The sequence below is a fragment of the Corvus moneduloides genome, chromosome 5 (genome assembly GCF_009650955.1).
Source record: "Corvus moneduloides isolate bCorMon1 chromosome 5, bCorMon1.pri, whole genome shotgun sequence".
Classification (NCBI taxonomy): domain Eukaryota; kingdom Metazoa; phylum Chordata; class Aves; order Passeriformes; family Corvidae; genus Corvus; species Corvus moneduloides.
In genome coordinates this window covers 70,512,527-70,800,884 of record NC_045480.1, presented here as the reverse complement: position 1 = coordinate 70,800,884, position 288,358 = coordinate 70,512,527, and the positions used below count along the sequence as shown (strand labels likewise).

At 40.3% G+C, this 288,358-nt stretch overlaps 3 protein-coding genes, 1 long non-coding RNA gene and 1 other non-coding gene across 8 annotated transcripts; 3 read left to right on the top strand and 2 right to left on the bottom strand.

The window, feature by feature from the left end:
* Window positions 1-110,139: 110,139 nt before the first annotated feature.
* Window positions 110,140-217,089, top strand: LOC116444705 (bifunctional heparan sulfate N-deacetylase/N-sulfotransferase 3). Of its 2 annotated transcripts, none has more exons than XM_032110375.1 (14): window positions 110,140-110,181; window positions 170,802-171,926; window positions 188,539-188,626; window positions 189,186-189,340; window positions 192,123-192,308; window positions 194,784-194,912; window positions 203,989-204,171; window positions 205,680-205,776; window positions 206,623-206,746; window positions 209,920-210,094; window positions 210,519-210,689; window positions 211,683-211,792; window positions 212,245-212,347; window positions 213,540-217,089. In XM_032110375.1, the coding sequence occupies exons 2-14, from the start codon at window positions 170,946-170,948 to the stop codon at window positions 213,657-213,659; spliced, it is 2,622 nt and encodes an 873-aa protein (XP_031966266.1). In that variant the 5' UTR covers window positions 110,140-110,181; window positions 170,802-170,945; the 3' UTR covers window positions 213,660-217,089. The 2 variants fall into 2 exon arrangements, with proteins under 2 accessions (XP_031966266.1, XP_031966265.1); XM_032110374.1 differs by lacking the exon at window positions 110,140-110,181 and adding an exon at window positions 164,226-164,396.
* Window positions 217,090-219,169: 2,080 nt separating this feature from the next.
* Window positions 219,170-219,300, top strand: LOC116444877. Its single transcript, XR_004240565.1, has one exon. It is a non-coding gene; the product is annotated as a small nucleolar RNA SNORA24 (small nucleolar RNA).
* A 2,916-nt stretch (window positions 219,301-222,216) lies between these two features.
* PRSS12 (serine protease 12) lies at window positions 222,217-255,803 on the bottom strand. 2 transcript variants are annotated; one of them, XM_032110376.1, is made up of 13 exons: window positions 255,285-255,803; window positions 247,527-247,665; window positions 245,443-245,621; window positions 243,748-243,898; window positions 240,879-241,057; window positions 240,535-240,676; window positions 239,387-239,592; window positions 236,264-236,405; window positions 232,444-232,649; window positions 231,675-231,753; window positions 229,597-229,719; window positions 226,407-226,687; window positions 222,217-224,807 (listed from the first exon to the last, which is right to left on the bottom strand). In XM_032110376.1, the coding sequence occupies exons 1-13, from the start codon at window positions 255,601-255,603 to the stop codon at window positions 224,500-224,502; spliced, it is 2,454 nt and encodes an 817-aa protein (XP_031966267.1). In that variant the 5' UTR covers window positions 255,604-255,803; the 3' UTR covers window positions 222,217-224,499. The 2 variants fall into 2 exon arrangements, with proteins under 2 accessions (XP_031966267.1, XP_031966268.1); XM_032110377.1 differs by lacking the exon at window positions 255,285-255,803 and adding an exon at window positions 254,260-254,323.
* Window positions 255,804-257,711: 1,908 nt separating this feature from the next.
* Window positions 257,712-267,635, bottom strand: LOC116444708. Its single transcript, XR_004240451.1, has 2 exons — window positions 267,550-267,635; window positions 257,712-263,390 (listed from the first exon to the last, which is right to left on the bottom strand). It is a non-coding gene; the product is annotated as an uncharacterized LOC116444708 (long non-coding RNA).
* Window positions 267,636-267,785: 150 nt separating this feature from the next.
* METTL14 (methyltransferase like 14) lies at window positions 267,786-286,819 on the top strand. 2 transcript variants are annotated; one of them, XM_032110380.1, is made up of 12 exons: window positions 267,786-267,880; window positions 267,999-268,087; window positions 268,816-268,903; window positions 272,985-273,065; window positions 273,436-273,523; window positions 275,877-275,967; window positions 277,496-277,637; window positions 278,929-279,021; window positions 279,725-279,841; window positions 282,081-282,291; window positions 283,128-283,445; window positions 286,781-286,819. In XM_032110380.1, exons 1-11 carry the CDS (start codon window positions 267,815-267,817, stop codon window positions 283,439-283,441), a joined length of 1,380 nt encoding a protein of 459 aa, XP_031966271.1. In that variant the 5' UTR covers window positions 267,786-267,814; the 3' UTR covers window positions 283,442-283,445; window positions 286,781-286,819. The 2 variants fall into 2 exon arrangements, with proteins under 2 accessions (XP_031966271.1, XP_031966270.1); XM_032110379.1 differs by lacking the exon at window positions 286,781-286,819 and having other exon boundaries at window positions 283,128-284,639.
* Window positions 286,820-288,358: the final 1,539 nt, after the last annotated feature.

Genomic DNA, 288,358 nt, shown 5'->3' with positions numbered 1-288,358 from the left:
GGTAGCAGAAATAGTTTCTGCAAGCTAAGTGCTGTGGTAGTTATTCCGACAAAATAATGGAAGATCAAAAATGTGATGCTTCTTTTGAAGAGCAAATAACATGAATTTTTAATGGAGTCTTCTTTTTGTGTATGTGACAATCTGTAGTAGGATATGAACTACCACCGTTTTCTTGGGCAACCCATGACGTACATCATGTGCAGTCACTACTGTTTTGAATTATATTTATTTAAACACCGAGAAATGCTATCAGGTTTGCCATCAGTATTCAAGAATTCTTTAAAATAATTATAGGATTATGCATAGAACCTACAAACAACAGGAAGAAAGAAGGTGAATTCCGTCAGCTAAAAAAAATGTGAGGGTTAATATCTGCTGTAGAATGAGGGAAACATCAAATAAAGTCTTGTCCTGTCCACAAATAAACTCACTGCCTTTTTAAATGTCTCATGCCTTTTGGTTTGGACAAAATTTGGCACGTTTGTACGAAGGGAAAAAATGGAAAATAAAACAAATTTCAGGAAGCTTTGGAATGGTAAGTATTTAGTACATCTTTATTGCAGAATCCTACAGGCAGTGTCCCACAAGATATCGGTCTCTAAAGGTAAGTAATTGTCTGTCATTGACGGTAAGTAGGCACATAAATATTTTGACTCAAGCAGACCTTTTTAACCTGCAGCCCAGACACTGAACAATGGAAGTTTGGTTTTTGTTTTCAAGATAAATTATGTTTCAGAGAAGTCGGAAATTTTTTTAAAAGTTGTTGCAGCTGAGATGATAAAAATCTTTAACTGAATTACTCTATATTCATTTTACTTATATATGTATTTTACACAGTGTTATTTTACTTTATAAAACTCATTTATTTCTGTAGTGGTTATTGCTGTGTTTGGGAAGTATTAGGTGAGGCGAGCAGTAAGCACAGTGTGAGTATAGTGACCTCTTACTAGCAAGGGCCTGACTGGAGTATCAGATTGTCACATTTATACAAATGTGGGGATTTTCATGCATTTGTATTTTTAATTAAAGGTTGGTCATCAGTAGATGGTTCTTGTGCACAGCTAACCCTGAATTGCACTGTCAAGGAGTGGGAGCAGGCTGCTTTCCTTCAGTGGGTCTTAAATGTCTAGTGGAAAGGACTGTATTGAGAGTGTTTCTTCTGCTCAAACAAAAACGTTAATGGGTATGGTTGGTGCTTTTAGTTGTGTAGTTTGTGAGGGGCTTTTTGTTTATTTTTAAGCTGATTTAACATTGCTCACAATTTAATATTGTGGTTTTTGCATTTCATGCTACTGTAATCATCACCTGCTGGGCACTAATCTCTTAAATTTTAGTGCCAAATCTCTTTCTTTGAGGAGTGGGAGGATGTAGAGTACAGTGTGCTTTAGAATTAAAAGTATTTCAGCAATGCAGGATTCTTTCCATTTAAACATTATAGAGAAAAAAGGTGGAACCCTGAATTATTTTTTCCTATTTTTCCCAGTTTGGGGAAGAATGACTTTATTCTTTGTTGTAATGTTAGGCACATGGGGATAAATGGCTGGTTATTACATATTATTTATGTGTTTACTGCCAGATTTCTTCAGATGTACATTATTAGCACCTCTGACAGGCTGGTATTTGTTAAAATGAGTAACATGAATCTTTAATGTTGTTCTTGCCTATTTATCTAATTATTGGTCAAGCAGCATGACTTCTAGGACAGTTTAAAAATCCATTTTGTCACACAAGTAATCATTTGAAACCACTTTTCTTCATTTCTTGGGAAAACTCACGTGTCAGTTCTGTCAAAGCAGTTTGTCTGTCACAGAGGAAGTGGGCAGAAAGGACTTTTACCTAGACCCAGTGTAAAATCTTGGTGTTATTTTTTTTCAGCTTGTGAAGTTTACTGAGCTGTGTGCTGTGATAATGGTTTGAAACGAGGTGTTCCCTTTCCCCTCCGTGACAGATATTTGCTGTCTGCTGTGACCTCAGTGAGCAGTCACAGATTTGGAATGGTTGTCCTTCCACCCGCAGTCCCTGAGCACTGCTCAAGCAGCAGAGCTTGTCTCACTCAGTGCATAGTAACACACTGAGGGGAGCAAGAAGAAGGGCACGGAAGGTACAAAGGATTTAAGGATGATAGGTGAAACACCAAAAAAAAGAGATTGTAACTGTGGGAGAAATTGTCAATTGTCCACAACCTGGATCCTGTTTAAATAATGTTAGTTCATTGTGCCAAAGAGAAGGAAATCTGGCAGCAGTGTTGAGAAGAAATTGGTAAATCCATTTCTAAACAAACCAACAAAACTGCATCCAGAAATTCAGTCTTGAGATCTCCTAGAAGTAACAGCAGAAGTAAGAGACAATCTCCTTACTGTGAATTCAGATGTTTCTACTAGTGGTAGTCACTGCTGATGATGGTTGAGATACTGTGAAAGAAATAGTCTTCTGTCTTCTGAAAAATACATTGGAAATGGTTATTTTTCTGCAAAATATTTTTCCAATGAAGGAGGTGGGAAACTGTTTGGAGAGTCATACAAACAGCAGGGGGGAGAACTTCCCTTTTATCTATGGTGTTTGCAGGTTGTTCTCTTTTTGTTTTCCACTTTATTTTCCCATGTTTCTACACTCTTTGAGGTAAAATTCATATCTGCATTTTTTTCATATAAAATGACTGGGTTTGAATCATAAGTTGAAATTTCTATCTTGAAATTTTAAAAGAAATTATGGCGTAACCTTGAGCTTCTTGTTATACTACTGGGGTTTATCATAGAATAAACTGAAACCTAAATGACAGGTGGTTCTTGAGCTACTCAGAGGTTGAGAGCTTTGAAAGAAATTGAGTTGCTGCTGCAAAATGCATGAAGTTCAGTCTTGGTCCCAGTTTATTTTGGTCAAAGAAAAGCAGAACTTTCTCTGAGTTCCTCTGCGTGGAGCTGGAGCAGTGTGTGCAGCTGTTGTCTGTTACCAGCATGTTTTCTTTTCAGCACTGTAGAGCTTTTACTGTTGCTGAAGCGTAGAAGACTGAGCCAAGTCTGTCAGTCAGGAGCCTTTTTCCTGCTCACTAGGATAAGGAAATTTTATTCTAATATCTTAAATGTTATAAGCAGTATTACACTTAAATTATAAACTAATACATTGTATCTGTGGCTGGAGGAAATACTAGCTGCAGTCTGGCAGCCAAGTAGTGTTATATTGTGACAGGTTTCCAGTACATCCTGTGCTTCCATGTCTAATCAGTGGCATCCCTGCTGCACCCGGTGGCTGCTGAAGTGTCCAACCCAGTTCACTTGCAGTTGTTGATCATTTTTTGTCTGGCACTGCACTGTCATCTGACTGTCATCGCTTGGGAATTGTCACCTAGAGTAATTGCTTAAGATGCTGCCCCATGTCTTTTTTCCTGAAATCCTGGTGTTTTTCCCTAAGCTGAGCTGTGAGGTGGCTAATGACATTCCCATTGACTGCTCATAAAAAAAAAAGCACAGTCACAACATGTCAGTACTGACAGTAGTGCATGGAGCAGAGCACAAAATGGAGACGTACTTGGCTGGTGTTTGCTTCTGCAATGGATATTGGAGCAAAAGGGAGTCTGCAAGGGAAGGACTGGCAGGCTCTTCTGCCACAGGATGTGTGGGCCAGCTGCTCTGCACAGTGCTGACCTTGCTGCAGGATTAAACATCACACCTTCTCTTCCTCAGCTGAGACCAACACAGTATTTTGGTATCTCCATAATGCTTGCTGCCTCAGACACTGTCCTTGCTGAAGTACATTCTCTCCAAATTTTTCCTCCTCCTTTTCAAACATCTGGTATTTTTTATGACCAGTACACATAAAATGAGCTCATAACATCTGTTCCTGCAGGACCTGCTGTAGGGGAATAGAGTGCCAAAGATGGACAGTTCTGCAGGTGTCACCTTGTGGAAGTAGAGGGAAAGTTGGTCATCAGCTTCTGATGAACCATGCAGCAGCTGTTGATCTGTGGGTCAGAGGCCATCCTACCTTTGGTATCACTTCCATAGTTTCTGGAGTTCTTTGGTGTGTTTTGAGGAGTTTTGTTGGGTTTTTAAAATTATTTTTTAACCTGAACTGAAAGCAGTTGGATAGTGTCTGCAGTGTTGAAGGGATTCAAGATTGTTAGTTTGTTTGAAGTCTTTTTTTTCCCTCCTTTAGAAAAGCGGCTGAACAAAAGGGATGAAAATGTGGGCAGGACTACCTCATTAATAATAATACAATCTCAAGCACTGTTTGTTTTTTGACCTAAAGTCGGGACAGCTTGTCAGCAGACACAAAGCTGTTGGTGAAGCAGTAGTGTCGTAGGGACTAGTAATTTAACTTCTCTTTCAGAGCCTCTTAGTCTTGAGAGCTGTTTGGATTGATTGGAGTTCAGAGGTGGACTTCTCCCATGGCTCTCCTCTTTAGGAGTATGTGCCTTCAGTGTATTGGAAGCTTGTCCCCCTGTGGTATTTTCTGTGTTCTAGACATACGCAGAAAAGGAAAAGTTCCTGCTTCTAGTAGAAGAAAGGTGATTGTATGATGATTATAATAGCAAGGAATGAAGAGGGATGGGAAAAACACCGTAGCCTGGTGCCTTCAGAAGTATTAGAGTAGATGTGAGCTCTGTGTTGGTTTTGAGTCTTGCTCCTGCATCCTAATTCTCACAAATCTAACGTGTTTGTAAATGGTGAGGTTAGCTAATTTTGACAAGGCAAACTGTGTTAAGAGTCTGTTGTCCTTGAAGATGTTGGGGTTTACGTGATGCATTTCTTGTAAGACATTAAAGCTCCAATATTTAGATAGCTTAGGAGCTGTATCTAACACGATAACAGCATAAAAGAGTATGAGTTAGAGGCTAATGAATGTACTTTTTTCATTGCACCATGATTATAAGAACAGCTGTTTTGAGCACTGATGTGCTGACCAACTGTGAAAATTCTATGTTCAGTAGCTCTTGATGCTTCTCGTTTCTCCCCATGTGGAAGAGTGATGGAGTAGCTGAAAATTGAGCTGTGGTTTAAAGTACAGATGAACAGGGATTTGATAGCTTGGGCTGAGGGGATTGTAATGCTGCCTGCAGTTAGGCAGATCTGTATGGTTTTAAGTGTGGTGACTTTTGTTTGTGGCTCTGTATTTTACATGAAAACAAGGGTTTGTCAGTAAATCCATGTGACCAAGACACATTAAACCAAATTGTTTGAACAATGTTCTAGTTCCATATTAAACTGGATTCTAATGGTCTATCTTCACATATAGCCTGTTTTATTTAGAAATATGTGACTCTTAGTCCAAAACAAATTAATAGGAATAGCGAAAATCCACCCTCTGATTCAAGTTAACTCTGAATAAAATTTGAGAAAAAAGATAACATCAAGCACAACTTCAAAATGCAAGTATTCATTTTTCATTTAAGAAAGGTTGTTAATCATCTGTTACAATAATATTTCTGGATAGAATGAAAAAGGCAATGTTTTTCTTCTTTGGCTTGTTTTCAGAGGAAAATGACTGGGTTCTCGTGGTACTGGACAGTTATGACTTGATATTGTCTGTTTAATATCAGAATTTTTTAAGTTGAAACTTACTGAGACATTAATACTATCTGCAAGAGAATATATTGATTAAGAGATTAATTATGTAGAGTACACAGATATTTTTCTGAGCTCCCTCTGGAGATTTTTGCCTTTTCCTTGAACAAGCATTGCGTTTTGAGTCTGGGCCAAGTGGGCCGGATCAGCTCTCCATAACTTCAAATTACTGATCACACGGCAGTTGTAGTGGCGTCAAGGAGAAGACGCACCAGATGAAGTAGCGTCTTTTTCAGTGGTCGTATTATGTCATCGTAGGAACAGGCCAAAATAATGTTACCTGAATTCCTTCTGGCACAGCAAGTTTCTGGTTGTGTGGGACACTGCTGTGCCTTTGAATCACTCCTCAGTTGAGCAGAGGGGGAGGGACTGTATTTGTATGGATATCGTTCTTTCCTTGTGCTGGTTGCCTTTCAACTGGATAGATTCCCCAGGAAAGCAAGAGGTCACCGATTCATGTCCCAGCTATGCGTATGAAGGGAGTGGTAATTGTGCTGTGTTGATCCTTGCAAGCATGGAACAGTTCAGCCCAGAGCATTTTCAGTATCTTCACTGATATCGAAGACACTTGCAGTGGTTTTTTTTGTCCAAGTCTCTTCCAACTAGGTAACTTATTTTATTTTTCACCTGTATTTTCCCAAAGCATCTTTGAATTTTTATTTTAATTTCCTCAGCACTTTATCCATGGGACACTGTTTATTGATTAGTTCCATTAGGTATGAGGTAAATACTATTTTCTGAGCCTATTGTGGTTTAATTTCAGTAAACATTTCTTTTTTTTCTGCCCCCCCCCCCCCCCCCCCCCCCCCCAGCATAAAGCACTTGATATCATGTCTCCTTTGAGTATTTTCAGGGACTGCCAGATGGCCTGATAACCTTGCTGTGTCCTCTGTCAGTACTTCCTGAGCCAAAATCCCCATTAGGTATTTTGCAGAATTCTGCCAGTCTGTGTTCCAAGCTCTTTGCTTTTTCATACAACATAACCCAGAAATGTTTGACAAGATCCTGATGCAGCTGATGTGTATCAAAGTTCCCTCCAGGCTCTAAAGCTCATTTTAGATAGTATAGTAATCTGGATCAAAAGGATTTGTGCAAGTTCATTTTTAAAAGTAATCATTTGCATTTCAGTTGTTATACTAATCAGTAAAATAGAGCCCAATATCTTCAATTTTGGTATTAATTTTCATATGGGCCTTAGTTTCTTGTCTAATCCCAGATTCATGAGGAAAAGGACGTTATATGTAATCCACTGGTCATTGTTCCTATGCTTTTTCCTTCACGATTTGCAGTGACGTTCATGTTAAAACCTGCTATTTACTGTCAGCTATTTTGGGTTGCTTTTTAAAATATAGGAGGTACCTGTACAAACACTTCTGATGTTTACTGATGTTTTCTGTGACTCGACTATGTGTTGATGTATTCCATGCTTGAGTTGCAAAGCAGTAACTGGTCTTGAACTGCAACATGAGCAGTCTTAGGGTGTTGTTGCTTGTGTAATGTGCAAGGGAGCTTAATGAATTTTCTGCCCAGCTTATTTAATTATAAAAGGATGCCAGAGTTCTGAACTTTCTTGTCACTATCCAGCAGCTCAAGAGATAAAACAGCTCCATTCTCGAGGGGTAGAGTTTTACAGCAGTAATGCAACTTTGTTTCCTCCACTGATCTCCAATGTTTGCCTGTGTGAAAGCAGTCATAGGGGCTGCCAGGACAGAGAACAAGGTGTTCTATTCTTTGTATTGTATAATGAAGATATGTGCAGCTATGTGTGAATGCAGCCATGTGTGAATTAAGATGGAAGAAGAGAAATAATAAACTATGGAGAAATAGAAATCCCTATATTATTGGGAAAATGTGGGGTCATGTGGTGGATCACAGCTAATATGTGATAATAATGGCCATAGTATGCTTAACATTTTAGAACCTAGTGTATTTCCCATTTGGATTAAATTAAATACATACATCATTCTAACAAACCTCTCCCAGCAGATTGTGAACTTTGGAAGTGGGGAAGGGAAGTAATGGCAATGTATTTCATATTGGTGTTCTTCTGTCTAGTGATTCAATTATTTCCCCATAAAGAATTTACGGTTTCTACACAACAGATGTTGGTCAGCTTGTGAACAGACATTGCTGAAGGTGGAGTGAAAAATAATCTTCAAATATAATAAACTCAACAGCTATTATTTATCTCATTGTTTAGAGATAGGCCTAATAACCCATTCCTAAATAGGAGGGAAAGTGAACTAGGACACAGCTGAATTGCAGTGCCAAAACATTACAATCCCAAGCTGATCTCCAATACAAGAGAAATGTGAGATAACAAATCATAGTAGTTCATCACTTGGATGTGTGATTAAGGGAAGCAGTGGTGAAGACAGCTGTCTTTAAACAAATAATCTGAATATAGGAAGGCAATTGTGAAAAATCCATCCCTGCTTGATTTTTGAATATGAAGTAAACTTCTGTAAAATGATCTAGTTGAATATCTTAGGAAATGAGCTCACAGAAGGGTCTTGTTTAAATAATTGCAAGTTAAACCAATTAAGACATAGAAGTACAATTTCTGTGCTAAGGAATACATTTCTGAAAAGACACCAGCTAAGTAACAGCTATTCACAGCCTTTTGTCTTTTTTTTTTTTTTTTTAATCATTTGTGAGAGAAAATAAGTAAATCCTTTTCTAGCAGCTAAATACAAAGGGATTTGTCATGTAGGGTTTTGGGGTGTTTTTTGGAGGGCTTTATTTTCTCTCAAATACAGAAAGCTGTATTCGTTTTTTCATGTATATATAATATTTAAGCAGGCTTGAGTACACTTGCCCAGAATGTTTGGGAGGGGCCATGACTGTTTTTTTACATGCTCAAAATCTTCTACTGAAGTTTGATAAAAAATTATAAAGTACTGATACAGGCTTCATGTCTGCCAAATCCACATAAAGCAGAGAGTAAAAAAAAAATATACTGTGGAAATGAATATTGAAATTAGTCCTTAAATACTTAAGCATTTGGCTTGCACAGATTCATGGATGTGATTCCTAAGCTTTGCATGCACCAGTATAACACCTGTGTTTTAGATGAACTGTGGGTGTAAGGACTGCTGCTTACTGAAGAGCTCTGCCTTCCCCCCCCCCTCCCCCCCATTTATAGAGGGGGCAAGCCAGGGGGGAATTACTTTGTTTTTATTTAGAAAGCATGTATATAAGGCAAGTATTATGTTTCAGTGTTGTTAACAAACTTTCTGTCCTGTACTTGATTGAAGATGTTGTTAACCAAGTATTGCAAATGATACTTATAGGGTAATAAATGTGGGCAAGTATGGTAACAGTAGCAGCTGGACAGTGGGGCTTTTTCCAAGTTTTTCCATAGTGCCTTTTAGTAAGTATTAAAAACAGTTTCCAAACTGAATCTAACCTTGCAAACTGGGAGGAAAGGTAGCTTAGAAGTAACTATTTTGTTTATTTCTCGCTTAGGCAGAGATTTGGTAGCATGGTGGGTAAGGAGCAGACTCCAGAACTGCTTCAGGCTACATAACTTGGACGGCAACCCCTGCTGTCAGCCTGGGAGAAAAGAAAATGGTTTCTGTTGCTGTTAGATCTCCCACCCACTGAGGGAGCAGGGGGTCAGCGTTCCTTTGGAGCAGTACTCTTAATTTGGTGGAATTCAGGTTGTAGCCCAAGAGGTGTTGAAGAAGCCAAGATAAAGCAAGCGCCTGGTAATTGAGTAGGCTGAGGTAGGGTGGGAAACAATAACCATGTAACAAGAGCAGCAGCAGAGGATTGGGTAGGGAAAAATCCTCCTGTGTCTGCATATTTTTGTCTGCTTACATCTCTTTTGGCTTGGATTTCAGACCCATCTTCTTGCCAGATGTTTTAGTTTAATGCAATTATGAGCAGGCAATAGAAATGGCATCCTTAGTGAAAAGCAAAGCAACAAACGCTTTGGGGTGTTTTGGTGTTAACAGGTAGTGGAAGTTTATAAATACAACAGTTTACATAAATTTTCATGAGTACAGTAAATATTCAATTGTGTTTATTTTCCTCATGGTAATTATGTCAGATAATAAAATGTGCAAACTTAGGGCTAGAATATGTACAGTAATGTCAAAGGTGTGGCTTAAAGTGTTCCTGTGTGTGGAGCTGCACTGCTGTAGGACCATTTGTGTGGCTGAGTTCTGGTCTTGTCCTTCACTAGTGGACTGGAAAACTCTGTCCTGTACATGTTTAAATAGGTATGGCCACCAAGCTTTTCACTTTACACTCCTAGTGGTTTTCATCCTCCATCTTTCTTATGTACCACTTCATGGTGCAGCAATGTGTAAGAATTTCATAGTGCCAGTCCCTTAATGAAATGCAGATACACTTTTCTCAAATTCATGTTTTCCAACTGTCAGCTACCAGACGAAATTTCGTTGATTGTTACATGGCCAGGCTCTGCTGTTTCTTGAAAGCTCCATGCTGTTGAGCTAAGACTTTATTTACATCAGTGTAGTAATATTGACTTGGAATCTTGCTTTTTCTAAATTAGAACCTACCTAATAATCAAGTAATCAGCAGTATTCTTCCAGACCTGCTCTGAGGGAATAGCTCTGTGTTTTCTGACATTTAAGCAGCAAACAGAAGACGGGACTGTAATGATGAATGTCAAGGACTTTTGTCGTTCCTTTTGACAACCTGTGAGTTCTTGTGCTTAGAGTGTTTTTGTGAATAATGCTTGAAAGGGGACTGTTACTATTTGGAGTTTGTTGCATATCAGAGCCAAGCAATACTCCTGTTACTTGTAAGTTATTCCTCTGTCAGGAGGAGTGAGGAAAAAGGCAGGATTCACTTGTGTACCTGCTGTGCTGTGTGATTGATAGGCCTCTAAATTGATAGAAGGTGGTGTGTTTTCTGAGTACCAACAGTTGGATTTCAGAGGAAGAGAAGTGTATTTGTTTTACGAGACTATGCTTGGGAGCACTGAAAAATCTTAAAAATTTCTAAGGAAATTTTATTAAAGTTGATTATGGATGACAAGCTTACTAGGAGCTGTCTTCATCAACTACCAGTTGCTGTCTTCTGCTTTTCTTTCCCTCTGGAGCTTACAGCTCACTTGTTGACAGCCTGTGTTGTAACAATGCCCTGTATTTGGTTATAAAAATATTTACTGCTGATCTTTACTACTGAAGCTTTCTCATTCAGCTGGCTTGGTGCACTCTGAGCAGGAGTAAGGACTGGAATGCATTTGGATGTTACCCTAAAAGTTTGGAGGGTGGCAGGGTGGGGCAGACCCCACACTGTTCTGGGATTAAGTTGTTTTCAAGGCATTAGGGAAATAACTCAGTGGTCTAACTTGGAAAATATGTTGGGATGAGGACTGTATATTTACATCCAGGAACACAGGCTTGCGTTTAAGTTATGCAAGTGGGAATGCAGTGTAACAATTCCTTTTCCTGTCAGTGCTGTGTTTTTTCTTTTAAAAGGTAATAACAATTACTCTGAGTTTAAAAAAAATGTTTGCAACGTTATCAGAGGAGTTTAACTCCTTGTGACACATTTTTCACTTGGCTGTGGATTTCTTTGTTGCAGCCAAATGGTCCTACCAGTAGAACCAAGAAAAGGAGGGGAGAGGCTGAGCTGGCAATTTTTAATTGTAGTTGGAAGTTACATTTTTCTCATTCTTGAATTTACTTCTTTGATTAAAGAATCTTTTCTTTAGGTAGTATGTGTTTCCAAAGTTCCCTACTGTGATTTTATCATTGCTTTCTACATAAGTGAGGTTTGAGCTAATCAGTCTGTTGTGCAAATACCCTACATATAGTTTGTAGACGTACCCTCTTCCTGTGGTGGTTTTGGCCTGCCTGTCCATGTGTGAACCAAAATTTCAGGGTGTGGTTTGAGATCACTTCTAGCTTGTTTAGTTTGAGTCATTGAGCTAGGAAGTAAGGTCAGCAGGTGAGGGAAGCTGACTTAGTATTAAAGACATAAGTTTGAGATTTGCTAAATGCAATTTGTATTGTAGAGAGTGCCATAATTTTCTGATGTAATTGTAGCAAGTCACCTGGTATATTTTTCCTCAGTCTTCAAAAGAGGAAGATGATAGTGGTGTCTTGTTTCTTTTATGAACCAGTGGAAGAAATGGGGTCACACAAACACTTGGGGAAATGTGGTATCAGTAAACAAAGCTGAAATTTTGTATGCCAAATGCTGTAGGAAATAATCATAACATACAGCTTGAGTGATCTTCAAGCATCTATTCTGACCCACTGAATCACTCTTGGGGAGAGAAATAAGGGGTTTTTTAAAGTAATGAAAATGTATTTAAGCGGCAGGGAACTAAAATTTAAAAGGCGACTGGTGTTTGTAATGGATCCCTAGAAATGTCTTACCCAGCCTGAAACGGAGGGTGTTGCAAAGCAGGTAGGTCTCAATCACCTCTTCACTGACAACTGCTACAGTGCTTCCAGAGTTCAGCTCAGGTGTCAGTTCTGGGTGAAGCTGCCCTGGGTGGTTTCTGCAGCAATGTAACAACCAAAAGGGTTGACAGCCTCTGCTGTGTCAGTGACACATATTGATTAATGGCCTTGGTAGAAAGAAATTTGTGAGGAAAGTGGCATAGGGACATTAAAGTCATTCTTCTTGTCAGCAGTAAATACTGCAAGGTCTTCTGTGGCCTTGCCAGTGTTTTGTAGTCTCTGGTTCTTGTAATCAACCCAGTTGTCTTTCATTTCAGTGGTGTAGGTGCATAGAAAGGACATTCATTGTGACAGGAAACATGTGAGAAATGAAACAAAACAAAGCTAGATTGTGGAACTCAAATCTAGCAGGCTAAAATTTTAACAGCAATTACTGTTGATCTCCTGGATGAAATAAGGTGTCTGTGGCTTTTGGTTTGTTTGTCTTGCTCAATTTAAAAAGCGGGAAGAAGTTTGGGGAGAATTTTCTGTGGAGGGTGTTCTTTTTGTTTGGGGGTTTGGTGTTGGGGGTTTTTTTGAGAGAGAAGGGCTTAAAGGGGGTATTTTTTGCCAGAATGGGGTTATCTTATAGATACCTTCTGTGAACTGATTTGGTTTTACATCGTTGTTTTTATATGGTAGATACATAACTTTGCAACATATTCATGTGTATTTGCAAATCTTAATAGGTGCTGTTTCTGTAATGGTATTAATTGCCTTGGAACAAACAAGATATATAAATAGAATTTGGTTTTCTTTTTGTGTTTATCAGATATTAGTTAATTAGTTTGCTATTTACTAGAAAAGGAATACTAGGAAGAGGTTGCTGTTTCAATGTCCCAGACTGCAGAGTTTATGAAAACTAATTTGAATTGATGGCATTTCAGTAAATGCTACCAGGGGACTAAAATGAACAGCCCAGCAATTATAGCAGAGTATATTCTGCTTATTACAGTAAAAAGACTTTAGAGTTCTTTTCTGCTAGTGAGTGCACTGGTGAGTGAGATCACTTTGTGGTGTTCTCTTAAAATCATTCTTTGTAGCCACAATAATAGTGGGTATGAAGTGGGTTTGGGGTGATGTGAGTTATGGGACAGCAAACTACCTCAGAGGCTAACTTTTAGACAGAGGACAAACTGTGGCTTGAAGAGTAGTTGTACTAAATATATATTGTGTTTGCATTTCTGTATTCTGATAAGAATGTTTCTTCTGAAATTGGGTTCTGCATTTTCTTACTGTCCAAGTCTGCCCAAACTCTGTTCAGTATCTCTGTAGTGAGTGTGTCCCTTCAGAAGCTTGAGGTACATTGTCGATCACAAAGAGATTGTGTAAGGGTTGGTGTGAGCAGTGGATGTAAATGAGCACAGCTCCCTTCCTCTCCTTCACAGTCCCTTTACTCAATATTTGGAAGTTTACTTGGTAATGAGGTTTCATCATAGTGATAAGCCCCTAGCTGAGCATCTCATTATTTGCCATGAATATGGTAAATAGCTTTGTCTGTGACCGTGAAGCAAAGAGAAACAAGTTTTTACTGCTCTTCATCCCCAGTGATGCTTGATACAACCAAGAGAATTTGTTGCTTAGTAGTTGTGTAGAAGAGTTTATGGTGGATTAGGTATCACAGTATATATTCCATCTCTGCAGATGTGATGAAGGCAGTGTCTATGCCAGGATCCTTCACAGCTGTGGGGGTGCTGTAACTGTGACCATGCAGTAGGCAGCATAGAGATAGCAGGTGAAAGGCCATGTCGTCTTTTCTTAAACAGTTGGTCCTCTGAGTATGGGATTTAGATTCTATTAATTGGTTAAGCTGTCCTTTTCCAAAAAGCATTGGGTGGGACAGAGATAGCTTGTTTAAGGATGGTTTACAGTTGCATATCATATTCCTATCTGAGATGAATCTTCAGAGACACACAGAAGTGCTCTCTCCGGTCTTTCAGGATGCTGTCTTTGAGCCAAATATTGCTTATTCCAGTCCAACCATATTGAAAATGTAAGGAAGGAATTAATTTTATTAAAGCAACCTCTTAAACAGCAGCATGTAATTTCTGGTACACCGGTTAGTTGTGTGGTACAACACTAATCAGGTTAACTATATACAAGCAAAAAGTACATTGAGGTATGTCAAACAGGGGTATTCCCGAAGTCTTATTGTTCTTTGTGCTTATTAAAGCATCTGCACCTTTAGGAAACTTGCCAGTGCACTTCCAGACTCTGGTAAGCATGAGGACAAGCTTTCATCCCTTAAAAAGTCACCAGGCAACCACAAAGGTGTAAATTCTGGATATCAGAGTCAAGTGTAGCTGCAGCTACTGTCACAACTGCTGGCAGTTCAGTGAGCTGATGCAAGAAGCTGGTTGTTTGTCTGTGGTCCAGCTGGTCAGCTACACAAGAAGCAAATGAACTTTTCAGAAGGTTTTCAGTTGTTACAGGTTAGTCAGATGGCACCCAGTGTGAGTGTGTAGTAAGCTTTGTCATATCCGTTCAGTGGATCCTTTCTGTATGAGATTGCTCATGCTTGGTGATGTATTTCCAAGTATATGGCCTTAGTTTGATTCTAGGCTTTCCCTCATCCCTATTTTAATTTTTACTGTGAAACTGCCTCTCTGCCCTTTCTCTGAGATGTAGCTCTTGCATCTACCTAGTGACCAATTTCTTTTTATTAGTTTAGCCTCTAAGAGTACTTAATCCTGAAGTAATTAGTGATTCAATTGATACTGTAAAAGGAATACCAGAAAATAAAAATAATGTAATTTGGAATGTTTATGTGCTTACAACTAAATTTTGAAAAGATACAAGTCGTGTGTTACCCTAGAGTTTCATCTGGACGGCTTGGAGAGTCCTCTACTAAAAGAAAATCCTTTGTGCTTTGTTTGGTTTAGTAATGTATGTAGAAATAAAGTTCAATTTAATCACGTTTTCTGCATAAACAGAAGCCAAGCTGTGATAAAAACACCTACCTCCAATTGCTATCAGTGACCATTACCTGTGAATTGTCTTAGATAGCTGATGTTGTAATGTGCTCTAAGCCACCTTTTGTATTGTCTTTATGCAACATAATAAACTGTTGCTGGCTTGGAGGGTATTTGTCAGTTTTGAATTTTAATGTATCTGTGGAGAATTGATTATCTGTACGAGAGAGAAATATTTGTTTACCCAAATCTGACTATTATTAGCAATAAGTTTATTCTCAGCAAATGCAGTTTTGCCCAACGTGGCTTTTTTCAGTTAGTTTTTGACAAATGGCATTTGTGCATTAATTTCTTCAAGCTGTAGCAAAAATAAAACTGCAGGGACTTGTGTTAAAAATCTCAACCATCTGCTGTGCCTAATGGCCACGAGGTTCAGAGCTCTGATAGAGCTGTCAACCACTAGGGACTGGGCTGTTATCTTGATGTTGTTCTATGCCTTAATGAGTCTCTCATTTCAGATGAGATAGCAGAGAACACTGCATGCAGAGTTCCCAAAAATCAGAGCAAGTTTTGTCTGCAAGCTCTGAACCTAACTTGAAGTGTCTCTGCAGGCACTTGTTTTGGAGGAGGTGGGAAGCAGGGAGAGAGGCCTTGTAGGTGGAAAGCAAGCTTAGCTGGGTTACTCTGGCCATCCAGAATTCATATCCTGTTCCTTGAGCCTCATGAGTATCAGTTATGATTGTAGAATGGGTTTCGGAACTGTCCTGGTACAGAGCATAATTTGGGTCAGAAGTAAATCCAACCCAAAACTGCTCTTTTGTAGCTTGTTGCATTCCACTGTGCAGATGACTTGCTGTAGTAGGTGCTAGTACACTGTAGAAAGGGAGGAAGACTGGGAAGTGCTCACTGCATAATCTTGGATATTCTTCACCAGAAAAGACAGCGAAATGTAGATCTGATCACTAAACTGCAAAGTGTCTTTACTTGTTGCATTTTTGGGGCCATGCAATACCAGATTCTAAGACTTAGAGGTAACTACAGCAGAGAAGACAGTAACTGCAGGTTATTCACTTGTCATTTTTATGATAATTTGTTCACTTAATTTTTTTGTCATGTGGGCAGTTGAGCAGAGGAATTAGTTTTGGCAGAGATGATTGGCAGGAGTATTTTGCCGAGTTTTAATCCTGCACTGCTGTCACTGCCCTTAAGCAGTGAATGGTTTTGTCTTTTTGTCTTTGTGCTTCTGAGTAACCATACTGTGTTATATGAAGTTATTTTGAAACAATTGGACTGTTGTGAAATAAGAGATTGTTTCTGAAACAATGTAATTAAATATACAGAGATACCACGTTGGGACAGCTAAACAGGAAATACTTCCTAAATTTCTATGGTATCAAGTCTTTAAAATTGTCAGGTTCTTCAGGAAAACATACAATAGTTCTAATTTCTGGTTTTCTCTTTGAAAGAAAGTCTAAATGAAAAACTATTGAAAGATTGACAAGAGATATTTGAGAAATCAAGGCAGCATTTTACAGGCAACTGGGTGGTACTGAGGAGCATGTCAGATTACATCAATTCTTGTGTCTCATACTCCTAAGAACAGGCTGGTTTTTTACTGGGTACCTTATGTCATTGGATAGTTAACACCAGACCTGGCTGTCTGCTTTTGAATTCAGGGCAGAAAAGCCTCATACTCAATCTTGTGTGAGCTTTAGTTGTTTGATTATGGAAATTTGAAGGGGTTTTTGGCCAGAACAACTGTGTAGTGTGTATAACAGTGTTGTGGAACAGTTTAGGTTTTTGTGGGGTATCTGGCCCCATATAGCTAGATATATAAAATGTTTACAGCCTTTAGTTGCTTATGTTGTCCATGGTGGTTGTCTTTTACTAAGTATAAGAGAAAGAAAGAAGAGACTTTTTTCTCTTGGCCGTTGTCTAACTGATAGTCCGTGGTTTAGTTCTTCGTAATAATTATAATCCTACTAGTAGGCAAGGGATGATACAAAGTAATTCTATGCAGTGTTAGGGTTCATACTTAACAAAATCACAAGATAATGGGAAATCTTTAGAAAGAAGCTAATGAGCATGTGAGAAACTTGGAACTAGTTTTATTCCCTGCCAAGGTCTTTTTGCTCAGAGCATTAATGCATTAATTTTTAAAAAGAATGACATCAAAGTCTGCTGATGAAAGGAGTTAAGGGGAAAGCTGTAGAGAATGACTCAAATTCATGCTGGTGTGGGCCTTGCTCGAGTGCTGGCAAAAAGCAAAGCACGTGTAGCCACTTGCCGTTCTAGCACCAGCACCAAGGAAAGGTCAGCTGATCTTCAGGAGGTACCCGGCAGCGATGTATCTGTGCCGAAAGCAGGTGGGGAGGTGACCCAAACGGAATCATCGCAACAGCAGAGGGCGTTTTTGCAGCCAGCTGCCTCAGCTTAAGGCTCCCGTTTAAAAGCAAATAGAAAATGCTTGTAAGAATTGCTGTGCATATGTAGAGACTGCACAGTGTGTATATAATATGTACTATACTAATACATGCATTTGGATTTAACAGTGACTGCTGTTAGCTTATAGTATACTGTATAGTCACGCATATTAAATATTGCATATAAAAAAGGAAGAGCTGGGCAGTAATGATCTAGCAAAGATGTTTATATTCCTAATTTTTTAAAATTAAGAATGCTCAGTCCATAAATCCAAGGTGAGCATCAGCAAGAAAGTTTTTTGAGCAAATTTGTTGAAGAAGTTGGTCCCCATGCCGCATGTTACTCTGGAACCTTAACAAATGTAGCTTCCCTACCCACCTGTAGGGAAGAAACTTACAGTAAGTCATTAAGCAAGCATCTGGCACCAAGGAGACTGAAATTCTCACACAAGCTGCTGGTGCCACATTGCAGTGCCTGTTCCTGACAGGGCAGCATGGTGTTCAGTGTGCGTTAGAGGCCCACCTGTGCCCTGCAGTTGTGGAATCCGTGGCTGACACTGCTTTAGACCGCATGGTTTGAAATCCTCTTGCCCGAATGAGAGAAGTCTGTGCAGTTTCATGTGAGTGAAGGTATCTACTTGCTGGTCTCTTTTCTTTTATGTTGCTTTTTAGGATCTTAAGTTTCTGGATACAGCTACAAGCATGGGGGTTTTGTGGATCTGTGCTGACATGTGCTAGTATTCTGTGCTGATTCCTTACTCATTTGGAACATACTTTTATTGCTGTGTTTTACTTTAATTGATAGAGGTAGAGAATTTCAGTTTTTATTGATAACTTATAGCCTGGAGTTTTTGGAATATTATGTATTTATCTTTCTCCTCAAGACTGCATGTTTTGTCCTGATTCCTGCTCGAGGCTGTTAAGAGCTGATGCAAGGCTTGAACAGCCAGTTCAGTGTGAACTTCTACATTCAAGGTACATTGACACTTGCTAGCAGAATACTGAAAGAACATGTTTTTCACAGATCATAGCTTGTACATTCTTTTAAAAGTGGAGGAGGGCTTGATGTTGGCTTCTACCTGCAGATCCCAGCCATACCTGTTTTCTTGTTGTCAAATAGGGTATGACTTAAGCTCAGAAAGTTGAGGAAGCTGAACAGTGACCAAACTGAGAATTGATGGCATTAACTAAAAGGCTTAATTGTTTCTGCTTATAACAAGATCATGGAATATAATTATTATGTGTGTTATAGTTTTTAAATTGAGAGTTTATCAACTAGTTATTGTTTTGGCCTGATTTTTTACATGAGAATCCTTTGATGGGATTGTGCATCATTGTAACTGCCATATTGTCCTTTACCAGCTTTAGAGCTGAACAGACATTATAGTAAACCCAGCTGTTTCACCTTTGTCTTGATCTTTTGTTTCTTGGTACATTAGCTTTGTTTAAGAAAAGTTGACTGTTCCATAAAAGCAAATTCCTGCTGATTTTTAAATCATTTGAGGGCAAGGAGCAACTAAATGCAGCCTCCAATGGCACCAGGGTTCAACTGATGTAGGTTATTACAATACGTGTACTTTCTGTGTAGGCTCAAGCTCTTAATTTGGGACATGATAGATAATAGAGAAGACCACAGAGCAGTCCTCAATAATAGTTCGTAAGATAGATGACTGGTTTAAAGGAGGCACTCATATTTTACAGCTGAGTTTTACTTACCAGAATGAAATAATGTTTTAGCCATTTAGAAATGGATATATATTTCCAGCCTGACCTTTATTTTAGTAACTGTAGTATATCAGAAGGAAAAAACATCAAGGTCATACTCGAAATTCCTGGTGTCCCTTCATTGTGAGTAACCCTGATCATTTTTTAGGCAAAATCAGCAGTTACTTAGGTGGCAGTAGTGGTGCTTAGCATATTGGAAACACCCTATGCTGCAGGTGCAATCTTTAAATGTAGTCTGTAGAGTAAAATGGATAGTGCTGTATCTGTTTCACTAACAAGCAAGCAAAGACCAATTTCAAACAAGTTTTGACAATCCTTGATGTGAATCCTGGAGAGCCAACATCAGATACTTTATTTCACAGGAAAAACAGTTTTTCATGTCACTCACCCAGGGAATATACAGGTCACATTGCCAGGCAATAAGAAAAGAATTGAAACAAAACCTGTCATCAGAATCCTTGTAAAGAGATTCTAATTGTATCAATAATGCTTTTAAAAACGTGAGTTACTTATTGATTTTTGAAAGCCTATGAACATACAGCTAGCTTTGATTTCTCTAACACTTTGTTATTGACTCTCAGCTGCAGAAGACTGGAGCAGTTTTGAAGGGTGATGCATACAGAGGAATGCACTGATTCCCAGAAAGAGAGCAAAGAGAGAAGTGGAAACAGTGACTGTGATTCCCAATGCTTTGAAAAGGAACCACTGTATTTTCAGAATTTTAAGTACAGGGCTTGTGGGGGGAAAAAGAAGTATTTATCCACTAAAATAGTCCAAAGGTTGATTTGTTGATCAACGTGCTTTACAAGTACTGTGGCCAAGTCTGCCAGCATTCCTCTGTACTATGTAGAGATTGACCTGTCAGTGAAAAAGATGGGAAGAGACAGAAACATTTAATTTGCCCCAAGTCCACCAGTTAATGGCAGAGCAGGAATGGGGTTAGTATCTAATGTCAAATCTCTCTACCTTGATAGTGTAGACACAAGGAATTTTGGTTATGTGATGCCTCTGATTTTTAGAATTTTTACCTCATGAGAAGCTGATGCACCTATTTCTGAAGGGATTTTAGGAAAACCAATTTTGGCACAAGTCCTATTTGGGCAGAGGAGTGACATCATTTAGGCTTTAAGTGGCAGTTCAAGGACATGAACAGATCTCCTGGAAGCAACTGCAGTAGAGTGCTGCCACCTAATTGCTGAACACTTAGGATACCTATTAAATATTCTCTCTCCTTTGAACTGCAAAGTAAGTTAGGGTATTTCTTGGAAATACAAGGATAATAAATATTCACATACTTAATGTCTGTGGAGGTCTCCAGCTAATCTTTTCCTCTAACCATTTTGCAATATGCTATACATTTAGGTTTTCAGAGTGTGATGGGGAAGTGCTCTTACTCTGTACTTAGAATTTCAGTGTAGAAAAAGTGTATTTCTGTTCTGGCTGTTTTCTCTAACGCATCTTTGCTGAGACTCTTTCTCTGCTGCTGTCTTTACTGTCTAGCCTGACCACAGTAATTTTGTCATTAGGAAGAGCTGTTGTAGGTGAAATACTACTGATTCACATATTCTGAGGTACGTTCACAAATGTTGCCACAAGATTATAGTTTTTTTCTAGTAGAAGGAGTGGTGTTAGTTCTCAAAGCATTGTGCAAGATCTTAGATGCCATTTGAAAAATTCCAGGTTCTGATGGTATTCTTTGTGTTATAAGTCCTCTAATGATCCAGTTGTCTTCAGAACTGAGAACTTGGTAATTTGAAGACTTGGTGCACAGATGTTCTGTTACTGCTGTGGGTACAGATGATTTTCCTACATGTATTCCTAGTTGCTATAGTTACTGTTAATGCAGAAAATTAGACTGTTCAATAGGAGATGGGCTTTTTGAAAGCACAGAACAGGATTTTCTTCAATTTCCACCATGCGCAGTCTTGGATATAAACCCTAGTGGAATTTTGTCAGTCCTGGTCTACAACTTGAAATTTTTATTCCAGTTCCATTTAGTACTGTCATACCACCTTTCACACACTACCCAATTTTCCCTTTGTTTCCGTATCATCAGGCTGCTTCTCCTTGTACTTTTTCCCCTGTTTTGAGGAGGTAGGTGGTAATGTTTTATCAGACAAGAATGACTCCCAGCTGTGGATTAGTTTACTTGCTTAAGTACCAACAGGTGCCTCTGCATTCTCTAGAGGGGGGATAAACATTTCCTTTCCTCGGGGATCTTTGTATTTTGTATCAGTGCTGACCCACTATCCAAATTCTCTGCTAGCAAATTCTGCTTTCCTTCCTTTCAGCTATAATAATTCCCTCAGCTTCAAAGTAATGAGCTTTCTGTTGTCTGCCTTTTTTTCTTTTTGTGTATCTTCTTAGACATTGTCATGTTCTTAAATTGTTCTTTGATATTTACCATTAAAAATACCATGATCAAATTTTGGCTCTAGATATTGTTGACTCTGGACTGTTTTACAAACTTGTGAAAAATTAACTCCTGCACTTCAGATTTGTATTTCTTGAGTGTCATGTATTTAAAATGCAAATACTGTAACAACTTCACTCATGCTTTCCTTGCGTTTGTTATCCTGAACTACCTTAAGTTTGGATTTTCTAATTAAAACAAGCCAAATTATCCCACAGTTTACCCACTAGAACAAACGAACTACGATATTTGCATTTCTTTTGTGTTACGATATCCTGCAGCCTCAAAGTATCAGAACCAAAGATAAAAGTTTGAACCAAGTCTCCTAGAAAGACTCCTTAGGATCATTTCCCTCACAGTTTTTTCAGAAAGATTTCTACTGAGTGTCAAGTCAGCTGCTGTGATGATATGTGGGGGCTTCTCATTCAGTTGCGTTTAATCCACAACAATTCCTTCCAGATGAGACTCATCAGGAGAGAAATACTGAGAGTGGCAGTCACATCCTGTGCTATTCCAATTAAGCAGCTGACTCTGTAAGGATCATAAAACCACATATGAGAAAGAAGCTCAAAGGCTGTTTTGGTTTGTAGCAAGGAATCAGGTGTATCTGTAGTTGTGTAACTGCAGCACAGTAAGGAACCAAGGAGCAGGGACTCCTTCAGCAGCTGCCTCCAGAGTCTGGTCTGAACAAAGTACATTGCTGTAATGGCTAAAAACTTAGAGAAGAACAAAGTTGATGGAAGAACATTTATTTAGCCACAGTACCAAGAAAACAGTGTTGAACTTAATTTGACTTGCAGTAATAAGGGGCTGAGTGATTATGGATTAATACCGTTCATTGCGATATTGGCTGCGAGGTTAAAATTTAATGAACTAATATACTCATTTAACATTTATTAGTTTTCCATAACACCCTTTTAGAAATTGTATAGCTTTAGATTAGGAGAATATTGCAGTAAGTTTAAATGCAGTTCAACCAAGAATGGGAGTGTTATTTTTAAACAAAGCTTTTGTTCCAAAAATCTTGCCGTTCATTGCCACTCTTCTTGTTATGGAAGTATAATGCTTTTCTGTGATAGCTAATACATGTTCATAAGTGTGAAAAATCCTTCTGTGATTTCATACAACATGAAAAAGCTAAACCAGGGAGCATCCTTGGAGAGAGGCCCTTTGTTTCTTAGATATTAACAATCCTGTGAGTACCTGGAGCTTCCTTTTTAACATGACTAAAAAGGATGAAGATGAGTGGAAAATTGCACTTTCTTACTCCACCTGCAATGCATGCTTTCTGTTCAGAGGGAAAGAAAAATAAACAAAAAACACCTCCCTGCCACCACCAGACTGAGAGAAACAAGGGAAGTTCTGATTTTGTCTGGTAGAGAGACATGGGTCTCAGTAATGGTGTTTCCTGAAATGATGCTGGGAGTGCAGGATTTTGGGAGATGATTGGCAGGGAGATGGTCAGATGGCACAGTCTCTGAAATATGGATAAGTTTACTGAAGTCCAGGATATTATCATTTTAAATGTGCATACTGTATTGCTCAGGTTATCAGTAGATGAAAATAAACACTTGATACTGAGTTTTGGGGTTTATTTTCCGTCTAGTATCATAATTTTATTTCTCCAAGTACTCAAGTGAACTAGAGAAGTGAAATCTTGGAAACTTTAGTCCTTTGCTAAATGGGAGATCAAAGGGAGGCTTCTGTAAAGGTTTGACCTTACTTAGAGGGGAAGAACAACTGGTACCAGACACTAGATTTTTTTTTTGGTGACATCTCTTATACCAGTTCTAAAAATCTGTGTTTCAGGTTCACTGAGCCTGATTTGCTGTTGTAAATACCTTTACTGTGGTGTTACTAGCCCTTTCTAAAATCCAACTAAGTTAGGTGAAGTTAAAGGTTATGTAAATATAATGGCTGTATAGAATAATAATCCTTTAATTATAAGTGGAGTTGCAGCTGATGCTAACTGGAAGTGTATCTGCATGGAGGTGACTGTTTTTCACCAATCTGTCTTTATTCTATAACATCTCTTAAGAAATTCCTGGATGAGGAGACCACTTGTCCATATCCTATTTCACAATACTGCTCAAACTGATACTCAGTTCATTGACTAGCCACTAAGAAAGCACATTTTAAATCATTACTGTCACAATATTTCAAATGCCCAGTTTGACTTTAAGAGCTTGAAAACGTGAACTGCTTATGCAAATTCAAACCAGCATAACTGCTGGGTTTGAGTTACACCCTGCAACATTTGAACATCCATAAGCAAAGCCCAAATGAATTATTTTCTGCCTAGCAGCCACTGAATTCTTACATTTGAAGTTAAAAACTAGCATCAGTATTTTCTGAAATACCATTATATGCTAAACTTGTGCAAAAATGTAGGCATTCTCAGGAAAATACTTAAATGGTATCTTGCTGGTGTGAGTCAGCCAACAGTTCTTGCAAATCAAAACTGGTTCTAATGAGTGAGAAAAGTGCCTTTTATATTCTTGAGGATCAATATTTCATTAATGTTCTCTTTTGATGCTTCGAATGAACAGTAATCTCTATTAAGTTTGTAGATGCCAGGATAAGATAACACAATTTAATGTATCATATTTTCTGTCTTTGAGAAACCTTTTCTAATTGTCAAAACAGACTATTAGTATTAATCCAGTTAAATAAAATCTAAATTAATGCAGACAGCTCATCATATGAAGTGATTCATATGCAGAGCACAGTATCTGTGTGTAATTTGGTAAAATACAGAAGTTAATATCAAGAGTTTTAGGAAAAAGGAATTACATCAAGTGTAATTTAAACTAATTGAGATTGATTCCAAAAAGTTTTGAACAGAGACCTGATTTTTTCACTGTACAGACTTCTCAGCATTATGAAATTATTTCTTAATTTACCTGGTGTGCAGCTAGGTAGGTTACTTTCAGTACTGCCCAAATTAGATCAGTTGTCTCATGCTTTCGGTAATTTGCTAGAATTCCTCCATATTTTTCTTTTCTTGGAGTAGCACTCTCATCCATACGCATTTTAGGACACAAGAAAATGCAGTGTTACTGCTAATCAGATCTTTAATTTTTCTGTAGTAAGACATGGTTTTGACCAGGGGCTGTGGGACTGTTCTGTTTTGTGCTAGTCCTGTGTCTTCTGCAGAGTTGTTTAATTTTTAGTTTTAGTAGGCTTAATTCTTTATTCCATCAATGCCGCTAAAATTGTTCTTAATGGAAAGTAAAACACGTCTGTAGCAGTACTTGGGTGTAATACTATGGGTAAGCCAAGCAAATAACAGTAAAGTTGTTGTCTAGTTAGCTTTGTTCATTAATTTTTTTTGGCAGTTGATAGATCAACCACCACAAAAATGATTAATAATCCAATGAAGAGTAACAAGATTTCTGTAAATTGCATTACATATCTGAAAAGCATTCTTAGTCTTTCAGGCTATAAATAGATAATATCCTGGTCATTCCAGAGTCATAAAGTTGCTACTATTTCTTCAAAGTTTTAGAAAAACTTCCATTATTTTCAGTATCTATTTTAATTCAGGAAGAATAGATGTTTGTCACAAATGGTGCTAAAACTGTGCAAGTGAAACAATTTCCATTCAGTCCATCATAGGAGTTAAATGGGCAAAGTATAACAAGTGTGAAAAAGACGTGGGTAAGGGTGTTAAAAGTGACATGTAAACTTTTTTGTGCTATTTGTTGAATAGTTGAACAATTATGGAAAATTCTAGAGGCTTGTGGGTTTTTTCATTTAACCCAGAAAAGAGTAGTTACTGTTGATTGTAGTTGCCAGGCAATTCTTGGTCTTCTTGGAAAAGGTGAGGAAGAGTTAAAAGTTACAGTTCTGAAAGCTGTAGCCAGCACATGTAGAACTTACTATTAGAGAAGAATGTGTTGAGAAATAACATGTTTGTGTTGGTGCTCTAAGATAAGCCCTCTATGTCTCTTCAGTGGTCCATGCTTCCTCGGTATAGTGTGGATGTGGTTGTTTTATGGAGTCTTGCATGGTGCAGGTTTTCATTACGTTTTTTTACTCCCTTCAGTTCCTTATCTTTGGTTGGTTTTTATCCCGCTTCAATTAAAAGAAAGCTTTCAAACATGTCAAGGTTTATTTTTCATTTAATCTAATCAGAATTCAAAGATTTTTGTTGATCTATAAGAACTGTTCAGTCACAGACTACTTGAGACATATGGAATTGAACAACTGTTACTGGGCTTGTTCCATGCGAAACAGAATCTAGAAAATCTTATACCAAAACACATAAAGATTTCCAGCTTTTTATCCCAGAGAAACCAGGGATAGTATTCAATTCCAACTTCACATCTCTAGTAACAGTTAATTGCCTACATTAAAGGCAGTAATTGTGAGCTTTGTATTCAGTAGGAAGAAGTAGATTCTTCTGGGATACATTTTTTCCAGATTATTTTATTCTCTGCTTTTAAAAAATGGTGTTTTAGAAATGTGTGTTTCTCTCTGATGTTAAAAAACATCTGTGTAGTTGAGTTTTCCCCTTGAGAGAGAAGAGTCCTGCTCTGAATAAGCTGCAGCCAGGGCAGCACACAACAAATGGGAGAGGGGAGCCTGTAAAGAAGAGACTGCAGCTACCCTCAGCAAGGCTCTGTTCCAGCCCCTTGACTGCTCTGTCTACAGGTGGTACTGTTATTAACAGTAGTGCTTTAAAACATATTGAACACCGCTCAAGTACAACACAGCCCTCTGAGATGGTCAGGAAGAATTCAATCATTGGACAAATTAGGTTAGTCTGGTGTAACTTTTAAGTGTACTTAACTTTTAAGACACTGAGGAAAGGAAGCAAACAAGACGGAGGCAGATAAAGGGAAGAGGGAATAATATCATACAAATATTGGAGGTTTGTCGGGAGAGGGCTTTGGAGTGTTGTTCTGGACTGCTACTTTGAGATGGATTATTAAATTACATTTGTATTCTGTGGTTGCTGGCATTTGCTTCACACACCTAAATACCACTGTTTGTTTTGCACGTGTTGTACTTGATGGATCTGATACTTTGTTCACCTTACAAATGACTGACATTTCAAGCTGCTTGTTTCTTGTAGTAAAGCTGAATTTGAGATTATGGACTAAATAATAAGGTCATGGATCACAACAGTGATGTAGAATCACAAGGCTGTCATGTTAACAAAACCCAAGTACTGTATTTTAATGAATGGTAATCACAGTGAAACAGGGAAGTATATGGTGCATTAGGAGAAGATATGGTTTAAAACAGAAGTGGAAGATTTGAGTTAATTAAATATTGAGAGATTTCTAATGCATTGTATACCAGTTCTTTAGTGGCAGTTGTTAACAAGGTGATCAGTGCTGCAGCGGAAGGATGGTTGGCAGGCTGTGCGTTCGGTCAGCAACAAATGAGCTGGAAAAGATCAATTCCAAGAAGCACAGAGCGCTGTAGTTCAAACACAGAGAATTTAATTAATATCAGTGGAATTGGGCCTGGCATGGGTTAGTGCTTCTTAGGCTTTTACTTTAGACACTACTTTGATTTGTATTTTCCTTAGTTTGCTTGTGATACAGCAATAATGTTGTAATTATAAGAAACAAGAAGTGAGGCATGATAGTTCTACAAAAATGTAGAAAAAGATGAAAATAGGATAGAAGCAATGAAGACAAATTTATGGTAGCAGTAAAGATGTGAAGGATGAATGAGCTGAGAGCTCAGTCGGGTCAGAATTGTTTTGTCCAGGATCCTCCAAGCTTTTGTGTAAGAGCACAAGCACTGATCTGATGTTGTACAGTTGTGTTCTTGTGTTTCATGGTTTGGTAAATGCTAGCTTGGCATTTAGCACAACCAAGAACAGTATTAACCTCCCATAACCATTCTTTACTGCCATTTGAAGCAGTCCCAAGATAAACGTGCTTTGGAATGGTATTTCCTGCAATTTTCAAGACTAATCATAGAGCAACCTGCAGGTTGTCGTGGGAAGCTTTGCTCAGACACCTCTGTTTTCTGTGAGCAATTGAGGCCACAATCTCAGTACTTCAGTTGTGCCAACCAACAAGCAGCACAACTAAGACAAAGGGGGCTGGTATGGTTTTATGGGCAGCGGTGCCTGGGCAGAATGGGGAATTTTTCTTTTAGACAGAAATGTGAAAAAGAAGAGTCTGAGAGTAAAAAAAAAAAAAAAGTAGTAAACTATCCTGCTAGATCAGTTCTGAAATACCACTATTCTTAAGATACTGAGATAATTCATTTACGTAGGCTTTTGAACAACTCCTTAATTTTAATCCTCAACTTTCTTTAATTTAGCTTTGTTTTTGCTTTTTGTTTTCATTGTGAGCCTGGAAATACTGGCTGAGGAGGTGGGAAGATGAGCAGACGTGAAACTGGGCAGGGTTCCAGTAAATGTCATTGGAATTTTGACAAAATCAATGTGTTTCCTCCAGTGTGCTAGGATTCTTTCAAATTGGCATTTGCTTTCGTAAAGCTATTCTGTCAGAAGAGTTGTGACCAACTCTGATATCTGCAGGATAAAGCGAACTTTGCTGCAAGAGGATTTATTCTGCTTACATGTGCAGCCTGAAAGCCTTGAAAGCAAGCTACTGTGGGGAGGACTGAAAATTCGTTTCTGCCTTTTCAATCTTCAGCAAAGAGGATGGCATGCAGTGATTTTTCTGTGGGGAAAGCTGAAAAACTACTGTTTTGCATAGCAGAATTATTCCTACTTAAGAATGAGCAGGAAGAGAGAGACAGAGGAAGTGCTCATTTTATCTGCTTCTCACTGCCTGTCTTCTGTGATCTCCATCGTTTCCCAGAGATAAATTTCCATTCTGTGTTCTCTTTGCTGTCTTCTTTCCCCTAACAAAGACCTGAATATGAGAACAGAGAAGTGGGGGATTTCTTGCATAAGAGTATTGTCCTGTTTTTCAGTTTAGATCTAAAAGTTCATACTTTGGGCCAGTACAATTGGATAAATAAAAATCTCTATGTCCGTAGAGAAAATGTACAGTACAGTAAGTACATTTTTATAGAGACAACCTTACAGAAGTAGTCTGGGCAGGGAAAGGCAGAAATAATGCCTGTAAAACAAATGGTATTTCTCAACAAATGGGCTCATTTTATGACAAAAAGCTCTGAACAGTAACCCCCAAGGAAGTCAATTCCCAAATGGCTGTATAATCCTCTGAGACCAGCTCCAGTCCTCCTTTGTCTCTAATTGTATTGACAGCTGGTACTCCCAACTTTCTGGCAATTTATCTCCCCACTGCATATTTATTGAGAGATTACTTGTCATAGTATTGACCATACATTAACAAGGAAGTGGTGGATAATAGTAAAATCCCTATGGTCCTGACAGATGTTTTCTTGGTACAGGAGCTTATGCTGACAGCATATGCACAAACAGTGAAACTTAACATTTTTGAATCAAAATAAAGCATTAGTTAAATGGAAGAATTGAGTCAATTATCTATATTCAGTTCCCGATTCAAAACCAGATTGTCATGGTAATTTTTTTTATGGAGACACATGCAAAATTATACAGAGATAAACATGCAAAGCTAAAATAAATGTAAAGTGAATGCTGAAATGATTATGGTGATTTCAGTTTCTTCATAAGAAAATTATTCAGAAGAGAAATGATGGTAAAATAGGACTTACAGATCCAGTTACATATTTTTTCATGTATGGAAGTCTTTACCAAAATTTTAAGTGATTATTTATGGTGTGATCAGAAAGTCCAAATAAATAAATCAACTTAGTAACCTTTATCTTTGATTTTTTTATGTGCATATTAACATGTCATAATTTGGTCGGGCTGTCCATTCAACTTTTGGCAGGTACTAGGAACTAATACCCCTTTACAAAGTCAGTTTGGCAATAGTCCTCTATTTATTGAAACTAAGGTGCTTTCTAAAGTGCTTTGCATTTTCTTGACTTATGTGTGTCGTTAACGTTGTCTACAGACCTCCGAGTGAATCAAAAGAACTCCTCACAATGACCACAGCATTAGGTCATTGAGGTTTTTCCAGCTCAGTTACCCTGAAGTCCCACAGGGAAAACTTATCCCTCACTTGCTGAACACATTTGAGAATGTGAGAGCCTTATGAGGCTCTTTCACCTTCATTAAAACTCTGCCTTAATGGTACTTTCTGTGTCTCAGGTCCTCTGGCTCTCAGTTCCCCTGCTCCGAAGTTCAGCCCATGTTCCATAAGTAGTTCTGGTTTTACTTGCACAAACTGCAGTGTTTTGGCAAGGTTCTTCTGCCTGCAGACTTGATGCTGAAACTTCAGCAGTTGAGGAGGTAATGAACCTAGTAATGACAGAGCTCATTAGGAGCATTACAGCTAAGTGCTCTGAAAAGCCAAGGAATACAGTTTTAGTTAAACACTAGCATAGAATTCAAACCTAGCATCCTGCTTCTGAGGTTTACCAGCGTAGTTCAAGCACAGCAGCAAAATTCCTAACCCATTATGGGGACTAGGATATTGTTTAGATAGAACACAAACCAGGAACAGTAAGGAGTTATTAAGGCAGGTTTTGCAGTAAGGATGTCGTTAGGATGGTCATTCAGATAGAAGTGATTCCCCATGAGATGGTATCATCCTCTCTGCCCTGTGGGTTTAATTCAATACAAGTATCATAAAAAACGAATCTTTGGCTTTTGCACAGCCCTAGATAAGAACAGGTTCTTCTTTCTAGTGTGGCTTCCTGCTGAGCTTCATCTAATACCACAGAGCATATGTGGCCTCTTGAAGAAATTGCATAAGAATGGAGCAAAAAAAAAAAACGCTGTTGTAAATGAGAGGGTTCCTTTTCTTTTGTTTTTCATGTTCTCGATGGTTTAAGAGAATGAAGTATTACAAAAGAGTTCTAGAAAGTTCATGAAGCAACCAAAGAGCAGAAGTGAGGACAGGGAGGAATTTGCCAAACAAGGGGAGAATTGATTACAGAACACGGCAAGGGTGTCCATCCTGTGGACGGTTAGGCATCACATTACTGCGTTTGGTAACGAAGGTCATTGTCCTGTGCCCATCTACAGTAGCATATATTTGTTTACCTGTAGATTTCATGAGAATAGCAAAATATTCTAGATGCATAAACAGACCTTATCAATAACTGATTTTCTGCTTCACCTCTAAGTGAATGAACTGTTCTTTGTGCACATTATGTTACAAATTTTACTGTCTTATCATGGCAATTTGTTTGCCTGAGACAACCTATTACAGGCCTTCCCCTTAAAGCACCTTTACTTCTACTTCTCAAACATTTATCATTAAGTACATTTTGCCTGTGCTTCAGAAGAAAATCAGATTAGAAGGAGACAAGGTGTTCTTAACAGCATCTTTTACTTTGAGAGAGATATTAGTGTTGATTTGATTTTTAGTCTGTTGTGTTTTATGGTTTGCATTTTGATTACATCTGATTAACTTAAGGGGAGGATATTAGAGATGAAAGATTAATTCATGCTATTTTGAGGGAGATAAAGGATGATAGATGACAAGAACTAAATAACCCACTTGACCAAGGTAATGTGCTCAGTAATCATTAGTCACCTGTGTGATGCTCATGGTCATTCATCGTCTACAAATGAGCATTGCAAACCTGATTTGTAGTAATTTTTTAAGTAAAAGCACTGATCTCTGTCTACTTTGATTTCAAATTACATTTAATTTGATTATTTTGATAAACAAGAGGTATTCTGGGGACTAATGGTGAGCCTCCAAAGCTTTTTAAGTTAAAGCACAAATACTAATTTTTTCCAAAAATTTGGAGCACTTATTTTTGATGTGACCATTTCTGTACTGAGTCTGCAGAATTAGAAATTTGCCAGTGTCAGATTCAAAAGGCTGAGAATTACATGGGAGAAATAACTGTAATCTTATAATTAAGAATTACTTTAAGTTGACTGCAACTTTTATAAGTTATGTTTGTCCTGGGAAAAAATCCCCACACGGAACTTGTCTCACAAATGCAAGTGATTTATAGCTATGAGGTTGTATAACCTGACTTCTTAAATCCCATGGATGCTGACAAGTAGATGGGGGTTGAGTACGTTGCTTCTTGAGAGTTCTTTTGGCAATCGTCTCCAGGGTTTCTGTGTTACAGATAAATTTTTTGCTGTTATTGCTGTTTTTTGGTGGGGATATGGCCGGATTAGAAGAGAGCAGGAGCAAAGGTTAGCCTTACCTGGGCTGTATTTATAGAATCGAAGTTGGCAGCTTTCCAGTGTTCATATTTGTTTGAATATTTAAAGTCTATTTAGCATTTCAGTCCTTCTCTGAATGAATAGAAATTGTTGCTTTAATTGCATTATTTTTAGAATAACAGTGTTGATGTTTTGTGATTTTATTTACTCTGAATTCAAGAATCAACAGCAATAAAAAGTAAAGGTTCTTAATCAAATAATGCTGTTTTGGAAGTTTCAGGAGACTGGCAAATGGCATAAGGTTTCCTTTCAACTGTGAGCTAACCTGGGCTCTGAACGAGCCTCTTTAATGAAAAGGGCAGCTTTTGAATGTGGTCCCTAAGGGTAATTATCATTTTCTGTCCTCTTATTAGCATGCCAAGTGGCAGAGTTGAATAGCAATATGAGCCTTGGGAGCCAAGTGAGGGGACAGTAATGCATATATTATTGTAGCTTGTGCAATGATATTTAGCTGTATCAAGGGATACATTGGAAGGATGTCTCTGGCTTATCCAAAATAAATTACTCAAGCCCAACAGAAGTTTTCAGGTCTAGATTTTTCTTCTATTATAACAGAGGATTTGCATTTTCCTATTCTTATACGCTTTTCTAGACTCATTAATCTTTTAAAAGAACAGCGATTAAACCAAGATTATAAGCTAGTTGTGAGTTTGAATTTACAGTTTACGAATGTATTATGTATGTGGCCTGAAACTGGCAGAAGTTACAGCAGGGAAAGAACAACAAATTTTCAAGACTAATGCTTTTATTGTACTACAGGATTTACTCAGATCAGCTGTACATTGGATACATTGTATTTGGAGGTGTGTATTTTATTAGTCTTGATGTATTGGTCTAACTGTAAAACTTGAAGACAGCAGTATATTTAAAAATTTGTGAGTGGGGTGTTTTTCTTCCTAAAATAGTATGTTTGCTTTTGTTACTTAATTTCAGATATTTTCATGACACTCTCTTATGTCTTACTCCTTTTGACATTAGTGGATTTTATTGACTCATTCTTCTAGCTGCTTTGGAAAACCTCCTTATGCTTTCCATGTTCCATAATTTCAAATTTTTACAATAATGGCAACCACATTGCTCTATGTCAAAAAAAACCCCCCAAACCAAACCCAGATGAACAGACAGGCTTTCCCAGCATATCTGTGTGAATACTTGGAATTTTAAAGCAACTTCTTCATAGTATCTGGAAAAAGAACCTGAACCTTTAATCACAAGGTCACTCTGGTTTTAGGCAAATTTTGTTACTGCAGATGAGATGATGAAAGTCAATATGTTAGTTTTTAATGAGAAAATGCCCATAAACATGGCACGTGGAGATTGAAAACTTGAGCCTTAGCTCTTTATGGACATTTGTTCTGGTATAATCCTGGAAGTATAAATGTACTGGGTTGAGCACATTTATTCATGAAGTTATTTACAAGCCTTTAAAACATAACTTAGAATCTCTTGATAAGGATCAAGAGGGACAGATCCTTGTCACAGGCTTGAATACAGATTTATTGATATCCATATTCTCCACAAAAATATTGTACCCAGAGTTTGAAGCCAACTCTTCTGTTACTTCTATTATTCTCCTTCTTTCTCCTGGAGTCATTGTTCTGCTCGAGGGTAGTGACAGGCTTGGAAATAGTTAGAAACCTGTATGAAAAGCTTTTAGCCTCTGTCTCTTCTGTGTGTCTTAATTGTGCTCTGTACAGAGTGGATCTAAGGAAAATGCTGTGCAACAGATGTGATGCTTCTGGGAAATCCTGGAGGGGAAATCTTAGGGGTGTTATTGGTAACACAGATGTAGCCAGCTGTAGATGGGGTGGCAGCAGCCCAGATGTTGATGTCCAGTGGCTCATCAGACACCTTCTTTCTCAAGGCTCTGCAATACAGACACACAAATGACAGGCAGAGAAGCTTCGTCTCGCCGAAACTCTGTTTCGTTGTAGTTACTTGTTTTGTAGAGAGTCAAAATGCTGGGATGGTGAACTGAAATTATATAAAATGATCGTGAATGCTCAAACTTTCCTGTGTATCAATTCATCGGTGCTCTTTAAAGCTTTATGGGAACTAGTCCCATATAAATTGTGTAATTATGGGAGACATTTATCTTTGAAAACATGGCAATGGTTTCATATCAATCAAAACCCGATTTGCGTGTATTCTCTTACCTCTGTGTGTAATTTTATAAATGTATTCCTACTTCAATGTAAGTGCACAGCAAAAATTTGTCAATGACCTGTGTTGCTTATTTCTAGTTGTCGCTACCATTACAAGATATTGCACTCCAAATCAAAATTGAATAAAGTAATAGGGAGGAAGAGCAGGTCGTTATTTCAGGTGATTATTTTGGACTTCTGCTAAGCAAAGAGGATTCTTCCTTGAGGTCAGCTCAGCAAAACTGCTCAGAAATATCCTGAGATAATGCTACCAGTGGAAGTTTTACTAGGAAGGAATTTAATATTGCAAGACATTTGCTATTTATCTTCTGTAGAATAAAATAAAGCTGATAGAATAGCTAATGGGAATCAGTCTCAGGAGTGCATTGTGCTTACACAAGGGAGCATTTCTGTTAGAATGCCGAATGAAAGATGGTCAAGTTTTGTTATTTTTGGACTACTCTCTGTTACATCAGTTTTCTGTCCTTACAGGAATTGGCAATGAGGCGTTGGAATATGTTAAGCAAGCACTCAAGGAGCTGTTTTCAGATATGTGAGAATGCCAGTTTGCATCTGCTTTGCTGTAAGCACGAGAAAGGATTAGGACTGTATGGTACGTAGTGCCTTTGTGGGTTTGTTTTGGTGTGTGTGCCTCACCATCAACTCAAGAAGTTGGGAGTGGTTGGCACATCTCATAAAGTCAGAGGTTTTACTTTCCAGACTGTCTCCTAATGCTTTCCTACATTCCCTTTAAAAGCAGTGACATTTCAATTGGAAATCTCCCTGGAAAATTTCTCCAGAGTCTGTCAAAATATTTTTCTTTGCTATGACACTATATGTTCCTTTTCTTATTTTTGCTATTACAGCGTATAGAACAGTAAATTCTTTATCTATCTGTGAGTTTTCAGACGCATGTCCTCCCTCTGCTTAGCCATCACTTGCCAAATACGTCCCTATACTAATGGCTATGGAGCAATATTTTATTTGTGTGGCCAGACACGGACTATTAGATGAGCCCTGACATTCAGAGAGTGTTTATGACAGTCTGCCATGCCAGATACAGATCTGTAGTGGGTGGGCATGCAGTAAGCAGTCTACCATCCCAGAAATATGAAGGATCAAATGGCATATTGTACTAGGAATGCCTCTTACTGACAGTCGCTTTAAATGAAAACACTTGGTATTTGAAATGCAAGAACTTCATCTTCAGGTGTTCTTGGCTATCTTATAAACAAAACTGTTATACCTCGTACTAGGTCCAGTGACAGAGGTGATTCTAGTTCTGCTTTTTAGTCTCACACACAGTCTTAGGGTTTTCTATCCTTTTGCTCCTTTTTCTGGTGCTTGCTTAAAGGCAAGTGCTAATGATATCCAGGAGCTGTGCTTATGCAGGATGGCTTCATCATCCTTGTACATCGTGCTTTGTGATATTTGTATTTAAAAAATTAATCTCTTGTTTCATGGAGTTGGACTTAGAAAAGACCCACAAGGATCATCAAAGTCAGGATAGTCTATGATTTAGTTGATTAAAACGGGGCTCACAGGCAATTCTTTTGCTATTAAATCTGATCATGTGTTAAAGCCACAGGGAAGGCCTGAGATTAGCATGAAAGGAGAGTGCTCAATTCACCTTCATACATTAGCATCTCATGGCCAGGAATCAAAGATGACTATTAACTATTTTATTCCCGGTCTTAAGATAATGAGCTTGCTAATAAATCCAGTTGAGGACAATATTGGTGCATTGTCCTTACCTGAGAACCTGTTCCTAAGTTTCAAGAGACCTAAGTACCTTGTGTGAATACTCCAGTAAAGTGTGTCTTGTAAAATTCCACTGTTAGTTATGTTTCAAAAAAGTAAAAATAAAAAAGTTAATGGCAGCATTAGCACTCCAAGATTTGGATCCACAAGTAATTTGAAGAAATGCTGAAAAGAACCTGACACCTTGGAGAATAAGAAAAATTTCTCCTGAGTGCTGCCTTGCAAATACAAGTCAGGAACTCAAAAATTTGTCTAGAATTTGAAATTTAAATTAGCCCCTCTTCTCATGTCCAAATTCACATCCAATCAGTTACCCATAGTACACAAACCTCACTTGCAGAATAAGGAACTCTATCTGTTAGAGGGTAGAGTTACCACCATCAAAGCATAATACCTCTGGACTAATGCTGGAAATGGTCTATCGCTCTCCCACTTGAAATGAGTCCTAATCCAGAAGTTCAGAGGGTCACAGAAAAGAATTGTTCTCTTGAAAGAATAAACCCTCTAGGAAAAGCCCTTCACTACCATGAACAAGTCTATTGAAAACAGCAATGCTTCCATACAAAAAGCCAGAAGACGTGTTGTAAGGCTCTACTGAAATGGGAATTCTTTTTCAAGTGCTGTTGGCTTTGGTGGGGAGGAGAGGCATGAAGTCTTCCAGCATTTGCTTTCCTTCTCTCATCTTCTGTGCAATGTTTGAAATATTCTCTCAGACACTGAAAACCTCTCCATTCTGTCTCTGAAAGCACATGGTTTTCTTCTCAGTTCTGGGCAGCACGCTTCAGAACGGATCAGGGCAGCATTTGAAAGCACAAGATGTGTGGTGACAAGACTGAAAGCATTCTGTCTTCCACTACTCATAGACTGTAAGCAAACTATTGTTGTTTTAGTCTTGATCCTCATGCTCTCTTTACCATGGGAATTGCTTGAAAACATTTATTTAAAAAGTGAAATCCAAGAGCCATCTCATTAACAGCTGTGAGTCCCAGGGGACCTGCAGGTCACTTAGGCAACAAAAATTAAACAGGCAGTATCCTGCAGTAACTGAAAAAGGGTGGGTGGATAATCACAGCTTAATAGCTACAAAAATTGCGTAGCATTTACTTAAGATTCTTTTTGAAATCCTGGAAATAAAAGCTTTATCCCCAGTCCTTCAAGGAGTTTCATGTTTTTTTTATCTGGATACAGTTATTTTTGTTGAACTCAAAACTAGCACCTACAACTAGCCAGCCAACCATTTCTTCATCGTGGTGTGCTTAATCCATTCTGGGTGCAAATGTGAAAACTCATCTATACAGTATTTTTAAAAAACTGCTGTGGCTTAATATTACCAGGGTCTGAGATTAAACCTGAAGAAGTCTAACAATTTTTGTTAAGTCCATAGCAAAAACCAACCAACCAAAAAATTCCTAACCTCAAAATGAAAAAAGTCATTACATTTTACTGTAGAACTTTCCCATTATCCCCTTGTGTTTGAGCTAGGGGGAAGAAATTCCCTGTACGAAAAAGGAATAAAATGAGAGTGAAGTGGAGGGAGAAATACAATAGGACTAATTCAGACTTGGAAAATACCTTTTACATGGAAAGCTTAAAATGGGAGGGGAAGAGTCAATATGTTATTGGAATAAGTACTTTGTAACAAAATTTGAAATGCGAGCTAAAAGCACTCAGTGTTGTAGATTGGATGCTCAGATGTACATGGCCAGGCTGCTTTTCCTCATTTTTTTCTATATTGATAATAAGTACATACAGAAAATAAATACAATTATCTGCTTTGAAATCTGGGAGAGGGATTTTAATTCATAACTTCTGTGTAAGGACAGAAAAAGGTTCAAAGGTGGATTGCAGGTAAATCCTTGAATTCAATCTGAAGCAGCACCACACAAGCTGGATTGGTCTAATGCGTGTTTTTTTTGAATGAGCTGGTACTTAGTCTAGTGTGTTCCAGTACTCCAGCCTGCTGCAGGATTTCATATCTGCTGAGAGGACACGAGGGGTGCAAAGGAGCTGCCTGAGAACGTCGGGTTCTCACTCCTGGGCGAAACCCACAGCTCAGAGGCAGTGTACCTGTTTAGAGAGAGAACCGTTTTCTCCCCACACTGCATCACTCTTGTAACTGCAACTACCAGTATTTGAAGGGTAGCCTGGGTAATTTTATTTATGCAATGCAAGAGTGACTGCTGGGAATGCTCAAGATGATATGTGCCCTAACAACAGAATACATTTGACCTGACTGTGGACTGCAACATGAGGCGCAGTATTTATGGCAGATGATTTCTTCTGCTTTTGATGTTATGCCCTCTTTTTTAAAATATGTCTAGCACAATCAATGGCATGCCCAATGTGACATTGGGGTTTTTTGAAGCTTTTAAAAGCTACAACTCTCCTTCTCAGCATCTCGGAGTACAGGCTGTCAGCATATGTAAATGTCCTGCAGGTATGATTTTAATGCCAAACAGCACGGAAGCTTTCCATTACTTCAGAGGTCGCTGGATTTTTTTGAGAAATACCAAGTTGGGATGTAGATGTCTGCATTCCTTCACAAGTTTGATTCTCTCTCAGTAAATGTGCAGGAGTGAACGGCATAGTGAGCTATCTGGGGTTTTTCATGTTAAAACATTAATCTGTTATTTGTTGTGCGGACATTTTCTGAAATAATGGTCACTCCTTTTTCATGTACGTGTGTTTTCTGCACATGTTAAAGACATTTGCGAGGGCAGATTAATTACGGGGAGAATACAGTTTGGCAATATCTATATCTTAATTTTTGCCAACTTCATCAGGGTAGAAAACTTGGTATTTGTTAGAGGGACAAAGAGGTAGAAGATTAGAAAAGTACACATCTAATGCAAAGAATAACCAGCTGTCTTTTATGTTTATTTCTTCATTGTCAATCTGAACTTGGAAGAAAAACAAGTTAGTGTGAATGTAAATGAAAAGCATGTGAGATCCTCTGGTTTTTTCAACACATGGCTTATGATCTGCATAACACACAAAATTGAGGTAAATATTTGAAAACAGTAGTTGGAGTATTAGACCCAAAGTAGAATGCTGCTGTGGTAAGACATGTTGCCTGTTGTGGTTTTATGTCCACTCAGTGCTAGAGAAGTCAGGTGTTTTAATTGAAGTTTGAATTGCACTTTGAAGACTAATTAAGTAATTGTAAGGTATGGAAATGCCCTCACGTTTGTGTTCGTCATGAGCACAGTGAGCTTCCTTGGGCAGGGCTGGCTAGTGATGGTATCGTGTAAATTACATCTACATTCAGTAGTTCCTACATTAAAATGGGTGTTACCATGCCATGCATGGAATTTAACTCTGGATCTAAATGAACCCTCATTCAGAGTAGGTTCTGGAATGGGCAATTTCAGTCCATTTTCTGAGGTAGAGATGCTTGCTTTTTCTTTTTAATATTGAGTGTAATGTATGCATCTGTATATACTTAGCCCACTTTAGAAGTTCTTTTCGTGTTTGATTAAAAGTTTTCCTGTCCTGTAGTTCATCCGAAATTTGTTTCTTGAATGTTATTTTGAATTGTGAACTGTAATTCATATATTACTTTAATTTATTCTTTTAAATAATGCATTACTGGAGTATTAATACTGCTGAGTTATTACCACTTCCCAATAAAACTAACAGAATTAAACTGCTATTTTGAATATTTTTTAATATTTCTTTTGAGGTAGCATACCCACATCTTAATGAGGAGAGTTCCAGTAACAACTTGCAAATGCTACAAACGCCACTTTTGTATCAGTTACATTGGTATTTATCCTGATCTTTGGTGAACACCTCCGTTCAAAGCTGGAGCTTAAGGACAAATTTGTGTGGCCTAGTTACAACTGGATCCTAAAGCAAGCTTATCTTCTGTTATCTCTGCTCTTCTGTTGCATACACAGTGTGCTATGACATACTCTCGTGCATAATGGAGGATTCTTCTCTTTATGGTAAATTTTCTGTGCTAAAAGTGGTCTTAATTAGCTCAGCACATGTGGAGAAGCTCGCAGTGAATTAGACTCCATTCTCCTCTCACATAAGCTGTCCCTGTTGTGTTTCTCTTATTCATGTTAAACCCTTCAAAGATGCCTTCCCTGAGCCACAAGCTGTGATGTGAGATTATTAAAGGGTCTTCACTTAATCCTGGCATCTGGTCTTTGCGGGGGAGAAACAGCCAGTTTTCAAAGAGAGGTGTTAAACCTTAACGTGTTCTGGCAGAAAGATCTATAGCCAAGTACAGGCTGTACTGATACTGATACAACATGCAGCTGCTTCAATAATACATTCAGGATAGCTCCTGTTACTGCAAAATGGAGCTGGGACCAACTTTTCTTCTGGTCTCCAGGTTAGTTATATAATTTCTGTAAGCACTATGGGAGGGTGTAGAACTCTGATGGGAGCAGTAGATAAATTAGACAAAGGGAAAAGTTCAAGCAGATAATTAAGGTCTTACCAAAACCTAGTAGCAAAACTAATCAAATTCATGTGCATGTGTGCCGCTAGGAATGAGTTTAAGTAGCTGGATTCTAAGGCAGTCAAGGTGTTGGTGCAAAACAGTAACCATTTAGCAGAATGAAAACAGACTTAATGAAGTTAAGTGATTTCCTTGAGGCTGTGCAGTGAAGTCAGTAGTTTTCAAGAAAACCAGGAACACTAGCTTTTAAAACCTTCTTCTGTCTACTAGGCCACCAGAGGGTAGAAATGTCACTTCTAGGAAGAGCAGGATTTGGTTTAAATATAGCTCAGCTAATAGTGAAAATTGGTTGAAGAGTGGTGGATGTGAATGGATTTGCTCTTTGTGCCTTTGCTCGAAAGCTAAGTAATATTTTACATTTATTTTATTTTAGTGGCATAGAAAATTCCCCAAATACTCTCAAGTACTTTGGGAACTGCAACTCCAAAACATAGGTGGTCTTTTTTTGTGCCCTGCATTGCGTATTATTGAGCCATGCACAGAATGAATCCCTGCCAAATGGTGATCCATCGCCCAAACTAATCTCTGTAGAGCAGATGGGAGTTTGACAGGGGAAGAGACAAGCTGACAGCTTTTCCTCAAATAAGTCATACAGTGTGTTTCCAGTGCCAAGCTGGATTTGACATTTAATTAAAAATTTACCTCAGGAAAAAAAAAAGAGACCGAAAAAACTCCACCTCCACAGCCCCCCAAAAACAACCTTTCACACGCACACCCTGGTACAGATAGAGAATCTGTTTGGTCTTTTTTAAACCAGAAACCTCAGTGCCCAGAAGGCCATCACTGGGAAGAGGGCAAACACTGAGATACTGTGGGGAATAGAGTCAGCTATCCTCAGCTTGGCTTGAGGATATAGTGGTGCCTAATAAGCAAAATGAATTACTACAAATATTCAGCCTGAGCTACTATAGTTAGAATATAATATGGATGGTGTATATTCTGGTAGGTTTGAGTACAGTCTTGTGTCTCTTTTTTGTGGGTTTGTGAAGTCAAGAATGTTGAAGATATAAAAAGCTTAGTACCATTGCGGGAAATACTTGTAGTCACAAAGATGTTTCCGCATTTCAGTTTTCTGTCCAGGGCTGCCCTGTGATGCAAACCAAAGGCACCCGTAGCTGGCTCTGGTATCCTTTTGATACCCCACAGATTTTTAGGGTATAATTTCCTGTCCCTGAGCTGGTCCTGTGTTGCTCTCAGCTCTCCCCTGTTGCTGTTCTCTTCCTTGGCAGCAGCAGCTACTGGCACTCAGTTCCTTTCAGAAAACTTCTCACATTCCAAGGGGAGAAAGAAACACAGGAATGGGTGTTAGAAAAGGCATGAGATTGTAGGGAGGGTGCCCTGAATTCTCCCTGACAAAACACATTGATTTTCCTCGGCTTCTTTTTTGTTGCCTGCTTATGGGGAGAACCGGAAGGTGATGAATCCAATGATGGCTATATGAAAAAAAACCACAAATTAAGAAGTTTGATTTGTTCCCTCTGCAGTTTGGCCTGGCTTATTATAATAATATGGAGAGTTTGTGCTATTTTCTGGGGGTCAGATTCTGTGTCAAAAAACCTGAGGATTGGGAGGGTGGAGAAACACAACACAAAGGTCCCTGATGTTTCTAGGTGAGTTGGCACATAAATACATTATTAATTTTATTCTTTATATGTGTACCTCATACTTACTGCTCTGGAAAGGAAAGGTGGTTAGTTCATTGTCCAAAGGGTTTTTCAGTGTGGATGACAGATATAGAGATGACAAGACAAGCTATCAAGCTCTAACTTGGAGGGGTTTTGGTGTTCATTTTTGGAGTAATTCCATGTAACCTCCTCACCATAGTAAGCTTAATAAAAGATAGGTCCATAATTTCTTACTACAATGGTACTGTAAACTACTGAAGTCCTATACTAATTGCTTCAGTCTGGATTGGAATGTAGAAACAGTGGTTATTCTTATTTCATAAAGGGATTTAGTAACTTTGAGTAAGATTTTTAAAGGTGGTGAGGTAGGTGCTTAATAATGGTGAGGTTTTGTAAAGTGCTCAATGAAAGCTGCATCGTTATTTCCTAATGGAAATACCTGGATTTATCTGACTGATATTTTTGGTGGCTTCTTAAAATCCTAGTAGCTGTTTATTGCTACTTTTAACATGATGTTCTTTCAGATTTTTCCTGTGTGGTTCTTACCTGTCTCTCAAGGATACCTTCAAAGTGTGTGAATGTCCGGGGTTCCCAGTGACTTGGAAAGTCTGAGTAATTGAGCCCTTGGGCATCTCTGAGCACGAAGTAGGTGTTCCTCTGGCTGGGGCCAAGCGGGGTTTGCTGGAGGGATGACTGAGTACTGCAGGGCAGGGATAGGCTCTGTACGGAGCACAGAGGGATCGTGGGCCTTGATGGGAAGGCAAACTGACCCCAGTGCTGACTGATGGCAGTGTTCCAGTGGGGGACTCAGGATCAGTCCCAGCATCTTCATTCTTCCTCTTGTGCATTGAGCCCGGATCCTGAGTTCAGGCCCCTGAGATTCCACCTGGGGATGGCAGTCCCAAAATGAGTTTGATTGGTGTGATGCTCCAAGGAATCAGAAACCTTCCCTGGCATTCTTTGCCTGGCTGCTTTTAACAGTCTTTAGAGTCCTCCCTAACTTAGACTCTTGGAAACAAGTTACACTTTTATTATTTGAGATAGCTGTTTCATACATTAGTGCCAGATTTCAGCCATTTTGCTAATTGTCTTAGTAGAAGGAAGCTTTTTGAAAATATTGTTTCTACTTTTGTTTTATCCAGGATGATACCATTTCATACTAGGGGGGATTGCTACTGGTTCTGGGTTTGTTGTCTTAAAGGACTAGCTGTATTGACATTTAAAAAACCAACCAGCAGCAACAATAACGACTAAAAATCTGTCATTTCTCTGGAGATTCAGGATGGAACAGTAACACAATGTGCCCCTGTAGAACATTTAAGTCCCACTGACAATATATCATGGACTTTTTACAACACCTTGGAAAAGAGCCAGTTAAAGCAGTTTTTACAGATAATTCTTTTCTCATTTTATTGAGTACTGAATTTAATTCCTGTGGAATTTTAATAATTTCAGGTGCAGCAGGAAAAGATATTTGTATCCAAGTAAAGGATAGGTTGTCTACAATTCAGTGAGTCTTAGATTTATTAAAAGTTGAAATACTTTATAATGCTAGTAAAATTATATGGAAACATTATTTACTGGTGTAGGGTCGGAGACTGTGAACACATTGCTGCATGTTTGGCAAGCTAGAATATCACAGCCTGTGCCCAGAGTATGTATATACTAACGTATAGACAATACCTTGAATTGCTTTTAAGGAAAGCAATTTTCTTGGAAATCTGAAAATTGCATAAAATGCATTGGTAGGGTCTTTCCTATCTATTTCTAACACTTTAGTGTTCACTGATGCCTCTTGGTGTGATAGCAGTGGTTGAATCAGTGCTGGTCTATAGTCAAAGCTCTTCACTGGCCTAGGTGACCGTGTATCACAGCAGGATATCACCAGGAAGGAAATTTCTACAACTGGAGAAGCACAGCTTCATTATGTTTTGTCCAGTGTTTATATTCCCTGTGAATTAGTTGAAATAAGTTCCTTTCATCCAAGCTTGTATGAGACTTTAATTGATAGCTTTATTTGTAAAGCATTGAGAAGTTTTTGGTTTTTTTAATCTATCCAAGAGACCATAGCAAGGAAGTGTTCGCAAAGGACCTTGAAAATTCATATCAAAGACAGCAAGTCATTATCACTAAAAATGAAAATGAAAAGCAATACTGAAGTCATAAATAAACTAAGGACTGTCCTAAAATTCAGCAATAACCTCTCTCTCTTTGCATGCATGCTGTAAAGAATTGGAATTATGCAGTTCAGAGCATTTCTCTTATCTAAGCAGTAGGTAGGAAAAGTACATCTTCCCAAAACCAAATGATGCTTGGATAATTGACAGCATTAGTGCAACCTCATGTAAATAGAAGATGAAAGGTGAGAAGAAGGAAGCAAATACCAGAATTTTTATGACTTTATCACTTCTCCTTGAGAACCGGGAGACACAACACTCATAAAACATTAGACACCAAGAGTTCTAATGAACACACGAATAGCGTCATAAAGAGATGATATTTGCGTTAAAGGGGACTTTATCTGTTGCATAATTGCACCTCAGCTAATAAAGCAAGCTGAACATATGAGCTGCCAGCCTGACTCACTAAATCAGAGGGAGGTTATACTGCAGGAACCCAATAATCGTGCCACAGTTACGTTGTAATGGTGCCAGGATGTGGATCTGGCAGCAGCAGCTGCTGAGATGGTGCAGCCTGGGGAGCCTGGCTTACGGTAAACTCTAGAGCTGTTCATCGTCTTCAAGGAAGAGCAAAAGGAGTAGCAAAACAACTCAATGAGTAACAATTATCAATGCCTTCAATGCAATAATATAAAAATAATTACCTATTTACCAGCTAGCTTTACATGACAGTCACAAATTGAAGAGCCAATTATTAATTCTTCTACGGAGGTGTGATCGGTATTGTGCAGTCCTGTTCTACAGTAATGCTGGAATTGCTACTCTTGGTTTTTCTGTTCTGGAGGAAAGCGGTTCTTGTTTGTGCTTAGAGGTAACATCAGTGATGTGATGGGATTGTGCACCTCAGCAAACTGCACTGGCAGGCCCAAAATGTGAGACTGTGCAGTTGGCTGGAGTCAATAATGTGCAGGAACTGGGCATTACTCACAATCCTGCCTGCAGAAAATGTCAGGGAGCCTCAGATACAGCACCATTTATCACAGTGTAGAGTTTAGAGCAGCCATGGTATCTGCTGAGCAACAGTGCCCGTTCTGTGCACTTAGAACTGATACTTAAATATTAATTCTTAACAAGGCAATAATTTGTGTCTGTCCGTAGCTGTAGCTGACCTAGAGTGTAGCAGCAAATGGACTCCCTGGTGTGAAGGGCCACACTTGTATTCTGCTTGCCTTCTAGGGCTGTCTCTTTGTGTCCAGGTCATTTTTAAGATCTTATTTTACTTAATTCACATCTTTCTCAGGCCTTGGCATTGTCTCTGCTCAAATACATCGGTGATCTTGCCAATACATTGCAGGCTGTTAATCAGATTCCCCCTGCTGTGACCTTGCAGTCTGCTTTTCTGAAGGAAAACCGCCAAAGATTATTTATTATTCAGTCACTTCCTTTACTGCTTACTTTGTCTTTGGGTCCTTCGCCTTTTCTTCTTCTCCTCTTCCCTGTGTGTTTCCACACCTGGGAGAACTGATCGGTAAATCTTTCTACATTTGGAGCTTGTGACTTCACTTGGGATTTCAGAAGGACAAACATTTTGCTGCCTCCTAAAATTTTTACTGGGGGTAGTTTAAAGCAAAAATTTTTCTTTGTGTTTATCTACTTTATCATGTGGTATTTGCATTATATCCTTGTGTTTTCCAGTTTCTCTTTCAAGTATATATTTTGCTTTTCTATGGAAGTCTAGGCTGGACCTCACAAAGTTCAGGTTTAGAATGAGTGGAAACTGAAAAAGGATTTGCAGAAAAGATTTGCTTTGCATTGGAAACATTCTTGGATTTGTTTTGGTTTCTCAAATGAACGTATTTATTTAAATAAGCAATATTCGAATCCTGGCATGCCATCATGCCAGGAGCTGTCTCTTTTCCTTGTTCTAATATTTAATGGATTCCCTCACTGACTTTCCATTTTCCATGTTACAGTTTCTTGCCATGTGCTGAGCCTTCTCCCCAAAGGGACAATTCCCTTAGTATTATCAGAGATGTGAAAACCAACAGCGAGCTTTGCTCTCAGGGGCTAGTACTGGTTATTTTGTGGGTATATAGTTGTTTTCAGCGGTTGCTTTGTGTTTGCCAAATATAAAGCTTCCATGGGAAGAAAAAAGTGGAATGTTCATTGATGCTTCATATTATCTTTATATGCTTTTATTTTTAATAACTTTTTTAGAATTGAAGCTCAATATGGGCAGAGAAACCCGGCTTTACAAGCTGATGAACACCCGTAAAATTGGAAAAGTAAGAAAATTCCCTTGCGTTTTGCTGAGCGTTTGGGCCGTGCCCGCTCCCATGTGGTGGCAGCAGCGAGCAGCAGCTGCCCATTAACCATGGCTACCAGGCCCTAATTCAGATTTTACTCAAGGCTGCTATAAAGCTAACTGAAGTCCCTCACACACATCTTGGAGTTGGAAGTATGGGGAAGAAATAAGGAGATAATTATCCAAAAACTTTTAGGCATTGCCATCTGATCTAGTTTTTTCCAACTGAAAGAAAAGTTGTATGAATGTAAACTGTGCCAAGAGTCCAAGTGCTACAAACAGCAGGTCTGATGTTAGTAAGTGTGACTGCACTAACAGTACTGATATTTGGCCCTGACAGGTTTTCTCATTTCAATGCCACGTCATTATTTTTGAAATGGTGGGGGTTTTTCAACTCCTTTTTCCTCCCCTTTTTTATTTAACCCTTTCTATATTCCAGGAAACATTTACTACCCGGAATATGCATAAAATAGCAGGGAGGGGAAGAAGAGGTCAAGAGACAATATCTCTGTGCAAGTTCAATAACTCCTGCAGTTATTGCTTCCTTGGAATACCTCTACAGGTTTCACTATGCTTGGGATTTTAGTGCTTCAGGTTATTGTAGTTAGAAAAAAAAGAAGGATCGGAGTTCTTTGTAGTCTTATCAGCAGGTGACTGAACTGGGATGGGAGCTGGTCCTGTAAGCTCCAGGAGAGATCTGCCTTGTGATATCCTCACAGCAGGAAAAAGAGAGCTTTGGATGTATAAAGTTTTGTTCTTTTTGTGAACTTCTCTGAGTTGTTTTCAAGTAATTTTGAAAGAGATTCTGTACCAAATGCTTAGAAAACACAAGAAAAGCAAAAAGGTATTCTTTCCGTGTGGTCTTGTTCCTTTGTAGAAAGAATATATTTGAAGCTTGCTGTTCTCGCATTCCAAAAGGACGTGGTAGGGATCACATTGGGGTGACTTGCTGGGTTTGGTTAGAGAAATGGCAGAATCCGGGCAAAGGATCCACGTCCAGTACTGCTGGCTGGCATGTGAGGACCTCTATCGGTGGGACACCACTGTCACTGGTTGTATCCGAATAAAGAAGGGAAAGCTGATGATAGCAAAGAGGATTTAATGTTTTGGTTATCAAGGTGCACATTAAAATTGGGTATTGGGCAGCTTCACTATTTCCACCTGTCCCAAAGGACTTCCAGGTCAATCATGGTTGTTTTTAAATAATATTCTTTCTTGAGGAACATTGTAGACCCAAATCTACCTTTGCTGTTACTTGGTTCACACTGATTGGAGGATAAATTGAGTAAGCACAGGAAACAGTCCTTCAAATGATTATTTTTTTTTTCTTTTAGTAGTATTATATACCACTGTGGAATAGAGAGATAAGTGTGAATAGAAACATGCAAAGCTCACACAGGAAGCTACTCAGGTAAATAACTCCACAGTAAATGTATTTGCTAGATTATATCTCTGTTGGAGTTCAGTTAATCACTGAAGAGCCTCTGATATGTGTTGTCTTCATAACAGACTCACAGAAGTGCTTCTCACTGTTTTGTAGTGCTAAGTTTGTATGCCCAGGGGATGTTATTTTTTTTAACCTGGCAGAAAAAGGTATCTGTTTGCTCTTAGTATAGTTCAAATACAACAGGACCTGAATTTTGTTTGATTTTTTTCTTTACTTTGGGTCTTTTGCCAGTAGCATAAGAAATAAGCAATTGAAATTTTGTACTTCGTATTTATGGCTGTATTCTCTCCTAAAACAAAATGAAAATAAGTACTTTCTGCCTCATATCCCATACTGTGATAGTTTACTGCATAACCACTGAGGTGTTTTAGTTTCAGATGATGCACTTCTTAAAGAGGAATTTGTTGTTAGGTCTGTAACATTCCAGAAATATTTCCGAGGCGTTGATTCAGTGGAGGATGCATCATGTAATGTGTAAAACAACCTTGAAAATGAAAATCTAGCTCTGTTGGCAAAGTTCTGTGACTGTCATAGGACCACTCTGCGTCTCTTAAGAGTTGTTTCCAGACAGCTTGTCCAGGTCTTTGCCAGGCTCTCCAACCACTGAGGTCTGGGTAAATTGCTAGAAAGAAAGCAATTAAGAAAACATTAAATGGAAGATAGTAACTTTGATGCAGCCTTTGTTTTTCTGCGCAGACATTGTGGGCAGTGTTTGTAGTGTATTTCCTCCTACTGAAAAAAAAAAACCCAGACTAAAACCTAGGGACTTTTCTGCCTAAAAGGTAGTTTTAGTTGCTTGCAATTCTACCACACAAGTCAGTTGGTTTTAAATTTTTCCTTTTAAGCTTTAGTTCAAGACTTTCTGTCTTGCTCTGCCCCTTGCCCACGTGTACCTGGTGCTGAGGTTAGTTAAGTAATTAACTGCTGCTGAGTGTTGTTACAGCTGGATATGGACCCTAGGTAACTTCCCCTCCAATCACCTTCAGCAATATTAATTTTGTACAGCAACATGCAAGAAGTAGACAGTCACCTTCAGGAATACAAGAGCAGCAGTAGCTCTCTGCTTCAGTGCAGTTACATTGGGTCTGTTCAGCAACTTCCCTGGTTCTCATTTTGCCATCACAATCACAGGAGAAGTGGGAGAACTACAGGCAGACATCCTACCCTTGTGGCTACCAGGTTTTTAGGCGATAAAAGGGAAGACACAGGGTGCTTCATGCATACTCTGTAGCCTGCAAATAGGAGAAATCCAAAGTGCCAAGTTGACAATTCATACTTTGTGAAGTGAAAGATAAAGAATATCTGTGTCACTCTGGGAGGTTCCTTCTTGTCTTCTGAGAGTGCCAGCATGGCACGAGAGAGGCATTGGGAAAATGTTTTTAATACAATGCGTGTATGGTGTGACAAACATGGACTCGTGAGGAGAGGCTTTGCTTAACTACCCTTCTTGACACCAGCTGTGTAATAGGAATTAGTCCTCAAATCTTTTCAAAGAGCAGAGTTGCCGAGATCCTTACTGAGCCCCAACCCATTCTTTTTGGAGGAGAGTAGAATAAGGAAGGATTTCAAATTCTGCTTGGTTTGGGGGACAAACTGCAGTGCCAGTTGATGTTGGCAATTGTGCTGTGCACTGTCTATTTTCCCAGTTAAAGCATACTAAACAAACTGAGTCATGGTAATGAAAATACACACCTAGATAGTCCTCTTTTTTTCTCTTTTTCCCCTCTTTTCTCCCTTGACATGATTTAAAATGAAAATCATGAGGCTGGAGTCTAATACTTACTGTGTTGTGACTCTGAAGTAACTGCATTTGTATCAATGCAGTTACTCAATACTGAACACGGGTAATAAGGGAGAGTAAAGTCTGACTCTAGGCCCATTATGGGGGGTTGATTGTTGCTTCATTTCCTGTTCAGGAACATTGGGAAAGAAATGGAAGTTTGCATTCGAGGACTGTAACCTCCCAAAGCCCTTCGTTAGCACTATAGAAAGCTCCTATCTCTGTAGTTGACCTGTAACAGTCTGTAAGGGTTTGCAGCTATGACTGTTGTGGCTTATTAGTGCAAGTTTGATTTTGCCCTGAGATAAAGCAGGGAACATAACCAAGGAATGCTAGCATCTAAGTAGGGAGACTGCTAGAGAGAGAGAGACTGCAGAACTGCTTCGATCCTTCCTTCTTTCCTTAGGTGAAAATACGCTTCTCTAAGAAATCAAACTGACAGCACTGAGAGAAGTCACCATATATGGCTGTTTTTGTACAATGGGTAATGGTTTCTAGAGGTCAGATGCATTTGTGAGTAGAAAAGAATAGCTTTGTTCTTAGCTCTACCAGTGAAAAAATGTGGGGTTGATCTATCAAATTCAAATGGATTTCATATATATCACTGTAGCTCAGGTGCTCTGACAAGCTGGAAAATTCCCTAGAATTGTCAGCCTGCTTTTGCTTAACTATGTAAGCATTTATGTCTGCTAACATGGTCATTTAACTAGAGGTAAAAGCCGTTCAGTTCTCGTTCTTTTTACAGTCAGTGAGGATTTGAACTCCCCCCTGACCATCTCTAGCCACTACAGACCTAAGGAGACAAACGTAAGTGGCTCAGGTAGGCACAGGTGGCTAAATGCAGATGGGATGGCTCCTGTATGCTTTGCTGTGCTGGTGAACAAATAAGCCAGACACAAAAATATTTGTATGTGAGAGATCTGATGAGGCTTTGTTTGGATGAGGAAGAGAGCTGTACGACTGCAATTCTTGCTTTTGTTCATACTTCTGCTAAGTGTGGGGTTGGGCAACTTCAAAGTCTTCGACTGTATCCTCAAGATCCCAGTGCTTAAATGTCCAAACACTGGCCTTCATTGTCCTTGTCTGTAATTTACTGACAAATTGGTACCATGGTTCCAGCTTTTTCCTTAGTGTCTTTTTACTTTGAAAAAATTCACCTGTGTTTTACCTGTGACACTTGGTGCTAGTATAGTCAGTCATGGTTTCACATCGCATTTTGTGAACTGAAATTACAGAGGACAGCCTCAAATCTCTGTTGATGAGCAAATTAGTCCTGAGGTGCACCACTGGCAAGGCCAGACTTTTTTCAGATGCTGCACTGCTTAGTTATTCAGAGTGGAGAAAAAGTTTTGCATGTTGCCTAAGGCAGCCTACAGACCAAGTGTGTGATGTAACCCATCCATGAGAGCCAACAGCTCTAAATTCTGTAGCTTTGACTAATTATTCAATCTGTGTCATTGTGAATAGACTATTTCTGTTGAGGTGAGAAATAAAAACAGCTTTCAGGGTAGGATTGCTGTTGGCTTCATAGGGAGTTGCGTGACTAAACACTAATTGAGGTTCTGTGGTTTAGTGCTCATTTCCCAACAAACTCTTTTGAAATTTCAGCTTTGGAATTTAAAGCTTCTGTGCTGGTTTGAAAAGCTCATCTGCATTTGTAATACAGAAAAGTATGGGGTTTTTTTAACTTTCAAATTAATACTTTTCAGTTTCTGGCTACTCATCATAATTTCTTTTACACAGGCTTGTGCTCTCACTGGAAAAGTAATATTTGACAGAAACTTTGTGTTTGTGTCCAGAATGCTCCCTGAAAAGTAAAATTTGAGTCTGACTTTGCTCTGACCAGCCTCTGGGCTGGTCAGCTCACTCATAGGAGGCAACTCAGAGCCAGGTCACATGAGAGCCCTGGGCTGAGGTTTAGGTGTACCCAGATTACAGGACTTTCTTTGCCACTTCAGGACTGCAACATTGGCAACAGAAATGGCTATGAACATTCTAGGCTCTGATCCAGGAATTTTCTTAGAAGCTGGCATCTAGGATTGTTAAAAGTGGCAGCAATGACAACGAAAAATAGACAAACATAGACCTAAGTCTGTTTGTGCTTTTACCAGTAGATACCTAAGAGATGCAAATAAATAATCCATCATTTTATTCAAGATTTTTTAAAAAATCAACCTAAAATGATAGAAACTGATCTCAATAAACTGGAAGTTATCAGTGCTTTTGCTATGGAAATGGGGTACTGTCCTGCTGTAAAGAGTCAGAAAGGGGGAAGATCATTGTGAAGCTATCCAGGTACTGCAAAAAGTGTCCTCTGGTTTCTTGGTGTGTAGTATTTGTCTCTACTATTCCTTCTTGATGTGGTAGAGCTGAAGCTTGTAGAAAAACACATTTCTGGTGTGACTTCATAGAATAACACCAGATTCGTGAAATTCCTGTGACTTCATAGAACAGTTTCATTTGGAAGGGACCTTAAAGCTCATGTTATTCCAGCCCCCTGCCGTGGGGGGGACACCTTCCCCTAGACCAGGTTGCTCAGAGCCCCATCCAACCTGCACTTGGCCACTTCCAGGGATGGGGGCAGTCCCAGCTTCTCTGGGCACCCTGTGCCAGGGCCTCATCCTCCTCACAGGGAACAATTCTTCCTAATATCTAATCTAACACTTGCCTCTCTGTCAGTTTGAAGCCATTCCCCATTGTCCAGTTGCTACATTTAATTTCAGTTGGGTGAACCATAAACTACATGAGGAGGTATTTTCCATGTTCTAATATTCCCTTGTGTTTCTCACATAACTTTTGAAAGTATTGAGGAACAGTATAAGCAGGAAAGGGAGTGCTGACTCTATTCTGAAAGGCAGGAGAAATGAGTATTTTTTTTCTTTCTGAAGTGAAGGCATATAATTTTGTATATCAAAAGCTGCTGAACTAGGTTTATTTTTATTATGTATTTATCTTCTGAAATCTTAAAACTTCCTAGGAAAATGTCAGTTTATCAAATTCAATTATGCAACCTTCAGACTTAGTAAAACGTTACACTTTTCTACTTCCCACATGCTTTCTATATTTAAGAAGAGCCTTTTTTGCAGTACTAGCCTTGACAGAGATAATTGGGAAAGCAGTTTGCTTTCTTCCTACCTCCCTAGTCTGTTTTTTTTACTTTTTAAACTTGTTCCTCGCTCCAAGACAGAACACCTCCATCGTGAGAATGTTTTACTGGTCACAAGAGTTTCCTGCATGAGCAATTGTTTAGGAGTGTTTTGAGTCTAGTCTGTGTAATTCATTACCATTCCAATGCCAGGTTGGTTTTAATGGCTCATTTTAAGATGTTCCAACAGCAGTGATGAATAACAAGGAGGCGTCTCAGCAGAGCATGTTTTCATTTGTAAGGATTTTATTTTTCAGTGTTTTATACTTGCTTTAGTCAACTTGTCTCGCAGCATGAGGCTGTGCTCTTCATTTTAAGTTACGTAGTAGCTCTGTGTGCCGTGAAGTGTTTGGCATTGTGAGAAGCACTGTGGATGACTAATTATGACATGGCGTGGCACCTGCTGGAGGTGTTTGGACAGGTTTGAAGACTCGCAGCTTTTATGCTTTGTGATTCAAATGGGATGGCACTTCGTGAAAGGATTTGATCTAAAATGTCTGCATGTTGCTGATTTGCTGTGAGGAATGTTTTTCCAGCATTATGTCAGTTACAAGGAGAGGTTTTACTTCGTTTTTTTCCATAAAAGCTAATGAAGTTATAACTAATTGATATTTTTATACTTAATTATAGACTTTGGCAACTAATTTTTCTTTTTCCCTTCAGAAGGGGTTATTGCTATGAGTAGGATTGTAGGATTGGACATGGCATAAATGTTTGGATTAAGTAGCTCCTTGAGAAAATACTGCTGCAGATTTTGCAGGGCTTTCCATTTTTATCTTTCCATATTAAAAATATACCTCTGTATTTTATTTTTCACATACTACTTCTAAGTATGTTTAGAGCAGCATACTTCAGCATGGTACCTCCTAGAGTATTTGGAGAAATTTATGGTCCCATTGAAGTAAATGAAAATCTTGCTCTTGACTTCAGATGGGGATCATGCCCCAGAGAAATTGTTTCTTTTTTTCCTTGTTTTTGTTTTTTGGTTTGTTTGTTTGTTAAGATGAAGGGGAATAATAAATGCCTTTATCCAGGAGAATCCTGTCAGGAAATCTGAACTGTGATTAGCAGGTATTTAGGACTGAACTGTCATGACAGTAGAAAGTAACTTAAATCGTTCCTTCGTGTATCTAAGTGACATGTAATACTGAAGAATATTACGTATCTGACATTGCCTGTTCCTCCTCTGAACTCCTAAGTGGACAAACGCCTTTCCAAAGCATCACAAGGTTGTAAAAAGGCCAGATCATGGCAGTGGTGGAGACCAAGGTGGCAATGGCTGGAAACCCCAAAAGGCATCTTTAACTTCTGGTTCCTTTGGCCCTCCCAGCAGCTGTAATCCTGTGCTGGAGAGGAGGGTTACAGCAGGCCAGCTCAGTGGCTCTGGAGTCTTTCCTTAACATGAAAGGAATATGGATAAGGAGGACATATATTAATCCTTTCCTTCTCCAGAGGTTAAGTTAATAACTCTATGGCAGCAAAAGGAGCTCGTGTCAGACCAGAATTCACAGCTGGGTGCATTTCATACTTTAACTGGTGAATATGAAATGTGCTGTCAGTTCTTAGGAGCAAGGCCAAGCTGAGCTCTAGTTCAGATCTCCTCTCCTTTGGGTTACCTGCCATAGTCACTGTGCTGCAATGTCAAGTTCACCTGTGTTCTCACATATTGCTTCAATTAAGGATTCCTTTTAAAAAGAGACCAGAAAAGCCTTTCTTGCAGCACAAGTGTGGACAGCATCTCCCCAAGGCCAAGACAATTTACATTTGAGTGTAGGGAGCAGTCAGTTAAGACATCCTAATTTCGATGCTTTTGGATTAAAGAGAACAGAGTGGCTTTTCTACATCCCCTACAGAGGCTTTATGCACTGTGGAAGGGGAGTGCTCAAGGGCTGTGCTTCATATTTGAGTGTGTTTGCAGGTTTGAAGAGTATCTGCATGTTTGATTGGACTTAGAGGAATACAAGCAGGTGGGCATCTGTTTTGATGGTCTGTCAGACTACTCAGCTCCATGAAGATGGCATCAATTCTAGGTATGGCACAGAAACTGCAGATTTAGTCACACGCAAGAAAACTTAGGGACTGCTAAAAACATTGACCTGGAGAGGATTGATGATGGTTGGAGATTTACCTGCCGGGATATTGATGCTTTATTCCATTTTAGTTTCCTTTCAGCAATTTCGTCTTTTTGTAGATCTGGGTCTGAGATATCAAAGTAATTGAATAAATGCCAGAATGTTGGTTTTTAAAGTCTAAGTTATTTTTCCATTGGCACATTTTCACAAATCTATTCAAAGTGAAAAACCTGTCTTTGATGTAATCATCTGCGACAAAGTACTAGGTTCAGGTATGTTCAGACATCATTAGTCCTTTGACAGTCATTTTAGATGCTTATCCTACAGAAAACATTGTTAACAGTTTTCATGAGAATATGTTGGATTTTTACAAGCCTTTATGAAGCAGCATTTTAATAACTTGGTAATTAGTTCTGTAATTATTAGGCAATGAATAGAAGTGTGTTTAGTGAAACTGGGCCCCACACTGGAACTTCCCCTGAAAAGAGAAGCATAGAATCTTCAACAATCAATGGCACACATTTTCTGTGGCCACTTAGTGAACTGTGTGTTATTGTCACATATACTGGATTATTCACATTTACTGTTTTTCTAGAAATAGCAGGACTTAAAATCAAGCATTTTGACCGTCCCATGTGAAATATGTCAAGTTTCACTTCCAGCTTTGATGATACCTGGTATTTCAGGGTCTCATTTTCCACCCCAGTTGCTGGGCACAGGGCATGCAGACCAGGACATTCCATGGGATCAGATTTCGTGTCTGAGTCTGCACAGCTTTTGACCAATCCCATCCAGAGAGAGTTTCCAGCAGCACCTAATGCAGTTGGGCTCCAATTCATAGATGTTAAATGGCTACATCACTGCATGAGTCAGACTAGAATTTGGGATGAATATTAGGTCCCCATCTGTTTCATTATGTAGTGGTTCATGTAATGTACCTCCCACTTTGAAGTCAGTATAATCTTCTTGTAACTAACTGCAAGTTGGCTCTGGTTTCTGTTAAATTTTAGAAGATGCCCCATCTCTCAACCTTTCTTTCACTGAAAGGCCACATCAAGTGTTTGCTTGTTTAGTTTTTTTCTTAAAAGAAAAACAAGTCTTTGAAGTGTGGAGGAAAGTGAAACTGTTTTGAAGAGCCAACTGACGCTGTAAAATCTCTGCTCAGATTGTAAACTTTTCTCATTTTGCTGAATACAAAATATGGGAAAAAAGCTCCAAGAGGCATGAAAAAACATATTCTAGGCAGAGTGGTACCATTTTCATTTTTCATTAAACCTAGCCCTTCATTTTCTTCTTAATAAATTCTATCTAGAATTATGCTGTATTCAATTATGCATTTCAACTTCAGGCTAATGAAAATCTAACATTTGTGATTGTATCAAATTAGCCCTGAAGACTGAGAAAGTATTTAGTAATCTATGCAGCTTGGCCTATATTAAGTGCTGATTGATTTAATATATGAATACATTTTATAAACTGAATAAAATAGCAAGTGAAAACCTAAAATATAGGAATAATATATTGTCAGAGATTGTGTATATTATAATTACAGTTTGTGCTTTTATGGAAATGTATGTGGACTCTAAACATTTAGAAATAATCTGGAGTTCTAGCTTTCACCATTTCTGCCATCCTTTTGTTCAACTCGTGATTCAGTTTCCTCCTCCTGTAGTTTGTCAAGTTTATGTCACATGGAGCACGTTGATGCTGTTGGAGCAGCTGCATCCAGGGAACCTTCTCTGTGTGTGATTTGTGGTTTTTCTTCTCACAGGCATTTCTAGTTTGCCTAATGTTCTGTTTGTTACCATGAATTTTATCACTTGGATAAAACAAGTATAAGAAGAGTAACAGAGGACAAAGATGGTGACTTTAAAATAACCTCAAAGTATTTTGGGGTACATCAACTCAAGCTGGCTTTCAGCTGTGTACATTTCTTTCTCTTATTAAGGAGTGTGTCCAAGCTGCCTCTGAAACCCGGAGCATTTACTGAAAAGAATTTGGAGGAAACAGTTTTGGGTCCAGCCAGGCCGGCAGTGATCAAAAATTAAGGATGAGGACCTGAAGAGTCAAGTCTAGGTTTGAGTAACTGGATAATTCAGACAGGTACCATGGTAAATTTGGGAACACTTGGTTTCTGTGCCTCAACAACAGAATAAGGTTGTGCAGAATCATCAGCACAGATTTGCTGATCAGAAATCACATCAAATGAATCTAGTTTCTTCTTTAGATCAAAAAGGCAGCAGATCAGATAAACAGGAAGAAGGAGATATGTTTTGAGCTAGGAAGCTTACTGAAATTTCATAGACAGAGTTGAATTTTCTAGTCTTGGGACTAAATTAACCTCTCATTCTCAATCCAGTTCTATTCATCAGTTTCTTTGAAAATGTCAAATGCCGTAATGGGAAAACAAGTGGGGGTACTTCAAAGGGGACAGTTAGATTTTTGGTGCCCCTTGGGGTACGACAAGAAGTATTTAGGAGAATTAGGGAAAATGGCTGAATATAACTATAGTGAAGCATATATATATATAATGAATCTTGTCTTAGAGCTTCTAGCCACACATTTCCATGATTCTATCACCAATATTTAAAGCTCTAACACGCCTGTATTACTGCCTAACCGAAACCTTGCAATATGTTAACTAAAAATAGCTCTGTATCCTTCTCCATTAGAATTTGTAAGCACAGTTTTCCTAGCCTGCAGCAATGTAGACCAAAGCATTCTTCACAAACAGCACTATTAAACTACTCTGTGTAGCGCACAAAGATGTATTAAAACAAATACAGCGTATCGTTGTCTGTCTGGATGAGGCATTGAAGGAAAAGGAATGCCCTAAGCAACATAGCCCTTCTTCAATCCCATTCAGTCCAAAAAAAACCTCAGAGGGGAGAAACTGCTCTTGCACATAAATACATTTGAAACTTTTCTAAATAGAATCTTTATGCAGAGAGCTGAAATGAAAGCCAGGCCATAAAAAGGCTTTTCCAAGAGCAATCTCCTGAACGTCACAGCATATTAGAGAAATTTTAAAAGTCACCAAACCTAAGTTCAGGCCCTGGCATCCTGGAGTCTTAAAATGTATTACTTCTTTTTGGTGGGAAAAGGGAGGAGGAAGTATTTCTTGTACTGGGCTTGCTTTTCAGAGCCCTCAACTATAATCCATGCTTATAAAGCTTCAGTCAGATTTCAAAATGGGATCTGAACTGTAACGCAGTTCTTGCTGCTCGAGGCACGAGCTCTGGCGTGCCCCAGGTCAGAGGGAGCCCAGCTGCGTTCTGTGCGTCGCTGAAGCGACTTCGGCATCAGGAAAAGAGCTGCTGGCTGAGCTGGCTAGCTGGCTTCTTTGCAGAGGGAACACGGCAGGAGCTGACAGGATCGGCTCACGTCAGCTCGGAGACAAAGGAAGAGAGAGGCTGTTCTGGTCTGGCTTCTAACAGGTTTATTGTTAGAAGTTTCACAACCCGAACGAGCTCGGAAGGGATGGAGAGCGATGGGATCCTCCCCGAGCCTTGTCGTCAGTTTTATAGAGAGTTTGAAAACCGCGGTGAAAGGGGAAAACAACCAATGAGTTACGAGCCGGGGAGGATACAATGTAACAAGAGCCACTGGGGGGGAAACCGAGAGGCGGGAGTTATAACAGAGAACCAGTGAACAACCGAGTAACCGAGAATTTTCCCGAACCGGGGGAGGCGGCTTGGACCCGGGCGCCGCCCAGGGGGGCTGCGGCTTAGGCTTCTGAGCCGCCCCTCGACCCACCTTCTGAGTCTGCCTCTTCGGGAAACGCGATCCAGGGGAGGGGCTGGGATTGATTGGCATCATGCTGCCTCAGCCCCGCAGTGGGCTGGGTCACCGCAACAGAACTGTCCTTTGAGTTACAGCTTAAGACAGAGCAATATATTCATTTAATAGCATAGCTTAGTAAGGACAGAACCCCAGAATTCTAGCAGACATGAAATCAGGTAGTGGGGAGCATCTTATACAGATACAAACTCTGTGTGGAAAAGAAACCGGGTTTTTTGCTGCTTTTTTCCTTTGATTTCAAAAGTGCTGAAAGCAGACAATACCCATAAAGCAGTCCTTGCAAAGCGTTTCCATCTCCTAGCAAAACACAAAGCAGAATCACCTTCTAAAACAGAACAGCAATTTCCTACAAAGTCCTTATTCACTTGGAATTAAAGTTTGGCTCCAAGTGAGAATGCCAGTATGAAGCCTGTATTAATCTTAAAACCAGTCAGATAGGAGTTCAGTAGAGCCAGAAGATATTCATGGTGTTCTGCTACCCCTGCTTGTTTGAGAGGGAGCGTCCAGAACAACCTGCTCACAAGTTCCCAGGAGCTAAACCAAAGCCTTACCTTGCTTGTACTCTTAGGCAATTTTGGTTACAGCAATGCTATTGCCCCTTTATGTTGGATATATGGAAAGAACTTGCTGCGTAACATTAATCAGTTATTAGAATTAAGTGTTTAAAAATAAATGTAATTGAGTACTTCATGGGAAAAAATGTATGTACAATTTATAGTGTCTAAATACTGCAGCAGGCAGTTGGAGTATTTGGAAAACTTAGTAGAGCTACTCTAGGTTAAGACTGGGACAGTGAACCGAGAACCAGTCAGCTGATCCAAAGAAGTGAGAGCTCTAGGAGTTTTTTGCATAGAAAAGGCAAACAATGTTGGTGTACGCCACATGAGTTTGGCTAATCATCATCCTAAATCCAAAACACAGCACTGCACCAGCTACTAGGAAGAAAAGTAACTTTATCCCAGCCAAAATCAGGCCAAGTAGTCAAAATTCAAGTAGCGCTTATCAAGCCTGAAAAAGCACACAAGTCCTTCAGCATTTGCTTTTATCCATTCTTCATGCAGAAAATGTCAAGTGCCACTTGAAATGGAGATGAAGTTTGAAACACCCAAACAATGTTCTGTTTTCTCCTAACTGTAGATCAGCCAGTAGGGAATTACAGTGTTTTGGAGTTCAGACAAGACCGTATCCTCCAGGCAGAGTGTTCACGGAACTCCCACCTGAAGTACAGTTTATGAAAAACCTAAATCAAGACTAGGGACTGAGAGAACTTTCAGCAGCTCAAATACAATCCAGTGCAGAATACAGTGTTTGCAGTTTCTGGGAGAAACAACAGCCTGTATAGCTCTCTTCCGTTTACTACAGAGCATCTTCAAAATGCTGGTAGCATTATATTGAGTTTGGTTATTTCTGACTCTAGAATAACATGTAAACCTTTTCATTATTTGTATTGTGGCATCCTGCAGATGGGCAAGAGGGATGTCCATTGTCTTGCTCTTTCCATTTTAAGAAGCGAGGCAAAATGAAGTGGCATGTCTGCCATGTATTTCTAGAGCTGGTAATGTGCATCACGCTGCTGTTCTGCCTCCCCTCCCCTGGTTGTACAGGATTTGCCACCTGCAAGATGTAGCAAATGTGATGTGTGCAGACACACACCTCCCACACCTCCCAGCTTTACCCAGTGTGGAAGAGTAGCTGCAATGATGGCATGTGGCAAAGGAGTCCTGTGAGCTGTACTGCTTTACTCCCAGCCCCTGTGCTTTTCCAGGAGGCAAAACGTCCAGTCCATGTTGGCTTACTCGGTGCTGCTGTTTGCTGATTGTGTTAGTTAAGCTAATTTAATTATTCGTAACGCAATTATACCTATGCCTGCTACAGTTTTACTATTGGGCTTGTCCACAGACCATTTCTTCAGAGTTACTGAAGCATTTACAAGCATCATCTACATTGACTTGTCACAAGCTTTCAGTTCCTAAGCGTCTCGGTCGCTGTTGGGTTTCAGGTTTATGGACAGATGTTGGTAGGGAGGAGGAGTGGGGGAAAAGTAAAATGTGTTGCCATATGTGTATAGAAAAGGGCAAGGCACTAAAATTCAATGTGACATACTTCCGTGATCTCAGAGATGCACAGTTAGCAGCATCAATAGGAAAATTCCTGCTGCACCTCTAAAGCTGACTTCTTGAGGGCTGACTTAATCTCTTATGTGGCACACATTAGGGAATACTGATGCCCCCGTGTTTGTTAAATGTCCACAGTGTTTTAGTTTGTTTGCATTTATAATTGAAACTTCTGTTCCTTAGTATTCATCTGATGCCTGGAAAAATTAGTAGCCTGCCGATGCATTTCTGCTGAAAAAAACATACTGTTGAGGTTTGCTGGACTTCACAGAACTTGGACAGATTCAGATTAATTCATAACTATTTTCATTTTGGCTTTTGGTTCATGTTTTCTTAATTTTAGATGATAATTGGTGTATCATTGCCAGGTCCTGCACGTTGTTGTTCCTTAGAAAGTCTTTGAACTGTTGATCAACAGGTTTTGTTGTATAGAGAACACTTAATTCTGTTACATTAATTTTGCTAGAAAATACATTTGGTTGGATGAGAGAGAATAAATTTCTAGGACTTAAAGGATGGAAATAAATTTTCATGAGATTCCTCTTCAAATCTCATGACTTTGTGTTTACCTTACTTTTTATATCACTTCGACTCAGGTTAATCTGTTTTGTTTAATTCATTGATGAAAGCAGAAATAAACTGACAAGAAATGAAATCAGTGGAAAAGTTAGATCCAGAATGAAAAAAACATTAACCAAAAATCTGCCAAAGGTGAAAACCCTTGGACTCTAGGCCAGTGGTGCTGTGGTTTCTAGAGAGGCAGAGAAAGGTGCTGCTCGTATCCTCAAAGGTAGGAAGTGAGATCAGTTAGGCTACCTCAGGGGTGGATTAGAGCCCTCATGTGAAAAAGGGTTTGAGGTTTACTGATCTAAGGAAGCTGCTAAGCTTTGGATTTTTCTTACCTCAGTACATGAAAAATAACCTGTAGTGACTTTTCCTGTCAAATGCTCCCATTCTCTAGTCCATATCCTACTCTGTGCCTTCCATTGTGTTACTGAATTGGGCCTCCAGCTTACCAGCACTTCAGAGTAAAGGCTTGTCAGCTGTTTGATCCAGTCCTCCTGCTACCAACTGTGGTAACATTCCATATTACTCAGAGTAGTAAACAATAGCATTGTGGAAATCAAAAACTTAGAAGGAGCAGTCACAGCGAGGAAAGAACTTGATTTAATAAATGAACAACCGCTGCACCAAAATAGATCAGACTGGCTCAAAGGTTCGAAACATTTCTTTCCCCCAAGGCAGTAATTCGTAAGTAAGGAAAACAAGCAAAATCAAATAAACTGGGAGCAGAGTAGAAGAGAAACAATAAGCATCCATGATGCCAGTAACATAGAAAAGTCAGTAACAAAAGGAGGGATGAGCTAATAAAAAGAAGCAGAGGAGAAAGGAGACGAATGCTCCCAGCTCATTACAGCTGCTGTTGCTACACTGTCTCCGTTTGTCAAATTCACTGTGCAGCACCGGCTCTGGAGCACCAGGAGCCCTGTTGGTATTCGCAGTGCACACACACTCCTACAGCCGTGTGGCTTAGGAAACTTTGTGGGCTCAGGAGCGTGTCAGAAGTGGGAAGGACAGCAGAGGAGACAGGAAGTGAGTAGCTGTCCTCCCTGTAGGTGATTTTGGTTCCATTGCTCACAAGGAAGAAACAGATTGATCTTCCCAGAAACACTCCTGGCGGGTTTGGATAAGTTTATAAGACCCGATAGGATTTTGTCAGCAGTGATGAGATGTTCCAGAGAGACTGGTGATTAGTATAACAAGATTGCTGTTATTAGGAGTTAGCTGTCAAAATTACAGAATTATATGGGAAAAATTAAAAAGAATTATTGGTGTTACTTTCAGAGATGCTAAATCCCTCATCCAAGACAAATAAAACCTCAGTTTTTCGTTGCTGGTTTTCTCTGTGGTTAGAACCATGTGATACAGAATCACAGGCGATTAAGGAAAATTCACATCAGTGATGGGAAAAATAGAAACACCTCTTAGAGTAAGAGGAAGAAGGAAAATCCAGTGAGGATCAACTCCCTTATCACAAGATAAGGTTTAGATTTAGGGCTTTCTCTCAGACTCTCTAACAGTTCTGAGATTTTAGTAGCAATTACTGAAATTGTTGGTGAGTTGCGTGGTATGAAGAGACCACTGATAGAGGAGGATCCAAACTCCGTGGTCACAAATCTACATTCACGGTGACAAACACTTAAATTATTCTTGTTCCTTCGTTGCCAGTGCCTTATCAGCACTCTACATGACTACATCACTGTTCTCATTCCATCACTTGAGTTATTTCCATGGGACTTTCCAGCGTGCCTGAAAGGACGTGGAATTGATTGCTCTTGGCAGTGCTGTAGCCACTTGTAAGTTCTAGTTTATACCAGGCAGACACAGAATGCCATCTGGTCGTGCCAGAGCGATTTGAAAGGAAGCACAGAAACGCACATTTGAGTTGGCCATCTGTCCTCATGTCTGTAACTTCATGGAGGGAGGTATTGGCGTGGCACAGGCCAGGAGCTGAAGCTTTGTTGTTCTTCTTGGAGGGCAAGGAAGTAGGATCTGGCCCAGCCCTCTGGTACTAGGGCTCCTTGGATTTTTTCAAGCTTGACTGTGTAAGGTAGAAGGGGAAGAATGCCAACTGTAGCCTGCATCCTAGTTTTCTCACTCACATTTCCTGGCAAGAGCATGAGTTTGGGGCTGTGTGCTGGGGGTGTGTGGGTGGATAGGTATATCCATTTCTGAAATTACTGTCTTAGAAGTAGTTGCCTTCTCACTTCAGGCAAGGGGGTCATACAGAGCTAACAGTTCCAAGTGGTGAAGATAAGATATTTTTGAGGTTTTGTTTGTTTATTTAGGGAGTTTGGTTTTTGGCGGGGGGGAGGGCACTGGTTTGGGATTTTTTGGGGAGGTTTTTTAGGGCTGGTAACCTCCTGTGAATCCACTGTAAGTAAATAAATAAAAACCAACTTTGACTGCCTACTTCAGAGCTCTGGTGCTCACACTGAGGTCTTAGGAGCAATTAGGAGTTTAATGGATGAGCCCCTCCATTTGTTACATTTAGTACTCATAAACCAGCGCTAATCTTGTAGTTAATTTATGTAGAAACCACAACGTGCATATTTTGTGTGAAATCTTTACACAGCCTTCACAATTTAGGAAAAATTAATGTAATTCTAGGACAACTCCCCTACCAGTAGGTGGTTCTGCCTGCTAGGGTAGAGATTTTGGTCCCTTTTTATTTCAGATCCTCAGTTGTCTGGTGGCCAGAAAGCCACAGAAACAACTCCCCAAAAATCCACCAGCAGCAAAGGCTTCTCCAGAGAACCAGAGGCTGAGAACTTCCCAAAGGCCCTCCTGCTGCTTGTGGTGTGGAGATCCCATCTCCCATATCCTGTGCACTGGACAGGGAGTTGGTACCTGAGCTGAGCTGGGTTTGCTCCTGTTGTCTTTCAGCCCTGAGCTCCAGCACACCAAGCGTGTTATCCTTGCAGGAGCGCACCTGGCACACTGAGCTGGTCCATGGGTCCAGGGCTATGGATGCTTCAGTTTGGGTTCAGCCAGCTGGTGGCAGTGGATCTGTATCTGGGCAGTTCTGTGCCTGCTGACACTGCCTGGTAACCCTTTTGTGTGCGTGTTGCATCTAGACAGGCTCAAGTGGGGCTTCTCTGAACACTGTTCCAAGCTTGGTGTTTTAAAAGCTGAGGGCTTGCTTTGATATTCTGTTTGATGCTGCATCAGCAAAACAAATGTGAGGTCTATCAGTGACTTAGGTGCTGAATCAAACTTAAAGAAATGTGATCCAGGTAATACTGCTGTTGATGCATGGATCCAGTAAATACTTCTTTTAGTAAAAGAATGCCTTAAATTCTTACCTGTATCTCTCAATTACAGTCCTCATTTAGCATGGGGAAAATGTGGTGCATGTTTTTGTGATGGGGGTGTGGAAAGGGGAAAGGAGGGGGCCAGCATATTTGAACTGAGAGCCTTTTACGTTTTCGTTTATACACAGAAAGTAGAAATACATAGAAAGAAAATAAATTACAATGTAGCCAATTGTGAATTCTGTACTTGTGGAGAGTCGGAGACTGTCCTGGCCTTTTGGGAGGCAAACTCGGGAAAATACAAAGTGCAGATCACAGCAGTTGTTCCCAGTGTGCTGTTTGGTATGCAGCAACTCCAGCACACAAGGCCCTAAGCAGCAATCTTTGGAATCTATTACATTTGTTCCACAAAGTCACTCTAAACCCATTTAATCTCCTTCATCAGTGCTGCTGACATCCGCAACTTATGCACCGAGTAGACAACTGAAGGAGGAGATTTATAAGGCAGCTCTCTCCATTGATTCTTAGAAGGCCAGTTTTTACACTTCAGGAAGGGCAGTGCTTCATTTTACTTTATCTTTTACTTGACCATTTTCTATCTTCTCCCATACTGGGTAACACTGTTACTACTGATCTAGCAACACTTTCAGGTTTCATGAACACAAATTAAGTGGTCATTATCAATGCCACCTTCCCAGGGATTACCTTGCACAGCAACATAGTCCCTCTTCTCCATAGCTGAGGTGGAAAGGCTGGGAGCAGAAAAATGGTGAGGGACTGTGGCTTTTGTGTTTATTCAAAGGCTTTTTTGAACCAAGCATTTAATAGCAGATTGGTCTTTTTTCAAAGTCCTTTTGAGGGCACAGAGGGCACAGAAGCTGTGGCAGAAATCCTGAATGCAGCAGAAGGAGCAGCTTGTTTCACACTCAAGTTCTGGCACTAGTAAATGCATATTGGCAGGGTGACTGAGTGAGGGACTCTGGACTGGGAAGTAAATCAGCAGCTTGCTTTTTCTCTGGTTTATTTTTTCTTTCTTAAAAGGCCAGTGCAAATGAAAGGAAGGCAGAGAAGATGGTAAACTTGCTGGGGAATTTCTAAAAGCTTTCAGTACTGATCTGATACCCTGACGATATGGAAGCCTCTACCTAAAGTCAAAGAGGAAGAGTTAAGCCAATGTTTGTGCTTTAAGAAGTCCTTTAGCTGGAGATTATACTTTGAGTAAGGCAGACTCTTAAGGCAGTTAAATTCCAGGAGCAGTAGCAATTTGTCCCCATATTAAGGTGTGAGCTGAATTTACAGGAAAGATCATTGTTGTGCCACAGCACAAATCTGCTGTCGCAGCAGCAGCATCAAAGGTTTGTCTGTCCATGGCAGTGTCACAGCCCCATTGCTTCACACCTGCTCTCACAGGGAATGGCTTGTTCTCTGGAGGCACGTGGGAGCTGGGAGTCATACTGGGAAAGAACTATGTATCTCTTTCCTCAACACTTTCTGCAGTACAAAGGTCAAATGTACAGGGAACTGAGTCTGTCTAAAAATGCTGTTGGGAGGCTAAGCAAAAAGAAAAGAGCGTAAGGGGCCTTGGAAGACATTTTCTAAAAAGCAACAAAATTGGGCTGAGCTCCTAGTACTGAGTAAGTACTGCTAATGAAATAGTTCAAGCCACTTAGTAGACTGAGTTATCTCGCTTAATTGTATATTGCTGTGAAAAGCGGTATTTCATCCGTTTAATAATGATTATAAATTACCAAGTTGCTCTAAAACTGTTTGTTGTTTCCAAGGTAAGTGATATTTGGGCTTCTTCAGCTGATACTGCATGCTAATCAGAGTAAGGAGTTCAGTAGGTAGATCCTGCTAAATTAATCAGTAATTCCCACTTGGCTTTTCTTGCTAACATCTTGACTTTTAACACGCATCCTTCACAATTCAGAAATAGAAATGTGTCTCTGAGAGAGCTGAGAGAGGTCAAATAGAATCTTAGTCACAGGCTTTGTGGGCCTATAATTAAATACATTTCTGAAACATGGCATAATGTGCAAAAACTTGCCTGGTTGCTGTTCTATGGAATTCCTTCTCAACAGAGCGCTATTACTATCTTGGAGGTTTCTGACTGCAGCAAATTAAATACCATCTGCTAAAAGAACTGTGGCAGCACTGTCATCTCCAGTACTTCCCTTCTGGTTATTGTGGGCAAAATAGAGGGAATATTCAGAGAAAACAATGACAAGAACCAGTGTCATCCGTATTTTATTGTGTTGTAGCCACAGAGGTAGCCTCCATAAAGACCTGGGAACCCACTGTGTTAAGTAAAGTGTAAATTTGGTGTGGCTGGGTTGAGGTGAATTTGCAGCTGAGAGAAGTTATGTGACCTCATTGAGGCAATCCGGGTTGTGAGAGTGGCATTTCTGCTTTTCAAATACATTCACTTTTATTTTTATCATACAAAAGAAATGAAGAGAGGGATGGGAAATGTAGAAGGGGATGAATGACAGCTGAGAATTTGTGAGAAAAAAGGAAGGGTGGGAAAGTGGGTTACTGTCACAGCAGAGATGACGCTGTGAGGGAAGGAGCCAGAGAGCAGCTGAGGTACTGCAGCACGAACGGTGGGAAAGGGTTTGAAGGAGACGAAGTGACACTGTCACCTCTGCTGGTGAGCTCTGGCTAGTACCTGTCACACTGGCCCCGGAGATCTGCTCCAGTTCTGAGATCCCACAGCCAAAGACCAGGAGACAAGAGGAAGTTACCAGCAGCTGAGAAAATGCACAAGAACACAAATTATCCAGGCCAGCCTTTAGCTCCCTGAGAGCAGTGAACATCTGCTAGATGCTTTGCTAGCCCGGGAGCTGCTCTGTCATTTCTTCAGCACTGTTTTCATTTAGGCCAGTCCTGGTCTGTTTACCCTAACTCATCAGGGAAACATGGCAAATATCTTCAGAGAAATACTCTCTCCAGTGGAATGAAATCTGAAGGCACATGCAACTCCCAGCTGATCTGTGTTAGTTTTGTTTATTCTGTTGTTCCAGACAGTAAACGAAACAATTTGTTTCTTCCATTAACTGGCTTCTCTTCTATGGAACAGCATACTTAGTGAATTATTTCCATCACAGAAGTTTCTTTTAATGAAAAGTTTTGAAAGCCCTTCTTTCTTTCACTCTCCCTGTAAGAGAATCAAAAAGGCTGCACAGAATTGTAACAAATTACAAAAGTAGATCCATTAAATACCACTTTTATTTTTCACAGTTCTCTGAAATTAATGGATTTAAGGTTAAAATAAGCATTTTACCCTTTAGCACCATCAGTATATTGAAGATGCTGAGAGTCAGCTTTCTCTTTTCCTTCTCGGAGAATAAATGCTTTGACTCTATCCTCAGCTTTCTCAGGAAGTAGCTGAATCTTACACTATTTTTCCTGTTGAAGAACCTCCTGAGGGGTGTGCGTGGTGGAGCTCCAGAGGTGTGGTTTTCTGTACATGCTGCAATGCTCTTCCTCAAAGGCAAATGGATTTATTCTCTTACATTTGCATGTCTGGTTGATAGCTGAAAAAAGCTACTTGAGAGATTTGTAATCAAATCAACGGATGTTTATATAAAAGAAAGGAGACAAAAGTTTGGAGAAGCATTGGCTCGTATCTACTTGTACTGCTGAAGGAGTTCAAATTGGGCAAAAATAAAAAAGCCTTTGCAATTTAATGTCTTCTGTTTGGCTGGACTTGTGTCTCAGCACAAAATAAAAATGAAATAAGCCAACACAGATACAGGTATGAATAAAACCATTGGAAGGCATCCAAGATAAAAGTATTTAAGCTATTTTTTATACATGAATATATGAATGCAATCACTTCACATGGTTTAATCATTCCCTTTTGGCTGCCAGGGAAAATAAATTTGTAGTGTACAATGGGTCAAGGATTTAGTAGGCAGCAGAATGTACAGTCCATGAATCCGTACAAACACGCAGGAAGCTCAGCTATAGCTGTAAGTGCAGTAGTGGCCCCAGACTTTCCTTGAGGATAACATTTTAAGAAATTGTGACTTCTTTCAGAGGAGGGCTGTTAGGCTGGACTACATTCATTTCCATGTGCTACCTGTATAAAGAAAAAATTGACTGTGTTCAACCAGTTGGCACACTGTATTGGCAGGCTGCTGTTCTGGTCCCATCAGGTGCTGTAATGACACTGCTCCGTCAGAGAGAGACAAAATCCCTGTGGTTTAATAACACTCAGGGATTGAGTTGGCAAAGGCAAACCCTCAGAAGTTGAAGTACAGAGTCACAGTTTTGAATCTCTGAACTTAATCTGGCACTTCTGTGTATAAGATTTACCAAACCCTTATTTCTGGCTCCTATATCAGTCTATACACTTCTCCTTTCCATGGTACTCCTTTGAGGCAGCCCACAGATACCTGCCAGTGACCATGGGGAAATTCAGTCATTTTTAGTGTTCAGTGTGAGGTGCACAGTTCTATTTATTATACAGTGTCCTAATATCATACGTGATTACAGATTTATTTCTGGTCTCAGGGGCTTTCTGTGCAGTTCATTATTGCAGTGTTTCACAAATGTTAACGGGTTTATCTTCACAACTCATTCTGAGTGCTGGTGTCATTACAGGCTCCTCTGAGAATTTCCTTGCCAGTCTTTAATTATTTTTCACTGAATATTTGCAAATGGCAGCTTAAGACACCGCAGTTCAGTGAAAATTGGGCAGATATTTGTTGGATGTCAGTAAGCATCAATAATTCCTGAATCTTTGCCAGTAATCTGGCAGTAATCACTAATCCAGTGCACACTCCAAAAGTATGAATGCTGGAAAGCTCATTAACTAAGCAGTTCTAAGTTTGTTTGCTTGTTTTTAATTGTTAAACTTAGTTATTTTCTCTGGCTTTGTTTTTTTGGAGAAAGCTGAGCCTTTTATTTTTTAAACTTCCTAAACCGATTTTTATGGACTGTTGCCCAAGCTGTTCAAAGCCTGCAAAATGTTGAGCAACTGATAATGAAATGTAAAAAAAAAGATATGCCAGAAAAAACAACTATAAATGATAATGCTTATAAACATCATGCAGCTCTGTAGCTGCAATTTGTTATAACCCAATTATTAAAATACATCATGGTGTTTTAATTTGATGCAAAGTATGTAGAAATGCTGTTAGGACATATATATAACTTGTAATAAATATTTATAACTGCCTAGTGCTAAGTCATATTTAAATGAGGTAAAGAGTTTCTCCAGGGTGTTGGTGGGAGGCCATTGTGCCTCCACAAGCCCTCCCATTGCTCTCATCGGCCGTGCTGACACCTGGTGTCCAAGGGCCACTTCCTTTCTCTCTGTACTGCAAGTAGGTCACTACTGCAGCAGCAATATGGGAAGTGGAAAGTAGAAAAAATAGAAAACAAAGAAAAGCAGTCAAGAAACTGGAAAAGGTCTGTTCAGATTCATAGAACTGGCATCACTTGTCAATGGGAAATCCAAAAGTACTTGTCTTGGAGAACCACATTTTAACCCACATTTTAAAAAAGCTACACACTGCACTGCACAGCCACAGCATAATCTTTGCAAGAACAACTTAGTCCTTCATTTGTAATTTCCGACTTTATTTCCATGCTGGTGAGTTTTTTCCTTTTTTCTTCTATGGAGTAGGGAACCTTAGTTTAAAAAGTTAGAAATTACTAGTGTATTAAGGGGATGAAGAGCAAGGACCAGATTTAAAGGACTTTAAGGGATCCTGTGATAGTGAGTTTTAGCACATATCCACACGTGTTTTCCTGTGCCTTTACACTTAGTTACTGATGTGAAATGTAATTCCCCTTAGGTGTCACCTTGGAGGTGCTGAAATGGCTGTGAAAATCCCTCGGCAGCAGTTAGCAGAATTAATGTGTGTAAAAGATAACATACCGTGATGTGACATGAAGGCAGTCAGCTAGCCTCAGCTTTTGGTGTTGTAAAGCTCTCTACAGGTCCTCCCCTTCTAAGCATGTTCTGTTTTGCCTCTGTTTAAGTGAGTTTTGCTTTTATGAGCTAATGTGACTGTGAGTTGGATGTTTCAGGACAGCTTCTGAAATTAAAAATCTTGTATCTCCTCTATATGTATGGCCTTCAGAAATGCTGATGACCTCCAGGGGCAGAGCTCTCACGTAATTTTTACCTGAGCATGCAACAGTTTTATGGGATTTTAACTGGGTATGAAGAGGTGAGATGGATAGATACAGTTTTAGAAAAGATGATTGCACTTCTGATCTGTTCTTGAAAGGGCTTTGAGGTGTGTCAGGAAAAGGATTACTCTGCCAAAGCTCCAGATGTGAGGAAGGGCAGTAGGTGTGAAGGCTTCCCTCACGCTGCATGCCCAGCCCTGGAGCACTGGGAGAGAAATGCTGTCATTGCCCTCTACAAAGGCCCCTCATGAGTTTAAAATAGGCAGTTTGACATCACAAAGAATGATGCTCATAAAACTGGGAACACCACAACCGCGTTATCTCTAAAGCTGCTCTTTCTGTGTGTACTCGTTTCCTTCTCTTTCCTCGTAGGTTTTGCTGATGCTCTCCTGTTCCACTTCCTTGGGACTATTCTATTCAAGAAACACTGCTAGATACCATCACATTTACTGAGGAAATTCCTGTGTTCTCTATTGAATCCTTACTGTTTCTCATTGCTATGTTCACTGGGATGCTATGATCTTAAATGAGCTTGAATGGTTGTTAAAACTTATTTCTGATGCTTACACGTATAGTCTTACATGTACAAAAGTAACACAGTGGCCACTTCGGCATAATTTACACATTCTTAGAAATGAAAAATTCTTTATGCAACAAGAAGGTTCAGATGATCCTTGTGCAAAAAGGTTTGTCTGCGTAAAGCAGAGGAGGAACAGTTTAGCGAGGGTGTTACTCCTACCCATCATTGTCCCAAATAGTGGAATTAAATTGAGTTGGATAAGGGTCTACAGGATGAGCTGAGCATCTTTTAATGTTTCTGCAGAGGTGTATGATAAATTTAAAAATTATTTAGAGTTACTGAATGACTGAGAGGGAAGGAAATTCAGTTAAAAGAAAAATTAATGTACTTATACTTTAGTACATGTATGTTTTGGCCCTGTGTTCATCGTCTGAGGGACAAGGATATTTAAAAGAGTGGTGATGGGTATCTGATAGCATAGTGCAGGCAGATACAGAGGAATAAATCTTCTACTCTTGAAGTTAGTAAAAGTTTGGTCCCTCACATCAGCTTGACTTTGTCCAGAACACTCAGAAATACTCAGTGCTTAATTTCTCTGTCCATTTATGTTAAAAATCAGACATGACTCCCTCATCTCTCTACAAGGAGGTAGCAGGTAAGGATGCTAATGAGGCAGTACCAGGAATATTTCGGAAACTAAGTGACTCTTGTGCTTAAGAACCCCCGGTACTCTTTTGAATGTAAACATAGCTGGTGCTCTCTGAAATGGGTCTTTATAGCCTGATTGGAGGTCTGTGGACATGGGATGTTGGACAACTATTGATGTGTGCTAATGATAAGGATAAAACAGCTAGAAGTGGCAGAAAATAGCCTGGAAAAACCTAACATAAGTTTGACTGCAAGTTACTGAGCAATTCTAGCATTGTCATCTACTTATGTACAACTGTGGATATTTTAACCTATACTGCAATTATAAAAATCGTGTTAATTAGCTTAGAGCTCCAGGTTACTGTTACTTTAACAGAATGGTAATGTCATGGATTGGGACCAGAAATTATATTTATTTGTGGGGACTGAGAAGAAAATCCATAGTTGTGAACTGTCTTGGAGGCCAAGGTATTACACTGACTTCTTCAGTGTCAACAAGATTGGATGTGCAGATGCTGTTACTAATTGGGCATTCTGCTTATTGAGTTCCCATTGAGCTGTGGTGCAAAGGAGGTTCTTTCAACCTCTTCTGTGAGGTTTGTGCAACATGCTTCCCTTGAAGTATCTTAAATTTTCTCTTACTTGATTTTTCTTTTGATTTAGTTACCAGCCAATGTCGAAAGATCTCAGGTTTTGGGACAAGACAGCTTGAGTTGGTACAAATCTTCACTAGTTCTTTTTCTGCATCAGATATTTTGTTCTTTTGAACATTGTTGTGAGAATCTGCTAGCTTTAATTCCCTCACAAAGCCAAATCCCTGTTCATTATTTAATTCTGAAAAAGTCCTATTGACATGTAAATAACACTTGTGCCAGAGTAACATTCAAATTGGAAGTTATTTTAAAATGTTTTAAAAGATACTTAGGTGACTCTTAAGTTGTGATCTTGACAAGTTCCTATTTTCTGAGATCTCTTCAGATCTTGAATCAGTAACTGCCAATACCATTTTATTCACCAGGAAAATTGTCTGAATGTACCAGAAATTCCAGCTTTCCAGCTGCCAACACATGAAGCCCAACCCCTGACAAGATCTAATAGCACGTATATGGTGTGAAGTGAAAAATCACAATCCAACATCTGCAGTCCACAGACATTTGGAAGCCAAGTAAAGTTGCTTGTGCTGAATATCAAGTTAAGGGATATCGCACAGAATACGTAACAGTTGTTTTGAAAGGAAATTGAGAGAATTTATTTTAAATGGGAGGGGAAATGCATGAATCTTGGGGCCCGGATTCTGACTGGGGCTGCTCAGAGCTAGTGCAGTTGCAAGTAAATTACAATTCCCAAATACCTTAGCTGCTTTTGTTTTCTGTAATTTGCAGAACTCAGAGCTAAAACCTGCAACTGAGTATGGCATTTCAGTTATAATAAGCCAAACAGATTTTCAGGTTCTTCGGTGAAGTAGCTTTTTTGTCTCTAATGGCAATTATTGTCTAAAAAGTAGTAGTTTTGGAACCTCAGCTTTTGTGCAATTTAATAAAATGCTTCCCTTCTCCTTTGGTTTGGTTTGTAGGTTTCTTGCAGTTTTCATCCCCCATCTTAGAACTGTTTGCAAAGCTGAGTTATTAAACTTCACAGCACTAGAGGAGGTAAGCAAGTTTTTGTGATGTACTGGTTCATTCTTTTGTGGCTGGAGCACCAGATGCCCATATGGGTTTGTGTTTCATCTTAGTTTTATTGCTCTTTTCTCACTGTATCATTCAGTTCCGACTCAGCACTCAACTGGCACTTGTTTTTCTAGAGCCATCAGCAAATCTGTGGGCCACGTTGGCCTGAGATGCTTAAAAATACAGACAGCTTTGGTAATCTTTAGCTTGGGATTTCTCCTGTAAGTGAATTAACCATTTCAGTGTTTGATTTCATTTGAGATTTCCAAAACTTTGCTGATGGAAAAAGATAATAGCCTAATTCAAGCTAGTTTTAGCAACTTCATTCGTGCAGAACTCCTGCTAAGCAGGCCCTTGGGGCATTTATCTCAAATGGCATATTTTGAGACTTTTAATACTGTTCTGTTGTCATTGAGTTGATGGCATAAATAGCGCATCCTAACACCTTTGTATGCAACCAGCAGTTTGGAACATTCTTCTGTGGTCTGTATTGAGTACTTTCTACTTTAAAAATGTTGTTTGAATTTTAGCAAGCCTTACTTTTATCCAAAACAAACCCATACCAGTTCAAGCAAATAATTTACGAATGAAAGGTGAGTTTTAATTTTTTGAGTTTTTCAAAGTTGAGCTCTGAAGTTCTATTTCTCAGTTTTGGCACAAGGGCAGTTTGGAAGTGATTTTATGTATTTATGATTTTAATGCTTGGCTGAAAAAGAAAATCAAGAAGAGGAGTTATTGACTTCTGTTACTGAGAGGCAAAGGAGCATTTTTAAAAGCAAAACTTTGCTGTAGTTTCTTGATTTCACATTTACCATCTTCTTGACCTTGCTTAAAAAAAAAAACAAACCCAAAACTCCAACAAACTGACCTAAAAACCAGCAGAATGGGAACAGCTTCAACCAACCACTTTATAAACCATAGTGTTTTCTGACTGAAATTGTTGATGTGAATGTATTTCTGTGAATGTTTTGTTTTATCAAGGAGAATAAACGAGATCATTATCTGAAGTAAATAATTTTTCATCCACTTCCCTCCCACGGGATTTCAGTGGTATAAATCAGAGAAATTCTTTCAGTGACAGACCAGTAATAAATATAACTGCATGAAACATAGTCTTAAGTGTAGAATACAGTAGAATAAAGGGTAAGGTGACCTAGCAACTCTGTCATCTCTCATTTTTACGATTCCTTGGGGTAGGAAAAAAAATATCTTTTGAGCTGACTATGTTCATTGTAGCAAAATTTCTATGAAAGATTCCCATGGGACACTTGCATAACTGACCATTTGGAAAAAAACTGGCAGTCAGGAGAATAGAGCAGATACATTTTCTGTCCTCGTCATTATCTTTGTCCCAAGTGTAGGACAGGGTTATATAATCACAGTTAGAGTCTGTCTTGCATTCTAATGCATTCATCAGCCACTAAGAATCTCTCCAAGATGGGAATATGCCATTTAAGTAACTCTGTCTTGGGGCAGATTGGAAACACTGCCTGAACAGAAAACAGCTACAGTTATGTTAAACTTCTTACAAATGGTGCAGACTACACAAAACTCTCAGCTGCTTCGTAGCTGTTGTTATGAAAGCATGAGATGGACAGTGGAAAAGCTGGTTTGGGCTGTGGCATTTCCTCATGTCATTTCCTACATGATCAGATGTATTGTAATGGTTCCTTACTGTACTACTGCATGAGGTATTAGGCAGTTTCATCTCAAAAAACAACAAGTATGTCTGTGTCAAATTGAGGATTATTGGTTGTGATGTGTCTCAAAAATAAAAACTTCTTCTCAGGAAGTAAAAACTTGAGTATTGGAAGGCAGTGTGAAGATTATGCTTAATTCCATATGTGTAATTCATGATGAGGCTCTGTCTGGGTGGAGCCAGTCCCTGGGATGTTTGGTCAGAGTCATGCTCATGCTTCAGCTAAAGGGAGTGAAAACATCTGGAATGACGCTAGTTGTGTGTGACCCAAAAGCTCATTGTAACCAGTGGAAAGGCTTCCATTAATTACAGTAAATGCTGGAGCAGAAAGTCCTTGGCCTGGTCTTTCGAAGGCCTGTGCACTCTGGTTCCCCTGTCTCCCTCAGTGTCTTCTCCAGCATTGTTCACCAATGTGGATAACTGAGTTGCTTTCCAGAAAGGCCTGTTATTGACACTGATTTAAAAAATCATTTAAGCTGTGCTGGAGTAGTGTGAAATGATACATTGAAATGTGTGCCATGGGGCAGTGCACTAAAAGGAGCTGCAGCTCAGCTTGCTGGAGTAGCTCCCGAAGCCACCAGACCATTTTGTGTATAAGTTTTTATTATTTTTTCTGTACCTAGTTAATAGTTAATCTATATTTTATAGAGAGGGACTGGTGAAATAAATGCTCTGCCAACTTTTCCCTGTATGTATCCCTAAATGAGCTCTGAAATAACACTTGAAACGGGTCAAAATAATTGTCAAAAGAATTTTTAAAGACATGTCAGTATTTTCTTTTCAAATATGGCACCACAGAATGCTATATCTCAAACTGTTAGAGTTCAGTTGCTGATCTGCCCACAGCAAGTGATTCCCATAACTGACTGCAAGTGAAATAATTCCTTATGATTTTCTCTGTTTTGATGGACACACACATACAAACACAGTGTGTGGCTACAGGTGCACAGGTTTTCTATAACTGTTTTAAAAAGTGCTGCATCTAAATTACCAAAGACTGCTGAACAATTAGCTTTCTTCTTTGTTTAAAAAAGTAAAAGAGGTTAAAATTAGAGGTATATCAGTTGGGAACAATAAATATTCATTAACCTGGGTGTTGGTGCAGTCACACATTATTGATTTCTGCTGTTGAGGATTGCATTCTCTGCCTGTCTGTGACACTGAGATCTGGGTGTTGTTTGCCTTGGGACACCCTGTGCTTTGTGTCTGCTGAGGCACAGCGAGGCTGTGACATCAGGCATTTTCAAACCTCAGAGAATTCAAGACATAAGTAATACAAAACCAATGTAACACTGGCATTTCCAGACTGCTTTGGTCTGTCTTCTGTCCTGTTTGTCATTCAGAGAGCCTGGATGTTACTCTGTGTAACAGCAGGTCCTATTCAAAAGCAGGAAGTGATAGAGGATGTGGTGTTTGCAGCCCAGCTGTGCTTCCCTGGGCTGTTATAATAGGAGAGACTGCATCCAAGCCTTTGTTGTCCCTGTCCAGCTGCACGAAGTTCATCCTCACATTGGGAAGATTCCATATTTATGCCTCTTGCACCTGGGCAAGACATGCTTCACATAGGTGCACCAGCAGTGCTGCAGTCGGTGACTGACAGAACACACAGCAGCCAAAAACAAATACTAGGGACAGTTTTGTCTTGCAGAGAGTTCTTTGTGATCAAATTTTGTCATTCAGTTACTTGTCCTTCTGCTCACAGTTGAATCTCGGCTCTGTGCTATAGATTTTATCCTCAGAGATTTCTGTACAAATTCATGGAAAGTGCACTTGTGCACCTTTTAAACTGTAACACTCCTATGTTCTTAGCTGTCAATAAGTATTTATGATTCATCTTTAAAATGCCTTTGTCAAAGTTCTCCTTTTTTCTTTAAAAGAACAAATCTGTTCATGTGCTTGGAATTATTTATGTACAGTCCTAGACTTGTCTGCATTAATATCCTGTTCAAAATGTTGGGAGTTGAAATGTAAAAGTGGAGAAAGAAAAGGATAAATGTAGGTTTGTTTTTAAATGTTAAAATACTGTGTTTCCAAAAGATATGCCTGGGCTAGAAATTGCAGAAATGCTGAAAACGAACGTGTTTATAAACTTCAGTGATGGGTAATTATCACTCCTGTCTGTTACTGATAAACTTCGTTATTAATTTCACTACTTCGAACATCAGTACCTACCATTCGTATTCACAAACAGAGTTCATGCTGATACAAGACTTATTTGAGTGTTACTTTTTCAGGTTTTTGCTTTTGTGGTGACATATATACCTTTAGGCTCTAGTACAAAGAATGTAGAATATTTAGCCACATGTAACACAAAAGCTAAATCATACTTGCATGTCAGCAAACCCCACATAATTTAGTATGAGAATAACTGCTCATAAGTGTCCGTACAGTACAGTGAGTGATGTATGAGCAAACATGTACCTGCTTCATTTTGCAAGAAGTGTCGTCTTTTTCTATTCTTCTTTTCTATTACATTTCTGGGCTAACAATAAAAATTTGGTAATTGAGATGTGCTATTAAAATATGATGGTGGAAGAAGGTGTGTGAGTTAACGTCAAATTCAGCTGAGAAATGTGATGATTAAATGGTCACAGCAGCAGGTGAGGATTATGAAAAGTGGTAAGGCCCACAATGGGAGCCACATTCAATAGCAGCTTTCTGGCACAGGAATGAACACGAACATGTTGCTGAGGTTTCCAAGTACAATTTAGTTTGACCTTTAATTAAGCACCAGTCTCTACAAGGTAACTTAATTACCTTATCCCTAGGGTGGTCATGTAAGGTAGGTGGTATTGTTTGTGTGAGGTATTTGTATACTATAGAGGCTTAAGAAAAATATGCAAAGAATAACTCTTTCCTCCTTTCTTTTCATCAGCTGCCAAGCCATGACTTCCCTAAAGTAGTTACACTTCTTTTGTGCTGATACCCAGCAGTGCCTCTGAATTTTCCTTGTCCAGAAATGTCTTGTGCTTTTGTTGCATTGAAGTCAATTAGAGCTAATAGTAAATGATTATGTGCAACATCTTGGGAGCTCAAATACAGCAGAGCCTTTCCATGCTCTGTGTGCCCATTTGCCATTCTGTTGTTTGCACTCCCCTCTTTTATGTAATTACTTTATCCTTTTTATGTCACTCATTTCTTAAAATCACTCACAGATTGCACCCCTCTTGTTGCGTTTGTCAGTCAGTTCCACTGACTGGTTTCCTGCTGTACACAGAGAAGATTCTCCTCAGTTCCTTTAGTGAATAAGCTTTTGTATATCCAGGCCATAATGTCTTGTTTCAGGACAAGCCCTCTTAGCCAGGAGACTGCCTTGGAAATCTAAGAAGTTTGTGTGTATTTACTTTTACAGCTACGATGGGGTGTAAAATACAGCACCGGTCCCAAGGTTCTTGTGTGTTTCAGGCTCTGTATGCATCTCACCTGATGCTTTGGAGGACCGGGTATGTTCAGGTAGAGAAGCAATGGAGTAAAAAAAAGTAGGCATGAAGGAGATTTCAGTGTTTTCTCTGAGAGATGAGGCAGGGGATATACATAAGAAATGCCGATGCTTAGGGGGAAAGAATCTACAAACTGAAGTCTGTCTCACGTAACAGAGCTTTGTTTGTCAGGGCGCTACTGAAAAATGAAGACTGAGGAGAGGTGAAACGAGACTTGGGAGGAGGGAGGTGCCTGGCCTAGCCTTTCGTTTCACTCATTTGCAGTTTACCTTCACATACTAACACCATGGAACTGGGGCCCATATTTAGGTCTCTGTGTCCTGCGCCCAGCTGTGAAGAAAAGAGATTGAAGGGAACTGGTGGGTTTCCTGAATGTGTTTGGTGTGCTGGACTTTTCTGATGATTCAAATGTTGCTGTATCTGCATCTGATTCACCGCAGCTGTTAAGTTAACAAAAAGACTCTCAGCCTGGTTTAGATCTGACTAACACCTTCCCAGAAAATTTCAAAGTGTGGCTTGGGCATGCATCAGCGTTCTTTTCAATGCTAACACATGATAATAAATGGAAAGGATTTATTGCTTAGGCTGTCACAAGTTTTTTTTTTTTTTGAGCTGAGGTTTTCCTCTCATCTCAGAAAGCAAAAGGAACAACCTTGCCTCCACTTGCATTGTGTTGTATGTATTGTATGTGTATGTGAATAAAAAGAGTAGAAATACAGAAAGGCAGAGGTGAGGAGCATCCTGGTAATGTGAGCATGATGGAAGTCACTAGTTAGAGCCACAATAGTACTGGAAAAATGATTTTAGGAAATGACATAACCTGTTTAGCTGAGCTTTTGGCCAGGTTATTGCCACACACAGTGAAAGCCTTGCCAACCACTGTCCTTGAGGGGACTTGGTGAATGGTTCGGATAGTGGGGAAAAAAAAGGGTAGTGTGTGTTGTTGATCACTGCTTGTGGGATTTTGTGTTAACTTGGAAGTGATGACTAGGACCAGGTCAGAAACGGAGCCTGCGGCAGCAGCCCCAGGTCTCCCCAGTGTCAGGGAAAGGATATGCTAAGCAGAAAGCAACTTTTCGAATTGGCAAATCTGGATGGTTTAATTTCCCACATATCTTGTAAGAAACGGTCTCCATCCCATACAACAAACAGCAAATTCCTTCCATAAAATAAAAACAAAAAGAGCTTTCTCCTGAAACACTCCTATGAAGCATCTGTTTTCAGTTAGACTAAAAATTTTGCTCGGAAACATCCTGCTGGAGATGAACACCAAACTCCTTTAATAAATCATTGCCAAAAACAATCTGGAGAGATCTCAGTTGATAATTGGCTTGACAAGATTTCTCTGCAGCGTATTTGCCAAGCTTTAGGGGCTTTGATTCGCTTGCCTGGAGCAGCGGGGCCCTTTGCAGCTCAGTTACCAGCAGTGCTGGCAGGCGCGGCCGGGTCCGGATCGGGGTGCGGAGAGCTGGGCATGCCTGAGTGACACCTGCATGCTGATGAGCCTGGCGCTGCCTCTCCCTGGGCTCTGGGGGTAATCGGCATTCCAGGGCCGTGCCGTGCTCACAGGCTTGTGCAGCCACCCCAGCCATATTCTGCATAGGGAAATGCCGCTTTCGGGAAGCAGCAACAAAAGGGCTCTTGATCAAATGTGTTTATTTATTTAACTGGATAAAATGAACCAACGTGCTTGAGACCTAGAGAAAGCCTTAGTGGTCTGTAAAACAGTTTTCTTCTTTTGCAACATGGTTATACAAACTGTCTGACTAGTGTGCTGTAATCTGCAATGTCAGGTAATCAGGATGGAAATACTTGGGGGTTTTTGCCCTTTTTATGTTATTGTTTTCCTTCTCAGGAAAACTTGTCAGCCAGGATAGCACAATAGAAAAGCCTAGAGAAGCACCTCTTGGCTAGTATTCATCTACAGCAATACCAGGACAGGCTGCTTTATGCAGTCATGTTTCATCATTTCTGAATTTTCACATTTTCCTCTGACTCACTTCATGGCACAAAGACATTAAATTGAAATATTTTAGCAATTTTGAAATAGAAGAGTCTTTCAAACAATGATGGGGATGAATAGGAGCCCTGACTGTTGAATTCTGTTGAGAAAATACCTTGAAGTATCCATGATTTGGAGTTACCTGGCAAAATGCATCTTCTGAATACTGAAGGAAACCTTTTCCTAGATTCTACTGCAGTTTTTTAAAGGCAGGAAAGTAAGGAAGAAAAAAACCCCTACTGATTCTTCTCAAAATATGAAGGAAGGAAAGTAAATTTGATTAAACGGATTTACTTTGCTTTTGGTGTTCTTCACTAAATATCATCCCTTACATTTTGTGCAATTAGCCAGCTCAGTTTCCTCAAATAAATGCGATGTTAAGAACAACATGTTCGTTAGAGCTGATATATCCTGGGTAAGGGAGTGGCTTTAGGTTTTCTTTTTCATCAGCAGTGAGGTTTTTAGTGTCACTGATAGCAGTTTAACTTTTAAAAGGCAGATGAGATTTTAGCTGGTAGGTTATGTTCACTGGAGCTGTGCTGCTCTGTGGGACGTGAAGATGTGTCTGTGAGGTGATGGTACAGGAGAAGGTTTGTGCTGGCCACACAGTGAGCAGTGTTGTGGTGAGTACAGAGCTGCTGGGGTGGTGTAGCTGAGAGTATTTACTGTTTCATCTCTCCCTCCTAGTGCAGTGTAATAGTACCCTGCTTCAATGGAAGTAGCACGGATAAAAAATCCTTGTTTCACTTTACATCAACATTGGCTCATCTCACAAATCATCTGCTGATTTCGCAATTCCTTTTGAGCTTGATTGTGTGGCACATTCATTTTTCTTGGAACAATCCTTTGCTGAAATGGCTTTCTGATGACACATGGGCAAGCTACAGAAAATACGAGTCCTGGTGCCATTTTCTCAGCAAGACTCACTCACAGTAGCAGAACATTTCTGCACATAGTTCTTCCAGACACATTATCTTCAGTAAAACTGAATGTTGGGCTGTATTTATAGAACTCCTCTTAAGCTAGAAAATTACAATCATCTACTTTTCAAATGTGTGTGGGTAGAGGCTGCAGATCCAAAGTTTCCTTTCTGTAGAGAGAAAATCAATGACACGTCGAAATTTACAGCCAGCCTAGCTCCAGGGATTCAAATTCTGACAAACAAGCACCCTTAGCTTAGAAACTTGGCAAGTCTCACTTCAAATTATTTTGAAAGATAGTTTCAAATTTTACTATTTAGTTCCCAAAGGACAATAGCAACTTCCAAAATTCCTAGTGATATGAGCCAGGGCTTGAAGTACTGACTACAGTTGTTGGATTGCTAGCAGAGGTAGAGCAGTGAGGAAATAATGACACAATGGGCTCTGATTAACCAATATGTTAATAGACTGAATGTCAGCATACTTTAAAAAAAACAGTGAAATTGGTAACATCAGAGCCTACTGGTCAGTCACCAGTTTCCCAGATGCACATGACCAGTACCTAACCAGTGTCTTCAGAGGGGGTGATGATGCAGAGTCTAGAATTCTTTGCCTTATGGAGCTGTTAATTGGCAAAGTTTGAATTAGACCTGGAAAACTTTCAAAATAGACTAAAATCAGATGGAAAACATGTTTAGTCATTATGGATCATGTAGTCATTCTGTTTTATCTAGTGTGCAGCTTATTAAAGTTGACAAAATCCTCATAAAACTGCTTGAGAAATGTCATCTGAACCTGGTTGTTAAAAAACATTGAGATTAAGTGTCATAATTTGCTCTTCTAAATCATAGTAACAACCTCCATAGAACCCAAGGCAATGTGTCAGGTGTAGTCAGGCTGTGGAGAAGAGACTATATTAGTTCTTTGTGGTTTATATAATGTGTATGTCTCTGCAACACAAAATTGCATTAACCTTTCAGACTTAAACACCACACAGCGAACAGAGGCCTAATTATCTTTCCACTATCACCCCTAGGTTTATTTCAAAATTACTGATTTCCAAGTTTTCACATCTCTTGAATTACCCTTATTTTGGTTTTTCATTCTCTAGCTACTAGCTTGCATTTATTCCAGTCTGAATCTTATTTTCCTGGGGGAACTCTTGCCTATTTTCTTTCGTTTCCCTAATAATGTTTTCTTTAATCCACGTTAGACTTTCAATTTCATTGAAACTTTAATATTATGAGCGGATTGGTTGAAATAGTATTTCTGCTTATTTCCAGCTGCCTAGTGACAAAACTAATCGCAACCAGGTATGTGGGCTGTTCCAAATTCCGTGTCCCTTCTTGCTTCACACCTGGTATTCAGCCACAGTCTTCATTTATGGCCTTCAACCTGTTTTTAATCCAAACCCACGCTAACAATTTTTTTATAATTAAAATTCTTTGCTTTGAATATATGAAAGCTTTCCCTTTAACACCCAATTCTGATTTTATATCAAAGCAAACTATGAAATCTGAAAGGGGTGGAAATGTTAAAGCAAAAGATCTTGATTATACACTTCCTTTCCAGAACTTTTTACAACATTAAGACAGGATTCATCTGCCCAAGTGTAGGCATGTATTATATCTGTATCTGAGCTTGTAATCTACACTCCTTTTATAGTAAATGATGCAAAAGAAGCATTTTTAGGCTGTAGTTAATGGCATCCTATAGAGAAGTCTCAGTCTGTGAAGCAGAATCATGCCAATGCCTGCCTCTTCACTGACTGAACAAAGCTCACGTAGACACTTTACAGACAACTCACATTTACGTAAGATGAATTCTGTCCTTAATACCATAGGTGTGTATTTCTTTATTAGATTAGGCTTCTAGCCTCTTGCATTAACGTCAGTAACCTTTTCTATAGGAATTTAAGGAATTACAATCCCTTATTTTGTCAGCTAGAGGAATCTCATACATTTGCTAACACTGAAATAGAGATCTAGGCTTTTCTGTATGCATCAGTTATAAGGGTTTACAAAAGCAGTCATAAGATTTGCAACTGCATTTTTACATCAAAATCTTAATTTTAATCTACCGAAGTTCGTATACTCAACAGGTGTTTTTTCTATGGTAGTAGCTTCTGGACTTCATGTTAGTCATTTGTGGTCAAATTCTATGGCTTTTCATTAAGCCATGTTAGCAAGTTGTTCCACCCCCACACTGGGGTCAAAAAGGAGTAAGTAACATGATTTTTTAAAGTGTTGTTTTCTTCCAAATGCACTTGACTCTCTTTCTTAGACCAGATGGAATAAACAACTGATCAGTGTGTTGTTTATCCCAGCAGCATAGCCTTAGCAATTCAGCAAGGCTTTTTGCAGACACTGCTTTCAACAATAAGCTCCAGGACAGGATGCTGAAGAAATCTATAAAAGTGTTTTAGGGCACTAAATTCCCACAGAAAATACCTTACATAATAAGGGGTAGGATGACAAATCTGGGTGCTATCTCTGAGGATGAGTATCCTGATAGCCACATAAACCCAATACATTGGTACAGCATAGAAAGCTGGAAATAAGGAGTCTGTTATTAATGTTAAAACCTAATTTCTTTTTTCCAGTCACACTATCTAGGGGTGAGTGTAAAAAGAGAAGTTTTTTCAGTGGTATTGAACTTCTCTACATACCTTTCTTTTCCTTTTTGCAACCTTTGGGGCACAGCAGGGAGCAGTCTCCAAGGGTTTGTGCTGTGCTGCCTGTGCTACTGCAAGTGACAGACTTTGTTAGCACAGGGGTTTGGTCAGAGCTTGTGGGAGCTGTGACCAGCTCTCCCAGAGGTCCCCGACCTGATTTGCAGCATGTACATTCAGCAGATTGGAATCTTGTCCTGGAGGATTGTGTCTAAATATCACTTGTGCATATCTAACTGCAAATAGAAAAGAGAATTATACCTTTTCATTGATTAGAAAGTCTGTCTATGTATTTTATGCACAATTATAAAAAATCCCAACAAACCTAGACACAAGGGGTTGAATACTTACTTATTCCAGCTTCCCTTACATTGATTTGCAAATAGATGGTAGATAGAGAATTTTAAAAGCCTATGACCAATAAAGAGGGCTGCAGCAAGTAACTGTAAGTAAAAGGAAAAAACCCTAACAAACCAAAAACAAGAGCAACAGAAAAAATAAGCTGGAAAGGAACCTGGAATTTTCACTTTTCGATTGTACAAAACTGATGAGGTTCTTCAGGCGATTGTGGGGTATGGTCTGTCTGCACCCTGGCTCAGGATGTGTGGTGAAACTCCAGGGATATCGGTGGGGTTTCCCCCATTAACACTGTCAGAGCCCATGACTGTGAGTGCATCAGAGGGTTCAGATCTAGACTGCAGTGAGGGTAGGCCCTGGCAGCTTTAGGGCTAGAAATGTCTTCTGCGGTACTATCTTGCCATGTTATATCCAGTTGCTCATTCCAAGGCAGGATAGCAGAGCTGCAGGGAGCCTTTCAATCAGCTTGTCCATGTTGGAGGTGCTGGAAATGGAGGGAGACAAATGTGCAGCTGAGGCAGCCACACAGGAGAGCAGAATACAAGGGGCAGCAAAGTCAGACTGCTCTTGCAGCCATTGAACATTGTAAAAAGCCTTGCAGAGAGCCTGCCTATTTGAAGCTGTTCGGGAAATGGGAGATACAGTGTTCTCTCTGCTTTCTCATTTTTAACACTATGGTATCTGCTTCTGGGCATCCTTGAGGAGTCATTTTGGAACACACTCTGTTGAAACCAATAAAATACATGCTTTGATTTTTATCTCCTTCCTAATGTTTACTGGAGTCATTACACTGGCCTTAAGTCCAGTGAATGCTGTTTGGTGCCTTTTATTGGAATAAAGCCCTGTGTTGAAAAAGCAGAAAGCATTCATTGTTCCCTTTTCCTCATTCAGGATGGACATACGTGTCCTTGTCTTTTGATTACATGGTAAAGAGGTGGTGTGGCACATGGAATTCTTAGGCAGAGATGCCTTTCTCTGGTTTAAATACAAATCTTAGCAGCCAAGGCCAAATGATTAATGTGTGGCTCTGCTATAGAACTGGTCCAAACAGCATTCCAAGTGTCTGCTGGCGTCAAAGTACAGATTGACTATGTTTCTGAGCCCATTTATACCTCACTTTGCCAAAGGGAGCATTCCCAGCACTGCATTTACTGTCTCCACACACACGCTCCACCCTCATTTACTGCCCACGTGCTCTGGGCGGTTCACTGCATGAGTTTTGCATTTAGCACACCCCTTTGGGAGTCTGTGCAACTCACTGACCTAGTAGGAAGATAAAACAACGTGTGTGTATAAATAATTTTCCTGGGAGTTTTTATCTTGCAGATTTAGGAAGTTGAAACAAGTCAGTGAGGAGTCTGACAAGCTCCAAAGCTGGTGCAAGGGGGAAGGAGGTTTGATGTAAGGAGCAGGATGGGGTCATATAGCATAGGGTTAAGAACCAAAAGAGAGGGAGGCAGAACAGTGGAGCAGGGAGGAATGGAGGTACTTTCTTGGGGGAAGCTTTTCCACCAGCCTTTCAGAATGCTTTGGTTATTGAATAGGATGTGTAGCTGTTGACAAAAGCTGTTGTTGAGCAAAGGCCCGTGACTTCTTTGAGGACTAAGAGACACCTTTTCCTGTCAGTATATGCCCTTGAGTTGTATGTTCTTAGAAGTACGAATTTCTGAAGCTAAGTCCCCAGCCAGTGTAAGTGCATGTGACTCCAGTGAGTTCAGACAAAGCCGACTTGGGATGTTTTATCCTTGGGTAAAACAGTGTGCTGTGGCTGAGCCAATGGCATTGTTCACTGCCACTGAAAGGAGCATTTCTCTTCCCAGTCCGCAGGCCCGCTGCCTTCCTTGTGCTGGCTCCCAGGGCTGTTGCGCTCTGCTGAGCCACTTTGGCTGGCTGCAGCTGGAAAAACCACATTCCAGCGTTACCCACAGTCTAAAGCCAACTCAGTGCTCTGTCAGAGATGTGGAACTGGTATTGAAGGGAATGTGTCAATAGCAGTCTGGTTTAGTTCTGTGACATTAGGTCAGAACCACTTTCAAGACACAGCTGCTTTTATATTTTATTAGACATCTGATAACTTAGTTTCCTAAAAGATTTCTGGTGATGTTGAGTTCTGGGGTAGAAATAATCTCATTTATTATGTAAGTCTTCTTGCGCAGACAGTTTCTTTAGAATCAAAGCTCTCTATGCCTTCAACATGAAGTCTTCTGATAAGAAGATCTAAACTTAAAATGGTTCACTCGAGGTCTTTGTCGTATTTAGTAAGGATTAAACAAGATTTTTCCAGTTATGTATGATAGAACTGCATAATGAGAGCTAATGAAACAGTCAACAGAAAGTAATTTCGTTCTTGCTACATAATGCTGTACGATAAAATTTGAAATTCATGGAGCTTCTATCAGTTTGATTAAAGCTCATTTCATTCTCTAAATAAAGTTTCTTAGATGTTGGAAATTGAAACTGAGAACTGGAATCTCTGGAGTATTTCCTAATGATTGTTTAAAACCATTACCTGAATCAGTTATTGTTATTACATTAATCAGCATTGAATTCAAAAAGCAAAAGAAACAAAAACCAAGCAAACAAAAACAACAACAAAACCCACAAAGCATCCAAAACAACCCAGGGGAAATGAGGAGATTTTGACCTCATATAAACTTGAAATAGCATAAAATTCCAGGACAACTGGATGTCGTGCTATAACTGTGACACAGTGACTCTCTCACTACGTAGAGGCAAACTCTGCAGAACGTGTCTAGCTTTACCATCCAGCTGGGGATTTCTTTTGTTCAAAATGAAGTTTCCTTCACCTAAAGAAATGTGTAAGTAGCTCCTGCTGGTGCAAGGTGTTACACCAGACCTGTGCTTTTTGCTGCTTCACTGCTCAGCCAGTCTGTTGCTGCTTGGCCTCAGTTTTCTAGGGGCGGTTTAGTTGTAACCGTGGGACTTACTATGTAAAAGAACTCATTTAGTGGAATTGACAATGTATTCCTGAGTTAATAACTGGACAACGCGCAAAGTATATGGTCTACTCTCTATTTAGGGACTGAGAAAGGAAATTGAAAGGTCAGCTGCTGTAGGCAGCTAACTTAGAATGCATGACACTTCAAGGGTGGGCATGCAGGTTCGTAGCACAAATATTTGTTTAATGCATTTCTTTAAAATAATACTGTAATTCTCTGATACCCCTGTCGTAAATCTAGGAGCGGTAGGTGATGATACAGAATAATCAATATCATTCTATTGGATGACTTATGCATCCTTGAGAGGGTAAATCATCCTCTGCATGGGATTTTTTCACCTGCTGATAATCAGACTTCCAAAAAATCGATACATGCTTGGTGGAGAAAGAATTCAGGGATTGCAGCAAAGCTCTGCAGGCTGTATTTCTTCTCATAATGAAAATATCCAAAGGGGCAGTGCCGTCTCTTACGATTCACTAATATCCTTTCTAGCTGTTGTAACCATTGTGTTAGTGACAGTTATTCTGTGTAAAAAGGATTTGATAATGCTTTTATCTTTCAGCCCTAAAAAATAGTCTTTATGTCTACAAAAGGATGTTGTCATATGTGCTCTGTGCACGTGTGCACATCCCTGTGATTTGAAGCTGTGCATAGTCAGACTTCTAAGTGCATTCATTTACATTCATCTTGTGAACGTGTGAAGGTACGCATTATCTTTTTCTGACAAAACCTCACTTCATCCCAATTTGGCTTTCTTTCCTTGACAAAAATGCCACTACCATTCACACCACAAAATACATTTTTTTAGACTCTACAGCAGATCATCAGAGAAATGAAGCTCCTGCAGTCCAATAGTCTCAGCCATACATGTGAAAAGTTTAATTTATAAAGGCTTTAGGTTTAAAGTGTTGGCTGCTGGAATGAGCCTCCAGGCGCTGGGTCAGAGTTTGATCTGGTGACTGAATGGTCCCAGTTTCAAGAGTTTTTTCTTCATCATGTTGCAGACTTCTTCAGTGTCTGCTAAAGCCCCGTGTCATGGCCCAGGCTGCCGTGCTGCTCTGAGGACTAACATGCAGAGGTGGTTGGGCTGGAAGCTTTGCCAGCTTCCTGCTCTTGCAAGTTAGCTCAGATGCCAGCCCTTGTTGGCTGGTGGAGAATCTTTTGCTGCCTATCATCATGAAAGAATTCATCCAGAACTTCCTGGAAGTACCAATAAATTGGTTTTACCAAGAGTTCCCTCTGTCAGCAGATACCCAGAATGCTTTTCCAGCACCATCATTCTTTGGCTTCCAGCAACTGTGCAAGCACCTGTTGCTTCAAAATTGTTTCTAGTCTTGAGCCCAAGGTTCTAGCTCAGGTGGTGTCCCTGAGCCCCAGCCTACGCAGAAAAATCTAACCCTCCTCTCCAGCAAGGCCTCCAATTTCCTGCCAGCTCGCTGGATTGTCAAGGCTCAGAGGGCGAAAGGCTGAGGGTTTTTTACACTGTTAATTATGCAAATTAGGATCCACAAAACTTTCCTTATGCTCATTCATAAAAGACTCAAATTATCTCATTTATTTTAAGTGCTGGAAAGCCACTCTAAGCTGTGGGAGTTTCAGCGTTGCTTCCATGGCCTCTTGGCTGGCCTCAGCAAAAGGGATGGATGGAATGAGAAGAGTGTTCCTCTGAAATCACACTGCCACTGAGCGGCCTGGTAACGCTGGTGAAACGTGTGCTTTGTGGTGCCTGGTGCCAGGGCCTGGGCTTCAGGAACTGTTCTCTGCCATGAGGAGTGACCTGGCTGTCTCCAGGCCACAGCTCTGTCTCTGCCCTGGGAAAAGGGCAGGGAAGAAGCACTGGAACGAGCTGAAAAGAATTGAGATTTAACTACTGTAGGTGGAGAAATCAATCATTACTGCTTTACATTTAAAATGTCAGGTTAGTACTGGACAAATACATTGTGTGCTGTTGCTTATCTTTTTTATTGTTTCAGTCATTTCTATAATTTTCTGTTAGGCCAGAAATAGACCTGGAGTTTACTGGTGTTGGCTGTCGTGATTTCATGACAGTAATAGCCGCTGTTTTTATTACATTTAATGACTTTGTAAATTAACTGATTAAATGGTTCAGTAGATGTAGACTTGGTCTGTAAAATAGCCTATTCTAATCTGAAATGTAACTAAATATGTATCAGTTTTCCTTCATATCTTTCATATAAGAACCTAATGTTATTTGTTACCCATTATTTTCCAAGTAAGATGAGCATAATTAAGTTCTTAATTAGCTGAAGCACATTTTTTATTTAATTTTGTTTTAATTCCTCACAGAATTCTATATTATCCGTTAGGGGAATTGCTCCCAAAACCATTAGCATTTATCATACTGCAAAACCCGTTTTAATTGATTATTCAAGTGGCTAGTGGCTAGTTTGTATTTTTAGTGCTATTCCAAATACTAATGCCTGCATGCTAGAGAAGTACCTAAGGAAGGTGGATTTGGGTGACAGAAATCCAGAAGTTTTCTTTTTTTCTCAGTTTAAAGTTTTTTTATTGGTGGCAGTATTTAAATGGGGTCTTTTTTACACATCGGAATTGCTTATTTCAGAAAATAAATGAAAATTTTATGTAGGTAAGAACATTAGCAGGAAATCTTGTAGATGTAAAGATAAATAAAGAAAAATATATTCATGTCCCCTTAGGTTATATGAATTATTACTAATTATTTTAATTAACGACTTAGTTAACCAATTCCAATTGGAAGGTGCCGGTGAAATACAAGCTGTTATCACTGGTTGTTTTGGTACATAAGTACTAATTAATATTGCCTACATCCAGGGCTAATTGCTTGAAAAGATAAATTTAATTAAAGGAAACAACCCTGCAATTTGTCTGTATAGATGCTTTTCACTTCCAATAGGCTTCTGTTCCTACTGAACACAATGGGGGAATGTAATGTGCAGGTTCAGGCCAAAACTGGTGTTCTGCACTTTAAATCTCTCTTTTTGAGAGATTTTCATTTCACGTGTATATTTTTAATCTCTGGTTGGCCAATGTTCACTTAAATGGCATGTAACATTCCCTTTTCCTCCAGAGCAGTAATGTAACCAAAAAAGCCCCAACAAGTTTCTTTTTTAGGATATTTGTAGCAATATTTCATCAGGAGAAAGCTCTAATGGGGAGTAAAGAACTACTAAAACCTAAATCCATGACTCAGTTTCCATGATTACCCTAAAGGAAATGAAACTGTCAAATGTAATTACCTTTAAATTTTGAATATAAGGATTTTACATGAGCAGAACATTGTAATGTCTTTCTTTTGTCTATAATTAATACAACTGGAAGAAGGAGGGAGGAAGAGGTACATGGAGGTTAAGAGATGAGGACAGGGAAAAAAGCAAAAGACACGTATCAGGGAATCCTTGAAAAACTTCCTTATGTCAGAGCAACTTTTTTGGATATTGTGAAGACAAGAGGATTTCTCATGTGGCTTTAAGGGAAGGTACATATCCAGGACAGCATTTGAGGAAAGCATAAATCATCATCTCTATACTGTCCTTTGAAGAACCTTGGAATAGCAATTCTGTGGCCTCTGACACAACTATTACCCTTCCATGAGGCTGAGATGGAGCTGGCCCATACAAGACTGTGATTATGGGTGAGGTCAGAAATTACTCTTTCTTCTCACAGGGGGTTATCGTTCAACAGTTGTTGAAATCTCAGTTATTCCTTAAACTCTATGTGATAATGGCAGCCAGAACTCTGAGTAAGGGAATAAAGAATAAACAGGTAATTGAAGGAAAATTCCTTGCCTCAAGCTGGATTTTTCTGGAAGAATCTTACACTTTACTGTGAACTTTGGTTTCCCCTTCTGCCACTCTAACGCCTCAGTGACTGTTAGTTGGGAGAGCATGAGAACGCTTGCTTCTCTAGGCCAGCCACTTGTTCATATTTAAATCCTTTTTTGTGTCTGTGTGCTCTGCCTTATTATAGCTTTTTATGTCTGATTGTGTATAGATTACAGTAGCTGTAGAGAAATACCAAACCAGCTCTCCCACAGGCTGGAGATGCAAGGTCTTGAAAACATCTCCTTTTGATGTTTCTCAGCAGGATCCATTTCATCATTATGAAATTATTGCAGGAAACCACAGCTTTTTGCCCATGACTCCAGACAATACTATGTGATGAACACTGATAAAAGAACAGAGAGCTAAGGCTGGTAAAGCAAAGTCTGCAGCTATAAAAAACAAAAGTTGTGACTTTCAATGTTTTGGTTAGAATAATGACCTACTCTGTGCCAAGTACAGGACAAAGAATCAGATTAAACCTAAGAACATCGGTGTGTTTGCAATGCCAGAAGGTGCACAAGGAGATAATTCATTTCTGAATTGCTTGATTTAAGATACTTCATCTTCATATCAGAAACTTGGCTTTACGTAATGAAAAGTCACACCATTTTCAAAGCAGACAAGATAGGAAGGAGACACAGGTGCTGTTTATTTTGAGATGTAAAAGATATGGGAGGGACATTTAGATTGATGGGAAAGCAAAACAAGCTTTTATTCAAGAAGAGGTATTCTTCCTTGTCACACATGAAGGGTTTGTTTTGATTTCTCCATTAAGACCGAAAAGACAGGGGACATGTAGTGGTAGAACAAAATAAGTGATAGAGAGGAGAATTTGTGATCTCGGCTTCATGTGAATTTTCATTGTGTAGACGTTCAGACGGTGACAATACTTCTTCGAATTTCTTCAAAATTCGTGTTTCGTGTTTGCCTTTCATCTGATGTCAATAGTGTGCTTTTATTTGCTCTTTATCCATGTAATAGGCTATTTAATAATTAAGCGTTCACTTGTTGCTTTTTCCATATAAAAAGCTCCAGATCTGAATCTGATTCCGTATCAGATTGGAGCTGTCTCGATTCTCGACACAACAAAGAGCAGATTTTTAAAATAACAAATGAGCTTTTAGGAACGTAAGAGTTTGGATGGTCAGAGAGGTGGAGTTTCCTTCTCCCATCTAATAAAGTGTGTGACCTGTTTCTTACCCTGACATTTTAGACTTTGCCTGGTAAACCAGAGTGAGTTGTCCCAATTTCCGTTTGTAGGTATTTTGCAGTTCGCATCTGGAATGTTTCCGTCATTCTTTTATCCCTGCTACTGTATTTTTACATAAATTTGCCAGAGTTTTGGTGTATGTTTTGGGCAAAGCCTGCATGTGATAAAAGGTGACCTTTTGTTTTGGTTGTCTGGCAGACTTGAGTGCTAATAAGCTGAAGGATGAGGTGTTTAATGAGTCCTGTGTATAGAAATAATGATAGATGACTTATTTGGAATTCTACAGATACAGCATGGCCAGGCATGCTGAGGAGTGCCTGGAACTGCACCAATCTTACAGTGGGAAGCTTATTGATTACACAGAGACAGGGCACATTTTAATAATTTTTGGAACACTGTACTGCCTAAGGTACTAAAATCCATTAAAGGAGGATTATAAACTTTGCTTTAACCTGGATCTTAAATTGTTTCTTGGTGTACAGTCAACAGCAGCTCTGTGAGATCAATCACAGTTACTAAGGCATATTAAAATCAACTTGTTTAATTTTAATTGCTCATATGCCTGACTCTGTGAGGCAGCTGTTCATAAAGTTAAATTGCTTTTCTGCCAGACAGGAGTTTCATTTCACTTCATGGTAGATTTTTGCCTTGTACACTTAACCAGCATTCTGCTTTCCTTTCCCCCTCCTTCCCTCTCGCCCATGATTTTCATTTCTCTCCAGATAATTTTCTCTGTTTTGCCTTCTATCCTCATTAGCAGAAGCTGCAGCCTCGCCAATGAGTCAGCCTTAATAAAGTAGGTGGGTTGTTTGAATTATTAGTTGATGTAAAGGTACAGACCTGGAGCTCTTTTTGGTAGACGCTGTTAACCTGTGCTACGAGAGCAGTTTTGCCTGCAGACACCTAATCAGCTCATAAAAACTGCTGGCTCTGTTGGTGGATGTATTGTGAACAGATACGTTTATTTTAAACTTGCATTCTCTTTTCTCTTTAGCTGCATGCGTTTTAGTTTTCCGTGCTCTGTTTTTTCTTAGGGGAGTTCTGTAAAGCCATTTAGTAATTTCATTCCTGGGTTTGCATCTCCTGTCATCCTGTGTTTTGATAGGGAAAGATCTATGTTCAGTTTGTAACAAGTTATTTCCTCGCTCCAATATCTGAGGTTAATCATAGACTTTAGTATCAGAAAAGGAGTAACACACCTGAGTCTTGACCTCCCATGTAATGTATTAAACATTGCCATTGCCCTCATCTTCTTTCAGTAGAATGGGCTTATAGTTACCTGCTTGCTGCCCAGCATGGACACAAGATGCTGCTTTGTTCTGAAGAGTATTGGATGCTTTCACATTTCCAGTCAATTTGAGGATTTTCTCTGTCCTTCAAGAGGCGATTGAAGCTTCTATATCAGGTCAGTACTTTCAGGCTCGTAGCAAATTCAGGGAGATAAGAATAAAATTACTGGTTTCCATTTATTGAAAGGCAGCACTTTTTGGAAAGAGAACAGGCGGATGCAAGAGACAGGTGAGCAAAACCAGAACACTGAATTTTGGGATAAGAGCAATGGTTCTAGCACACCACTTGTACAAGTGCTGAATTTGTGCATGGTGTAACAGTAATGGCCTGTTAGGGCAGTAAGTGGCATCAGTTCGGGTGATTTGGACATGATGTCTGTGATTCTGGAGACAAAGGGAGTCAGTGGCATTGGAGAAAAGATGCACGGCTTTGAAGATTGAACACAACATATAAAGTAATCTAATATTATCAAGGACAATTCCAGGAGTACACAGCACTGAGTAATTCTGTATTTATATACTTTACTTAAAGTTTTACGCTCATGATAGCCTTGACCCTGTAGATTTGAGGTTTTAGCATGCTCTGTGGATTTTCCAATAGTTTCACTCCTGTGAAATAATGAAGGGGATTTTTTTTTTTTTTTTAATGTGGACGATTCCCATAATTTCACGAGTTAAGTTCAAATGTTACTTGTTTGTTTCTGCTTTATTTCTCCTTTTTCATTCATGTGCATTCTGTGCCCCTTCTGTAGCAGATTTTAAAATGCAGGTTGCAGGTCGAGGGGGCAGAGGGACAGGATACACTGCTGACTTGCTGTGGTGGTGGGAAGCTTGATAAAAGAGGGAGCTCTTCGGAACTCCCTTTTCATTTTCTCCTGTATGCCTACAATAATTTGCACCGACTTTGGATTTTTGGGCTTTTCTAAGTGTAGTGGTTTGGCCCAAAATATTCATTACTGTTTAAGCCAGTAAAAAATGTTGGAAATGAGAAAAGCGTTCTGTAAATACATATTGCAGATCTCTTGAGATCTTCTGGAGGCCGCAGTCCACTGCCCTGCTTCTCCTTAAGCTCCTCTTGTTAAGGCTTCTATGAGAGCAGACAAAGCCCAAAGTCGTCTCCTGTGGGCTCCTGTGTCTTCAAAAGGTTGGTAAAGCCGCACTTCTGTGTTTCCATGCTGAATTTCTGGAGATATCATCACTTAGCAATGCAGAGCATGCCTTAGCTCATCCTTTCCTCGCTTGTGTGCCTGCTGAACGCCGCCTTCTGCTGGGTCTGTCTTCAAAGGCAAAGAGGGTTTGCAAAATTCAGCCAGAATTTAAAGGAGAACCTGCTGTTTGCAGAGATTGTTCTCTGAGGGTTCCTTGGCTGTGGAATGCACTCCCTCGTTGATCTCAAATAGCTTGAATTTGTTTACATGTTTTTGGAATAAATAAATGGCTATCTCAGTGTGACTTTGCTCTTAATTACCTGGAAGGACAAAATTTAAAACTAGAGGTCTGTTGAGGTGCACTTACCCTCTAAATAAAGCACCAGTCCTCTTCCTTTGAAAAGGCCTGACAAGTCACTAGTGGTGTTCAGGTAGATTTCTCCACAAAACTGGCAAGTAGTAAAACAAAGATGTGGTTTAACTGTTCTTGTCTGACTGGGCCAAACTCTGGAAAAGATGTTCTGCTGTAAGAAGGGGGCAAGATTTCCTTCTCCGTGCATGTAATCTGGGAGTTGTTATTATGAATAATGAGCGATCTGAATTGGAAGAGCCCCATGGCTCACATATATCAACCAGCTACCATGGTGAGGGACATTGTGTAAAAATCTCAGTAAAATAGAACCCTAGGATATTCTCCCTAGTCTTTATTATAAGTCCCAGGCAAACACTCCCAGAAATGAAAATCCTCTAGGCAATGTTAAATGTAACTCAGCCTTGACTTGCAGGAATTCATCTTCGGACTGGAAAAATTGTTTGTCTCTGTGTCCAATTAATTCTTGGCTTTCATTTGAAACTGCCAGAGAGTTTGCCAACCCAGTTTTGATGGGTTTTATTTATGTGATATAAATCCTTGTCAGCTGAGAATTAGTCCCATATAGATATTGGAAAGGGATTTTTTTTATTCATCAGCAACCTGGATGTTGTACACAGGAGACCTGAAAATGCACGAATCTGTCTCACCTTATGAGTCAGAGCTAAACCCTCTCTTCGAAGAGCTCTCCACTCAGCATGCCCCATAGCAGGTAAACCAATGAAACATTGCTTATTAATAGAAAACAGATAGATTATTATCTTCCTGCCTAAAACCCCTGCTAGAAAATAAGTTTCCTGAATTCCTCAATCTTATTTATATGAGGGAAAGTTTTCAATTTTTCCTGCTTGCAAGGTCTCTCAATTTTTTCTCCAGATGAGAAACAGTAATGACTGTAATGCTTTTGATCAAACACTTAAGACATATTGATGAGTGTTTTGAGAGTTACTGCAAGTTTCCTTTGCAGATTTTCCTTGGATTCATTCCAACATTTGGATTCGACCTGTGGTTTCTGGCTGTTGTCAATTTTGCTGTTATGCTCCAATACAGATTTCCCACTCCTAATCTTTCTTTAGTACGGAGGAAGACGGCAGCATTGCCGTTCCCACTCTCAGCATGTGTGTACATCAATCCTACCTAGATTGTTTTGCCCTTGCGTGAACCTCATGCTGAGCTCCCAACTCTCCAGTGACTTGGTCAAGCCTATAATAAACGATTCTCAGGAGCTGGAACCTCCTGATTCCCCTGGTGCTTTGGCAAGATGTTGATCTCCCGCTGCAGCCTCAGGTATTTGCTTTGACATTGTGTCTGGGGAAGGTTACGTGTGTCCAGCAGGAATCAACAGTGGCTCAAGCAGTTACCTTTTCATAGAGACATTATTGTAAGTGTGCGAGCTGCACTCTTCAAAATCACTGTTACATGCCCTTCAAGCTAAACAGAGCTGTGTGCATTCCAGCTCAGGATTTTCACTGATGCAATGTGCCAGTGTCCTCCAGGAGAAACCTCTTAACTCTGTGGCAAAAACCAGGACCAAATCCATGTAAGTCCATAGAAATCAGTATTGTTAGAAATCCATCTTGGTCGTGTTCAAGGAGATATTTGAGTCTAAACCTCATTTCATGTTTTGCTTACTTACACAACGTCGTCCGTTAACAGTTTGCCTACCTATTTAATAGTTTCCAAATAATTATTACCAACGAAGTTGTAGAGCAGGAAGTGTACATCAAAAAAGTGTCAACTACATAAAAAAAATTACACTGACCTTACACTCTTTCCTGAACATAATTTCTATTTCTGTATTCTCTTGTTCTTTAATGTGCTTAAGAGAAAGTGAATGTGGAAGAAAGAAAATGATAGTTTAGTATATAGAAAACTTTAAATTAATTTGCATAATTTTAGAGTACAGGCTTCTGAAGGATAAATATGGGCAAGCACAGCTAGCTGCCTTTTTCTGCAAATGCACAAGTGTCTGAATGTGTATAATTATATAATATATAATTTTCCCATAATGCATAAAACATCTTAGAAGTATAATATTGTTTGCAGTTTTAGTCCAAACTAATATCAGCAATTGTAGCATGAAAATAAAGGATTTTTTAGAATAAAGCTCTTGTAATCTACAAATTATAGAAACAAAAATAAAAGTTAAGCAATCAAAATAATAAAATTCAGATTTTTCATTCTGAATCATCAATTTATGATTTTAGCCATAGCAGATATGAAGTCTGCTCTGAAATAATGGAGCTGAATTTCCAGGAATCTCTTTATTAGAATAGCATGTGGGAGTTAGAGCCCTCCCAAGGAGCCAGGGCAGGCTTTTATGAAGAAGGAAGTCACTGCGGTGGGAATTATCTGGTAGGCAGTGCCCCTCAGGAAAGGTGTGCACTAATCCCTTTGCTCTGCTCAGCGTGGGCAGGATCTCATCCCGAGTCCCTGTGCAGAGTCAGGACACTGCACTGCAAGGCAAAGTCTGTGCAGAATGAAGGGAAGTCATAGGAGACCAGAAAGAACAGAGAGCTCCAAAATCAGCCCTCTGGGGAAAGACTTCTGGAGCTACTTCACAGGGAGAAGAGAAGATGAAGGGATGGCACATGAAAGGTAGTTTCAGCGTCGCAAGGGAGAAATTATGATGTACATCTATGGGTAGAAAAAGAATACACTTAAAATACAATTACATTTATCTTGTACATTAGGAAAACTTCCTAGTGGAGAGGTTGATTAAACATTGGAATAAGGTTGAGTTTAAATGAAAACAAGCCATTTTAAATCATAAAACCAAGCAGCAGTAAAATCATAGAAACAGTAAATCAGCTTCTTTTTGGTGTCCACACCGGGCAGATTCTTTGGCCAGAGTAACAGGGGCTTGTACCTGGCTCACCTGGCCCCTCTTCATGACTTCCCCTTCTCCAGCCCTTGCTTTGAGCGATGTTTTTGTGGGCAGTGGGAAGGGTGGTGGGGAGGACCTAGAGCTCCTCCTCTGGCTCCCTGCTCTTGGCTTGCAGCACCTTGTTCAAAGTCCAAACTGCTGTCACAGACCAGACACTGTGGCTGAAGTCAAGAGCAGACCACACTTGTCCCCCCAGGCAGGTTCTTATGGCCATATCGTTGGTGTAATCCTAATGGACTGAATAGACTCACACCACTGGAGAATTTGTGGTTACACAAATAATACTGAGTGTGTGAGACACTGGGTTGTTATTGAGGTGCTCCCAAGCAGCTGATACTAGGCTGATAAGATTTGTTTTACACAGATAGCTGTGTGGGTCATTAGTGAAGAACTGAAACAGATGATTACTGAAAATAATTGATTTTCAAACTACAGCTCTTTCTTAATGAAAATTATCCTGAGGCACTCAAAAGCTGTAATTTAAAGTTGTAATAGAAATACAAACGAGTCCTCACTTGTAGGGATATTTTAGATACAATAACCATTTTGAGTCATGTGAGCTGTAAAAAACTATCCTTTTTATAATAAATTGTCTAACTTTGTTTTTTTTATTGGATTAAAATTGATTTTGATTTGATTTTCAAATGTGTTCCAAACAGGAAATTGGAGGCCATTTTTCTTATTGAGGAAATAATGGATAAAAAGCCCTTCTCTGGTGTAATCAGCTGAAACTTTACGATTAGCTTGGATGCTACCAAATCTTAGCCAGTGCCCTAAACTGAGAATGAGGGAAACAATATAAGCCCTGGCTCTCATGAACTTACTGTGGGCAACTAGGCTGGTCAGTTTAGCTCCAGAGCGCTTTGTGCAGACCTGGTTTGTCGCTAGAGATAAGTCAGTATCTCTAAGGTAGAATTTTAATGTTTAGAGCATGGGGATTATCTCTTAAAACAAAGCTGTTACACAGCAGCAATATCCACAATACACGTGTGCTGGGAGACATTTCACCCAGGCTCTCTTATCCTCTGTAGCCCTTCTGCTTTTGATCCATGTAGGATCATTCCAGCCCAGTTTCAAGACTCCCACTTTTGTTCACTCTGTAGCCCCTCCTTCCAACTTTGCATCTGACTAGGTGCAAAATTTTATGTAGGTTTAGTTTTGTGAAATGGAATTTGTAAAGGGTCGTGGTTATTTGACATGAGAACTTGCAAGAGAAAATTCATGTTTGTGACAGAAATACATTCTTACCTAAGAAATTGTCCCCCAATCCTTGCCGTGGACTCTATTAATAGAGTAACTTTGGTATCCTTGTATCTCCTCAGTGCTTTGACTTGGACAGAAAATATTGATCTGTAGCATGATCTGTCCAAGGGCAACAGCATCATTAATTGCTAAGTGATCTGCAAAACAATTAGAGACCTCCTGGCTGGTGTACAGAGAGATGAATGGAGCTGTCTGCCTAATCAGATACAGTTGTATCTATCTATGGACCCAATTGTGTTGTTTCGAAATGCCATCAACATCTGTCACTTCCCCCCTTCTCACAGTAGCATATGCTGTGCTCTGCTCTGCAGGGTCCTGTTCAGAAGCCTTCGAGGAGAATTTATTGGGCTGGGACAGAATGGGTAGTGTTTCTAAGGAAATTTTTATCTCCTGTTTACCTGTTCAGATGTGCTTCATGAGAGACGAGCAGAATTAAGCTACAGGTTCTAAGCATACAAGAAGCTGTAATTCCCGTTTGCATTGCCAGCATGAAGGCAGGACAGATGTATTAGAAATTAACTCTGAGCCTGAATGTGGTGAGTTTAGCACTTAGGGAAACCAGTAGGATCGATGCTTTTTGACAAAGGCTGTGTTCTTCAGCACCCGGTGTTTCAAAAGTGAACATAAGCACCGCATGCCACACGTGGATGCTGCTTGTGTGTGATACTTAGTTTAGTGCCTTAATATTAATGTCTGATTTTATTTGCATTCTTTGTTTACATATGTTACTGTTTGAAATCTTTTCTTTTTTCATCTGGTAATACAATTTGTTAGAAAAGTTCCTGTGGCAGTCACTCCATGATTGCAGCTCGAATTTGAAGTTGGTTTTGATTCAAATTATATACAAATTTTAAGAAATTTTCGTCTCTACAGTATTGGTTTAACACAAAGCTAATGAGAAATATACCCAGCTTCCAGTATTTTTATTGCTGTATCTGGCCTAATTTTAGTCAGTAGAATTCTGCAGAGAAGCTGTTATTTCTTTCAGTACAGGCCTTGCTGTGTTCAGCACAAGGGCCAGAAGATGAGCACAAGCAGGAAAGCTCATACTGGAGAGTGTGTAAGCTGCTGCTTTATGTGGGATTTAGCACCTGCTTCTTGTAAGGAGTGGTTAATCTTTCTAAATTAGTAGCAGATCCACTGACCATCCTTCCAATCCCTCAGAAGGAAAAGGGATGAGGGAGTCCCTGCAGTGAGTGATTGAGTGCAATCCCCATTATCCTGTCTCTTGGGCAGGGCACTGTGAAAGAGCCAAGATTTATCTGGTAGATAGAAAGGTTGGAGGGAGAAAGTTATCCTTCTAAAACCACCTGAAAAGTATCCTGCTTTTTGTTCCTTTAAGAAGCAGTTCCTAAAAGAATTGAGCTTTTCTATAAAAGCAGCTGAATGTTTCCTGTTCTTGTTTTGTCTTTTAAGCATCAGTATTCCACACATGGAATACAACCAATACTATTTTTACAAAAACGTTCCCAATTTTGGTAGAATGGTTTTGTGATGCTTTCAATGACATCACATCAGGGGTTAGGTGGTGTGACAGAATAATAAACTGGCTTTCCACTTGTGCAGACAGGTGTTCACTTACACCATAGATCACATGTAAAAATGAGTCTGGCAGTCCTGTCCCTACTGCTCTGTTTTATAGCCCCAAAGGAGGAGGAAGAACATAAAAAATACTTAGCTCTTGGCAAACTCCCAATTTAATTTTCATCTATATGTTCTGCTGCCCTCCATTCAAATAAAAACAAACACAGTTCATAATGCTGGTCACAAGAAAGGTACTAGAAAGTCTGAGACAGCAGCCTAAACAGCACCAATGAAGTTTTCTACCAGCACTGTGCTGCAAAGGGGAGGTATTTGTAGCAGGGGAGATTTGGTCTTTATTCATGCATGATTTTAGTTTCCACAGTTACTGCGATGCTTGGAGGAGTTGGTGCTTGAGGAGACTCCCACAACTCAGCTGTGCTTTTCCTACCACTGCTCTTGTGTTAGTGGCAGGTGGATTTTGGAGCTGCAGCTCCAAAAGCAGCATTACAGGGACTTAGACATAACACAAGAATTTTTCTAGAGTATAAGGTGTAGGAATGGAGAGTTTATAGTCAGTATCTTATAGTCAGAATTGAGCAGGACCATTGTAGTCTGTAGGGATTCTCTGTAGGTCAGGTTCTGGATCCAGCCTGTACCTCATGCAGTGCAATGGAAATAATCTCTCTCCTGGTGTCTATCCCAACAGTCCAGAGCAATGTTTGCTGCTGAGATCCCAACCCAGAAATGCAAGAGATTTTCTGTAACACTCTGTGTCATCCCATCTTAGTGTAAAAAGCATCAAAGCCCAGAAAACTCCACATTTTCAGTGTCCTGCATGCTCTTCCCATGGCATGTTCTTCCCAGCAAGACCCCAGAAAAGTCACAGCCTTGAGCTTTTCCTCTGGACTTTGCAGTGATCTGTCTGATGCTGGCACAGTCAGACAGGGCTGGGTGATGCTCGGTAGGCTTTTCCTAGGGCAGTGAGCTGGGCTATCTGTAGGTCACAGTGGTACTTACTCAGAAGCTGGGAATTCAGGTGGATGTACAGTTTTAGCTTAAACTGAACGTGAAGCCTCCGAAGCTACCTGGGGCTGTCTAGAGTTGTGCAGCAATGTTTAGTAAACAAAGCAAATTGTAAACTTCCTTTGTGTGTTGCTAGCCATGAAAGCGGAAAGAAAAACTTCAGTAAAAGCAGAATTGCTTAATTAGTTCAAATAAATACTTTGCCTCTGTGGATAGCTGTGTCTGGACCAAGGGCACAGGAAGAGGAGAACAAGAGTTCCAACTTTGAACAGGAGTTTTAACTTTAAATGTCCATCCTGTGCTCAGATGCAGAAGTCCAAAAAATGCACATAATTTGTAATGATTTTTCAGGATGGGTCCTCTTAATTCAGTTGTGTTTTGCTCTGCTTAAGGTAGAACTCGATTAGTTCGAAAAGAGGAACATCTTTCCCTATCCCTTTACCCTGTTTACCAGTTTTCTTGCTCCAAATAAATCCTTTGATCAGACATTGTCGTCCTCCTCTCCATTTATATTTGCTAAACTGAATTAATGGCAGCTAAAAGTATACTTTTCTCAAAGAAAGCATTGTTAGCTCTTTTCCTGCTGTCACCTTAGACATTTACCTAATCAGACAAACACACAGATTGGAAGCTGTTCCCTGTGTTTTCTGAGTGCCTCATCCCCAGCTGTTCCATGTCTGCCAGCTGCTAAAACAACAAGCATTCATCCTGAAGATACCTGTAATTCCCTCATACATTATCAGTAAAATATCAATACACTAGATGTGAGAAGTCCCAGCAATTTAGAGAGAATACTAAGATTAAATCACTTTAGAGATAAATAATGCTGACTGTTGCAGCAATTATTAATTTCTATGTTAAATGCTGTAGCACCTTTGCTTGGAATGCTGAAGTTTTTCTGTAGGGAGAGCATATGGTCAAGGTAAAATTGTCCTTTGGGTTTGAAGATTACTGTGGGATGTGTGCCAGGGCAAGGGCTGCCATTCCTGCCAGGGCACTTGGGCCAGGACACTCCTGGAGATGGCTGGGGCCTTGCCAGAGTAGCCAAGTGCTTTTGGAGGGAGAAAGGAGCGCAGAGTACTGAGAATTGTTTTCTGCATGGTTGTTATTATTGCCCACTGGACAATATATAATATATATATGATGTCTATAAATACAGAAAGAAAAGACAGTCTATTCGAGCATCCATTCTGATTGTGACATCAAGTTATAGTAAAATGTGTGCTGTTTCCAAGGCCTAGTGTAGTTGTTGTTATTGCAGAGGAATTGAGGCCTGAATTCTGGGAACTTCAGGTCATGGATGGGAATGGAGGTTCTCTTGCCACTTGCGAAGAGAAAATCCAGCATGGTTGCAACGGGATTGTGCTTCGATTTTTATTTTTTTAACGTGTGTGTTTGACAAAGTATCTGGAACACATCAGGCACTGTGTAAAGGCAGATTTACATTTAGAAATGTGAGAGTATTAAAATTTTGTACCCAGTTCTAAGTTCAAAATAGTCTCACCATAGCTAATTTGCAAAGAGGAAAGCAGTTTCTGGAAGTTCGGTGTCACAAAATAACACTGTCATATTTATAGGCAGCATTTCCAGAAATAAAACATTTAGCAGCATCTTCACAGGCAGGTAAGAAAAGCCTATTCCTGTTTACAAGATCCTGGTAATGAAGCATGAAGGATAGTGCTTTGAAGCCATCTGTCAAGCACCTTAGTTTTTTTGGTAATTGAAAGTGACTTAATCCATCTCAGAAAAGAAAGGTCCAACATGTGCTGTAATTCTTACCCTGTGGTGAAGTGCGAGGGAGCAGTTTCTTGGGGGGACAGTAAGGAAGGGTAGATGCGCCCTGTGTATGGCCAGAAAGTGCAAATGGAGCCCTGCCTTGTGGCACTAATGGAGTCTATTAATAAATACAGATCTGTGCTCAAAAAGAACCCAAGGGTTGATTTCTGTACTGCATTTCTGTCTCTTGCAAGCAGATGTTCATTCTCCAATAAGGGTAAGGCTTTGATAGACGTTTTTTGTAAAAGCTGCTTCCGACCTTTTTCAATAGGTCCTTTCTGATTACACTGTTACGAAGTTCTCTTTCCCCATTTTCCAGCAGTAATCCCTCTGTTGATGAGAACTGTATTCACTGAAAGTGTAGCATTCCCAAACTTGAGTGCATCACACAGAAGTTGGTATCATTTGCCATTACCACATTGTGTACTTTCATGATCACTGTGTAGAGGTTCTCCCACTCCTTCCAGAGCTCTGGAGATTATAACTGTGACAGGGAAGTGTGTCCCTGCCTGGGAGATGCAGTTACATCAGCTGTCCCAGGAAGATTTAACTGCTAGTAAAGATGTCAGACAAGTCCAGTGAAATGCAGGGTTTTTATCAAGGAAGCTCACTATCAGACCTGCCCACCAAGGCACTAATATCCCTGAGCCACCCCTGTGTGTGAGGTTGCCAACAGAGGGAAAAGAAGTATCTCCAAATTGGTTCTATGACAGGCAAAATAATTATCCCAGGAAAACAAAATAATTTGCATTTTTAGGAGATTGCCTTCTTCCCTAGCCGGCGTAACAGAGAGGAAGAAGACTGGTAAATTGAACCCAGTGTGGAGTAAGATTCTGTGAAGGTCTCTTTTGTCAGGACAAAGGACGTTTTGAGGGCTTTCGTCTACTTTCCAGCTTTTGAGCTTATAATTGCGACACAGCTGCTGGATTCTGTTTAGCCGTCATCTTTTAAAAAGTAGATGGTACTTAGAGTGAAAAATAAACATCCATTACAGGTTGTGGGCCTTCTAGACACGGTGGAAGATCAGTGCCATCACACTACTGATTTCCAACTCCGTTTACTAATTTTGTGATTAAATTAAACCTGAAGAATTGTCAAGTTTTTTCTTTACAGCTACATTTATAAATTTACTGTCCCATTGCACTGTTTTCTTGAAGAGCAGTACTTGACCTCAGGCTGGTGATTTTATCAGTGTTACCCTTTCTTGGCTTAACAAAAAGCTTGAGTGACTTTCTGTGTCACAATTCCTCCAAGGAATTTCTTCCCTAGCACCTAATCCAGATCATGCCACAGTTACTTGTAATTAGTATGTATCGAAGTGTAAGTGCACTTAGTGTACGTGACTCCTGGCTTTTCTTTTCCTTGACATAGTTTCTACTTCAAAAGAAACAGTTTGGTGCATTTTTATGTAGGCCCATAAAAAGAACAATTGAAACCAGCTAATCCCTCTTTGTTTCTTCCATCTTTATGCAGAAAACAGCTGAACAGTTTAAAACTTAGTTGAAAAATTGTATCTAAGACAACTTAGATGCCAAGCTTCAGCCAAAAATACTTTTTTCAGCCAAATTGTCAAATCCTCTGAAAGAGCATTTATAATGGAATTGCTGATGCAACCTTTATTATAGGGATATGAATAGCTATAATGAAGGCTTCAGCTGATGTTCTGGCAAGCCTACTGCTAAAAATTATTCTGAATTTATCTGGCATTCAGAAAATGCTTGAAGTGGCCAAAATGTTTACACCATCATTATCATTTTGACAATATCTCCTTTATCCCGAAGGAAGTCAGTGATGAACAAATTGAAGCAGTGTGCAAGATGTGCGTATTTAGCATCTGTTCCTCATTCTCTTGGCAGCATTGTTTGATTTGAGGAAACCAGGGCCAAGGGCTCAACCACCAACTTGCAAGCAGTTGTGTTGAATCAGCCATTACTGCCTATTGTGTCATTAAAGTATATTAGTGAGCAGCATTCTGCTTTTCCTAATGATTTGATTTTGGTTTGTAAGCTGGAAATGTTTGCCTTTGAACAAGAGTGTTCAGTTCGGTGGGGGAGCACTTTGAAGTTTCACGTCTTTCCTCTGGTTCTTCCATACAAGCTTTTTGCACAGTTCTGAAACACCATTCACTCATTTATTTTTAGAGAAGTCATCCAAAGCTTTGTTAATTGTGGGCTAATTACAGATGCAGCGTTTTCCTGGGAGTGTGTGACTTCAGCCTCCCCAAATAGATCCAGGTAGATATCTGAGGAAAGAAATGGAACCTCTTTTATCAGCTTTCTTTTTTGTACTAGTATATTTTCACATGATAAAATAGTCCAGTTCCTCTACTTCTGGTGGTTTGGCTGCTTGTGGGATTGCACTGATTAATCAAGTTTGAGTGCTGGACTGATTGTATTAAAGTCTTGTTCAGGGAGCTATCAAGTGAATTAAACCTGTCCAGTATTGACTTCCCTTAAACTGAGAAGGGCTTGACATACTAAATCAATATAAACCAAATTTAAAATTATTTAAATGGGTGCATAGAAGTGTTTGCACTAGTATAATGAAATAACCTCTAAAACACAGTTTAGACAAGTTCAATATAAGGCAACTCAGGCTTCTGGCTGCGTTTTCTAAGGATTTCAATGCTGATGGCAGGAAACTATGCAAAAAAGATTCTACATGAAATTTCTTGAAAGATATGTATCTTAAAAAACAATTTTCTGTCATAGAATTTTTATAGAGCAAATGCTAGGATTTCTATTTGAACATTTTGGAAATGTCAAAAGAAAAAGAAAAGGCATAGCATCATCTAGGAAGGGTTTTTAAATGAAATAAATGGTTTTGTTAAATTTCAGCTGCACATGCTGGTTTGTGTCACTTGTATATAATTCTGTAAATTTTATGAAGTCTTCATTTCTCCCTTTTTACTTTGAAAAATATGGAAAAGGAAATTGAGACTGAACCAAAAATTATGACTTTGGTTGGAAGGCTTTAAATTGAATTTGATTTGAGGAGTTTTGCTACCAACTCAATTTGCTGATACACTGGTTTTAACAAAACTTCTGTCTCAGTGCAGCTGGGGCACTGTCCCAGAAAGGGGGAGTCTCTCATTTATTTTCTGTTTGTCATCAAATTCAAAGCAGAAGGTTGGGATTTTTTAATTCAAAACCATTCTGAATGAGATGGAGAAATATTTGAAGTTTGTCCTGTACAATCCTATATTGAGGAAGAAATCTTGGTACATCTTCACATGTTCAGGAATTAAAGAGTCTGATGTTTCAATCAGTCAAAAAATTTTCATTCATGTCATTGAGAAGTTTGAGTCTAGGAATGAGGAATAAGAGAATATCCTGGAATGAGGGACGCTGCTGTGAAGCGAGGTTCCTCTGTTGATGTATTCTGCCAGCAAGACCTAATTTGCTCTGGAGTTTTCTTGAGTTGTTCAGACTGCACTTATTCAGCACCAGTTTCTTGTTTTGCCAGGTTACTGTTTTCATTCCTCCCTCCCCAAGCGATTGGGTGTCTTTGGTCTGAACTTTGTGACTATGAGAAAACTGGAAGTTACAAGGTACATTGGGTAACCCCAGTATCTTCTTCAGAGGCAAATACAGCTTAGAGAGGGAATCTCTTGTATTGAACAACAGTAAAGCCCCAAAACTGGCTCTTGCTGATGGTACTTGGCTCAGTTACAGCTCATTGCAAGCTTAACTGATAGTAGGTCCTTTCTCAGTGTGAGATTTCATTTTCTTCTAGGTAGCTGGCTGTGCTCGGTGTCAGCACACATAAACCAGGCTGGCAGCACTGGGCTCCACACTGAGCTGGGAAAGCACCCTCTGGGAAGGGAGAAGAAAACCTCTTCTTAGCATCCTGTCCGCTGTAGGGCTGTGCAGCACTGTCACCACGTCAAGCCTGAGCTCATACATTATGGATGTTGATCTACAGGGTGTCTTAGAATTCAAAGCGAAGAAGCTGAGGTACACCAGGAGAGCAGGAGAGAGCTGGAGAGCCATTCAAAATACTGCCAGATTAATAAACCACCCAAATTACATGGGATTAATCAAAACACCTCTGACACAATCCAGCCCATTGAGCCAGCTAGAGGAACACTTTCACCTGTTTGAGGGAGACTTCCTCTGCAGAAACAGCTAAAACCAGCCACCAAGTACTTCACAGGCTTCCAGGATTCAGTCCTTTCTGGGTCAGGCATTAACTTTGTCCTGGAAGCCAAGGAAAAAATCTTCCCCTCCCTCTGCCACCACTAACATATGTGGGAGCTGTGGGAACGCTGATGAAGGTGCAATCCATAAACATATCCAGGTACAATTCCATGAAACACCAGCTGGCAGCCAAATGGGAGTGAGGATTTAGCAGGTGATAAATGACAGATGAGCACACGCTGTCTTTGATCAAAGATTACTGTGGGTGTCACAGAACAGCTGCCAGTCTGACGATGGAAGGGGGAAGCAGGAGCTCAGCTTTCCAGGGGAAACCGTTCCAGCTCCTGAGACTGCAGAGCGCCATGAGCAATAAAGCTGTTATATTTGTTGGCTCAGGACGTCCATGGAAGGGGCTGGGAAGGAGCAGGCAGTCCGTGCAGAGGAGGTTGCCTGTTCATCTCCCCCTGATGCACCCAGAAGGCTCTGGAGCACTTCCTTAAAAAGTCATAAAGATCCACAGTCACACTCGGTGCAAGTGAATTCACAACCATGGTTACTTCAGAACATTCTGGGAAGGTTTCATGCCAATGGCTGGTCCTGGACCAGCCTTCTCACTGGTGGTTATTAACACTACTGCTTGTGTTACGTGTGTTATTCTGTAAATTAGTTCAATTATTTAAGTTAATGAATAAGTTGAGTAACGCCAAATAAAATATTCTTTGAGAGGACAACTAGAAGGAAAAGTGAGGCAATTCTTTGCTTGTTTGAAAAGCGTTCACCAAAATAAATAGTTATGTGAAAAAAACCCAAAACATTGTGATTTTTAATCAGATTGGAAAAAAATCTGAAAATATATTTCAAAAATTGTTTTAGAAATATTTCACATTTGTAAATTTGGGGAAAAAATCCCACTGACTAAACAAAGCTTTGGTTGGCCAGAGAAAACTTCAAGGATTTTTTTTTTCTGTGAGAAAACAAAAAAGTTTTGCTTTGAGTGACCTGAAGTGATCTTTTTAATGGCAGGAGGTGCAGTTATTTACATGACTCAGCCTGTCACTCAGCTGAATTGACAAAGATCACAAGTTGTGACAATTTCTGGGTCGGCTCTAGCCTTCTATCAATTTTGTAGCTAATATACATTGACAGCAAGCACACTTGGGTACAGTGGTAATTGGGCATCTTGTGAATACTTAATGACATTGTTTAATTTGAAATATGTTTTCTCAATTGGTATTCTGATCAGCTCTGCATGGAGGAGGGGAAGCCTGGTTCTGCTCCTAAGCCTGCCCTGGAAAAATAGCACTGGCAGGAACAAATGGGAGCGTTATATCCTGTGTCTTAAAATCCAGGGGAACCGTGGAATGGGGTCACCAGGAATGCCTGTGGGACATTGACTCCCCACACCCCATACACTGCAAGGCTCAAAACTTCCTCCACCTCTGCAGAAATAACTAAAGACCATTAACGTGAAATCCTCTGATTGCAGAGGTATTTTCCCTTTGGGTAAAAGAGAGATTTAATACTTTGTTTCTGGTATATCCATTTTAATACTAAATCTCATTTGAACTAAATCGTTTGCATTCGCAAAAAAAGTCTTTCATAAAACTCTCTTGCACAGGACTGTGTAACTGTCTCATCAAACCAGCAGCACTTCTCTCTACAATAGTGCTTTTGCTAATTGATTCTCTTTTAAAAATTGTAAAAATTATTGAATTTGAATTAATTTTTCAAAAACTTTTAGGAAAATACTTTTGAAGGATGAAATATTCCCCTAATGTACCCCCTATCATATGATTCACTGTGGTGGAATTATCCATGTGTAATTTAGGGCAAAACTGAGCCCTCAGTGAGCAGGTGGACTTAAGCCTGACTTTAGAAATGATAGATGCATTCAACAGCAATAGCTGTAGCTCATTATATCATCTGAAATGTGTTTTAGTCACATAAAGTATTTAATTTAAATGATTCTAGCACTTGTGATAGACAGAACCAGGGAGGATGGCCTCAAATATTAACAGTTTCATTATTCTTTAAGCTGCCAGTCATTAGCTAACTTCTCCCTTGTTAATAGTAATGGTTGCATGAGTCTGTGCTGAATAATGGATTGAAGGTTTTCCCCACCAGCAGGCAGGCCAGTGGGCAATTATAATTTAAAAAGCAGGTTAGTAAAATTATATTTGGGGAGCTATAAAAGCAGTTTAAATGGAGCTTGAGCTGTCCTGAGATGCTTTATTAGGCAAAGGATGTTGACAGTAGCAGGACTTGATCTTCACTACATGCCTGAAGCTTGGAAATTGTAGACTTTATAAAAATAACGTTTAACATCTGATTTATCTACAGAGCTGCGGGAAGACAAAGAAATAAGAATGTAATCATTCTTTTTATTTTCTTTTTATCAGCATCTTTCTGCCAAAAGGAAGATTGCCAACGTGCCAGCTGAGAGAAGGTAAGAGAGGCAGAGCCAGTGATGCAAAATGGGATTGGTATGTAAGTGAAGGTTGGATTTCTGCACGTGCACACACGCACACACACGTATGGAATAACTGCAGAGGCAATCTCCTCTTTCAAGAATTCCTCACCGAAGTCATTGCCTGCCTGCCAGGGGAAAAGTGTCTCAAAAATTGATTGTAATTAGAGAGCTAAGTACAGAGCCAGTTCTCCTGACTCCCTTACATGTGCCCTTTCCCCTGACCCTGATAAACACAGCCTGGTGTGTTCGTCCTCAAAAGGTAGAATCCCGCCAGGATAATGGGCACTTCAGACTGTTTATTGGAAGAACAGGGTTTCTGGGGAATGCACAGCTTTCAGATGGAGTAAGGCAGACTGGAAAATAAGAATAGATGAAAGCTTTAGTGAATCAAAGTGGAGGAAGACCTGGTTGTGCTGTTTAACATTTGATGTTAAAACATTTGATGTGGCTGAGATGTCAACTGGCTTTTGTTTCTTTGCATAATCTTTCATGCAAATAGGAATGTGTCAGCCCCTCTTTGAGGGGCTGGAGCTGTGCTTTGCTGAATTTTGCCCTTGGTGAAGTAAAATGTACAACTTAGGCTAGACAGTTGTTTGTTTGTTTGTTTGGGTTTTTATTTGTCATTGTGAATTCTGCATAAGCTCAGTCCTGTGGGAGCTGTTGTAGAAGGTGGTAATACTCTCAAAACATGACAGCTTTATCCATGATAACAAATACTACCTGAAACTGCTCCTGCAGAGTCCAGAGAAAGATGTGGGGGGTTTTGTTGAAAGACTAATACAGCAACCAAGATCATCAGCAAGGCTCTGTGAGCCCAATAAAATGGAAACACTGTGTAGTATTAGGACAACTTAAATTACTAAGGCTGGTTGGCATTCTATCCAAAACAAGTGAAAATTGATCTTTGGACACAAGCTGTGAGCTGTGTAAAATTGCCTCTGCTAAATATATGCTAATTGGCATACGAATGAGATTTTGTTAATCTTCTGCTTCAATAAGTAGGTAGAGAAAAGCTGGGAGTGAGTCCTCATTTCTGCCTTATAAGAAAAAAGGGTTGTTATCTTAATAATTTAAATTAGTAAATATGATGCAAATATGTGTTTGTAGATACAGCAAACAATTAGCAACCATTATTTGGTAACAATATACCAAAATATATGTTCCTGCTTTACTGAAGTACTTCTGAGGATTAAAATTGACAGAAACCCACCCAAATTGTACATTTAAGCTGTTAAATGCAGTTTTGTGTTCCCCTGGTTTCTTCAACCATATGGGAAAATTTTCCAAGAAATCCTGTATTCAGTTAGATGGGGTGTTTTGATGTCCTACTGAGGCATCAAATTCAAGCTGTGGAATAAAATTTGAAGCCAAAAAAGGGCTTCCTTCTGCTTTGTTTTTGACTCAATGCAGTATCGCATTTTTTAACTGCGATAATATAAAGAGTAAATCATTGCATTTTTAAGGGCTTAATGGTGCTTCACACTGAGGACAAATCTTTGTGTCTTTAGGGTGCTGAGTACTGTAGCAGGTCATGTTTATTAAATTTCAGAAGGAACACAACAATGCAGAACTTGAAACAAGCAGGATTTCAAAGTGTGTGTGTGTGTGGACATGAACTGTAATGAGCTGAGCTTTTGATTTTTCCAGGAAACAACAGGCTGAATTCTGGGGGGTGTTTGAGCCTGGATGATTTCTTTCCCTTTGGGCACTACTTTGCATTGGCTGGTGGTGGCTAACAAACCTGTTATTCTCAGGACCCATTCTGGTCTCTGCTTGTGGACCAGGCAGTAAGAAGTGTTATCAAAGGGATCAATCAGCTAAAGCAAAGTCTATAATATAAGGATCACTGACCTGAGAATTATAATTCTGTTTTACAGAGATATTCTGGGTTTATTTTACACTAAATGCAACTTAGTTGCCCTAATGATGAAATGGATAGTACTTTACACAACTTATACATTTTTTAGCGCACCTAAGGCAAAGTTCATTAATTATGCCACAAATCACCTTTGTGTAGCTTCAAAGACAGCATACATTATATAAAATGTTTAATACATGAACATAATGCTCTGTCTTATTAATACTGTGCTCAGTAAAAGGGAAATAATACATTCTAGAGTGCATATGGATGGATGGATTTACATCCAGTGTTATGTTTTTACACTAGTAAGCATCAAACCCACTCATCCCCTCATGGCAAATGCACTTCTCAAAGGAACTTCTTTTTCCTCTTACAACAGCCAGAGCTGAGGAATGGCTCGTTAAGTGCCCAGCACGCACCATTAGGTAATGCAGGTAGCCCTTCATGCAAGCTTGGGTAATACTCAGACCCCTCACCTTGGCCTTCACTGCTGCCAAGAGAAAAAACATTGCCAAGCACGGCATTGAGCCTAAGGCAGTAAAATCTCTTTGCTTTCATGTCTTTCTAGTCTATATCAAATAACATTTTCATTTTCACTCAAACAGAATTACATTCTTTGGATATACCACCCTGTGCCATTATCTGTTTAGTAGAGAAGTTTGTGCCCTAGAGAAAAAACTTTCTTCAATAATACATATTTCCTGTCAGAAGTTTCCCACCCTGCAGGGCAGGTGAAGTGGTAAGACTCAGATCACACAAGGGATTGGCAGAGATGCTGAACCCTTCTCTGCATTCCCAGTGTGTGAAAAACAGAGCAGCACCTTTCATTCATCACAGGATGTGCCTGGTCCATCATAGCACACCACATTTTTCTTACTATGTAGGCTCAATCTTCTGAAAATGTGGGTATCTTTTATAAATTACCTGAATTCCTTCCTCTTCTTCCTTGTAAGGAATACAAGAAGTATCTCCTATGCCTCTTAGCAGTTTGCATTAGAAATAGAATAAATTCTGGTGTCTATGTTTTGTAATCCATCTGTTAAGATGTAGCTTTTAACAGGGGAAAAATAATTTTAGTTCTGTTTTACTGTAACTTGCAATTTTTAATGTTATAAATGATGTCCAATTGAAAGCTGGAAGAATGTTTATTTGCTAGTTTGGAGCTGGTGTCTCTAGGAATACTGTGTAGGATCTGTATGCACGGCACCTGCATGAAGAGCATTGATGGATGAAGCTTTGTTAGTGACCCTCAGTATTTGTTAGTTTAGCATGAGCCAGGAGTGGCTCCTTGGCAGGCAGGTGGGCTGAGAGAGGAGCTAGGGTTGGGCAGTGCTATGTGGGACTATTGGTAGGGCAGTGTGAGGGTCTTCTGTGAGGAGGCAACTCAGTCCCATCTCTTGGGACGCTCCCTGAGCAGAGCCTTGGTGTGGAAGTTCTGGTCTGCCTGTCTCACCTGCATAACGAAAGAGCATATTTGAAAAAGGCAACAGGAATGAAACCAGGAAACAGCGTAAGCAGCACAGGGCAAAAGGCATTTGCAGGAATGAGAAGTAGCTGGATATGAAGCCCTCAAAAGGAATGTCACCCCTGTGAGCACAGTGCGCTTCCCAGATTGAACTGCGCTGCCTTGAAACAAACTTCACAAACAGAAATTGCAACATAATGAAAACAAACAACCAGAAAATGTTCAGGAAGTCAAAGGATAAATCTTTTGCCCAGGAAAAGTAGCTAATGAAATCAAATATTGTGAAAAACGCCTTGTAGAATGTAGTTCAGAAAGATGATTAGAAAGGGCCTATTTTTTTTTTTGTAAGGGTGTAAATAAAACAGTTTCTAAAGAACAGTTTTCTTGGTTCCTATTAAAATGTTCTGCAGCAGATTTGGGAACTGAGGAAATAATAGAAATAGCAAACTGTTCCGTGTTTTCGTGTCCGAGAGAGAGACTGTTCAGCAGTTATGTCATAGACTGTTCTTCAAAGCAACTTTGAGTTAGCAAGACAATGCTGGCAAGTGGTTTTGTTGCTCTGTTTTCAGTGTGAAGTAGAATTCAGAGGGTTTTAGACTCAGTTCCCCCAAAGAAATGCATCCCATCCTAAATGGAAGTGTGGAATTAAACCTATGATGCTTATATCTGCGTTTTATTGTCCATCTGCGTATGCTCTGCTCTGGTAGTGGGAGAGCAGCTCATGTCCGAAGGCTTATTCTCCAAGCAATTAATTATCCCTCATATTTGTGTAATTGTATTGTCCTACTTGTTGTAATTGAGCTACATATATTTGGCACTAGACTGCTCTATATACCTTTCACTCCCACGGGTGAGCTGTGTAACAAATTGGTGCAGCCCATTTGGAAGCCAGGGAAAGAAATGTGCATGGCTAATGGGTTCCATGATGTATGGGCAGCCCGTGCTGGGCTGCCTTACTGAGTTTCTTGGCTGCACAGAGCTCCTGATAAATGAGCAGCCTGGCCAAGAATGAGGGCAGACAGGAGATGCTAAATAAGTACTAACAGGCTACACAAAGTAGTATGCTCAGCAATGAGGGCTTTTTTCCATAATTCCAGATAGCAAACTGTGTTAGTCATGCTAATCTGATACAGTATTTGTGACTGCCTTGACATTGTCCATTTAAATATTCAGGAAGCTGCTTCTTTCACATCTGCATGTCCAAGTACATTGTGCTGGATTACCTCTAGTTAATTGAACACCATGTTGTCAACTGTAGTTAAAACAAATGTCATGGGCTACTCCATCACTGAGTGACCTGCACTCATTATACAAAAACTGGCATTCATGAACAGCTCTTTCATGAGGTTGCCTTCAGTTTGTGAGTGACTGAGGGAAGAGTCACATCCCGGCAGCTGTTGCATTCTGGATCTGCTGAGGCACCTTCAGCATGTTGTGTTCATTCAGTTCAAGCAAACAAACCAATCCTCCTGCATCTGGATACAAGAAACTGCCATTTTACTTTGTGGTGACAGATCCTCAAGGCCGATATCACTTGTTTATATGGCAAAAGTGAGATCGATAAACTCACAGGGAATTCAGAGCTCACACATTGCATTTCCTAGGGAGGATTAGCTGAAAGGAAATGTCTGACAGCTCTGTGTCAGCTTTCACATTGCAGGCTGAAATATTCTTTCTTTCCCTTCACAGTCTGATGGAAATGAGAGCTGTTAAACTGCTATTCACTTAAATCTTGGCCAGTCATTTAGAAAGAAGTGTTGTATCAACTCAGTAATTTTATCTGCCTGGAATATCCTAGACCTTTAGCAATTACTTAGGAGCACATCAGCTTTTCCTGCCAATCAAGTCTAATCTTTAGTTCTACCATCTTTACCCCCAAACCTGCCAATGCATTTCTTAAGCTGGAACCCTGCTAAGGGTTCACAATGTAGATTGATATGAAAGGGCCAGAAACTTCCAGAAATGTTTTGTTCCTCTTTGCAGTTTGAATCTTCTTGATGAAGATTGTCCTTGTCAACTTCACCACACTGATAGGTATTTATTGTGCAGTTTTTACTGCTCCAGTGCTTACATGTTCAGGACAGATGTTCCAGGGAATGCAAGGAGAACCGAGAACTTTCCTAGAAGCCATGAGACAATAGAAATACTAAATTTAGCGTGAGGTCTTCCTGCTCTCTTTTCAAAATTCAGAATGATGAAAATCTAAAATTAATGAACTGCAGATGCAAAAAAAAAGGTTTTGGTTATATTTTGTTATATCACATGGATGAGTTTAGGGCTTTGAGATCTATTTCTAGGCCATAGCTGATGCTCTTCCACTCGTGAAAGTATATTCCCAAGTTGCACAGTCAGTGGCCTTGATCTACCAACATGTGTTTTCCTACCAGTTGCTGGCTTGGAACACTGTGTGCTTTGGCAGAAATAGCAGCCCTCCAGTATTTGAAATGGAACAGCAAGCATGAAACTGGATGTAACTTCCTCCCACGATGGGAATGACCCTTCCTTCCTCCAGATGTGCTTTTACAAATATTGAGTTGGAGTAAATTATTCCTTTTCACTCACAAATTCTAGTTTAAGCTGAGTCCTTCCTAGTTGAACTGGAAGAAGCCCTCATAGTAAGATGTAATCATTCTCTTTGTTTTGATGAAGATAATACCTCTTACCAGCACAAACACACCAAGCTTTGCTTTTAGGGAGGAGGATTTATTTTACTCATTTTGAAGTGGAAGCCGGTAGGTGGTAGACAGCCCTATCTTTTTTCTACAAATCTCTGCTGATGCTGTTTTTAAAAACAAAATGAATAAAGGTCCCTTAGGAGATGCAGAGTAAGACAACAAATATTTCCTAGTTCTTTGCCTTTTTTTATTTAATAACTGCTGATTTTAAAATCTGTCACATTGTGTTTATTTTGATGTGCAAGTTTCCACAGTGTCTTGCAAGTTCCTGTACAGGTAAAGGGAGAGAGAACAGGATTCCCTCACTGCAGGCTGGGCTGAATCTTTCTTCTTAAGGCAAAGTGCTTCTGCTGTGTACTGGGGTCATAGCAAGTGCCTGCATCTCCATCTGGCTGAAACAAAAGGGACCACTGTAAGCCAGAACCAGAAAGGATAAAGGGAAAGTGCTGTCCCAGTATTTTCAAGCGTGAAAAGGACATTAAAAAGTACACCAAAAACTCTTACAATTTGGTTTGAGTGGAATTCCAGCCTGCCAAATGTAGGAATCACTTAAGATTGTCAGTTTAAAAGTAATGGTAATACTGGTACAAAGATAAACTTATTTCTGAAGAACTCCCAGGCTTTCTCTTTTTTTTTTTTTTTTTCGCTTTAAGGACTTCCTTCATATTTTAGTAGTGAATAAATCTTGAATTAATTCTATCATAGATGATGGAAAAGCACTTTAGAACATGAAAGAATATATTTCACATTCATTTGAAATTCCTCTTAGAAAATCAGTCACAGCATAATTTATCAGAAATATTAGATTATTTGCATTTTATCCAATTTTGATGAAGTTTTCCATTAATGTGTTTTCTCTGTTTATCCTGGAGATACCATTAAACTGCTAAAAAATTTTTTTTCTGGAAATTAGCCTCTCACGACTTCTTTCTTTTTTTTTTTTCCCCTCTTTGGTGTGTTTATTTCATGTCCTGTTTTCTAAACATCCCCATACTTTCAGCCTGCTAACTTAGATATCTTTGGGCAAACCATTTGGCCTCTTTTTCAGTCATCTCCATCTGTTGAGGGGGGACAGTGCTTCCCCATCTCCCTAGGGCTGCATTTAAATGGACTGATGTTCATAAAATCCTTTCAATGCCTCCTGGCCAAAATTCTCCAAGGAAAATCATGGCACAAAGAACTGTGGATACTGACTACACTTTGAAGAAATTGCAGGCAGCCTCTTTTTGTCTTCTCTCTGTTTACTTTGTTTTTCTGAAATGTTGATGCACTGAAAAGTCAAGCCAGGAAAAATAGGGGGGGAAAAAAAAGCTTTTACTCCTATTTGACACATTTTTGCTGTTGAATTAAAACTTCAGAGAAAATGAAAATAAGAACTTAGATGCTTTAGCTATCTGACCTTTTATCTTTGACTGAGTTCTCAAAAGCATTCGTGAAGTAGAGACATTTCATACATTCTTGTGACATGAGCCAAGTGCCACGTGAAAGGACAGGCTGTTCCCATAACACTGGGGTAGGAAGCCTTTACCTAAGTTAAAAGAAACACCTGAACACCCTGTGGCCATGTTATTCTGTAATTATCCGTTCTAGACAAATCACCCTTGCTTTGATAAATAAAAGTACATGGGGGATACCGGCTTCCCCGGAGAGGATCAAACAGAGAAAGGATTTAGAGATCACAAATGCTCGGGGCACACTGCAAATCCATTATTAAAAGATCCTCTGATACCAGAAGAATCTCAAACTACTGATACCAAAGAATTTTTATGTTAATTAGTGGGGAGCACTTGCAAAGGTGGGTTGTGCACTTTTGAACTGGTTCTGACTGACAGGTTCCCTTTTATACAGGGGCATAAAATAGAGAAAACCAGTCTGCCCTTGTATGACAAGCAAGTCACTTCTGAATTCCAAACCTTTTACTTTTGTTCTTGGGCTTAGACTCCTTGGGCTCAGTGCTAATTTTCATCTTTAGTTTCTGTGCTTTGCCTCCCCCATTTTCAGTAAGTGCCAAGTCTGTCACCACACTTCCTCTGATGTGCTCAGATGTGGAACACCTGTTCTGTGTACCAGCTGCTTATCCTTAATTTCTCCTTCCTCTTAAACACACTTGTACAATAAACTCTCCAAGAGTGATGCACTGAGAATGAGTCCGTAATGTGCATAAATATGTGTCTCTGTCAGTGAATGTTTTTCTGCACGCTGCAATTCTAGTACTTAAGTTCCTTCTTTTGTGGTTATTTTTTGCTTTACACAATATCAGGTTTTGCTACCCTTGTTTGCAGAAACCCCCTGTAACATTATAATTAATGACTTTAATGTACAATTTTTAAAATCTGCTTTTTTGCACCTTGCTGTTCATCGTGTTATTATCTGCATTTTTCCAAAATGGCTCTCCATTTGTAGAGCACAAATCACTCGATGTATATATGAATTCAAAGGAACAAGTTAAAGATAATTCCTCTTTATCAGCTATTAATAGACATCTCTGTAATGAAAGATGCTGTTGCTGTTTCATGCTGTGGATTGTAGCTGCCATGGCTGATCACTCGGAATGTGTGGTACTTTCCTGGAAAAAGAAAAAAAAAAAATAAGTGAAAGGTATTTAGTGCTGTGTTCTGCAATGCTGTGAACCTGGGAAGGTGTGGTGGGACACATTATATGTGAGATTTCTAATGCAGTGAAGCCAACAGATTGAATTTATCTTGCTATTACTGTTGTACGAATAACAACAATTACCCATTTTTCCTTTAATTAACTTTGTGATTTTGATAGATACGCTGCTTTTAGAAAGGCACAGACTAAATCTCTGAATTCTGTCTTCTAAAAAATCATCCTCTCTGGGAAAAACTCTTCCAGAGGCCAAGGAAATACTTCATCTGGCAGGTTTTTTGAGTTGGTTTCCTTGTGTTCTTTTCTTAAGAAACTGGTCTCTAATGAGCAGATCTGATTTGAAGTTGCTTCAAGCTTGCACTGGGAAGAGAGAAATTTCTAAGCTCTGGGTCAAAGTTTGAAGGAATTTCCTTTTATCTACACAGAATCTTGTGTGTGATGATTTCCTTGCACTCTTTCGGAAGCCTGTTACAAGCTAACAGTGTCTAAAATAAGGACTGTAGGAATAGACTTGATAAGGATGGAGAAGCTGGATTTTTTGCCAATCTTGCATCTGAAAATACTTTTTCTTGTTATTTCTTTTCTGTGAAGCAGAGATTTCGAGGTGATGACAGTCTGGGGTTTTATGTGAGCTTTTTCATGGAGCTTACCTTTTCCTGCAGCTGGCTCTCAGCCATGCATCCTCTGGAGCATAGGAATGAGGCAGTAACAAGCAATGGGCAGTCAAAGTGTCCTCACTGATATAATTTATTTAAACACCAAGATATCAAACTGCTGCATTGAGATGATCATTGAATAGGCTGAGGACTTTGAAACATGGGAAGCCTGAATAAATAGCTAGTCGATTACTGACTGAAATGGGTGTTTAATTTAGGTGTAATAAAATAATTTAAAACCCAGGTGAGGTCTTACTAGCATAGATTTTATTATGCCTAACTCTTTCAAATAATCTGGTGGTTTTTTCAGCAGCCCCCAACCCCTCTCTGCTTCCTCTGGGTTCCCACAGCATGTGTCTCATGTTAGAGCGTGGCACTCAATTGCTGAGCACTTGAGTAGAAATGCTGCTGCTGACTTTAATTTTAGAATAAAGCCAAATATTATTGGTGCTTCTCATCATCCTTAGTTCATTTGTTGAAGTGAGCAATGTAAAGCTCTCCTTCACCACTGACATGAGCTTTCCACTTTCTGTTTCTTTCAACTGATTTTGGTGAACTCCACCATCTAGATTATGTACAACCCCAGCAACAAAGATTCATTTGGGCAAACATAGTTTATTTTACTTCACTGACAAAGAATATCTTTGAAAATAAAAGTGGTATCTAGGCTGTTAGGTTTTTTTCTTTTTTTTTTTTCCTCTATTCCTTCTTTTTTCTTTTTTTTTCTGTATTTTTTTCCTTTTTCTTTCTCCAGAAGAGACGTAGTAAGCTTTTAAAAAGTATATCTGTGAGCACAATAAGTCACACACTTTTGTTTTATGTTTGCTAAGGAAAAGGTTTATCAGAATGTTTTGTTGATCTCTGTAGATTCATTTTGTGGAGAAAGGCTGCCAAAATGTCAGTCAAAGCTTAAGGCAAAGCCTACAGCAATCCTGATGTATTAAAACAGGAAAAAAAAAAAAAGGACTGTGATGGAAACCCTGATTGATTGAATTACTAGAAAGACTTTTTTTTTTGTTCATATTGTTGTGAGATATTGTTGTGCTGGATCTGGCCTAAGAGTCTTACTTGTGGTGTCAGTGCTGAGAGAGGACTATTTGTAAATTGTGCCAGTACCAGGGTTCATTTGGGAGGTTCACCACTGTTCCCAGTTGCTGACATGCAAGGGCATCGAAAGGAAGTGTTGCTCATCTCTTGGGGCTGATGTTTGAGAAATCTGTGGTGCTCTGTTCCCCTTAAGGGTAGGATGTCCCAGTGGTACAGTTAATTTTTGTTGGTGGCATGACTGCACCTACTTTCCTTTTGGAAGGATAGTTGGGATGTGTTATTTATGTCAGGCCCTGTATCAAACCCATGGGCCTCCTCCAGCCCTAGAATTTATGCCGAGCTGTAGGGGAAGAAAGTGTGTATGATGGATGTGCTTGTTCACTCGGCTGCTCTTGCAGCTTCTCTTTTTTTGTGACACTTGGTTCACCAAGACCTCGTTATCTTGTGTTGCTGAGACATGCAGCCAGTCCCTTGTTTAAGATAACTTAGGCTGCCTCAGACAGCTCGGAGGGAGCAGGGAGTGGAGACCATGGCTTTTGGATCATAATTACAAGTTCTTGTCCAATTCACTTTGTCACAGTGTCCACCGGAAGGAACACACTGGCTCCACTGTGATGTGCCTGTGATCTGTTGATTGATATCTTCTCCCCGAGTCAGAAACAGAATCCCCTGATGTTTAGCTTTAGTTGAAGGGGTGTGAAAAATTGATGGCACTGGCAAAATCAGGGCTCTAGTGAAAATCGCTGGTTTCCAGCAAGCATTTGTTAGTGTTTTCTTTTTCACAAATCAAAAACTTTCCGAGATAATGAGAACTGAATTATATATCTTATGAACTTTTCCATGGCACATGCTAATTGTTTTCTTATCAACTCTGCAAATAATTAGCATGCTAGTAGCCTCTGAATATTTGTGTTAACCACTAGCAGACCACCACTAGTCTCTCTCCCTAGACTGGTAAACAAAGGCAAAAAAAGTGATTTTCTTACTATTTATACCAGTTTTTAAGTGGAAGAGGTTAACTTCTGATTTAGAATTGAGTTCAATCCTTTCAGCTTCAAGGGAGACCAGGTTACATGTGTGTTAAGGCAGAGATTCATCCGATAAAACCTGAGTAAGGATCTGTGCAGCTAGGTCCCTAATTACCCAGCTGATTATTGACCCTGTCATTTAGCAGTCCCAAGCCTGGATGGCCATTCTGTCTTTGGCCTCCCTGGGCTCCTAGTATTCCTTGCTTGCCTGCTTTTTTTCTACTGCAGTCCAAGCAAAGCCAGAAATCTTTGCTCGTGCCTCTTTTCTCAGAGCCCTCATTCACAGGAGGAGGATGCACTTACTGATATCCAGCAGCTGTCTTCCTGCTGATATATTGACCTTATTTTAAAATTAATTTCAATGACTGACATAAGACATCTTTTTCCTCCAAATTCTTGGAAATTCCTGTTGGTTTACAAACAAATGCATATCTGCTTTCTAGATCCTTCTTTTTTTTTTTCCTTTGCAAAAATAAATGTGAGGTGTATGTTTAATTGCATTAAATTACTTGAGATGGAAGAGCTTACTTAATTTAGTAAATTACTCTGTGGATCATAATAAGGAGGATTGACCTGTTCTACTCGTGCTCTGACTTTCTGATGGCATCAGCAATAAAAAGCACAGAGGACCTATTTTAATCACTAAAATTGCAAAGGCATGTCAGAATGCTCAAGTAAAACAGGTCTTCTGAGTGGATGGCATATTTATGTAAGTGCTTTCAAAGGAAAAATGCTTCTTATGGTTTTATCATTACAACAGCAAAGCATGAGGAATGCAGCAACAAAGTTTTCAATCTTAATTATAAATCAGCTCAATTACAGGTACAATGTAACTTGTTTTCTAGTTTTTGTCCTATAAAATTAAATTATCTTTGTTGATATAAAAGTATAGTACATATCGGTCAAGTAGATTAATTCAAAGCAGTAAGAACTGCAGATTCCTCCTCTTTTTTTTGTATTTTTAACTACACATATCTAAACAGTGAACTATCAGAAATTTTATGATTTTAATTCAGTTTCTCAGACATTAACTTAGTTCCTCCAGAAGTGAATTACCTAACATTGCTGTCTGAGTAGTGGGACAATTAATTATTAACCAAGTAGAATTAGTGACATGTACATATTTGTGTAGAGGTGTAAGACATTTTGCAGTCCCAAGTCAGCAATTGTAAGCCAAGGGCACGTGCTCAGGTCCTCTCCCTTCCAGGGCAGGGGTCCCATGCAGCAGAGAGAGTGGGGAACACGCCTGGAGCCACAGCTTTTCAAACAGGCTGATATCTGGGGTACAAGGCCTTGGCCAGGAAGCAGAAAGAGACCAAAAATGAAGTAAGTGAGAGACAAAAATCTGTCTAAAATGTACAATTGAGAAAATAGCTGGAAAAAGTATGGTTGCAAATTCTAGAGGAGAACAGAGCCAGTTGTACCTGTGGATTCCCTCTCTAATGAAGAGCTCATTGTGAATTTAATGCATGCCTGCAGTGCATTATTTGAAGTAGATCACTGTAGTTCATCCATGCATTTATGATACTGGAAGTAGTGACAGAATGGGTGTAGGAGCCTGGGAATATATCTGCCTGGATCTTGGCACATACTGAACATCTGGAGTAACAGGCATCTCCATGTAACATTACCCAGTCACTGAGAGAGCTTTCAGCATCATGGTCTAAAACAGCAAATAGCCAAGTACGCCAAGTCTAAACTCTGAGGCTGTATTTATTGCTGTAGCTAGCCAATTTACAGTGCTCGAGCAGCAGGATGGTAATGCACTGGCTGTACTGGGTGTAATTAGTTGGGTGAACAAACAACTGAAATTAGCAGAAAAATCTATTTATGGAAAAAGTCCTTTGTGAATTCCAGCAGTCCCGTGTTTGATCACAGAACAATGTAATTAAAGTTCCATAGGAAAACTGGCTCTTTCATTTCAGCAGGGCTCTGGAATGTGCTTAACGACATCTGTGTGCCAACAGAAGTACCACAAGAGCACTTGCTCACTGATTTTAGAAAACCAATTAATGCAAGTAACATGGATTAAATGTGCTAGAGAAGGTAACTTGTGAGAAAAGGTGTGACTGCATGTACAGGTGGGACCTGCAGTGTCCTCAGGGCCTGTTTCTGCAGCCCAGGGGTACAGTCTGCCACATCTCTGTCTCACTTGCATAATTATCTTCCAAAGTCTTGGCACAGGGAAATGGAAAGGGGACACTACTCATGTATCCTGAGGTGAAGTCAGATTATGGCCAGAGCATGCATAAGGTCTTGGAAGAGTGAATTTTAGACATATGAGGAAAAAAAACAGTGCTGAGAGAGATGTTACCAAGCAGAAAGGCTGGTGAGCCCTCTCTGCAAGGCCTCGGGGACGTGGTATCCCTGTGACTTTGTGTTGCTTAAACCAGACAGTAGGCAGAAGAAATCACATTACAAGGTTGTGATGTTTTATTTAGATTGGTTTCCAAAGAGGAGAGAAGCTGTAATAATAGCTCTGGGTAGCAGTGGATAGAAAAATAAACAGGCTTTTAACCTGCCTCTGGTGGCTGAGTCTGTTCACTGGCCTCTCATGTGTCCCCTCATGGACACAGAGTACCCAGGCACTGTCACTATCAGAGTGTTGTGTTTCAGCAAACACAAAGAGAATCATTCATGCCATTTCTGTGGGTGCTATCCCCACATGAGACTTCAAATGAAGGCTGGTGCACTACTCATGTGTGCTCATGTATTATTTGTAAAACTCTTAGATGCAGCAGTGTGTTTTTCTGGAATTCCAAAACATGTCTCCCAGATCTAGTCAGCAGAATCACCTGAACAAAACCATCTGTGTCTGGGTACAGCTTAGTTCTGTCTTCGCTTATGCAGGGAAGCAATGCAAGAGCAAGAAGTTGTGGCTGTCCTTAGTATTAACTATTGCCAGGGAGCTTTTTTGAGACTTTGTTTACATAACTTTGTTTTCAGAACTCAGCCCCTGGAACAGCTGTGCTTTTGTGATGAAATTCTCTTACCTTGATTCATGATACGAATTCTTCTCATGCGTCTCCATAACCCAATTATCTGCACAGCACCAAAGAGAATTTTGCATATTAACTAAATCCATTGCTTTCCAAGGTTTAGGGAACTCTAATTATTTTCGGTTAAAACTTTTCTTGGCTTTGTAACTAAAAAAAGAAGTAAAAGCCTTTTTTTTGTATTGGCAGTAATTCTTAGAAAGAATTAATCTTTGCTGTATTATTTCAACAGTTTCTCCAGTTTGTTTTTTGGTAAGTTCTGTTACTGTTTTCGGAACATGCATACCAAACTGGGATCCTCTACCGGCACTAAGCCAGGAGAGGGGAGCAAGGGGAGGGTGAGCAGTGGATAAATAGGTAACTGTAGGAATAGTTTCTTCCCATTCTCACCCGCTGTGCACCCTGCATTAACATACAAGAGGACTACATACTCTCAGCAGTGTATTCACTGTCCAGTGTTTCAGGAATTTTTTCCATGCAGAAACGTGAGATTCAGGTATTCCAGAGGGCTTTCACCAGGTTTCTGCGGGACTTTGGTGGTGTCCCCAGTCCGAATTTGTTTTTCTCCTGTAGCAGAATGCTCTGATGCTCCAGTGAAGCATCTCTTCAGATGCCTTTTCCCAGTGCTGTCCCAGTGCCCACGAGAGGTTTCTAAAGTCTGTTATCCTTCCTTTGGCACTGATCCATACCCCAAGGTAGGGAATTATGTGATCAGCTCGGCTGTTTTGCTGCCCTTAGGATGTCAGGGGGGCATCCCTTCCTGATACCTTCAGTTTGCACTAGTAATTAGAAATGCTGTAGTCCTAAAAAGCTCTAGAAATATAATTAAAATCAAACATGGTATTTCCTGGGGCAGAAATTGGCAGTGGTACTTTCTGTTCCCTAGGAAATGTCCAAAGCAATAAAAATTAGGCCTTGTTTGTGGGCAGATGGGAAGCTTCCTGTGTAGGACAGAGGAGCATGCGTGGCTGTTTCTACCTTCATCTTACCAAGAGAGACCAAAAGGGAAACACTGTTCCAGTGAAGGAGATGTTCAGTCAGCTTTTATCTTCTGTGTGGAAGATACAGTTTATCTGTCTGAGGGATAACTGGACACCAGATGACAGAATGAGCTAATTTAATAAAAAGGCTGAGGAATAAAATTTTAGTGTGCAGCCTTGGCTAACTGTGTTCTGTTTGCAGTAAAAATAATAATACCTTTCTTGTGATGTGGCCATTTTAGCATCTATGTTGAAAATAAGTAGCATAGCAACTTGATAGAAAAAGACATAAAGATCCTTCCTGTATTGCAACCATTTTGATCAGGAAATAAAAATGACCAAGTTGTAGAAGTAGTAATGTCTGGGTCATTTAATCAATTCAACACCAATTTATGACTGTGCAGGGAAATGAAACTGGGAAACAAACAGTCTTTAAGTCCTGTTAACAGAAGATATCCATCACTCACTCTCAGCTTTTCATTTTTAGGGATACGAATACCATAAGCACTGAACATGCCTCTCAGTTCGTAAATCAGTTTTGAAACAAAAGTTTTTTGAAGTTTACAGGTAATCTTTACAGAACTGCTATATAAACCAGTAATACAGACGCACAGAAAGCAGAGGGAGATCAAATGTTGGATCCATAACCTTAGAATTTGTCGAGTTTTAGGAAGGATGTCACCATTCTCATGGGCTCCCTCGTTTGTTCTTAAGATTTGTAAAATTAAGTGCTATTAAACTTCATCAAGGAGCTGAAGTGACAATCTACCAAAATAATTGAACTTGCTCCTGAGAATCAGTGCTGAGTATTTTATGGCTCCATATGTGTGGTGGATAGCAGTTCCAGTATCCCTCTGAGTTGCAGAGGAATTCAAGCTGAGAGAAGCTCTATAGATTCTGCTTATTGCCTCTCTGGTTGTTAAAGGAAGGCACGTGTCAAATCAGGCACTGATAGGATAACGCGTTGCCAACAGCAAGATATTTTGAATTAACATTTACTTATATACAGTATAGAAATGCCAGGCACAAAGCATGTGACTGAATTCCCTTATTCGTTTGGGGTTTTATTCTCTATTGAGATATTGCTCCACAGTCCCTGCGCATGGTGTTCTGGCTGGAAAGGTAAAGCCAAAGCTTAGTGCTCTGTTTCTTTCTACTGGCTTCAGTTTGTCCATCTGCTGAATCCCCTGCGTGCTGCTCTGTCTGACCAGTGTCACCCTGGACTGGGACGGCAGCTGGAGACACTGGGGCTGTTCATGGAATGATGTTGGCAGTTTTAGGAGCTTTGCTCTGTGAACTGTCGCTGAACCAAGTCCTGACCAGCACTCAACTCCATGCCACTGCAGGGTTTGTCTTCTTCAAGTGTCCTCAAAACACTCAAGCATAGAGTTCTGCTGAAGTGGGGGGTTGATTCTGCCTACTGATGATTTCCTGGGGAACATGTAGGATTTTTTCCTCATTTCTCATCTCACTTGTTGAGTTAATGCCTTTAGCTCAAGCTGTCTACGTTTCTGTTTTGGCTGTGGCAGAGGTGATTGCTGATTGTGAACGGGGCAGATGTGGTAACAGTGATCCACACACAGATGTTTCACTGTCTGTCTTGAGGGGAATTTTAGTGGGAAAAAATTTGCTTTCTCAGTTGTTTCTCTATCAGCAAATAAAACTGTCCTCCAAAACATGAGGCATGTCCAAAAGAGCAGTATCTGATGGTGTTGTGCAAGAGCAGCATACCAGTATATGACTCGTGGCTTCTTCTGAACTTGGCCAGAGGGCACTGAGAGTGCAGGGAGTTCTTTTTCATCCCGTCATACTTCCTTAGCATAAACAGAGTCCAGCTCCCAGTCTGTCACTAACCTGCACGTAGAGTCTTCTGCCAGCTTTGTCCATGGGACAAGAGGGATCTGCTGCCCTGAGCACACCTTGCTGTCAGATCAGCGGTGCTTTGGTAAGGCTCCATCTAGCACAGAATTGGTGTGTGGGGGGTGGTAGGTTCAGTGAAATCTAGTCCTGCTTCCTTTGAGATATTCTGAAGTTTGCTAAAGATACGTGTTTTTAAACCTTCACTGCTTCTTGACTGCTTGCAGAAGAAAAGGGTTGGTTTTACTTCTGTTGCTGGCAGACATTTTTGAAGATTGGAATAGATTTTAAGTATCCCAGCAGACAAATCCTTTCCCTCCCTGTCACACACAGACATTACTTTGTCCTGGGAGAGCATTTGGAAGGGAGCTGATGTGTAATCCAAAGGGGGAGCTGGAGCTTGGGAGCTGTGCCAGGGTGATGGGAGTGGAGGAGATGAAAGATCCCTAGAAAGAGTCAAATGAGGAGGGAGAAATGCAGACTGGCTGGCCATGATGTGCCAGAGGCTCTGAGGAAGGAGTTGCTGGGGAAATTATGATACAGTTCTGACAGCATAGCAGTCTTTTGAGAGCTGAAGCCCAAAAGGACCTTTTTTCAGGGAGATCTGGTAAAGGAAGTGTGGGAGGCCTGTCACTCCTGGCTGGGAGTGACATCACCTGGCTCATGCATGTACCACACACACTGCCAAGGAAGCCACTCCTTCCTGCTGGTTTTATGCTCTTCAGGGGTCACTGAGCTGGCAGCTGTAGGAAATTAATCAGCTGTAGTACCTGTAGGGCCTCAGGCTCCGAGATGGTAATTTCATTCCTGTGACCTCCCACATAGCTGTGAGTTCGGATGCTTGAGGCTCTCCTCACAGGAGCAGGAGTAGCCACGTTCATGCACTCTGTGCCTGAATGTTCAGGCTTCTCTTTGCTGCAAAGAGCAAGCCGTCTTGTAGCATGAGTTTGGAAACTTTAGGACTTCCTTTCATCTCCTACTGCTTTGAGGTTTCCATTTGCAAACTTGGAGCACTGTTCTTGCAAAGGTGTTGTCCAGTCCACATGCAAAACAGAAGCAGCTTGTAGTGTTAATGCCCGGTTGTTTCGGTTTCTTGCCACGTCTGAATTCTCCTGATTTTGTGATTTTAACTCTCAGATTACCTGTAAATCACAAATGTTTGAGTAACTGATCAAAAGGGAGTATAAATTATACCTGTTTACAGTTAGAGTGTGGTAAAATGTCCTCTTTTCCTCATTTCTCCTTCAAACTCCAATTCCCCACTTTCCACAGAGTCTGTTGCCCTGCCCCTGTGTGTCTTATCCCCTTTCTGCACCTCTGCCACCAGCTCTGCTTAGTTGTGGGTTACCAAGAAGTGATTCTCAAGGACCTGGTTTAGAAAAACTGATTTTTCTGCATGTGAAAGTATCACCCAGTTCACAGTGTGTGTCTGTAACTGGTCTATCCTAAAGCAGGTGTGTTACTCTTTTAAAGCTTAGTCCAGCAGAAACAAGCAGTGGGTTATTTCACAGTCCAAATGCGATGCCTGGAGCATGGGGCTCTCCTGGATAACTCTCAGGTACCTCAGATCTGAATCACTGATGCCTTTCAATACTCAAATTATCACTTAGCATGTCTCGAGGGCAGGCAAGTGACTTTTTACTGGTCTCTGAGGATTTTGCCAGAAATACTGTCTTCCTGAAGCAGTACCTAAAGGAACAATGTTAGCATGTCATGGAAATGACTGTACTGTGATACATCAAAGAATAATGTGCTCAAGTTATGTGCATGCAAGCTATTAGTGCTTTCTCCCTACCACAGAGCAAGCTGTTTATCTTTCAAAAGGCTGAAAACTCTTCATTTTGCTTTGCAGAGATTTCCTTACGGAACAAACAGTATAAATAACACCTGCAATATGAAGCTTTGGGGATAAAAAGAGATAATGTTTGTGCTTAATTTCTTTCCTCCTTCCCATCCATGTCATGTTCAACATTTGCATATGAAATTCATCTCCCACCCTTTCCCATGAGCCTTGTTAGTGTCCTGCTGTGCCCTCCCACACAACTTGGCCAAGACTAAAAGACCTTTAAATCTATCATTGAAAATGTATTTTGGGAACTGCATTTTAGACAGTATTTCTGTTTAAATGAGTTTCTCCTGATTCCCAAATGTTAAAGAAATACAAGATAGAGAAGCTAGCAGAAGGGCAGACCTTGAAGCTGCCAAAGCATGTTTTTTCCATGAGCACACTGCTAGAAATAATATTCCCTGGACTGAGCTGATGAACCTGAAGCTTTAAGCCATGATGTCTGTATTTATGTATGTTTATGTATGTTTGCACTCAATCCCAAGGAACAGAGAAGGCGGGGAAAGAGGGCATTAGGACCACCGTGCGTTGTCTGTTCACAGAAGGAAGAAGCAGCTGCTGCTGAGATTTCTGAACCCTTGCTCTCTGCGTATCTAGAAGCTCAGCTAAGATTACCTTTGACTTGGTATTCTCACAAGGAATTACATGCAGGGCTTTAGAGTATCTTTCTAGCTGTTTTTTATAGTGGAGTTACACACACAGCCCCAATTGAAACTGGGGACCATTTTTACTAAGCATTGTACAGACTTGTCAATGTGACACTGTGTCTCAAAATAAAAGTGGGAAGCAGCTCTACAGGTGGTTTTTATAATTGCCCCAAAAGGCACTACTGAAAGCCACAAATAGATCCAGTTTCATCCTTCTCAGCTGAACGCTGTCCCCACTAGAACAGGATGTATTTTGGGCATATTTTAACGTTCTAGCACAGTGATGCCAAACCCTGTGATTAGAACTCACATTTTTTGTAATTTGTGATTGCTGCAGTATTTGACATTTTTCTTCAAGTGTCAGTTTCCGTACTCAAGGAGCTGAATAACAAGTTGCAACTTTCTTTAAAAACAAAAGTTTAAGCCTTTTGTGGTTGCTTCAAAACTGGACTCTTGTCAGTTGGTTTTGAGGAGCAGAATGTTTGTGTTCTTTCTTTTCATACTTAAATACTTTTAACATCTGTAACTACTAATCACTAAACTAATTATTGCTCAGATTTTTCAGCTAATTCATGACCATGTGGTCATTTGCCATGGCTGCACTACTGAAAAAGAAAACCCCTGTAGGGAAAGAAAGCACATATTTTTGGCATAGCTGTTGGATGAGCCTCTATTAAAAGGTATGACTGCTGAGGCACATTTAGTTTGCATCCCCGTTGCAGTGAGACGTTTCTGATGGTCCATCACAACCACCATACCATCTGCTTTTTCCAGGCTATTTATTCCATCCTTGTCTAACCTCTTCCTGCTTTAAAAGCAAGCATGTTTTCTCAAACCTGTTACCACTCACTAAATGATTTTTTAAGCATGTTCTGGAAAAATTATTGCAGCCTCCATCTTGTCAAATATTCTGTTGCTGGAGCAGCTATGGCTTCTCAGGGAAGAAAATCTTACTATCACTTGGGGTTAGAGCATGATGTATCCACACTGGAAGAGTGTCTCCTGCACTTTCATCAGTCAGTCATCAATTTGTACAGGCTGCTTAAGCTTTTTCCTAATTTTGAGTGTGTGAGTGACCATCATGCTCTACTTGGCGATATCCACAAGTGAAAATGAGGTTAATCCTTGACTACATTCTTGAATCAGCGCTTGAAGAATGAGGTGCTCCTCCTTCATCCTATCCTGTAGTATTTTATAATTGTGTTATTAGGAAAGTTTTTGTTGCTTTCAGAAAGAGTTGTGTATTTCCTAGCTTTAAAAACAGGCATCTTTTCAAACGTCGTTGAGCCCTTGCCTTCGGTGATAGTGGCGATAGGTTCATTATGCAGCACCTTGTATCAGCTTTACATTTCTGGCTTTCAAACATCCTCCTCCATCTCGTGCTTTCAGAAGGCCTATAAAAATGCAGGGCTTATCTGCACAGTCCTTTGTAGCCTGGTATCACAGCTTCGCTAAGATGTATCCTCTTTAATCAGGGCAGCGCTGATCTCCTCATCCCGCTGCTCATTACTGTTGTGGTTGGCAGTGCATTATAGTGAGCATTGCACAAGCAGAACACAGAGACCAGCCCCAGAGCTTGTTAATCGTCCTTCATATGGAAATGTCCTCCTTCCTTTAATCATTTAAATCGATCCTTTTAGAGTCTGCTGTCCCGTCCCCCCCAAAAAACTTTGTGTGTGTCTGTTACCAATGAGAAGAAATGAACAAAATGTTTCGGGAAAGTGCACCGCGGATTTGCATAACAAAACTGCAGAGCTGTGTCCCTACCCCATTTCTTCACCATTCTCAGAAGGTTTGCAAAGGATTTAGAGTCCTGCAACACTGACATGCTACTACCGACCTCACTGTGAGAAATTTGCTCTGTGGCACAGACACAAGGAGGTTTTCATGGCACTATCCCTTAGTGGCATTCTCTTTCGGGTGATTAACTCATTTAAATGCACAGAAAGTGCAAATAGTTCGAAGTTATGATTACTGGTTATATTTTACTTTGCTTTTACTCACAACTAATTCCATCTGCTGTCATGCTTCCCTTCTGCCCCGAGCTTTCTTGGGCTTCTCTGTGTCCTCCTAGACATGTTTGTTTTCTACATTGTATAATATCACCACATTTGTGTTCTGTCCATTTTCCAGATGGCTGTTAAATATATTAAAAGCTTTTATTCTAAGGCCAGTATTAAACCTTATGACTTTCTTTAAACATTCATGGTTTATAGCTTGCTTCCACTGTGTTTTTGCTCTTCTGGGCTAGAGCTATGCATCTTGTTCATGCTGCCAGGGATTTCTGAGTGCATTTTATCCTGCTGACTTTGACTTATTAATACAAGGCTGTACAGCTTTTGGCACTCCTTCTCTTTATATTTAATGTGGTAAAAGTTACTGGAAATGCTAAATTTGTTGCTCATATTTCAGTAAGGAAACAAGAGCAATAGGCTCACGTGTGAGAGCGTTCATTCCTGCAACTGATCCATCCATTCTTGTTCCAAAGGAGCCTGATTTCCCATACACCTGAGGAGAGAGTGTGTGATGTTTGGGAAGGGGCTTAGGAGGTTAGGCTGTACCTCACAAACTGAGGCGAAGACACTGTTTGAAGGAGAGATCCCTCCCGCTGTCCTCATGCAGCTGCCAGCACACCTGAAAGCCCTGGATGAGCAGTTTCCTTGAGGTCTGCCCAGCACATCCTGCTGGGCAGACCTCAGGGAAACTCCGTGGCACTGTGGTGTTCGCAGGTCCAGCCCCAGCTTCTGGACTGGAGATGTGGGGCTCTGTGTGTCAGAGCACCCAGCACACTACACACCTGTGTTTGCTTCAGAAGTATCCCACACAGAAAGCGTAACCTTGCCTCAAAATGTGCATGCTTGCTCTCCCCCCTCCTCCTGCTCTCTAATGGTTTTCCCTAAGATTCCTGAACAACAGAGCAGATGGAAACCTTATTTAAATTTAGAAACCGTGAATACCACATGCTGAGCTCAATGGAGCAATTCAAGTTGTTTTCCCTTAAATGATTTTTTTTTTAATGCTGGATTCCAGTTAGAATTTTTAAAACAGCACAAACATGTGATAAAAAGCATTTGAAGGTACCTGTATTCCTTGCCACATAATGCCTCACTTGGATACAAGTGTGAAAATGTGTCCTAAACAGACCAAACTTCACAGCTAGTCATCCTAAAAGACATTAACACTCCATTATTTATTAGTGCCATTATAAAAGAAACGCCTGCACCGTCCCCAAAGAGAGAAAATCTGTCATGGTTCCCAGGAAAGAGAAGCAAGGATTATCCTTGAAAGCAGTCAAAGGAGAGAATAGTTTTTACCAACTTGTCAGAGGAGTTGCCATGGGCACCAGCCAGGAGCCGAGGTTTAAATGTCAGATTTCCCTTCCAGTATTTTTTTTTTTCTTTCTTTTGCCTTATTTTTGCATTCATTCCATTATTCTCTCTCCTTTTTTCCTGCTTTTATAAGAATTTCTCTAACCATGTCCCTGTTTTCTCAACACCCAGTTTTGCTTCTTTTTATGCCTGTCCTTGGACATCATGCCACTCCCAGGTAAAGAAACCTCTTTGGTTTTCCTGGTTTTTTTTTTCTTTTAAGTAAGAGAATATGTTCTTGGATACTGGCTTGAAAGTCATTAGCATATCAATATTTGTCCATCAAAAATTTTAAAAGCCAATAAAATTGCATTGAGAGACTGAGGCAGTTAAGGAAGAAACTGCAGTGCAGAACCAGGAGCAGCTCATTTCAGTGTTACTGTGCCTGCATGTTGGGAGACATGTGGTACGTTTCATTATTTGCTAAAATATTACAAAGAGAGGGATGGGGGAAGGAAAAGAGCAGAAGGAAAAAGCTCACATCTGTGGTAATGTCTCTGCAGGGGGAAAAAAGGCAAATCCTACCATTTGTGGAAGGTATTCATGTGTTGTCGGCTGGTTAAACTGCACGTCAATTGAATTAATGTATCCGTTAAATCTAGATAAAAGCCCCGAAGCAGCAGTTTAGAAAACACTGTTTTCTTTTCTTCCCCCCCACCCCCCCGCCGGCCCCCCCTTTCCTTAATTCCTCTAAGCTGGCACAGGACATCTGGGTTGGTTTTGTTTTGTATGCTGGGTTTGGTTTTGCCTTGTGTGTCTTCACTGTCAAAATCCCCAAACAAGCGCAGCTGCCTTAAAAAACCCGACTCCATTTGTGTTTTGCTTACTCGTTAATAGCGTTAGCATGTAAATGACCACATCCAGGCTCCGAAGTGAGCAGCTCGGCAGTGGGCGGGCAGTCACACCTCCTTTGGAGCTATTGTTTCAGCCTGTCTGGCTGCGGGCTCCTCCGAAGGGCCAGAGTGCAGGTACAGCCTTTGGCAGAAGCAAGGCAAGCGCTGCAAAAAGCAAACGGAATTTTTGTAAGGACCGACTAATGCTGTCATGGACTGGGTGCCTCTAAATGTTCAAGTTTGGATCCTGGTTTGGGCCTGAGAGTTTGTTTTCTCTCTGTGGCTGTGGAAAATGTGGTAAATTAATATTTGTGGTTTTAAAACCCATTTCTGATCTACTTTCCATTGATCTTGCCTTGCATTTAAGGAGCTGAGCATGTTTCCATATGAGTTATTGACACATTAATAGGTCAATACTGGCTTGAACACTGGGCTATTAACAGAACTAATGGGATGCAGATTTTCAGGATGCCTATTCTTAGTGCAAACTGAAGTTCCCCCAGTGATTCTGAATTACATGATTTCATATCTGTTCCTGTGAATCATTTCTATGTTCTTGGTGCATGTTGCAGTGGTGCTGGGTGGTAGAGAGGTGCACGGTCATGGGGTTTGGATGATTGTGGTACAAAAGCAAATCACTGTTCAGAGGCCAGGACAGCCTTGAGTCTTCTCTGTACCTTCAGCCTGAGGTGATTCCTATCACATGCAGTCCCAAGCTCTGTTACCTCCGGACCATCCAGACCTTGAAATAAATGTTTCAGGAAGCTTCCTGTGCCAAGAGGGAGGAAGGTGTGGAAGTTCAGTGCCTACAACAAATCATCAGGAAGATTAGGAGATGGTGTCAGTGATGTTCATTGAAGAGCATGAAAGTTTTCATTTGCTGAAGTCTGTGAGGTGGGAGCACTGAAGTAACCCGTTACTTGATTTGGCGCAGGAATGCTGTGGGTGTAATTGGCTGAAAAAAAGTGCTAAATATAACCTTTCTGTCATGGAACAGTGGGAAGGACTGGGGCCCTTTAGCCCGAGTTTCCATGAAGATCCAGTGTTTCAAACAGCTGGTGAGAAGTCTGGCTTAATGACAGCAGTAGCCTGTCTACCTTCATTTACAATCAGAAACTATTCATGACCCTGAATCATGAAACCTCCACTCTTAAGCCTAGGAGTGGTGTTAAAAACAACTCAGAAAACTCCACTAATTTGTTGGGAAAACTTGATTTTAAGATTTTCTGCAAGCATGCATCACCATAGTAATTTAAAATTTGTATGTAAAGTTATAGCAACCCTTTCCTTGACATTGCTGAAACGGCTCTCAGAGTAGGTTTTCTGGGTATGCCAGAGGTTTGGGACTAGGTTTTTACTTATTTACTAATATTTTCTTTCTGAAAAGAAGGAATTAATTTATCCTGCTTAGTAGGATAACTGAGTGATTGATTCTGGTATTTTATTTGCCATCTAAATCTAAAGTAATCATCATCCCCTAGTGCAATACAAGTAGTCTTGCCTTTTAATTCCTGTCAATTTCAAAAAGTCTGCTTTCGTGACTCAATAATATCTTAATTTCATTTTCATTCAGGTATAACCTTACTCTGAAATAAAATAGATCAAAATATAAACCCAAAGAAAATACAAAGAGATTTTTTGCCCAAGCCTTCCTGTGTCTTTACACATAAATTAAAATCAAACTCTTTATGTTACTCACTTGTGCCATGCTAGTGAAATCCATGTGAAGTGCATTTTGCTGGGCCATCGGCCTTGTCATGGAGAGATTCCAGCCCTTTGAAGGGAGACACACAGAGTAGAAGAGTGATTGTGACCGTAACTTCTAAGATCTTGAACTCAGAAACTGCCTTTTGCCTTGTCAGTAAATGAAGGTTTATTTTTTAGACTCTGCATATATGATAAATACTGATGGTGATTATATAAATTCAGGTATGCAATTCTCATTTTCCTTTAAAAAGTGTTGTTTTTCTCTTTGTCTTCCTGCCCCTCCGCTGTGATTTTGGAAGGGCTTTGCTGTGGAGCAGACGGCAGTGCAGGTGTAGCCATACGTTAGTTTTGTAACCTTGGCCTTCAGCCATGGGGGAGCGTGGAGCAGGGAATCAGATTACCAGATGGAAACCTAAAGTTGACATATGAACACAGATTAATATTTCCAATATGAGGCATATTACCCTGTTGTTAGCACCAGACAAAACCAGGAATTAATATCCTCATCTAACACTTGAACAACTTGGGCAGTGAGATAACATGAAAACGGGGGACTTTTCCTGAAACCTCACTGAAGGTGTATGTCAGTAATAGTCTGGTGCATGGGATTCATCTTAAACCTTTATTGTGTAATGCCACTTACATTAGAGAACATGGGGAAAATAACTGCTAAAATTGGCTTAAATCAGAAGCTGCAGCAACAGTCACCTTTTCAGGGGTGTTAGAAAGGCACTGGTCCCAATGGCTGCCATTTACACTGTACTGGCACTGGAAGCCCCACTTCATATTGAGGCTCTGCCAACTGTGATTCCTGAACAGGCAGTAAGCACAGGGTTTTAGTTAATGGTGAAATGATCCTCGCCTGAGATGCTCGGCCAGGGCAATCTCCAACTCAGCTGGCTCTTAGGACTGGTGCTTGATGTCAGGAGCATCAACTTCCCAGTGTTCTTGTACTGTTGTGTGTTTGACAGCACACAAGGAATTCCTTGTTCATGACTGAAGACAAGCTTCGACAAAGCCAGGTTCCGGGGAAAAGGGAGCAGGCTAAGCCATACCAACATGCTGATCAGAAGAAATAGGAACTGGCCTGCTTCAGGGCTCCATACACCTTGGCATTCCCTTTCCATCACTGGACATAAGCACGTATTTGGGAGGAGTAAAAACAGGATGATTTCTTAAAATTGTTTCAGCCCTTACCTGATGCTTGTCTCCAAAACTTGCTAAAATGATATGGTTTCTTTGTGGTTAGTTATATTTAAGGGTTTCTGTGGACTTCTCAAGTTTCCCCTGGAGTCCCATTAAAATTTGAAGATTCACAGTGCCCTTACTGCTCATATGAAAAAGTTTCTGTTTAGATGCAGAACTCTTCCTGCAAAATTAGGCCATTAACTAACTGTGAAAATATAAAGCTAAATACCAGTCTGTGTGAGAAAGGGAAGGCACCTGAAAATGTAGCCCAAAACTCTCTAATAGGGTCTGTGTGTTAGCATGTAGGATCCTCGGTATTTTAAATGTGCTTCATCACACTGGATTCACAATTTGCCCATCAGAGAATGGTGTCATTATGCTCTAGTTAAAGCCTTTGTGCATGTGCTAGAGAAATTGCCAGAAAATTTAACAGACTTCATTTGGCAACAGCTGCCCTTTGTTACAATGCCACTGTTAGAGAGATAAAATGTACAGAAATGAAAGTGAAGAAAAAAAATCTAAACTAATGAGAGTAGGGGAGCAAGTGGAACCACTGCAAGATTTGTCTTTCTGAAAACTGCCTGATTGCTTTTCAGATCTATCCTTTTTTTCCCTGTTGACAAGCAAAGCTTGGGAATAATAAGTGCTGCATGAATTAAATCCATCACACTTGACTGACTGGATACCATGTACTGGATCTTCCAACCAATTTGGGTTCTATCAGTGTGCCACTATTGATTTTGGTGCTTTGACAGAAAGTAGCGGAGAGACAAATGAAGGGGGGGCAGGAATCCTACAGACATTTTTTGGGATACTGTAGCTGTAGGGGATAGCTAAGGTAATGCCAGATTTCCTCCACGCAAGGTGCCATGGAGCGTGCAAGCACGGCTTTGTACAGCTCAGTCAATAAATATTAAATATGTCTCTGTTGGTGTTGCACACTGTTCTTTTGTGGCTCTTTAGGAAGGGCTTATTGACAGCAGAGCAGGAGGGTGGTTATTCTTGTCCACCTACACCATGTCTGTTCCAAAGCAGCACCAGCTTTCCCTTGGCAGTACAGCCGTGCTCTGTCACAGGTACCAGGGATGAGAATGTCAGTCTGTCCCATTGAAATTGAAATGGGCAGAGATGTTGCACAGGTCTATCACAAAGTGCTGTTTCTTTCACTGTTTGTATTGCTGAGACAAGGATGAGCTTTGAGAAGTTCCAAAAAGCATTTTATTTTCTTTCCCTCTTCTCTTTTTCCGGGTTTGAAATGTTGCACTTTACTTTGTTTAAGAAATATTCTGTCCATGGCCGGGCCTAGGGGGAGAACTGGGACCAGAATTGCCCAGGAGCTGGCTTGTATGAGGAGTAGCAGGGATGGAGCTACTTGTCCTACTGATGGAGCACTGGGGGACTACCTGTTGTTTTTCTGCTGAAATGTATGATGGAGTAGCGAATGCTGAATATTCCACGGAGTGCACTATGGACTGCTCCTGGGCATGGAGCTGTGGTAAGGCTGGTAAGGGAATGGGAAGTTTCAGCTGAAGTTTTCCTGTTTACCTTGTGCCACATTCACATAGGACACAATACCTTGCTGCCTTTTCATTGATCTCTTCACGTTGCCAGTCCTCTGGGGCAGGGCTGTTTCTCCCATGCTTGTCTAGGGCTTGGAATAAAGTTTTCATAAGGGATCTGTAGAAGCTGCTGTAATTCAAATCATCCTTGCTGAAAAGGGAGTTGTGTTGGAATAGCTGTGCCAGGCAGCTGCAGTAATGGAGTTCAGCATCTCCTTCATGCAGGCAGCAGAAAGAATAGGTTTTCCACCATGCTGCCCTCTCCTCTCTGGTTTCTGGTCTTCCTTTTGATTTCTTCTTTTTGATTACTTCATTATGATCAAGGCAAAATACAGAGTTAAAGGACTTCTCTGTGTGTAAGTGAAATCCAGTCGTGTTCATCCCTCTTAACATCTGTAGCACATTTCACCTGAGTGAGTACGATCATTTTGGATAAACTGTTTTTCAATGGTAAATACATGTTGCTGAAGGGAATGGATGCAGCAGTCACTGTTCCCCAAAACATGTGGCATTTTTTACAGATGGCTTCCTTAGGGAGCCTTAAGAGTTCTTTAAGAACTCCTTAAGAGTTCATGTCTCCTAAGGGAAGGAGAAGACTTGATGTGCCTTCTTTCTGCTGTCCAAAGCACTACAAAGTCTAGATAACAGACAACAGTAACAAATGGTTATATTTAATAATGTACTGTAATAAACAAGTACAGATCTGATTACTAAACCTTTCAGTATCCGAGGCAGAAGTTCTTATTACCATCAGAGTCTGCTCTAAACCCTCATTTCTGTAGTATCCCTTTACAGTAATTCCTCACAATTCCCAAGCGATGTATTTTAGGAGAAGAGCATCACAGAGCTCCCCAGCAGGTACGGCCTCATTTAGCTGTGGTGGCTGTTCAGGAACACACAGTGCTACTGGGGGGAGGTAAAGTCCCTGTGTTTTCTGTGATACAGAAAATGTGCCATTGCCACATAAAAGGCCATTTCAGGGCTGTTGCAGCTCCTTTACAGCATGCCTGTGGCACAACGACAGGTTTGGCCTCCTTGGAGACAGTTAGTTTCCCTCTTAATAGCTGCTGACACCACAAGGCAGAAGTGGCTCTGCCAAGTACCCTTAAAGAACAGCCTGAATTCCCAAATCCCTTCTAGGCTAGCAGCAGCATTCTTCTAGCTTCAGTAGCGTGTGGTAGTTGTTGGAGGTGGTGAGCTAATGAGACCCTGTCTGACAGGAATCCTTCCTCCTCTACAAGACCCGTACCATACAGTCTGGTGCAGAGGCAGGTTCCCAGTCTGTCTGGAAGGCTTTCAGAAAGGTGGGATCTCTTTTTCAGCCCAGCACTGCAAGGCAGCTTAGACAGCTTGTAATTGAAAGATTAAGAATTAAAAAAGGCAAAAAAAGCTGTGGTAAAATATGGAAAAAATTAAAAATAGTTTTCCAAGTGGTTTCTACTTTAGGGTTGTCAGTATATTTACTTTTAGAATTTTGGGGTGTGCTTCACTGAAAAAAATTGTGGTGTTTTGTTTTGCTTTTTTTTAATTTTACACATTCTCAGAATTGAGAGAAGTTCATTATGTAAGAGTTGCCATTTGTTTGAGGAGTTATGGATCCCTGTGTTACCTCAGAAAACTTGATGCACACTAACTAGACATTTTTAATTTGAATCTCCTTTAATGTTTAATATTGTCTTTAAAAAATGGGGATTTCTTCAGCTGTCTTACACTGGTGGTGTTTACCTTCACTGAATTAAGAAAATGCCTGCACCTTCAAGAGCAAAGTGACAAAAAGAAGCTCTCAGCATCTTTGGTTCCAGTAAAGAAACCATGCAAATAAAAACAAAGACATTTCCATTTACAGAGCAACTGTTCCTGAGACATGATTAAAGCTGTTCAGATTTCCAGTAATGTATATATAATATATTCCTGTATCTGCAACATATTGGTAGGAAACCTTAAACAGCAGATGCTCCGTGGGACTCTTAAACTGAAGTCCAATCTATATAGAAGACAGAACTTATAATGAGACATAATGTAGCTGTGAGACAAGACTCACAGGCAATTTCCTGCAAGAAAGAGTGAGATTTAATCACTCTGGGCTACTTCTGCAGCTACTGCTAAGGCACGTTAGTTACTCTGTCAGAGGGGGAGATGCTTGTCAAGATTGTAAGCAAACGGAATTGCTGCCAGCCATTTACTCACAGACAACAGATGATTCTCATAGACCCTTTGTTTTATTTCTGTGCATTTTGTCGTGTGCTTTGCTGTCTCTGTAAAATCTGTGGCCTTTGATGTTAGGACAACAGGACATTAGCAATTATGGCTGTTACAGTGCTCCACACATAAGCAAAACCCCGTCCCTCTCTGCCACATTAGTCATCAGAGTTCAGTTCAGTTATTACCTCTATCACTTCTAAAAGTTTTAATTCTAGTGTCTTTATTAACCTCAAGGAAATAACCTCAGAATTTTTGATTGATAGAAGTAATTGTTCAGGTACTTGGAGAAGCCAGTCTTGTGTTACATTTAATGGCCTGTAGGTGAGTGACTGCTGCTTCCTAACTGCCAGGCTTCGAGAACAGGGGGATGAAATCCAGGTTATCTCAAGTTTGTGTTTTCTGCAGCTCACATAAAATATTAGCTCCAATTAGCATTCGTGTTGCCAGCCTCAGCTAACACTCTGTGCAGCAGCGTGAAGGAAGAGCCATACCTGGCAGATAATGAACCAGGTAATTACTCAGGGAGCTCCTGGGCACTCATTCCCAGTCCAAAGGCAGGGCACAGACTGTCTAACCAGCAGCTCCTGCCAAACTCCATGCTGTGCATGCCTGCCACTCCTCAACAACATTTATCCAGTGTTCCTCGTCCTGGTGGGATTATTTGCAGCCAGCAGTCCCATCTTGATTTCCAGGTCGATTGCGCAGATTGTAACCCAGGGCAAATTTGGCAGAGGGACTACTGGAGGTAAGGCAAGGAGAAACAGATGGGGGAAAATGTCATTGACCCAATTGCCTTGTCTGAACTAGATGGAAAATTATATCCTTGTCCCATCACTCTCCACATATCAAACAAATTTAGGATTCCTAGATGAGTTCTGTGGCATCACTTCCACAGCCCAGGGATGAGTGTTCCTGAGGTGAATGCTACAGTCATTTGAAGCCAGCCTCGCTGTCACCACCTTTTCTTTTCCGTCTGAGCATCTCCAGCCAAGCGTTTTGCCCAGCTGAGACTCTTGCTGTGGGCCAACCATACCAGTCAGAGGTCCAGCAATGGATTCCACACTCTGCCTGCATCATCCAATGTTGATGTACTCCTTTCTCATAGGGCATAATTCAGGACAACGCCCTAACTGGAATCTTTTTCCAGGATAAACATCACACATACCACTATACTCCTAAAAAGTGGGTAACGAATCTAAGATGGTTTTTTTAAACACCTAGTTACTGTCAGTAGCAGGACCATAGGACCATATTCCAGGTGATTAGCATCGTGCAGACCGCTTCGTCTTAGCTAGAGGCCATGACAGAAACGAGATTGAAAAAGCAAAAAATTATAGGTTTCCATGGCAGTGAATCGGGAACAGCGTCATCAGTTTCAGCGCAGAACATGTGGGAAGAGGAAAATACGGTCCGAAGGAACATGGCTAGAGAAAGGAGAGAAGGTGGGTGGGCTGGAGACCCCATTTGCCAGAAAACATGAGATAGCACATTTTCCTTTTAAAACAATAATTTTTGTGAGAAACTCACTTCAGCGCTCAGAGATTTGTTCTCAGAAATGTAAATGTGCTTAGGAGTGTAGGGGCAGAACTCAAATGCAAAAACCCAAGTTCTCCAAATCAGAGGGAAATCAGTGGTGCTTTCTTGGCCAAGACACCTCTCTCTTGATTTCCAAAAGATTTAATGGGCTACTGAATTGTCAGGGTATCCATAAATCAGGGTAGGGTTTTGTGATTGATTCTTTCTTTCTTTCATTTTTAGCAAATAAAAGCAAATACCATTACAATAATTCACACTCAGAAGAACATTTTCCCCATTGCATCTAATGCAATTTCATTAAGTTAGCACAGTCCAAATTAAAATGTGAACAAAATCTGTGTTTAATATATCAAAAGCAAATTAAGTCTGGATTTGAAAAGGTGTTAGAGCTTTTCCTTTCATAAAATAAAATTAGTTCTAATTTGTCTCTGAAGTTTAAACTGAAATGAATTTATTGTTGAAATATAAACCGATAGCTTAATCCATGCTTAATACATTTAACACTGAGGAAACTTCCTAAGGAATACTTTTATTATTCTTACTGAGGCACAAATCAGCAGCACTACTGAAATTACTAGAGCTACAATGGATAACCCCTTTGAAGTTTATGCCCATGGCAGAGGCCAGGAACAGGAAAATAAAGGCACAAATACACAGTTACATTTTTAGTAAACTTAGATAAATTTTTACAGGTGTTTAAGGTGGGACATGAATATTTTGAAGACATTATGTGAAGTCCAGTATTGGGTGCAAATACGGACTAGCACTGCAGTGATGTTTTACTTGAGGGTTACAAATTCTGTCTCCTGTGTCTGCATCCTTTTGCTTCTGTTCTTCATAGTGTGTAATGAATGACTTTACTAAGCCTAATGTGCACACAACTGGCAAACAGGATATATAAGCATTTGTCTAAATGGCTGAAAACCAATTTTGGGTTTGGAAATGTGACTATTTGTTCAAGGAGGTAATTCAGTTTTAATGGAAAACCAGCATACAGGTCGTCAAACTAAGTGACAGAATCCAAACAGTAACCATCAGATACCTAAACAAGCAGCCTGGTTTAGAAAATACTGAAATGTGATCATCAGGTGACTGTTGGGCATCTAATTCTGAATTTAATCCTGAATTTTAGGCATCTGATTTTCTGAAAGGTTTGCTCTCTTAGCCTCAGTTTTTCTTTTAGTAAAGTTGGAGTAGTGATACTTCCTCTGCTTACAGAGGTGGTAACAGGATTGCTTCTCTTCATACTGCTTTGCCTATGGAAAGTCCTATTAAAGCATTATCTGAACATTCCAGAGAACTCTGGTGTTATCCTATTACCCACTCACAGCGGCAAGTAGTGGATAATTGGGTTCCGGCTTACCTTCATGGGATAAGAGATTCCTCATTTAATTCTATCAATAGAAAGATTAAGAGTCCTTGTTATTCCAGGAGAAGAAAATTGCACAGGACAGGAGAAGTGAATGATAGTGAGTATAAAGCCATGGTTGTAAACCAGTAGATCTGTTGCAATAAAGAAGTTTCAGACAATGAAATATCCTCTCTAACTTTTATGGTCATACTTGTAATTCAGTACATGGAGACACACTACTCTGGATCACGTGAAGCAGAATAAAACAGCCCATTAATTTCATCAGAAGTTTGCAAGCTGACTTCATATATTCACACCTGTCACGGGGAAGACAGATGGTGAGACTCTCCTGTGAGAGCAGAGCCAGTGGAAAGGCACTTGGAGCTCACCTGCACTTCCATGACCTCTCTGGGCTGATAAGCACTGCTTATTGTACCGGTGCAGGATTTGGTTGGGTTTGTATAGCACTGCTGTGTTTTCTGGCTGTACACAAGACTCCTTCTACTTTAAACTTTTATTCCAATAGAACCTGCTTTTGCTTTACAACTAGCAAAAGCCTTTTGAAAAAATCTGGCCGAAGAAGAAGGAAAGAAATTAAATTTTGTTTTGAGGATGTGCCAAGTTCACAGTCATGTCCAAGGAGGTGATGTGCCCTTAACTTCTTTGGTTGTCATGGCCCGTGACACAACTAAAGGGCTTTTCCCACTGGGAACTTTGTGGTGTTGCTGGCAGCAGCTCCTACACCTAACTAATAATGTTTCCTGGAGAGCCAGAGATGGTTTTTTCTCTATGTGCCTATCAGGCAGAATTCTGTTACAGGAGATCACTTAGTTCTGCAACTCTCATTGCTTTCTTTGTCAGCGTTTATCGAGGAAGCACGTGGAAAAGCACTTAGCCGGCTTCCACACAAGGCTGGTGCTTTTCAACTGCACCATCTTGGTAGAAAACTACAGCTGACAGAGTGTAGGAATGTTTTTTCCACAGCTGCGCAACATTTCTAAGCTATTCTCTATATTTATGTGCAGTGGCCTTACAAAAATACTCCCCCTTAACCCCCTTATGGCTACAAGGCTTAATTACTGTAATTCTGATTTCGTTTGGCTTCCACAGGGGTCTCTGTTCTCTGGAGTAGCATTTATCAGCACATTTATTCCTCGGAATAAACTGATGTTTACGAGATACCGTAGGGTGCTGTCTAGCTACAGAGTGTCTGGTAGGCTGTAACTTGCCCTGTTAATTTTTAAAACCTGTAACAGAGAGGCAATATTACATTGCAAGGCCACCTTTCTGCAGCACCTCCCTAAAAGCTCTTTTTGTTTAGATACTTTCCATATTTCTCAGGTTTCCACTGTCCTTTCTGTAGCAACCAGCTCTGTGTTGCTGCAGGGTTGTTGAAATAGTTCTGTCTGTTTTGAAATCACTGGAGAGAAAAATTTCAGGGCATCTCCCCATAGTCCCAGCTGGACCTCTCTAAAGACCTGCTTTTTATCTTCCTTCTTTCTGGGTCTTTACTTTGCAGCCACTCTACTGCATTGTTTACCAATTTAAAAATAATCCTTGTCAGTCTCTGAAGTGCAACCAAAATATGCTTTTTTCGTGGCATCGTAGCAAACCCTTAAATAACTGTGACATTGTATTGGTGATGAGAAAAGAAAGCATTTACATAGGGAGCAGCTTGCCAAACTTTAGCAATTTCTTCTACAATCAAGAGAAAAATAAAGCCTCTCGATTCTCCTAGATTAGATTTCAATGATTATTCTGTGCTACTGTTCAATATGAACGTTTTCAGGAAGATTGTAGGAAAAGCATTGCTTGTAATCATCTCCTAATGGAAAAAACATAGATATGGGTCAGGCACTGTCAAGAATGGGAATATATCAGTAGGATGCAAAGGTCAGCTAGGTAGAAAATACAAAGTTATGATGTGGCCTGTTTAATGTCCATGGTTAGGGAAAAGTAGTCAAATTCAGGCTTTGCATTGCCATGGATTCTGATTCTTGCTAGGTAAAAAAGAGCATATTTTATCCACCAGGTGCAAGTGTGGACCCGTTCCTGTTTTCCAGACTTCACAGTATTGAGTTATAGTGCTATTTTTCAGTTGTAAACTTTTCAAATTTATGAACCAGACAAGCTTAAACGACTCTGTTAAGGAAATAAGTGATATTTTTCCAATTAAACAAAATGACTTCTTTAAGTCATTGTTTTAAGAGATCTTGTCTGTGGGCAAGGATGGGTACAGAGAGATGCTTCATCATAAATACTGAAAAAAGCTGCATTTTGGAGAGGGGGAAAAAGAACGTTAATAAAATTTGTAGGTGGTACTGAGGTGACAGGTACTATAAACACTGCAGGAATAGAGACATAAAGAACAAAATAGTGCCTAGTGAGAAACGTATATGCACTGGAAATGCAAAATGAGAATCAACCTGAAAAAAAAAACCGCAGAGAGATCTCCCCTGGGAAAATTATTCCTGAGCACACAGGCTCAGTGAGCGAGAGAAAATTGGAAATGGTAGTGATTAGAGGCCCTGAGGTGAGGCTAGTCAGAGAATTAGACAGCAGCAACAGTATGATACAGAGATAGAAAGAGGGAATTTTAGGATACATTGTGTTCCAAATACAGGCATTCCCTGGCCAGAGAACTGGTGCAGGGTTGAGGTGTTGCAGCTGACTGATGGCAGCAGCAGGTTTGGCTCCTCTGGTGCCTGCAAATCCTTACTCCGGCTTTCTGTAGCCCTGAGTTTCACTCCTGCTGGGTGAGGAAAATAGAGATTAATTTCTTATGATGTGAAACCCAACAGCAACTTTCCTAATTATTATTTTCAATCAAGTCATTGTGATTTTCCTATGAGAAGGGAAATAATTAAGAAAAGCAGAGGCCTGAACTACTCCATTTTAAATGCATCTAGTTAGTACTTCAGTCTGGGAGGAAAGCAATCATTTCTCTTTGTCTTCTGATGGAAAACTTCCTCCTTTCTCCCCATTTCACGTTTTGTGTTAAAAAACTTCTCCTGTTATAAACTAGAAATCATCTCAATAGTAAAGAATTGCAATCACCAGTATTCTCATGTAAGACACAGGCAGACATGCACTGATCCAGTAGAAAGGGCTGAATGTGCAAATGCCAGATCCATCCTTTCATACCAATAAACTCCCTGGTGGAAAAAAAAATCAGGTCACAAATTGAGTTAAAGAACCACTCAAATGTCATCCCAGCTCTTTATTTGCAACCCTTCCTGTGGCTGGGAGATACATCCTGAGCCAAAGGCTGTCCAAATGCTTTAGTTCAGGGGGCACTTGTGCATGTCCTTAATGCTGGACTCTGGGATGTTACATCAAAGGCTCATTCGTGGAATGGTCACCAGTGGCTTCCGTGGAGCACCCTCACATCCAGGCAAAAGCAGACATCAACAACCTGCCCAAACAAAAACTGCCACCCCTAAACATCCAAAATGTATTTCTTTTCCTCAAGAAAAGGTTGCTTAGACATCAGCAGTCTCTTTCAGCTGAAGAGCAATTTAAATTTCATCTGTGACGTGGGGTTTCTTAAGTTTACAAAGTGCAGAATAAATGAATATGTAAACATTTAAATTTTTTTCTGTACCTGGGGACGCCACAGCCCAAATTATGCCAGGGAGCCTGTTGCGCTAAGCTTGGCAGAGATGTTAGTCCTCAGGAAGTTCAGGGTCAGTGCTCAGACTTCGGAGAGTTGAGTGTCCTTATCTCTAACTTGTGCTCAGTTCTTATCCTGCAGTGAAAAAAGACCTGTCTGCATCTCCAGTTTATGCTTTGTTTGTTTGTTTGTTTTACAATGGGGGAAAAAAAATGAAACCAAACCAGATTTTGGTCCCAAGAACTTTGATCTAAATCTCTGCCAAAATAAATGGAATCACACTGGAAGAATATTTTCCATTCCTTTGTGCTGTTGTGGATTTATGCTTCCCAGCCACTTGTGTCACTCAGCCCACCACACTCCTTGTGATGCCTGTCACTCACAGAAGAGAACAGCAGCTCCCTGTATATCCTGACTGAGCAAGATGACCGTCAGTGGATTTTTAATGAGATAATACAGTTCATGGAAGAGCTGAGCCACAGCTGATAAGTGAATGTAAAATACAGCCCTTGCTCTTTTAATCCCTCCTGCTTACTTTACATGAGAACAGAGTCTTTGTAAGTGCCATACTGGAAGCTCATTATACAAGAGGAATAAAATTCAGCTCCTTGTTTTTATGTTACTTTTGTTGGAGACATATCCCATATAGGGATCGCAACTATAAAGACGCCTTAACGTAAAAGAAAGAAACAACAGGATCAGTGACAAGCCTAATTGGCTTTTTCAGATGTTTAAAACATGAGGCCAGCACATTCATGGATGTGATGTACATGAGATGAGTTGCTGGTAGAGAATTAAATGAAGGATCTTATAATGGCATACTGAGTATGTGTGGATTTCCAGGGTTTGGTTTGGGCTAAGACATTGAGTGAGGGTAAATAGTCCCCAGTAGTTGTTAATTCCAGTAGAACAAGGAGTGTGCTGCATCTGCAGTAGCAGTGGTGAGTTTTGCTCAAGTCTAAGGAATCTGGCAAAAGTCTCCTTAGGTGAAGAGGAAAAACTATTTGTTACCTGGGATTCTGGGAACCTTTCAGAAAAATGTCTCCTTGTTCTGCAGAGCACAGGACATGCATTTGTTTCTGTGGGATGTGGGAGGTGAAGAGCCCTGTCCTGATCCCCTCGGGGGCAGTAACACATGGTCAGAGCCTGCTCCCGTGGTGGTGTCAGTCAGCAGGGATGGTTCTGAGCCCCATGTCTGTCCCATGTCCTGCAGGGTGTTCATCAGCACCCCCAGTCTCTCCCTGGAGACACAGGAGAGGCGGATGACAGTGGAATGTTGTCCGTAATGGAATAATTCATCTGGTACCTGCTTGATCTCCCAGCAGCTTCCACTGTATCTCCAGGTCTCCACAGAATCATACTTGCACCACAACATTTCTCTTTTCTTGCTGTTTTTTTTCTCCTGAGCACATTTCTGGAGCTTTGTTGTACCCTGATGGCTTTGTGTGTGCTGGTTTGCAGCTTACCTTGAGGAAGCTTTGTTTACAGTTGCAGAGTAGCCTCTGAATTTAAGCCTCACCACAGCCCTGACAAACATTAATTTTACTTTCCAGTGTTTACTTTTAATTTTTCTTGCTTTTCTGAGTCAGATTCCCTTAGTTTAACAGTACCTGAGCGGTGGGGGGTTTGACATTTGCTCACTGACATGCAAAAATTCCAATGAACTTGTGGATTTTAGAATACAGCTTCCATAGGGAAAACCCAGAGATTCAGCAAAGGGGGTTCAAATTGTAAGCAAAGCCAGTTATTTTTAAATATCCCATTATTTATTCTCAAATGCAATTGTTCTCACTGCAGTTTGGGTGCAGGAGCATAACATCTGAGAAAATACAGCTATTTGCTATTTGAAAGCATTTATTTTGAAGCAGACACATCTTTTCATTCTTTTATTCATCAGGATAGTTTAATTAGATTCAGGTGTACTTTTAAAGAAGGTTACTTGCTACATAATTGGTTAACTCACCACATTTGTGAGTTTATTTGATTAATGGGGAAAAAACCTGGTTACTTAACCCAAGCTGTGTCCTGGGTGCTTCCTGAGCAGTCCCCCAAGTGCTGAGTTGAAGCCAGCAATACTGGGAAAGGTCAAAAACCCATTTCCAGGGCCCTGGTCTGACAACTGTTAGAAATTCTGCTGTGATCTGCTTTTATTGCACATTAGTTTTAATAGGATATTATTGGTTTGTGAATACCCTTTTCCCAGATGCTGCTACAATGTCGTTTTTATTGGATAGCGGTTTTAATGTGATTTTACTGCTTTATAAATACACTTTTCACCATTCTTGCCTTGCTACCATGGCTGTACCAATATGTTTGCACATTACTGTTACTGCTGTCTTAAAATCAAGGTTAAAGCAATCACAGTAGGGCTGTGCAGAATGAATGATAATTGAAAACACACCTTGCAGGATGCTCTTGATATTCCATAAACAAACAAAGCAGAATCTTTATTCATTATTTATCACTTGTTCTTTGTGACATTTCTTTACAGGATGTATCTTTTTCCTTTCACAGAGCTGAGCCAAAACATATGTCAGGCCAGATGCATACATTTACCTCTCTTCTTTTCTCCCACGCTGAATCACAGTCACTTTGATTTTCCCCAAACTGGGCTTTCCTTATGAATTCACTCTATTTGCAGAGAGTACCATACAGAAGGTTTTAAATATTGGCACAGGACTTTGGTACCTAAATGTTCTACCAATGCCCTGGTATTCCAAGATGTATTAAAAAATTTAAATCAGTAAAACTTGCTGACCCAAAATTTTAGGATTCTGGGTAGAAATAATCTAGATCTCCTGACTAAAACTGTGTATCCCCCATGGTTGTGGTTTAGCATTCTGTTTACAACTGACAGGCTGGAGAGCACCTCTTTTCACAGGATACAGGTGCACTGTCCTGTTCTTTCAGTTTTATGGATATTTATGAAGTAGTTCCAACTCTTCTACATCTCTGTTAACAGCTGTAGGTATTTGCCTCTGGTCATCATGGATTTGAGTCTTTATGTCTTTAGCCATATGAACCTTCCGTACTCTAACCTGTAATTTCTGCTGGTGTCTATCCCATTTTTGCCACCCCTAGATTTAGAAGTAGGCTTTGTTTGTATTGTTGCCTTTATTTCTGTCAAATAAAGCTGCGTGGAGTTCTCTTCCTTCTTCACAGGATGGCTTTGATTTTAAACAAGTTTTAACCATATTTTTCTGCATTAATTTTCTTCCCACTCCATCTCTCTCATATTTTCTTCTGGTTTGGAAAGTGAACCCCTCTGAACTACCTACGGATATGTGTTTTGGTTGGAATGCTTTCCTGTTCTCTCAGGCTGGGCCTGGCAGGGTCCAGATGCCTGTTACAGCCTGTGTCTAGTCCAGTGACTTATCTGACCTTCTGCATCGTCTTCAAGGCACAGCTGACTTATTCGAAGTGGGCTGTGGTACCTGCTAGGTTTGAAAGATGCTTGCTGAAGTCAGTGGAAAAATGCCAGCTTCCTTGAATGAACTCTGCATTGAAAACTATTTTTTGGAACACCAAACTGTTTTATTTCTACCTTCCTTAAAAAAATCTTTCAAAAAAAGATCCTTCAGAACAGAATTGTTTTCATACTCTTTTTTCTCTTGCTTTGATTGCTTTTGATTGGGATTTAGCTTTGCAATTCTGTGAGGAGTGATGTCTCACTGTCCTTTGCTCTTTCTTACACGCTGGTATAAATCAATGAGGTTCTGCTATGTACATATCTTCTGATCTGTGAAGAAACTAATTTAATTCCAAATTAACTGCTCTCAAAAGTACTTTTTTTTTCTTCTTCATTTCAACACATTGCAAAGCTACGAGTAACTATGGACCAATTTTAATGAGAACACTGGAAGGAGATAAATGTCAGTATATGTCAGAGCATCTTTATTTCTGAGTGGTTTAGCGAGCAAAGAGGGCGTTACTGGGAGCCCTTCCTTTCATATTCATAAATTCTGTCCAGCTTCTCACTGCTCTTCAGAAGCCCACTGATCTTCATCTTAACTTTCTTAAGCCAGAGTCGTCTAGCTTCTCTAATCCTTCTATTTCACCCCCCTCAGTTATTTTGTCCTTAATTTTGCCTGCACTGCTTGGAAGCATTAGAATGACTTCAGACAGGTTTCTTTGCCTGCCCTTGGTGTGTCTGTATTTATCTGTTCCCTGAGATTTGCATTCTTCAGCAGACACAGTTGGTTTTGTTCTGTGTTTGTCAAGCAGTTAACAAAGTGAAGGGGCTCAATGTCAAGGGCTTACAGGCAGTAATTTTGGCAATAAATATTAGGATAAAATGTTCAAACGTTTCTACACCAACAGGTTTTGTTAACTCCAACCTTGTTTTGAGTTTAAACACAAGCATTTAATCAACTTGTTACTTATAGAAGGTTTGCTGTCATACTCAGTAGGGGTAAGACAAAACAAGGCATCCACACAGAACTTCATTTTCAGTGGTTACATGTTCTGTTTTGTTTCCTGCTATGTGCCTGTGCCTTGTTCTTGCAACCTGTAGGAGGTATTCCTAGCTTAGAGGCAACCCTGACCATTTGCATAAATCACCAGCCTTCCACACTTATCGTCATAATGAAGTTTGCAGATAATATTCCTCTTTTTCCCTCTGTACACATTCAGAGTAATTTAGACACCATCTCCACTTGCACTTACAGGGAACCCACCCCAACATTCTGTCAAGCTGGAAAGGTAGAATTCTGTGCAATAAAGGAAATCTCACCATGCCCATATTTACCATATGAGCATAAGTTATTTAAATTCTACGCATGGCATGAAAGTACATGAACATACAAAGATGGTATTTCCTAAAGCTTTCTATACTGACCTTAACTCTGACTGAGTTAACTCTAACTTAAATCTGAGTTGTGTATCTCAGATTCAGAGTTAAACGTGTCCTCTGGTTCATATCTTAAGTCAAGTACACATCCCTCTTTCTATATTAAAAATAAAAACAATAGAAAGACCTATTTCTTCACTTAATTATCTCAAACTGGCTTAGAGAAAGCAGGAGTTATTTCACAGCTGCATCCCCATGTGTACTATTTCCACAGATATTCCCCAAAAACAATGACATGAAATAAATTATTTTTAAGGGAATATATGAATACAAACAAAAACTCTCTTAAGTATTCATCCAAAAAACCCCCATGGAACTTTGTAGTAATTTCCTTTTTTATAGTGGACTGTTCTTCCGGCTGCTCTTCTTGAGTGTGAGTCAAGTATCAACCAGAAGAAAAGACTCGTCAGCTTCAAGTTATATATTATTTACATATTTATGTTTATGTGTTTTAGGAGATCAAAGAGTAAAAAACCTCTTCATTTTTTAGTCTTGCCTTAAATTCTTCAAAGTTAGGAGAAAATAGGATTTTGGGCTGGTTTTGGTTTTTTGGGCGTGGGTTATTTTTACTGAGTGTGATTTAGTCTGATTGCTTCTGCATAGAGTGGATTGAAACTAAGGCAGAGCTTCATTAGCACCACGACATGTACTTGTGCTTAAGTTTCATAATTCTTCCAGGTCTGACAATAGAAAAGACATGCTTTTTGGTAAGAGGGAGAGAAAACTAATTAAGTTTTCTTTGAAAATGACGACAAGTATCTCTGAAAAGAGATTTCTTTTGCCAGCTTTTGAATTATTTCTAATTCTGGTATAGTCTAAAAGTTTCAGACCAAGACTGAGCCAAGCAGAGCAGAACATTCTTGTAAGAACATCTCCCATGCCTCAGAGATTTGTTTGTATATCTGATGGTAACATATTTTGTACTTATTCTGGTCCCAGCGTCACAGACCTCTTTTAAAGCAAAGCAGGTTGTAAAACTCAGAGGCTGCCAAGGTTGACTAGAGCTGTCAGGTTGGCACAGCAGAGGCCCCTCCAGCTGTACCTGAGAGCAGAGAGAGTGGATGGCTGCTCGCAAAGCACCAGGCTACGTTCAAGTATGAGTTAGGAACACCAGGCCTTGAGTTTCAATCATAGCAGCTATCAGCAGGGTGAAGGGTTTTGCAGCCAAAGAGCTGCAAGTTGTGTATTCCTGCACTCTGAAGCATAAATAAACAGCAGGAAGCACCACAGGTAATCTGCCTCTAAAATGGCAATTAGAAAAAAAGAAAAGTTCAATGATTTTCTAGGGCCCAGTCCTGCAGTAACTATGGCAATATTGTCATTAAAATCACAGGTTTTTTGCCTCATTGAACAAGGTCTACAGGAGCAAGATAATAATGTAAGAAAAGGTAAAGCATATATGAGGAAAATCTAATTTGTCCTCAAGGAAGTCAAGCAAGTCAAACAATTTCTCACCAGTGACTTTGGAGAATGTACTAAAGTTGAGTTTTAGGCATTTGTGACACAACACTGACACAGCAGCAGCACGTGTGGAGTGAAATCCTTTGGTGTCATGGAATCACTGAATGGCTGAGGCTGGAAGGGCCCTCTGGGGGTCATCTCATCCAGCCCCCTTGCTCCAGCTGTGTCACCCACAGCAGCAGCCCAGGAAGATGTCCAAGTGGCTTTTGAACATCTCCAGGGATGGAGTGTCTACAACCTAGCTGGGCAGCCTGTGCCAGTGCTCGGTCACGCCCACAGTGAAAAATGAGGGAACCTCTTGCCTTTCACTGTGTGCCCGTTGCCTTGTCCCTTGAATGCTTATTTATGTACAGAGGTATCTCAGATGGGATCATTTTTGTGTCAGAGAACTGGAGGAGGCAGCAAAGATTAATGTACCCAACTGGGGCACAGGTGTGATAGACTAAAAGAGAACCATAGCAACATTTCCATCCCACACATTTTTTATTAATCTCCTTACAGCTCACAAGGCTCATGATGGATTCCCCCTCTTTAAGTTTATCCACTTCAATCCATTCACCCAGCCTGTCCCAGCAGTGCAATCCAGTTTCACCGAACAGATCCAGTGTCACTGGATCCCTGCTATTCTGGACTTGGCTTACTCTTGTCAGTTTATGACCCTTTACATCTGTGTCCAAGTTTCATATTTTTGAGTCTTGCTGCCTTCATTTAAAAGAGGAATAGAAGATGCACTAATATATTCTGCCATTTGCAATTCCCAGAAAGGAAAACAGTTATTTCTCGTAGAGGTAAATAAAATTCAGCAGCAACACGGACATAGGTGCTGCTCATTCTCAAAAGAAATCTCTTCCTGGATTTCTACTGCTTGAAGAGATACTGAAAATGAGCCTTTGAGACTTGAACTTCAGTCTCATGGACTGACTAGAGTACAGGAGAGGTTTCATTATGTAGGAATATTTGGATAAGACTTAGTAGATGTTTTTCAGCCACTTGACAGACTAGGTTGTCTTTTTTTGTGCCCTACATTGTATAAAAGCTAAAAAAAAGGAAAGGATAAAAGTTCTGGGAACTTGAGGTAGGGGGAGCTCATTATTTATCAGGAAGTGTGGGTGACAGCAAAGTGCAAACTTTGTGAAAAACAAGATACTGATGTTTTTATTCACTTTGATTAAGCGAGATGCCAGTAACTGTCATGAATGTTGGAGAAGTGCACATTATGAAGCACACAGAAGGGGCATTTTTGAGCAAAGACACTTCATCCCAGTAATGTTGCTGTCTTGTAATAGGATCAAAGAAAGGGTCATGTGGTTTTTGATAAACAAAGTGTAGAAGTCCTTAATCTCATTCATTAGAGGCTAATTGATGAGCCATGGAGACAAAATAGTTGAGGAGGAATCTGAGGATGTTTTCCAGAAAATAGGACCAGTTTCTGAATAGCTGATTTCATAACTGAAAGTTAGCAATGAACACATGCATGCAGATTGCCACAGAGTTGGTTGTATGTGCAATTTGTTCCTAGCTCAACAATTGTTTTCAAGGCTCTTGCCAACAGTTTCAGTTTGAGAAGGACGAAATAGTATCAGATGCTGTGACTTCAAAAACTCGTCCTTGCAAGCACAGAGGCCTTCCTGATTTGTGTTCTTTTCCTTGTGCTTTACATTTTCCATCATGTCTACATCTGTGAGACTGTGCATAACAGCACAGCTGGGAGAGGGCAGAGAATAAAGCTGGGTTCTTGTATTGATACTGAGCACTGAATGATCTCTGGACACCCACTGGAGAGCTCACACAAAGTTTGAGTATACCCAGAGCTCCAGCTGATAGAGCCTTTCTCCCTCTTGTGCACAATAAAGTACTAGTGGCAGTTCAGAACATGTATAATTACGAGTAGCAGAAGAGGAGAGATTACTCCTGAAATCCTGTGGCTCCTGGTCAGCAGTGGAAGAAATGAGTTTAACTGAACAGGCACTATAATTTAAATACCTATTTTGTCCACAGCTGTCTGAGCATGAGATGGCAGGAGGGGTAATGGGATTTAGCTTCTCCCAGTTCTCCTAGAAGAATACTGCCCAAGCTGCCAGTTCAGGGCAGGAGTAACTGAATGTTCAACATGGTGACAATTTCCCATCTCCTCAGTAAGGATCAGATTTTTCCTTTCTTGGCTTCATAAAATAGTTTTAAACATAAAGCTCTTGGTGACGATCTGATTTCAAAACATAAACCTAATGTACTCGGTTAATGACAAGGGATATAAAAATATTTCATATTCTATCTACCCTACGAAAATTAACATTGCATTATACTGACTCTTGGCTTGATTTAACAATTTGAATTGCTGGCTGTTATGTAAAGTTGGATTTCTGTTCTATTCTTTGACTTGGTAGATGGTGTATTGTAAATGGCACATCTGTTTTAAAAAGAAAAAAGAGAGAGAGAAAGGAAAAGCGTATGTGGACGACAACAACATGTACAAGCAAATGCTGCAAAATTCAATTAAGGCTGAAAGAAAAAATGTTGCACTAGGGAATGTCTACTGCAGAACAGGGGGACATTTTCTGTGCAATAGTCCTTCGAAGCATAAAGAAGTTGGTATCACACTTGTTAGATCATGTTGGGAATGCAGCCCCACAATTGTATGGAAAAGTATTGTTCTTTTTATTTGAAGAATGGGAAAAGGGATGTGATCCATTGTTTTTACAGGAAAAACCTAGACAACTGTAATGTCTTAAGGGCATCATTACACTTATAGAGATTTTTGCTTCTAGAGCTGTTTGAAGCTGGTTCATGTCCACACCAGTTGGAAATCATCACCATCTGAGGCCTGGTCCAAAATGCAAAAAATTCTCTAAGGTCAGTGGTAGCTTTGTATGCAGAAGGAATTAATAATAAACCTTTCTTAATCGCTGGTCAGTGGCTTTTGTGAGAGTTCTCAGTTCAGTGCCCAGTGGATGCCTTCAGCAAGGGAAGCACCCAGCACCACCATAGGTGGTTTTGTCTGGTATCTTAGCTGGGATACAGCCAGTGAGCAGGTACCTGATAGCTGTGGCCCTGAAATCACAGCCCTGAAATTCACTTGCCTCTTGCAAGTGAAGCTGTACTGAGTAAAATAAGAACATAGACTGTAATTAAAAACCTTCACAGAGAAATTAAACTGTTGAAAAGTATTTTAATATTCTGATCTGAGACTAAGAGGTAGGGACATTCTTCATTACTCTGCCAGTTCTATAAGTGCTTTTGTAATGACTGATTTATTAAAAACTGTAATGCACCTTGTCTCACATGAGTGCTGTCACTATGTTACCTTTGGAAGAAGGAGATGGAAAATGGATTTTTTTCAGTGTTTACATGGGTAGAGAGTAAGATACTGTGTTAGGAGACAAATTAAATTTGAGTTTGATCAGTTCATACCGAAAGCTGAACAAAATGGAAGGAGAATGGGAAAAATTAGCTTATTTGTTGTTAATTTACTGCTTTGGTGGTTTGAGCAATGGCTAATGTACCTGTCCAATGACTTAAGGACAAATTGTATTGGGCCTTTTCTGATAGCAAGTGAACATGTATCAACAATTCACGGGTTTTGAAACGTATTTTTCCCTAGAAGAAAGCATCAATTCCACACCATAGCTGCACATAAAACTTCTCACAAGATGCAGACCCTCGGCTTTCTGTCCAGTGTCAACAAAGTTAAATTCTTGCTCTGTGTATAAGTGGACAGACTTGTCTCAGAAGTGGCTACAAAGGCAGAGAGTGCAGTGCATACGATGGGATGATGGAAGGAAAGAGAAATAGGATTCATTCTTTTGCTTAAATAACATTATCCACATCTGGCAGAAGTTGGGAAATGACACCTGTCCTAAAACACAAGAGCAGAGGCATTTGGAGGTGATAGGCTGGAGCTGTATATTGTGGCTATGGCAGTCTGCTAGCAAGGGAACCTCCCTCAGTACTCCTCCAGGGCCACTCTGCTGTGTGTGGCATCACCAAGTGGAAAATGGCAATAGCACGGTAACATACATTTGCACAAGGCATGAGATTGAGCACCAGAATCTACAAAGATGGATTTTTCATGAGAATGTGTCCCTGTCCAGCACAGTAATTCATCTTCATCTAATAAGATATAGAGCACAGTCAAGCATGCATAAATCATTCCTTGTTTGTTCTGTTTGTACTGGACGTGGATGGGATTAGAGTGCTTTGGACACCGTTTACATCAAAGAGGAGAAACACTGCAGCATTACCATAAAGAAGGAGAATGTTCCTTTGCTCCAGGCAAAACACACACCTCCATCAGACTGCAGTCTGCTTCAAACAGCAGGTAGTGTTTGGAAGAGCAAAATACTAATTCTAGACAAAGAATTAACTAATAATAATCAACTAATTAAAGACAAAGAATTAACTAATTAATAATTCTGTATGACTTGAGAAGGTCTGATAGTGCCCCTTAGTGAAAAACACCAGACACAAAAGTGTACTGAGGGGTGAGCTCCTCAGCAGAAATCCCAGCTCCTTAGTTCTTTGCTGGCTGTGGTGCTTACTCATGGTGAACTTGGGCCTTCTCTCTGAACTCAGCGTGGCTCAGCCTTCCCAGAGCATCCTGTGTCCAGGCCTCTGATCTGGAGTGCCACAGAGACAACTGCTGTGTGTACAGTGCAGCGTGCACTTGAGGCATTTGCAGAATGGATACTTCAGACACTATCGAGATAGTTACAAATCGTGTTGTAAGGCACAGTGAATTGTTACAGAAGCACAGTGGTGTTGTCGTGCCAGAGATACCGGCTCCCCCTGCTGCACTGAAGGATGGCAGGAGCATCCCTTACTGTTCACACACCCGTATAATCACAAATGCATGTGACACTTCAGGAGCAGGTAGTGGGCAGGGAGCCGCATCCAGATTTCGTGTGACTCCGCCCAGTTCTGCAGCTGCCTCTGTGCCCTGTCGCGTGGAGTGCGTGGCCCAGGAGCAGGCACGATGTGCAAGGGCTGTGGCACACAACGGGTAAATGAAATTAAGGTGGCAAGGCTGACATGCCAAAGCAGCATTTTCTAGGCACAGCTCCTAGGAAACTTCACAGGGAATTACATACAAAATTTGTGGCATTATAAAGCATTTTAATTCACTGCTATTATATGACCACCAGCTGCTAGCTTAAAACTACTACAATTTCTGCTCTAGAACAACCAAGCTGAAAGGTAGAATTAAACTCGTTGTGGTGGGAGTCACCTTTTTCATATATTTGCACAATATCTAGTGCAGTGGGGCACTAATAACAATAGGAAGTTTTAGCTTTTAATTTTAATCTTCAGTCTGTCTGGGTTAGCAGTTGCCTTTAAGGTGACTTAATATTTTGCAGGTAATTACAGTCTCTGGATCTTTGAAAAGAACTGTTTCTCTTGAGTTTTCTGAGTGGAATAAAATACTCTTATTAGCCTGTAACCTTTTTTTAAATCCCTCTCCCATATGATATTCATGTGGCATCACATATAACAATATAGGATAATACCCTGGATAATATGGGCTATCATGAATATTGATGAACAGGGTAGATAAGATCTCTGTGCCTGGTGCATGATTACATATGGGCAGCCTATTGACGTAATTTCTTATGATTAAATCAAAATAATATATGACAAACGTAAGAGTTCTACCAGCATCTCTGATATTTCAATCCATTTCATGTTTGGGGAGAACTGAAATATTAATAAGCAGAAAGATCTGGTATTCAAATTAACTCTAGCAGGAAAGAAAACAATTTCCCCCTTTTTTTCCTTACCTGTTGACTTGTGGGACAGATGACAAGCTGATACATTTCCCTGGAGGCTAACATCTTGTGTTCCAGAATACAGGCTTTCATTAAAAAATGATGACTCGTGAGGAGATGTTCATATTCATGTGAACAGAGTGCAGGTGCTCATCTTCTCTAGTGCCTACAGACAGCCTGAAACAACCAATGTGACAAACAAACCCCCACAGCTGAAACAGCTGATAGCAACTTCAACATCAGCGATGAGGATTTATTCTGTGTTCTTGTGGGGTTTGATCTCCCAGCACTATAAAAACTCTGGGGTCCCTGCTCGATAGATGCTCTTAAGCCATCAAGGCCAGTCTACCACTGTAATGAACAGTATCTCATGGTCACTGAAGCTCCATCTCAAAGTTAACCACGCTTTTTGCCCTCACTGCTCACAGAACAGGTCTGCTTCACTCTGGTGATTTAGGAACTTTTTCTAATTTCCATGCTAATTTTCTGCACCAGTTTTACCAAATCATTATTATACCAAAAATCTAAAATCTTTTTCTTAAATACTTGTTAGCTACCACTGCATATTTATGTCTCCCCCTCGAGTGCTGCAGCTCCACCACCTCTCAACCTTCATCTCAACTGTCGTGGGACAGGCTGGGTATTCACCTGATCATGGGAACAGCTCTTCCCTCCACCTCTTCCACTTGGAATCACTTCCCTTGAACTTTAACCAGCCTTCAAAATGAGGGTGTACCTCAGCCATATGAAATAGCATCAAGACTTCCATATTTCCACTTCTTCTTTTCCTCTCTGAGCTTGCAGTATTTTCCAGACAAATCACTTTGGCAGCTGACAGACATTCCCTAACTTTGACTGGTACCCACGTCCTTTCTCACCTCAGTGATTCCTAGCTGATGAGCTCTCAGTTTGGAGCAGACAGTCATGTCATTGATCCTGCAGCGTTACCTTGCATGCTGAGTAACTTTCCACTCCTGTGCAAACTCCTCTGGTTATTGCTCTTTGTTTGTTGCCACAGGGAAGCAGGGCTGTGCTTTGGGTGCTGTGTGTTCCAGGAGCACAGAAGGCAGGAGGGATTTATTTATATAGAAAAAAGGGAAGGGTGTGAGGAAGTTGAAGGCAGTGCTAAAGCATGCTGCTTTTCTCTTAAAAAAAGTCAGCTTAATTACCCATGTTCTCCAGGGTTACTTCTGTTAAGGGAAAGGAAAGATGAAATTATGATGATTTTTCCAGCTGACTGTAAATGACATTCTGCTTCAGGAAGTATTTGGATTATTGCACTGAAGTGCTAGGTATAGCGGTTCAGTGTTTTCCCTCTTTGCAAATTACAAGACTTTTTTAGAACTTTGTTATTGGTGGAGAAAATGAATTGATTTTAGGGTAACAGTACAAGTTCTTCTTAGCCCTATTTTATTACATATTCTAAAATCAATTCTTAACAGAAGTTTTAATTACACATTACTTACTTTAAAAGGGCAAAGATGCTTTAGATTGTTGATTGTGCTTATAGACACTTGGTTTCTTTTTAATTTTCTTCCATCCCCATTATCCCTTTCCTGTAACCAATTTCAGTATTGCAAAGGCACTTTCACTCAAATTGACATACATTCAAAACAACACACTAAAATTAATACATTCTGAACCTATGCTGCTATTTTTTTTGCATATTTATTAACTTGGAACCTCTGAACCTGATACAATGGGAAGGAAGAGTCTTTTCTCTCTTTTCATAAGCAAATTTCCTGGTAGATTGCAACAGAAAATGCTCAGTCCTCCTCATTAATGGATCTGTCTTACATTTCACATGGCATGACTTGAGCAGTAACGGGTGGGTTTGCAGCTTAGAACAGACACACCTAATGAATTCCTGAGCTTCTTGAATTCCAGAGCTGCCCATTTGATCATCATACAGAGATGACAATTGTCTCAATACCCTGATTAATGTGGAACAAAACATATTTATAACTATAGTTTATTCTAAGCCTGAAGATAAAACTGCCTTTCTGCTGCCAAGCAGTCAGCACCCACAGCATGTAATTAGCAACTTCCTTCCACTGGTTTGAAAGATATTACTACAATGTATGCAGATAGTGGGATTTTTTAGGCTAAGGTATTGAAAATTAAATAGAAGATACTGAAAAGAAACAATAAATGGGGTTTTCATCTGAAAGCTAGTGGCTTCTTAGAGGAAATCCATAAGCATGGCTGGCTTCCTGTATTGTTTGCTACAGAATAGTCATTACACACTTCACAAGTGAAGGGTATTGTAGTAACAATAACAGAAAAATGTAGTTCAGTTACAGACTTTGACAGTGTTGGGGTTTTTTTCTTCTCTGCCTCTTAGCTGATTACATTTTTGAACACAAGAATTTCTTAACTCTTAGGCCACATTTTTCTCCCCATTATATAGATGGAACTTGTAAAGAAAACCTTTCCTAGTTTAACAAGTTTCTGATTAATCCAAAGAGCATTATAAATCTACAGTTAGTCTGCCTTTTGACTAGTAGCATTTGTAATAGCTTTAAAAAAGTAATAATGAAATGACTAATAACAGACAATTGCCTTGCTGCTCCTTGTTTTCAAATACCTACCTGAATTTAATGGCTTCCTGGCAGAAAATGCCAAAAGAAATAATACAAATAAAAATTAGTGTTTGGTTAAAAGATGTCTCTAAACTTTGAAATGGCAGGACTAGATAAAGTATTTCTTTATTAATTGAAAACTGTTGCTATTAAAAGTAACACTCCAAACAACGACCTTTCCCTGGCTTATGGGATGATGCGCAGTGTAATCAATCTGTCCATTGTATAGAGCAATCTGTGGTGGGAGTTGTAGTAATGGTATCATACCAAAAGCACCTAAATTTTGCACAGGTTTCAGTGGGACCAAGAATTCAGTTGCAGACATAGAACCATGCAATGGTTAGAACAGTTCCTTGCAGTAATAGCCTGAAAAATGGTAAGACCCTTAGACAAGGTGGAATTCAGTTCATTTGAGAAAAAGAGATTGCTGATGGTGCAGAAGGAAGTAATACAGATGAAGACTTGAGCTGGAAGAAAAATATGAATGGGAAAGAGAGCATTCACATGTAGAGGTCAGCAGTAAGAAAGGCAGAAAGCTGAGTCCTTAGTTCATGGTGCAGACTAGCAGTTGTCTAGGTGTGTCTGTTTTGCCTGCAGTCCAGTAGGTTTTCCTCCTCCCTAATTTCTTGTCTGAATTTACTACTCATTTTCCTATTTTTTTGTGAGGTATCGTGTGCCAGGCAGAAATCTTGGCCAGAAGTGCAGTCAGTGGTGTCTTAAGATGTATTGCTCAAAGAATGGCTAAGACATCACCCCCAGTTCATGCTGCAATGACAGCTCAAGAGCAAAAAACCTGAAAAGTAGCACCAAGAAAGATGAAAGCTGTTAATATTCCTGCCAGAAGCACTCGGTGCTGCAGCTGCTGACGTGCAGTGCTGAAGCCCTCAGCTGTGAGGTGTCTAGCACATCTCTGTGAGCAACCAAGTGCTTCCGAGGACAAGCGCTCTCCGACACGTTTCTGTCCAGGTTGGCCAGCAGCAACTTGAAAACAGCTGCTCAGAGAGAAGGGTAGGAGGAAAACCGTGAGTTTGAACTCACAGCTGAGAATTTCAGTCACTTCTGGTTGACTTCCACCCCATCCTTCATAGCCTGTTGTAGGAAAAATCCTTCGTAATAGAGAGTCCCCAAAACAAGACTGTATCAGGATATTCACCCAGTCGAGAAGCTTAATCTGGGAGAAAATCCCATTCTGTAGAATACTTAGAGGGCAACAGGATTTCAGATGGACTCTCTATTCCAGGGATTAATAACCTCATACATAGTAAGCCCTTGTGACAACAAGTTCTCTTTTTACTCTAAGTCTAGCTCATGGACCTTGCACTGTTTTGTAGCTTAGATGACAGTAAAATTTGGGGTATTTAGATTGTGTCATGAGAATAAAATGGAGAAAAAGAGAAGAAAGTAAATAACAGTATTCCTGAATTAAGAGCTGTAAATTCTCCTGGTGTTTGGAAAAGCAACATTCATGTGACTGTAGCTTTTTTTCCTTTAAGTTTTTGCCTTGAGTTAGTCATAGAAAGGAAGGACAGATAAGTGCCAGTGATGGAGTTAATCCAATGTATTGAACTGTCAGCCATTAGGTGAGCTAACAATCACCGGGCAATTGTGAGGTAAATTAGCTAGATCAAGAGGGCACTTGTAAAATTTATTAATTTTATTTCCCATTTGTGAAAGCTAATGCAGTTCAGACAGGGAATCGTAACTCCCTCACCTGCAGTAATGGAGCAGCCCCATCTCCAGAGCGAGGGATGCAGTTATCAGTGAAAAATACAGTGGGACTAACTGTGTTTAACATAGGGTTAGAAAATTCAATAGAGAAAAGCAGCCAGGCTGCAAACACATTAACAGACATTCGCTAAAGATTTTAACCCTACATTGTCTGGACAAAATGTAATTGACCTCACGGAATTTCCACCCTTGTGCGCTACCTTTAGGTATGGCTGAGAAATCGGCCGTACCTAAAGCTGAACGGACAGCGAGGGATTCGGCGGGAGGGTGTGAGTTAAACTTCCCCCTCAGCGCGCCTGCAGCAGGCGCTTGCTAAATTGGTTTCGGAGGAGCGGGAAAAAAAAAAAACCCATACTTTATTTAAGACCAGGGATTAAGAATCCCACAACTGAGGGAGTCGCAGCCCTCGTGTGGGAGGGGGCGCCGCAGGTGCCGTGAGGGGCGGACCCCGCAGGTCGCTGAGGGCGGGAGCAGCCTGAGGGCCCAGGGCTGGAGCCAGCCCCGGCCCGGCCGAGCCTCGGTGGAGGGCGGGCGATGTGGGAGGTGGCGCGGCGGAGCCCCCGCCCGCCCCTCGCCGGCGAGCGCGGCTCCTCCTCCGGGAGGGCGCGGCGAGGCTGCCGGGCGGTGCTGCACCCCCGGCGGCAGCCCCGCCGCACCTCCGCGCCCGGGGCGGCTCCGCGCCCGCCGGGTGCTGGCGGCTCTCCCGGAGGAGCCTCTGCGGAGGGCACAGAAGGCAACGGGATCTGCGGGCACCGCGCGGGGACATGTCGGCGGAGCGCGCCTGGAGGTAACGAGCGGGGCGGGCGGTGCCCGCGGGCCCGGCGGGGCGAAGCCGCACAACTCCGCGCTCCCGGCCCCGTGCCCCTGGCAAAGTTGTGCCCGAGCTGCTCGCAGGCTCCCGCTCCCCTGCGGGCACCGCCCGGGCCGGGAGCGCGGCGGGACGGGGCGCCTGCCCGGCGCTGAGGCTCCCGCTGCGGGGGCAGCGTTTGCGGGGTTGTTCTCACATGTTTCTTGGGGTTTGCGTTTGTTTTTCTTGTTTCCCGGCGCGCTCAGCATCTGCCTGGCGCGGTCCCCGCACCAGCCCTTCAGTGGCTGGGCTTTTCCCTTTCCGTCTTTCGCGGAGTTGTTCTGCGCGACGCTGTTGCCCTCTAGTGTTTGCGAGAATTTGTTATGGATCTGCTGGGGAACAAAATTAGTCAGCCTAGTGCGGTAATTATTCGTAACTTCAGGTAGTTATAGCTGCTTGGATTCCCCAGATCCCATCAGAAATTGGTGTGTGTTGCTGCTCGGTTCAGCTGTCCCTTGCAAGCCCCGGGAAACGGCAGATAACTTTTATATTATTCAGTTCGCTACCTGATGTGCTGGATAATTTCTTCAGGTTTTGGTGTGGTGGGGTTTTCTCTTATTAATAAAATGCTAAGTGGAAGAAGTGGGGTTTCTCTCACTGTCAGCATCCCCAGTCAGGTCTCTCGGAAGAAAGCATCGTGAACTCTGCCTTACACTTGGCAGTTGTGGGAGAAAAGAGAGGGGAAGTAATGGTATGGGCATGGACCAGAGAGTGTGCTGGACATTTATCTCACAGACCTTGAGCAAATCATTTACTGTTTAGATAGAGATGTTTCTGCAATTGCTGGAAAATAGTAGGGTTTATCTCAGAAGAATTGCGCGATGTCAAGAGCTTTAAGATCTTTCCATAGAAAGTATTGTATGAAGGTAAAGTAGTAATCTTAAGCCTAAATCAAACTTCTGTGTTCTGTTTAAGTCTTCAAAGCCTTTTTTAAAACTATTTTAAAATACTGTATATTTAATCTCTATAAATATTTTTTATTGACAAAGTGCAGTGCGTGAATCCCTGTCCTGTAAGTGTCTCTAGGTACTGCATTGGGCAATGCAGCATGGAGCTAAGGAGATCACAGGTACAATAGAAACTGAGAACTGCTTGCTGCAAGGACTTGGAAAAGAATTTCTATCCACCAGGATTGTTGTTCTGCCTAAGCCTTTTTTTTTTTTTTTTTTTTTAGCAGCTGGGAGAGAATGTAAGTCCTTCAATATTCACACATTCCAGGGTTTGTTATGTGATACTGAAGGGTCCCAAAGACTTCTCTTGACAGTTCACATCTTACATCACCATCTTTACAAGTTGAAAATGTCTTTTTAATATGCAGTTGTAAGGTCTCATTTTCAGCCTGGCTTTGCTTGTTTGAGCTGTTGCTGCTTGAATACTTTAGTCAGTAAAATAATGCTGTAAGTAGGGATACTCGGTGTTTGGCCTCTACTTTGGTATTTTCATAATTGATTTAAAAATCTGAGAACTGCTGTTTCATCCCAGGTTTGGTTGCGTTCAGTTGCACTTTGCTGCTTCCTACCATGTCATTTGTATATCCAAAGATTCCCGTTTTAGTAACACTAATACGACTTCTGAATACTTCCTCTAAAGTCATATTTCATAGCGACTGGCTAGAGCAGACCTTTATGTTCAAAGCAGTGAAGTAGCATTTTAATCAGTGGAGATTTAAATGTCTGTAGTAATATGCTGAACAATATGCCTCTCTTTTTATCTGCTCTTCGTTTAAAACTCATCCTTCATGTAATATATCACCAGCATGTCACTAGCACTGTGGTAGCATCCAGGTTGGTAAAGAACAGAATGAGAATGTAGTGATGGGGATTATTAGAAGAAAGTTATTAAAAATATGTCCCCAGACAAATGTAATATACCTGAATAATACTGATGACTACTCAATCCAGAACTAGCTCTGTTTTAGTAGTCCTTGATGAAAAGGATTCTTGTTACCCTTTAACAGTATGGTTTTTTTATGTAAGTATGACCCAACTTTATTGTTTCTAATCAAGGATCACAGTAAACAGTTGTCCTAGCACAGGCCTGAGTAAGACTAAACCAGATTTTTCTTATGGGGTTTTGAAAAATTTGATTTGAGAACAATTTCTCACTTATTTATGGATATTTTAGCTTAGCCCAATGCTTTAATCTTGATAGTTTTTAACACAGCGGAAAAAAGTTTCTTGCAGTTTTAAAAATTGTGTTGATACTCATGATTCAACTTTAATAGATTTTTATAAAATTCTGCACAATTTTATGTGCCTGTGCAGGTACCTAGTTTCTTACTTGAGCATGTGTTCTTACTGGATTGAGAACCCCTGTGAAGAACTTAGTAGGCTGTATTCCCAGCCAGTGTTGTCTCCTGGAAGAGTTTCCATTAGGGTTATCATGCTGAAATGATCTACAGAAGCCAAGAATTTGGTCAGTTATGCTTACCAATGAAACAACAAACTAAAGAAAGCTGCAAGTGCTAGGAACTCACCAGGCTCCTTATGGTGTGCTTCAGGTCTTTGGAGTTCCTTACAGTATTTGTTCTGTCATCGGTGCTGCTTTGTTAGTGAATTAAAAATAACCAAGACAGAACAAGGAGAACAAATTGTAAACTCCCAAACCAATCCAAGTTGAAGAACTCTGTTCAAATGCATGTGTTTCATGCTGGTTGCCTTCAGATGCCTGTAATTGCGACTGCCCAGCAGTGCTGCTCATAATGGTAACTCTTCTGCTTAATAAGGTGATATTTCCTTCCTGTACCAACAAGATTTTTATGTGAACTAGTCCTGGGCTGCAGAAATCACTTCTACAGTAGACAGGAAGAACACTGAGTCTTGCTGTCCATGTTCATAATGCAAAACTTGCTTCCATGACTCAGCTTTCTCTCAGCAGGATCTTCTCCTCCGTAGTGAGTCTGTAAGTTAAAAACCAAATTCTGAATATTCAAAGATGCTAATTTTCATCTTAAAGGGAGCATTTTGATACCTCCTACTTTGAACAGCAAAGGTAAAAGGTTCTGGTCTGAATTTTAAGATGGTGGCATGAAAATGCAGATTAGATCAAATGCAGGTTGTAGGAGCTCAAATGTGGGTTCTTCTAAAACAGTAAGGTTCTAGATAAAAAACCAAACAGATTTTATTGCTTCAAACCATGGAAAAATACCATACAAATTATTTAATAGGTAAAATTTATTTCAGCAGCACCTTTATGGAGCCTTGGATTCATATCATATCTGACACCTGTTTTCAGGTGCACTGAGATAACAGGTGGGACCATATCCCCCTGTCACTGAACTCCACATGACTGTTGAAACCAAAGAGCTGAGACTGCTCATGTCATCTGTGGGTCTTTTTCATGTTTTTTCACTGAAACAATACTAACAAGCTTGTACTCTTGTGAAGACTTTCTAGAGTCTTTTTTCTTTTCTGTAAGCCTTTTTCTTATACTTGGGTATTTTTTATTGATGTTCAAGCTATCATGACTTCTCCTTTCTTTGTCATGAAAGTAAGACTCTGCAAGTACTGTCCTCTTCTGAAATGCTGCTTCTCACAGCTTACTCACTGTAGGTGCATTCTGAATTACACCTTTTGTCTGGTTTTACTGTAGGAAGTGATAGGAAGCAAGGACCATTTTCCCTGAATCCAGGTCTAAAGATGTGATAAAGGTCACTGTCATGGCCTCCATAGATCCCACAGTGCGTGGTGTGTGGTGCATCCCAAAGATGTCACTGTCAAGGGGGGGTGCATTATGAGTTATTTTAGCATGGTGCTGTAATACATCACTGGAATATCCAGCAAGTCCTGTTGCTCAGGGGGAAATGCTGCTGTCCCTCGAGGAAAGCAGCTGTACCTTGTCAAGGCTTTGAGACTGTGTTGTTACTATAAAATGTGTGTTCTCTTCATGGTTTTTGTTTTCTTCTTTCTATGTTGTTTTGAACTCCTGCCGTACAAACCAGTCCTTAAGCAAGTGAAAATTACATAACATCAAGCTGATACAAGAGAGTGTGCATTTAAAACTTGTGCCTTGCTCTGTTCCATCTCCTCACTGTCTTCAGCAGGGAGTGTGCCAAGTCTGGCTGTGTCCTGCTGTGTCTCAGAGAATTCCTCATTCCTCACAGTCAAACCTCACATCTGTCTTGGCATTTCCAGCCACTCCTCCTTACAGCTGCACTCTGCAGCCCCAGGGGGTACCTGCAATTAGGAGCTGAGGGTACAGTGACGGGGCTTTTCTTGAGGAAAACAGGTTTCTGGGCTGGCTCCGGATTTTTGTCTCTATGGAGTGGCGTTAGGAACCGTGTCCTTGCTGCAAATGTTTCTTGGGTTGCAACCATTCTCTAATACCCAGTTCAAACAGCTCTGTCTCATCAGCCCTTCCTTGCTATGAGCTTAGGTCGGTGTCAATTCTCATTTTTTTCATATCTAGACCAGCCAGGTCTGTGGTTATCAACAAGAAGGAGGTGTATGTACAGCTTTTCTACAGAATGCAGTCAGTGTTAATTTTAGGCACTAAAATTATGTGTTTCTTGGCATTCAGGCAGCTGAATTGGAAATGCAAAATGAAGAGAACCCTTCGTGTGTGTAATGAAAAATCATCTGTCTGGAAACCTCTCTCTGGTGTTACTCATTCAGGATGGAGCTTCTCTTTGTCACCTGACTTGTTACCATATGAAATATGCCATCTAGACTGATACTCTTGGAGCTAGTGCAGCAAGGGTTGGACATTTCAATACTTAGGAATGTTCTTTGAGTTCTTCTAAAGGTACTTTCACAGGTCTTTATGCATTCTTTAATTTCTTTCCAGATATATGCCTCTAGAAACCGGGAAGCTGGGGGTTATGTTTTTTTTGTCTAACACTGATTAGTGAGCCTGGGTGAAAGGCAGGTCTCCTACCTAAAAACTTTGAGCCGGACCTTGTGCAGCTGCAGGTAAGGTTCAAGGCTGTGTGTAAGTCCTTCCAGAAGAGAAGGGGTTGATAAACAGGTATCTGTGAGTAGAAGGTGAGGAGAGTAGAATCTCTGCAGACAGCAGGAATCTTGCTGTGAATCTTAACTATGAATGAGACAGCTCACATACACCTGCTCTTCATGCTGAATTTTGCGATTTTGATGAATAGGATGCCTTGTAGTTTCTTTTTCCCCTCATCTGATTTTTCTCATTTATTTTTACTTTATGCTCATCATGGCGCTAGGAAGATCTGTCTTCGGGATTTAATTAAATTTGTGGACATTACACAGGTCCCATTAAGTACATCATAATTTTTAGCTTTTTTGAAAACCTGAAGTGAAAGACAAATTTGCTTACAATGTAGGATAAAAAAAAACAAACAAACAACCACGTATGGAAGGATTAAGCTCTCATTTGGGAAATGACCATGTTAATGCCACACAGGTACCTTATCCTAATCCCATTTCCAGATGGGCCTGGGTGCATACTACACTGCAGTTACAATGGCGTGTTCTAGATTTTCACACGCTTAACATTTTTCAAAATCTGCTTTGAACCTTTGGTTATGAATTATGATCGTTATTTTATGCTTGTCACACCATCCAGTTGTTTTACTAGGGAGTTTTGACAGTAGTTGTACTGCTGGCTTGAAAAATTACTCTTTCCTTAAGTACAAGATAGAGCATAAGTGTATCCTTAGGTGGTGTGCCTGTTAAGTTTAGCTTTTGATTTATTACTTTCTCTTTTCAAGTTTAAGAGCTTGATTATTCTGTGGGGTTTTTTTAATGCAAAGACATGCGAAGTGCTTCTAACAATTTGCAAAACTACACAATCCAGTAAAATGCTTTGTTTTCCTGTAATGTTGTAGGAAGGAAGTTTTGCTTTAAAAACACTCCTATAGTAGATACAATACAGAGAATATTAGTATATGTTTATACAACAGTTAAGATGTGCCTGTTTTGTTAAGAACTCCTCCTTGGTTCTTTGAAAAACTAATACAAGATAGAATTTGTTTAATCATGTTCCCCCAGCTTTTTAGGGGCAGAAGGAAGAAGGTTATAAATTTTCTTCAATATTTGAGTTGTTAGCAGTTGTCTACTTGGAGTTAACTTTTATCTTTGGGTAAAAAGAATTTCTAAAACATAGTAAATTCTTAGCTTTTATGTCTTGCTTTTCAGTGCCTCTGGTGTGTACCCTACTTTATTTGACCCACTGAGTTGAGGAGCCTGTGAGATTTAGAGACCTTGAAATGCATGTGGTAACTAGTTGGGAGCAGGAAGAAATACAATATTGCAAAATTTTGAGCTGTTGGTCCCCAAACCTCTGGCTGGCAGTGATTTCTTTTCTCCCCATTAGTTTAAGTGGATGATATTTCACAATTGCCTCAATTAAGTCTCTGATTTTCTTTTCTTCTAGACTATACCTTCGGTAAAGCTCTGTGGAAGATAGATGTGTGTGCTGCAATGGTGACATAAATATTTCAGAGGACTGGAACAAGTTGTTGAGAATCTGTTTGTTTTTCATGCTGCTGTTGAGAGCTATCTAAGGCAAGTAAACACCATGAGTTTTATCCTGAAACTTCACAGACATTTTCAAAGAACAGTAATTTTGCTGGCCACTTTTTGTATGGTGAGCATAGTTATTTCGGCCTACTACTTGTATAATGGCTACAAACAGGAAAATGAACTTCCTGAAACCTCTTCAGAAGTGGAATGTGGTGATCCTCAACTGTTGCCATACAAGCTGATGGAGATGAAGACCACGAAGCCAATTGATCCCCTGAGGACAGAACTTGTAGTGCTGGTGTTTGTGGAAAGCCAGTACTCAACGTTAGGCCAAGATATAATAACCATTCTGGAATCTAGCAGGTTTCAGTTTCACATTGAGATTGCATCTGGGAAAGGTGACCTCCCAGTGCTTATAGACAAAAACAAAGGCAAATATGCTCTCATAGTATATGAAAATATTCTAAAGTATGTGAATATGGACTCTTGGAGCAGAGGCCTTCTAGATAAGTACTGTACAGAATATGGTGTAGGCATGATTGGATTTCACAAAGGCAATGAGAACGGCTTGCAGAGCTTTCAGTTGAAGGGTTTTCCTTTCCATGTCCACAGCAATCTGGGTATTAAGGACTGTTGCATTAACCCTCATTCCCCACTGCTTCATGTAACTAAATCTTCTAAGCTTGAGAAAGGGCCCTTGCTTGGAAATGACTGGGCTGTTTTCCAGATTAATCACACAGCTTATCAACCAGTGATATTTGCAAAAGTAAAGACACCAGAAAACATTTCTCCACCTGCTGCTGTAAGTGCTCTCTATGCCACGGTAATTCATGACCTGGGGCTCCACGATGGGATTCAACGAGTCCTTTTCGGAAATAACTTGAATTTTTGGCTGCACAAGCTGATTTTCATAGATGCCATCTCTTTCCTCTCTGGAAAGAAGCTCTCACTGTCCTTGAATAGGTACATTCTGGTTGACATAGATGATATCTTCGTTGGCAAGGAGGGAACAAGGATGAACACCAACGATGTACAGGTAAAGTATGTGCACAAACTAATGGTCATTACAGCAAAGTGGGGGTTTTTTATCTGCAAGTGTGAATAGTTTTTCGTAGTTGGAACTTCAGGGCTGGACCCGGGAGCTGTTCATATTTAGTGCACATGTTGAGAGTCTTACAAGCGGGAGGTAAATGTGGTGAGCAACAGTAAATGTCAGCATAAATTTGAAGAGTGAACTGGGTTATTGGCTGTTTGAAATAGGTTTGGATGTCAGGAGTTGCTTGCAGCATTTCACCTCTCTCATCTCTGTTTTATGGCACTTGCTTGCAAGGAAGGTTGGTGTTAATATTGGTCTTAAAAGCTCATTCTGTCACTAAAGGACTTGACAGCTTCCATTTTAACATTTGGAGTTGTGCATTCCTGGAGGTTCTTTTCTACTCTGTTGTGCTGTTCAAGTGAGGTGATAGTTGTTGGTCAGTAGCAGTAACAACATTATTTCTTCCTTGCTTTTTGTGGGGAGTGTCCCAAAGCAGGTAGCTGGAGGTCCCCTTTCTCAATTTGGTCCGGAAGGTAAAAATCTGTAACATGATGGTTGTTGCCCTGTTTGTGCTAAAAATAAGGGAGAATGTTTTGTTAGAACTTTGTTAATGGAATGAGGAACTGCAAGAAGCAAAGACAAGGGCAGCGCTGCATGCAGTGGGTTATTTTTGTTTCATTTTTAACTAAATTTTTGGGGGTTTTTTCAGTGTTAATGTATTTGTCAAGCTACTGTAACTCTGCATACAGTGCTTCATTAAAGAAAAGGTTTGACCCCGCAGCTAAACTTAAATTTCCCATGAATTTGCAGCATACACTCTTTTCCAAAACATGCTCTGTACATGCAATTATAAATGAGATTTGCCTCCTTGTTAAGTAGGTGTTTTCCTTAGGCAAACAAATTGCATGGGAGAGAGCAGAAATTAAGGTGAAACTCAACAAATGGTTTTCCTGTGGAGAACACGATGGCAGTGTTTGAGTTAGGTGAGTGAGCATGCTTGGAGAATCTCCTAAATGCAAAGTCAGATGGCAGGAAAAAAGTCAGATCTGACCAACATCACTGGCAGAACCTGCGTTGTTGTGCAGAAGCAGCACTTTCTGGTAACAAAGTGGGTGAAATGGAGCCTGAATAAATTCATCGCCGTGTTGTACAATAGCAGTTGGAGACAGCATGTTTTGTATTGTTTCTCTTTGCAAGTGACACCTTAGGATTGTGATTTTAACATAAGTTAGGATGTTTAATTGCCAGAGTTACATACCAGAAACAGGAGACTATTGAGACAAATTTGATTACAGCAGATACAGAAGGATAAACCGTATCGTTTGGGGAAAATAATTTGCAGTATGTCAGAAAGTAATCTTCCCAAAATAGAACTGTCATATTAAATAGAAGTAATATCCAAGTGGAAATAACTTTTAAGTAACATAATTTCATTTGTACAGATCTGTGTTCTGAAACAATGGTATCTGAAAAAAGTGTTCCCTTCTGATTCTTCATCTACTTATAGTTAAAATGGTGTATTAAACATGTTGTTAGGGCTGTCAGATGCAATGTATCTTCATTACTATTAATATCAAAGGAGTTATCCTCTGTGGCACCATGACATGTGGAAGGAATGAAACAAAGTCAATTTGCAGTAGTTGGAAATACATTATTGTAAAGTGTATTTGCAGATAAATGACATCTCATTAAACAGGAGTTTTACTGAGTTCTGCTGCAGTGACTGTGACGGAGAATTGGGTGCTGCGAGTGTGAAAAGAGGTTCTAAATGTAGACTTTGTATAATTTCAGTGCTCAAGATTAGCTCATTTCCACTAAGCTTACATTTTAAATATGGGCAATATGGAATTGAGCAGGATGCTCTCCTATGGTTTAATTTTGTTTGACATGTCTCCTAGTTAATATTCTCTGGATATACTCACGTCTGGTAGAGCTGTGAGCTGGAGGAGAGTAGGGTGAATGTTTCTATCTGTATTCTATCAATGCAAATCAGTCTCAACCTTAAGGAACCTCCCAACAGCCAGAAGACCTTTAGGGTTGGTTCTGATGCTGTGTGGGTAGGACCGAGTTCAGAAGCTGGAAGGTTAATGCACAACCAGTAGCAAAAATCAGGTGGTCATCTGGTCCAAATCCCCTGCTCAAGCTGGATCATGGCCAGGTGCCTTTTGACTGTCTCCAAGGAGGGAGATTCTGACTGCATGTAAGATTGTGGTTTCAAAGGAACTTCTTCTTTAGATACCTTAAGTAGATTTGCAAAGTGGCCAGAATAGTTAATATTTGGAGGCTTAACTCATTCAGGCTTAACTTCCCTCTCCTTTACAGTGTGTCAAGTGGAGTTGAGCACTTCGAAAATTGCTATTACAAGGTTTAATGGTCATTTTTTATCAGTATTATATATTGACCTCAGAAGAGGTCAAATTAAAAGCAGGCCCTCTAAAATGAGTGTCTTCTGTACCTCTAAAAAGAGGAGGCAAAGTGGTGGTACTTCAGCTTGAGTACCTTTAGTGTCAGGAGCGCAAGTATAAAGAGCCCTTCTGAAAATCTTTTACAAACATAGTGTATCAACCTAAATACTCCTGTAAATGCTTTGTTTTGTTAAACAACAGATTAAGTTTATTCTAGTTTCACCACAGCTTCTTCAATTAAAAAAAAAAGGACCCGAGCTACTTGAAACAGTGGTTCAGATTTTTAGAGTACGTGTTGCAGATTTGCCCGTCTCTGTGTAACGTCTAGGCTGATAGAAAATAGTTCTTCCATGTAAGATACTGAGTGGCTGTCACTGTGCATCAACAATAACCATCCATCTTCATATTTGTTTACTTTATCTTCCTCTGGTATAATAGAAATAATGGAAGAGAATGTTTCCATGGTCTAATTGCCTCCCACTTTGAAAATAAGCTTGGTAATAACAAACTCAACATTCATATTTTAGTAAGTTTTTTCTCTCCTGTTGTCTGTCAGGCAGGAGGGACCATTATGCTGTGACAATATTATATTTTATTTTCCTCATGTCTTTTAGAAAGACTTAAGAGCCTGTGCAGTGCAAATAATTCATTTAAATGGACATACAGAGAGTAATCTATCTAGATATCCACGGCGCAATTTTATCTTAATAGACCATGATTGCCCTGGCTGACAGTCTACTAATTTAACATCTCTTTTTGCTACAGTTACTCTTTGTGAAATTTTTATTACTATAAAGCGTGAGATTTTTCAAGGGAGAAGCAGATGATAAAAGGGGGGAAATTAAGTGTGATTTTTTTTTTTCCTGATGACAGTTTGTTCAGTGCTGGTGGTCTAGGCCATCTACCTTTCCCTTTATTTCCCCAATACATGCACTTTCTGTAGTTCCTTGAGAGTTAATCAATTTCTCCAAGTGAAAAATTAGAACACTGCCAAATTATTTTTCCCTAATAAGTAGCTGTGCGAGCTCCTCTTGACTGTCTGGTCCTTTGTGTGCTTTCCAAAAGAGACACTTTGTACTGAAGTCAAGATGGGGTTCTCTTCTCTTTCTTCAGGTAAACCTAACCTTTTCTACACTTGTAGTTATTCTTTGTAATTGCCAAGGAAAAAGCTTCATATTAACCATATCCATTACTGGAGGGGGACAGTAGATCTTTGTTTATCATTCTGGTTTGGGAGTGCTTGGGCAATGCATCTGTCAGTGTATACGTGCATTGCAGTGGGCAGTACAAGATTCCGGCTGCAGCCTTCCAGCATTAATCATTGGAGAGCTGGAGAAAAGAAAGAGCTGCACTCTCTGTGCATCTTCTGTGCCTAACATTGTTCTGGTAATGGAGAGGGTTTAGCCAAAAGGAATCGATTCATAGCACTTCAGTCTCCATCATTTACACAGTCTCTCATCTTGCCTGGGTGTTGAGGTTTATAAGGCAGACACCTCTAATGGAGCTACTCCTCTAACTTCCCACAGTAGACATAAACATAGAAAAAGAGCTCATCTTCAGGCAGGCACTGGTTAAGTGAATTGCACCTTAAAAGCGTGTGACTGGTGTTTATAAACTGTTTTCAGAGTGACTAAGATCAAGTATAAACATTTGTATTTGGTCAGATCAGTCCTCTTCCATTTTCCATAGCCAATGCTGTCACTTCTTACTTTCTTAGTAACACTGGTGGCCTAACCTTTTGTTTAATATGGTTCTGTTTAATAGATTTCTCCACTAAGAGCTAATTGTTTATTCCCTATATTAAATTCATCCACATTAGTCAGCACTTCTTAAATTATTGCAGTTGTTTAAAACCCATTAAGTGTCTTTTCACCCTGTGCAGCATACATGGAAAGAAACCAGAACTTCCCAAGGCAAAGCAGATCACTTGGCTATAAATTTTAAAAATCCAGTCATGGGGCTGCTGAGTTTTTCTTGCATAGGAATGACCTAAATATTTGCCTCAGAAGAGAATTTTATATATAAATTTTGTTAAGGCAGAAGGGCTAAAAGGTGCAGAAAGCCTGAACTGTCAAGACAAAGGATGGCCCCTGTCACAGGAAGAAGTCTAATTCTCTAAGTTAATTGCTTCTTTATCTGTAGGATCATGTAGAAGGTTATCAGAAAAGAAATGACAGATGTGTCATTGAATGTGTCAGCTGCAGAACCACCAGAGATACTCACAGCTGTTTGGTTGCACTGAGCCATGAATCTTTCCTTTGGGGAGATTCAAAAAATCTTTTAGATCACATCTTCAAATTACATAAGAAATTAATGATTATGAACTTCTGTCGTGCTAAATCATTAGCCATAATACCAGTATTCCATTGTGGAATATATCTGCTGTGTGTGTACATACATTCTTTCTTAATTTGGCCTGAAGCTTCTAAGGTATTTCATATTGACTTGTTGGAAATAGCAGGTAAAAAGTGTGTTCAGTTCTTCAGAAGTGTCAAGGAAAAGGAATATTACTCTCTGGGGTGCCTCTGTAGCTGTCTGATGCCCTAGGAAGACTGATTTACTTGAGCGTATTGTGTCAGCTGTAGTAGTGTGGAATGTCACACACTCTGAGACAGTAGAGAATTAGAATTAGATTTCAGAACTAAAATACAACTTTAAAACTAGTTATAAAAATTGTCTTACATATTTATGGGCTGCTGCCAGCGTACAGTAGGCTCTACCAGTCAGCCACCATAACATCTAACTTCTAAAAGCCATTTGGCTTATGTGCCAACCTCTGTGAATTTTAGTCTAGTAAGATTGATACAACTGCTGCTCAATAGAGCCCAGATCTTTTTGTTAAAATCTCACTGATGTTTGAAATGGAAAGCAGGATAAAAATGCTTCCCCAGAGCAGGAGGACTGCAGAGGGGCCACAGGGCCGCAGAGGAGCTGGCTCTACTCTGAGTACGACTCTTCTGGGGCTGCCAGAGTAATGCCAGGACTTCCTTATGGGCCTCTTCTTCCTGTTTTGCACCTGTGTGAGCTGGACACAACCAAATCCATGGAATAAGCGTGGTGCTAAGTTTAATTTAGCAGTTTATCCATGGATGATGGCAAAAAACGTGCATGTGGTTTTGGTATTGCAGCCTTCGTTCCTGTAAATTCAGTGTTTTGCGTTAGTTCTGCTTTTGCTGAAATTCTTATTTGTTTTGTCAGGTATTTTGTATTTGGTTTTCTTTGGAAAATGAATTTTTGGAATTTTTTTCTCTCTGTTTAGTTTTGCAATACTGGAGTAACTGAATCTGATGGGGATTTTTGTTTGGTTTGGTTTTTAATTTTCTGACGCTGTACATGGAAACCTAAAAATATTTCATGCAGACTTAAGTCTTGAGACAGCGATATTTCAAGGATTGCACCATCTCCTTCTGTTACCAATTCTGTGGCAGGGAGCTAAGAGAAGAAAAATGCATTTCAGTTGCAGAGTTTTGTGGTCAGAGAGACTGCAAAAACTGTTTCTTGTCATGGTAAATCCTATCTTGGCATGGTAAATCAGCCTCATTGCCCTCAAAGATTTGAGATCTTTGAGGGCAGTGAGGTTGATTTGCTTCAAGCTCTTGTACCCCAGCATCAGATGTGACTGTTGGTTATACACTTCCTTGGTTGTCTTCAGGATAGAACCAAAGTAAGGAAATCACAGCTTCCGTAGATCTGCTGGTGCTTTCCCAAGTAAGGGATGTGCGCTGTGAGTTCAGTCATCTGCATCTTTCCGGAAAATTGGAGTAATCTGTTTTCATTTCTAAATTCCCCACATTTCTCTGTGGTGGTGAATACTTTGTTTTACTATCCTTAGGTTTAATGTAACGATGGTGTCTTCTTTTTCTCAATGGAGTTCTGTGATTTAAGGGCTCTTTTATTTAAAATGTAAGGAATGACACTCACCTGACAAGTGGACTAACTGAATATTTGGTAATGCTGTTCCTGCTTTTTTCCCTTGACTTAATTTATTATGCAGAGATATCTTGACTCTTGAGCATAAGGCTTCCCATCCAAAGAAATCCTCACAAATGCTTAGGTCCACCCAGTGTGCCAGCTTGCACTGAGATAATTTTTGGTTCACAGCCACATGGTTAGCAAGCTCTATCTTCCTCTGTCTACTAAAAAGTATACACTTTAGGAATGTAGGTGGGTATTTGCATGGGTATGATAAAAAATGCATGTGATTCTGCACACTTTGAATGTTGTCAGCATAACCTAAACTCTGCCGTGTTTGGGTCGATCCATCTGGCCATGAAAACAAAAGCTCCTATTGTCAGTCCCTCTCTTTCCTTGGATTGCAAGTTCTCTTGGTCAGAGGCTCCTTTTGTTCAGCAAGCACCTCAGTAATACAAACAATAATAATGCAATACAGCTTCCCACAGAGCTGCACAGATTCATCATCAGCGTACGAGGGAGGGGCTGCTGCAAGATTTATTCTGGGCTTTTCCAGGTGGCAAGTTAGCCATCCACTTCCTCCTGCTAACAGAACTGAATAAAATTTTCACACCCAACAAATAAAAACCAAACTGCAGACAGATCTAGAATTCAAAGCCATTAACTGTAAAACATAATACCAAAAGTGAGCCTTCCTCCTTCCCGCTCTTCAGTCACATCAAGAGGGCTCAGTCTGGCAAGAAGAGAAAAATGAGAGTGGAAGCGGGACTCTTCATTCATTTGTTTCTTTTACAGTACAGCAGCATGGGAAGTGTCCTTTCTTCTCCTGTCTGGTCTGGAAGGTCAGTGCAGTGACATAACTGATTCTTGGTGATTATGCTTACAAAACCAAGTAAAGGAAAAGCTGTTGGTTTCCAGTTTATGTGTAGCCCCTCATGGAATAACAATTGCCTGTCTATTTCTAATTTCAGTTTCTTTTTCTGTGCACAGACCATAAAAACCTTACGACCAATTTTTTAAAGTAGTTACTCTTTAGGAGTGACTTTGCAGTCCTGGAGATGAGTTAGTGTTGCTCCTTAAAATGTAGCTTCATATCTGAGATAAGTAATAAATTAAATTTAAAACCATTTTATATTGCAAAAATTATACTGTAATCCATTTGAAAATAGAAATAGTGGAGAGGACAAACAAAAAAGTCTGCAACTGTGCAGAGGAAGTCTCCCCACAGTTATTCCAACCCAAGTCAGTAAATCCACGCGACAAAGGCCCTGCCACGCTGTGCAGAGGTGACAGGTTTGGTTTGGGAGCACTGGTTGCATTTTTGTGGAACTAATAAGCCACAGCTCTTCCTCAAGCTCCCATTTACTTGCCCTTTAGTGTTAACAATTCTGGGAGTAAGCCAAGTGTCTTTTCCATCTTAAGTGGACTTGAGCTAAAGATACCTCAGAGTTGTCTTTGATAGAATGCTAATCGCACTCAAAAGGAGGCTGAAAATCAATTTTGCATTTATATAAAAAATGTTATTTTACGCTGCGAGATGTTCCTCTTATCCCTTGTCCTTTCCCACTGCCATTGTTAAAGGTAATAGAAATGTTGAAAATGGTCATCCTGAGGATATCTTAAAACAAGGTGAATACTAAAATGTATCTCAGTTTGTAATGTAAACTGGTTTTAAATCCAGACAGACTATGAAAAATATTTTACATCAGTGAATACTAAAATGTATCTCAGTTTGTAATGTAAACTGGTTTTAAATCCAAACAGACTATGAAAAATATTTTACATCAGTGAAGTGTATCTTACTGACTGAGGAGGTTTCTAGAGTATTGTACTCAGTTCTGCGCAACTTGATTAGAAATATTTGGAGAGTGCTTAGAGATACCAGAATAGTGAGGTAATATCTGAGCAAAATGTGAAAAAATTAAAACTAAAGAATTCGGTAAGTAATGATGACCAAAGCAGAAAGCCATAGGCTGCAGATGTCTGCAGGGTATAAACAGTGAGGATGGATAAAAATATTTAATGTAAGGCACAGGCATATTTAAGTGTAGGCTGAATAGCCAATAAAAGCCGCAGAATAGAGGCTAATATCGAAAAGGAAGTAAAAGGATTATGTAAGTCTTTAAAAATCAGATTTGGCAAAAGAGTATGAAATATGCTATTGGAAGGAATGTAATACTGGTAGGAGATTTGTATTAAGATATGTTCTCAATCTCTTACAGTAAATCAAATGCAGAGCTCAGCTGGAATCCTGCATTTTGGTTTGAGGCTGCAAGTGTAGACTTTGGCAGCTGGGATGTTTATCTGGGCACACCTGATTTTTATAAGCTTGTCTTTTAGAAATGCAGGTACTCAGGAAAACAGGTAAGGTGTGTATTAACACTTCCAAAAAAAAATCATTTCCCCCCCCCTTTTTCACTAGAGTCATCGGGATTTCTGCTCAGTTATATCCCTTAGACTTGATGCTTTGTGGGAGCCAATTAAACTGTCAAAGTTCTTACTCACTTGAAATAAGTTTTTTGTAATTTCTGTGTTGTCTATATATAATCACGAAAGTATGGCTTGAGAAAAGAGTTATATCTGTTATTTTGTGGAAACTTTCTCTTGGGGTTTTTTTTGTAATTTCTTTGATACCAATGCTGATGTAGCTGGGGAATTTCATTCAGCAACTTTAGAACTACTCGTAAAGAGAAGGAAAAATCCATAACTTGTGACCCTTGGCTGGTGAGCAAGCTGCAGACTGAATTCCCAGCTGTGTCTTACCTGGAGCTTTCAGACAGAGGGAGAAAATGAAAGGGTTTTGGTTAAAGATTTTTTTTTTTCTGTCAGTAAAGGTGAAACATAGAAAAAGAGCTTTAGTTTTCCTCAGCTCGCCCGAAACATAGGGACAGAGGTAGATAGCTATTTTTATTCAGATAGAGTGTTAGGAGAAGCAGAGGAATTTCTTTGGCTCTATTAGGAAAAAAAAAAAAACAACACCTAAGAAGCATTTGTGAATGGACTGTGACATTGGCACATTGCCCAGCCCGTGGAGTAATCTTTATTTAATATGCCAGTGATGCGGTAATTTCTTTGTGCTTTTCTAAGCAGGGAGAGCAACCAGTTTATTTTGGTTTTTATCTAGATTACAGGCTTTGAGTCTTCATTCATTTGCACTTTCTTTGTTCTCTGGTATGTGAAACTCAGCATTAACACAAATACTGTGCTTTAGTCTTACTTGGGCCAGGGGAAGTATCAGCTGAGAGGGGAACAAACCCCAAGGTGTTTCTCTTTGATTGGTATCAGCATTTTAGACACAGCTTGTAGTCTCCAATGCTTCTTTCAAAGTACTACTAAGTAGTAGCTTGTTATACCTTAGTCTGTGGGGTTGAGTTTTTCTGTAATCATGTAACAGATTTGTGTTGTAATTGTGGCCAGTGTTACTCTGTGGGAAAACACTGCCCAAATTTAAATGCTTTGAATTTTGTGTGCGCTGGAAAAATAGATAAATTTGACCCGCTCTTGAGCTCTGATCATTTAGATAATGATATAGACCAGACTTCGAAATCTTGTTTATTTAAATTTTTTTCTGAGCAGGAAGCACAACCTTGTAGGCATTTTGGGAGCAGATGGGTCTTAGTTTGTCCAGGCTCAAGCTTTGAGGTCCAGAGAATATTGGCACTGAAAATAAGAATAAGGCTGAAGTTTTTCCAGAAGGCTGTATTCACACTCTTGGAATTTGATATATGTAGCACTGACACCACATTTTTACTTTCATTACCTAAAGAAATTGAATTTTTTTTTAACTTCCCTGTTTGCCTCTGTCAGTCCAGGAATTAAATTGAAAGAGGGTAGATTTATATTGGACACCAGGAAGGAGGGTTTTTTACAGTGAGGGTGGTGAGGCACTGCTACAGGCTGTCCAGAGAAGCTGTGGCAGTCTCCCCCCTTTGAAGTGTTCAAGGCCAGGTTGGAGCAACCTGGTCTAGTGAAAGGTGTTCCTGCCTTTGGCAGGGAGTTGGAATGAGGTTACTATTCCTTTCTTATCTGGATAGGGCGTGTGGGGCAGAGCGGGAAGGGAAGGGAGGGGGTGCTTTGGAGACCTGATGCGGAGAGCAGGTCCTAGGCAGCAGCATGAAAGGAGCTGCAGGCTGTTGCACCTTGGGAATAGCAGTTTGGGAATCAAATTTGTGGTAAACTAGGTTTTACAGAATGTCATCTTTTGTACACAAGCCGTGGTGTATAAGTAGACCTGAAATTGCACCTCTAAAAACATCAGTGTTTTGGGCAGAGTCACATGGCCACGGACAAGCTCCTCAGCCCAGAGCCAGTGCCGTGCCCCAGCTGCAGCTGCCTGCACATCAGCTGAGCCCCGAGCTCTCTGCTGCTCAGAGATGAGGCCTTGCCCTTCTTCCAGAGTTGAGCCTTGCAGGTATTTCCAGCGTGCAGGGCTGTGCAGAGCCGCACACTGCCAGTGGCAGGGTGAGAGGGCCCAGCTCAGGGATCAGGATGCGCCGCAGCCCCCCTTGTCTTGCAGCCAGATCTGCCTGCTGGCTGCAGCAGGAGCTACAGCTGGAGCTGGCGTGTGAGGAAGCATTAAATAAGGAGCAAATGTGCTGTTGATAATGAATGTGGAGCCAGGAGCTCGGATCGTAACCTCTGTCCTTTCTGAGCTGGGTGACTATAAAATACATGCCCCGTTAGACGGAACAGCCATGCCACTGTGTTATCTGTGACAGAACACTCTGCACCCTTCCAGACAGGATGTGAAGCTGTAGAAGTGTGGGCTGTCTAATGAAGGGTGCAGAGGTGTAATGCCTAACATTTCTTGGGAGCCAGGCAAGTGTCACCACGAATCAATGAACAACCCTTAGAATTTATCTGCTGCTGGTGGGATGCAATGGAGACAAGCCAGACTAAGCAGGCATAGCAGAGTGGCCCAGAAGTGACCTGGAACAGCATCTGAGGGATGGCCTGTCGTGCTCAGAGCTGAGGCAGCTGTGGGGCTGTGTGTGACTGCAGCTCAGCTACTGGAATGCTTCCACTGGGGCTAACAAACCTCACATTCCCTCTGTGCTGACCATCACCAGATCACAAGAACTTATGAATATGGAGATTCTAAATGCAATTTAGAGCTACTTTGGTTTCACTCTGAGACCTCATCTCTTAATACTTGGGGTTACATAAGCAGGTGAAGTGTTAGGTAAAAATGTGACTGACAAGATTTCTATTGAATCCTGTCTGACCAAAATCCAAGGAAAAGTAGGTAGCAGTAGAGTGTTTTATTAGTTCTGTTTCAACTGACCTGGGATTTTTTTGACCTTTAATTAAGAGAAATGCAGTAATTTATTTCTGCCAACTGCAAAATAACAAGATCATTTAGCTGTTTAGTAATAGTAACCTCTTTCATCTAAGTACAGTTTAATTAAGAGCTAATAATGCAGATTTTCAGACAGAATCATGAAAACAGCATGCTAATTGCTTTGCTTTATTAAGTACTATTGGCACCAAGTATTTATAGCCTTCATGTTACCTTGCCATAATTAGCTCAATTCTCATTAGCTGCTACCTCAGCCTCCAAGAAGTGAGAAGTTGGTGAAGGAAGTTAGAAATATTTCTTAAATCTCTTGGGTGTACAAATTATTTACTTAGATGAAAGAGCCTAATTACTTGAAAATATGTAATTGCACCATCATCAAGATCATTATTGTATGTGATAAAAAAAACAACTCTAAAGGAAGACCCAGTGACATTTAAAACAGTGTGTCCTGATGATAAAACTTTTGATTGAAATCATATGAGCAATGTTTTCTGAAGTGACTCTTTATATTTTTAGGATTCTTTACTGGACCTCAGATTCAGATACCTAGTTTGGACAACATAAGATGAAGTTGGGGCTCCTGAACCTTTTTCTTCTATTGGACACTGAAAAACTTAAGGAGCACATAACTGGGCTTCAGCCTGATACTTTATTGACACTTCGACAGAAAATTGGGTTACCTGTTTTCTGCCAGCAAAACACTTTGCAGAAAAAGCTGAAGGTTTTCTTTGTTTTTTCTCTTGCCCTCTCTGTGTCAGCTCTGCTAAGAGAGTGCATAAAGACAAATTAAGCTTTCTTGTCCTTTGTTTGAAGGCTAGACAAAATGTTTTTTTCAGGTATGCCCCTATATCCAAAGCAATTATTCTTTCTCCTGCGTAGATTAAATGTTTATGGGTGTCACAGGTAACGGGTGTCAAATTGCTAATCTTGGAAATCCAGAAAGAGTAGGCATTGCATTTTAATGATGTTCCAAAATACATAATTTATCATGAAGGAATCATTTTTCCTCAGAAGCAAAACAGTCCAATAAAATACTGATTCCCAGACACTTGGGCTGGCCCTTCACTGAGGCCGTCTTCTGTTCCTGCTTGTCATGCTGCTTCCCAACGCCCCCGGTTCTGCAGGAGGGGGAGGTTGAGGGAGGCGGGTGGTCAGTGTGTACCTGCACAGCAGCTTCTGATGCAGCACTCCCAGAGCATGGAAAGGCAAAGTGATATCCCAAAAAGTGCAGAGTAAAAGGACATCACATCAGTTCCAGCTCATTAAACCTCTCTACAGCAAGAACTCCACTCAGAAGTTGAAATGGCTCTAGTTCTGTTTCTTCCGTCTCTTGCAGGGGTTGGACAAAAGAGGAAATACAATATAGAAAAATTAAAATTGCTTCTGCATAAGAGCTCCCATGGAGGGGCTTGCTGTGCTTAACTTGGGTGCTTTCACACTGCACTTTCTACTAACTTGTCCTTCCTTTTCAGGACGTCCTTGCCTTTATTGAAGAGCCAACACAACATTAGAAATTTTCCTCAAAAGCAAAATAATTCCTAATTTAATGGCTCCTTTGATAGTGTTGTCAGACAGTAAAATAGTTAAGCAAGCAAGAGTTGAGAGATGAGTACTGCTTCCCAAAAATAGGAGGAGGAGGAGAAAGGCTTTTTGGAAAATGACGAAGCTGCCCTTGCTTTTGTTTCTGACATGAAAGCCGGTACTGATGTGAAGTGTAAGATGTTAATGCTGCAGCACTGTGAGGCTCTGTCTGTCTGCTTGCCAATTTAGTTGAAATGTACGTGATTACAAGTAGAATTAACAGCAAGTTGAACTATTTCTCTTTTCAAGTGCCTCAGTTCTTTAGCAGCTTTTGAGCAGGAAAACAGTCATAAATACGTTGGTGTGACTGCACAAAGAAGGCGTCGTTCCTCTTTGGTGAACCGGAGTTCAACAAGGCAATCTTGATTTATTCCTTTGATCAGTCAAGGCATTTGGGTCAGAATATTTTTGTTGATGCTGAAGAAATTACAACTGTCTGTTTGCTGGAGAAAGGCTGACACTTGTAGCTTCTCTATGCCAGACTCTAAAGTGAAATCATGTTGGGATATTTGAGGGCAGAAGGCAGGATGGCTTCCTGGCTATGGAAGTGGGAAGCAGGTTTGAATATAGGAGTTTTATCCTTGGCTTTTCAGCTGATTTACTTGAACAAAAGCTTTTGACAGCCCATGTCATCTGTCCATGCCTGGGTCCTGTTTGTGAGATGAGAAAATCTGTTTTTTTGCTGTCGGGATAACTTCTGTCTATTCCTTGGATTGTAACAGGGCCTTTTTCTGAGATTTTTATTTTTACTGTTAGTGAAGAAAGGGGTCTTTCATCATGTATGGAATACTCAGATTTGATTTGTGGCACTAGGAGTTTCCTAAACTAGTCTGTGAGCTTAGGAAAAGTTCAAAAGAAAGTACGCCGTTGGAGCTACGTATATGTTAGAGATTATGCAGCCAATGATTTGTTTTCCTTATAGTACCAGCAGAAATGTAACATGTATAATGTAAGCATATGAAGACTTGACTAAATGGTTTTAAAATACAGTCTTCAGCACTGGTGTATTTATGTAACATCTCATACAGATACCCAGAGGGGCTGTTCACAAACAATCATAAAATATCTAGAAAATACCAGCAGTTTACCCTCAGCTTACAAAACAGCATGTAGAAATGAAATTTCAGGCTTTTCATCCCCCTACTTTTCTCTCTTTCTGTCTTTCTGATGGAAACTCACAGTAATAGGCCTTGCCATCTGCTACTATATATTTTTCATGAGTTTTAACATTTTGTTTTTAGAACCTGAAATACGAGTAAAATGTCAAGTCGCCCAGAAAATAATCACAGGCACGACAACTCAAATGTTAGCTCGTCTTGTCTGTACCCAAAGTGGTTCACAGCAGGTCTGTGGCCTCCCTCTTTGCAGGCAGAGCAGGTACACGCTTGGAATTAGCTGATATATTCCCAACACAATGCGAGAAGGTGGGAACCACACTGGCAAAATTAATTCCCAGGGAAGAAGTAAACTCTGTGTTGCATTGTTACAGAAATGTCATGGGCCTCTTGCCACCTTTCTCCCTCCTCCGTCTTAAAAGCCTGTGTGCCATTCTGGTTTTCCATCCTGCTGAGACCAGACTGGAGATGAAAAGCTAGGAAGGTGTTAGAAAGGTACAGGATAAACCCTTCACCTCAAAAAATGCTCACAGCTCTTCATGTGGAGGGAAAGAAGCGAGCAGCCCTTCGTGCCACCTCACTGTCAGGCTGTGCTCAGGATCCCCTCTCCTCAACAACGCGTGCCCTTAGCACGAGAAGGGAACAGCTGCATTAATTGACTCCTACCTTTTTAACCATACAGAGATAAAATCATTTCAGTGAATAGGTTCTGAGCAGCTCATGGTTGGTTTTCATATAAATCCTGTGCAGATTTGCTGCTTTTCATTAGAATAAGAAGCCTCCTCAGAGATCTTTGCACTTGCGGCCTATGCAAAAGCCTTCGTTACAGCATTGCAAGATTTTTCACTTCATATTCCACTTCATAAGTCTGGAGCTTGTTTTCAATTATCTCCATTCTGTGCTTCATTTTGCTCATTTCTTTAGAATGTCTCTTGTTCACAGGACAGTTTTCAGGCTTTGCAGTGAAAGAAGATGATCTTTACCAGGTGAGCCCTGGGAAAGACCTGAAGAAGAGCTTATGTGCTCTAATAAGGTGGATATTGCCTCAATCTGTAAAATGGGGCATATTTTAAGGACTTGTAAGTTGAGTGTCCTCTGCCTGATACCTAAACTGGTCTTGGCTTCTTAGCATTTTGTTGTCATTGGCATATAATTGGAGGCAAATTACTTATATAATGAAAACATCCAGGGGAACTAATTAAAATTACTGGCTCATATTTTTCAAGGCACCAAGTTGTCATTGCGTTTCAAGAGTAGGGAGCTTGCTAGACCTTTCAAGCTTTGAAAATATCCAGTCATTTTGATCTTTTTTGTGCTTTTAAAATACATTCCGCCTTCATAACCCAGTTACTCTTCTCTGACAATAGCAGTGCTTTCAACCACTTTATTACAATCATTGTGCTATTACTGTATGTTGACTTGGAAGACTTTTTGATGACCTTTGCTTGTCTGTTTTGTTCTTGCTTTGCAAAGTTTGGAAAGCTGGGTTTCTACGTTACACCTGAAAAACTGAACGAGAGAAAAGCAGGGTGTAGGAGTCTGGGAGATAACTCCTGAATGTAATACATAAGTCTTAGGAGTAACAAATCAAGAAGAGCATATTGAAACCAAAGAGCAAAGCTGTACCTGATGAATAATGCTTTCCCCCTTCTTCCTCCATGCTGGTTTTTTTGTTTGTACTACTTTAGTGCAAGTACACAGATGCTGACAGTCAGTGTGCTCACTATGTGAGAAATGAGTCAGAATTTGGGGGAATCTGGGATCCAGTTCTTTGATGTGGAATAGGATTGATTTAACTCCTTGCTGTCTCTCTAGATTTTTCTTTTTGCATTGCCCATGATTTTGAAACATGACTGGATTGCTTTGGATGTACTTGAGCTGATGTACAGAAATGTAATTCTAACAGTTGCTCTTCACCCTTGTGAATGGAGCAGTGCTGGGGGGCACAAGAGATCTGAAATTCATTCCTGGCTGTGGCCCAGGTTTACTGAGTGGCCAGTGGGAGGTTTTTTCTCTGTGTGTGCCTTTGTTTTCCTATCTCATGATTCAGGGAGTAACCCAGTATTTGATAGCTGGTCATCTTCATGAGGAAAATGATGGAGTTTTCATGCGGTCTTTAATCTTTGTATGCTAATAAAAATATCTGTACTGCTCTGTCTTACATAAAGAGCTGTTTTTAAATAGCAAAACCAATTGAAAAGACGCATAACTATAAAAATATTTATATTGTTATATTAAATTTCTGTGTCGGGTTGTGTTTTCTACAGGTGTGTTTATATGGTGGGTTGTTTCTTTTTCAGGCCCTGCTTGACACTCAGAATCTTTTGAGAGCCCAAATTACAAATTTTACTTTCAACCTGGGATTTTCAGGGAAATTTTACCACACAGGTAAGAATGAAATGCTTAAATCACTTTGATTTTGATGGTGTTGTGTATAGTGTGAGGACAAGTAGGAATTACAGAATCTAAGGGCCTTAGTATGCTGTGCTCCTGCATAGGTTTCTGGTATGGAGCAGATTAAATGCCCCCCCCCCCTTCTGTTAAAATTTAGTTCCTTTCAATCTGTTTTTGAATGGTAAGTTCCACCAATCACATAAAATTTTGTATTGATTTCACTGAGGGATCTGTTGAGCTACCACAGTTCATCCTTGTGATTGTTTCATGTCTACTGTAGAAATATAGCAATATATATTATCCCTTAAAATAATTTTTTACTTAAACCACTGTAGAAGTAGGGAGAGGTAAAAGAGAGGGTATTAAATAGGATGTGGGCTGGCAAAGTGGTCCTGACTGTCCCATTTTGTCACCAGTGCCTCAGCAGGCAGTATTTTAAGTGGTCACAATTTATTATGTTAATATCATTCTTACGTTTTCCAACATTTGTGAAAATATAATAAAAGTAGAGACTACTTCTGGAATATTTTTTTTCTTCTTCTCCCCTCTGCAGGGACTGAGGAGGAGGATGAGGGCGATGACCTGCTGCTGAGATCTGTGGATGAGTTCTGGTGGTTTCCCCACATGTGGAGTCACATGCAGCCACACCTCTTCCACAATGAGTCCTCACTGGTGGAGCAGATGATCCTCAACAAAAAATTTGCCTTAGTGAGTTATATTTTTGCATTTTTTATTTAATTTAGGTACTCAGAAACCATTATTCTGTTTGGATTAGGAAAAAAAAATAAAGTTTCTGAAAGAAAAATTACTCCATTGAAAGGTATCAAATGACTTCGTGAAACCACTGCCTGTTAGGGCTAGGTAAGCGTGCCATTTTCAAAGATGCATTTCTGCAGTGACATCCAATAACGTCTTACATATTCCCTTTGGATCTTTATGTAAATTTGTTTTGAAGAGTATTGCCTTTACTAATCATTTATTCACAGCAAAGCTCTGAATCAAAATGTTTCAGGGAGAATATAAGAAAAAATAAAAACAAATTTTAGATCTGAGGATATTTGAGAAACACATCGTAGTTAATTTCATTCAATAAACCAAAACAAAATTGCCATACATAAAACATGTTATTTGTCTGAAGAGGGGGTCTAGTGCTAAGACCTAAATATGCATTGTATCAAAACAGCTCAGCAAACATAACTTGTTTGCTGAACTACATCTGCTCTTCCAACAGCCTAATTTTACTTCTTCTTTTCAAAATACACTGTGGTTGCTCTTTAGCTGACAGGTGATGACTTTGTTCCTGGAAGGAGCAGGGGGATTTGAAATACCAGAGCAACAAACAGTGCACTTAATAGTCCTGTGTCAGTGAGTGTAGGAGCACAGGACAGACCTGACTATCAGCCAGTTAAAGTTTGTATTTGAAAACTTGGCTTTTAAGTGGGACACATGCTTTCTTTCAAACAAAGAGTTCACCAAGTTTGCTGGTAATTGTAGTTGTACTGAGTGCAGGACAGCTCTACTTTAATGTTTCCTTTCAAGAAACCATTGCAGTAGAAGTTAGATTCCTGAAAATTTTAAAGTCCTGTGTCCAGAATTGCACTTTTAATATGATCCTGTGTACTGATGCAAGCTCCACTGGAAATCAAATGGGTCCTTGTAGTTCTGGTGTGGCCTAAGACATCCTCTGGGATTAGTCTGCAGGATATAATTGTTGAAGTGTGTTTTAAGGATAACGCATATTCAACCCTGGTTTATGTAACTTCAGCAATTGCCATTTTCTTCACTACTTTCAATGCTCTTAATGCTTACAGATACCTTCTATTAATTTTTTTTTCTTGTTTCGACATACAGACATGAAGCTACTCACTATGTTTCATTTGCTCAGAGCATTCAAATTAATAGCAGAGAGAAGTATCCACTTTTTTCAAAGCGGCCAAAACTGCTGATGCCTCGTGCATTATCCACTGAATGTGTGTATTGTGTGGGAGATGCTCAACCGGGAAATTACAGTCAGTAAGGAATAATGGAGACACTACTTCATTGAAGATGACAGGCCCCTTATTAGAGTGAAAGATTGAGATTACATATTTCTTACTGCCTATTGTGAAACTTGAGGGAGAAAACCGTAAAAATTAGAATTTTGTTTATAGATAAATGAAGGAGATTCAGTGGGACGTTAGAGAATGCAATTTCTTACATGTTCTGTGAAGATTTTCCTTTCTGATGTTTATGCATGCTTAAGGGAAATAGCAAAGATAAAAGGACGAGGAATTGAATTATCTGTGGTGGAACTAAATCGTGTAAAGCTGTGTAACTGATGGCGTATCCACTCCTTGTCTCCTCATGCAGTACAACCAGGAGGGCAGCTGTTACCCATTCCTGTTTGGCAGATCACACATGGTGCCCTTTATGTGTGCCATAAATTCCTAAAGGGACGCAAGAATTTCACCATTCTTTTAAACATAGAGGGTTGCCCACTATGATTGAGCCAGGCATGGCTGTTACACACAACAAATGGTTTTACTAACATCACCCCCCCCTTCTTCTAGAGATTTTCATGTTCCTTAGTAACTAGCTCGTTCAAAGGAAGAGGTCCAGGTATCAGCCAATGCTTTGCACGCACAGTATGATTAGGAAATACGGTGAAGATAACCTTGTCAATTCAAGCCATATAAAAAGCTCTAAGACAGAATTCAAAGGCAGTGCAGTGGCAAAACGGTATCTTCTGGACTGTGCATTCTGCTAATCAGACTATCCAGGAATATCTGCTCTATACTGTTCCTTTGAAAAGTAACCTGAAGGAAAATGCGTTGGATGTGAAGAGAATGTAATAGCAGCAAGGTGGGTATGTACACAGGATAAACAGCAGGAGTCTTCAAAGACAGGAAATGTGCTACAAAAGGATTTACTCTACAACATTTGCCTGTAGACTGTTACAAGTGCTTATCTTTCCTCCATTTTTAACATGACACTGAAATAGTTAAGCTGGTTTTTGAAAATGGATTTGTGTTTTGAATGGACTAGAGGGGAAATGCAGTGACTCTGAAATTCAGCGCCTTATCCAAGTAATTGTGAAGGGACATGTAGTGGAAATTGCAGTTTTGTAGTTGTAGCTGCCAAACGGTACGTATTGTGTTGAGTATGTGCCAGTGATTTTGTCTCTGAAATTGGGGTTTGTGAGCAAATTCCTTGCAAGAACTCAGAGTGCAGCTTTCTGTTTAATGTAGATTGAAGAAACCAGTGTAAAATACATTGATATCCTTCTTCCCTGCGTACTCATAAAAATATTTAGTAAAAAGGCTTTTATCTTAAAATCCTGTGTTGCACCTTCCCCATGCTGCCTTCCATCTCGTTCCAGATCAACAGATTTTGATATTACTGTTATTTTCATCTCCTGTTCTTGGTCTTTCACAAAAACAGCATTTGAGAAATGCCAAAACATCAGGTTTCTTAAATTTTTGAGGGCAGCCATTGTTCTGTCATGTTTTAGGAACATGGTATTCCAACTGACTTGGGCTATGCAGTGGCTCCACACCACTCTGGAGTCTATCCAGTACACGTTCAACTTTATGATGCCTGGAAAAAGGTCTGGAACATCAGAGTTACCAGCACAGAAGAATACCCACATCTGAAACCCGCAAGGTATAGACGAGGCTTCATCCACAAAAACATCATGGTAAGTTGTATTGCTGATGTTCATTTTGTACTCTACCATTTCAGGAACAATTTATTTTTAAGTGGAATGGAATCCTGAAAGTTCACGTTGTGAGAAGCACGTATTGCTACGCATAAGTAGCAAGACATATTTGACAGTGTCTTGTTAATTAAAATCAGTCTGTTCTGATGATGTTTCTGCTGATGAAGGTGGTGTTCAGGCACCCTGCTGTCAGCAGTTAACAGGCTGTTAACTGTTCTAGTCCTACGGTTAATGCTGGTTCAGGGAGCTCAAGGAAAAAGTCAATTTTGCATCATTTAACTCTATATGCTGGGTTAGATTTCTATCAGGTTTTAAATTTGCATGGTACCATTAGCTGCAAAACAGTATTGCCAGGTTATGCCATCTCAGAATCTGGATCTTGGTGGGTACATAATCTTTGTCTTCCCTAAGAGCTGTGCATGGCTGCCCTTGTTTGGCTTCCTGCCGTACACAAATGCGAGCTGGGCTTTGCAGCCTGGTTTAACCCAGAGCTGTCAGCCTGGGTGCAGGCAGAGCCTCAGGAGCTGCAGGGAAGGAAGACTTCCCTCCACACCACTTCCAGGCTACCAAAGTGCTCTCAAATCCCTCTGTGTTTCTGAATGACACAACTCACAGCGCTGTCGCTGACAGCCACGTTTGCCAAAGGAAGGGCTTGCACACAACTGACACGGAAGGCGTTGTGCTGCTGCCATCCAGGCACTGGGGCGGAGGCTATCTCGGATTCACATCTCGTCATTATTATCTCAGAAGTGTTTCAAAACAGCTTTCCAAAATACTTGGTGGCATGTTCCCAAGTAACTTTCTTTTGGAGCGTGCGGGAGAGCAGTGAATGGGGGCCTTGTGTTGTACCTCTGGCTGCAACAGGCACTTCTGGGAGGTCAAGTGCCTTGGCACAACCCTGCCACTTAGAACAGAATTCTGGTATTGTTCTCGGGTTGCCACAGATACCACTTTTTTAAGCTAAGTAGTAATATTTTAAAGTTTTGGCCTATTTTTGGGTGAAGCAAATGGAAATGATCTCCAGAAATCCAGGAACAAAATTGACACCACACAGGGTTGAACTACAGTTCGTTCTCCTCAAAGCAATCACTGCGTGTGAAATAATGGGTTTGTGGATGTGCTCAGGGAGCACAAAGATGATTTGGGGAAGACGGATTGACTCAGAATCTCCAAAAATCTCTTCCATAAATATTTGTAAAAACACATCATTTGAAGACACATAATGAGATTTAACACAAGGACACTGCAGCCAAAAATCTGTTTCCAAAACCAGTGATATTAAACCACCTGTTCGGAGAGTGTTGAGCGTTCAGTTCTCCAGGGCAAATGCATCAATATTTTACATCTTCAGGCTAACGGTAATGAACATGCTCAGTAAGAACATTGTTGTGTAACGTTTGTCGGAGCATCTCCAATCCAGTACAGCCTCATTCCCTGCCTCTCTGGAGAATTGTTCTCCTATTTCCTCAGTGAAATCCAAAGGTTTTGTAAAAACTTAGGCAAGTTTATAGCAGAGGTACAAATTCCATACGTTTTCTGACAACACAGAATTTACAGTCTGTGATCACAGTATTCTCTACATAACAAAAAAAATGTTGAGAACTGAAACTGCAAGAAATAAAGAGTATCTACAAAGCCACAGCCTGTGTCAAATTAGGCATTTGTATGCTTTAAAAGTTAATCTATCATAACAATCCCAGTTAAGCATCATACATGAATGTCTGTACTCATCTGTTGATTTTCCATAAGGACTAGACATAGCTGAAATACTCTCCAGCAAATTACTTTCTGAATTCAATAGAAAATATATTGAATTTCTGATGGAAAACATTTTTTAGTTCTTCATATTCAAAGGATTTGTTCTTGGAATGTTTTTTAAATTAATTTTGGTCAGACTACTTTGTATTTCAACTGGTCCTACAAAACCACAGCTGAATGAGTTAATCTTTTATATAAAGTGAGAATTATTGGCAGAATTCCCTATGTGTCAGTGTAGAATTATTATTGGTGGTGATGCCTAAGCCAAAGAAAAACCAACTCGCCTTTCCAATTACAGTTTAAATTTTCAACAAAACCATCATTCAGATAAAAGTGGAACTGATTGATACGATACAGACTGATAATATTTTAGATTATCTTTCACATTATTTTAAAACTTTAGGCTTCAAATACTTGGGTTTAGGATGAGGTGTTACTGACAGAATGAGTTTGAGGAAGCCCTGGAATTGTAATTTGGTGATAGAGATCAGTCTCCAATTTCAAACAAAATGTGATGAATTTTTGGATGTTATGATTTTAGGGATAATAATTCATCTAGATCATTACTGATTCCTAGCAAAGTTGAGATGCCCAATGTACCCAGCAATTACCAGTTACATATTATTTCTCTGACTTTTATTATCTCATTAGAAGCATAAACTCTTGAATTTTTTCTTTTTTTTTTCATAAATGCAGGTGCTTCCTAGGCAAACTTGTGGCTTGTTCACCCACACCATTTTCTATAAAGAGTATCCTGGAGGTCCAAAGGAATTAGACAAAAGTATTCAAGGAGGAGAGCTGTTCTTCACAGTGGTTCTCAATCCAGTAAGTACAGTGGAATTTTGAAATGTTTCTAAAAAATCAGTTAAAGAAAATTACTGAATGTTCCAGGGCTGATCAGCTGGGTCTCCCCAACAGTAATGGTTAGGCACAGTGAGTTCTTTTGCTTTTTCAATTAATTAAATTAGGATCTAATATTATATATGTTCTGTTAGTTGTACAAAGCAGTCTCCACCATTTTTGACAACTGTTTTGTTAGTAATGCAGCAGTGCTAGCCTGTCTTGTTCTTTACTTTTTGCATGAAATCAGACCCCTGAGATTTAATTTTTAGAAGAATTCAAATGTAAAGAACTGCTGTGAGTATCTCAGGTAAAGTTCATTTCTCTGCTCTGCCAAAGTTGTGATGCAAAGCGTTTGGGAGCATTTATTGAGGTGAGAAGGCTGCAAGCAAGGAATGCTTGGGCTGCAATCAGTTTGGAGAAATTTCACTTGCTGTCTCATAGCAGCTTCCAAGAAGAGATCCGAGTAAAAGAACCACACAGTTCAAAGAAAAGATCTGAGTAAACGAATGACATCTGCTTAACCTTTCCTTTATCTTTAATAGAAGATAAACAAGAAGTGAGGCAATGAAACAAACAGAACACTGACAGAAGAGAGCAGTGTAGTACTTCCAAATGGCATGGGATTAGGTCACTTGTTTCAAAACTGACCTTTTAGACAAGCTTTTAGATGAGGTTTTTGTTTGGGGTCCAAATGAAACATATAAATAAAACTCTACTGTTCTGTAGAAATGTAGTCACGGGAACACCAAAGGGAACAAAACTTATTTCCACTCAAAGCTTTCGGAATAACAGCCTAAATATTTTGTGCCCTTTTTTAATCTTCCCTAATTTAATGCAGTCTGAAGAAAAACCGTTTCTGAAAGCTACTTCAGCAATTTATATTCAGGTCTGTTTTCCAAGCCTCAAATTCTTTTGGGCTATAGTTTTGGCTCTTTGAGAGCAGTTACTTTGTGTTGTTCCCCTTTTTCATGTTCACATAGCAGAATGAGGAAATACAAACTTCAGTTCCTTAGCACATGTGTGGTTTTCCTTGTCGAGGGTGGCAGTGGTCACAGTCGTAGCTTTGATGATGTGTATTGTTCCAGGCACAGCATAGAATCAATCATAGAATAGTTTAGGGTGGAAGGGACTTTCAAGGCCATCTAGTTCCAACCCCAAGTTAATAGAGCTGAGACCTGGAAAATTCATTGGCTGGGGAGGGCATTGGTACCATAGCAGTGCTTTGGCAGTATGTGGGTTTTGACTAGAAGTTACTAGTTTAGCAGATTAGACTTAGTGGAAGGCACAGTAACAATATTTTGAGTCAGGACAAAATACATTCCACATTGAAGCACAGCCACAACAGCCAAAAACTATTTTACACCAGTAAGGAACAGCAAAATTTGAGTGCTTGAGGCATAAGCCTTTTAAATTAAAAGATTGAAGAAAATGGAGGGAAAGACGAGATAAGCAGTGAAACTTTCATGATTTTTGATACTCATTGTGGAGGTTTGATCATGCCTGCCTGACATGAGTAGTACAGTACAACGTGAGTACAGTACAGTACAACACTACAACGTGAGTACAGTAGTGTCTTCTTATACATTACACTTAGGTCTTTGATTCATGCATTGCTATGTAGACTGTGTGATCACCTACTTCTGAAAATTATGATATCCCAAATACAGTACAGGCTAAAAGAATAGAAGTTAAATGCAGTGTTTTCTAAGTACAACTGTAAATGAGTATTAGGCCAAAATCTGCCCAAGACTCCTTCTAAAGAGTGCCGTTGAAAAGATGATGCATCTTTGTTTTAAATACCTGCCTATAAACAGTTTCTCAAGTTCTAAGCATTAGCCTGGCAAGTCATCAATTTAAAGATTAATGTTTGTACCTTTGTGGGTTTTAGGTCTTGCATTTATTCATGTTACAATTTGCAAGTCAGAGTTGGGCAAAAATTTAGACATTAAAATGAAGACTTAAGTAGCTTTAGGAGTCTGTCTAATTATGGGGTGGCATTTTGGATTTCATAAGCTTTCCTGTGTTTTCATTAAAATTGCTGGGATTTCTTGATGTGAAACACCCAGCTTTTGAGAGGATGCAAAAATGCCATTATGAGGCATTCTCAAAACACTGTTTTTCACTGATACAAAACTAAGAAGAGAAAACACTACCCATGAATCATTACAATGTCAGCTAAACAATGTTCTCAGTAATGAGTACATAAATAGTTAGTTTCCGAACCTGGAAAATGTGAGTGTGGATTAAATGTTAATTTTAACAAATTTCTTCATTATATTTAATTTGGAAGTGAATGTAGCTTTTGAGGTGTAAGTCACCAGGCTGAGACTTCAGAAACTGAGTACCCTACATTGAAATAAGTGCTCCTAAGAATGAAGCCCAGCATTTCTCAGTGGTTTGGCTGTGCAGTGGTGTAAGAGAGGCTCTGCCTCTTTACAGTGTGCTCAATCAACCACTGTGTGCAGGATAAACCACAAAAACCCGCAGGACCATGTGTGCATCTGTGGGTTTTTGTCATGAGAACCAGCATGATGGCCCTGTTCCCAGGGCATTGTGCAGGCAGATGTCCTGCAGGTATGCAAAGCCTCAGGAAATCTGAGATGGCTGTTTATGTGACTGGGAACCAACAGTTGGCTTGTTGGAGCAGAAAATCTCACAGCTGGCAGGTTGCGTTCGTGTGGTTTGCATTTGTACCCCCTCAGTGGTGGCTGGGATGTGATGCTGACCATTATTGCTGTCGTGTTCATAAAGCATCCTGAATTCTGAAGTGCCACCAAGCTGCAAAAGAGCCAAAGCACTAAGAGAACACTATTACCCACTCTTCAAGTAATATTTTGTATGTCTGTGTCCTGTTAAAGATCTTGCTGACTGCAGCAGCCCTCGGGCGAGATTGTGCTATATCGGGATCTTGCACAAAATGTTTCACAGGAAAAGAAAAAGCAAGCTTCAGCAGCCTGTATTACTGGCATACTGGCATTATTTCCCCCCAGATTATCAGTTGAATAATTGACTTACAGGGAGGTTGAGGGACTTGCACTGATTTAGCCAGAGAATACCGGGGCAAAGCCACAAGGAAAACATGCACCGTTAGAACTGTGTAGTGATGAATATCTTACCCAGTCAGACGCATCTCCTTCTCTGGTTTATTGTCTCACATAGTTACTGTTTTTTCATACCACTATACTGACTTTAAAACGTTTTAGCACATATTCTTCCTGATAAACTTGTTCGAATCTTCAGTGACTTCAGATTCATCTCTCTCTGCAATATCCAGTGAAATTCTTGGATAAGTAAAACAAATTTCTGTTCAATGTTTCTTAGAACAAAATTGTACTGGTCTCCTAAATACGTCTTTTGAAGGGAGTGAGCCATTACATTTTGAGCTATGTATGATGAAGAGGTCAGTACAGACACTGTCATCACCTGTATCACTGCTTCTCAGATCTGTTGAGCTGTAGGAGATACAGATCTGGAGCTTTTCTATCCTACGAGATGAATGTTTAAGGGTAACCAAGAGTTCATGAAATTTTTCTGTAACTTTTCTGCCCCTAAGAAAATCAAACAGAATACAGTAATTGGATGACGTGAATTTACATGCACTTCCTTGCAAAGTACTGTGTGTCTAGAGATGGAAAGAAAAGGGAAAATGCCCTGTGGAGAGTAATTTGGTGAAAGCCTTCAAATGGTTGACAGCCCAACAATGAAACTAATGTGTAGCCAGCTGTGTGCTCTTGACATGGTTACAGCAGTGCTGATGAAGAGGAAAGGCTGCTAATGCCTTAGGCACTTTGTCTGATTGATCTTAAAATAATTGTAATCTTTGTGTGCGTTCAGTTCTAAGTATTATTTTCTTCTAATTTTTACCTCTCCCCAGTTGCAGTGAGTAGAGCTGTTATTAAGCTAATTGACTTGCAGCAAGGGAGAAATTCTCCTTTAGCACTGAAAATGAGAGGATTTGCATGCACATCAGCAGAACCTGCTGTATCTTAATGTGACCCTGAACTGGCACTACAGAAGAAAATACAAAACCAAAGGTGTTCAGACTCGGATCTTCCCTTTCTGTCCATCTTGCTTGGCACAACTTCATATTTAACTGTACTGACTGTGAGAAGCAGGAAAGATGGTTCCGTTTGACAGGCTTGTCCCACTTCATGGGTGAGAAAGGCATAAGTTTCATCTCTTCCCTGTCCTCTCGTGCCCTTAACTCCAGCAATAGTTGCCATCAGTTGGGGCAGGGAGGGAAATCAGTCTTGCCAAGCATTTTGGCTGACTGCAGAACACAAGTATTCTTTGCCTTCCTATCTGTTCTTCAAAACCCACCCATAAAAGCCAGACAGAGTCTGGTATTTTGTGGGTGGAATAGAAAAAACTACCAAAAAAAATTTCTAAATGAGCAGGCAGTGTGGAAAGGCTGTGGAACAGACAGGAATAGCTGTCTCTTTAGAGCTGATTCCTTGTAACAGTGGGCAGGAAATGCATTGAAACTGTGGCAATAAGAAAATTTTACTCTTCTGTGATCCTTAAAAGTCTTGAATGGAAGGCTTTTGTGCCAGTGGTTTAGAGTGAACCGAGTCTTTTGGACAGTACTAGCACTACTGAGTCACAAGGGGGATGAGCAGCAGCTGAAAATAAACTTGGGGTTCCTGACTGTCAGATCAACAGTTCAGAACTACACCAAGTACATCATTTGTTTGAGCTCATAACTCTTCCCTGGCTCCATCATATTTATGGTGGAGACACCACTGTACAAATGGAATTCCACTTGTTGGCAGTCTGCGAGTGGGCAGGTCCGTGGCAGCTGTGAAAGCAGCAGGGCAACCTCAGGGCTTAAAAGGGAGTTGCAATCTGGGATCTCTCTGGTGGAATTGAACACAGCTTTTCTGCAAGCATCCAGGTCTGAAAGGATTGTCTTTCAGGTATTTAAAATACATATTCAATATAGACTGTGCTCTGATTTGTTATTCTGTCACTTTGGTGGTCTAATGGAGCAAAACCTGCTGTTACTGAGTCTCTCAATACCTGGAACAAAACTGTTCTGAGTAACTTGGAAACAATAGCAGAACTGCAAACAGAGTGTGCACATTGCCAAATGAATTGGAATATAAGTGTTCTGAGAGTTGAATGTACTCTCGTGGCCTGTAAACATGTGCTCAGTAGCTAAAACACCAGCAATATTCCAAATTGGTAAAGCATCTGCTTCTAGTGTCTAGCTGAGAGCACAGAATTAATTGTCAATCATCATTTAACTTCATTTTGAAGGGTTGTGCGTAACTTCATTGAGTTGAGAGGCCTCAATGCTGCCTTTTAATGTTGTTGCACAGATGGGAGGGTGACATAGTGCCTGTGACTAAAGTACCTTGATGTCTGGTTTGTTAGTAGGAATTCATTTGAGTTGGAATTGCCTGCAATAGATCTATATATGGTGAAAAAATAAGTGTCCAGTATGTAGTAAGTGTTTATTACCAATTTTTTCTTACACCAACTCTTCTAGTTCTAGATTTGAAATGCCAGAATAATTAAACTCTTCAAGATCATCGATGTCTTGCAAGTCTCAGACTTCCCTCCACTTCCCTTGCTGCCACAGCTGACCTTTGAAAAGAGAGTCTTCTCTCTGCTCTGGGGTCTGATCCTGGCAGCTTAAGAGAGACCCCTTGACTCCGGGGGAAGTCAGGAGCCCTAAGAAGGGCTGCTCACTCTTGGGAATAGTAATATCATTCCTTTGGGAAGCAGGCACCTCTGTTTTGTCAGGAAACAGCAGCTTTTGCCAAGAATCCAGAAACTTAGTTTGAGTAGTGTCCTTGGTGTATCATGTCAATAGGTGCAGCATCCTAATAATCTTGATTTTGTAGTGATCAGTATTTTTTAAAATATGCAGCCAGTTAACATCCATCACTAGAAGCTGGGTAACTTGTTTGCATTTTGTTCGAGTTGTTTGTCAAGCATCTCTCTGTTCTTGATACATAAATTAGATCATGTTGGTTCGTCTTTTCCTGAGACGTGATTTAATAGCAGCAACTCCTTCTCGGTCTCAGCTCCAGTTTGTTGACCTAGAAGCTATTGCCTCTAATTGGGAAATGTAGTAGTAAGGAAATATGCAGCACAGAATGAGCAGTCAGAAAGATAAAAGCTCTTTCTCCTGAGTGCTTGTTCTCATTTCCCTACATTTCTGCAGTACCAGTCCGAATCCCAAGTGAAATCAGGACTGAGAAAGGAGAGCAAACATAATTTAGACCTCTGTCCTTCCACGAGGAAGGACAAGATGCTGAAGAGAAGAAGCTGGAAGGAGAAGGCAGAGCACAGGAGAGCACCTTTGCAGCTCTGATCCGAAAATGTGTGAGAGCAGGAAAGGAGCTGCTGCCCAGAGGCCAGATTTAGTCCCAAACCATCATTTAAAAAATTGTGTGCATTCCATTTCAGTTCCCTCCTGAAGGATATTAAATCCTGTGGAGAGTGTGCATTGAAGTGCAACCAGGGTGATGGTTTGTTTATGAGGAACAGCTGAAAAAGGGTGATCCTTCTACACTGAAATAAAGAAAATGCTGAGATGCCCGAAAGAAATTATTTGAGAAGAGTGCTGGAAATAATAAAATCAAATAAGCTCTTTTTATCTGAAAGGGAGGTTAAAATGCTTGTTAGAGTGAATGAATATAAATCCGTTCACAACTGCTTCCCTTTCGAAGGAGAAATAAAGAAATATATGAAGCTCTGTTTGCATTTTACAGCATTTCCCAGAGGTGGAAGATTATTGAACAAATAGTGTTATTTACTGGGTCTAGCCTTGGGAGATGGCCACAAAGGATTCCTTTTAGAGCTTCTGATTGGTGGTTCCAAGAGAATAAGTCTTCAGAAGCATAGCATGCTAGTAGTTGCAGAGAAAGAATAATTCTTCTTCATTAGAACTTGTTTGAATGACTCGGGACGTGGTATGGTATAGCAAATCAAAGCATCATAAACCCAGTATGGAAGGGAAAGAATAATCATTATGTTTTGTCCTGGTGTGAAACAGCAGCACCTGCAGCTGGAAGGGGATTGATGTGTGTTCCCATCCTTCTGCACAGGGAAGTGGGGAATGATCCACCATCCCTCTGAGCTAATCTGTGATATTTATGATGCCATATAGAAGAGACCTTTTCTACAATGTAAAGTCATGTATTAGGTCATGTATATGCTTAACTGAGTATGGATTTCTTTCCAAGACTCAGCCATTTAAGTTTTCAACCAGCATTTGATCATCTTTATGTTGTAAATAATTAACCATAAAGTATTTGAGTTAAAAAATACAACTAAAATGGGAGCTTAGGACTCTGATAATTTTTCCCCTTCAGTGACGCAGTTTTATACGCTGGAAATTATTTATGATGATATGTCCAGTGAATTTCTCAGCCTGCACTGACATTCTTAAAATTACAGTGATATTCTCTTCAGGGAAAGAATAATTATATTTTCCCTGGACTAGAAATCTTTTCAACTTCCCTTGCTTTTTCTTTCATGGCAGTGCTGTAGCTGTTGACATGTGAGGAGTTGCCAGGAGGTGAATTGACATTAAAAATGTCAGAGGTCAGCCCACGTGCAGGAAAGAAAGAGGCTGTCAGGAAAGCAAGTTAACCTTTTTTATGGGAACCTGCTGATTGTGTCTTTGGTGAGAACAGCGTAGTCCTGTGGCTGCTCCATTCCTGCTTTGAGAACTGAAATAAAAAAGGACTTGAAAAGGCTATACATTTGGTGCCTAAAGGGAAGGGGTTTTCAATCTCAGTCCTACCCACAAAGAAAGATCATCTCCTAGTGATTTAGTAGTGTGTATCTTCTAATTTTGCCATAAATACCAGTTTTTCATTCTTTTCTTTTTTTAAACTGGGGAATGGAATTCCTTTACAAAAGATTAACTTCAGTTCCTGAACTAATTTCAGAATTATGACCATGATAAGCTTTTCTTTTTTTAAAGTGGCTTACATCAGGTCTTACTTTAAATAGAAATGGCTCATTCATGGCATTAGCAGATGTATTTATAAAAAGAGTCATGTTTCTCATTTTTTAATGGAAATTAGTCTGGAGAGTTTATCTTGGGAGAGTTCTACTTTAAAAAGAACTTCCAAGAAAGAAATCACTGGTGGCGAGGTGAGGGTTCGCAGATTTCAGTGTAAGGGCAGACTGTTACATCAGTGAAAAATTACCTTGAAAAGGCAGCATTTTAGAAAACAGAAGGTTCTGTCTGCAGCCCTTCCTCAGTCGCTGGGAGCCCATCCTTGCAGTCTGTGTTTTCCTGCTCTGCTCACCAGCTCAGTTTAGGTGTATCCAAAAATGCCCTTCCTGTGAGAAACCTTCATGGAAGCATTGCTTCCACTGGGAGTGTAGAAGTGCAGTTGGAGCAAGGGCTGGAGCAGGAGGGTGTATCTGGCTATCACTTTCATAGTAAAATATTGGGAGAGAAAATACCAGCAGCCTTAAAACTTTTGGGGTTTTTTGTTCGGGAATATTTATGCACAGTTATTTGAAAGTACGCAGTGAGGTTTCAGATATTTTCTTGGTCTCTTTCGTCAGGCCAGTGCTTGCAGAATACTTTTGTAGAAGGGATGAACTACTTACTCTATGAAACTTAGACCTGCAGCCATAAGATTAAAGTCACAGCAATAGAGCTCAGCTGCTTCCTTAGTCTCTGACTTCTTTACGCTTCCATGAAAACAGGAAGCCCATTTTTAACATTGCATTTGTATTCCTCTTAAAAGTAAAGCTGTGGGCACTGTTTTTGCTGTATCCTACGAAGTAAATGCACATAAAGATGATGTCGGTGTTGCCCAACCCCAGGGTAGCATTGCCCATCTGCTGCTCACAAAGCTCATGGGACCTGTTCCAGCATTCTCCTCATTGACTGCATTGAGTTGACTTGAGCAGAAGGATGTCATTCAATGAGGGCAAGGGTGGAAAGGGCTGTGTGAATGTGATCCAGGGCTTGCTGCTCTCAGTAAGAGCAAAATGCAAATGAGATTTTTACTACCTAGGGCTGCACTGCCATCTAGTGATGCAAAGACTCGAGGTGTGCTCTTCATTTTGTCTCCCACAGATCAGCATCTTCATGACACACTTGTCTAATTACGGGAACGACCGCCTGGGCTTGTACACCTTTGTGAACCTGGCCAACTTCGTTCATACCTGGACAAACCTGAAACTGCAAACCCTTCCCCCGGTCCAGCTGGCTCACAAGTATTTTGAGCTGTTCCCTGAGCAGAAGGACCCCCTCTGGCAGGTGAAGGCTGAGCAAGAGATCAGAAAAAAATGTCTTGGTGGTTTTTTTTAAATTCTTTGTTTCAGCTTCTTGTAGAGAAAAGCAGTTATGTTTTTAAGTTGGTTCCATAAAAGAGCCAGCTTAAGCTTCAGGGTGTGATTGTGTTCCCTGTCGCTTGTAAAAGGCTGTGAAATTAATATGCATTAAGATGTGCAATTAAAATTATCTTTAATTAGGTTTTTTCCGACTTTACTTGCCTTTAAAAATATGGGGAAAGACAGGCAAGTGCATGTTGTGTTATTTTTCTTCTCCTTTTGGAACTAGCAGGAATAAAGCATTTGACAGGCAGATTTATATGCATCTTCTAGCAATTAAAGAAATGAGGTTTTCTCCAAGTGTGTAAAGAGAAGAGGGCATCCAAAAAGAGAAAAGAGCATTAAGACCATGGATACCCTAATTAGCCAAGTGGAAGCAGATGAGATAAATCAGAAAGTTCACAATTGGCTGAGAACTGCCTGAGGACGAAGTTTGCCAAGAAGCTGTAGGTACCTGAATGATATTAACCCAAATAAAATCTTTTTAAGGTGGCTTGGTAGAGATACTCTAAGAAGCAGACTTTACTAAATCAAACATAAAAATGTCTTTAAGTTTGCTTACTCAAATGTTTTCCAGCCTTGGATATTGAATTGCCGACTTAGAGTCTGAGATTGCAAATTTGTACTTCAATATGTGTCTTGAAATTCATGCTGGTTTTTAATAAAACATTGAACTAGAGGGAAAAATGTCAAGGATTTTGCGTAATACTAAGAATTATTTTAAAAATGGAAATTAGCCTGGAGCCACATTACTTGAAAAATTATAATTACTTAGAAAAGACACTTGTAAAATACAGGGACTAAGATATACTGTATGTGGTGTATTTGTGGTGTATTATGTTTTGTATAATTAATGTGATTTTGAAGACAGGTATATATTTTTAAGCCTAAAAGGGGTACATGGAGATAATTCCCTTCATCTCAGTGCAGTATTGCCAGACAACAGTGTCAAAAACTGTCTGTGAGTAGCATTTCCAGAACAAATTTAAACTGATTCAATTGTAAAGCAGCAAAGCCTCCAAAGGTTAATATTAGGTACTGGTTTGAATTGGAGGATCAGAATATGAATTTGTGAATAGAAAGCCTTAAATCATAATTAATTTACTCCTTTAGTTTAAAAAATGCAGCATATATAGTGTGGTAGCTGTTACAGGAATGGGGCAACTATATATGTGTACAATCCTTCTCCTTAAAATAAATTGCAAATACTTAAGACACTCAGGTTCTGACCTGGTTATGTTGGAAATACAATTCTGAATCACTGGAATAGTTCTGGAATGCACAACTTAGTTTTCAGTCATAAAGAAAAACAATAACTTCAGGTAAGAGTATTTGTACATGGGTGAAAAATAGGTAATTTATATAGAAGGGTAGCTTAAGAACCTTATCAAATGTGATTGCCAAGGAACTTCTGAGTTTTCCTTTCTATTTTAGAACCCCTGTGATGACAAACGGCACAGAGATATCTGGTCTAAGGAAAAAACCTGTGATCGGTTGCCAAAATTCTTGGTTGTAGGACCCCAGAAAACTGGTGAGATTTTCTTGTATTCCAACAAGATAGGCTGTGTGTAAGTTCAAATAAGTAAAACAGTTAATCAGTGTTGACTCAGGCTGCTGTGTAGAGATCCTGATCATCTGACAGCATTTTTTTAATTTCAGCAAATATAGCTTAGTAATGTGACTTACAACAGCAGTCAGTACACATTGAAAATGCAGGGTTCAGGTGTGTTTTTAGCAGCTTTACATCGAAATAAGTAAATTTTGATAAAGAGATGAACTAGATAGACAAGCTCTTGTCAAAGTGCAAAAAGGAAAGGACAGGACAGAGACATCTTTCGAATAGATTGGATTCTGAATTGCAAGTTCTTGTCTTGCCTGTGTCTCGTTTATAGAATCTTGTTATTTCTTGGCCTTTTTTTCAAGCCAGAAAGTTCCTAATGGACTGTTCTAATTACAAGATTGCAGTAGTATATAAATTGACTTAATGGTTATTTTTCTTCTCCGTAATCAGAAAATTGCATGTAAGCTTCCTTTCATCTTCACCAATCCCCAATAGCTACTGAATGCAAGATTTTTAAATATTTTTGTGACAGTCTCGTATACACAAATCATTATTTTTAAAACACAGCTATTTTAAGTAGGAAAAACAGATTTCAACACTGGCACTCCAGTGTCTGTGTTAACTATTTACAGTTCTTTAATTGTCCTAATTCTAAAAGCTCAGAAAGTGCAGGATCTTAGGTGGCATAAATCAACATCTCCTCAGTGAAATGAAATGGAATAAAGCTGATTTAGTCCCATCTGTGACTATGATCCCCCCAGAAATGTGTGTATGTGTATTTTTATTTTACATCTTGGACTTTTATCCCATTTGCAGGTACTACAGCCTTGTATTTGTTCCTGATCATGCATCCTTCAATCATTAGTAACTCCCCCAGCCCAAAAACCTTTGAGGAGGTACAGTTCTTTAATAGAAATAACTACCACAGGGGGATTGATTGGTAAGATGGGTTATTAGTATAAATATAAAAGTTTCTATATTGTGAACAATAGAAAAATGACATTACTGTTGGTAATGGTAACTGTGCCTATATAAAGTGAGATAAGAAATAACCTTCAGTGTCCTTCTGAAATGAGAAATAAATGCAAGTGAATAATGATCTTACTACAGAATATCTTAAATGCACTAACTTTTGTGAGGCTGTCTTGTAAATATCCAGGTATTAATCTGTGCAGAACAGTAACAAAATGTGTATTTCTCGTTACACATGCCTTTGAAGGTGGGACAGTAATGGTTGTTAGTAGTATATATGGACACAAAAGTTATGTTCCTGCTGGAAATCTTATTTCTTAAGAGAAAAATATACTATCAGGGAGAGGCATTTTTTCCTTTAAATAGCGTATGGCAATAGTAATAATGTTAAATGGGGGGCAGGGAAAGCCTCTCAAAGTGTTCTTTGAAGATTGGGTAATTAGGAGAACGTGTCTCTGTGGGTCAGTAGGCGGTGCTGAGACAGAGCCTGGGTCCCTGCTGCCATGTTCACTGTGGCTCCCTGGGAGTCACCAGGCACAGCTGCCCTTGAAGGTCACTCCTCATTCCTCTGCTTCCACAAAGTGCTGCGCTGTAAAGCACTGCAGCGTGAAAGCTGGTGACATGCTGTGGTGGCTGGGGAGCACCAGTGAAGAATTATTGATTTCTTGTCTTGTTTCTTTATTTTGCCCCCAGTTTAAGGGAAAATACTTTTATTGCCTTTGACTTTGTATTCATCCATAAAATTAACAGGGTGAACGCTGTTCTGTGGTCTCAGTGCAGACACATCAGATCCAATTTGTTTGTACGTCACTCGTTTTCCCAGAGTTGGAATTGCTGCAGCACATTCCCGCTGGGAAGGGTGGTGAGTCAGCCAGTTGTGCCAATGGAGAGGTGCTGGATAAATGACTGGGAGTGGGAAATTGCTGCTGAAGCGTTTGCAGTCAGTGAGGAGGACGTGCAGGCGAGGCAGAGCAGCTCCACGCTGATGGAGCAGCCTAAGTACAGCAAGCCCATTCTTCCACAAAATCAGTGTTCTCAGGTTGCTGGAAAACTACTGTGCTGCGTCTCTCTTTCCTCCTGCCTTATCCCCTTCCCTAAGGTGCAGGTACAATTTGGCTGCCACACATGTCAAATTACCTTCATCTTAATGTGGCACTGGTGCATAAAGCTCACACTGGTCAGCCTGTCTAGACCAGGCACATCCCTTTGACAGGTTCTCACTACAGCACCAACTATGTGCCCCACTATCCCTGCCAGGTTCCCACAGTTAAGTCTTGGATCCTCTGAACTCCCTGTTTGTGTAGTTGCCTCATTCTTAAAGTTCTGTCTGCCAGATGGATCTCTCAGACCACCTAGTCTGATAGTGTATTTCAATGCTGGCTTCCCACTTTGTAATTAGATACAAGGGGCTCTCCTTATTAGTCCATTAATTGGCTGGGATTCCTGCAAGAATAACAAATAACAATCAGTTCGATTTCGTTTACAGTTGTGGAGACAGGGCTTTGTCCCTGAGCTGACGCTCACTTAGTCTTTGTCCAAGCTTAGATTTAGAGCAAGGCCAAGTACAGAAACAGAATAGGGTTCTTTTAGCCCTCAGAACCTCAGTATTGCTGTTTTGAAAGTGGTATAGATGTAAATTATAGTCTTCCAATAGACATGGCAGAATAGTGAGATGAGAACATATCCTGCTGCTATTGAAGTGGAGAAGTCTAAATAGACCAGTCCTGCATTTCTTTATGTAAGCTTTGTTACAGGTTTCTTGGACGAGTTTCTTTAAAGCCTTCTCAGCTTTGCCCTTACTGAATTTAATAATTGTCTCATGAATGAGGGACCAAGCGAGACTTCTGCAGTCCATGTCCAGCAGAAATGCTGACCCTAAACTTTGGAACCTCTTGATACCACACCTAGTCCAATCTCTTTCCAGTTTTCACTGATAGCACATCAATGCCCACTTTTTTTGAATCTTCTGTGTTACCTAAAGAATCAATTCACTTTTTTTGTCCAAAATCAGTGTAGTGCCACGTTTGGTGTTAAAGGCTTATAGTCTTCATTGCCTTGTATTTATCATTCTACTTCCAGGACTTCAGTACAACAGCATAATAACTTCACACGTGATCTAGAGCAGATTTGCCCCTAGTGCCTGTTGCCTCTCCCCAGGCTGGCCTTCTCCTTTCCTGGTAAAGCATTCTGAGGCCACACAGTCAGGCTGAGTCATTAGGTTCTAATAATTTTTTGAGTAAAAATGGGTACAGCTTCGTCTTTCTCATCAAATCAGCCCTAATACTTCTGGGAAATAAAAGTCCATTGACTTCAATGGTTACAATTTCAAAGCCAACAAGAGCATGTCATTTGATTTAGAAGTAGCTCACTTGTATGAATAGAACAAAGTCCAAGCACTGGAAGAAATCTCAGTCCTTAATCATGGTCTTCAGAAGAGGCTGTTTTAAATAACATTTATTTTCTCAATACAGGTTAACTGAAAAGTCAGGAGGGACAAAATTTCCCATTTATTGTTTTTCCCAGCAATAAGAAGTGGTCTGAGGGCCAGGGATAAAGAAGTCCTTGTATGACAAAGCAATTGCAGGAATTTAACTATGACTTCATAATGGATGAGGAAAGCTCACAAAAAACCCTAAAACAGCTACAACTCAATTTTCCCCAAAAATGTGACTCTCAGAAAAATAAGAGAATTCTGTCACTGCTTTGAAACCTTTTACCTGATGAAGCTGTGTGGGATTGTTTCAGTGCCTCTTCCCCTCATAAACAGCCTCTTTTCAGTGAAAGCAATTCTGATACTAAGTAGCTTTTTCTTAGAGCATTGCACTTCAATTGATGTCAGCAGAAGGCCAGATTTGGAAAACCCAATTTCTGTTCTGCCTGAAAAGTGAGAACTTGCTAATTTTAAGATACACAAATACTGTAACATTTTTATCCAGTTAAAAAAAATAGCTGCAATGTCTAGTTACATGTAGTGAGAGGCAAGCTAGTACCAAGTAAAATATGATTAAAAATGCAATGTAAAATTTGGTTTGCCTTTTGGCTTTTATTTTAAGTGAGTATTCTAGAATAAAATATGCTTAACAGATTTATCAGCCTTTGTGGGATTTTTAAGTAGTTCTGAGAATGATGTTGCTTTCCCAGGTACATGGATTTCTTTCCCACACCTTCTAATGTCACCACTGACTTCCTCTTTGAGAAAAGTGCCAACTATTTCCATTCTGAGGAAGCTCCCAAAAGAGCTGCTTCCCTCATCCCCAAGGCCAAGATCATCACCATCCTCATCGACCCGTCCGACCGCGCCTATTCCTGGTACCAGGTATGCACTTGGGAGAACATGGGCAGGCACCAGTCCAGGTTTCCACCTTGAATCCTCTCTGTATATCCTCTCAGGGTCTATCTGTATAAAAGGGTCGCATAGCACCAGCTTTTGTTCATCAGTCAGTGACCATATGTGATCGCCCTTGGGCTGAGATATCTGTTGTTTAAACCTGAAAATATTTTAAGGGTTAAAATAACAGAAACCACTTTTTCAAGTTTACCTGTAATGTAAAAGACAGTTACTTAGTCAATTGATTTACATAATCAGCACATACAGAAATTAGTATATAGACACAGTTATCTAGTTCATGCTCAAAATACAAGGTAGGTTAAGAAATTTTTGTCAGTAGGAGCAACCAGTTTGCCTTGTTCTCCCAGCTTTTGTAGTCTGTAAAGTTCCAGCAGTGTCACTTCTTTTACAGCATCAGCGATCCCATGAAGACCCCGCAGCTCTGAAATTCAGCTTCTATCAGGTGATCACAGCTGGCCCTCGAGCCCCCTCTGAGCTCAGAGCTCTCCAGAAGAGATGCTTGGCCCCTGGATGGTATGCTACCCACATTGAAAGATGGCTCACTTACTTCCCACCTTACCAGGTGAATAAGACTCTTGACATCCTCATCATATATATACACTGTCCTAAAAGTTTACGTTTGTAAAACTCTTGCCTACTGAGTGCTGATCTCGGGGATATCCTACAAATCATTAATCTCCTTCTGGCCCCGTGTTAAGATCAAGCCTCAAAAGATGCACATCCTAAGCCCTGAACATCATGTGATAACACCAGACCAGCCAGACAAAATCACATGATCAGTATCTCCTTGGGAGATTTATTTCTGGAACGGAATTTCGTGACATTGGCAGCGTGTCTGGCACCGCTCCGCACCCAACAGTTAGAGGGAGGTTGGCTGCAATCCCAACCTTCTGTTTATCCAGGACTCCTGTAGCTGAGACAAGTTGGCTGGAGTCCGCACCTTCTGTTTTCCCAGAGTGTGTCAAGAAAGGTCTGATGCATCTAGCTGGTGGTATTCTCCACATACTCTCTTTTCAGCCAGCCTTGCATCTCTCTTCATGAGACACACAATGCTGTAATATCCTGACTCTCGTATGAAATTCTCCTCGTTATGTTTTCATTTGCTTTTCTCCACAAGTTACCCGTGAACACTGAATAATATGCATTCTCATGCAGATTTTTGTCAGATTTTATGTCCCACAGTGATAGTGACGAACCAGCCCTGGTAGCCTTACCTTTTATCTAGAAAAGTAGTAGCCGTTAGTAAGGTTTTTTTCTTGGCTGGACCAATCTCTCTCCATTTCCTGCCAGTATTTCTTATCTTTCTAGATCCTTCACTGCCATTTCTCTGTTGTCACAACAGCTTCCAATGCAATATAATTTCAAATTTAATTAAGATGCTATTTACTCTGCTCCCAGGTCATTAATGATGATGACAATTAAGACTGGGCCCATTATTGTTTCCTGGGGCAGTACTCTCTATATAATGAAGGAGTTTGACAGAGGTGGAAGTTTCAGTTGCAAGCCTGAAATAATGAATTCCAAATTAAACTGCCATTTATTTTCTCTGTTGTAGTTGCTAATTATTGATGGACAGCAGCTGAGAACTGACCCATCTACCGTAATGGATGAAGTACAGAAGTTTCTGGGAGTCTCTCCTCATTATAATTACTCTGAAGCCCTAACGTGAGTTAATTAGTTCATCATTTTCACATGTTTCTACATTCCTAAAATACCAGCTAGTCTGTAAGTCAGCTCCCTGTAGAATAAAGCCCCTCACAGTTCTTTGAGCTGTCAGTAGGGTGAATTGTTCAGAACACAATTTGAGGTTCAATTTTCCATCAATCATTCACTGAGCCACTTGGCTGTTACAGAAGTAGAGCCCTGACAGACAAAGTGCTGTTTTGTGAGAATTGCATATGAATTTTGAATGGATCAAAAGGAATTTACTTCCGTGAGTGGAACATGGAATGTTGATATGCATAAATAGAAAGCAAATAGAATTAATTTCTCTTTTTTTTAGCATTAGCTGAAAAACAGATTCAGTTATCAGTCAGGAATGTAACATCCACTCCTTTGGATTCCAACTCCTAGATTTGGTTACACACAAATTTTACACCACACAATGTTTGTTTCAGATTCGATTCACATAAAGGATTCTGGTGTCAGCTCTTGGAAGAAGGAAAAACCAAGTGTCTTGGAAAGAGCAAAGGCAGAAAATATCCTCCTATGGATTCTGAGGTAAACCATTATGCTCATTGACATTGTATGGGAATTCAGTTGGCACATATGGGACATGACAGAGGCAAAATCATGAGGACAAAATCAGAGAGGACAAAATTAAGGAGGTGTTAATTATTTGGGTGCCTTTCCCTACAAAGGAGATGTTTAAGATAGCCGTGGAGTGCATAGACTTTCAGTTCTTTATTTCAAATGTGAAGACTAAGTCATTTAAAAAGTAACAGCACAAAAAACCCCCACAAATTCTAAAACTTGGTGCCCCTTAGAAAACTAAACTTGCTGCTCCTGAAGCCCTGTCCCCTTTACCTTATGGACTTCAGCAGCAGAGGTTCCACAGTACAGGTTTTCTTCTCATGATCAGATGGGTATGTTTGTGTGGCCCCTTGTCTTTAAGACTAGTTAGACTGTGACAAGTAATGCAGACACTCCTATAATCCAGTTTTAAGAGAGGTTAGATTCTGTTTCTATGAATGTTATAAGTACCTTCCTCAGACAAATGCCCAAATGAGGAAATTTCCATCAGATCAAATGCTGCAGCCTGTACCCAAGGGCAATTCAGTCTCCTATTCTAGCTGTAACTTTTATGTTGATTCTGTCTTGTATTGCCATTTCATTTAGCCTGACTAAAATGCAAATAAAAACTTACAGTTTGAATAGCAGTAAGAATTAATGTACCAGGTAAGCTGGGATTTTTTTCTCACAGTACTTATAAATAACTTCACATCAGTAGAGTCATACTGATACAAAATCATTAGGTGAGAAGGATTTTGGTCAGAGATAAGACTATGTTTGTGTAAACTCTTGTCTTTTTCAACTCTAAATACTTCCGGAAATGGGGGTTGCTAACTGATACATGTCAACATACAAAGATATTTTAGAAGCTGTTATTTCAATCACATTGCAATAAAAGTATCTGCATCACCTTCAGTGTGATTCTAAATTTACAAGACTATCTAAGAGTAGAATCAAATTTTGCTTTGACTTTGGTGTTCGTTTTGGACAACCTTTGTTTCCCTTGAAATTACCTCTTAAGAGTTCAGCTCCTTGCATGGTAGGTAGCGTAAAACAATATAGATTGCATAAGAGGAAGTCAAGTTTTCACACAGGTCAAACCAACTTTGAAACCTTGAATTCACAGCAACTGCAGTAGAGCATTTCATTAAATAAAACCTCCTCCTTTTGTATCCATCAGTGCAGGGCCTTTCTGTCAAGCTACTACAGAGATCACAATGTGGAACTGTCAAAACTCCTCCACAAACTGGGACAACCCCTGCCATCGTGGCTGCGACAGGAGCTACAGAAAGTGAGATAGCAGTGGAAGAGAGCTTTTTGAAATCTCCCTTCCACATTTCAGTCATCATACCTGAACTTTCCAGCAGCTACCAGAAGGGTCTTGTAAGATATACCTCTTCAAAAAAGTGTAAAGGATAGAAGTTATTTCCATATGCTGGCATGTGGATTGTAAAAATACATGTGTTTCTTAGAGCTCTGGTGGGCCAAATCTTTCTCATTAACATTTCTGGGCCTGTGGACTTGTGGACTACTGTGCACATATGTGGAAGTTATTTACAACTGGTATAAGCGTCAGAGATACACGACCTGTCCAATTTCACGGTAAATATTCACATTTTTATATATCAGTTTTAAAGTATTGTGTCTCATGTAGGTTTTGTAGCCCTTTGTTGGACCACTGACAGTTTTTCTTAGGATTTGATTATTGTGTTGCATAGGATAAGATAACTTAATGTAGCACAAAATGCCCAGAGTACTTCTGCCTTTGGAATCAGCTTGCTAATGCCCAAAACGTGTGAAAACCCAGGGGAGCAGTACAGTTACCATGTGTCATTTAGCTGTGAGTGGCAACAAATGCACCCAGCAGCATATGGAATCCACAGGTGTAGAAAGAAAACCACAAACAAGTAAAACAGAACTTATGATTATATCCTGTAACAACAAACCCTTGGAGTGTGGGAAGGGCCTTTGTCTGTAATTAATATGTCTGGTTTTGTACCGACTGAGATGTGAATTATCTGAGCAGAAATTTAACTGGATGTGTGAAGCACACGAGTTGCAGTATTAGACTTCAACAACCGTGACCCAAACTGGAGCAGGGCAAGGAAGATGATTTCACTCCTGTCAGCAGCCAGATCTGGACACATCACTGTGGGCTTACATTTCTGAGTCAGGAGTGACTCCACTGAAATAAATGAAAAACTCATAAAAAGCAGAAAAAGATCCTTACTTTTATTGCCTTAATTTGCACCACTGTTTTTTGCTTAATTTATTTGCTTTTAACCTATGGTTTTCCCCCCACAGCCTCATCAAAATTGTAGCATCTTTCTGCAACCTTCAGATTACGTCAACAGCAAAAATTACCAGATTTCCAGATGAAAATACCAGTTCTGTTTCCAGATATGTTAAACATATTTGGTATTAAATATTAGGAATAAGCTTTCGAGGGGGGAAAAAAATAAACACAGCGTGTAATCATGGTAGAAAATTACACTCGAATCATGGGAAAACACAAATATCCGCCCTTGCAGGCAGATTATTTATGTGATAGTTCTCAACAATACATCTCTCAATGCATCAGATTAGATGGGAGATAAAGTCTAATCAATAATGCTTAGAAGTTGAGGAAGTTCATTGGAAACTTCAGCTAAATGTGGCCTTAAAGCTCCTCACTGAACTTTGGCTCTGAGTGTTTCTAAAGGTATGAAGGGTTAGCGAAAAGAGAACTACAGTACTAAATGCAAGGCTTTATACAGTAGCTCTGTAATGTTTTCATCATTTGTTTCAGGGTGAATACTTAAAATCATGCATCAAATGGTGGAACAACTTCCTATTGTCTCAGTGCTGTTTTACGACATTTATGTAATCATACAATTTAACTTTCAAGGTAATGAAATGGAAACCAGTCTGCTATTTCCTAAACAGAAAACAGATGTTGAGATCCTTACTGTACCTCTAACTGGTAATGTTTATTATTTATTGATTTTGTCTGTGTAATGCGTGGTTTTGATAGGCCTGTAAAGAAAAAAATCTAGACAAATTTGCTGTATATAACAATATTCTTTACGCAGCACATTTTTGCTAAGAGAATATGCATGATTAAGGATGAGGACCTACTAGAGTAGACATTTTTTAAGATGAACATCTCTATTGTTTATTAGAATGAGAATTTCATTTCACTTTAAATATTCAGTCATATGGATTTGTCTCAAAAGCTGACTTGTCTTAAAGTACTTATTTGAGAAAAGAAACACTGGATTCTGAACACCTGTAAAAGCAAGTACTCTGCATGCTATGGACAGCTCGTGCATCCTGCAAGCATCCATATAGGTTTGTTACAGCTAAATTGAATAACTGGAGAGAATGCCTGGGGTTTTCATCCTGTCATGATTGATTTCACTCGATACAACCTGGTGTAACATCAGTCAAACATTTTAAAAATGCAGGGATTGCACAAAGCTCCTGTTGCGCAGGGCTGCCTCAGTTACTCCATGTTCTTGGGTGTAACAGCATTATAAAATAGAGGAAAATGGAAAAAACCTTGGGCACTATCAAGTGCCTAATGTTTTCAGGGTGAGAACACAGATTGAGTGCCTCTTACATGCAGGAGGAATGGCCTTCAGCCACATTCCTAGTTCATTCTTTGTTTTAAAGAATTCCCTCTCTGTCTTCTTGCCCTGGGAAAGCAAGGCCCTGAATGAGTGGGCAGTCAGCGACAGAGTGGTGACATTGGTCACATTGTCCCCTGGGGAATTTTACAGCCCATCTGTGGTCACCATGAGGCACTGGGACAATAAATCCTCCACACGTACGGCCTTGGGTGGATTATTACTTGTTTGTGAAAGGATGGTATGAAGCCATGGGGGTTTTATTCCAGAACTATTCTATTTAAATGTGTTCTTACATTTAACAGGAGCCTTTAAGAAGCACTTTTAACATGCAGCCAACTTGGTGGAGGAGGAGGAGGCTGAGCACACCATGCAGACAGCAGCTGGGTGTGTGTCAGGGGATGCACATAAGTACAGTTGAGTAACCAGGTCATACCACACGAGTTACCTGACAAAGTATAACCTCTTCCATTCACAGCTTACCTGCAGTGTTTGATTTCCAGAAACAGACTATCAGTGTTAGTACTCTTAAAAATCTGGATTTGTTACAAGGAATCTGTTTGCTAGTCCAAGTCAGATGTTTTATTGTGGCTGGTAACACAGCCATAGTTTCTGTTCCCCTGGTAGGTAACTGCACAAGCAATTTCTTTAACAACTGCTTGATTTTGTGAGTTTCATCTTCATTTTCATAAACATGATTCTGAAATTTGCTTTCTGCAGACATCAGTGCCATTAAAAAACAATGTGGTTCTGAGCAGATATTCACCATTTGGGGGTGTAAACACAGAGCCTGATCTGAAATCACCTAATTATTTGAGCTAACATTCCTGAGAATACTGTGACATTTTCCCAGTTCTACTTGTGCAGAAAGAATTAGTTTGAATGATTTGCAGACTATCTTGTACAGAATATCCTTTTTCATTGCTTAAAAATGTGAAACTTCCTCAGGAAGAAATTAAATAGATATTTCAATGTTTATAGATGTAATACTCTTGTCATTCACATTGAATGAAAATTGCTGGAAACATTTTTCTCAGAGTTTTTTTTTAATAAAAAATAGATATTATTCTGATAGTGGCATGGTATTTGAAGTGCAACAATAAACTCTGATAAGAAAATGTAGTGCTGTGTGGAAGTGACTTTCATGTTCACAGAAGTTGTCCTTTTCCAGGTTGGTTAGCAGCTATTGCAGCTTGACACTGAGCTACAACATAATCCAGCAGCACAGGAGCAGCATGAAATGTTTTCAGAAATGAAAAATACTGCTTACTCTTGCTGTGAGTGAATATTGCTGCTTTATGCAGCTGCTTGTTTTACTCCTTTTGCTTCCTGCTTACTTTTTATTTCTTGTGCCAGCACTTGCTAATGCGCTGGAGAAACATCTCCAGAGTTTGCTATTTTTAAGATAACAAGGAAAATTTATTCAAATCATTTGCCTTGGGGATTCAATAGTTGTGCCAATGCATCAGCCTACACAGACATGAGAAAAGCTTTCTTTGGAGAAACCTCTAAAGATGGTATCAATGTCCAAAGGAAAATTCACGTTTATCAACAAACAGAACAGAATATAAAAATGTATTTACCTAACTGGGCAAAAGCTGCTTAGAAGTGTGGGTAATAGGATATTAACAAAATATGGAATTCATTACAGAGAAATGATGCAATTTAAAATTATAGAGATGGGTATTATACAAGAAGTTTAGACTTCTTAATCTCTTAAAGAAACAGTAAAGTAATAATAGATAGTAAGAAAAGGGGAAAGATCTTTGCTACAAATAATACCTTCTTGCCCTCTGATTTATCCACTTTCACGTAATGTTTCTTTTCAGTTCTTCCAGTCCACAAATTCCTGGAGCTCAAAGGCAAAAGACTTTATGGTTTTTTTGTCTCTGTGGGCAATATGGATGTAGAAAGCACAACAGTCAGGGAAGGGCAAATCCCAGGGGTAGGAAGGTAACCAACAGCTGAAACCAAGGGCTAGGGAAACCTGAATGGGGGAGGAATTCAGACGAAGTAAGAGTGATCATCTAAAAAACGTGCATTGAGCTTGACTCTTCCCTGGGCTGAGGACGGCTAATAATCGTTAAATAAGCTGCTGTGCTGTATATAGTAATGAGGGGAGATTGAGACTTGACATGAGGAAGCATTTCTTTATGAGATGGTGTTCAGACACTGTAACAGGCTCCCTGGAGAGGTGGTTGATGCTCCAGGCCTGACAGTGTTTAAAAATCATTTGGAAAATGCCTTTAACAACAGGCTTTAACTTCTGGTTGGCCCTGAGCTGGTTGGACATGTGGACTGATGATCCTTGTAGGTCCCTCCCAACTTGAATCTTCTGTTCTGTTCTATCCTGTTCTAACTAAAAATGAAGGTATGGACATTTGGCCAGCATGCAGTTGCTTACATGGACTGGAAAACGGAAATGACCTGTGTCCACCTAGAGGGATGACTTCATTTTTCTAGCACGTCTTTCACGACCTCTGATTTTTATTTTAGTCCATGGTTTTCAAATAACAAGCAGTATTGTTGCAGCATTTAAGGCCCATCTTATGATGGGACCAAGTATACACACACGCGTATCTACACAGAGAAAGCAGCATCGCTGTCTCGATCAGCTGAAGGTCTCTGCTTTGGAGAGTCCCTTAACCCGTTTGCCCCCGGGGCTGCTACTCGGTATCTTCGGGAAGGAGCGCGAACCAGAAAGGGAGGGATCAATCCCCTTTGCCGTCTGCGCGTTCCCCGTGTGGCCGAGCTCAGGGCGCGTGCGCGCCGTGGCCCCGCCCAGCGCCGGAAGCCCCGCCCCCCAGCCGGCGTCACGGCGGTGCCCAGTTCCCGCCGCCGGCGCGTGCGGGGTCGGCCGCGTGCGGAGGGGGTTCCGCGTGGGTGGGCGCGCGGCGCGGCCGTTGGCGCTGAGGGGGCGCGCGGCGGGCGCGGGAAGGGTGAGGGTGAGGGTGAAGTGGCGGTGGCGGTGCTCGCGGATCGGGCGCGTTCTCCTCCACAGCGGCAGAGGAGCGGAGCGGAATCAGACAGAAGGTAGGCTCCATGATGGCGTGGGCTCCGTAACAGGGAGGACAGCTGGGAGCCGGGCGCGGCGGCCCGGGGCCGGGGCCGGGTCACGGGCGCGGGCCCGCGCCCGCATGAGGGAGGGAGAGAGGAAGGGAAAATGGCGGCCGCCACGTGGCTGCGGAGGGGGGGAATAGGGATCCATGACTCCATGGGAGCTGCCGCCTGTGGCTGACTCCCTTCCTAGGCATGGAAGAGCAGGGCCTTGCTAATTGGCAAAACTTTTACCCTCTTGTGGGTATGAGTCGTTGACTGTGGCAAGTAACAAACCGAGTCTGCCATGAGGTTAGCCGTCTCGCCCTTTTTTGGGTGTCTTTTCGTTGATCGGTTTTTCAGGTGTCTCCCTTATTTCCCTCCCGTAATAAGCTATTATAGCCCAGTTTTTAAACTTCTTTTTTTTTATTATTATTTCTTTAGTTCCACAGGAGCGCAGAAGCTGAAAGTATGGAAATGTACTTCTTGAAGATACTCTTTCCAAAACCTATGTGACTGGCTGTGTGTTACCTAATAAGATCTTCAGAGGTGAGATTTGGGGCAGGAATAATGCAGATTCGATAATTTATGTTTAGCGATTACTGTGACTTGTCCTGTGAAATCAAAGTACCGACTTGGTGTTTCATTTTAATGCATATTTCATTGTTATGTGTTCTCGGGACAGAAGAGTATAAACAAGCATATTAGTGTGACTAGGAGGAGCTGAGCTTGGATGTAGAGGCATTAGAAAACATAATGCAGTATTCCTAGCATAAAAAGCACGTTGCCAGTACTTTGCATGCCAAACTAGAAGCATCTGAATGCACAGATTTCCCAGGGTTATCCTGTGCAAGGGGAATGTCTTTTTCGATAAGCATGTGAGTACCAAGAGAAATCTGCAGCTGCAGGACCGAGGGAGATCGGAAGTTGATACCAACAGCTTTGTTTCAGAGCAGTTTTACAACCCCTAGGAGAGCATCCTGCTGTTCAGTGATGATTGCTGTCTTATTTGCGTCTCCAGTAGCAATATTAAACTGCCTCAAACTTGTTTTTACAGGGGAAAAACCCTCTTGAGTTATGATGACAGAAGAAGATGGGGCTAAATTCCACATGTGAATTCTAGGAGTAGCTGTGACTAAATCTGTTAATTTTTGCTTAGGGTAGGGTGGATGTGTTTAATCGTCTGGAGTTGATGCCTTTTGGGAGCAGTAATATTTCTGGTTGTCAAGTAGAGCTAGCAAAAGCTAATTTCAGGCTAGGTCTTAACCTTGATTTTTCAACAAAGTTAAAATTTTTGAGCTTTAATGAGAGCTGCTACAGTCCATCTGATCTTGATGATGAGGGGCTGAAACCCAGCTTACCATGCCTAAAATTAGGCTTGACTGCTTCTATACGGGCAAATACAGTTAGGATCTCGTTTTGTGCTGCTCCACTCTTTGGGCTGTCACTAAGCCTTAAGCTATTACAGTAATGGTTTTGGTAGTTGAGTGGCTGTGCTGCACCTTCAGGGATGGCTCCTCTGCTCTCGAAGTGTGTTCAAAAGCTGTTGCAAGGAGTGTGCCTGTGCTGCAGAAGCTGCAGGTAAGTTTTTGAAGTCTGGAAAATGAATGTGGAAACTACAGCCGTAATTTTGGTGTCTGTGTGAATGTAAAGCATTCGAATGTATGAATCAGTCAATAAAGAGACACGACCTTGGCTGCATGTGTGACTTCTTTCTTGAAAGACTGCTGGTAACTAAAACTAGACCTGCACATGTTTGTCAGAATTACTTACACATGCCAAATCTGCTTGTTTTGGGGACACACCTTTTGGGCCTTAAGTGTGGCAGAATCTGTGGTGTCAGGTGGCTGATGTATTGTGTGGGAACCACTCCAGAAGTGGTATGGCTTGAATCAGAGGTAAGTGCTGCAGGGCAGAAACAGTGACTTACAATAGAGCTGATTTCTCAGTTGCTGTTGCTGAGGCATCCATATTTAAGAAAATTGATGGAGATCCAGTAGATGGTGAATCATTGTATACTCAGACAAGATACTTTACTTAAAAGTAAATGTACTGTCTTAGTGAATACTAGCCATGCTGGCACAATCTCTTCCAGAATATCTTTCAGATAATAACATTGCAAATAGTTGAAAACAGAAACATTAAGGGGAAAGGGAGGCTTTGAAAGGACTGGGAAACAAAATCTGTGAAGCCAGAACTGAGATGATCAGCACGCGGTGTTACTGCTGCCGAGTGTTTTATCCGCTGAGGTCAGGATTCCTGCTTGAAGTGAATGGAGCAGATCTATGGGGCTCTAATTACAGCATGGATTAGATCTGAGGGAATTACTTCTGGTAGTTGTGTTTGGTGGGGAGATTAGGGAGCTGTCATAGGAAATTTCAAATTTTTTTCTAAGCATATACATTTTCTGCCGTAGCGGAAGTACAGTTGAATTGAATGCGTGTTCTTGTGTGGTGCTGTAACGAGTGACAGCACACCTGTTTAATTGGTGGTGTGTCATTACTCTCTCTTAAACAGCCCTATCATGTGGCGTTCTTAATGCTCAAGATTCCAAGGTGGTAGCTGCCAAGCCTGATAGCCAACAATGTGGAGTGTGTACTGTGAGTTTCCTTTTCTCCAAGAAGATTGGACTTCTGTTGTAACCTCAGCGCTTCTAGAAAATAACACATCTGTTCTACAAGGGCAGTTACTTGCTTATCTTACATGGACAAATGCCAGGCAGACTGGTTCTTGTACTTTAGGAAGTTGTTCATGGTTGAGTAAGATATACATTAAGGAGACTTTGTGTGTCAGTTGCAGTGATGTTTCTTTATATTCTCTGGAAAGTGAATGAAAACTTGGGAAGTTTAGGAGGGCTGCGTGTACCTGTACATCTTCATGGTGCTGCAGAACCTGGAGAGATGACACATCTCTTCAGGATGGTCATCCCAAGTGTTTTCATGGTTTGTGCCACCACTAGCAGCACAGTTGTTAAAACAGGTTTAAAAGTGTAGGATAAACTTAGGACAACGTAACTGGTTTGAGTTGAGGCACTGGCAATTCTGTCATTCAGGAACAAACTTCCCTCTGAGAAAATAGCCCTAAGTTTATATGCTTTGAAGAAGATGCTTTCAAGAGCCCCCATTCTCAGGTAATACAGCTCATGTGAGGTTTACCCATCTGATGTTCTGCAGCAGTGCTTGTACATCCACAGCATTAATTAACGTACAGAAATTGTAGTCAGTGTGGCAGTTTTTATTGTATACGTGTATACCATCAGGCTCACTGAACAAAAATGGGAATGGCAGGAGATGCAGACAATTTCATTTTCTGTGAAAAACTGAAAAGGCATGCTCAGCATGGAAACAGTAGTGCAACATTTTAAAATCTAACAAAGCATTCTATTAAAAGAGCAAAACTAACAAAGTACTGTACTAAAGCTAAACGTTTACTACACTTAGTATGCTGCCTTAATTCCCTGCCCCCCCCCCCCAGTATTCTATTTTTGTGGTGCAACTATTTAAAAGATTATTATTTTGTCTGTATACAATGCATATATTGCACTATGTAGCCTACTTCACCACAAGTCTCTGGGTCTTTTACAGCAAAGCTCAGATGTTACAAGCAAATACATTTTGACAGACTGAGTTCCCCTGTAATTAAGGGCTATAGAGAAGTAAAAATGTAATGGTTTCAAAGTTCACTAGCACAGTGTTTAGCATTGATCTAACAGTAGGTGGTCACAGTACTGTGGTTTTTGATGTTTTTAAGTATTTCACACTATTTCACATAGTGTGGAATTACAGAGAACTAAAATATATTAAAGCACCTCATGTACTAGTTTAGCACCAGTTACAATTAGTCCTGACCCTTGAAAACGTAAATTTGAGGTCAGAGAGATTAAGGGCCAAATGTTCAATCACATGGGCTTCTGTAATATCATTGCCACTTCGTATGCAAGTGAGTTGTCTAGGATATTTGTTATAACACCAGAGAGACACACAACCATACAGAAATTAATGACTGCCCACTTACAGCATGAATGCAAGCATCCCGCTTTTTCACAAAACACCACACAACACAGTCATAGCCAGTTTGATGAATTGGAAACAGGGAAACAGTCACTGGTAGTCACAGTTCACACAGTCACTATGTGGCGACACTTATCTGCCACACTTGTCACACTGGAGTGTTTCATGGCCCACAGCTTTCCGTTCAGTTTTTATGAGCATGGTTGTTAGTGTGGTATGTAGAGCACACTTGGAGATGCTCAGCATGGCCTTTCACAGGGGCTGTAGAGGTAGTGCTGAGCCAGTTCCCAGGTGATTTACAGACTGATAACTTCAGTGATGCACTAAGGTGGTGATTACCTCCTGTGTTCTAGGTTCAGTGTGGTGGCCCTTTCTAGAAGGACAGTAAAATGGTTATCAGTGAATTTTTATAATAAGTTGTTAGGGACTTCATACCATGGAGAACATATTTGGAAAAGGAACTAAATGGAATCAAGATGTCAGTGCTTTAGAAATTACTGAAAACTAAGCTTTCCTGTGAGATCAGTCTGAACCAGTGTTGCAACTAAGCAGGAGAGAGTTGTCTAAATATTTTGTAGGAAACATGGTTTAAGACTTTATCGACCTTTTGAGACAAGTTTTGGCTCAACAACTCCACTGTATGTATAACTTTCTCTGGTAGGATTCACAGAGGTTCTTTGCACTACTTGAGGAAAGCCCAGCAGTGAGAGGATTGGGATGTTTGTTAGTCTGACACTGTACTGACAGCTAGTGGTAAATAGGAAAAGTGAATCCTCTCCAAAATGCTGTATGTACTCAAAATTATGAATTTCAGAAATACGACAAACGTTACTTATGTAGAGGAGAGAAAATAAGTGGTTGCTTTTGCAGCTGTGCAGGATGTTTGTGGGGGAACTGTCAGTGTACTGCCTGTTTTACTTGGGAATGTACTTTATGCACACTAACCTGTGAGGACATTTAGCAGACTACCTGGGGATCTGATTATTGACCAATGTTTTCCTTCCTGCATATATTCAGAATTACTTAGCAAGAATCAGTCTACTAATTGTCTCATTAGCTACTGAAACATGAGTCAGCTTTAGGGGACTGAGTGTAAAATCATAGTACTAATAGATTAAATAAACTAGACTGGAGATTAATTGAGATCGGTAATTAACTGTGGAGAAGCTTGGAGCATACATAGTTTGGAGCTGCAGTCTTGTGGGCAGTGAGTCTCAGCGAAGTGTCCTGCTATCCTGCTCCAGTATTAATTCTACCTATCACTTTTCCCCTTAGATACATGGTAACTTGTTCATGCAATATTTATACTTCTGGAACACGGAGGACAGTAATCCCTAACTGGAATGATTGTGTGTATACAGCTTGGATTTAATAAAAACACACGAATCAGGAAAATGTCTGTTTCCACCCACTGTGGGCCCCAGCTATGCACTGCTTGTGCTTTTCAAGTTGTCCTGCCTCAAAGTTTGGTTTTCATTACAGACATTCATAGTTTGGTCACACTTTTAATCCAGGGTACGAAAGATGATACTTTTGTGTAGACACCTGGGGAATCTTTGACCCCACAGCCGTAGCCCCAGGAGGTCACACCGTACACAACCCAGCTTTCCCCAGGGCGTTCACACATCAATGGTCCACCACTGTCTCCTTGACAGCTGTCAACACGCTTCTGTTCCTGCATGTTTCCAGCACAGAGCATTCTTCCTGTGAATCTCCTTTTGTAGCGCTCTTCGCACATCCTCTTGGGAAGTAAGGGGATGGCAGCCTGTTGTAATGTTCTTGAATAAGCCCGTCCTAGAAAGGAAATCCAAATTATTGTCTCATTACAATGGTTGGTCTTGGAAACATACATGTGATTTAATCAAATTTTTGTTCTCAGGCCTTCATACTGCTTTGTCATTACATAACATTACTGGAAGCAACACTACTGAAAAAATCCGTGCATTAAATATAATACTAAAATACTATAGGTACTGTAAATGTAAAATATAGATGCTTTAAAAAAAGTAGCTTTTCTGCATGTGTTCTCCACATCTTTCCAAAGCTGGAGTTCGGTTTATTCTGAGCAATTTGTGTCTTCTACGGAAGAATACTTTAATACCTCTATGTGGAAGCAATGTTTGGGAGTCTTGAGCAATTGAGAGTGAAGCAGTAGAAATACTTCATTTCTATGTCACCAGTTCAAATCTAGTGTAGCTCAGCTTGACAGGTGCTGCATCTTCTGGTGGCATCCAAGTAGAGCATCCAAATGGATCTTTCTACTTTTTTTCCTTGCTTGCACCTCTTTCCATTGGAAGCATGGAAAATGAAGGCCAGTGTTGGTCTGGCCTTTTTTTAAGTAAAATCTTATCACTTTGAAGCAATTATAATTCATATAGTAAGTGTGAAATGTCAGCTGAGGTACTGCAATGATGTAATTTCTTACCATAAATTGAAGCCAATTACTGCAGTTGTTAATGTTTCCTTAAATAGATGTCCTAAGTTAGCAGTATTTCAGTGAATTATGTAAAAAGGCTTGCCAGAGCTAGGCAATGAATTAACAACTGATTTTAGCAAAAACCCCACCCTACATGTCTCTGTCGTTTATTGTTGTACAGTGACCCCAACACCTGTGCACACAGATTAGTGCATGTAAAGAGGAGGAACGGACCTTGTCTCCTTGCCAGATTGAGTGAGTCACTGGAACAAAGGCTCAAGTGTGATTGCTGCCTTGCACTGTATTCAGCACCACGAAAACATAAAAGTAAAACATGATTTTTAATTTGTGAAACATTTGGAGGACAAAGATCTTTGAACAGGAAGAATCTTGTACTGACCGGAAAAAGCGAATAGAAGCCTGGAATGCAGATTGCATGGAGGCTTTAGTAAATTTTGGCAAGATTTTCTATTATTTAAATCAAAGCTGGTTGAAAAAGTCAGTGATAACAAGGAACACTAAAATGTTATTTTAAATTCTATTATGTGTATATTTTCCATTCATTTTTCTATTGTAGTAATTTAAATAACCTTTCTAAAATTAAATATTCATGGTCCTTACCTTTGAAACCTTAAATGTGTTAGAGCTGTTAGTTATGTACTGAGGCAGGGGGTGATAAGCTGCTCTGCAGGGTGTGCCTGGCAACAAATAAGCTTTTTATTCCTGCTTGTCAGTCTTAATGAGGCCATTTTAGTGACAGGGTCTGTGATTTAGAGTTACATGGTTAATCACTGCTTTCCAAACACAAACTATATTCAGTAAACAAAATGTTGTCATTCCTTGGATCAGGAGAGAAAATATTCCCCCATGTAAAAAGAATAAAATGCTTTCATTTTGAGCATTTTCTTATTTATTAATTTGAGGGGTTTTTTAAAGCAGCCTCAGATAACTAGATTGGTGCACAGAAATTATTTTACCTGTGTCCCCCCATCCAGTGATGAAACAGTTGGGAGCAGTTTTCTGTGGTCGCTCCCTCCTCAGTGGCAAGCAGGCAGGTAAGACGTGAGTGCTGAACCTTGCACACTGTTCCTCGGGCCCCTGCAGCCTCAGCAAGGCAATGTCATAGTCGCTGCTGTCAGGCCTGTACTCCTTGTGCATCACAATCTCCTGGACTCTGATTTCCTCCTCGTACTCCTCCGGCACCAGGGTGTGATAGTCTCCAACCCGCACCACGTAGTTGCGAGTGTTGTTGCCATACCTGAGATGGAGGTGAAAACAAATAGGGCTGGCTCAGGCTCACATCCTGAGCATGCAAACAGAGTTCATCAGTTTCTTTATTGTACACTTAACTAATGTTACCAAAAGATTTTTTTAAAGAGCCAAAATGCTTTATCAAATGTTTACACTGACACTTCAGTGTGTCCTAAAGAATATAAAAACCTTCTCCCGAGGTTTCAGGTTGTGCTATGTTCCTTTTTGTATATTTTCACAGGCAAGTTTCTTATGGCCGTCTGCCATGACTGGCACTTAGTTGAGATGTACAAGGTGTGCGTTATAAATTTATTTAGTAAGGGTAACACAAACTGCCAGTAATTGCAATGACAGTCTGAGTACTGACATCATTGCAGTGCTCAAGTAATTACTAGAATGAAAACAGTGTTCAAGCCTGCTTTGTAGGTTGGTTGAGAAATTCTAGAGGCTTAGGTAACTTAATAAAAACCTCTTACATCAACTGAAGTTATAGCAAGGACAACAAAGTGTATGTACATCACAAGCACCTATTGTCAAACTGACAGGAGGCCTGCACGTCTTAGGCTTGTTTTGCATCTGATATAATCCCAATTTCTTTCACATCATGGACTAAGTGGTAAATACTTTAGAGATCATTACTGTGGCTGAAATAACAATTTTCTGTGCATGCCTTTGAAGATTTTTGTATCACAGGACACACAGCCCTTCCTGGGCAAAATGCAAAACAAGAGAATACTGTTGGGTACATACATTTATTTTAAAATCTGGCTAAGCTAACAGAAATATTTTTCCTTTTATTTCTCCCTTTTCCCTAATAGCCTTCAACAAGAAATTTCTAATATGCTTGCAGAAAATACCCCACAGTGTCCCATCACCTTTTAACCTATGCCTGTTCTTTTTATACCATCCAGCAATGTTCTGGTCTCTAAAGCTTGCTTGAGGAGCAGCAGACAAAGCAGGAATGTTAGCATTTTCAGCACAATATACAGCTGTACCACTGAATATTTCTGCTAGTTGTAGGTTGCATTCCTGGTTGCCTGTAAAGCTTTCTTGGTCTAATTCTGCAGATCTCCTTCAGGTCTTCCATGAGCAAAATTGCACTTCTAGGCTTTAAGGAGAGAGAGCTGCAGGCTGTGATCAAACATCTGTTCATCTCAAGATGACCTTCTGTATGGGATAAATGAAGGGGTTTTTCCTATGCCTCATATTTCTAAGTATCCAAAGTTTTTTTTTATTTTATAGACCTTCCAATTTCCCTATAGCTGTCAGAATAACTCAGGACAAAACTTCCTAATAAGATGGGTGGGTTATAAAACAAAAAATAGCTTCAAACATTTTATCTTAAATTATGTATCTGCAAAAGTATAGGAATGAGTAATTCCACTGTAGTACTGGTAAACAATTCCAATCATCATGCATAAAATTGTGCTTAATTTTTATCCCTAGTACAGATGAGCCGACTTTGGTTACTTACGCAGTGTTCCAATTTCCAGGATATGAGAAATGGTATACTGGCCTTTCTCTTGCCCATCTGCGGAAAATATCTGAAGAAGGCACTTGATCTATAGATAGCTCTTGGAAACCTATCCCTTAAAATCACTCTGAGATCATTTGGAAGTTCAGCCCAGACTGTCTAAAGCCAGCTTAGAGCTAAATGCACCTTTCCCTCATTTACAGTGAAAAGTAGTGCATCCAGAGCACTACATGTTGGAGCTACATGCTTAGGTCTAATTGCAGTTTAAATGTAACTTCTGGGACAAAACAATAATTTGGCCACTGAGACCCTGGATAACAGTTTCAGGGTAGCCTGTAACAGCCCCTCATGTGGCTGCACCAATCTGGAAGTACCACAGGGTACTTTGCTCCAGCCGTGCTGCTGCTGTGTCATGTGGGTGCTCAGCAGAGTATCCAAAATGGCCACTCCTTGGCACCACATTCCGTTTTCAAGCCTGTAATCAAAGGCTTTCTCAAGACCTCAGGCAGCATCCTTGGTAATCACTACAGAGATGATGAACAGGGGAATAGGAAGCCATTGTCTATGAATTTTGATGAAAGCAACTGAAGTGCTTCCATAGTTCTGCAGAAACACCTGGGACATCAGTTGAAATAGCAGGAAATTTTACTGAGTTTGACTTTCAGCTTGAAATACTACCAAGGGAAGTCCTTTGTGATTTCAGGAAACCTGAAAAGATAGGCATCTGATGCTGAGCAAAGGTAACACTCTGCATTTGAGTAAAACTGTACCTGACTCTTCATTTTAGTTACTAGTGTGCAAAAGGAAAGGCTCAAAGTCAAAATTTCAAACATTTGCAGCCCACTTGAGCAAATTCTAGCAAATACCCTCAAAACTGCACTGCTCTTCTACGCTTTTTTCCCAGTCCGTTCCATTGACATAATCACCGTTGAAAGCTTAAAATACTAGATTAGCTTCCTTATTGTGCAAGTTGATATTTTTATACTTCAGTAACCTCATCAGCAGTGAAGTCCTAAATTTAGTCACTGCTGTGATACACTAAAAATGTCTACCACTGCCAAGATCTGTTGTTACCAAAATTAATCCAAAGTATTACAGTTCCTGTGTTTGGTGTCTGCTCAGTTGTCTTCACTACAACCTGAAAGCCGTAAGTTGCATTTTTGTTGGAACAGAAGGTTAAAATGTCTGAAATGTTGTCTATATTTTTTCATGAAAATGCTGAAGTTGTGAATATAAATCACATGAACAATAACACCCAAATAATTTCAATGCATTAGGGTGTTTTGTTTGTTTGAGGGAAAGGAGGTTGAGTGGTAGGGTTTTTTAAAACCAAAGGCCAACTTTTGGAACAGTTTTCCATGGGCTTGAACCAGAATGGTTTTGCCTATGCCCAGAACAACAGAACAGTTTGAAACATGGTGCACTACTGAAGAGAGACCCACCTTTTGAAGCAGTGTGCAGCAGTGAGGACCCAGCAACTGCTGATGAGAGTAGCACCACACAGGAGTCTCCCGTCACCATGAGAGGATTTCAGCCGCAGTGCCACCTGCCAGGGCCAGCCACCCCTGCAGAGGAGTGACACATGGTGTTCAGGGTACAGCAGTGGGGAACTCAGGTAGCTGCTCAGTTACCTGGAATGTGCATCCTGTTGGCTTTCTCTGACTGACACAGCTTACAAAATGTGCTGTTCATTAACGGTGGTGAATACCTTTATATTCCTGCAGCATTCAGAATTCCATTTAACAATGGTCCAGATTACTTTACAGAGAGTTTGGGCATCCAGCACTCTGAGTGCTTCCTCCCACAGTCAGCTATTTGAATTTTCCCTTCTCAGGTTGCATTCATTGGGCCAAAAATACATTCTGTGGGTTCCTCGCCAAATACCATCCAAGTCAGCAAACCAGAAATTTCCTGTCAACTGGAGAGGGGAAAGGGGAATTTCTTGAAAAGCTGAACCCAGCATCCATCCCTGTCTTCATGAAAAAGGAAGCTGGCAAACCAAAAGGTATAAAGCAACTGAAGAAGTCTCAAGTATAGATGAGCAGCTTTTGTCAACCTGTGATTATTTGGTTTTTATAGTAGATCTGGCCATATTTGCATACCTGTGAATACAGGAATGGATTCTTTTTTGCTGGTTGAATAGATTAGGAATCAGAGAAGGGAGAGGAAGAGAGATGCACCTGTAAGTAACAGCAGCATCTAAGAGTAAGCAACAGATAGTCTATAGTCTAGAGTGTTTCCTGAGTACTGTCAACTTGAATGGATGTGCTCGACAACAAGAGCTGCCAGGGATCATCTAGTCCAGCATCTCAGAGTTAGGAGTGCCAAGCGTTTTAAAGTGAGGTGGAGAAATTAACTTCCCGTAAATATTAAAACAATTTAGGCACTTTTCAGTTTTGGAAGATAGGATTTAATACGTTTTTCTAAAATGAGGTAATTCAAACAGCTTTGGATTTGCTGGTACATACCTAAGTATCCAGTTTTTTTCAAACTTCCTCAAGTTCTTTGTCTTAATGACTTCTTGTGACATTGAGTCCTTTTCTGATGTGTATATGTGCTCCCTTTCTTGATTTTGAAGCCCTTCTGCGTGCACTATTGGATTTTTTTCCCCTTTTTGCTTCATCTAACATCCCGGTACTGATTTATGATGAGACCAGCTTCCTTGTTCCAGCTGAATTGTGCAATACATTATTTGTCACCACTGTGTTTCAGCAAGTGTCCTTAGAACACATATTCTGAGACAAGAATTCTCAGTCTCTTCCTGTGCAGTGCATTATCTGTTATCTCATTTGCCTCTTTACTGAGGTAAGTCATCCTACTTTACTTTATCTGGCTGTGTTTAAATATTTTTCTGGGCTCCCTCTTGTTACTGTTCTTTGAAGCTCCCCCACTTGGGCTGTGCCTTCTTTGAAATGGATTGATTGGTGCTGTGCATGTACTTTCAAATAGGTTGCACATGACATGTAATGGTACTGTTAGTGTAGTTTTACAATGCCTTTTGTAAGACTCTGTGAATATGTGTTTTTTGTGTTTAGTCACAACTGTTAAGAAAGTAAAGTCAGTGCGTCCTGGTTTTTTAGCTGTGTCATCATCAAGGCTTATTTTGTGAAAGAAAATAAGGCCTTAGGCAGTGAATCATACCCAGGCCTTTTTTTTGGTGCAGGTGGCATTTAAAGCCTCGTACTACATTCATAGCTCTATAGCTCACATCCTGATATAAAGATATCCTTTGATAAAAGTAAAATAGCTATTTTGTAACTTAGAAATTTAACTCATTCAAGGACTAAACCCATAAGCATCTACAGATTTTCAACTAATACTGCAAGTATTTATCCATTAATACTTTTTAATTTCCTACCAAATTTGCTTTGGGTATATTTCTACTCCTACATCATGACAAGTCAAATGAAAAACAAACAACAAGCCTACAATAAAATTGTAAATTAGGGAAACCACTTAGGGCAAATACATGTCTTAAAAGCTTTATATTCAAAACTATTTGTCTTTAGCAATTATTTACCGTAAAGAATTTTTCCCGCCAATTATTCGCTTTTGGCGACGATGGAGTAACCTCAGTCCACAAACAGAAGCAAGGGAATCTAAACCAGAAAGGGAGATGGAGAGCATTAAACTCATCATGCAAAGTAGCCAATATTCAATGAGAGTTAACTTTAAAAAAATCTAAAGGTTGAAGTTATTCTGTCTTTTGTGGTAGTTTTTAACAAGCCAATTTTGATTGGGGAAAATAGGCTTAGAAATCCTTTATAGCTGAAATCTTTTGACTGGGGAAAATACACTGAATTCTTTCAAGACTTAGAAATCCTTTGTAGCTGAGTTCTTTTGACTGTGATCAGAGTCATTTATGCGTTTGTTTCTCACGTGTAGGATTTTATAGGGCTCTTCCTTATTCCCTGTAAATGGAAGCAGACCTTGACCAACCACACAGGTCTCAGTCCTTATCTGAGGATAACCTATACCTTGAAAAGCTGAAAGGAGCTGTTTAGGTTTTTGCATTTTCATGTCCCTTCAGCAACTTAATGAATATGGCTGCTGTAAACCACGGCAGACAAATACCCTGTATTGACTGAGTAGTCTTGGTGATTCCTTTGTGCAGCTGCACAGAATAAGCCAACACAGTGTAAGCAGAGGAGATTCCCACCCCTTTTGTTCTGTAATTGCTTTTGATAAAACTGTTTCCTCCGTGAGGTGGGATTGTTAAGTCTGTCTCTTTCTACCATGACAGCTGCCCATCTGGACCTGTTGGTCTGCCCCTCACAACAGCGCCTCACCTTTATTGCTGTTCCCAGGGACTTTCTTGCTTAGGTAGTCACAGATGACCCCTGCATCCTCGCTGTGCCGGCAGTTGTGCGTCCCGATGTCCTGCTTAATGCAGTCTGCCAAGGATCTCTCGTTGCCTGTACACTTCACATTATCCACGTGGATCGGCCCTTTGCCCTCACCGAAATAGGCCATTGTCCTTGCTCTAGCTGGACCTCTGCAAACAGAGCATATTTTTTTACTATTATTAAACATTTGGAGGCATTATGCTACATTTTACTCAAATATTTCCAAGTGAGCAGTGATAGACATTCCAAACTCTGTCACTGTTTCATTTGATAACAACCACTTTCTCATCACCTCTCTTATTCTGGTATGTTGAAAAAATAAAACTGCAACAAAATTGCTACAGTTCATTAATGTTTAAAAACTGCTTTTGTGTATCTGGTTAGAAGGCAGTGTTCAAAGTATTTTATGTTGTATCAGCACTACATTTTGCCATAAAACAAAATATGTGAAAGCTGCTTTTTCATAATCTCTTTAATCCTTGTATAAAGTCAGCATCTGTGAATGCCAAAAATAATTTGTTCAGGTCTGATTCCCTCAGAAAGATGGGCCAGTTAAATACAGTATACTTGTGGTGCAGTAGGAGCTGTGATGTACAGACCTATTAGTTGTTAGTAGTTATTAAAATATTTTGTTATCATGTAATTTTTTAAAAGGCACCCCGTATTTGAGCTCTAAAAATGTCATGTGACTGGAGACCAGTTTAGTGTCTGCACCCCACTGTTCTTGGGATGAACCCAGTACTTGGTGCTCGTGTAGCATTTAAGCATCTCACTTGGCAACTCTTCTGATAGATTATTACTGTTAATTACTTAGGATAATCTTCTTAATTTATAAATAATTGTTTTGTTGTGTACGGTTTAAGGGTCAGAAAGAATTATGAGTGAGAGACCACCCAACTGGCTATACAGAGAAGTGGGGCAGGAAGCCACAGACACCTCCAGGTGTGCCTGAACTACAAGTTTACCTATTGGTTAAGAGCAATTTACTGCCATTTTACTGGGATAAGGATATATGGAATTCCAGATAACTGAAGTATAGCTTTCCATTTTAAAGGATATTTTATAATTGTATACTGTAAAGTACTGCTTCTGTGTGTACAGAATGTAACTGCAGGTGCGATGAAATGTCAGAATAGAGAAAGAGAATTTGACTATGAAAATGTATAAGGCAAGAAAGTATTTCCCTCCCTTTACAGCTCTTTTTGTACCTCTTTGATACCTGCAGTGTAGGGGAAGGTAGGTGAGAATGGCATGAAGAGCTTACATCCCTTCCAGAGCTGGGTTTGGTCTCTTGGGGGGGAATCCTGATTTGTCAAACCATTTTCAAAGCTCCGTCAGAGTAGAAGTGTGGCTGGTTCAAACTGAATCAGCTCTCAGTTGCCACATGCATATAATTGAAACATGAAAGTAACATATACGAGGTTCCTCCCTTTTGAAACTTGCACATGGATAGCTTTGCCTGTGTGGATTTTTTTACTGTGTACTGAAGGGTAGGTGGGCAGGATTTCCAAGTAGGAAACATTGGTTAGAATGCATGAATTGTAAAAAGCCAGGAAAGAGAAGCTCATAAAAAACTAGACAAGAGATGATACCACAAGGTCAACTGTCCTTACATGTTTTCCATTTCCATGGTTAGGAGGTATTTGCCAGATAATCTAAAGCCTTAACTGCCTTTGGAACCGGTATAGGACAATCTCTGCCTCATGAGTTTACGATGATTTGACTTGTCAGTCCCAAGTAATGTGACTCTTCTTGCTCCAAATGTTTTTCTTTTGTGAGGGGTACTCTGATTACAGATAACCACAAAAAAAGAAGTCAAACTCTCTGATACCAGTGGGCAGCTCATGTGTTCATGTCTGCTGATACAATACGGTGACACAGTACAGGCATTCATTGTAAATTCTTACTTGGTTTTGGTATCATCTCTATGTCAAATAACAAAGTTTCTGCTTTAGGGCATTGTTCTAAAGTTCCTCAGGATATTGAAAACTGCTTTGTTGTGAATCACCTCAGTATTCTTATCCTTCCCCAGAGAAGTATTTATTGCAGTTTAGTACAGAATTGTCTCTGCAGAATCTTATCAGTTACTTAATAAGGGCACTACCTCATTCTTCGTACCTTTATATGAAAGCAATCTATCTCTTACTGTGCATCAGTAATCTCTCAGTTTGCTGATAGTAGGAATGAAAGGTGCTCAGACCCAACCAACCAACCGCACCACAGAAAACCCAAACCAACCCCCACTGAAGAGCATCTGTCAGGAAACAAATGTAAAAATCATGGTGTTCTTGAGCAAGGAGTGCAGCTTAATAGAGAAAATTATTTCATATAACTGGGAGATCGCTGAAGGTACAAATGTTACGTCCACGTGTTTGTTACATGTTTAAATGTGATCTTACAACTGGCTTTAATCCACCCCTAACAAACACGTCCCTTAATTCCTGCTTTCCAAGACAGCTATTTATGCACTTAATGACCGTCAGAGAAACAACCTTTTTGCTCAGATCTCTCCCTAGAGAGAGAAGTGGCTTCAGGTCTCTTCCTCTCACTTCTCTCACTTCTCTCACACAAAGGGCCATGCACAATATCATGCTGAGCTTTTCAGGTGCAGGTATTATCATTATTCATGATATTGTTAACGAGGAAATCCAGTGGATTAGGATAGATGGACGCCAATCCTAGAATTTGCAAGTTAGGTAACTTTTAAGAGTGGTATCTTGTAAGTCACGTTTTGCAGTTTTGAAGCCATAGTCTGGTACTACTTTTAAATAGGCTTTTACTAAATTAATACCAGGCAGCTTTTAAAAGGCGTATATTGTGTGTTCAGACATAATCTGATGATATTTGGTTGGACAAACTTCACATTGTTAGATACAACAAACAGTTACTATGATTTGTATTTCTTCAGCTCAAACTTCTGTATAGATACACTTGAAGAAGACATTCACTAATTTCCTGTTGTATTTCACTAGTGTTCTGGATATTTTTCAAGTCTTATTAGTACTGCTATTGGTATATCTGCCCTATAGTTGTTGTATTTTTGCTGCTCTTGGGTATCCAGAAAAAAAAATGCTGGTGAGCGATGTAAACCTGATTAAGTGATTTCTTTCAAAAGTGACACATATGTTGCAGTGGTTTTAATTAGAGGGTGGGTTTGTTCTGTCAGGTCTATTCCTGTAATAAATGAAGCTTATTCAAATTATTGTCATGCAGGCTGGAGCCATAATCCCTTGTGTAACAGTTTCATCAGATCTTCGAGCTACATCAAATCTCGCCAGATCAGTAAATGAAGGAAAAAACTCCATTAAACTAGGAATTCAGTAGCTGGTGTGCCTGCATCTGAATCTGCAGTCATCATAGCCACACCTCGTGACAGTGGACACTCTGTTTTTGAAATAAATATGACAACTAAAATTTTGTATTTAATTAATAGATTAATACTTTGCAATGTTTAATTTCTAATGAAAAATATTTAATACCTAGCATTAACTTGCATTTCTGTTGCCAGTCGGACTGTGACACACTTGAGTACTAACATTCCCATTCCCAGTTATGCTACTTAATGAATATTCCTTTTGAAGATATAGCCTTACTACTTTTCATACTAATAGTAGGAATACACTTTTCTAAAAGAATGCCAAACTGACAAGTTTTAAAAGACATATATTATCTTATTAGACATGTTTGTGGTATTTGGTTGCAGAAACTTAAGATTTTTAGATACAGAAAACAACTTGAGAAACAGCTTAATGAGTTTTCTTACTTGTAGCCAAGCTGTCGGCAGACTACAGCTGCATCCTTATCAGACCATCCGTCATCACAAATTGTGCCCCACTGGCCATTGATAAAAATCTCCACACGTCCTTCTTTCTTATTCTCGCCATCCATCAGCCTGATGGGAGGACCTGGGAAAAAATTACTGCTGTCAGCTCACAGCAACAGAAGCAAGAACTGGTACTTTAAGTTATTTTCATTATATTCAATACAACTGATATTTATGTTCAACAAGCCTAATATCAGTGGTTAAAGTAGTCATATTTTTCCTGGCTGGCAAAAGGAAGCAGTTTGTACAAATTACAAGACAAACACTAAATACTACTGTACTTTACTCTTCAGAGTTCAGCTGGTTCTTTCATTCCACACAAATATGTGACATAGCTCAGAAATTGGCCACAATTCTTCATGAAAAGGTAGAAAACACTTAAGATACCTTTGATGCGATACCCATACAGGCTGGACAGGTTTTCCTTACAGAAACTTTATCGGTGAATTTAACTATATCTCAGTCCATAAACCCATTCTCAAACTGGTTGCTGCTGCTCCTCCTAACCATTGTCTCAGCAAAAAAAGTGCAGCATTGTGTTGAACTCAACTATTCCTGATCACTATGCACATTGTTCTGCAGCCTGATATTCTAGACTAATGTCTGATTGTTTTTTTAGCAATTTAAATTGATTGTTTATTCAGACATGTTCATAATATGAAATCTCACTTATGTGGATTAGTCAGACCTAGTTGATTGTGGTTTCTGCAGTACTTAGCCTGTAGTTAAATTTTGAGTCCATTAGGCACAGTACATACTTAATTCTCACTTACTCTAAAATTCCTCTATAGCCTGCAAGCAATGCAAATACTCTTAAAACAGTTATGAATTCCTCTGCGGCCTCTTTAGAATGTTTAAGGGAGAATCACCTTCTAAATCTTTTTGTATGGCATTCTTTATAATCTTTAATATACTCATGAGAGTTGCCTTTTAGAATAATGGAGAAGAATCTTCCTCATTCTTCTAACCTGTTCCAAATCTTTTCTAAATATGTTAGGATGAAGAATTACTTAAATGCATTCTTAAACAAAGCAGTATGTTGAGATATTTTCGTTTGATATTTTAATTCAGTTTAGTTTAGAGTATGAATAACTTTTGTACACCAAATAGGAATCTGGTCAATGCTAGTTAAATCTGGCCTAAGTCATTAAATGAATCGGGAAATATTTGAAGACAAAATCCAAGTCTCTTTGCTTCTGATGTAATTTAAAGCTGTTGTTTCTGTTGGAGTTCATACTGTCTGGACAGTTACATGAATTAACTTCACCAGCTTTCTGTTTAGCTACGCTGTCATGATCTTACTGAACAAGTGTTGTCATTGTAGTGTATTCTATCTCCTTTTTAGTGTTCTGTAATATCTGTGTTTCCTTAAGTCATATCATCTACTAATTTCTCATCTTTTTCCACTGAATTTATCCTTACAGGGAAAAAAAAAAGTTTTTTCAAATGCTGGGAAGTAAAACAACAGTCTTTGTCCACTTTCCAATCAGAAATCTTCTAGGAAATATCAGATAACTTGTCTTATTTTCTTGTTGAACTGGTGTGTTCTGGAAGAATACAACTTAGGTGAGAATTATACTTCTATTAACCAGGTAGAGGCATGGAATACTAATAGTATTTTATTGTTATCTCATCTTCTTGTGGTTTAGAATATATATATATATATTTATGAACACAAAATTAACATAGCATTCCAGTAGTGGGGATGTGAGAATGTTACCATATGGATGTATTTAACTGAACCAGACTCCGTCAGCAGAGATTATATTTTATAGGAATTTGAGCAAAGCAGCACAGATGGTTTGCATCTGTAAAGACAGAAGTTGTGGTTTGAATTCCTGTTATTTTTGGTTTCAGAAAATTCTTTCTACCAAATAGGATTTGATACATGTGCTGCAACATAAAACATTCATTGGATGGTGAGAGGGCTATATAGAAAAGGCCTATAAAGAGGAAAAGACTCGAAAAGTACATGGGAAAGGGCTGAATGTTGTTATAACAAGTATCAACATGGTGCAGTAAATCCATGTTGTAGTTTGTGGGATAAACCTTCAGTCTGTGATTTCCAGGAAAACAGGCGTATAATACTAATTTCAAATTCAGCTGAAATATTCTTGGGTATGCTAAATGGCATTGGCAGCAATTTTCTAAAAGGCTACATACTGACAAGCTACACACTGCGTACAGCAAATTGTAAAAATGAAACTTCTTCAGAATTGCTGTGTAACCCATTGTTCCCCTGTAGTTTCTACTGTGCGTATCTCATAGCCAGAATTATTGTTTAATTATCTACATGTGGAGTTAGGAATTTTTGGAATTTGTTTGTTTATATTTGGTTCTACAATTTCACTGTGTAATTGGTATTTTTCCATCATTTCTTATCAGTCTTTTTTTCTCTTCATTTTCAAACAAGTTTGTAGGCTTTTGACATTGGAACTGACTCTTTTATCAGTGTGTGTAGTATCATTCTGTCCCGGTCAGCAAGTGGGGCCCATTCACCCAGACACAATATAAACAATAGGCAGTAGTAACACAGAAATAATTCCATGCTTCTCACCCTTCCTTCTTGCTATCTCTGAACTTCCCATCTTCTCCATATCCCTTGTTTTGGACTGTCTGAATGCAAAGCCATAGGAGGATGTACTATTGATTTTTATTCCTCAGTGCTCAGGTATGTCTCCAGCATTTGACACCAGGACAGCATCTGACACCTCAACTTGGAGGCTGAGAAGTGCTGAGTAAACTTGGGTAGACCATCAGGAAGTGCAGAATAGGTCTAAAATCTGGTGGAGACTGAGAGAACAGTATCTCTGGAATGTGACTTTGTTACCTTGCAAATCTGGTTGAACTTTAATGTTCTGGATGCTTACATTCCTCTAAACAAAACTTGATTACTTCCTTTGATCTTCGGGAGAAAAGTAAGGTTTTTTTCCCTTCCTGTTTTTTCCTTGCACCCATGTGACAAATAGGAGGATTTTGAGAATCCTTAAGTACCCTGTACTTTGGTTGGATCTGTATCCACAGCAATACTCATACTGTGACTTTAGCAAAGAGCTTCCTTACCAAGTGAGAGCTTGTGGCTGTCGTTTTCTGGGTGGCAGATGAGTCTGACATCCTCCTGATGGTTGCAGTCATGCTTTCCCCACTCCCTCCGGGAGCACTGCAGAAGGTTTGTCTCCTTCCCGGAGCAGATCACATCATCCAACCAGATGGGCCCTGAGCTTCCTTCTAAGTAGCTCTCTTTTTCCATACCTGCGCTTTTCCCATACCTGCACAACACAGAGGTATGTTTTGGACCACAGTGATCAGAGGACACGTGATGCTTTAGCATTAGAAAGGAAAGTGGTTATTCCTGAGGAAATAAAGGTTTCTCAAGTATTCTCAGTAAGCTGATTCAGTTAGCATTAAATTCAATGAGAGCACCATATGCTGCCTCTTCAGTCATGGTTTTTTTTTTAAGGAATTACTGTTCCATTAATACAAACGTAAGAATGTAATACCTTTGATTGAGGCTGGTCTTCAACCAAGCATATGGCTGGCTCAATGACTGAGGCTTTAAGTATGTTCTTAGTATTATATATACATTTAAATGTCACAGTCTGGAGAAAATGAGACAAAATCCTGTTTTGAATGTCAGCTGTTACAGTTTGAAGGCAAGACAACAGTCACCTACTGAGAGTGCACCTTTGTAGCCACAGTCAGTAGGAAAAGTAAGGAAGAGTGAATGCATGAAACTAACAGGATTTTTCTAAAATATGCTTTTCAATACGTAACTGTTCCAGGGCCAGGCTGTGGGATTTTCTGAGGTAGTGTAGAAGGATTTAGACCTTGAAAATGTCTGTCATTAATAATGACTGTACAACAAGCAAAGATTTAGAAGAATCGAACTTTTATAGGCAAAATAGAAATTAAAATCAGTTTTTCTCTATAGCACATGCATTTATCTCAGCAAAAAAGAGAATTGGAAGGAACTCGGTGAATAAAGGCTGTTAAATCACATTTGTTGAAGGTTTTTCTACCTAAAGGAAGGCCTAAATACCCCTGTGAGACTGAGGGAAGCAGGCTTTAATGGATTTTAACTTGGTAGTTTCTCTGAAGCATTCAGCTAATATTAAAAAAACAGACTCTTAAATTAGGTTCCATGTAGGGTTCATGTAACTTTGTCATCATGGTCAAGTCACAGTCAGATATCCAATATCAAGTAATCTTACTTAAATCCCAGCTGCCGACAAGCCACCTGCGTGTTCAGCTCCGTCCAGCCATCGTCACAGACTGTGCCCCACTGCCCCGTGTGATAGACCTCCAGGCGGCCCTCGTGGCTGCCCTTCCCACTGGTGAGCCTCAGTGCACCATCTGTGCCGGTGACAAGGGAGAACAAAAGCAGGGATCAGCGTTTCTTAGATCTAATTATTGTTCTAAAGCAAAATCAAGAACGTTGCATTTACTGCATCCCGTCTGGGTTTTGCACCTCTGCAAACTTTAAAAGTCCTCTTTCCAGAGCGGTGAACTCTGCTTTTGTCCCGTTTTCCTGTGTGATGATTGATGACTGAAGTACCTGTGAGAGGTGTGCAGGAAACACCAGCATCTTCTTTGTGGCCACAGTTGTGTTCCCGCCAGGAGCTTTTTGGGCACTGTTCTATCGAGAGTTCATTTCCCGTGCACCGCACTTCATCCAGCAGCACGGGGCCAGAGCCTTCTCCAAAGTAAGCCTGGCTCCACGCCTTGGCAACACCCCTGTGGAAATGCGAGGAACACCCAGTCAGGAGCTAGCGAGCTGAAGATTTTCTTTTTATGTGTCTTTTCACTTTTAAGCATAACTTTCCTAGGAGAGATTATAAATGTACAGCTTGGGTATGAGGATTCTAATTTTAATATTCACTTAATGTCTATATGTAGTAAAAATAATCCAATATATAGTTCTACAGTAACTTTCACCTGCTGCCCTCAAAGCACGTTAATCAAATCTCAAATACCCACATGAAGCAGATAAAAGTGATTGCTCCCCATTTAGTGATGTAAAAACCACAGCAAAGAGATCTTAAGTGACTTGACAATGTCATATTGCCAGTGGGCAATAGAAAAAGAACATGAAGCAGACCAATGGCTAGCCTTGTACGGGTATGTTCTCTGTCAGCAGAAAGGATTTTGAGCACAAAAAACTACATCGATTGAAAACACTCCGTTGTTTTAGAATTACAGAAATTATGCACTGTTTAATCCTTTACCATCTATCAGAATTTTTCCAATTCTACTTAAAATACCATTTCTTTCATATATAAATGTTTGCCATGGTTTGGTTTCTTTCCACTCAATAGTTTATCTGTTCATATATTCACTCTAGTTTGAAATGGCAAGATTGAAAATTTTGACTACTAATTTACCTATCTAAAACATTAGTTGAATTAACTAAAAAAGCATCTTCTTTTCCCAGTGTATCTGATAAAAATGCTGGCAGAAATGTATAGAAAATGTTAAGGGAAAAAACCTTATTCATTAAGCAGCTGGCTGAAATCAAAGAGATAATGATGGACTACTCTGAATGCTGAAAACAATTTATACCATACTCCAGTACAAGTCTCTGGAGTTGCACTAAGGCAGAGACAACACATCCCATCATTATAACCAGGGGAATTTGTGTCAAGCAAAAATTATTTAGGAAAACAAATAATAAAAGAAGTTATCATTATTTTCCACCTATTAATGGCAGATTCATATTCTGGAGTTTTACAGGAATGCTACAGAAAAGTTGAAAGGGTGTGGGAAGCTACTTACTGAGAAGCTTTACTTCTACAGTTTGTGGCATGTTTCCAGATGGATTAACGGTATGCAAATTTAGGTTATTTTTAGTACTTCAGAACTGGTCTACTGCCACTGTTGGTAAGATTTCACTTCATATTAATTAGCATGTTTGTTGTAAGATCTTGCTTACTTGAGAAATCCTGTAAATCTCCAGACATATTTCAAAAAGATTTAGCAGCTTTAGCACCATCTTAATACAATTTATTTACTCAGAAAAATGAATCAAATTAGAAGCATCACAGAACTGCAGTTTGTGATGATTAAATAAAAGTAATAAAAAATTTTAGTGTCATCAGTAAGGAGGCAGGCTAAGAGCATTACACTTGTCATTAGAATACAGAAATGCAAAGCAGAGTTTAGTAACTCCCCAAACCTACAAATAGCAGCCCAATTCAAAACCAGGAAAAGCTGGCAAGAAGACAGACTTTCCATTAGGTATTCCCAATTGAAAATGTGCAGGAATATAGGAATACAACATAAAATAAGCTGGGGAAAAATAAAAATGGTATGTCAGAGAAGTGTGTTGGTTCCCATGTTGGCTCAGCAGGTGATCTACAAGCTTTTTAACCACTCCACGGTTCTCATCCTTCTGAGCTAATTTGGGTGGCATGGGCAGCCCAAGGCCTCAGTTACAAAACAGGTACACTCTGGGGACTAATGCCACAGAACTTGCTGCCTTCAATACCACTTCTTTTAATTTATCATGGTCCCAGGAAGATTGAACAGTTCCATTCCAGTCTCCTCTGCATTTACCTGCTTATTTCTCATCCAGTCTGTCTCGGACATAATCCCCTTCTCCTGCATGGGATACAACCTAGCATCTTCTCTGCTTCTTGCTCCTAGTTCCTTCCCTCTTCAACCCCTCTGGCCTTCCATCCCAACTGTCCTCATCTCCATCCTCTCTGATCCAGCAGTTCTCTTAGTCTCCCACTTCTGCAGCATCTTTCCACAAATACTGAATACTTATCTTCTGTGTGATATCAAAATCACCCCGTCTGTTAAGAAAGTGAAGGGAAGCAAGAAAATCCTGTTCTGCTGCTGGATTTCAGACCATGCTTAGTTCAGACAGAATCACTGACAAGCTTAACTATCAAAGCTTCAAACAGAACTCTACCTCAGTAAATGCAAACAGACAATCTTCAGAGACTCGTGATTTAAACAAATCTAGAGAGATTCTCACAGGCATGCCAGAAAACATATCCTTCCTGACAAAGCAGAGCTCTTGTGCCAAAGCAAGGAGGCTGTCAGGCTCTGCAGTAAAATGGATCATAAGGATTTGAACAGTCAAAGCAAATTCCATTTCTTTACCTACAGGTTTTGATTGAAACTTTACAGAAGTTGTAGTGAGTTTTCACTACGAAGTCAATATTTAATCTGAGGCATTCTTTATCTGTCCAGACAAACAGACAAAATTGGCCCTATCATATGATACTGAAAACTGGTTCCAGGGAATTGAAAGTAATGTCACTGTACCTGAACCTCTATAAATAAACTTAGTTACTGCTCTGAAGTATCAATACGATTTTAAAGGAGCATTTTTTTGACAATTACGCTTCTCCTAGCTTCAGCTGTGTGCCTGATAACTCCTGCTTTGCTGCTGGAATAACAAACGTAGAAAAACAAACCCAAGGCCAAGCTGCCGACAGACAACTTCAGCATCTGCATCGTCCCACTGGTCATCACAGACTGTGCCCCACTCGCCACCATGGTAGACTTCCACTCTTCCTTCGTGGGCATTGCTCCCACCAGCCAGACGGATCGGAGTGAAGACAGGGGCTGTGAGCAAACCACAGGATATAGAACAGATCATTCACTTCCTAAAATATAATTCTGATAGTAAAGAAAGAGCAAGATGGCTTAATGGTTTCTCTGACATCACTCAAGAACCACATTTTATTTTTTCTAGTTAGATGGAAAACCTGAAGGTAAACTTAGAAATGAGTTCCCTTATGCTCCACTCTCACTAGCTGAAAAACCTTACACATACAAGTGACCACACTGATCTTGAATTACCTAAGTGTCAGAGCATTCACAGACACTTAGTGCCGTAAGGCCAAATACTAAATCAGTCAGCAGAGCTACATTTCTACCAATAAGAGCAAAGTTGGGTAAAATCTGACGTAAGAGGCAAAAATTATATCATAGACACAGAAACAGAAATTCATCCTCCTGTTTTCTCATTCCGTTAGAAAATCCAGTCAGAGCAGTGAAATCTCACTTGAACTGAATTGTGCAAGTATTGTTCCCTTCGGGCTTCTAGTCTTTTAAAATCAATATCTCTCTTCTGGTGCAACAAGAAACTGTCTTGAAAGCATCACTGCTGAATAAATCTATAATAATGGAAACAGTTTAAAGCCATATAAAACCACATAATTTCTCTAATGTGAATAAAGTTATTTTAAAGTTTCACCATATCTAACATCTGAGTGATTCAAATTTGAGCAATTTTTGTGTAACTTTCCAACCAATTAATGCTACTATTTAATCTAATTCTTGGTTATAAAAAAATCCCAAAACAATACTGAGGGCATTTTTCCAATTTCATATTAGTGTTTGACTGATATCAAATATGGGGGGAGGGGTGGTGTAAATATTTTTAAGGGCTAGTTGCAATAGAACCTGCAAATGTGAAAACATTTATAGTTTTCAGTTTCTTTAGGCAAAACTCTCTTGCTTTGGTTCTCCCTTCCCTCTACTCATTCTTACACCAAAATGTTCTTTTAAAAACCATTTGTCAAAATCCTGCTCATTAATAATAGATATTTAGGAAAAAAAAGCACCTGCCTTCTTTGGATAGAAACATAAGTAGGAGAAGAAAGGCAGCACAGAACTGGCTTCAGCCACACGTTTTGGTTTCAGCTGAAGAGATTGGCATTGCCAGCTCCCCAGCACTGCCAACCCAGCCCTCCTTGAGGCAGCACTATCTTAAATCTGATGGCATGCCTGCTCATTTAGTTAACATGTTGATTAAAATAATATCAAATATCTTAAAAATATGAATACTTGCTTTCCTAATAATATAATTTTGACATTAAAAAAAAAAGTGGGGAAACAATCCTTATTTTACAGCCAGAGATTCTTGATACTTTTTCTCACAACCTACACCTGAAAGAAACAATTTGTTTGTTGATTATGGAAAGGTAAAAAGTTGTTAAGCTAGGTGCTGCTTGAGGAATTTGAAGCAGTTAATGATGCAATGACTCAATCTGTATAATCTGTTCCAAGAAATCTTAACATTTTTTCTAATTTAATAATGAATAATTTTTGCTACTTCTACTTAAATAAAATAAGGACTTAAGAAAAATATATGGTTTTTTTACCCAGGGAGGAGCTACATGTGACAGCAGCTGCCATTTTTTGAGGACATGTCCCATCCTGCCCAGTGTCTTTTTCACATAACAGTATATTTTCTTCATCACCACGACAACGCACTTCACTCCAGAAAACAGGAATAAGGCCTAGTCCAGAAAAGGGTATGTGTTTTGCTGTACCTTTTTCCCTGTAAGAATAATCAGGAGAGGGCATCAGAGTGGGAGGAAGGGAAGTGGGAACATTTTCTCATATATAAATTTTGGAGTAGAAAAGAAAGGGCTTTCTTCAGTAGTGTAAATCCATCACATTTTCATACAGTTCAGCATTGTCTTCTGCACAAAGAAAAGTAACAGATGTGACCCAGTTCTCACCCTTTTGTTGTGGGATATTTTAGTACAATGACTGTGTTGCTGCAGAGCCAGCTACATTCCTGCTTTCCCATTTCTTAACTACAAAAGTCAACACAGAGTCCACAGTTTGTAGGTGAATCTATAGTACCAGCCCACTGCAGTTACAATTCCAGCAGATGTAATGCCACCAGGCCTTTCTCCCTTACTCTGTCCTTTACTCCACGAAGACATACCATGCTTTGCCCATAAATGCCATGTGGCTGTGATGATGGGACAGCGAAACCACTTCACACTCCAGTAGATCAGGCCCCCATCCATTTTTCTCTATTCAGCCATTCCCATCCACCCAGAACATTTTATAATCAGCTCCCTTTCCTCCTCATGCTGAATCTACAGCAACATTTATAGAGCCATCTTTTCTTCCTTGCAAAGATCAACAAATTTAAAACAAAGCCCAAATATGGTGATATCAAAGGAACAGATAGATGGAGCACCTGAAAAACACCAGTAATACCTCATGAGTTCACCTGGTGGTACGGAGATCCAAATTTCTGCCAAACATTCAAGATCATTCAAACTTTCAGCTACTGTTTGCTTGGGGCTTTTTTGGCCTAGGTTCAGCTTGGAGCCATTTCTGTTGAAAAGACCAAACCATTCACGCGTATCGCTGAACTACCTTTTGCTAACAGCAGCCTCATTCAGCTGAAGTGTTCAGGGTATGGAAAGCAGATAGGACTTACTTGAAAATGAAGGAAGGAGACACTGCACATAGACAGCTGAAGTCATAAGCAAAATCACAGCCTCCAGATGGCTGAACTTTTATCTCATCTAATCCTCATATTTTTATAAGTTGGCATGGTGTGTCCAGATTAGTACTGAACATTATAAACCAGATTTAGTTCTGGCTAGCAGTCTTAAAAAGTGGAATAATCATTAGGAAGGTCACAGTGCAAGTCTGCTATAAAAGCCCCTTACAGCTTGTAGCAAGCAAAACCACTGTTTTGGTATGTGAGTGAAACAAATTTTAGGAAGGCAATAAAGCCAGCCAAATTATGCTAAAGGGTGCTGTTGATTAACTCCACTCTGGCAGCAGTGGGAAGTGGTGATCAACAAGGACAGTACAGGGACTTTCAACTTGTCCAGTATGGTTATAGCTCTAAAATGTTGCCATTTGCCAAAAACTTAGGATAAGTTCCAGGTGTTATTTGGCATGCTAGAATGGGTGATTACTAGGATAACCCCTTGCTCCTGAGAATCAGGAATTTTCCTATGATTAGGAGCCCATGTAGAGTCTAATCCTGGCCACATTTAGATTGTTATAGATTCAATAACCTCACTGGAGCTGTTCTTAATTGATACTTAGTTATGTGCAATCAGGATCAGACCATGTAATTCTGTCCTCGTGGACATCTCCCATATGTCCAGTAGAACAGTTTGTGTTTGCCTAAGCTTGCTGACCTGTTCACACATTTCTCTTTGAAAGCAAAGCATTTGCCATGGTCTGCTCCTATCCAGATGCCATATGCAGCTTTCTGCGGAAATACTGATTTCCTCTTTGAAGTGTAATGCGGCTGAAGCAAGCAAAGTATTCTGGGAAGAACAACTTCAGCATTCAAACACTTTCAAACAGAAAAAGCAATCACCAAACACAAAAAGCCCTCAGGATTTACAAAATAGATTGTCCTTTATACTGAAACATCATTAAAATGAGTTGAATGATGTTTACTCAAACTGAAACTTACCCAAGTGCAAGCTGTCGACATACAACTGTCGCATCATTATTGTCCCAATGGCTTCCACAGATTGTTCCCCAGATTCCATTCAAATAAACCTCCACTGTACCTTCAAACTCATTCTTGCCTCCCCGGAGTCTCACTGACCCTAGTTAACAGAAATTAAAAATAAACCAATTACGCCTCCAAGATACTCTTGCTCAGGTAATGCATCCCACACAAAAGACTCTGAACCTCATTTTCCCTGAGTTCCTATTTCATGGGTTAGTAAGCTGTTTCAAAGAAATATTCTGGCACACCTAACATTCTCATACAATGATATACAAATTGAGAGAACCTTTTTTTTTTACATGAGGAAAGCATTTTGCTCCTCATACTGAAACTACATCATATTTCTGATCCTTCTGATGCTACAACTTATGCTACAACTTAGTTAAAGATCTAACAAAGAGAAAGTATTTATAGACACATAATTATTTAAATGTGATTTCCTCTACCCAAATGAGCAAAATGTATATATGTATGCATATATATAGCATGTGTATATATATATATATATATATATAAAAAATATGCTATACTTTTATCTTTCACAGAATTCCATTAACCTTAAGGGAATCAGAAAATAACCACATGGATTGCATAGCTTTTGCTCTGACCCATGTTACATTATGCATGTCATAGACGACAGCAGTTTATTTTAGCCAAAGAATGCATTTGTTCATACTTTTCTCAGACAGAAAAACACTGGATGTAGTTCTATTAATTCATGAGAGTACCAAATTCTCAGACAAAGCAAGCTAAAAACTGTAAGGAATTGTCTAAAAGAAGTGGGGAGGGGAAAAAGTGCTTCTTGAGAGCTACAGAGCACAGAAATCCACGAAAATTAGCAGATTTTGCATTTTTGCGTTACAGTAATTTTACTTGCGATGTTATATGCATCTGGTGTTGAAGGTAGCAAAGTGCCACCGGCAAAGGTGGGAAAAAGCTGGTCATAGGGATAACTACACAGTAACAGGACAGAATCAAGACAGTGCAGTAATTCAACATGAAACATTTCTGTTAAATTATTAAAGATAGCCCAGCTGTATGAATTCGTATTGCCTGAAATCCCAGTTAATCCATCTGCCTCTGTTCTGTGATCTACTTAGAAGCTACACCATCTCCCAGTTTGCAGGGGGTTTAGCAATGGGATGGAAATAGTCAGTGTTTGTGCCTGCATTTCATTTTATAGGTGTTCATCTTAGTGTAAATAATAATAATAGGTAGATCCACTTTTTCTTCTCAGCTTCTGTCCTGGGTGTAGTTCAGTGTATTTTATAAAACCACGAGGCTGAACAACTGCCAAATAACTTGAGGAATTAATTAACCTCATGTTTGGTTTGGTGTGTTCCTTTTTGCCTCCTATTTACTTCTTCAGCAGTAACTTACTGTGCAGTAAATTACAAACAATATTTATTCAACTCATGTTACAGAGTGAGCTATTATTCCTAAGAGAGGATTAGTACTGAGTCAAATATAACTATACTGTAGACATGTTGCACATCATTTATCTGTCTTTACCATTTTTCTCTTTGTGTTTTTCTGTATATGTCACAGACAGAGTCTGGAATTCTGTTTATTTCTGCTCTTCACCAGACTTTTGTATAGACTATTATTTTCACTTGAAACATCAACTGCAGTCATAGCAAAGTGATTCCTGACATACCAGAAAGCAAGTTTGAAGATGTCATCTCCAAAAATAAGTTTATTTTAGTGCATGATTGCTTACAGTGATGCATGACACCTATTGAAATCAATACAGTGTTTCCTGAGTACACATTACACAATGCTTCTGTTCAAATATTTGAATAAGGGAATACTTGAAGAATAAAATTCTCTTCTAAGGTCTCCATGGCAGAATTTAGCTGACTCCTCTTTCTGTATTTACAGATTTCCCAATGACAGTGGTGGAAGAACTCAGTCATGTACACACAGCGAAACACACAAGAGAATTCTTAAAGGTAATTTTGTAACAAGTTTTAAATATTCTGGATTTTCACCTGGTAAATTAATCTAGAAAGAAATAAAAAGAAAGCCTTTTTTTACAAGTAGGTAATATTAAACCTGCCATTTAATAGGCGTAACCAAATATACGGTATATGCACTTTGAAGTATGTATCAACCTCTGTCATATGACCAGGTTATAATTACGTAGCAAACAAATCAAAGGACACTAATGAGAAAATTATTTCTTTGTTGTTTACTCAAGATGTTGTGGTATTCAGACACCTGGTAGTTATACTACCAGATCAAGAGATACATTAGCTGCATAGAACCTACCTCATAGAACAGAACCTTAACATCAAGACTTTCTTTCCAGTATATGAAACCCTTACTTCATAGTGAAACACAGCTCCGTGTTTCCTGTGTAAACTGATCCTAGGGAATTGCATGATAACAGCATCATCTGCCATCGTGTGTATTTATGCTGTATTACCAACCATCTGTTTATGCGTTAATATTTTAGTTGCAAGATAGTCAGTGTTTGCATTGTAAAATTACCAGGAAATGCTTTTTCACTTCATAGGCAGCAAGAAACCTAATATTTACCATGATTGTAAGCATACAGATTAATTCTTATTTTCACTGCTCAAGTCTACTGCTGTTCCATTGTAACACCTCAAGCACCCCAACACGTGTCTGAGGGGCTTCCTCTGTGCTGCCCCTCGTGCACAACAACTGGAGAAGGGCGTCTGCATTCCCTCTTAGAAAACAGGTCTGACTAAGTGTAGGCACTGGAGGCTCTAGGTTTCTGGAGTAGCATCTCATCTTTTTAAGCTATAATTTTTCAGCTATTTTAGTTGCTGAAGAAAACGAATCCTGTTGGGAGTAGGGCTAATGCAGTAGTATCTACTCTTTCTGCTCTCTGCCAGCTCAACACAGTGTCAGTCCTCTGCCTCAAGTGCTTATCGAACATACATTGCCTCAACACAAAGCTCGACAACATGGGACAGGAGCACCAGGATCCTGCCCATGACTCTGCCCTCCTCAGCACTGGTCAGGAAGAGGGAGGATGAGGAGAGGTGACGTGACCCCACAATAGTTAGAAACAAGGGCACGGGACACAAAGCAGGCCTACGAGACAGCTCTAGACACATACTGTGCTCTTAGGACAGACTTAATTCAGCCCTATATTAAAAAATACAATCTGCTGTCTTGACAGAAATTCCTTCATTTGTAAACATTCAAAAAGTATGTATGCATTTATTGTAATTGTGTTCTAGCTGAGGTTACTGATGGTCAATTCCTGTTGTTTACATACAGTCTGGTAATTTTAGTTGTCCTGGTATCTGCCCAAGTCAAAGTCTTTCCTATCTTCTATCACTGTTGAAAGGAGATTAAGTAATACTTGCAAATGCAAGGAAGTAAGGGTATCCAATGGGTGCTGCTGAGACTTGCTCCAGAACACCTGCCATTCAGGCTGAAGATGAGACACTCAGGAAAACAGGGGGAGGAAAACCACACAGCCAACTTTTAATTAACTCCAAAAAGCAGAAGAGCTTCAAAGGAGTTGTGCTGTTTTGCCTGGCCTCTTTTCCTATTCTTTCTCATGTATGAGATGCTGGGTAACTTCAAACTCTCTTTTATTTTTTACATTTCACTGGGAATAAGCATTGTTACTGTGTGGCTGAATTGCAAGTAGAATGGGAATCACTTCCACTTCTGCTGTATGTGTAAGTGCTGCAGCAGTGGGGTTTATGGTGTTGGCTAAAGGTGTGCCATAGTTTCTTGGTAAACACCTGTGCCCAAAGGTCTGCAACTTGGCTGTAAATGTAGGCTGGGAAAAGAGGAATAAGAAGTAGAAATTGCCTGTGCCTTTCACCCTGGTGCTGTGTGCTCTGAAATGGCAGATTTAAAGCAAAGCAAAATAAGTAATTTCAATTTCGGAAATATGTAAAAACAACAAATATTTTTATTTCTGCCTTAATTTCCACGGTGTTCCAATGTGGGATAGTGCTACAGAAAGGCCCTGCAGTGATAATTCATCTCTGTTGCCTTGCAGTCAATTAGGTAAGTCCAAGCTGACATCAAGTGTGAGGGTCTCCCATTGACACATGCTGTATATCCCAGGGGACCACACTGTAACTTGTAGTATTTCAGAATACATGGGGATGATCCGTAATACATCTAAAAGAGCCTATCCCAGTTTCAGAATGGAACTAATTCACTGGTTTATATGAGGTTCTTGTAAAAAGCTACCTGTAGCACAGGTAAAACCTAACATTGGTTCAAATCAATGGAAACTTCCCTTCCCTTCCCAGATCAGGCCTGACTAAAATTGAAGAAATGAATCCTGTTGACTTCAGCAATATTATGTATGGTGCTCACTGTGATCAATGAATGCTGTTGTCTATCACTGTCCTGAGCACTGCTCTTAGTCTAAAGTTGTAATTATTTCCCCCTGGCATTTTAACCTTGAAAAAAGGGTACCTCCATCAGAACTACTTTTTAAGAACTATCTTGAGAATCAGTAGCAGTATTGCATACTCAGGAATCCTTATATTAGAACTTTCATAAATATTGTATACACTGAGTGTGTGATGTGCTGCGTTGGTTCCTCTGCAGCACTGAGATGCATCATGTCAGCAATCAATGGTTTAAGGCTCTGAGAAACTAAACTGAAACTGATCAATGTAATGGGCTCTGAAGGACTGCAGTTGTCTTATGTGGGCAGAGCTGGAGAAAATGAGGGGTCTCACACTGTGCAGCTCTGGTAAGAATGGTTCCAGAGGAGCTGCTTCTTAGAAGGAAAATATGGACATTCATGTTTAAGTTCTAATCATAAGCTATTAAAAAAACCAAAATCCTGAAAGTCATTCCATCAACTGCTTGGACTATAGTATAACAGGAAGGGAGAATAATCTAGTGTTTAGACTATGAGCCTGAGGCTTGATTCTTCTCTCACAAAAGTGTAGTGAAGCTTTATTTGATTGACATTAGTGGAATCACCTTGTGATAAAAGCAATTTTAATGGAAAGGTTCTAAAGTCCATCCTTTCTGACTTTTATTTCCAGTTCTACCACTGACCTCTAACAAAGCCACTTACCCTGTTTTCTCTGTTTCCTCTTTGTAATAGAAAATAATTAACCCACTTGACTCAAAGTGCTTTAAATTAGATGTGTAACAACATAACATGAACAACATGTGCATAAAACTGTAACTATGTGCCACACAAACATCGTGTGGCTTCCAGGTACTGAGCTAGGCCTTGTTCTTGGAGCCTGAGTACACTACAGGTAAGTTGTTACTAGCAGTAACTAAAATATTAAACTCTGGTGGACTTAACACTGGCTCTGTGTAGAGGGTACTCTCATATTCACTTATTGGCCTCTGTGATGTCCTTGGTTAATCACGATAATTTATATATATTTGTATTTGGTTTACTTGCTTTCAAGGCATGAATAAGTAATGTTACCCAGATATTTTTAGAAGGAAGGAAATGAAACACCAAAACCTATTGTTTTAAACTATGAAGCTGATTTTAGACTGGTACCATACAGTGTAATTGCAAAAGCACTTTTTAAACATTTTTTCATTGTTACTGTTTAAATGTAAAGCAGTGTAATATATACACATGCACAACGTTTAGCCTATTAACTCTGCAGATAAGTCTTAATCTTTAAGCTAGAAAACCCCAGAGATTCACAAGTAAGCCTTTGAATATGGTATTGTATTTAGTTATGGCAGGTGCCTAATACTGAGTACAGGCTTCCTTAGCCCAGCTACTAAAGCAAGAGGTGCAGTGAGTTTCTCTCTGAGTAGTCTGTCCCTCTCTCACTTTAACCACATCATCACATTGCCTCACTGGCATCTCTTTGCTTCTTGTAGGAAAGGAACATACTTCAGGGGGAATGTTATAATAATGTTTATTTCTGAGCAAATGGTTTGATTTGTGTTCATGTTCCTTAAGCCATCTCACTACCTCTCTAATTGCTTCCTATTGCCCCCATGGAGGCTTCTGGACAGACATTGGCCCTGGTGATGCCACTGGAGTTTACCACTGAGTCCATCAGGAACACATGATCTGTTAGAAAGTATTGGCTATTGTTCAGTAGCTGTGTCCTCTCTCTTAGCAGGGGCCAACCTGGATTTCCCTTTTCTGGGGGAACAAAGCAGCATTCTGAAAAGACTGAAGAAACACAGCTAAACCCAACTCATGCAGTATTTTGGTGGGGTTTTGCTTAAATCCCCTTTATGCTGATCTTACACAGGATTCTGAAACTTACTTTACTAAGTGCAAGATTGGGTTCTTAGCGATAAACTGCTGTGTTCTTCACTACTGTATTAGACCAAATCCTCATAAAGTATTTTGGGAACCAGACTGAGGAATTCTAAAAAAACCTATTAATATGTTGGGCTAAATTAGAGAAGCAACTGTGGCACCCTTTCTAAAAGTGAGACCAGTTAAAGGGCATGAAGTCTTCTGGGTTTTTCTTCATGTGTCTAGTTATCTTTTTTCTCCTCCATGCCATCAGCTGCCTGGTATTCTTTCCAGGGAAACATCTGTACTTCATAACATCATTCTGTCTTCTTGAAGGAGTACATTGGACTTGGAACACAGCTTTGGAAGCTGCATTGTTTTAAAATGTGTAAATGATCAATATAGACCTTGGTGCTTCCATATCCTCTTCATGTGGTATTTTATACCAATATGTATAATTATCATGTTGTTCAAATTAGCTTTCTTTTTTTCACACACCTTCTATGGCTACTGTTGGAAGAGAAGGATAACAATCCTTTTCAGTCATCTGAAAGTAAATTAATAAAAGAAACCGCTCACAACCCAAAGTCAGCTTTCATGACAGACAAAATAATAATATTAATGATCAACTTCATTGCTGGCCTTGTGCTATTACAAAAGATGTAAAAGGAAGGACAATAAAGCGGGGAATTTTAATTTTCATTTCAACAATTACAGTTGATCATGTTTAGTACAGCTATAGATAGGACAGAAATCTTAGGTAGGAGATAATACCAGAGCAATGCAGGAAAAAATGTGAAGTCATTCAAAACCAGACTGTACATCAATAAATTTGATGCCAACACTGATGAAATGTAAAGCTGATCAAGGGCTGAATGCTGAAATTGCTGTTCAGTCCTTACAAACTGAAAACTTCCACTGAAGTCAGTGGAAGTTCAGCTGGGAGTGTGTGAGGGGAGCACAGGTCTCTTGGCTCAGCTCACGGATGTTGTTGAGCACCAGCACTAACCTGTGAACCCCATTATCCTAAGATGTGGGGGGTAAAAGAAAGACATACTGTGTAAACAGTTCGTCTTTGGAGCAAGGCATCCTTCCCAGTGCCAGTTCACTTTTGTAGACCAAGTGCTTCCCGGAGAAGTGAACCCGGTTACAAAAAAGGAATGCCAGCCAGCCTTGGCAAACTGAGCCTACTGAACGCTTACGGCACAGCTTTGAAACGCGGTTCACCTACCCAGTATTAGAAGAGCGGCGGAATAAACTCAGGCGGGACCTTCGTCTTTCCGCTGCATCCACTGATGCACGAGTTTAACTCTCCGAACAGCACTGGCGGTCACTTTGGCAGACAGTGTCCGTCCCCTCGTTCCCCGTTCCCTCCAGTGACCGGGAACCGGGTATGGGATGGGAGAACGGCGCCGCCCGGCCAAGGCTGTCTCAGTGTCTGTCTCCCCCCGCGCCCCGCAGCCCCGCGCACTCTCCCGCTCCGCCGCCACCCCGCGCCCCGGGCTCGCCCCCTCCCCGCTTACCTCGCTCGCAGTCAGCGCGGCCGCGCTCCGCCGGGCCCCGGCCGACCCCGGGGGCGCAGCCGGGCCGCCCCTCGCCGCCGCCGGGCAGGGCGCAGGAGCTGCGGCGGCCCCGCGGCGCCCGGCCCGCTGCCCCCCGCCGCGGCAGAGCGGGCGCCACGGGTGCCCAGGGGCGCTGGGCCGCGGGGAAGCCCCCGGCGGGGCAGCCGGCGGGGGGCTGCGGGGGGCGGGAGGCTGGGAGGCTGGCGAAGACCTGCGCCGGCCCGCGGGCTCCGGGGATCGCCCCTATCACCAGCGCCACCACGAAGCCGGCGAATGTCATGGTGCCAGTCCCGCCGGCTCGGGTCCATCTCCCCCTCTCATCGCGCCCGGGGTGCGAGGGGGGAAGGCGGAGCCGCGGCGTCCCGCTAATCCCCCTCGCCGCACACCCCTGCCGCCCGCCCCCGGCTGCCCGGCCCGCGGGGGCAGGGCGGGCGGCGCGGAGAGGCGCAGCACCGGCGCTGCCGGCTCCCTACCTGCCGCAGCCTGCCCAGCGCAGCGGGGAGCGGAGCGGAGCGGAGCGACCGCCCGGCCACGGCCACGGCCCCTCGGGCAGCCTCGGCGCGGGGCTTACAGGGGGATGCGCCCCCGAGCCCGACCCCGGGGCTCCCCCGCCAGCACCAGGGCTGCCACGCCGATGCCATCCCTCGCCCTCCCCGGCCGCCCCCCGGGTTCTGCGCTGCCCGCGGTCCTGCCGAGCTCCGCAGGTTCACCCCACCTCACTTGTCTCTCGCATTGGGGCTCCCCTGGAGCCACCTTCTCTGCCCTCGCCCCGTACTTGTGGCTCCCCCGACCTCCTACGCCCTCACGAAGAGCAGAAGGAGCCCGGGCAGAGCCTGGCCTGGGGAGCGTAGCTTCGGGGCGAGAGGGACATAACGGGCCCCGCAGGGCCCGCTGGGGCGGCACAGGGATGGTGAGATCCCCAGGCGTGTCAGCGGGGAACAAAGGGGCTGGAACCAAACGCTGTGATGTCTTCGAGGGTTTAGCATTATCCCAGCCCCATGTGCTCTGAATAGTAATCTGCTTATTTCCAAGCGCTGCAGAGGTCTGCATGACCTGATCATGTCTGATTTCCTTGTCCCACCGAGACGGCTGTCAGTTATTGCTGCTTCTTTGTCTAATACTGTGTGGTTGTTAATTTGGGGTAGTTACTATATTTTACTTTACCGCTGGTTTTAATCTATGCCGTTCATTCTTGACATCAAATTCTGCCTCATGGAACACATACTGTGTATTTGGCAATTTGTCTGTAATATGAGTCTGTAGATTCACCTCTTCATAAGATCCTTTTGCCTCTCCATTTTTTTTTTGTCTGCAGAGTTTTAATCTGGTTTCTGAGTGAGCATATCAGTATTTCCACTACCTTTTGTTGAGACAAAAGGCTAAAAAAAAGGGTGCTTTCTGCTTTCCATGCAGAATCCCACATATATCCAGTGAACAGAGCCCTTCCTTTAGCAGCCTCCAAGCTGTTGAAAAGGTGCAAAATGCAACTTTGCCCGTTTAAACTTTTGTTTGTAAGAACAAAAGAGCTCCAGTGCTACGGAAGGCAGGTCCTATAGTATTTGGGATTGCCTGTATTCATCTTAGTTCTGCTCATCTGTGGTTAATTCTTTATTGCAGCACTACAGTTTGTATTTTAATCTCTCACAAAGTTAAAGCATACTCTGCTGGGGTTTCTACAGCAACGTGATAACTATGCTATCACAGTGTCTGTTGCACTTCTTTGTGGACAGAAACTCACAGATTGTTCTTTCTTGCTGAGATTTCTTCTGCGGATATGTATATGCATTCTTTAAAAAAAATATCAGGACTGGTAAGAGTTTAATTTATTTTCAAAGTATTTGAATATATGCAAGGCATTAGCCTGAAAGCAACTCATTATGGCCATTTTTAAATTGTCTGAAATTCTGTTTCTGTCATGACAAGTTGGTTGCTTTTATCCTTTGGAAGGACCAGTTAAAAGCATGCTCAGCCTAGCTGGTTAAGGTTTCCTTCATTGCCTAGTAAACATCAAGTACCAGAAATATTTCATTTTCCCTGACCTAAGCTCTTTTTCCAACCCTCTGTAGCCTGGAAGAGAAAGAGTTCTGCTGATCAGCACAGGGGGAAGAGAACAAATGAGTGTGATGAGTCTTGCAAAGCGCTTCAGGCAAAGCTCTGAGCCTGGCACTTACTCATGTATTCTGATTGCATTCGCCTCCCCAAGGTGTGTGGGCTCTGCAGTGAACTTTCTTTACCTATCTAGGGTAGAGGCATTTGTGCTTGAGCTTGCAAAATGGTAGTCAGCAGGATGTGGGGGAAAAGAGGAGAGGCTAAACAGGGAAAAAGGTTTGGAAGTAACTAGAATTCCAAAAGAAGCACCAAGAAGAATAAAAAGCAATGTTATAATGATTCACTTCCAAGACAGGGTTCAGGTTTAATGGAAGGATCCACATGTACAGATTCACTCTTGAACATTTTGATTTTTATCATGAGAACGAGCCTTCATTTGTTTTAGTAACTATAAATGAGCTTTCCCCATGATAGGAGGTCTGTTAATGCTACAGGAAATAATGCTTTTGTTACAATTTACAAATTAGGGAATCGGTCTGGTGTCCATTCAAGACATTGATAGTAAACTCACTGTAAAAAGGAGGGGCACTGTTCTAAGGAGTCCTGGAGCTGACAGAGGGTTTTTTGCAGGCTGTATGCTTTGCACTTTGCTTGCAGCTTCTGTCTTGGCTTGAGCATTTCCGAGTGTCTCCCCCGTATGGTTTCTCTGGTGTTTGAACAGTGTGAGCACATGCACAGTTTGTCCTTCGGCTCTGGCACTTACAGGTGCCATGTAGAGAATCGCTCTGATCTGCTTGACGACTTTTATCACACTTGTAGGAAGCTCATTATCTCTGTGACTTCTGCCTCTGTCACATGTAGTCACAATCACTCAAAAGTTATTGGAAAGAGCAAAGACAAAGCAAGAGTTATGTTTATAGACTGTGTTTTTGAGAACCTTGATTCTTTTGGACTTAAGATGGATTCTCACACTTTAAATAACAGTAAGAAACTGCACTATGCTTTAAGGGTAGACTTTACCTTCACATATTTAGAAACAAGAACAGAAGCTTGTTACTCTGATACAGCTTTAGAAAGATGCCAAATATGAAATGCTCTTAGTGCATTTGCTTGCCTTAAAAAGTGTTTTCTCTGCTGTACAAAACTGTTGAAAACTCATTCACAAATTGAATTGCAAATGCAAAAGAAAGAAAAATTATGTTTTCGTAGGAAAATAAGAAACCTCAAAATCAGTCTGGCCATGGCATATAACTTGGATTCTGAAATTACAGCATCCAGCTTTTCAGGGAAAAAAAGGCAAAAAATGCTGGAAAATAAACCTTTGGAAACTGTGCTAATTATACTCCTGCAGCAGCAGAGAGGGACTTAAAGTCAGTAATCTGTGTTTAACAAGGCCTGTGTTTTTATAGGAAAGCAAAGGCTTGTTTTGGTCTTTTGAGATTGGTTGGGAGAATAGTCCATTAAGACGATATTACAGTGAGTGAACTGGCTCCAGGTGAAGCCCATTCCTCCTTTTGCAAAACAGCTTCAATACTTAGTATTCAGCTTGTACCTCTCGTGAACAGAGGTTTTGACAGCAGTCCCATACATCAACACTCATGACCAAAGCTGGGAGATCTGTGCTGTGCACTGGCAACTTCCATGAAAGCAGTCATAGGAAATCATCTGCCAGAATAGGTTTTCGTTTCTGTACAATTCCTCAGGGTTGACTGTTTTTTTCTCTACTGATATTTTACAGTCCCAACACCAAACTGTTGATAAAACAAAGAATAATGAATAATTCATAGTTATGAATGGATCTGACCACTCCAACACCCCCTGCTCCCCCATATTTCTGTGCATAGATTCCTTAGGTTATCTAAGAAATGGAAATTGTAAATATTCACATAATACAGAGCAGTGTGGGTTATTCATAATATGCAAGGCTTGAAAGGAAACTTACTCAAGAGCTTCCTTCATCCTAATAGCTTTCTAAAAGCACTTGATAGTTCTTCCCTGTGGCTGGTTCTGATTTTGCATCGTGTGAGGGTACAGGTTATTAGAGGACTAATTTTCAATGAGTGATTCATGTGAATAGGTGAAAATATCTGATGTGTGGGTTAACCATGCAAAAATAGTAGTCCTGCATTGCAAAAATATTTAATACCCGGCATTTAAAATTCAGCTGGAGAATCAGTCTAATTCTGCTGCCATTTGAATCAATAGGAAAATTCACTGATTAGCCTCTTCCTGTGTTCAGTAAAGCTGCTTACCTTTATTTTTGAGTCGCTCATGCAGTGTGCTGTCAGCAGAGATTTTAGAAAAGCTGAGCACTTCCAGCTGTCGGTGGAATTCAGTTAAAATACTAGTGACAAGTGAAGGCCTGACTCAGTCCTGTCTTACTGCCCCTGATAGCCCTATCCAAGGTATTCTCTCCTGCATTCCCTCAAGTTAGTGTCAAGCAGCAGCACAGATGGGACAGCTCAGAGCAAGGGCTGACTTCAGGCAATGAGATATGTGAGAAATTCCACCAAGAAAGAAGTACAAAGCAGAGAAAATGTAGTCAAACAACCAGGCACAACAATGAAATTATTTTCATACTATCTAGCTAATAGCATACTACTTTTTCTTCGTATAATCAGCTACGCTGGGGCAAATAGATCAAGTGCTGGAATAAATGGAAAAACTTATACACGTGACTTAGTGGCACTTAGGGTGAGATCAAACACCAGGCTGAAGTCAGAACTAGGAGAGGAAGCAAGGCTTCACACAAAGGAGACTTCCATGTGCAAAATGAGCCATGGAATGGGTGCCGAAATGAGTCAACATTTTTAGGATGTAAGTCAGCGCTCTTATAAAATAATTTTATTCATCAGTGTCATTCTTTTTAACTACATGGGCAGCAGAAATTTGAAATGCTGCCAAGTCTGACTCAAAATTAATTTGGGTTTGTGCTTATGTGGGAGAGAATAGGCCTTTTGTTCATAATTCCATATAAGCTCTATAGGGTGACCCTGCATTACACAGGATGTAGCTGAACAGCCGGTAATTGATGAGGTTTCCATTAACACATAACACAGTGTGCACAGTAATGAGATCACAGGAAAAGCTTTTTTAAAGTGTTAAGTACTTTCTTGTACAAGGAGCCGAGTTCGTATTATAAGGGAGTAAGAAACCTGTTTTCCTGGAACAAGGCCATAAGAAACTTGATTTCCTGGAGGAATTCAAGACATAAGTGCATATGTGCTCAACACTGGGTTCCACAGACACGATGAAGTAACTGCAGTTAAAACTGAAAGGTAAACTGGATCATGCAAAACTGGGGACCAGTTTCTGTCGCATGTGTAAAGCAGGTTACAGGAGTACCAGGTGTAACACTTTGGAGCACAGGAGACAGGATGTGTCCATGGAGTTGCTACTACTTCAGCAACACCCAGGAACATGCAACTGGTACAACATACAGGCCTGTTCATGCACTCCAGGGCCATGGGGTTTGAGCCTGGTTTGATATTGCTTCCATGAGCAACCTCCAAGGACTCCTTATGTTCCTCTCACAGGAGAGTTCAGCAGATCCCAAGTGTGCAGTGCCGTGTGGCAGAGTGGGGCGTAAGACTGGAGTGTGAGAGCAGGAGAGCCCCAGCCTGCCTGTGTAAATACAGCAGAGGTGCTGCTCGATTTCCTGATGCTCGCAATGGGAGGTGAAGGCAGCATCCCATATGTTGCAGTCTGTTAACTAGGTGAAAGGGGAGTCTGTGTAGCCAGCCTATAAATAAGCATATTTAAAGAGGCAAGAATATGACAAAGAAGATATTTTGAAGAAATGGAATAGAAAATTGCATTTGTTAACAAACAAGCTTAATGGAGCTTTGCTTAGAAATGGAACTTCAATTCCAAACCTGACTACCCTGAGTGTATGTGGGATTTGGTAAGTGAGTCAGTCCTTTAAGGGAGACAAAATGTGAAAAAAAAAATTTTATGTTTTCTTCATCATAAAACATACATTTTGGACTCTTTTTCATATAGAAGGTGGCCCTTGCAAATGAGTCAGCATTAGGTAAGCGTGCCACAGAGCAGGATTAAGCCTTATTTATACAAAACATCCCCTGTCACTGAAGACAACTGGTTCACAGAGCTGAGATATATGACCTTCTACAGTTTCCTCTGACATTCATGTGTAGAAGGTTCCTTGGGGTAAACAATGCTTTATAAATGTACTTGTTTAAATAAGTCCTTCTCTCACAAACAATCCAGGTAGTTCCCTCCAATGATTTATGTCTGGAATGGTAGCATATGTCTTCTCTTTGCTCAGAGATCAATTTCTGAAAACATTTCTTAATAATACCTATTTGAGAATTTTGCATTTCATTGCTGTGAAGTGTAAGTGCAGTGAAAATCTCAAACCACAGAAAGTGAGGCAGGCAGGGTTGGTTTGTGTTTTCATCTTCCACCTAATCCAAGTCCCACCTTCCCATTAGCAGCAGTGGAATGAGGCATTTCTACTGCTTGCTACACAGCCTTCAGCAGCAACACACACACAGTCTGTAAAGAAGACTTTTTGACAGAGTTTCAGAGGGAAGCAGGAATTACTTTAGTGCTGAGCTACATATATGCAATGATCTTTGGTCAATATCACCCAAATTAAATCCTACCTGTCTTAAATATTTTTGTTTTCTGCGAAAGAAATTCTAAAGACTTCATTCTCTTATTCTTAGTAATAGTTTTGGATAACAATATCATTATTTTTTCTAAAGAACATGTATTCTCATACTTACTGAAGGGAAAGCTAAAAAAACCAGTTTATACTTATTTGACTCAAAGAGACTGGGTTTGTATTGAAAGCATGAGGACTAGTTTTAAATTATCTTTTGTTTTACTTGCAATTTCTATTGTTTGAGAAGTTTAGCTGTTAAGCAGGGGAGTATATTGCTGAGTGTTTACAATCCATGTTCTATTGGCTATATAGGTTAATAATTCCATTGAAACCATTGAATTCCATTGAATCATCTCATGTTAGTGAGTAGATATTGTGCATTATATATACAAGCCTTAGTTTGCCCATACTGGTACCATTTTAAAAAATACAGATCCCAGTAGTTCCTAGCTTGCTTTCAGAAATATATGCAGAGCTGGAGCAACCATTTCACAGTGAATACTATAAAGTGATGTACAAAGATGTACTTGGTATTTGTGCCTCCTTTCAACAATGTGTTGAAATTTTAAAATGCAGTCACATATGCTTTAAAATAAATAAGGTGGGGATCCTGTCTACAGCTATTTCCTTGACAATCTAATGGCTCTGTGGAATTACACGTTCCAACTTACTGTTTTCATACTTAGCCATCTTGGCTGGCATAATGATATGTCAAGTAAAAGTAAAAATTAAAATTAAGCCCATTGGATTATGAAAAGCAACATATTTTTGCTGTCGATATAGCTATACAAAACACAGTTACTTCTGTTTTTATACTGATCTGTTTAGGACACTATTTTTGTAAATAAGCACTGTATTACTGTACACTCTACTTTTTTTTTACTTTTGACTTTTAAACATTGTTATTGTACACAATACCTCCTAATGGTATGTAACTAAATCCTACCAGACCAAATGTCCAGTTCTATTAAGTAGAAATACTGTTAACTTTAAAAAATGTAAAATTTCAAACCTCTCCTTGCTTTATGATGATTATTACCCTGTTTTGGAACCATGTCTCAGAATGTTGCCATTATTTCAGCAGAGCCTTCATTTAGCCCTTAGAAATCGAGTAAATAACTTGTGCTGGGAACTGTAGGAGGTGGACTTGCAATTTACATCATAGGATCATAGAACACCAGGTTGGAAGGGACCTTAAGGACCATCTGGTTCAAACTTTCTTGGCAAAAGCACAGTCTAGACTGGATGGCCCAGCACCGTTAAAAGTGTCCAATGTTGGGAAATCCACCACTTCCCTGGGGAAATTATTCCAATGATGAATAGTCCATATGTCCACTTCTTTTTTCTGCATATGTAGGTTTTTCTTCGTAAATTTCTCTCTGTATTTCCTAGGATCCAGGAAAAATGAAAAACAGAATAACTCCTTTCTCTAAGATTTAACTACAAGCCATCTTCTGGAATAACAAGAAGATAAACAATAAATTCAGGGCTATATTTTAAAATATTTTATGCAAATAACATGCTGGTGCAAAATACTCCATCTATTTCGATATGGAGGTAGCCAGGAAACATTAAATAATACTGAAAACAAAAGTACTGAGTATGTCAGGTAATAGATAAGGACGAGTTTTCTGGAACACAGAGACTTCAGACACAGGAGGTTTTCAGTGTACAAAGCTGCCATATCCGGTCACATTCTGCACAGTAGCAGTGTCCTTTATTGCCAGTCAGTGCAAACAAACCAGCTCTGAGACAACCACAGAACATGTGCACAAGTACCACATTTAAACATAAAACTGAATGGGTTTGTTTTGCAAGCAATGACACAGATTCTGACTGTAACATAAAACTGGTAGTCTAATTTATTATCTTGTTTTAAAAACACAGGGAAAACAGGAAAATTATTCATATTTTCTGATCTCAGTGCCTGTAGAGTTAAGTCTGGAAGTCAGTGAACACTGAGACTATTGAAATATGGCCTTTTTTATTCAAAGCATTACAAATTCACACTTCTTTGATGCTTTGGTTTGTAACAGTAAAGCCAAGAGATATCATGTCATTAGAGCTGTACTGCCCTTGAGTGGATCAAATTCAGCTCAGTGGTAGAACAAATAACATCACTGAATTGTGTAATTACTAGAGATTTGCTCTTGCCTCACTAAGGGGGCAGTGTTAAGGAGTAAATACAAGGCTAGATGCACTACAGTATAAAGCTGCACTCCACCCTCTCTTCTCATGCTGTATTTTAAGGCATATACACAGACATTTCTGTTGAAAAGCATTCTCTGAATGTGGTGAGAAGCCAGTATTGCCTGATCTCCAGACCAAGTGGGACTTGGGGGAAGAAATGTAAAAAGACCAAATCTTACCTTTTGCAACACAAATTAACACATTGAATTTGTAAAATAGAATAGAATAGAATAGAATAGAATAGAATAGAATAGAATAAACTACACCAGACTATTACGTGGTCCAACTGCCTGATCACCTCAGGGCCGACCAAAAGTTAAAGGCTGTTGTTAAGGGCATTGTCCAAACACCTCTAAAACACTGACAGGTTGCCTGGAGCATTGACCACCTCTCCAGGGAGCCTGCTCAGTGTTTGATCATCCTCTCATAAAGAAATGCTTCCTAATGTCAAGTCTGAATAGCTGTAAATAGAATATTTTGAATTAAGAATATAGACTCTAATTTTGGTAGTTCGTGACATTTCTAGAACAAAACATGTTGATTAGAGGAATTTTTAAAAGCAGAAATCATTTTCATTCCCAGCAATTTAACAAATCCAGTGCAAGGTCTTAAAATCCTCTCGTGACCCATCCACATTTTTCAGCAAAATGAAGTTCAGTTCAAAAAGCTTCTCTAATTCTGCTCCAATCCTGCTGGTTTTCTTCCAGCAATGTTGGATACTGCTCGAGGAAGCCAGAGCAAAGTTTAGTTCAGGATATTTAAGAAACTAAGTTTATTCCATGTATGGGAACTAGAAATGTTTTTATCATTTTTTAAACTTTTGTGTGCAAGTCACTTATTCTTGCTGACAAAGTAGAATGAAATACGATGCCATTCAAAAGCAAAGGAGTTACAGAATCTCTTTGAAAATTCCTGTCAATGGTCACATCCAGGTACGATTTTGTGGTGCAGAGGCAAGCAGCTCCAACATCAAGGCTTCATGTCCATCACAAAGGACATGTCCAAAGCTGGGTCAAATGGCAGTGCAACTTGATCTAGATGAAGTGTGAAATCGCACCACATGCCGGGCAAATTATCCACAGCCTGTGGCAGAGTGTTTATGAAGGCTCTGTTTTGGCTGGATGCTTGTGGGCTTACTAATGACAAGCAGTACTCGCCTAATAGAGACTCTGCTGCTACTTATTTACTTCCAGTAGCTTTTTAAACAGAAGCGCAGCTGCTGCAGTGAGTTTGTACAGGTTCAGGGGTGTGGTGCTTTGCAATACACTCATTAAGTCAGATTTGCCTTCTGGTGGGGACATAGCTTAAGGCAGAGGTAGAAAAGCAAGCGCAGCCACGGTCCCTGGGTGTTGGGATACTGTCAGTTGTTCAAAATAGGCTCCAAAACTGAGGTAACAATGTGTAAAGATATTTCGAAAGAGGTAGATCTAGGTACTTCATTGAAAGCATAGGGAAAAAGGACATGAAATAAGAAGTGTGATGTTAGTCCATGCTAACATCTGTTTTTCTATTATAAAATATTCTTATATTTTCTGTTTTTCTACTAATCTGTTTTGAGTTAAGAGATAAATTTCTTTCTCATTTCGTCTATTTGGTCCATTTGGTGTTTTTAATTTATGAATTTATTTAGCATCTAATAGGGCACAATGTAGTTTGAGTTTTGTTATGTGAAGAACAATTAAAGTGAGAGAACAGTGCTAAATTAAGCAGTTTGGGCCTAATTCAGTGTAACTTTCTCAGTCATTTCTACCAACACAAAATAAGTAGCAGGTTTTTGCTAAATGGAGTAGTCTAGACTTGAATATATGTCAGTGTAACACAATTCCCAAATGGGTGTGAAATTTTATCATTATTTGTTAGTGTTTTATAAATACTTTATAATGCCATAAAGGGATAAGCAAAAGTGGCAGAGCATGTCTACTTATTGCACAACCACCTGACACTGGAAGTAGATACAAGTAGGCTGGAGGACAGGAATTGAATTCAAAATTACCTCAACAATAGAAGCAATTAAAAAGATTGAATGCACCTCAGTAAAGAGAAGTTACTCAGGGATAATCAGTTAAATAAAAACAGGATGAGATAACAATTGGCTTCATAAATATGAAGGATAATATCTGGATAATGGATCAGAGTTGATGGCACTTCCACAAACTCATTAGTCACCATTAGACCAGCAAGAATTTGGTCTGATACTTACCTTAACAGGAACATGGGCTGGATACAAGGCTCGGAGAGCTGAAACCACAGCATGCACAGAGAAGAAGAAAGGCATGGAGCATTCTGCAAAACCACAACTTTTTTGTTTTGAAACAGTGCATGTGTACAGCAGAACACCTTCATAGCCATTAATGTTTGTAAAGATCAGCTCAGCAACCAGTTCTAAAAATGGAGTGCAGGTTCCTACAAACCTCATCAGATCACATCCAGGAGGAAGTGATTTTGTTACTGTGCAGAGACTTCTACTGTATTCATTACAGCCAACAATATCAAAGCAGTGTACAGTAGCATGAGACAGCTACTGAGCTTTTTTTTCCCATAACATTTCCATAGATAGGACACTATAACTAGTAATGTATTCCCGAAGGAGATAAACAACTTTTGGTATTTTAGGGTTTTAACATTTCAAAAGCTCCATCATATTTCTAGGATATTCTATCACTGAGAAATGTGAGTAGCTGGAAATGGTTTCTTTCTGTATTAGTCTACACCTCTTTCATTTCCTTCTCTTCATGCATCTTTCTCAGTTTTCAGTGTGACCTGCATAATGTCATTGACATGTACACAATATATGCCACATTCCAAAAAAGGAGAGTAACATCTTGTATCATGAAAGTATGCCAGTGTCTGGCACTCAGAAACCAGCAGAGGAACAGCATGCTCTGTATAGCACAGAGCTGAGTGCACTTCTCAGCTCTTGCTGGCCACATCGTTGGGTCTGGCAATTACAGGAAGAATTGGTCCGTGTCAGGAGAGCAAACATCAGCATTAATTGTAACTGCGGGATAATTTGTAGAGTTTCTTTATTCATTTGTTAAGTTTCCTTTTGTGAGATAGTAGGGACTGACGTTTCTTGCGGACCTTTATTTCCGTCTTCATTCTTGTTGCATTCTGAATAGTTCTCAGAAAATCAGCATGAAATATGGATTAGACACATTCCCAGACAGACAGTACATAGGAGAGGGGACAAACGAGGAAGCGGGAAAGACACTAAAAATCAGATGAAAATAGCTTCAGACATTCTGCAAAACTCCCTCACAGCGGAAGTTTCTAAAGGATTAGAAGATGAAAGCGAAACATGAAGGTTAACCTACAAATAACTACACTGCATGCTGGAATTGGATATAAAGGATGTACCTTAGAAAAACCGACCAGGTGCTTAAATGGTCACAGCTGCGATACGGCCTGAGCTGGGTGTCGCCTCAGGGATGGACCGTGCACTGCAGCGGCTGAGTGAAGATGAACTTCACACCTACACTTGAACAACGCCTGCATCCCACGCAAACGAGCGAAGCGTCGGGCACCGAGCTTTCCCTGAGGGAATTGCGCGGCACGGAAGTGACGCGCGGGCGGGAAGTGACGGCGGCGGCGGCAGTGCGGCGGCGAGGGGCCGGTGCGGGCCATGAACAGCCGCCTGCAGGAGATCCGCGAGCGACAGAAGCTCCGCCGCCAGCTCCTGGCGCAGCAGGTACGGCCCGGAGCATCCGCAGGGACCGGGGCGCTGCGGGGGCGAGGGCCTGGGGCGGGCCGTGTGCGGGGCGGGACCGCGGTGACCGCGGCGTGACTTCGTGTTTCCCGCTTTGCAGCTGGGGGCCGAGAACGCGGACAGCATCGGCGCCGTGCTCAACAGCAAAGATGAGCAGCGGGAGATCGCGGAAACCAGGGAGACCTGCAGGTCGGTATCGGCGGGCGGTGGCTGTGCGGAACTGGGGGCTCGATAGCAGTACAGGCCCGGGAAATGCGATGTGATTGCACTCGGTGAAAGAAAATGCAATAATTAGTCAAATCAACGCCTTGACTAAGGGGAGTAGGGTCTAGTTATATCTTTCTAACTGCAGCTTCGAAATATAGGCTGACTTTTGTTTCTGGTGTTAAAAACGTACTGTATGGGAAAACCGAGATCTGAATTTAGAATGGGCCATCTGTGTTGCCCCAGAGCCTTCATGCTTTTGCTAAGCACAGTTCAGGGAAGTTTAGTTTAAAAGTTCTCATGGAACTGCGGATGTGTCTACGACAGAGCAGCTACTGCTTATCGGTTCTCACGTGTGTGAACAGGCTTAATTTTGTAGACAAACTGCTTTGGGGTAAAACAAGCTGTACCTTTTAGAACAGAAAAAAATGAGAAATGGAAGGGAAAGCTTAATTCTGTAGATGTACCACTTCGGTTAAAATAAACTGTATTTTTGAGAGCAGAAAAATGAGAAAGAAAAGGAAATGACTCTTTTGAAGAGTTCTGTCCTTAATAAGTTGTGCTGAACTCAAATACACTGACAGAGTATCATGTATGATGTTTTGAAATAGTTTCAGACTTGTAACATGCAGTCAAGGCAGATTATCAAAGATTCCTGAACAATTTTGTTTGGAGACAGAAACTTTTATATGAGGACTTTTGGCTCTTCATAGGGCTGCTTATGATACTTCTGCACCAAATGCAAAACGTAAATATCCAGATGAGGGAGAAGCTGATGAAGAAGAGATTGAAGAATATAAGGTAAGAAAAAGAGGAAAAAGTTACTTTTCTCTGGTGTTGTGTCCTTGAGATACTTAGAAAATACGTGTGTATATAAAAATAAATGTGATGTGTATAGATCCTTTAATATGTGTGTGCCACAGTGTCATCTCCTCTGATGCCTTCCACTGCAGAAATGTGAGGGGAGGACACAGATGCTACGTGGTTCACCTCAGGTGTGACATAGGTGCATTGAGCTGTACACACACTGAACCCCGATGTGTGGAGGCTTAATTAGTGCTGCTCCTAGGAGGAGGCAGGCTTAGGTGTTAGTACCCACAGGGAATAGCACCGAGCCATGGCCAGCTGTGGGAAGAAGTGGTAAAATGTGTGTGGCCTTGGACACACACAGAAAGAATCTTGACCAGAATTTTGTTGTGTCGAAAGGGAGGCTTGCAGTTAACAGGAGGCACGGGCCATGGGATGAGACAAGGGAGGCTGAGGGTGGCTTCTGACCTGTCTGTGAAGTGCCAAGGAATGCAGTGGAAGAAACAAAGGATTCTGAAGGAATTGAAGTAAGAGGCATGGTTTGGGGTGTTCTTCAAGTGTCCAAAATGCCCAGGAAGAGCTAGGTTAAAAAAAACAAACCAAAATGCCTCCAAGGTCATTGAAGAGTGAGTGCTTGTCAAACTCCATGCCCTTCATTTTTAAAATGCTCATCCCAAAGCTATTTGACAGCTTTCTTCTAAAGGCATGATTATGATACAGCTGTCTTTTAAGATTTGCTTTGGGATCTGTTTGCAGGGTATGTCCTCCTCCCTTTTTTCCATCTTCTAGTAACCTTGCTTCTGTGGTTAAATAGAATCAATGTCAGTGTATTTATGAAATAGTGCGGTGTCTGCTGTTCTCTTGAATGCCTAAAACCAGTAATTTTTGAAATACGAAGTCTTCATTGTGTTACATTTGTGTTCAGGTTTGTAATCTTTCTGTAATAATGTCTGTCTTTTACCTTAGTAAACCAAAAAGTTAATGTATGACAAGATGGTTCTTGATGACTGATTTTGAAAGTCTCTCTGTAAGGGACCAGACATTATTTTTAACATAATAAGTATTAGTCTGTACATCCTGTTTAGTAAAGAAATTAAGTCACCATCAGGTAGAAGGTTGTTATCAATTTATTTTACTTCTTCGCCAAGTACATGGTTAAAGAACTAAATTTTAATTACCTGTAAAGTATATACAGATAAGTCACTTGGGTTGGCAAAGCACATGAGTCTTATCATTAAGATTTTCCTAATCAGCGTGGAGAAGACTTACCCTGAGGTGGGCTGTAACCACTTGCAAGTGGCCAGACTTTTTCTGTATTGTTGAAATGGAAGAATATTTTAATAACAGTAGCTCAGATAAAGTTTAGTTGAGCACATGAACAGACATAAGAAACTTGAAACCCCAGAGTAGAACGTCTATAGCGGAGTCATCAGCTGTTTCCTGCAGGCATTGCTAATTCCCTATTGGCAAGCAGATAAGAAAATTCCATCTGCATTTATGTAACTTTTTCCTGAGCACTCTGAACCTGCTTAAATTTAGTCTTGTAATATGAACTCATACAAAAATCTGGATCCTTAAGGTGTCAAGCCCTATTGTTTTGTGTTTAATGCAACTTAGACAAAAGCAATAATAGACTTAACTAATAGTATTGTGGGCAAATCTTGCGAGTTTGCCCGTTTTGTTCAGAAAATCAGAGGTATTTCTGATGTGAAGTGACTTGTCTCTATATCCCTGACTTGCAGAGTTGGGTTCTATGTGATGGGATCAGGTAAGTCTTCTGCAGTGATTGAAAATTTTTTTGCCCTGGCTTCAGATTTGGTGGAAATGAATGTGCCCTCGAACCTGTATGAGGGCAGTTTTTGAGGTAAAAGATGAAGTATTTTACTTTTCTCAGGCATGTAGGAACATCTGATAAAAAAAAGAAAAAAACCAATGTGTTTTAATTTTGTGGGGTTTTGTTTGTTTGTTTCTTTTGTGGGTCTGTTTTTGGTTTTTCTGTAGAATAAGTGTAAATTTATAGTGGTGGTTCTTCATAAGGCTCAGGCTGGTGTGAGAACAAAGGGCAGGAAGCAGCGCTGCTTGTTAAACTCCCACTGGCAGCTTGACTCCAGTCTTGGAGCCTGGCTCTGCCTTGCCAGCCTTGGGGGATGGGCAATAGGGAAGAGATGAAACTATTGGAAAAGTGAATAATGTATATGTTAAAGCCAGAAAGTTGAGTTGTGGTTCTGGAGAACTCCTTAAATAATCTTGTTCTTGTGGAACTGTAACAGTTGCCCCGGGGTTAATTGAGCTCCCTAGTCTGTATTTGGAAGTGACAGATAATGGGATTAGAGTGTCTGCTGCTACTGCCAGGCTTTTCACCACCCTCTGGGAGCTTTTCGTGATGTTCCACCCCTCGCCTTCCCCAGGTGATTTGACTCCATTGTTTGAACCTGTATGAGTGTCTGGTTTGTGGAGTTTTCACTTTGTGTGGAGTACAAAGCCACTTGTGGTTCTTTTTTGCTGTCTGCCCGCCTAATTTGAGACAGCCCTGTTCTACTTTGTTTCTGCAAGCAGAGGCCTGCAAGCTTGGGATGCTTCCATGCCATTGTTGTGGAGGCTGAAAAAAGCTTACTTGGTTGAATCATGAATTACATGTATCTCCAGTCATTTGAAATAAAATATGTTTGAATATTGTGGGTAGTTTCTGTTTCCCTAACTCAGCAACTTAATACCAGATGCTTTGGAAAACACAGATAATTAATGTACAAGAACCTGGTATCTTGTGTAACCGCTGCTGTCATTCTGTCTCTGCTGTGGCTGTGTCCTTTCCCTTTGAAAGGTGGTGGTGTGGGCTTTTGTTTGTGGTCACAAGACTTTTTAAATCACTTATGAAGGTATAAAGAGAACTGGGATGACTCGGGTATCTAACTGGTGCTTATCATCAGAAGGGCAAGATTTAGAGAAAGATGGAAGAGGGAAACAGGTGTAACTTATGATGGCATAAGCAGTTTTTAGTAAAACTCAAGCTTTCAGCTTTTTTTTGGCCTCAATAACACTTGCTGCTGCTTGTCTGTACATTTCTTTTCCTTGCAAACACTTGCTGTTTCTGATAGTAATCTTGTTTTGATCTGGTTAAACAGACAAGCAAAATGACTGCTGTGTATCTAAGTTCATCACCTGAATAGAGAAGGGGAAGCTGTGACCTGTTTATCACATCAGGCATTTCAGAAGCTGGTTCAAAGCTCCACTTTGGAAATAACAGAAGTTTACTTAAAGGTTTCTACAGTTAGAGGGAGCAAAATTGGGAGAGACGACGCTTAATTTTTTATTCTGCACTCAGCTTATGTAGCATAGGGTAAATACAGCTGTAATACTATGGTAAATTATATCATTTAGTAGTTCTTTATTTTATAAATCTGTATACTGGGTTGATCCAGGATCAGTGGGAAGGCAGAAAGTTGAGTTTCTATTCTCTCTGAGTTTTGTGTTGGATGCTCAGAGTACATCGGTGTAACAGATCTCTGAATCCCAGAAATCTCTTGAATGAACAGTTGGTGGCTCTCTAGATATATTTTATGTAAATTTTGGGGCTATAGAATAGGAATGTTAAAGTTACATTTAAGGACAATCCAAGTGAAATACTGACATGTACCATGAGCCTGTTTCTGCCAAGCGTGGACTTTGCTAAGGCTGGAAGATAAGAGATGATTGTGTGGATATAAATGCTCAGAAGTTCTGCTGCAGAAGAACCTCAACGAAATATATACTTTGTCTCTGTCTAAGGAGTGAAAGTTTTGTGGGACAAAAATGAAAAGTTCTACACCTTGTAAGGCACTGTCAGAGGCTGGAAATGAAGGGGTTCTTATTTTATTCTTCTTTCAGAGGCCTTTCCCAGTAACACTCTCCTCTGGTGAGCTGGTGAGAGAGGTGCAGACTTTTTGGGGAATAGATAATTTTTTTTCGCCCTCCAACACTGGAGCTGGATCTGCTGTTTGTAGACAGCCCAGTTTTCGTTATGATTCTGCTTCTTAAGGAAAGGACAGAAACAGCACGATCTTGTATGCACATTTGTAATCCCTGCTTTATTTCCAAGGATGAGGTAGAGCTGCAGCAAGATGAAGAGAACCTGCCCTATGAAGAAGAGATTTACAAAGATTCCAGTACCTTTCTTAAGGTGAGCTGCTTTTGCAATTGGAAGTGTCATCAAAGCTGGCCTAGGTGTGTTAAACTGTTTCTGCAGCCGATGGGGGCTGAAATACAGCTTTAAAGGCTGAAGTGGTAGCCTGGAACTCACAAGTACAGAAGTTTCCTCTGAAAGATCTGTCTGTAACTGGTGTTTGCATTGTTCTGAGGCAGCTCACAATGAGCTGCAGGAGTGGTGGGCCTGATTTGGAACTAAAAGGATGGTCTAACCAGTGGAACTTAAAAGGCATGTTGAAAAGATAATCTGCTCCTTGCTGATTTATCAGGCTAACACATACAGCGTGTCTGTGTATGTCCAGTTACCTCCTGTTGCTCTCACTGAACTTCTTCCTGTTCTCCAGGGCACTCAGAGCTTAAATCCACACAACGATTACTGCCAGCACTTTGTGGATACAGGACACAGACCTCAGAACTTCATCAGAGACGTTGGTATGTCACAGCCAGTAACTGTTTGAGGATAACTCATTTTATTCAATAGCACTTCTTTTTCTTCCCTTTTTTAATTCCTTACAGTTTTTGGGAAGTGCAGGTACACAAACACTTCCTGGTTTTTTGTCTCAGTGTGCATACATATTGGTTTAGACATCTTTATTTTCAATTACTTAGGAGGTCCTTGTTGCTAAGGCTGCTCTTACCCTTGGTTTTACTGGAAAATACTTCACCAGGAGGATCTTTTTCCCAAACTAAGCTCTTTTGAGTCCAGAAAGTAGATGAGTTAAATAAGCAGATCTTGAAACCTTTGGAAGTTTACAGTTCACCTGTGTACTGGGCTGTATTGCCTCTTAAGCATGTAAAGCATGGAAAATACTGACATTTAAGGCAGGAAGCAGTATGGATAATGTTGCCCAGCTAAATGAGGTAACTGCTGACAGCTCGTTAGAGTGCCCAAGTTTAGAGGAGGATGTTTTTCGAGTTTACGTGTATCCAGACATACCTTAACTTGCTACTGAAATGATGCTACATTGGGCCTGAATTTAAAATTGCTAGAACTAAGGCACAGTTTGGTCCTGTTTCCCAGAATAGGTGCCTAGCATTTGGTTTTTAAAAGAAGCAAGACATCTCCCTCTGCAGTTTTATGCAGCAGTTCTCTGTATTTTATCAAGTGTAAGATTGCCAGGGCAAGTGGGTTGTGTTTGTAGACAGCAGCCCAAAGAGGTTTGGTTTGCCTCCAGAGGCTTTTAGTTTATTCTTCTCTATATTTTGTGAATGCTTCTGTGAAACACATCTGGATGGTTTTTAAGAAAAATGGGCTGTTCTGACTCAGTTGTATCTTTATCTCAAAAGCACTTGGGCTTCTCATTTATGTAGTTGGGATAAAGTTCTACACTGTTCTTGGAAATGAGTACAGAGAGTAGCAGCCCATGTTGTGTGCCATGACTTCTCTGCTGTGTAATGAGTGGGGGAGGGACAGGACAAATGCTCACGCTGGTGTTGGTGGGGAGATGAACACAGCAGCAGCAGCTGGGCGTGAACCTTTAACAGGGCTGAGCTGTGTGTAGAGCTGCACTTTGGTGAGCACACATTCTCCACACCATGGTCAAAACTCTGCTGAGGTGCTACATGTCATTGGACACGGCCCAAAGTAAAACAAGTAGTTCCACAACACCCAACTATATCTTTCTGATGTTACTGTTTGAAAAGAGGGAGAGACCTGTGGCTCTGGGTTTGGTTAGTTTGGGCTTTTTTGGATGGAAAATTCTTTTACATCTATTGCTTAGCTGCTGATAACTGGCTTCTGTCTCTGTTGCCCAGGGGTATTGGATTCACAGTGGCTGGAAGCAGCACAGTGGTGGAAATCAGGAGAACACAGTAGTAGTTTTAAGCTGTTACATATTTAAGGAAAAGGATGAAAATAGCTTTTGGGTGTTTAATGCATGAGTAGTAGAGGTTAGGTACTGAGAACTTTGCTTTTATCATTGCAATCCTAGGATTGGGACTTAAGTTTGATTTAAAATAAGGAGAGAGATGAAGGGTTTGTGGGTTTGGGTGAGGTTTTTTCTCCAATTGATTAACACCATTTCAAGTTGTACTTTTAAATGAACATAAAGCCTTTTAAGTAACTCCTACTAAAGTCGAAGCAGGAATGGCCCCTTGTTGGTTTGTGCTGAACCTGCTGCTGGCAATAGCAAACCCATTGTCTCTAAGGGAGAACAAAATATACTTCAAATGTATTTTCCTTTTTACAACATTTGCTGCAGAAGATCTAATTAGCATTCTGTACACATGAAAGGTTGGAAAATTGACTTCATAAAGCTAAATGTAGGAACATGTGTTCAGATCTTCGTGACTGGCACCACAGCACCAAATCTTAATGTAAAGGTTACCTCAGGGAACCAGCCACGCCCCAAGTGCCACCTGGGAAACAGTCATCAAAGATTACACAGAGTATGCTGTAAATGAATGGTAATTAGATCTCAATATAAATTTATTTATTGGGGAAAACCAAAATAACTTCTTTCATCATCCTGGCACTTTTAGTTTAGATGAAAGGTGGTTTCCTTCTGGTAACTGGAGTTGTGAACTCCTGATCCACTGTAGTGCTCTAGAGAAGATCAGAGCATAGACATTGCATCAGTAACAGCCCTAATTAGCTGGGGCAGGGCAGGAGGCTTTTGTCAAGTGCTGAACAAAAAACTGCTTTAAAGGGTTTGGTTTGTTCTAACAAAAATTAAAATGAGGCTACGTATTAACATTTAGACCTATTCAGAATACTGGACAATGCTTAACTGATACAGATTTACTCTGTTAAGTAGTTGTTAACTTCATGTTTTCTTCTTCTTAGGCTTAGCAGATAGGTTTGAAGAATATCCCAAACTTAGAGAGCTCATCAGATTGAAGGATGAGCTGATATCTAAATCTAACACTCCTCCCATGTAAGTGTTCTTGTGGAAAATGCCTTTCTTCTCCAGACCTGTCTGAAGTTAGCTGTCTGCTTTGCAAATCTCTATCTTCAGCACCTGCGTAGAATTTACATTGTCTCTTTCTGTTTGTGTATACAAATTAATTGTAGCATAGAAGAATAAGAGCACTCTGTTTTTGTTAGCTTAATCTAGATGTTTAATATAGTGTATAAACTAGATTTTCTTTCCGACATGTGATTATTTATAGTATCTAAAGCTTTGATTTTTTTTTAAGAGCAAATTGTCAACTCATTTGGCTGCAGGCTTTAATTTGGGAACTAAAAGAACATCATGTCATGGTGAATCTCATGTTATCATGTGGTTTATGATAACAAGAACAGCTTTAAAGAATTGGCCTCTTAATATAACCTTAGTTTTTCATGTACCAGCTGTTTTGTGTAGTGTTCAGCTATTATCTTCATATCCATCAATCACATGTTACTTTGGAGTTGAAGGCAAAAATGTTTAGGCTGAGTGGAAGTCATACGTCCTTATGGACTTTGAATTACTTGGAGCTTTTGCTGAATGTCAGACACAGCCTCAGTGTGCAGCATGTTACTCCAGGGATTCAAACCTCTCTGAACTTAACCTAATGCTTGTCATGTGCAGTAGTCTTAATCTGTACCACAGAAACCCACCTTATTTAATGATAGTCACATAAAACCCCATGAAATAGTTGTCTGAACAACTGAGTGCAAACTGCAGAACTCAAGCTGCTACTTTAACCTAGGTGTGTTTTGGCATTCTTGGTCATAAAGTACAAGAGGGTGGAAAAAACAGTAATCAAATGCTGCCCTCTGACGACACCGAGTACACATGGGGAGTAGTAATCTCTTCCGCACGCTTTCTGGGAAGGGGAGGGTGGTGGTCTGCTGATCAGCTTTCTTAACATTAAAGGAATTTGGGGGAGACAGTGTAATTTTTCGATAGTGATAGAGCATTGAGTGGTGTGCAGGTGTGGAGGAGAGTCATAAGTCTGTGTGAGCGTGTATTTAATAAAGTCAGTGTTGGGGGGGAATTTTGCTTGGTACAGGAATAGAGAAATACATTTATACTATACACAGAGTAACAATGTTTCCAGTATTTAGAACTTTCGGAATAATTTTTAAAATATGCCACTTTCCCAGTTAGCCAGGTAGTGAGTGTTTGCTTCTTAAATGCTTATGTTTCCTGCTATTATAGTCCACGGGTGTGCAGAAAGTGCAGTGAGCCTCTACTAGGTATTGTTGTGCAGTCTGTGTGGGCATCTGTTTACTGCTTGCTAAGTTAGAATCCTAAAAAGTGTTTATTAAGACTGCTTAAAAAATGCAATGCAATAGCATCCAGCCTCCATTAAGTGAGGATGTGTAATGGATCTCCTCTGGATTTAGAGCATTTGAGGTGTACAACCCACCCAGGAGACCCTGCTCTTTACTGGCTGCACAAAAGTGCTCTGTGGAGTGTAGTTCCCAGGCCACTGTTGCACCTTGTCCAAGCAGTCTGGCATCATCTGTTTAACCAGGTATTTGCAAGCAGACTTGGAAGCCTTTGATATTAGGGAACTGAAGTCCAAATTTGATGTGATTCTCCTGGAGCCGCCATTGGAAGAATATTACCGAGAGACTGGCATTACTGCCAATGAAAAATGCTGGACCTGGGATGATGTAAGTACCTTTTTTGCTGTGAAGAACATTTCATACGTTTGTTTAAGCAAATAGTGTCAGGGTTTAAATTAGTAAATACAACTTTTTGTTCTCTCTGAGCCTGGCTGAAAACTTAAACCAAGTAATAGTGGATTTTCTCTCTGCCCTTACCTTCCCTGAGCTTTCTGTTCGGTTTTTTGCTGTTGAAATACCGAATGTCCATTGAAAATATTCCTTTCGTTCTTGAAGTTCTTGAGATTCTTAACACGTGCTTTTTAATATGCTGGTCTTCTAGTAAAAAGTATAGGTAAGTTTGCTTTACCGACATTCCTCCATTCTCCAAGTACTGATTGGGTAGGAAATTTTAATGGTCAAACCCCAGTTATAGTCCCTAGAAGCTTAACCAAATAGATAAATCTCATCCATGGAAGTCTTTCTCTTGTATTTTTTTTTTAAATGGTGCCTGGTGGTGCTGCCAGGGAAAAAACATTCCATCGTAACTGAAAAAGTGGAGGTGTTGGAGGCAGGACTCGTCCTCCTGGTTTGGAGTTAAATCCTCTTAGAATGGCTCCTACTGCATTATTTTTCCTCGGAGTGGCACTGAATGAAGCTTGATTTGATGTGTTAGCAAGTTAAAGATGAACCCTTTCAACTTGTGATGACTAACAGATGCTTTGCATCCGAAGTTATTTCATCTTGAATGTTACTCATTTGTCATTGTTGAACCCCTGTCCTCATAAATTCTGGCTGCTCTTCCTGAAAGTGAAAATGGAGAGAATGTCTTTCCTACGTAGTGATAGGAATTAAACTGGGATTTTTAGGACATCTTCACAACCTTACAGGGAGGAAAAGAAACAGAGTACTATGGCTTCTGTATCAAATACTTTTGCTGCCAATGGAATGATAAAATGAAGCAGAGATTTGAGGAGGAGATCATGTAGGTTGTATTGGTCTTTTAAGCCTAGAATTTTTTGTACAGGTAGAATTTCTGTTTGTCATGGTTTCACCCCAGCTGGCAGCCCAGCCCCAGGCAGCCACTCACTCACTCCCCCACCAGAGGGATCAGGGAGAATATTGGAAGTGTAAAAGCTGGAAAACTCACGGCTTGAGACAAAGACAGTTTAATACAGAAAGCAGAAGCCATGCACACAAGCAAAGCAAAACAAGGAATTAGTTCCCTTCTTCCCTCACGCCCCCAGGTGTGCTTCCTGATGGTTTCTGTGACAAAGCCTCAAGACTCAGTATTCATCCTGATACAACTGGTGATTTTTATTTAATTCAGGAACACTTACATTGCATTTGTTATTACTAGATCATGAAATTGGAAATTGAAGAAATTGCAGCCCCAAGGTCATTTGTGTTTCTGTGGTGTGGCTCAGGCGAGGGTCTGGATCTCGGCCGAGTGGTAAGATGTTGTTTTAATTCAATTTATCAGGGACAGGCTTAAGAGTTTATTTTTATCTTTGACTTTTCCCTGTATGGAATTCTCAGCCCTAACTACTGAGGGATGTTTTGTTACTGTGCTAGAGGATATGTGATTTTAAATGGCATTAACTATTTAGATAGTGTTAATGTCCAGATGAGGCATTGACTCCGTGAGGAAGCATAATTCCATGGGGTCTTGGGTTTGATGTACGCATGTTGACACAGGAGCAGGTTGCCAAGTTACAACTTTTTAAACAGAAGTCTCAGGAGTTTTCTGCCAAAAATATTCATGCTAGGAGAATGGTCCTCCTGTTGCATAAATTGAGATACAAATGTCATCTTTCTGCAGACCAGGGAAATGCTGCTTGTGTTGGGGATGCTGCAATAAGAATTCCTAATTGGCTCTTGCTGTGCTGAAGCATTCTTTATTCAGTTCGAGCAGTGCTTTCCACGAAAACAATTCACAAACGACCATTCAAGGGCAGCCTGTGGTTACTGATCTGTTTGCTTTAGCCGTTTTTCGGTCTGAAGTTGGCCAGATGGATTTGGTTTAGTCATAGACAGGTTGGTAGTAGCTGGACAGCCCTTGAATAAGAAATGTCAAGTGCCTAAGGGAGTGTTCAGTTCAGGTTACTTGATGTTTTCGTGTAGTGTGAACTGGTTTACTTGTTTATAATATTTAGTGTCTGCGCAAATGGGGTTACAGAAGATGTGAGGACATTTGCTGGATTAAAACAAATAAGAACAACCCTGGCAAGACCAAGACTCTAGACCCTAAGGCTGTCTTCCAAAGAACCAAGGTAAAGGATTGGCTCCATTCGTCTTTGTTTCCATTCTGTCTCTCTGTGCTAATGACACACCTGGTATTGCTGACAGGCTTGAGAGAAAGCCAACAGGAAGACTTCCAAGTTCTGTTCTGCAAAGCACATTTTATGGAACTAAACTTAGCAGTAGAATTTGACTGAATTCAGTGTCAAAAGAAGTCTTTAAATCTGTAGATTTTATATCAATCTATTAATAAAAAATAACTATAGAAGACTGGCTATTGGTTCTAAATGCACACGAGCCGGTGTGTGCCCAGAGCTTGGACTAGAGAGAGGTGTGGGGGAACCAGAGCTCAGACAGCATCTCCTGCCTTCCTGGAGGTGATTGTAAAGCACAAGTGATAGAATGGGTCAGCCTGGTTTAAACCATTTTTTTAAAGATGCTTTGTGGAGGATGTGTATTGAAGGAGGTGCAGAGAAAAAAAAGTGTTCTGATTTGAGACTCAAATGTCTGTTGCTCAAAAACTTGGAGAAATACAAATTGAATTCATAAATAATTGTCTTGGGTACATGTGAGCGTAACTGGCAGTTTTACTGAGTAGAGAGAGCTGGCTGGCAATTTATTCATTTCACATGTCAGTGAACCTCAGGACTCCTTCCTCATCCATTAATCATTCGTTAGCATTAAACATCCTCAAGTCTGTCTCAGATTGGCCATTGTTAGGAGTATAACTTCCCTTTAGGATATCTGGAATCATTCTTTGACTTGCATTTACATTAATCTGAAGTTTGTTTGAAAGTGTGTTGTATTACTTATAAATATTTATAAGTATAAATACTGTGTGTTTATTGCATATAGTGTTGCAAATATGTGCAGTTTGCTCATGCAGGCAAGGCTAAAACTAACACAGGAGGATTGGGGGGGGGGGCCTTTATGTCTTTGTTTAACAAAGAAAAATAGTTTCTGGTATGGGGGAATTCCTCTGTTTATCGAGCCAGAGTTGGGCTGAGGTCACTGTTTGTGATAAACACTAAAATGGAGTGAGTTTGCTCTGACCGAACAAACAGCCTGTTGGGCAAGCTGTGTTTGCCAGTGGTGACAGCAGCAAATGCTGTTCAGTTCTTTTTGGCTGAGGCATCTCTCCATGGATGTCACAGGATCCCAGGTATTTGTGAGTGACATGCTGTGTGGTATGGAAATAGAATGTTTGGGATAGTTCTCCTAAGGACTAGATTGAGAGGGCTTGGCTTGGTGGGTGATTTGCTTAGCAGTATTCTGCCTCCCACTTAGGTAAATTCCAGGTCCAAACCCCTGTTGCATGAGTGCAACATCATCTGCAAAGATTTGATAGGTCTGATGATGTGCCTTTCATGTTTACCCAGTAACTCTGCAAACCCTTTCCAAACTTTGGGAATGATAACATGCTCTTTCTTGTCTGCAACTGTTTCCTGAGCCATCTGGTGGCGCTTAGTGAGTCAGAGTGTTTGATCCTGGGGAACATCACTCATCCAAGATTGATATTCCCAGAAAGAGAGCTCTGAAATGAGTATGTAGGAGCCTCTTTTCAGCTGGGAACAATCATGGTGATTCCTCATTCACGGATGCCACATATCACTCACTTAAATTGGTCTGCAGTGTTGTAGAAGGAAGGAAAGCAATGCATGTTACAGCTCAAGAACACTTCTGATGTTGATGAGCTGACTGAGAGTGCACCGACAGTGTGGTAGTGGTTGTAGGTTTTTATGTGGTAATATCTTCTAGAAAGGAGCCTGAGGGGAATTTGGAGGGCTACTTTGTTAACAGAGGTACAGTATGAAAAGTACATCTTATTTCCACTGTCTGTTTTATGACTGAAAACTTTGAAAATTATTGTATGAATAAAGTTAGGATCAGAATGCTAAAGCAGGTATTAATCATAATTAATAACTATTCCTTTGCTCTTACCATCACCTTTTTCTCATTTGCCTTGTGGAGACTTCTCAGCCTTTCCAGCCTAAAGTTCTGTAATTGAAGAAGTCCAAATATCTTACTTCAGCCTTGATTTGAGTTATACCACCTCATAGTGTAGTTTATCAAGCTTCAGCTTCAAGTACTGCTCTGCTTTGTTCTTAAATGGCTCCTTTGGTAGTTCCAGCTTTTCTGCTCTAGTTCATGCTTCAGACTTTTCTCTCATGTAAGAGTGGGATGTACTGTACTTAGAACTGCCTTTGCTGTCCCTTGGGCTCATGTGCCACAGCAGTAGGTGTGACAGGTGACAGCTCTGTATGTGTGCAGGAGCACTGCCTCATGGGCATCAAGGGCACCGTGCGCCGCAGCACCGATGGGGACTTCATCCACGCCAACGTCGACATCGACCTCATCATCACAGAGGAGCCTGAAATCGGCAACATAGAGAAACCTGTGGAGATTTTTCACATTATTGAGCATTTCTGCCTCGGGCGACGGCGGCTTCACCTCTTTGGGAGGGACAGCACAATTCGACCAGGTAACTGCTGTGTTGGTTTTGGTCAAACAGTAACATTCATTTCAGGGTCCTAAAGAGGTTTCCAGATGTATGTCACAGGTCAGACAGCAGATCTCAAGGAGATACATTTTTGGTACATGTGAAGATCTGTCCGTCACAGAACTGTTGTTTGGAAAGTTTATGAGAGCTATAATTTATATTATTTTTTCCACAAGGAAGATTTTTGTTAACCAGTATTTTTTCCTGTCCATGTATTTAATTCCTCAGTGAGCATAACAAAATCCAGTTGAGATTCCTTTTCCCCCATATGTTTACAATTCTCAGAAAAGTGATTTCTTTCTCCAACTGATTTTCAACCCCTATGAGCCAGTGTCTGAAGACCCAGTGTCTCAAGTGGGTGTTGCATCTGGCATGATGCAAAATGCATAGAAATACATGGATCAGGACACAATGTTCAGGTATCCCTTCAGTGCTGCTGTCGGTGGATTCTTTTCTGTCAGTGTCTCATAGAGTCAGGTTAGTCTGGTTGAACTTCTGTATTTTTTAAAAACACTGTTGTGGTGTAAGGACAAGTAGGAAGAAGGGGTAAGGGCTTGTGAAAGCACAGCATGAATGTTCCCACAGCCACATGTAATAAAAAAATTTGGAAAATGAAAATAAGCCATTAGAAATACCCAGCTGAAATCTTAACTTTTCAACAACTCTAGAGGTGACTTTTCATTCCACTAAATGCAGGTGATGTGTAGGTAAGTGTCTCTCCCTGTCACTTGAGTGTTCATTTCCTGGGAAAAGGCCAACAGTGGCCTTGAAGCCTGAAGTTTGTTGTTGCTTCTGCTGACTGTGGTTTTATTCCCCAGGCTGGCTGACGGTGGGACCCACCCTCACAAACAGCAACTTCAACGCAGAAACGTATTCCTCGTATTTCACGGCTCCCAATTCCCACCTGACCGGCTGCACCGAGGAGATTGAGAGGCTGCGGCCCAAGTCCCCACCACCCAAGTCCAAGTCTGACCGGGGCGGGGGTGCTCCCAGGGGAGGAGGAAGAGGAGGGACTTCAGCAGGACGGGGTGAAAGGGGCAGGGAGAGGAACAGAACCAACTTCCGTGGTGAGCGGGGCGGCTTCAGAGGGGGCCGTGGAGGGACCCATCGAGGGGGCTTCCCCACCCGCTGAGGAGGTAACGGCTGCTTCTCCTGGTCTACACTTTGTCTAGGAATCTTTTCTGTAGTCTTGTTCTTCCTGCAGTGAATTCCTCTGGGGACTCCAACTAGATGACTTTTACAATTGTTTTTGGTGCACGCCGTTGCAGACAGTCGGCCTTGCAGTTTGGCACAGCCCCTCACCTGGCCATGTCCTGCACGGGCAGCACTGAACTCACAGCAGAGAGCACCAGCCCATCATACCACGGGTAGGACCGAAGTGACCCCCTTGCTCTCCCCTGAGGAACCTTGCAAGGTGGAGACTTTCTTTTCAACTTGATTTTCTCCAAAACATGGATTCATCATCCATGTTTGGAGGTTTGGGTTTGGATTGACTTGTATTAATATGGTGGAATGGGCACAAAATGCAGTTCTGAGTTGCATGGCCACAGCAGGTTTGCTGTCTTACGGAAGAAAAAGTGCTGTGTCTGTACTGACACCTATTTTAACTTCTCTGAAACTAAGGAGCAAATGAAATAAATAGAATTCTATTTTTTCTTATTTGGTTTAAACTTCCCAAATTATTCCTGGGAATAGGAAAAGGTTAATTTTTAATTTGTGTATATGCACTCACCTTTCTTGTCAGTAGTGGGGAGAGTGGTAATTCTGTGAGTTGTGTGTTGTGCTTCCTGGAAAGCAGCAAGTTGTGCATTTACGCGCAGCCCAGAAGTTGTGCACAGGTCTGGGTTGCTCCGTGAGTGGGGCTTTTCCCCCAGTGTGTGTCTGTAACACCTTGTTCTGTGGGAGGGAAGAGCAGTGTTCCTGCAGAGCGCTCCCAGTGACCTCGCTGGAGGGAGGATTGCACATGGGAGGTGGTGTGTGCGTCCCAAAAATGATTGCCTGGTGACAAGGAACACTGATGGAACTGAGTGCTGGCTTTGCCTGCGGGTGTTGCACACATTTGGGAATGGCTGTTGCTGATCCAGGGCAGTGTGGAAAGACAGTGACTCCCTTCCCTATGTACAGTGTCTGTTTTTAGCAAAATCACAACTCTGAGCTTCTTGTCCAGTTCTTGGTAGGCTGAACAAACCTGACTTTTTATGTCTCAAGGTCTTACATGAGGATTTTGGAAAATTGGCTTTTAAGTCTCAATGTTTCTCTCTCTTGAAGCCCAGCTTTTAAATAATTGTCCTGTAAAGTAGCGGACTATTAAACATGTTTATCAAAGCTGATGTTGAAATATTTTTCTTAATATTTTGTGGGTTTGTTCTCTTTGAGGTTTTGGAATTGCTAAGTGGTTTCCAATGTGCTGTTGTGTAGGCAGGAACTGTTCTTTTGGTGCATGGAATGTTGGCACAGAAGATTTGGAGGGGCTGGTGAACTCCCTCGCTTTGGTAGAGTGTTGAGCAGGGGATTGCCGTAGTGCCAATGGAAGTTGCCTTTTGCTTACAGCTTGTTTCTTCTGCCATATTTGCACATCTGTAGAGTGACTGGATTTGGGGAAGGGGTGTTTTAAAGGTGATGTTCATCTGTTCATTGGTGAAGTCTGCCACAGGCTGTGTGGAACAGCACCTGAGAGAAGGTAAATGCCATAGTAGGGATACTTTTTTTTGGTGCTTTTTGCCCTAATTGTGTTGTTACTCAAAAAGAAAGACACTTAATCTTAGTGCCACTGCTTTTGTGCCAGAGACAAATATTTTCTTGTTTTTCAATTAGTAGAAAATGTTAATTTCCATTTCCCCCTTTTAATTACATGCCCAATGCTGGTAGTTCAGTGCATGGGCTGCTCTTAACATACACATAGGCTACATGGAAGAGGAGGGTCAAAAACAACTGGATGTGATGTGCTTCTGTATCAGGGCTGCTCAAGACTTCACTGTTGGCAGAAAATAGTGGCAGGTGATGGAGGTTTCTTGGTTCTTCCCCTCAAAGCAGAAATAGCTCAATTCCTGTAAGGGGAAAAAAAAGAATAGTGCTGCAGAGAGTGTTAGATTAGAGCTCTCTGGATGGGCCACCTTTGCCAGCAAAATGTCATGTCCATGTTGTTAATGAGCAACTGATGGAATGTTTTAATTGAGGTTAATGGACAAAGAACTCCACATCTGCACTTGTCCTCCATGAAGAACAGCACCTACCCCTGCTCATCTGAAGGTGGCATTTCAGCAGTGACAGACTGACAAAGGCTGTAGAGGTAAGGCAGCAGTGCAGGGCTGTGCACTCCCAAATCTTGGTCTGTGTCCCTCTGGGGACGGAAATGAGACTTAGGAAGTACTGGAGTGAGACACAGTCCCACACCCTCCCTTATACAGTAAAAACAGCAGGTCATTTTCTTAGTCACTGGGATTTGAACCAGATAGAAATGGTAACTAGAGATGAAAAGCTTTTAATTGCATTACTGGTTGTCAGGTGAATTCTCACTTACAACACTTGCACAGGAGCAGGAGGATAAGGCTCCGAATCACTGAGCTGATGAGTGTTCACTTACCACAAGTAAATGAAGATTTCATTTGAGCATGCTCTCCTGGAAGATGAAGAGCCTGATGAGTTTCTTCCTTCCCACTTTTATTAAACGCACAATGCCTCCAGTCTCATTTGGGGTGCCTGTCTAGATCTTGTCGTGTCTTTCCATTCTGGAGGAGGCTTAGAGTACTTGGGACTATCTTGCACCCTGTGAATTCAGTGAAGGATTCAACACCTGCACTGCCTAGGTACTCAGAATGTCTCAGCATTTGGCTTCAGAGGGAATTTAAGACCCCAGTCACCTGTAGATCATTGTAAATCAGCCACCAGCTGGAGAATTGTGTCCTCCACTCTCTGACAGTGTTGGTTACAGGAAGCCGGCTGGAATGCTGCCTGTGCTGTGCAGGTTGGCTCTCAAACAAGGAGTTTTGAAAACAAAAAGCTGCTGTCAGGAAGAGCCACCCGCTCTGTGCACAAAAGGCAGATGATGCCTTCTGCAGCCTGGCAGCTATGGCACCAGCATATGTGTCTCTGGTTCTTAGGGACGTCTATCAAGACGTTGCAAAGTAAATTATTCATACTAACATTATAAAAAGTCCTACAGTCTGTGGAGTTGGGAGAGAGGTTCAGCAACAGAGAACTGCTCTTGAATAGAGAGATTACAAGGAATGCCACAGCAATCACAACTGCCATATAAGTAATGTGAGTATGAAAATGAAGGCACAGATCAGTGTTAAGCAGCAACACCTTTTTATACAACTTCCTTATGGGCCATGCTGAGTAAAAGTAAATGAAAACAGGTCAGTGCCCTATTAGAGAAATGCAGGGTAATAGCAGTCCCCTCTTAGCTCAGAGCAGAAAATACCTTCTCTTTATCTGTACTGAGCAGCTTTTTGTCATCTCTGTTTTTCAGCTTGCCCGGTGCTTCCGCAGTTGGCAGTGAAGAGTGGAAGATGAACAACCTCCCAGCACGTTCTGCAGCCTGTTCCAAAGACACCACATTGGCACCTTTATTACTGCAAGGTTAACAAGCCCGTACTCACACACTGCGGGGCTCTCAGAGAACAGTGGAGGCTTTCTGCAAGCTCCTCGGAGGTAAAGAATTCATTCCCAGACTCAGAGCCTGAGGGAATAAGCCCCCAAACAAACAGGGGCTTTTCTCTCAGTAAGTAGCAGTCCAACACACAGCTTTGCCGGCCCAGGCATTCTGACACCGTGTCCTCCTGAGGAAAAGGAGGAGTGCCTCTCTTGGAGACTTTCCAATTGGATACAAGCACTTTGCAACAGGCATCAAAATACAAATACTCAAATTGGATCAAATTAAAAGGAAATGCAGTTTTACAGAAAAACTCAGTTCAGGCACACTGGTGTTCCATACAGTTTTATAAATGGGTGACAATTCCATCCCTGTGGCAGATTGCACATTGAAATCTACACTGCCAAGACGGCAGACACAAATCAGAAATCGTCATGTTCACAGGACATTCCACCTTTCAAAATAAGCTGTGGCATTCTGGGAAACCAGAAATCCCTCTGCTATGGCAGGAACACAACTGAAGACAGCACTGACTTTTCAAAGAGCTGAAGTTTCACCCCTAATATTTCAAGAACAGTTACTTTTCATCACGAATGTCAGTTTCTTCAGTTCCTTTTAAGAAGCTTTCTCCTGAAGGATGGAAGACTTCCCAAATACCTGTTTATCCTGATAGGCATCAGAAATTACTGACATTGCTTTTATCAAAATTTCTGAAGTGTGTATATATTAACAATATTTGTTTTATGATCTCGTCATCATAGTTATTATCCCCGTTATTGTTGCTACTATTAGTAGCATGTACTGTCATTAATGTTACATGATTATATATTTCTTGTTTTCCATTACTGAACTCTTCTGATCTGATCACCTGGGCTGGGTCTTGTCTCCGACTCCCCTCCCAATCCCACTGCGAGGGTGGGAGGGGGCGAGTGGCTGCTGGTGCGGAGCTGCCGGCTGGGGTTCAGCCACCCCTGGGTCATTGTGGGGGCTCGCAGGGGCCCAGCGCTGCCTTTGGGAGCTCAGAACTGAGACTACATCCTGCAACTTTGGGCTCACAGAGACCCTCAGCTGTATTTTGGGAGCTCAGGATCAGACTCACATGATCAATTTTTGGGCTCACAAAGAGAGGCTGAGTGCTGAATTTGGGGGGTGCAAAATTCAGGCTCAGAGCTTAAAAACAGATTAAATCCTGCATTTTGGACTCTGAAACCAGGCTCATATGGCCAGTTTTGGGGCTTAGGAACAGTGACTAAGGCCTGTGCTCTCAAGGTTTAAGTCAGACCAAAAGAGCCCAGGCTTCAGAGACCATGTGCCACAGTTTGGCTGCTCAAAACCAGGCTACTTTGGCCAAGTGCAGACACATTAACTGAGTCACGATTTGGGGACTTGAAACCAGGGTCACTCAGACAACATTTGGGCTCAGAGAGAGTAAGTTCTGCAATTTAGGGGCTTGAG

Bases quoted from the DNA above. Each gene is read 5' to 3' on its own strand.
- LOC116444705 (XM_032110375.1), top strand. From the start codon at position 170,946: ATGAGTTTTATCCTGAAACTTCACAGACATTTTCAAAGAACAGTAATT. The intron at 205,777-206,622 runs GTGAGATTTTCT...TCCCATTTGCAG, and splicing joins TGTAGGACCCCAGAAAACTG to GTACTACAGCCTTGTATTTG. The intron at 210,690-211,682 runs GTGAATAAGACT...TCTCTGTTGTAG, and splicing joins CTTACTTCCCACCTTACCAG to TTGCTAATTATTGATGGACA.
- PRSS12 (XM_032110376.1), bottom strand. From the start codon at position 255,603: ATGACATTCGCCGGCTTCGTGGTGGCGCTGGTGATAGGGGCGATCCCC. The intron at 243,899-245,442 runs GTAAAAAAACCA...GTTTGCTCACAG, and splicing joins CACATGTAGCTCCTCCCTGG to CCCCTGTCTTCACTCCGATC. The intron at 240,677-240,878 runs GTACTTCAGTCA...TCACCGGCACAG, and splicing joins TTCCTGCACACCTCTCACAG to ATGGTGCACTGAGGCTCACC.
- METTL14 (XM_032110380.1), top strand. From the start codon at position 267,815: ATGAACAGCCGCCTGCAGGAGATCCGCGAGCGACAGAAGCTCCGCCGC. The intron at 273,066-273,435 runs GTGAGCTGCTTT...CCTGTTCTCCAG, and splicing joins ATTCCAGTACCTTTCTTAAG to GGCACTCAGAGCTTAAATCC. The intron at 273,524-275,876 runs GTATGTCACAGC...TCTTCTTCTTAG, and splicing joins GAACTTCATCAGAGACGTTG to GCTTAGCAGATAGGTTTGAA.